General features: G+C 43.8%; 2 protein-coding genes and 1 pseudogene across 5 annotated transcripts; 2 read left to right on the top strand and 1 right to left on the bottom strand.

Moving 5' to 3' along the window:
- Positions 1 to 68,810: 68,810 nt before the first annotated feature.
- LOC147632293 (uncharacterized) lies at positions 68,811 to 71,464 on the top strand (annotated as a pseudogene).
- A 43,670-nt stretch (positions 71,465 to 115,134) lies between these two features.
- Positions 115,135 to 244,887, bottom strand: LOC147632292 (DUF21 domain-containing protein At4g14240-like). Of its 4 annotated transcripts, none has more exons than XM_086807103.1 (13): positions 244,594 to 244,887; positions 244,306 to 244,472; positions 241,432 to 241,508; positions 241,227 to 241,310; positions 240,862 to 240,975; positions 206,202 to 206,288; positions 146,144 to 146,215; positions 145,972 to 146,039; positions 139,210 to 139,351; positions 138,694 to 138,740; positions 137,742 to 137,888; positions 137,543 to 137,647; positions 115,135 to 115,435 (listed from the first exon to the last, which is right to left on the bottom strand). In XM_086807103.1, exons 1-12 carry the CDS (start codon positions 244,611 to 244,613, stop codon positions 137,554 to 137,556), a joined length of 1,119 nt encoding a protein of 372 aa, XP_086663229.1. In that variant the 5' UTR covers positions 244,614 to 244,887; the 3' UTR covers positions 115,135 to 115,435; positions 137,543 to 137,553. The 4 variants fall into 4 exon arrangements, with proteins under 4 accessions (XP_086663229.1, XP_086663227.1, XP_086663228.1 ...); XM_086807101.1 differs by having other exon boundaries at positions 137,543 to 137,675; positions 137,801 to 137,888; positions 244,594 to 244,881; XM_086807102.1 differs by having other exon boundaries at positions 137,543 to 137,675; positions 137,801 to 137,888; positions 139,210 to 139,339; positions 244,594 to 244,877.
- A 32,207-nt stretch (positions 244,888 to 277,094) lies between these two features.
- On the top strand, positions 277,095 to 281,645 carry LOC147632291 (N-carbamoylputrescine amidase-like). Its single transcript, XM_086807100.1, has 9 exons — positions 277,095 to 277,372; positions 277,520 to 277,568; positions 279,654 to 279,745; positions 279,979 to 280,130; positions 280,257 to 280,303; positions 280,439 to 280,472; positions 280,577 to 280,743; positions 280,859 to 280,955; positions 281,079 to 281,645. Exons 1-9 carry the CDS (start codon positions 277,284 to 277,286, stop codon positions 281,249 to 281,251), a joined length of 900 nt encoding a protein of 299 aa, XP_086663226.1. The 5' UTR covers positions 277,095 to 277,283; the 3' UTR covers positions 281,252 to 281,645.
- Positions 281,646 to 288,358: the final 6,713 nt, after the last annotated feature.

Raw genomic sequence — 288,358 nt, 5'->3', positions numbered from 1 at the left:
AAGTGCCCGAAACGCGCCCAAATCGCACTGCGGACCTCGAAATTTGGTATACTTTGTATACAACACACTATAGTATATACCTTCTTCTCCTAAGAGGATATCTCAACTGGAGACATAAAAATAGGGTCGTGAGGGAGGTGGACTACTAGATCAAGTGTCAAGGAAGCTAGCTCTGATACCAATTGTTGGAATTAGGGTTAGGGTTGCAACAATGCACACACACAAGATAGAGAAGCTTGAGAGTACACAAACTCACTAGATTAGAATGAAAAAATGTGTGCCAGATATAAAAGATAAGTACACACCCCAAGATGAGTAGATAAGAGGGTGTACATACGCACGGGGAAAAACTTCCTAGTGAGGGAAAAAGTGCCCTGACGGTCCTAAGTGTGTTCACACACATCACTACCATACAATGCTACAATAATGCCACTTCAATCCATCTCATTCAAGCCTGGTTAGGTAGTTAACCGTAGCTTCTAATTTAACATTAAGAAGAGATCTTTAAAACTTCTTTGTTTTTTATTCTTATTATTTGCACTTATTCATCGAAATGGTCCTTCCTATAGTACTTATATCTGAGTTCAAACTAGCAAAAAGCCACGATAGAGATACAAGAGGTGAGGCAAGTAGTGGGTTGGATTGATTTCTTTGGTAATCTTGCCTTACATCAAGATATATTAAAAAGTGGGTTTCATATCCAATTTTGACCAAAAGTCAACACGAGACAAAGTTTTAATTACGGTGATATGTGATGTCATTGGATCTTAATGTAGCAATAAGTAAATCTAATTATGCTTGTAACAATTTGTTTGATATGATCTTGTATTTTGCATTGATGTCACAACAAGTAGTATAAACTTTTGTCATAACCTCAGCTTTATATAAAATTAAGTGTGCAGTAGATGCTTTGTTAGACATGAACATTGAGTTGCTCACACGATTTTGTATATAATGTAAAGTTTTGGATTACTTTCAATGAAAGTTTCTTTTTAGTGTTAAAATATGTGGGTTGTTGTTATCAAAAACCGTACACATAATAATCTTAAATTTTCTAATGTTTTCAAGAAAACATGAATGCTTGAAATGCTTATAATGAATCCTCAAGATACCCTTTTGAAATGGTTCATTGGAATTCATACTTAATGACTATCATGTCTCAAATTATAAAAAATGGCATTATTTCTTGATGTTTGCTGCAAACAAATATTTCTTGCAACCAAGTTAGAGTACGTGGCAAGAGGAGTCACTAATTGATTGTTGTAAAATATAACAATTGAGAAAATATTGGTAGTGTATTAAGACTCAAGGCCTAGTTTTTTCCCAAATTCTTGAACCATTTTCTTCTCCCCAAAATGGAAAAATTAAATAATGATCATGGTTGTGTATGCATTAAAGGGTGCTAGGATGATTGCATGAGGGTTCATCAAGTATTGAGATCACTTAGGTGGTGGGACGAGTGCACGTAGCGGATTCTATCAAGAAGAGAGGAAAAGAAACCATGGGAAAGGAGGAAACAACCATCAATGATCTAGAGCTAGTCAATGCAAAAAATGTAGAGCTAGAATGTCCATTGCCTCCTACATCAGACTTTATCTTTTATTTGTTCTTTGTCAATTATACCCTAGCCATAGTCTATGGTTAGTGTCTTAATTTACATGGCTATGTTATGATACAAAAAGTCTAGCTATAGCATACAAACCTCAGAGAAATTTTTAATGCATGACGTGGCATGCATAGCTTGGCCAAGTCTTACACATGCACATGGAGATTATGCATGGTAAAATTAGATTCAAATATTTACTCTCTTTCTATAAAGATATAAAAAATCAACAAATTAAAGCTCAAAATTGATGAAAATTTGTGCACATGCACCTATCAAATGCCTCTAGCAAGCATCTCGCGCCTAATCGACCATCTTTTGAGCATTAAAAACAACAATTCTAGCTTAATTCAACCACAACCATACTCAAACACACTCTTTCCTTCCAACAAATCAACATAAAGTTAAGAAATTAGAGATGCAAATTGAATTACCGAGCTGCAATTATCGATAGCCAATGCCAAAGTCCTCGATAGTGGTGTCAAAAGGGTTAAGCATGAGAAAGTAGAATAAGCTTGAGCACGATGGAGAGCTCCCATGGTCACAATCGCATGCTTCAATGCCCACACCAGTCTCAGTACTCTATCTCACACTCAAGCACACGTGCTCTCTTACTATGGAGTAGATGAAAGAGGAAAGAAAGTAGAATAAGCTTGAGCTCTTGAAATATGCATAAGAGAATTTTTCTTGTGAGAGTTACAAATTGACCTCTATACTTGGCCCCCATAGGTTTCACACATTAGGTGACCAAAGTTAAAAATCAAGTCCCACACCATGTTATGCTACATATGCATGTGCAAACACTATTCTAAGCTTGTAACTCACACAGTGGTAGCCTGAGGCACATTTTCCATAGACATTTGGCAAAAGGACAACTGGAAAGCGCTCATGCAAAATACAAATTGCATGGGTTAATTGGACAAATCCGGCACATTCCATAAAGTTGACAAATGCTTACACGTTGAACCAAGCTTGTCTTTGACAATGAGTAAAGCGGACTCCTGCTACCCTTCAGTGTTGAGATGAGGTAGTAGTTAACATGGTCAATACTATGACACTTGCAATTTTGGTGCTTCTACTTGGTATTTGTATCTTCAACAAGTGGTGTTCTAAATCTAGCATTACATTGTTCTTAAACCTACTTTTGTTGTAACATTCTGTATCAATTGTCATGGTTTCAAAATTCAAGCAGTGTTCCAAATCTAGCATTACCTTGTTCTTAAACCTACTTTGGTTGTAACATTCTATATCAATTGTCATTTCTATTTAACAAGGTCACAACTTTCTAGTTCTTGGAATTTAAATTAGTGATAGCCAATAAGTTTGCTGAGGGTTATCAATGTAATAGCACCCAAGCTTTTTAATACAACACTTCCTTTCTCTGCCTATTTCTCTTGCCTTTTTGTGGATATATGGTTGGTGGGTTCCAAAAGGCTTCTACTAGATACACACTCTCACACACATATTGACAAGAATGTACCTTGTTTATTGTGTCCCTCTCTTTACAAGTATTTATTCTTAGTTGCTTAGGGTTCTACTCACGACTCACCCCCTCGCAACTAATCCACTCCCCTTGCGACTTGACTCCCTCCTACCCTCTCCCCTCACAACTTGACGCCCTTTCTTGCTCTCTTGCCTCTATAGCCTACCCCCTCCCCTCACGACTCACGCCCTCGCAACTCACCCACTCCCCTTGCGACTTGACTCCCTCCTACCTCGTCCCTTCTCAAATCAACTCCCTTTCTTGCTCTCTCGCCTCTAGCCTACCCCCTCCCCTCATGACTCACCCACTTCCCTCATGACTCTCTCTCTCTCTCTCTCTCTCTCTCTCTCTCTCTCTACTCGAATCCCTCCCCTAACTCTCGACCTCAGCCCTCTCTGTCTCCCCCTTACTTCTTCTCTCTCATCCTCCTCTATCTATCTCTCTCCTTCCCCTCACTCTCCTCTCTCTCTTCCCCTCTCTCTATCTAGAGCTCTCACTCAGCCATTCCCTCTCCCTATACTCTCTATATTTACTCTCTCCCTCACCCTCTCTTTCCTACTCTCTCTCTTCCTTTCACTCTCTTTCTACCTTACCTTTCCTTATCCTATCTCTCTCCCCTTTGTCATCTCTCTCTTTCCTTGACCCCGCTTCTCTTTCCCTATCTCTCTTCCTTCTCTCTTTCATTTACTTTCTCTCTCTTCCTACCCCCCCCTCTCTCTCTCTCTCTCGTACTCTACTTCTCCCACTCCCTCTCTCACCCCTTCTTTCTCTCTCATATCCCCTCTCTCACCTTGCTCAACCTTACTCTCTCTCTCTCTCTTACCTCACTCAACCTCCCCTTCAATTTCTTCCTCTCTCTCTCTCTCTCTCTACGTGACTCTATCTCTTTCCTTTCCCTCACTCTCTTACTTTATCCCCCTCTCTCATCTCCTCTCTATCTTCCCCTATCTTTCTATCCCTCTCTCACTCCAACCGTCCCTCTCTCCTATACTCTGTCTCACACACCCTCTCTTTCCTACTCTCTCTCTTCCTTTTACCCTCTATCCCTCTCTCCTAAACTCTTGCTCTCTCCCCTAAACTCTTGCTCTCTGTCTCACACGCCCTCTCTTTCCTACTCTCTCTCTCTCTTCCTTTCACTCCAACCTTCCCTCTCTCCTATACTCTTGCACACACCCTCTCTTCCGTTTCACTCTCTTTCTACCCTACCTTTCCTTCTCCTATCTCTCTCCCCTCTGCCATCTTTCTCTTTCCTTTCTCTCTCACTCTCTCTCCACCCAACTCCATCTCTCTTTCCTTGACATTGTTTCTCTCTCTCTCTCTCTCTCTCTTCCCGACTCCCTCTCCCTCGTGCCTCACTATGGCTGCCACCCTCCACTCCAGCCACTTGTAGCCAACGCCGCCAACTTGTGCGCTGTCTCCACCATAGCTTTTGCCTCCATTGCCTGGTCGAGCTCTTCCCGCCACTGCCCACTCGTGCGCTGCTGCTGCCACTACTTTACCTCTGCCGCCTGCTCAAGCCGTTCCCACCACGTGCCCACACCCTCTCTTTCCTACTCTCTCTTTTCCTTTCACTCTCTATCCCCCTCTCACTCCAACCTTCCCTCTCTCCTATACTCTTGCACGTACCCTCTCTTTCCTATACACCTGCAGAAGCAGCCAATGTCGCCCACTTGTGCGTTGCTGCCACAACTTTTGCCTCAATCGCCTGGTCAAGCCGTTCTTGCCACCTACTCACTCGTGTGCTGTCGCCACTACTTTGCCTTTGCCGCCTGCTCAAGCCGTTCCCGCCACCTTCCCACACCCTTTATTCCTACTCTTTCTCTTCCTTTCACTCTCTTTCCCTCTCATTCCAACCTTCCCTCTCTCCTATACTCTTGCATATACCCTCTCTCCTATACTCTTGCACATACCCTTTCTTTCCTTTCACTCTCTTTCTACCCTACCTTTCCTTCTCCTATCTCTCTCCCCTCTGTCATCTCTCTCTTTCCTTGATCCTTTCTCTCTCTCTCTCTCTCTCTCTCTCTCTCTCTCTCTCTCTCTCTCTCTCTCTCTCTCTCTCTCTCTCTCTCTCTACCCGACTCCCTCTCCCTCTGTGGTTGCAACCATCCACTCCAACCACCTGTAGCTAACGTCGCCCACCACTGGTGCACTGCAACCATAGCTAATGCCTCTGTCGCCTGCTTGAGCCGTTCCCACCTGCCCGTAGCTCCTGCATTGCAACCCTTCCATCTCCCATTGTTGCCATTGGAAGCTTCTGCCCCCCCCACCATTGCTCCTCTTGCAGCTCCTCTACGCCCTGGCTTCACCCTATTTCCCACTCATGTACTGCCGCCATTGCTTTGCCTCCATAGTAAGGAGTCACAAGGAGATGTACCCTCTCCACAATGTTAAACACATTACACAATATAGAATGCTTACCTTTGTCGTGGGGATGATGGTGTGACCCGTTTAGAGCTTCCCAATGGAGGCTCTCCAACTGCTTGTTGTTGTAGAGCTAACCTTCTAAAATAGCTTCCACTGTTGTCACCAACGGTGTTTGATGCAGAACTCCTTAGACAAACCCGCTCACAACTCTATAGCTATGGTGATGCAACCCAATAACCTACAAGCAACTCACTCACACACTCTTCACATACTCTAGAAAGAGGGTAAGAGGAAGATAATACAAGATCGCTAAGATTGCACAAGGGAAGTGTGTGTTCTCATTCTTTACATTATTATTTATACAAAACTTATAAGTTGCCAAGCACCCAAACTTGGGCGGTTAGTGTAAAAATGAGAACTATGTGTCTCTAGACCTACTAGTGTACATGTGTATGTGATGCTAGCATTACACTTAGATCGGACATCCCTTGTTTACATCGTGATGCGCTCATTTGAGTGGGAAAAATCTGTAAAATGTTACATGAAGTGCTAAAAAACCCACTCGGGCGATTCAAAAATTACAAGTGACCCTTTTGAAACAACCTGATGAATGATGACCATTTGCTTTTCTTAGACGGCCTTTGAAAAATATGTTGGTAGGCCCGCCTAAGCCAATTTCCTAGTTAACCACCATTGGAAATGCCGTTAACATCTCCCCCTGCCTGAAGTAGGTCCGCGGACCTATGCATGGAAAATCAAAGTCTGGGGGAAATTTGAAGACTAGACGTATTGAAGAGATCATTGGGTTGTGGTTATAGAGGCCTCAATGTTGCTGAATTGATAATTAATCTTTCTTAAGTGTGGCAATGAATAGGGCTTGTGAAGTATAAGAGACTTGGAAGGTTTTTGAGATAACTGCATGATGTAGCAGTACAGATTGGTTGTCAATGTTGAAATTGGCGAAGCCAAGAGTAAGTGCATATGCATGTGCACATGTATAAACAAATAAGAGTGCCTAATGCATGCACTTGAAAAATGCAAGAGTCTATACGCTGCATAGTAAAACGAACAGCATGTTATGTACGAAGAGAAACTGAGGGGGGTAATCTAGGCAATGGGTTGTATCTTGGGCCAAGAATATCCCACCAAGATCTCCCCATCCAAAATGTACCTAGATGGGTTCTGATGTTGAGGCTTCTAGTCCTAAAGATAAAAGTGCACAGTGAGTGTTGTGTGTGTGTTAATATATATATATATATATATATATATATATAGAGCATGTGAATTAGATTTTAGAGGATATGATTCGTGCATATATCTCTAGAAAACCATCGAATGATTATGTATGGGTATCAACCCAAGGCACCTATTGATGTTGGTCTTAAGGACATTGAGCTTGATGCATCGAGGGATTTCTTGTGTGATATGCAGGAAATGCTGACCCAAGCTTAGGATTATATTAAGAGAGCTCATGATAGAGCACAATTTTATGCTAATAGGGAATGCTCACCTCGGTCTTTTGAGCTAGGAGAGTTGGTTTATTTGAAAGTTCCTAAAGATTCTCCAACTTTGTCAATAGGAAAGTGCTCAAAATTATCTCCTAGATATTGTGGTCCATTCTGAGTTATAAGTCGGATTGGCACAGTTGCGTATAAGCTAAAACTACCTCTAGATGTCAGAGTTATATATATATATATATATATATATATATATATATATATATATATATTGAATAGTTGAGTATGCATCATGCAAATATGTACAAGGAAATGCCATGCATGACGCTGCGTCTCAAGACTATGCCCTTGACCAGAAAATCTTAGGCGACATTAGACTCTTATGCCAACACCTAGATTGGCAACACCTCTAGTATGCGAGAAGATTTGGTAAGTAAATGTAGATGCAATCATGGAAAGACTATGCTAGTGATTAGAAAATCAACTAGCGACTTGACGCATGTGTAAGACTATGCTAGTGGGTGGTTGGAAAACCAACTGGCGACTAGACTTAAACTCTTATGCTTACCACTTTTAGGTAGACGACTCCAATTTAGAAGAACTTATTAGCAACATGCTACCAATGTAAATGCCTCAATTCCAAAGAGTATTGGGTTCTTCGAAAAGCTTTGTATGGAGGCCAAAATTATGTATCCACCATAGTCTCAAAGTCACAGAGCATATACCCAGGTAGAAATCTGAGTTAGTGGAAATAGAAAGCTCATTTGGGCCTTCGTTGAGATCATATAGTAACTGCTCTTTGCCCCATTTTGTGCTTGTTTGTGGAACATCCAAAAGTGTTATAATAAGTTGGATAAATCTAACTATTGCCACAAAAGCAGGATCAGGTATCTACCTCTATCCATAGTACAATTCCTTAAGGTGGTTCCTCATGGCATGTATATTTGTGAAGGTTGACGGGTGGAATTGATGCTAGTTAAAGATACAGTGGGCATTCTTGCCTCATTTAGCTTTGAAGACTTCCCTAGTCCACCGTCGAGGGTATGGCATGAAGCAAGGATTGACATGAAGGTTCCTTGGTGAATTATAATAGGCATAGGCATAGTGATCCAGCTGCAAACTTGTACTTTTGTCTCCATTCCGGTTAAGTGCCTTCCCATCCTGTTGGCCTGGAGGTAGTGTATAACCACCTATGTCCTCTACGGGATGGTCATGTTTCCATCTGTCTCAAAAGAATATTCTATTAATAAAGCAACCACCTGTACATCAAGAAGATCCGCCAGGTGAGGGTACTTGAATTGTGTGTGTTGTTTTATGGGCTCCCATAGCTCTCTAGCTTTCCATCTATGTAATTTTACATGCTTTGCCATGTCACCCCTAGGAGGATAGGCCAAATAAGGCCTCTTTTTCATCATTTCTGTCATGGGTGTTTTGACACCTATAGTAGGATCATAAGGGTAGTGAGGATCAAAGGTTGTTACCTACATAAGTGCCTTAAATAGAAGCTATGGCTTCAACCAAGGGTTTCCCTCCTTGATTAATTCCAAATATGTTTCCTTCTGAAGTTGCTCAAACATGTCCTGCTTTGCAAAAAGTTCAGCCACAATGTCAGGAGCTGTGGGTGTTATGTGGTAGATAATATACCTTGGCCACTCTTTAGCTTCTAAATTTTCAGTAAGATGTGGAGAATACCATGATGATTCAGTTTGCTCGTACTTGTGATGCCTCTTCCCACCACCAAGCTATATCATCTTGAATCCATGCATTGTTCTCCTCGTGTTGTAGACCCTTATGTTGCACTATCTGTAATCCTCTAGAGTCCAGAACTATAGGCACATCCCCCATGTTATTCCTCTCCACAAGGCAATGATAAGTAAATTTTGTAAGCCTTTGTGTATCTGCTTGATACTCCTACCCGAGTTTCCATCGTTGGTTGTATTGCGAATGCAGATGTTGGAAATCTTGTAAAGGTAGGTCAAGATCTTGTACATGACTTTGGTACCTTTACTTTGGCCTTTAGAACCTTCTGATGGTGACAATTGTGGTTAATTATTCACTTGGAATGCATGGACATATGGGCATGTCAATTTGTCTATACCTATTCCTGGCCCATCTTCTTCCTTTGGGTTATGTGGCTTGCCATTGAAGTGTTGTTTAAAATCAGCTTCCCATTGAATGATTTCAGTGTCATCAATGTAGGAGCAATTGATGTGAGGCAAATCAAGTTATAAAGAATTTCACTGTTTTAGGCTTTCCAAATGAAATGTAATGATTCTTAATAATTTCCATATGCCCAAGGGGCGATAAAGATTGCTTTGCCTAGCCCATAAATACCAAGAGCAATGCCTAGCCCATAAATACCAGGAGCAATCCCTAGCCTCATAAGGTCCAAAAAGTTTCATCCAAGTAAGGCTTTGGTCTATGTAGTCTACAGATGTTTGGGCTTCAAAGGTGAATTCCTCTAGTAGACCCACTTCCATGAGTTCCCCTTCCCCTTCCCATGATCAAAAATCTTGAGAATTGAGAAGCACCCTAACCCATGCCCATAAATTGATTACTATAGGATGCAATGGGGCGTAGAAAAGATCACTAGGGCTTTGTAGACTAATGTCTCCATGAAGAATGGCCATTACAAATGTAGGGGCATTTTGTTGGGACATCTTTTGAAAAACCCACTACTGCACTACCTCACTTGTCAAAGGAACCTGTTCCTGACTTCTTTTTCATTTTGTTTTTTGAAGCTATTGTACCAGGCTTTCCTTGGCTTCTTGTAGTCTATGCTCCAAGAAGTCACCATTGTTCTATTAGTTCTTTTACCTTAGCCATCTTACTTTGAGCCTAATTGCTATCTACTGTGACCAAGAAAAATTCTTTGCTCAAAATTTCCAACTCTTTTACTAGATCTTGCTTTTGTTTGTGTACCTTGGCTGAAGGTTAGATTGTATTGACATTGCCTCAGGCATTTGAGTGGTCATTCGAGAATCCATTTTTCTCTTACCTTTAGGGTCAGCTGTTGGTGCTATTGTTGATGGCGGACTGTGCTTGTGGAGATATTGCAATAGGGATTCCTTGCACATGGATGACGATTCATCGTGCACATGTTGGTTGGTTCTACCCTTAGAGCCTTGATCTCCCTAGTCTTGCCTTTGAGCCTCTTGTCCTATGAGAGTTGGAATGTTGACACATGCTTCTTTAAGGACATTTTTTGCCCCATATTTCAGAACTTGATGTAGAAGATAAGGATTACCAATGATATACTTATGGTCTGCACAATAAGTAGTGAGGGTGTTAAAGATTATATGTGCCCAATCCTCCTCACAACCTTTCGCCACCATAAAAATAGCACGAGAGTTTATCCTATTATGTATGTCAATGTATTTCACATGAGTGAGAAGATTGACTGCTCTACAAGCTATTTCTATTGTAGTATACCTGATTTGTGCAAAGAATTCTCCATGTGGTGACTTACTCCAATTTTTCATGTGTGTATTGATATTTATGGCACCTGGTTTGACTTTTGAATTTGACACCCCTGAAGGCAGGCCAAATGCTTCAGTGATTAACTTTCTGTGCAACTTAATCTCAGCCTCATAGTCTCCTATGGTTACTACACCCATCCCTCTGTGTGCATCATATGAGTTTAGGAATTTAGTTATGAGAACATGGTCATAGTAAGGATTTCAGGAAGTTGCCATCTTATCCAAGCTAGTTGCCTACAATTTCTCCATTACACTATCTTCCTTAAGAATTGAGTAGCATTCTGGTGCATTGTAGGTAAACAACCAAGGTTCCTTTTTTGTATTCTTTTGGAACACTCGAATGCGTATGCGTTCTCCATTTGTGCCCACATCACCCAGCGAACTAGATGAATGACCACGCTTAGTTACCCAACCTTCAGCATCCTATAACGACTTATTCGATACCTTTGTTATTCCTTTTAACCCCTTGGGTTGTCCTTGCTATTTTGACTCCTTGTTAGACACAGCCTGTTTCCTTGTCATCTTTGCATTCGATTCAGTGCTTGCTTGGGCGCGTTCTGGGACATTTTTGCTGCAAACAAAACCTCTTATTAGCAAGAAAGTGTTGGGTTTCATTTTCTCTACTTGCCGGTCTTAATCAATATGTATGCAATATCCAAGTTTCCTAGTGAATGGCACTATACCCTTCCGGACTGGATTGGAACTTTTGATTGGAAAAATAATAATATCCCCCCTTTTAGGGCCTTTCAGGGCGAGTTCTAATGGCCCTTTTCCACTTTCTCGGTGGTGGTCAAAATCTTGTAGGTTGAAAACCCACAAGATGTCCCTCCCCATGCCTAGACCTAGTACACCTCTCTATACGAGTGTGTATAACCAAATGAATGCAATCATTACAGTTATAGAGGGTGGGTGGACAAGAATAGTTTGGATTTTTTAAGGGTTAAGAATTGTGAAATTAGGAGTGGAGATAGTCCATGTATAGTGACTTCCATACCCATGTGGTCTCTAAGTCAGGAGTTTGTAAACAAAATACAAGATTTTGCATATTGTGGAAAATTTTGGAAAATTTCAGCAGTCTCCTTTGTATTTTTGGACAAATTTTAAATTTTGGCTTGTCAAAGAAGCATAAATATGTGATAGGGAAGGAAAAGCTTACCCATTTGAAAAATAAAAAGATTATATACATACCAGAGGGTGAAGTTATATGATGAGTGGAAGCTTAGATTTTACCAATCACTCACTTTGATTTGGTGCAGCTTTACTTGATTTAAAACCAATAATTTTTACCAGTTTGAAGCCTCATGGATGTAGGTAGACCATCAGTAATCGAAACGAAGTTGATGAGTCTGCAGTAATAGTTATCTACTGATTACGCAAGGATGGTCATCGAGTGAGCTTGGTAGAGGGAGCTTTTCTTGGCTGTCTTCTCTCTCTACTTGAACAATCTCTCTCTAACTATTGCCACCACCATCTTCGCCCAACACCGCCCACAGCCCACACCACCCTCTCTCTCCTTTACCCACCCTCTTCCCTCCCCCACTCTCTCTCTTTCCTCCCCCACTCTCTCTCTTCCTCCCTCACTCTCTCTAGGAGATCCTCCTCTCTCCTTCTCCCACCCTCCCTCTCTCTCTCTCCCTTTCACTCTCTCACCCTCCGTCCCTCCCTTTCACTCTCCCACCCTCCCTCTCTATCCTTCTCTGGCTTCCTATCCTCCTTCCCTCTCTCTCTCTCTCTCTCTCTCTCTCTCTCTCTCTCTCTCTCTCTCTCTCTCTCTCTCTCTCTCTCTCTATATATATATATATATATATATATATATATATATATATATATATATATCCTCCTCTCCCTCTCTATCTTTCTCTTACCTCTTATGCCCCTTCCTTCCCTCTCTCTCTCTCTCTCTCTCTCTCTATATATATATATATATATATATATATCCTCCTCTCCCTCTCTATCTTTCTCTTACCTCTTATGCCCCTTCCCTCTCTTGCTCTCTATATCATCCTCTCTTTCTATCCATCTCTTTGCTCACTCTCTCTATCCTTGTCTTTACTCTCTCTCTCTCTCTCTCTCTCTCTCTCTCTCTCTCTCTCTCTCTCTCTCTCTCTCTTCTCCCCCCTCTCTCTCTATCCATCTCTTTGCTCACTCTCTCTATCCTTCTCTTTAATCTCTCTCTCTCTCTCTCTCTCTCTCTCTCTCTCTCTCTCTCTCTCTCTGTGTCCTCCCCCTCTTTCTATCCTTCTCTTGGCTCTCTTTCTCTCTCTCTCTCTCTCTCTCTCTCCCTATCCCCCCCTCTCTCTCTGTCCTTCTCTTTTCTAACTCTCTCTATCCTTCTCTCTTCTGTATCTCTCTCTCCCCCTCTCTATCCTTCTCTTACCTCCTATTCTCCTTCCCTCTTTTGCTCTCTATATCCTCATCTCCTCTCTCTATCCATCTTGTTGCTCACTCTCTATCCTTCTGTTTACTCTCTCTCTCTCTCTCTCTCTCTCTCTCTCTCTCTCTCTCTATCCTCTCTCCTCTCCTTTCTCTAACCTTTTTTTGACTCTTGCTCTCTCTCTCTCTCTCTCTCTCTCTCTCTCTCTCTCTCTCTCTCTCTCTCTACCCTTCTCTTTGCTAACTCTCGCTCTATCCTTCTTTTGGCTCTCCTTCTCTCTATCTATCCCTCTTTATCCTTCTCTTATCTAACTCTTCAGTCCTTCTCTTTACTCACTCTCGCCTCCCTCCCTCTCTCTCTCTACCCTTCCCTTTGCTCTCTCTCTCTCTCTCTCTCTCTCTCTCTCTCACACACACACACACACACACACACTCTTTTAGTCCTTCTCTTTGCTCACTCTCACCTCCCCCCTCTCTCTACCCTTCTCTTTCCTCTCTCTCTCTCTCTCTCTCTCTCTCTCTCTCTCTCTCTCTCTCTCTCTCTCTCTCATTTTCTCGAGCTCCTCATTTTGTTCTTGCTTGCTCTGGAACCTCCACATAAGATAAGATCTCTCTCTATCTTTCCTCTATACCCTTCTCTCTCACTTTTGTAGTCCCTTTCTTTGCTCACTCTCTTTATCCTCCCTCTCTCTCTTCCCTTCTTTGCTGTCGCTCTCTCTCTCTCTCTCTCTCTCTCTCTCTCACTCACTTTTTTTATCTTTCTCTTTGCTTACTCTCTCTATATTTCTTTCTCATTTCCCAACAAAGCTTACTTAACTCATGTTTTGCATACAGATCCTCGAGTCTACAAACGCTTCACTACCTTATTCATCCACACAATATAGAAAATGTCGATTCTTTATTGGTTTGTATGTATATAAACATCGTTGCAAAACCCCAACATGCATTGCTCTCACCCTCTTTCTCTTAACACAATCATAAGATCATGACACAATCATAAATAATTATTACAAATAAGATCATGACCCAGTCACTTGAATATTCACAAATATATATGTTTTACTGCACTACAATGAAATCTTCATCAAGACACTCTCCACTACATCCTCATCGGGGTCAATACAAACAATGTTCATGCCCAATTTTTTTTGCTACCGTAGCACAATCTCCACATCCGCCGGCAATAAAGCTCTACTAACACTTGCCCTTGCTTTACATGACGGCTCAACAAGCTATCCCCAAAGTCATATCCACGCTGAGATTCACCTGCAAAGAAAACATATGTCTTAATTCTACAAAAAAATGTAAGGCCCTTATTTAGGAGCACATGAAGAGTTAACTCCATACCTCGCCATGCTGTCCCATTTGGGAGGTGAGAAAGGTTGTGTATGGTTTTGTCCAACTATTCTCATGAAGGTAGCAGCGACGATGATATGTATCTGCACAAGAGTATGAGATGATTTTTTGTAGCAAAAAGTGATGCTCAATGGAAACCTCTATGGTTAGTGTTGCTTACCTCTTGTCTAAAGGCCCTTCCAATCTGCGTTGTACATCGCACATTCACCAAGGTGTCCAAGGAGAAGCCAAAACAATGCTCGACATGAGCTATAATGGTTGCCAGTTGATACACAGTACCGATGACAATAATAGAGCCATTGTCATCTAAGATGATCTCATAAATCTGAAGCAATGTATGCTTCTCTCCATCTACGTGGCATTAATTAGAATGACATACACAAAAAATGTAAGCATGACATACACACATGCAACACATGCACAACAACACACAAGGTCTTAATGAAGGGAAAATAATCTCATCACTCACATGTGCAGAGATTCTATGGTGGGACAATGTCATTGAGGAAACCATAAACAGAACCTCCTATGGGCAACCTCACTACAATATAATACAATTACATGCTGTGTTTGTATATATTGACACCTTTAATAGTAAAGGTCATGTCTCCCACGTTGACCTTCAACAACATATCAAAGACATGTTCTAGCTCCGGTGGACATTGTTGGTTCAGAAGTGCACGGCCTATCTTCAAAGGATTCCCAACACATGCCATCATCTTTGTAGGATGTCCTACCACACCATGTTGAGTAGAGTTATACGTCAATTTTTATTACAGGATATAAAAGACACACCCTTATAATCATTTCACATATGGTCATAAGTGATTATTACACCCATTAACGCCGAGGCTTCTATAAACGGTAGAGGAACTAGCACTTTGATGTTCGCTTGCTGGGAGCACTGAGGACTACTGTCTTGGTACGTCAAGACACTCCTACAAAGCATACATTTTATAAGTGCATGCATCACACAAATACTTTACATTATCATTACCAATGAGTAAAATCATACCTGGCAAATTCATTTGGATTGGAGTCAAGTTACCCAGGCTAGGTGGGTGAATTGGTCGCAATGGTGCATTTGGTGCTTCACCTCTTGCCAAGCTTATCTGAATTCATAACTTAATCTATGTTAGTATGCAAAAAATGTAACAATAATACCAATGAACCACAAGTAAAAGAGTGCCCTGTCTGTGTTGCTACATGACTAACTTCTTCAACTTTTGGGGTTGCCTCAATCTTGCATGTGCTATCATCAGAATCGCTTTCATCATATTCTGATGGGTATCAGAGAGTCGTCCTCTTCATGTAGTGACTTTCCTTTTTCCTTCGTTGCATCCTTTTTTGGCACTTTTCCCTCTTCATCATTATCATCCTCTTCATCCATCATCATCATCATCCTCTTCATCTTCATCATCCCCTTCATCTTTCATAAGACCTTTACCTTTGCCTTGAACATGTGATTTATCACGTAGACTTCTAGGCTTCATAATAGAATTCACCACCATTCGAAAAGATATAAGAGACAATATTTAAATTAAAGTGAAATATCTAATTATATAGTTCATACCATAGTTGATTGCCTTGCTTTACAAGCCCGAGTATACATCTCCTTGTCGCTCTTGGGAAATTTACAACTTGGAAAGTCAAGGAACAACAGGCATCTCTTGTATATCTCTGCATCCCAAAGGTCTCAAAGTTGCTGTGTATACATACTGCTTTCATGTTTCAGATTGCGCCATTCTTTCAAGATTGCAAGCACATCTGCAAAAATAGATCTCTCCGGATGGCACTTACAAATCCATCAACACATTATTACATCCGTTTAATTTATAATATAAGAGTACAACCAAGTAGTAAGTATGCTTTATGGAATGTTACGCACCAACACAGCACGCTTAGTAGCCTTCAGAGACGACAACAGGGTTGGAAGCCACCACACCTTGTTTCTTTAGGGATCCCACCATTTCCTCGAACAACTTCCCAAAATAAATTCTCTTAAGATCGGCAAGGTCATTAAGGAATATATTTGGAAAAATTACCTTGTACTTTTTTGATATTTCTACAAGGACGGTTACACCATGCGTTCTAATCTCATGCCATATGACTTCTCTTTGAAGTCAATCCCTGAATAAACTTGCATTTGTTGCATTGCCATTGAAATTGTTATTCAAACAAAATAGAGTACTTTGTAAATATCAAGAAGATAGGAAAAGTAATTATTACATACTTTTAGGGATTTGTGAATCCTTCAGCCTCTGCAAATCGCCATCAATCAAAATATCCAAAATCTGTGCTTTGTGGTCATTTGGCAACAAGCTGGCTGCCAAGCTGTATAGCCTATCCTCTGTCAAACAATTCAGTTTCTCGTCTCGATTAACTTGCACTGGTCGTCTACAACACAACACCATAATTAAACCGCAAGCATTCGATGGACCCCACACAACAATGACTCATCCTAACTATACATTTGAGTGACATATTAGAAGTCCCTTGTCTTGTCCACCACAAATGCCCATCAAATTTTTGTTCCATCCCATATGTTGTTCAAAATCTTCCCAAAGGTAGGTAGGAATTCCATGAGAAGGTCCCCATTATATTGCCTTGGAACCTCTTTGACACAAATCCTATTCACAATGCTAGTAATATGCACCTTCAATATAGTACTCCTCTATTGGTCAAGTATATAAGGTATGATGCTTTGAGATACCTCTTCCCCATTGTCATCGAATCCAGGTCTACAACTCCCAATGGAAGTGATGGCTTATTATAGTTTGCAGGAGGCATACTGGAGGAAGGTCTTGGAGGGGTCTCAAGGTACACAATATATGTCTTCGAGCATCCGTAATAATAACTTGGGCTCTTTTTAAGGCACACAATATATGTTAATGATAATATTGAGTCAATGATGTAATGAAGATTACCTTCAATATCCACATTACAAGGAAATCTGACCATGTGGAGTGATGACTTGTTTCTTTGGATTGATGAAGTAGCTTCCATAGGTTGCTATTTTAAAGGCCTTCCCCCAAAGCTTCGTATCAGGGGCAAAAAAGGCCTTCTTGGCTATACAATGCATCAAAGTGTACCATAGAGAACCAAAAGCATGCACTATTATTACAGTACTTACAGTGCTCCAATCAAGCCATTCATGCATGGTGGAACCCAAGTTGCAAATATCATTAGTGATTATCCTCTTAGCGTCGGAGGTTTTAACACTACTCAAGTAGATACATTAACCAAGGTGATAGTAAAAGTTGGCAAATCTTTTGAGTGTTGATGCTCAAGCAGCTCAACAGAGCTCTTTTTTATTTTGGATGAACTTTACATAGGTCTAAGTCATGCCCTTCACATAGGTTTAAGCTCGCTTTGAACCGATGTAATCTAAGATGGGTTGTGTGTGTGTGTGAGAGAGAGAGAGAGGGGCTGAAGTTGATGTTTAGCTTCTATTGGGCAAGGCCTTATTTATCTAAAAAGCACCAGAGGATGGCACCAAAGCTAAGAACATAGGTATTATTTGAATGTAGACTCTTGATATTTACGATGCAAGCTTGAGAAATCTAAAGTTTTATAATAAAAAACATAGTTTCAATTGCAATTTCCAAAAGTTATGCTCTACGACGTGGGAGAACAATGGGTAGAGTGGTAAATGAAGAAGTTCTCTCTTCGACCACTCCGCACCATGTACCAGATGAGAAAGATATAATTATATCCCATCTCACTATTACAGAGCTAGGAGGGGCACATGGAGACACAACTCATGTGTTTGAAACTCAAGTTTAAGGGAGATGGAAGGGCTTAGGGGCTCACGTACACACAGCCCATGTGTCTGAAACTCATGTTCAAGCGATGGCGTCTTGCTTTGAGGGTGCACAAGGAAGAAAAAAACCTAAAAAAGGGACTCACCTTCTAGTCCTGGGAAGGAGATTCAAGCTGGGTTAAATTGCAGGACACTCTTGTGAAGTTCTACATGAAGCATGGCACAGATCCTTCCCCCTACCTCTTTGTCAACTCGTCCCAAATGAGGCCATTCGAATTGCTTCAAGTCAAGTGGCATCTCCACGCTCAAGTTTTGACTCCAAAGGGTATGTGTCCTCAAGTGATCCATTCCTTGTTTCCATGCAGAGGCCAGGATAAGATTTTCTATATATTACTCAAGAGGATAATGAAGAATGGGGAACGACATGGCATGCAGTCTCAGATAAGTTTAACGAGATGAACTTGATGATGAGTGGATTTACTGTATTAGGGGAAAGACGTTTCTTGTATGGGATGGGAACAATAGGTTAAAATCTTGGTAAACACGTATTTAGGAAGGTAAGTGATAATAAATTTTTCTTTTTGGTAAGGTGATAGTTTGATTAATGACTACTTAAGCATATTGGTGATTGTTGATGAATGCACCTTACACCCACTATGTATCAAGACACATACGTGTTAAGTGTCTATTTCTTCAATTGGAGCATCAAGATGAAGGAGAGTTATTGTTAGCTTTAAAGGTGACCAATGAGTAATATACAATTAACCTACCTTATTCTCTAATTGGTCTATGTTGCATACATGTTATAAGTTCTCATTGTATTTGGTTTGAAAGCTCACAAGGGCACACATTGAGGCCTCATTCAGCCATGAGGTTTTCTTTTCCAAAAGTTTGGCGAGGCTAACAAAGCTTCACTTAAGTGGGTTGAGCAAAGAAGAAAGAAAGTGGGTGGAGATTGAGATAGCCTTGGAGAATAAAAGTAATGCCACATTGTACACTGCACCTGATGCTGTTCTAGCACAACTAGTGTGGAAGGTGTTTGAGGTCTACGCTTCTTTTTTGTGAGTGTGTGTGTTTGTTTTCCTTTGTATTACATATTTTAAACATTGTGGGTTACATGTAGGAGGAGTTCACTAAGGCACTACAGAGTAAGATATTTCATCTCAACAAGGACCGTATGTGCCATAACATGATTATGTGCATGCCTCCAAAGCACTAAGAATTGTGGAGATGCAGTTTAGGGATTAGGAATACAAGATGGCTCCCATTGCCAATCCCACAAATGGTAATGGATTTTTCCAGATCCTATACTCATTCGATTGGAATGCAAAGATTGAAGCACCTATATCAAAGGATTAGCTTTAAATATTGTGCTCATCCCTAGTGTCGGTTGAGAGGTATGCCCATTTAAATAAGGTACTTACATTCCATGCGAACCTCCTTTTCATGTAGCTAATATGAGTTTATGTGGATAGTAAGAAAGAGATTATCCATCTCTTGGTGACTCCTAAGAAAAAAGATTCTGTGCTTAAGGGAAAGGGCAAGGCGATGGAGAAAGGTATGGGGAAGGCCATAGAGAAGGTGTACTATGGTACGGAGGATTTGTATGCCCAAATAAGTGATGTAAAAATCACTTCCACATGTACATGAAGAAAGAGGTCTAGTTTCATGCTTGAAGGGGAAAAGACACTCTTGGATGAGTTGCAAAGATTTCATGGCTTTGAATTTCCCACTACATTTGGGGCATTTTAAAAGGAGAAGAAGTAGTTGCATATGCAGGATGCTTTCCCAGACTTGTGGAAAGATATGAGTCGTGTGGTTGGTCAAGATAAGCAACCTGAATTAGACAAATCAATACTATGCCTGGTGTTTATGTACATATCTCCTTGTTATTCCTTTATATGTAAAAGCTATAATTGGTGATGATTTCAAGATGATTTTTTAAAAATGCAAGTGGTTTAGACAAATCAATACTATGCCTAGTGTTTATGTACATATCTCCTTGTTATTCCTTTATATGTAAAAGCTATAATTGGTGATGGTTTCAAGATGATTTTTTAAAAATGCAGGTGGTTTAGAACCTTTAACCAACAAAAAAAGGTGATGCAAGGGTTGCATTCCCTTATCACAAGGTGGTGCAATTGAGAGAGTGAAAAATTCATGTATCGTCCTCGATTTAGAGAAAGGGATGAGCGATTGCAAGAGAAATGTATGATGTCCTTGGTGGTTCAACTCTCTTTTTGGGAAGCAACATCCATGTGAAGATGCACTAAAAAGAAGTATGTTTTGTGTTTGTGCTTCTTTCTTTACATAGAATAATTGTATGACATGTCAAGTAATTACAACATGTAGGCCACAAGGAGTTTAGCCAAGGAGAACAAATGTTGGTGAGGTTTTTGGGGAGAGAGTGGAGAGGGAGATGGCACTACATTGTGACCTATTCCTTCATAATCAAGGGTTCCCCGCATAGGAATAAGATCAAAGAATTAATGGAAAGAGCCAATGAGAGAGGAGCAATCAAAGAAACAATGCTCACTAAAAAAGAAAAGACTAGGTAATATTCTTCTTGTAGTAGCATAGGCCCTCTTTGAATTGTTGCTTGATTCAATACACGCTAACCATGGGCGATCTATCACCCGCAGTGCCACAAACTGGATCATCCTCTCTCAAGGATTCTCGGAGGGACACAGGCCTTGGATTTTAGTTCACAACAAAGGGTCACACGTGTCAAGAGTGAGTTGCAGTGATTAGTGTTAATTTGTAAATTTTTTGTGCCTTTTAGCTAATGTTTGGGCCTGGATGTCGTGAACCCGATGTAGGTGTCAAGACTTGCACCTACATAGCTATCCATCCAGGCAACGTGGTGTCCTTGGTAGACTTTCCACTGCATGATACATAATGCTTTGAACACTCAATTGTCTCATTGTAGCTCTACGCTTCCTAAAATTCTTTCTAATCACAATGTTTGTCATTCATGAGTAGGATTCTATATTTCCTCAACCATGTTGATACAAGAGGCTTGAGTCACAAAGGAGCTGGGAGGTGGTGAACTTGATATGGGCAGACTTCCCCACTGGGCTGTAGGTAGAGCTAATTGATGATGAGAAGTGTCCCGAGTGGAATGAGTTCTCCCATAAGTGGTCATTTTAGGTATGACCTTGGTTATATGAGAGTCTCTTAGCTTGGTTGACATACATTGGTGGTTGCTCTGTTGAACTTTGCTTCATATTATTTTATAGGCAGCAAGATTCGCATCTCAATTCATTGCAAATGAGAAGTAGTTTGTCACATGTGGACTGTTAGAATAATTCCCCACCACACATGGACATGCAAGGACACATACACCCTACTCACGTTGATGTAGGTTACCTGCATGAGGATAGAGAGAAGGTAAAATATGATACACCATCTAACTTCATTCTTTCTAAGGAGGTTTATAGTTTCTAACACCATGCACTCATCAATCTCTTGTGTAGGTTCGAACTTTAATCCTTGCAGCATACCATTGAGAGGATTGAATAGGTGGATTGGTTGAGTTGTAAAGTTGTTATGAAATTTTGGCAATTTCAAAGGAGGTTAGAAACAATCTTGTTAAAATTAGAAAAAAGCTCGGATGTACAAGCTCGCATAAAAATCATCCCCCATGGGAACCTTTCTTGTTGTTTCTTTATTCTTCCTTCTAAGACATGTAACAACATTGACATTCTAAAACAAAAGAAACTTAGAATTTAATACCACCACTAAAAGACACGTGTTGAAGCTTACCTCCCTCCCTATATATAGTTCTCTCTACCTTCTTGCTTTATTCACAAATTTTAGCTTTACATTCCTACTGTGTGTGTGTGTGTGTGTGTGTGTGTTCTTGAACTTTTGGTTTCTACATAAAATGCATGCAAAAAAAGAATCATACCTCTTTATGTTTGCTTGCATTCTTAGGAAACTCCCCCCCCCCGGTCGGGCGCTCCTCTTTCTCTCATATTTGTACATACCTTTTCCCACCCTAGGTAGCTATGTTGTGTCCATATAACATGACAAAAATAGTATGATCAACTTATTTATATTGGCCTTCTTGCATTTTAAGGACATCTTCCTTGAAATGCAATTTGTTTGAGAAAGTGTGTATCCAAACAAGTACACATATCATGTTTTGAAGACCCCATAGGGTTATAAGAGAGAGAGCAAGGAGGGACAAAGAGTGATTTGGTGAGGGAGGTGGACAAAGAGAGGGAGAAAGAGAAAGAGAGAGAGGGCTTTGTTCACACAATGCCTGACCTACGACAACATAGAAGGTGTTAGGCAATAACTTTGGGGTGGTAGCAAGATAAGGCTGACAACATTTGGTCCTTGGGCGCCCTCGTGATTCCCTTCAAACACGCACTTCTACAACTTCGAGGGTCAATCTCTCATAGTAGTTAGGCCTAAGACCTTGAGGCAAGGCTTTTAGGTCACACCAAGCACATAGTGGGTAATCAAATAACACAATCCAATCGGCATTTCAATGTGTTTAAGGTCACATTTCATTGAAACTTGACTAGGTGGCAATGAACTTGCTTACCTTGCTCCAAGTCTCCTGAGCAAGAGCATGTTCTGATGAGGAAAATGAGGGTAACAATGTCCACATCCAAGCCTTCCTGTTCTGTTAATTGGATGATTTGGTATGCCTTTTGGGAATGCCCATAGTGGCAGTAACCTCTCCTAAGTGCATCCCAAAATGACACATATTGTTTTGACAATCTATCAAAAACGGCATGTGCATCTTTTAGATTTTCACATTTAACATACATATCCACAACAGCACTCCCCACAAGATGATCTGACTCTTATTCAAGCCCACTCTTAATTATCAAAGAATGCACATGCCTTTCCTTGTTCCAAGGCTTCTACGCTTTGGCAAGCTTTTGCAAGGCAGACATAAGTGATGTGATATGGGTTGGCCCCATTCTCTTGCATCTTTTGAAAAGCTTGAAGTGTCTCACAAAACAATCCTCTTTCAGCAATAATTATGCTCCAAGCCACCACATCCGGCTTCAACAACTTGTTCATAAGAACAAATGCAATGTCAAAGCTATCACATGGGCATGCAACGACTAAAGGGTTTGCTTTGTATCGCACATACACCCTACTCGTTGATGTAGGGTACCTGACAAGGATGGAGAGAAGGTAAAATATAATACACCATCTAATTTCATTCTTTCCGAGGAGGTTTATAGTTTCTAACACCATGCACTCATCAATCTCTTGTGTAGGTTCGAACTTTAATCCTTGCAGCATACCATCGAGAGGGGTACACAGTGCCAGACATTGACTGGGAAGGTGGTGAGGATGTCAACCCTTCCTTATTTCAGGCCAAGAGTAGTATGTTGATAGAGAGTAAATTAAAGGGTGTTGAGGAACACACCATTATTGGGAAGTCTTATATGCGAGGAGGTACATAGAGATGTAAGAGTGTTAAAAGGTAAGAGTAACCATCTCTATGTACATAGGAGGTACATAGAGATGTAAGAGTAACCAAATTTTTAGAAAGCTCATCCTTTTTCATATTGATATATTAACTCATCATATTTACTAAGTATATGACACTCTTCTTGGTAGGTGGCTTTTACACGCATTTACACTGCTTGGGGATGCCATCATTGACTTGTTTGCTAGCGTTGGAAATATGAGGAGGTGCAAGGGAATCCCTTCACCATTGCTTATGTGTTGAGAAAGACATTATCTTATCGATACACTATTGATGGATCTTCCAGATGTCCCAACCAATGATGATGTGAATGAGAAATAGTGTTGTGGTCACTTTCATGGAGTTTTTGGACCTTTTATAAACCTTATCTTATCACATACTATGTATATAAGCAAGAATCTAGTTTGAATTATGAAGATGCCAGGTTTTGAGTTTCTTCATTTACCAATCAAGGGTGAAGTTTTTTTCCATCAAATGGTTAATTGGCACTATGTTTAATACATTGTTAATTAAGCACTCAGTTAGCTACGATATATGTGTTTTCGTGATGTACATTGCATAGGTGGCTTGAATTTAGACAAATATGATGCAACGTGTGTTGTTCATTGTTAAGTTGATCTAGCTATATGGATATAAGTAGTCATGTACTTTTGTGATATATGACATTGCATAGGTGGATTGAATTTATGCTGTTGCATAGGTTGATTGTTGAGTTGTAAAGTTAATATGAAATTTTGGCAATTTCAAAGGAGGTTAGAAAAAAGCTCGTTAAAATTGGAAAAAAGCTCGGATGTACAAGCTCACATAAAAATCATCCCCCCCACGGGAACCTTTCTTGTTGTTTCTTTATTCTTGCTTCTAGGACATGTAACAACATTGACATTCTAAAACAAAAGAAACTTAGAATTTAATACCACCACTAAAAGACACGTGTTGAAGCTTACCTCCCTCCCTATATATAGTTCTCTTTACCGTCTGGCTTTATTCACAAATTTTAGCTTTACATTCCTACTCTGTGTGTGTGTGTGTGTGTGTGTGTGTGTGTGTGTGTGTTTGTTCTCAAACTTTTGGTTTCTACATAAAATGCATGTAAACAAAGCATCATACCTCTTTATGTTTGCTTGCATTCTTAGGAAACTCCCCCCCTTCCCCCGGTCGGGCGCTCCTCATTCTCTCATATTTGTACATACCTTTTCCCACCCTAGGTAGCTGTGTTGTGTCCATATAACATGACAAAAATAGTATGATCAACTCATTTATATTGGTTTTCTTGCATTTTAAGGACATCTTCCTTGAAATGCAATTTAAGGACATCTTCCTTGAAATGCAATTTGTTTGAGAAAGTGTATGAAAACAAGTACACATCTCATGTTTTGAAGACCCCATAGGGTTATAAGAGAGAGAGCAAGAAGGGACAAAGAGTGATTTGGTGAGGGAGGTGGACAAAGAGAGGGAGAAAGAGAAAGAGAGAGAGGGATTTGTCCACACAATGCCTGACCTACAACAACACAGAAGGTGTTAGTAACTTTGGGGTGGTAGCAAGATAAGGGTGACAACATTTGGTCCTTGGGCACCCTCGTGATTCCCTTAAAACACGCACTTCTATAACTTAGAGGGTCAAGCTCTCATGGTTAGGCTTAAGACCTTGAGGCAAGGCTTTTAGGGCACACCACGCACACAGTGGGTAATCAAGTGGCACAATCCAATCGGCATTTCAATGTGTTTAAGGTCACATTTCATTGAAACTTGACTAGGTGGCAATGAACTTGCTTACCTTGCACTAAGTCTCCTGAGCAAGAGCATGCTCTGACGAGGGAAATGAGGGTAACAATGTCCACATCCAAACCTTCCTGTTTTGTTAATTGGATGATTTGGTATGCCTTTTGGGAATGCCCATAGTGGAAGTAACCTCTCCTAAGTGCATCCCAAAGTGACACATTGTTTTGACAATCTATAAAAAACGGCATGTGCATCTTTAAGATTTTCTTATTTAACATACATATCGACAACAGCACTCCCCACAAGATGATCTGCACTCTCAATTATCAAAGAATGCACATGCCTTCCCTTGTTCCAAGGCTTCTAAGCTTTGGCAAGCTTTTGCAAGGTAGAGATAAGTGACGTGATCTGGGTTGGCCCCATTCTCTTGCATCTTTTGAAAAGCTTGAAGTGTCTCACAAAACAATCCTCTTTTAGCATAACCACCAATAATTATGCTCCAAGCCACCACATCCGGCTTCAACAACTTGTTCACAAGAACAAATGCAATGTCAAAGCTATCACATGGGCATGCAACGACTAATGAGTTTGCTTTGTATCGCACATACACCCTACTCATTGATGCAAGGTACCTACTCGTTGATGCAGGGTACCTACACGTTGATGCAGGGTACCTACTCGTTGATGCAGGGTACCTACTCGTTGATGCAGGGTATTTGCATGAGGATGGACAGAAGGTAAAATATGATACACCATCTAATTTTATTCTTTTCGAGGAGGTTTATACTTTCTAACACCATGCACTCATCAATCTCTTGTGTAGGTTCGAACTTTAATCCTTGTAGCATACAATTGAGAGGGGTACACAGTGTGAGACATTGACTGGGAAGGTGGTGAGGATGTCAACCCTTCCTTATTTCTAGCCAAGAGTAGTATGTTGATAGAGAGTAAATTAAAGGGTGTTGAGGAACGCACCATTATTGGGAAGTTTTATATGCGAGGAGGTACAGAGAGATGTGAGAGTGTTAAAAGGTAAGAGTAACCAAATTTTTAGAAAGCTCATCCTTTTTCATATTGATATATTAACTCATCATATTTACTAAGTATATGACACTCTTCTTGGTAGGTGGCTTTTACACGCATTTACACTACTTGGGGATGCCATCATTGACTTGTTTGCTAGGGTTGGAAATATGAGGAGGTGTGCAAGGGAATCCCTTCACCATTGCTTATGTGTTGAGAAAGACATTATCTTGTGTCGATACACTATTGATGGATCTTCCAAATGTCACAACCAATGATGATGTGAATGAGAAATAGTGTTGTGGTCACTTTCATGGAGTTATTGGACCTTTTATAGACCTTTCTTATCGCATACTATGTATTTAAGCAAGAATCTAGTTTGAATTATGAAGATGCTAGGTTTTGAGTTTCCTCATTTACTAATCAAGGGTGAAGTTTTTTTCCATCAAATGGTAGTGGATTATACCACACTAAGAACTCCATAAGAGAGAGAGAGAGAGATTGCACACTCAACACTTGATCTCTTCTATTGCATATCTCAAGTGAACCATACAATGATATAGGCTTTCTAGCCTTATCCCACTTTACACATCATCATCCATGTGGCAACTCCTTTTCCACTCTTTTGGTCAACACTCACACACCATTCAATATTACATGTGGCATTCCTATCTCACCACAATATCTTGCACCTCTAGGGTGCTTTCCCACATACACACAATACCGCGACTACATCTCTCAACAATTGCGTCCACTTCAAGAGAACCTTTTGGCATGCCAAGTTTAGATGGGATATTTCTCAATGAAAATTGGGAATATGACCTACACACGGAGACTCTGACTAAGCTATACACGGGTTACAGATACCATGTAGGTTGGTTAGAAGTCATACGATCTACATCTAGTGCCACCAATCTAGATGAACAACAACAAATGATATGTGAAGTTATCCATAGAATTATCCAATTCGAGAGGCAGAATAGGGGAGTGAACCTAGTTTCAACTGGCCCTATAAGATTTTTGGATACGAGCAAGGCTAAATAACCAACCTTGTTGCAATTGGAGACTCCCTCGATGTGTCTCATAGATCCTTCATATGTTGTTTCGCCTGGAGTCTCAATGCAGGTTGAGCCCACGAGCAGTAACTTTAGCTTTCCAACTTTGGCTCAACTTTCCATTAGGGAATCCACAATGCCTACTCCGATGATGAGCATGATGGAAAGTGCACTCGTTTTACCACTGTAGTTAGTACAACACCGCTACCTAGTGGTACAATACCTACAACAATGCGTACCAGTGCATATCGACCATATGTACCTATCGCTACTCATGCTCATGTAGCTCCTACGCCCTCCTATTATGCCAATGGCGTATGCTCCACGAATGCCTTATCAGAACCCTTATCCAAGAGGAGCTATGCCTAGTCACATATCATATCCTACGTCAGCTACATGCATACCAAGACCAATGCCAACTCCTATCAACTAGGCCATCCCAGAAGTGCCTCCACCAGCTATGCCTGCTCACTCAGGTGATCTAGCAGCGTTTGCTCAAACGATTGGACGATCTATTGTGGAAAACATGCGTGGCATACCTGAGAGAGAGCCTAGAAGCAAGGCGGTACAAGTTGCCAAGCTCACTCAGAACTTCAGTGGGGTGGTAACAAAGATGTTAGGAAGCACATTGAAGTTTTTGAACACGTGTGTGATTCCTTGGAAGAGCACAATGAGCTACATAAGTGTAAAGCCTTAGGCTTAACCTTGAGTGGAAAAGCCGGAGATTGGTATCGAACTTTAAGGGGGGTTGAAGAGCGTACTCACTATCCCACTCTCAAGACTGGAAGAATACATACGTGAGGGTGTGCTTTGGGGTGTAGCATCTCAACTCCAAAAAGCTGAACGCGAGGAACGAGAGTCAGTGTGAGAGACTTTATTAGTTGACTAAAGCATCTAAATTCTCGCTGTACTCTCGATGAGCACTTCAATAACAACCAACTTCTTGATAGATTCATTCGAGGATTGCGCCACGAGGACATATACAATGGCCTAGTCATTAGAGGTCTTACGACGTGGGAAGAAGTCATTGCCAATACAATCCAGTTAGAAGACAACTTGATGATTACAGGTAAAAAGGTGTCTTCGTCGGAGACAAAGTCTATTAGTTCACAAGTATCTGGGCACGAGCCAATGACTGTAAAACCTATTGCCAAGGAGCCCAAGATATCCGAAATGTCTATAGCTGACTAAGGCTCTCCAAGAATACTTTAGGGGTGATCCAGCTCCTCAAAATAGCCATATGTACCCAAGAAGAGAGCAACAATGGTGTTTGGTTTGCTTAGGACCACATAGCACGAGTGAATGTCCCACATTCAGAGTTAAATTCAATGAGACTTGCAATACATGTGGTAAATAGGCCATCAATCTAAGGATTGCCTAGTACTTAAGCGTATGTTAGCAAATCAAGAACCACTAGCCTGGTCAAACACCCCTCAAGTACCCGCACTAATGCTTGCACCACCTGTCGAGTAACCGTCACAACACATAGTTCCAAGGAACCCAAATTTAGTCTAGTCTGTGCCGTTACCACCGCCAATGCTAGGACCACAACCTCCGCATCCCGAGGGTTACCCCTATAAACCAGATGGGTTGTGATTGAGTCACATAGTGCGTGTGGGGATTATGAAGAGGATATAGATCCCACTATTCCATATGGAATTGATATGTTTGAAATGACTCCCCAGTATTACATGGAGGATCATTTTGGGCAAGTCAAGCCTGTATATCAAGCGGCTACTCTCGCCACAAGAGGGAAAAACCTTAATACCTTTGCCAGGCGACCACCTCTTCAATGCTACGATTGTGGTGGGCCGCATCGTGTAGCGGAGTGCCCTAATAGGCTACAAAAGATCGCTACTCAAATGCAACCAAATCAAGGGAGCACGTCGAGAATGCCGGTACTTATATATAATTGTTTTGTGGCATAGATCATTTGATTGCTCAATGTCAAAGACAAGCCATGTGGGCCAAAAACCCTCAAGAAAAAGATTGGGACTTACCTAAACCCAGTAGAGGAGATTGAACGAGTGCAACACTTAAGGGGTTTGGTGGAAGAAACACAAAGAGAACTGGAGCCAGAACCTAGAAAAATCAAGATCCTAGACACAATGTTTCCTACACAAGTTTAGCCTCACAGGAGCCATAAACCGTTAGCTATACCTAGTATCATTCGGGAAGAAAGTGAGGATAGGACATCAGGAAGTGGGCAGACACCCTTCTTGCTTGAAAGAATGTTTAGTGAGGGAATGCCTGACCCCATCGAAGAGGAAGTGATTCCATCTTCACCAGTCCCTAGTCAAGGGCCGATATCTCAAAAAGTACCGTTGAATGTGTCCAAACTAATGGATTTCATGTCCTCTGAAATCAGAACCACGATCATATCCAAGTTATACGGAGATTCTGAGCTATTCTTAGCTCTTCGGGCATTTCGCAATGGAGAACTGAAGGTGGGGTTACCGCAATTTGCAAATATGGATAGACGCGACACGCTTCAAGATGTGGAGGAACATTTGGATCTACAGCCCACAACCTAGATGAAGACTCGGTCATTGAAATACCTGTTAACGAGTTGGGACAGTACTTTGAAGGTGACGAATCTAATGCAACCCTCCCCATTACTACCAAGGGATTAACTCTAAAGGGAATACTTGATGGTGGTGCTAGAGTGAGCATTGTGACTAAAAACTGCGGGGAATCTATGGGAAAACCTCACCTAGAAGTCACAAACATAGTGGTTAAGATAGCAAATGGAACTATAGCTAAACCTATTGGAATGCTAAGGGACCTTAAGATCAAGGTTCTGGGATACAAGGTAAGGCATACCTTCATTATAATGGATTTCTCTAAGCATCCTATGTCATATCAAATGATCTTAGGACGTCCTTTCATGAGGGAAGCACAAATGGTGCATGTCTGGTCGAAAAACTATGTCTACTTACAATTCCAGGACTCTGTCATTCGAGTTGATCTTGAGAATGGTCGCGCGCATCCTTTAGGAAGCAAGGTTATCATTGATAATCGATCGAATACCACTATTCACTCAGCCCCATTAAAGTATTGCTATACATGCAAAAAAGAGACCGATGATGGGGAAGATTCTTCTTATATGGATGTCCTACCGGGCATGACTGAGTCAGATAATGTAGATTGGGTACACCTAGCGCGGCGACGGCAACCATAGACACATGGGGAAATAGAGGCACAAGTTGGGTAACACCTGAGGGGCAAGATATGCCACCATTAGTGCCAGTGAACATGATAGGTGTTATGCACTTGACTTCTGATGGCAAGAAAGTGGCAAACTCCCTTGACTCTGAAAGTAGCAACGAAGACTCTGACCAATGCGACTCCGAGTCTGAATCTCAAGAAGAAACTGACTCTGAGCTTGATAGGGGGTATGAATTGAATATTCACCCAAGTGTGGAAGCCACATGCTCAAGGCCTAGGACAATAACCTCTTGCAGATCATCCGAGAGTAAGGGGGCACAAGTGAAGATCGATCAAGTGAGTCTGAATCTGATATAAACAAAAATCAGAAACTAGGTAAGAAGAAGACGAGACATAAGCGACAACGCTATCGAGCTAATGTAAGAGCTAGAATAAACAAAGAGAGATCCACTGCAGAATGGCTTAGTTATGTAGGAGCATATGACGCTCATCGGAAGTTAGTGGATAATTGGGGAGAATACCTCTAAAGTGTCATATGGTGTAGTCCGCAGCCTCATGACATTGCCCAATTAGAAATCGAAGAGAAGCCGAAACTAAGTCGTACTGCGAGAAGGCATCAAAACTGAGAGTTAGCTCAGTAACAAAAGGAAGCGGAATTTAAAGAAAAAAGCATGGCACAACAAGAATCGGTAGACTTACACCCCGCACCCGAGCATTTCAAATCTTTTACCATGGGAGAACATAAAGTTGTCTACACAAAAGCCCAACGAATGCCTACCAATGGGAGTAGTGGTGTCTACGATGGCCCGGCGCGGTAGTTAAGGAGATAGAACTAGCAGATCCAGGTGAGGAGTCTAAACCAGTTTTTATTGCTCAAGACCTCACCAAGACGGAAGAAGCTACACTTAAGATGCTTCTTAAAGAATTCAAGGACATATTTGCTTGGACATACCATGATATGAAGGGTGTTCCACCCAATGTGGTGCAACACACAATTCCAATGATTTAGCAACTGCTGCTAAACCAGTCCAAAGTAATGTCCCTACCCAATGAATCCTAAGTATGCAAAGATTGTACAAGAGGAAATTGAAAAGCTTATAAAATGTGGATTCATATACCCTATTGAGCACTTAGAATGGGTTTCTCCGATAGTCATTGTACCAAAGAAGAATGGGAAACTCAGAGTGTGCGTTGATCTCAAGAAGGTTAATGCAGCCACCCAGAAGAGATCATTATCCCTTGCCGTATTCGGAACATGTGCTTGAAAGAGTTGCATGCAAGGAGGCTTATAGCTTTTTAGACGGGTACTCTGGTTATAATCAGATCACAATTGCAGTAGAGGACCAAGCTAAAACAGCTTTTATAACAGAGTTTGGAGTGTTTGCCTTTCGCGTCATGGCCTTTGGCTTAACCAATGCACCTGCAAAATTCCAACGATTGATAAACACAGCCTTTAATGAATATCTAAGGGACTTTTGTGAAGCCTTCTTAGATGATCTTTGTGTTCATTCCTCTTGGGACGAGCACTTGATGTGTTTACGAAAAGTATTTCAAAGGTGTAGATTATATCGCATCTCATTGAATCCTTTCAAATGCCAATTCTAGGTTAAACAACACGGAGTTATTCTAGGACATATAGTGTCCAAAAATGGGATTTCCACCGATGAAAGTAAAATCAAGGTCATTCTGAAATTGCTCCCACCCACCAACTATAAGGGAGTCCAGAACTTTATGGGCCATGTTGGTTATTGTCGAAGTTTTATTTTATTTTTCGTCGGCTGAGATAGCTCGACCATTGTACAAGCTTCTCATCAAGTTTATTTGGACCAAAGATTGTGATCGTGCATATGAGTTATTAAAGAAGGCCCTGGCGAGTGCTCCAATCTTGCGAATGCCTAACTGGGATTTAATCTTCCATGTGCATATTGATGCATCAAACTTTGCTATTGGGTGTGTACTAACTCAACCTAGAGAACATAAACTAGACTACCCCATTAGCTTTGCCAGTCGCTAGTTGAACGATGCTGAAATGAACTACACCACTACGGAGCAAGAAAGGTTGGCAATGATATATGCAGTAAAGAGATTTCGTTATTACCTTCTTGCCACCAAGTTTGTTTTCTATGTGGATCATCAAGCATTGTTGTATCTGGTGAACAAACCATGCTTCACAGGAAGAATCACACGATGGTTGTTGATTCTTCTTGAGTTTGATTTCACTGTTATTATGAGACCTGGCAAAAAACATGTCATGCTGATCATTTGTCTCGCATACCTAATGGGGTGAAGCTCCTACGAGAGTTAATGATGACTAACCTGATGCTTCCTTGTTCATGATGGGGAGACAATGCCTGAATGGAGTGAGAAGATTGTTAACTCCTATTGCCTAATGGCCAGGACTCTTTATAAAAGAGGAAAGGATGATGTTCTTAGGCGTTGTGCGCTCGAGAGGATGAGTATCTATATATTTTACAAGAGGCACATATGGGCGTAGCCGGTGGTGACTTTTCAGAAGACTAAACTGCGCGAAAGATATTGCAATCAGGGTATTGGTGGTCCACTATGTTCCAAGATGCATCACTTTTTGTGAAGGGTTGTGATGATGAATGCCAACGCTACAAGAAACCCCAGCGGAAAGATTAGATGCCCCTACATCCAATTAAAGTAAACCAACCGTTTGAAAAGTGGGGTTTAGACTTTGTAGGTCCAATTAGCCCAGCGGCCCGTAACACACAATCTCGTTATATTATTGTGGCCCACTGACTATGTGACCGAATGGGCTGAAGCGAAAGCGACACGTAAGGCAGATGTGAGGACAACACCCAAGTTCCTCTTTGAAAATATAATCACATGCTTCGATTGTCCTTTTGAACTTGTGAGAGACAATGGTACGCATTTTATAAATGAAGTGTTTAAGGAGCTCACAACAACAAATTTCATGATATCCCATTATAAATCTACTCCTTATTATCTGCAAGCGAATGGCCAAGCCGAGAGTACCAACAAGACCTTAATCTCTATTCTGACAAAGACAGTTGAGGCTCATCGCACGGATTGGGATCTAAAGCTTACGTCAGCTTTATGGGCCTATCGTACTGTGTACAAAGTGGCTATTAATTGCACACCATTCAAGATGGTATATGGCCAAGAAGCAGTCATGACGTGGGAATTTGTCATTCCTAGTCTTCGTGTTGCTACTCAAGAGGGCTGGAATGGTAATCCCTTAGTAGAGCGTTTGTATATCCTTGAGCGGTTTGACGAAGAAAGACAATTGGCGGTGTACAATGCCCTTGTAGAGAAGGATAGAAGGAAGAAATGGTTTGATCGCCACCTGAAAAACAAGGACATCAAAGTTGGGGATAAAGTCCTGATGTATGGAGTGCGTAACGAAAAGAAGAAGCTAAAATATGCTGTACAGAGTATGGGACCGTACAGAGTATGTGAAATTACCTCGCAAGGTACCATCTGAGTGGAGACTCTCGACGGAGTTGAAACTATTGGATTCCTCAATGGGAGTAAATTCAAAAGATACTATGACTCCCTAAGCCAAGAGGAATTACATGCAATCCATCAGAAGAAGGCAGCTAAAGAACAGGCTGAGCTTAAGAAGATACAAGCGAGAGTTGAAGCTAAAGAACGTCAGCAGCGTGTTAGGCACTAACGAGAGGCCAACTTGGGGATTACGCAAGCATTTTTCAAGGAGGTAGAGGAGGATTCACTAGAACCTGACTCGCCTCGACGATACCCAATTGAGCTATAGAGTCCTTAACGGGAAATATAATGCATTATGGGATACGGAAGCTCAACACAATTTGCTGTCATATGGAGTGTGGTGTCAACTCGGAAAACCACCCTTATCCAAGAGTACCATCCAAGTTAAGGGTATCAATAAGAAGAAAACCACTGTCTCGGGAATTCTGCACACTCCTGTTGCCTATGACAAGGGGACTGTGTTCAAAGCTTTTTGGTTATGCCTGCTGGTACCATGGAGGGAACTGTAAACGTAGGGTGCAAATGGATGTTAGCCACCAAGTGCAATATTGATTTGGAAACCAGGCGAGTTACAATGCAAGAACCAGCTCTCTGACCACTCAAGGTCCCACACCTAAGCCATCAACTTTGGACAAAACACAGATAAGGAAAAATCACAAAGTCAAGTGGCTACACCATCTTTGATTGTTTGCCACCCCTCTAACGCTTCAACGCCAAGAGTGGTGTGACAGGCAGTGTGGTCCCCAAGGCTCCGCTTACTTTACTGAAGAGTACATACAAATGGGTCCCAAAAGCTTTGTTAATGGCTCCCTCTACTGCTCAATCTCGTTTAGACAAGAAGCCTCGTAGTAGGAAAACAGCTACCCGCCCTAGAAAAGGCAAGGTAACATCACGTTGGATTCCTAAAATATTATTAGCAGCCCAAGGGTACTACGAAGGGAATGACCAGATTTGGGTCCCTAAACATAAGCTGAATTCCTTTGCATCGCCTGTAAAATCTTGTAAGCCAAATGTTGCCACACCAACGACAATTCAAGACTGTGGTAAGGGAAAGGTAACGAAGTACTCCACACCACTTCTTCCAGAGCTAGTTTGGATTCCCAAACGATATCGATCGATACCACCTAGCTCAAGAAGGGGGGAGTCACAGCAGGAAGCTTCTAGCTCCTTATGCCATTCACACGTTGATATAGAAGTTTCTGCACGCTCTACACCTACCCTTGTCAATACCCACCAAGTGAGTCTACGTCTCCCCTTGTAAATGTATCGTCGGAAGCCATATCCTCCATTCATTTATGGGAGCGTACACTACCATCTCTGCAACTTGATGTGGCCAACAAGGGTCATAAAAAGCTATCTGCCCACATCACCACCTATAACCCACTTGACAAATTGGTTCCAAGGGGCTACAACATCATTGCAAAAAAAATAATCTACCCAAGGAAGGGGGGAGCATGTACTCACGTTTGACATTCTATTGCTTCCTCCCTAACTTTCTCCCCTGACCATGTAGCTTCCAAATTCGAGGGACTGTATATATATAGCTTCATACACAAAAAAGAAAAGAAAAGAAAAGAAAAAAAATAGTAAAAAGAGCAAGAGCACATTAAGAGGAGAATTATCCGCACACAATTAGAAACGAGATTGACCTGTCTTCATGAACCTACTGATGCTATATCTGTGTTTGCAGATATGGCAGATGCACGAGCATCACACACTTCATCCACTCCCACCTTTGGTGAGAGGTATCATCTGTACCTTTCTCAGATATTTCACATGTGCTATCCTGTAATTAAAATCGAATTGGGTCATATAGATGTACTAGCCAGCGAGGGAAATGTTGAGGAATTAGAATGGCTAATTCGCCTATTGACCACGACTGACCCCTACTCCGTAGAGGACATATCCTCGATAGCCCAAGTCATTACTTTTCCACAGGATGACTATCCTCGCATAGTTACATTCTTGACAAGTCTATGTGGATGGGAGGACAAAGAAGATATATCTGACGAATGAATGGACGGATGAGACTCATGGCACTACCGAGACTGATTTTATTTATTTGGATGATGCGGATAGAGGCTTAGCCTTAGGGCTACAGCCAGACTCTACAACATCCTCTTACCTTGATCCTCAATATTAGTGTGGTGACTGGTAACTTAGTTTTTGAAGTTGCCTACTAAGGTGTTAGTGTAAATCATTAATTGAGTTTAACCTTATTTTAGAAATTCTTTAGGAATGCATGATGTCTTTAGTTAACCTTGGAATATGGTTGTCTTAGGTCTAGGGCTAAAACCATCTTAATGCTTGAACAACCTGGCTATGTGTGTTGACCTCTAAGACATAGCTTCTACCCCTTTGTCGAAAGGATGTAAGAACGCATGATAATTTGGGAGCAAAAATCCAAAGAGATAAATAAAAAATAAAAAGAAAGACCTACAAAAAATGGCAATGTATGTCTGTTATGTGCTTTCATGTCGGCCTATCGCCCTATTGACACTTGGTAGGAGAGGAGTATTCCACTCCAGACCGATGCCCTGGGTTGGTAGGGGGGGTAGCCTTGCCTAAGGTGAGCTAGTAGATTCCTAGAGAAGGCCTTGTGTGGTAAACATGGCACCAGGGTCGATGCTAGTTTTGCTTTAGGGAGGTCGCCATTGTTTGTAAAAATTATCACAGCATAAAAGAAATAAAGGCAAAAGACTCCTATGACTCTAATATTTCTTGTGTCCTTAGGCTCTTGGGATTAGCTTGTTCTTAGAATAGACACATTGTGGTCATCTGTTTATTTATTAAGCTTGGTAATTTTCCTTGACTATCCAATTTGGGAAGGAATATTATTCTTAAAGAGGAATTAAGAGCATTGAAGCAACTGACACACCACTCCCAAGGAAAAAGTACCACATGTGGCTACTACAGGCACTCAAAAAATGGCTTGATACTTACCTTATAGACTTAAATTGCACATAATAACTCCATCAAACCATGAACTATTCCTCATTGATGATGAATAACACATCATTCCTCAAGAACATAATCATTATGTGTCATACATCATAGATAACATGTGATTTAAACGAGTGTGGAATCCCTTGTAAAACACACAAAATTATAGAAAACCCAAAAATACCAAAAAAGTAAGAAAATAAAAAACCACAAAGAATAACAAAATACTAAAAAGTTTGAATCATGCGCCATTCGTCCATCACAAATTACATGCAATTCGAGATGACAAAACCGTCATTCACCATACAAATTACGCAGCATTCCACATTGAAACATGGTTTTCAGGGTCACATTTTATGAAGTGTCCTAGAGTTAAATTGTGTGTGAATTCTCTCACTTATCTCTCATAATAAACACAAAACTAGATAATCTAGGCAGCAAAATATATTCTTAGCTTAGCCCCTCACCATGAAACATGTAAATTAAGCTTTCTTTGCCAAGAAAATAGCCCACTCAAAAGAACCATGGCACACAAAAGATGTCATCTTCCTCACCGTCTGCACTATCTCCTTCTTCTTACATAATTCAAGAACCAGAAATACCAAGCAAATAAAAAGCAAGAGTTGTGCCAATCATGAGAGAGAGAAAGAAGGAAGAAGATGCACCTAAAAAGAGTCGTGCAATTCCAACCACCTCTTCTTGATTTTTTTATTAAATTTCGAAAAGTTTTGAGTGCATATTTCCTAAGGTCCACCAAAGACATTTATTTTGCAACACTTTAAAATTGAAAAGAGCATCCTTCAACCTTTCAAAAGTTGAGAATTCACACATTCATATTATTGACCATGGCTTTTAAAACTTTATGCGGACCTGCTATAAATGCCATGCCAATTTACAATGGATTTTATATTGAAAGCGTAAATATTTTCAGTACCCAAAATGCTACAAATGTGTCAATGTGTTGAGCCCATAAATGTGTCAAATAATGCACAAAAATGGGGGTTAAAATTTCTTCGCTTCTTAAATTGGGAGCGTCCTCATGAACACTTTGAAAAGAATGCTTTGCCTTGGAATTAGCTCCATATGTTGATGAAGAAACACACTCTTACACTTCTCTTTACTTCACTTCTCTAAAACACCAACTCTTCTCACACACCACACTTCACACTCACACCATCTCTAACTTCACCTTCCTCTTCAACACCAACACTTTATAAAAATCTAAGCGAGGATAAGATTTTAAATTAAAACTTAAATAATTGAAGGTTTAGTGGTTGGTGTAAATTGTCTCTTGTAAACTAAGCATTCACATGGTAGGCTCTGAAGATTTCCATATTGCTCTTTTATCCAAGAAATACAAGAACCTCTCATTAATGATTGTGCCGTTATCTTCTTACATGACAGGCAACTTCTTCTTCTCTACTTCATCTCTATAGTTTCTGAAGGGGAGGAGGACGTGTGGCATCGCACAGAGTGATGACAACCGGTCAGCTTGGAGTGTAGGAATTTGTAGAGCAGAGGCAGTTGCCATTGTCTTGTTAGCCCCCAGCAAGCTCTTATAAAGGAGGCAACGCATGGCTATCTATGGAGAGCTGCAGCCGAGTGCATCGACTTCTTCTCCATCTCCTACTCCTCCACAAAACAGCCAGAATTTGGGCATCACCTTGGTCTTCGCCTTCTTTTCTCAGTCGCTTTGTTTCATCCTTCAATACTTGCAGGTCACCCCCACCCCCTGTGCAGGTCGGCGGTCGCCATTGATGCCCTAAGCAACCGCTGTGCAAAAATGACCCACAGAATAGACCCATAGCTTAGGCCTAGACAAAAATGCATTAGGATTAGAGGATGTGAGTGAAAGCCCATTTGGGGAGGCAGTGATTCCCCCTTCAACCATAGTTGACTTAGCCACCATTGATGCATCATCATTGGGAGACTTTGGCTATACCAGCTTAAAATCTTTTTCCCCAAAATCTTATGGAGGTTTTAGGTTAGAATATTTAGATTAGGGGGAAGGAGGAGCCTTGGGCTTCACATCCTCACTCTTCAGCACAAATACTTCAAGAAGTTTTAGCTTTGGAGCAAGCACTAGAGCACAAGTGTTTCATCGTCTTGTAGGCTGAAGATAAATTCGAACTCTCAAATGGGCCCTCTAACTAAATATTAACAAAGAAAGGCCAAACCAATAAGAGTGCAACGATGCAAGATTCATGTAACATAAATCTTTTTGTCAGATCTGCCACCCAAAATCATAAGATCAAGTATAGCATTATATATTTGTGTAAAAACAAAAAAAAAAAGATAGCATCATGATTAACAGTGCTCATCCCACTAAATTGAGAATTTTGAGGCAATGGGAGTTTGGGAAAATGAATTCATTTCCCTCCTCCACTTCCCTTCTCTCCACTTTTACCTCTTTTGATGTATCTATAGTTTGCTCACTCCTTTTCTCGTTCTCACCCTTGCCATATCTACCGTGTTTTGTTTCCTTCTTGTTTGTACCCTTGAATATCCATTATCAAAAAGAAGGTTTTTTGTTGTTTTCTTTATTGATCAAGTTACTTGTTGGTATAACAGTGAAGGAAACACAAAGTAAAAGGGCGTAAGGTATAATCTAAACGTATTTGTTGTTGCTTTTGTTATCAGAAGATGTGTGACATCAAATTTTTGGGTTCTAAAAATACTTGTGTTCAAGAAGGGAAGAATATCTACAACATTTGTAGCATGGAGGTCTTCAATAAGAAAGGCGAGATGATGAATGGATCCCTGAACAATATAGCAAGTAAGAATGCATTTTAATGCGACCAAGTGTTCGAGGATCCTTTAGGGTTAAGCCTAAAAGTACCTCAGATCCTCATAAGTAATGGAATGGTGAAATTTTAGAGTTTAGGAGGTGCGATAATGTTGGAGGTACAATAATAGAGCCCCTTATTTATTAGCATGTTTACATGCACAAGGAGTTTAGATTGTGTGATGATTATGTTCGCATGAGACCTAAGCCCAACAGGTATCTAAATCCATTTTTTTCTTGTACAACCCTAAAAATAAAATTTGACCAAAGCTTTGTGACCTGTTGTGTAGTTTTAATACTGCAGCTCTCTATCTAACCACTGTGTATGAATGGCAGAATGTCGAGTGTTTTAGTGGAAAGATATTTGTTCTACATGCCGAGATAGGAAACTTGTTGTATGATAACCATGTAGCAAGACAAATAGTGGCTCAAAATATCTATTTTTATGATTCTTTGTATGTCCTATTAGAGGGAAATGAAAATGTTGGTAAATTGGAGTGCATTTCATTACTACCCTTGTCCAGTAGCCAACATTGGCTTTCCTCAAAAGAGAACATTGAAGAATGCAAGATCAAAATAGCAATAGACATTCGTGGTACTATGAAACCCTCCACAAGTTCAAAGGATGTACACTTAAGATGGTTTATACCATCTTAAGTGGTTAAATTATACCATTTGGAAGGTTTGCACATCTATTTACTTCATGTGAGGTTGTAAAGAAGACAAAGATAACCTATCAGATTAGGTCTTCTGGGGCAAAGATTGGTTGAGTCGATTTTTGGGGGATGAATGGTATCTTAAGAGGACTCAGGGTGTTGATGTTAGGTACTTATTGGGAAGCAATATGTTAAATAACTAAGATTTTGGTCACTGATTCTAAGAACTAAATTTGTAATTATTTTGAAACAGGTACTTCATTGTAAGGTAAATGTTGTGCATATGTTACAAATATAGAAGGTGGTGACTATGGAAGGGATATTGGCTACGCATGGATTAAGATATGCAAGATGGAGAGCATTCTTCTATCATAGATGTAGTAATTCATTGTCAGGGTCATCACCACCCAATCATCATTAACATAGAGAGCCATTGGCCAATGAGTTTTCTTAGATTAGAGATTCAAATGATGTGTAATGCCACTTCAAAGTCTTTAGGTCACTCACAAAATGCCACTCCATATTATACTGACCAAGACCTTCCACGTGTAGAACTTCCCCTGTGTTTCGACTACACACAAAATTTGGAATGTTTGTTAAGTTGAATAAGACCTTCGGGATTTCATGGTTCTCCTTGGGAGCCTCAAATGCTGCAAGCCACCAGATTTCATTTTCACTCTATACACTAATATAATCTGGATGATTAGGTTTTATGGCTAGATCCGACGCTCTATTCATCAATGTCAAGCTTACTCTCTCAATCTTTTGCCCTTTGACAATTTCACTCTTGTCAAGCTTTAGGACAAACTTCAACTTTCCTCTAGATTCAGCAATTGGCAGGTTGTAAAATTTCACCACCCATTACCTCCTGCAATTTGTATCTTGCATTTCCCTCACAAATGTACTTAACCAATGAAGTTAACCCATAAAAGTTGGGTGGCTATTGGGACATGGGATTAGGTGGGTAAATTGACCCTTGAACCCACAAATCAGCATGCTTTTTTCCTATTACTCTTTACATCTCTAGGTCGAGGGGGTGGGCATTCGTTCTCTTATGTAGAGGTGCGTAATCTTCATCCAAAAAAGCCAGCTGTATGTGCCTCTTGTTTTCATTTCTTCTAGAGTTTTATAGAAATGAAAGAGAAACATCCACAAAACATAACATTAATTAGCAGAAGATACATTCATGTTGAGTCTATAAGGCATAAGTAAAGTTGAGTCTACAAAATATAAGTAAAGAGTTTATCAAAAGAAAAATGAAACACCATTATCATTTTTTATTACCTAGTTTGAGCTTCCTTACCTCCGCTTCTCCAAGAGGATTGCCATACAACTCTGAGTATGATGGATCCATGGAAGAGTATAGTAGAAAATGGCACCAAAACAATAACCCATGGTACATAGTATGTAAAAGAATTAAAAAAATGGTGGAGAAGAGGAGGATCATCGTGTAGATGCAAAATGTTTAACGAGAAGAATGAATGATGATTAAGTGGAAGGGGATTCATTGAATGAAAGAAAGAATGAGTGCAAAGCTCACGGATTTCATTGCAGTGTAAATGCAAAAGGTGGAGTATTTACATGTGGGATTTTGAGCAGATTTACAGGTGAAAACAGATATTTGAATAAAGTAATAGGTGGATCATTCTTCTAGGTTTACATGGAAGATTCCCTTGCACTTCATTATCCTTTGTTAGATGTTTATTCATCATTATCTCTTCTTTCTTAGTCTTGATTGATCCAAACTCGGAGTTTGGCACCATCAAGACTTCATCATCCATCTCTGGTATTGCCGAGAGTGGTGCAAGAGGACAAGATTAAGGTGTCTTAACTGGCCCATACATACTCCTCTAACTCTCATTGAGTTTGTTTAACCAAATGTGTAGCTGCCTTAAGACGTTCCTTTTCTTCCACTAAGTTGGGATATTGTATCAAATTTTTAGGCAGATTTTGCAAATTTTGTTCTAGACTACCATCAATGGCTTTTTTGGTATAGTTTAAAGGTTCATCGACATGGCAGAAGAAAAGACAACCCAATCTTGACTCCGGTCAATGTAGTACTGAGTGACAAGAGCTCAAGCTAAGCAAGCCCTAGAAAAGAAAGCAACTGAAATTGATATAGCTTCCGATAAAAATGCAAAAAAGAGAAGGAAACACAACAAGAAGAAGAGTAGCCTAGTTGGTAACGACAAGGATAAAGTTGAAATCCAATATGGATCTGAATCATCTTCTTCTGAATCATCTTTTCTTCCCCAAAGAACTCACATCATATTTAAAGCTATTGTCAGTCTAGGAGGATCACCACTAGAAGGTTGGGCTGTATGGTAAGGGCAATCTTTGAGTAAATGCTCTATACCATAATCACTGTAGCATCTATCCAAAGGAACATGATTTGTGGTGGTTGGGCTCTCCTTGTAGACTTTATTCGGACACTTTGTTTTTATGTGAGGTCCACCACATGCATAACAAGAGAGAAGGGCTTGTCTAGTCATGGAATTTATGTCTCTTCCTTGTGCTGATGCTGCTATATTCATCAAATGAAACCATAGTGAAGTCGGAGGGGTTACAAAATACTCAGAAGTCTCAACATTTTCCCCAAGTATTTCATAAGCAATTTTAGGCACTAAAGTCTCTAAGGTAATTTCATCTTCAGCTCCCACTTGGTGAATAGGAGTCACTCTTAGTGGAGGTGGTTGAGGAGGCAATACATGTGGAGGCATTTCAAGAGGTCTAATATTACTTCTCGTGACATTTGTGTTATAGTTAACTACCGGTGGTGCCAATAAAGCAAGTGACCTATGAGGAGTAAGCAATGCCAGGGTTCCTGCTGGGTTATCTTTGAGTACTAGATTGAATCTATAGCATCAGCTAGTATCGTGATTACCCATATGAGCACATTACCCATATGAGCACATTAGCCACACCATAGATTCAACGTTGGTTTTAACTACTGGTGGTGCCAATAAAGCAAGTGACCTATGAGGAGTAAGCAATGCCAGGGTTCCTGCTGGGTTATCTTTGAGTACTAGATTGAATCTATAGCATTAGCTAGTATCATGATTACCCATATGAGCACATTAGCCACACCATAGATTCAACGCTGGTTTTAAGTGAGGGCATTCCATTGTCGTATATGATTGGATTTTCTATACGCACATCAAACCATGTCCCTCTTAGGATAGAGGTGAGGATTGCTTGCCTCTTTTGGAATCATCTTAAATTCATCTTACATGGGACCTTGAATTTGCACACCTACCCCCATGGTTGCATGCACAACACCCCCGTTTCTTGTCAAAAATAAACCACCCCCTTCCCCTTTTCAACATTTCCCTCTCCCCCTTTTTAAAATCCCCCCCATCTTTTAATTTTAACCCCCCTTACCCAAAAAATCCCCATGCCTACTTTTATTTTTCAATTTATTAAAAGAACATCCCCCTTATTCTCTTTTTATTTCATTTATTTAAAAAACCCTTGCTTTTATATTTTCTAATTTATATTAAACCACACAAAATAGACTAACATGATATATAAGGGCCTAGTAATTTTGGCATACATGAATATAAATATCCTATAATACTCCGTGTGCCCCACACGTTCCCCTGCCGAATTTGAACACCTGCCCCCATGCTTGTCTGCACAACACTCCCCCATCCCCTCATAAAAATAAACCACCCCCCTCCCTTTCAATTTTTTCGTCTCCCCCTTTTTTTAAATTTCCCCCCATCTTTTAATTTAAGCCCCCCTTACCCAAAAAAGAGCCCCATCCTTGCTTTCATTTTTTCTGTTTATTAAAAAACACCCCCTAATTCTCTTTTTTTTTTAAAGAAAGAGAATCAAGGGGTGTTAAAAAACCCTTGCTTTTATTTTTTTAAATTTATGTGAAACCACATAAAACAGACTAACAAGATATATAGAGGCCTAACAATTTTGGCATATATGAATATAAACCTCCTATAATACTCTGTGTGCCCCATAAACCTTTATATAGCCTTTTGGGATTTTTGGTCTCTCGAATTCTACAGTAACTCGGATCTTTCCTTCATCGGTTGTGATCTCATTTTTGGACACCACATGTCATAGGATTCTCCCAAGCCTAACCTTGCATGTCCTAGGATTCTCCCATGCCTAACCACCATGAATTTGCACTTTTCTAGGATTCTCCCATGCCTAACCATGAATTTGCACTTTTCTAGGTTCAAGCAAAGCCTATACATGCATCTCTCCATACCATAGGTAAGGGATATGCTCCCTTCTCTCAGCTTTAAGTTCACATAGAGGTCATCCTCCCTATGAAGATCTATAAGAATTTCTATAGAAAATCCTTGTATGTGGTGGACATCAATTTTGTTGAAACATAGTTGGTGCATTTGTTTAAGTCCAAACGGTATTACTTTATATGCAAAAGTCCCATCCTCTATGGCAAAGGTGGCCTTATGTTAGTTTCCAGGATCTATGGACCCTTGGTTGTATCCCAAAAATCCATCTAAGAACTTGTAGGCTTCTTTTTCTGCTACCCTTTTAAGCGCGTGTTTAGTATAAGGTAGTGGATAATGATCTTTCACAGTGGCTACATTTACCTTTTTCAAGTTCACGCATATGTGGATCTTATTGTTCTTTTTAGTACTATGAATTGGTGAAACCCAATTTGTGTGATCAATTTCATATATGAAATCTATAGAAATACGTATGTTGACATCTTTCCTTGATTACCTTGGAATAGGTTTCATTTGTAAGTGTAAGGATTTTGCATAACTAGCCTTGCATAAGGATCTTTCATAGTGGCTACATTTACCTTTTTCAAGTTCACGCATATGTGGATCTTGTTGTTCTTTTTTAGTACTATGAATTGGTGAAACCCAATTTGTGTGATCAATTTCATATATGAAATCTATAGAAATACTTATGTTGACATCTTTCCTTGATTACCTTGGAATAGGTTTCATTGTAAGTGTAAGGATTTTGCATAACTAGCCTTGCATTATCCACTACTGGGGTCATATGGAGGGGTACTTTTAGAGGGGCTCCCTTGAGAGATCTGAGTAACTCTAAGTGAATACATCTCTCTTTATTTGTTTCTACCTATGCACATTGCACTTGACATTTGAAACCTCATTAGTAAGAGCCACTGCACATACATATCAAGACCTTGGAAGCTGACATTTACAAGCAACACATCTAGTTGCATCAAAGTTTCATGATGTGCTTCATCGACATAAGTGGACAAACTCTCAAGTCAAACTTCCATGTTCACAATTTCTTCTACAGCAACAAATGAAGCTTGCACTTAATTGCAAAGGTCTGAGGATGGACCTACATCAAGTAGGGGGAGGTGTTAACCCCATTTATGGCGATTAACTAGGCAGACAGCTTTGATGGGCTCCATTGGATTTTATTCCGAGTCATTACGAGTGATTCGCATAAAAGGTTTTATTCGAAGCATTCGGAGTCATTACAAGTGATTGTCATCAAAGGTTTTATTAACTTGGACCACTTTGTAATCTTGTTTGCCCGAGTGATTTTTTACACTTAATGCACAACTTATGATTTTTCTGCTCTAATGAGCTACACATGATGTAAACAAGGGATGACCGAGCTAAGTGTAATGCCGACATCAAGTTCACATGTACACTGGTAGTCTAGCATGCACTAGATGATAGATTTACACAATGGTCGCCCGTACCCGGGTGCCCGACCACTTAATAAGTTTGTATAAAGGATAACTCATCTAATGAGAATGGACACTTCCTTTGTGTGAGAATTGAGAACTCTTGCTTCTTTTTTTTCCTATATCTCTTGTGTGTGAGTGAGAGTGAGTGAGAGAGTAAGTGAATTTGAGGGCTTTCTTCTCCACCTTCATAGCTTCTTGCTGTGAGAGGGATTTGTCCTTGGTCAACAAGCCATCAACATTGTTCAGTGATTGACAAGCAATGGAAGCTACTATTCGAGCTAGCAAACTACACATAGTGGTTGGAAGGCCTCGGGCCTTGGGAATCTAAATACAGGTACAACCTTAAACCCCACGACATATTAATCGATAAACCTAAATCTTAAGCTTGATCTACGGAAGTGTGTGGGTACAATGCATTTATGTTTGATTGCTTTTGTCTTTAGGAAATAGGATTAACGATATCAATTGACATGGTGTGCGCTTCTATATTTCATGCTCTCTAAATATCAAGAGAAGTTTAAGTGGTTATGTCTAACTCATTAGTGAGAATGCCTCAACCCCCATGGGATTAGTCTTCCTTGTTTTGAGGTTTATTTTTAAGGATTGGTTACCCTTATGTATATAGATTTGATTGTTTCTTAATCATGAACCAGCTTGGCATTTTTCATGCAAGGCCTTCCAAGGATCATTGTGTATGAACCTCTTCTTTGAAAATACATCAGCATGAGTGTGTGGTGGAAGCTAAACCCAAAGGTCTTAATCTTTTCATCCTGTAGGACACCAAAAGGTTTTGGTGTGTTGTTGGCAAGCTTGACCATGAGGCTTGTGGCTTCCCTAAGCCTCCCAACACTAGTAATCCTTGTTGATTTATGCTAACACTAGCACCACCATTTAAGATTGTAGAGACCGTTGTTCCTTTATAAATGATAGGTAACATGACATTCATTTCATCAATTTCAAAGTAGTGTCCCAGCTTGCTCATGGGGCACTTTTGGCTATCCTTTTGTCTTGGGTATGGAAGGCACTCACTATGGCACAACTTACCCTCCTTCTCTTCAAGTTCCGGTTCAGTAACTGTATTGGCTCTTAACTTCCCTTTATCTAATCATATAAGTCTCTCCAAAGTTAAGAATTTCCTTGTAAAAAAGAACTTATCAAGACTTGGACTTATGAGGATAAGAATGCTATGAGATCTACTATGTCCCTCGTGACATTTGAACTCACTTAGCTTATACTCGCTCGGAGGTGGGCTTGGACCTACCAATTTATCGAGCATAAGCACTAATCCTTCCCTACAAGGTGGTGCTTCTGTTTTGCAGACAGGGTCAAAATGAAGTTGTCACCTATCACATTGGAAAAAATATTGTGGTGACTATGATGGCATGGAATATAAACTTTCATCTCCACTCCAAGTCGTCTTTCATTACATCTAGCAAAGTAAAATCAAGTTGAATTAGTTCTAGAGGAAAAGGTTCTAGAAATGGCTCTTTTCATGGCCTCTTTAAAATGGTTTACGACCTTGGTCAAGGCCTTTGGGAGGCACTGAGGTTCCCTCATTGGTTCTATCATTGTCTCTAGAATGGTCTCAGGGATTTTCTCAGGCAGGGTCAACAGTTCGTACTTGACCATTTGCTCAACTACTGGCTGTAGTTCAGCCTACACCTTCCTTATGAGCTCTTAGGCTTGTTTCATTTTCTCTTTCTCCTACACAGGTTTGGGGTACTCTTTAATTTTCTTACGAAGGTTTACATAGTCAATGGGTTTCTTCTATTTGGGAAGAGCTGTTTTAAATGGGAGATTGCTTTAGATCTATCGTCCACTTTCAATGGTCATGATGCCCTAGTCCTTGATTTTGTGTGTTGTGTTTTTTAATGCTCTTTAAGGGCTACTATAAGCTTTGGAGCTTATGCCTCTAGTTCTTTAGGCTGCTAGCTTCAAGGATGAAGCTTGAGCTTTTATTGCCTTTGATGTTTTCTTGGCAACTATCCTTGGTTTGGGGCCTTGTGATGGCACTGTTAGCTTAGGAAATAACCCACCTTAGAATGATTATTACTTTTAAATTAGATTAGGAATAAGATCTCAAAAGTCATGTTAGATCTCTTTGTTTCATGATCTTGATGATTATTTATGCATATAAGATATATGCAGACGAAGAGTTAGTTATGCATCTTTGTTTCGCAATTCTGTGTGCATATTGTATGTAATGTTTTGTAATCTATGTGATTTATAATCATTTGAATGTTTGGTAATGTCATAATCATGTTTAATGTTAAATCCATAAACTTTATGTTGGATTATTTGCCAACACTTTTGGTGATCCTGCTGAGCGATGGATTCCTCACATATGCTCTGGTTTATAATCAAAGTGTCATGAAAATTTTGCATGGATCTGGCATGGGTGGATTTTTTGCCCTTGCTTATTAAGTTGTGGATCATTCATTGTCTCTACATCCTTCAGTCCATCTTTGTTGTCACTCGGACCATGATGTCGATTTGTATTACATTTTGATATGTTCTCTAGATGTGAAGAGGTTTCACCTTGTCTATATGTCTTTATTTTGTTAATCTATTTGTGGCATCTGGTTGATCAAGTCAAAGTGATTATTTTTGTGGGTGTTCCACTCTAGGTCTATTAGAACGTCTTCCATTTTTGTGGGCGTTCCACTCTAGGTTTGTTAGAACATCTTCCATTTTTGCATTCAAGCTAGTTTTATCACTTATATGTGGATATCTGGTAGTCTTTCCTATCCATACTCAATTGGATATGCAAGATTTCTTTTTAGCATGGTAATGAATCTTATTAGGCTGTTGTCCAATACTGAATATAAATGGAGCTAAGCCTTAGGCTAGTCTCCAAAAGCGATGTCAAATATGTTCAAGTCGTCAAAAGCTTACCTTAGCTTTGCCGAAGCATGTGTCATTGGCTTTTGCCTTTGAGCTGCAAATTATAACTTCCCTATGGGTACACTACCTCATCTGTCGCATCCTTACTTCATTGTCACATCAAAATGCTCATTTGCCAAAGGGATGAAGAGAGAGCTCTCTGTGCCTAGATGGAGGCAACAAGAGATGGCCCATCACGATGGTTCTCTCTTACAAAATATGGGAGTGAAGGGAAAACTAATATAAGAAGACAATTTACAACCAAACCTATCTAGCATCATGCATCCATCATCAAGCAAGCAAGATTCAATAGTAACAGGAAATCAAGAAGCTTTCGTTTCAGATGACAGCCGAGCAGGTTCTGGCCTTGGTTCCAAATTTTCGGGAACAGACGCTTAACCGGATGATGGCTGCAAATGCCAGCGCAAGATGTGCATGTAGCCGAGCCTGCAAGTGCACCAGTTATCGATGAGAGTGTACCGATGGTCAATTTTAGATTAAATGGAGTCCCAGTGTATGGAGCATTATTGGATGGGCGCTCTGGTGTCAACGTCCTTGTGTGCAGAACTCGGGATACAAAGTTTTGAACCAGCCCCATTTGCAGGCAGTTAAGATGGCCGATCAGCGGCGGGTACAGCCTCTTGGGCTGATCAGAGACTTGGATTTGGATATAGCGGGTATTCTGCAATGGTGCTCAAAATGGAAGACATCAGTGGGACATATCCTATGCTCTTAGGCTGACCTTGTCTTTGGCAGGCAAAAGTCAAGCAAAATTGGGAGCACAATACGATCTCATGATTAGGAAGGGGCAAGAAGAAAGTCTGCTTGTCAGTACATTCCACAACAATGCTGAAATCTCCTCTACGGCCTAAATATGTCGAAGGCATTAACGTGGCAGAAGGAATTGATAAATCAGAGGAAGAACAGTATTTGAATAATAATGACAATCTGGTGGGACTGTTTGAGATCGATGTGGAGAAGTACAAGTCTGAGGAATTCAGGGACCCAAGTCGTGGCATGCCGGAAAATCACCAATCCGACAACATTTCGAATGCCGATGTAGAAGAAGACCGGACAGAAGCCCTTAAGCAGAGTGGAGAGCTTATTGATCAGTTTCCAGAGTGGGCTGATGTTCTTCAGGAGGAAGAATCTTTTGAAAAGGAATTGGAAAACTCTAGGAGAGTGAAGGAAGATGAGTTGGTTGATTTGAACTTAGGATCGCCTGAGCATCCTAGATTGGTTAGAGTCAGTGCCGAACTGGATGCAGAGCTCAAGGGGAAATTACACCAACCGCATCCAGCTCAAGGGGAAATTACACCAACTGTTGAAATCTTTTCAGAATGTTTTTGCATGGAGTTATGATGATATGCGAGAGTTGATCCAAGGTTCTACCAGCACCAAATTGTGCTCAAAGATGATGCAGTCCCTATACGATAACATCGCTATCGAATGAATCCTAGAAGATTATGCAATTACTCAAAGCTGGATTTATCTACCTAGTAGATAAAGCTACATGGTTATCTCCAATTGTGATTGTCCCTAAGAAGAACAAGAAGCTACGGGTTTGTGTCGACTAACAGAAAGCTTAATGCAGCAACTGTGGCAGATCCTTTTCCACTCCCTTACTAGATGCAGTTGCCGGCAATGAAATGTATTCCTTTCTGGATGGATTCAGTGGCCATAATCAGGTCCGAATGGTGCCTGAAGACAAGGAGAAGATAACATTCATAACAGAATGGGGTGCATTTACCTCTAATGTGATGAATTTCGGACCAGCAACATTTCAAAGAATGGTGACAGAATTTTTTTAGGATTTTTTGCAGACCTTCATGAGGGTCTTTATAGATGATTTTAGTGTGTTCAGAGATAAATCACAACATCTCATACATTTGGGATTATGTCTTTCTTCCTAATGTAGATCAGCATGCTTAAGTTTAAATCCAATGAAGTGTCCTTTTTGTTTCAAGAGTGGAATGCTACTAAGACACATTTTTTCAGTGAAAGGAGTAGCAGTAGATTCGGCCAAAGTGGCTCTGATCCAAATGGACCCAGTTTCGAAAACTACCAGAGAATTAAGTCGGTTCATCGGGCGGGCAGGTTGTATGGCATGGCAGGATGCTTAGGTATCTTGTTAACTGTGAGATCCCTCTGTCCCCTCCACGCACCAGATTCCCGGTAGCTGATAGCGGAAGCAGCCCCCTCATGCGCGGGGCAGGGTTTCTCACTCGGGGCCTCGCCCACGAATATCCGGGCACGAGACTAGGCTGGTGGTCACTCCGAAAACCGAAACCGGGAAAATTTCCCATGCTGCCCGGAAAGCGGGGACGATTTCACCTTTTTTATTTTTCTTAACGAATTTTTCTAACGAGATCAATTCTAAACTATCCTTCACCTGAATAAATCAGATAGAAGGTAACTATCACTGATATAATTTGATCATCTGAGCAATTCAACGCTTTTTTCCTAATCAAGATTAAGCACAGCCATTGATCCACTCAATCGAGAATTTTATCAGGGAAATTAACTATCTACTCGAACCCTAGTGTAATCCTAAGATTTTTCAGTTTGATTATTAAAACTCCATTGATTCCAGCCTAACCCCATCCGGCCCTTGGGTTAGCCACCACCCTGCCCACTGGAATCGGTAGATCCGAACAAGTACTCACCCACCCATAATTGAAATGCCTTTCTTAACTTTAGCTTTAGAAAACAGATACGCACACACTCCTCTTTAAAACTTTAATAAAAACAATCCATTGACAAACAATTTACTGGTTACACGTCATACATCAAAATTTCTATTGAGTCTTTGTTTCTCACAAAACAGTATCACTCTGGACTCTCCGTTGAGACCAGCGAGTCAACAACAAGATCCAGTGATAGATTACAATAACATTGGTCTGTCATACAATATCTTCCTCGACATACGTATGGGTGTCCTCGGCACCGCGAGCCAGTGTATCGCCTGGTCAGAACCCTCAAAGATCCTCCTTAGGCGTCCTGGCACTTCACTCAGGGACCGCTTCGTCGGCCCTCGTCCATCGTACTGGAAGCGCACCATTTTAACCATACCGAGGCTGGTCAAGACCTTGGCAGGCTTTGCCGTATGAGCTGTCCCTCGAACACTCCCCGCCAGCTGTTGCAACCGAACTTCCCTTAGATAAACATATATGCCAAATGCTCCCTCCAGCATTCTGGCGTAAGACAGTCTTTTAAGAAAACAAGGTTTCTATGCAAGTTTTGTTTTGATTTTTGTTTGAAAACCATGAATAATCTTAAATCCGTATCCCAATACTTCTAGATCCAGGTCTGAATTCCAAACAGAATTCCTCGAATTCTGTTAACTTGATCCTCAGATCAAAATCAAAAGTCTTAACTAGTTTCAGATTCGGTGGGTGTTTTGAGAGTATTTTTCCTGAACTGATCACATTGTCATTGACGAAGGGATATCGTCATTGACGAAGGGATTAGGTCTTGGTCAATAGTCTGAATCAGAGTTTGGGTGGTCTGGAAAGGTTCTTCCTAAACTATCTTTCTTAAAAGGTACTATTTCAATTTCTTTTTTTCTAAGTTTCTTTCGACGAATATTTGATTATAGATTTCTAAAACATGGATTTCTTAAAAGGAATAAAATAATCATTTATCTCGATCTCCGACTTCGATAGTTTAATTGAATTTTCTCATTACCATCTTAGTGAATATGAAATGGTAGAATTTCTTCTCACATATTATCTACCTATTCATTTTTCTAATTTTTACAAAAATTAACAGAAGATTAAAGAGAACCCTTATTTAATTATAAAGATTCTATATGCATCTAATTATGCATAAAATCCAATTCTGATGAAAGTCACACTTTTATCATCATAAAAAAAATCATTTATAGTGAAAATCACTCTTTTAATTAAAAATATCTTTTATGCACCCATTTATGCATAAAAAACCATTTATGATAAAAATCACACTTTTAATATAAAAAAATATCTTTTATGCACCCATTTATGCATACAAATCATTTATGACGAAAATCACACTTTTAATATAAAAAAAATATCTTTTATGCACTCATTTATGCATAAAAATCATTTATGATGAAAATCACACTTTTAATATAAAAAAATATATCTTTTATGCACTCATTTATGCATAAAAACCATTTATGATGAAAATCACACTTTTAATATAAAAATATCTTTTATGCATACTTCTATGCATGAAAATCAAATATGATAAAAGTAACACTTTTATAATAAAAAAATAATCTTTTATGCATACTTCTATGCATGAAAATCAAATATGATAGAAGTAACACTTTTAAATTAAAAAATAATCTTATGCATACTTCTATGCATGAAAATCAAATATGATAGAAGTAACACTTTTATAATAAAAAATAATCTTTTATGCATACTTTTATGCATAACAATCAAATATGATAAAAGTAACATTTTTATAATAAAAATTAATCTTTTATGCATAAAAATTAAATATGATAAAAGTAACACTTTTATAATAAAAAAATAATCTTTTATGCATAAAAATTAAATATAATGAAAGTAATACTTTTATAATAATACTAATTTTCTTTTATACAAATAATCAAAATGCATCTTCTATGCATGAAAATGATACTTTAGAATATAGAAACCATAAGGATTACTCTTTTAGAATAATAAAAGATGAAAATTATTTCACTAATTTTCAAAAATTTTGCCATAACCTCCTTTGTATGGCTGACCATTTTTCAATTTTTAAGTCTCTAAAATTAATTAAAAGTGCACCAAGAGTATTGAAATTATTCTAAAGTAAACATTTTTCTACTTAAGACAAACATTATAAAAAAATTGACTTTAATCATTAATCATTCACCTAGGATAGAGAATGGTTGGATTTACTAGAGAAGAGAGGGGAATGCCTTTTACAATGAGGCATAACATCACTTGCAATTTTAGAGAAGACAAAAAGCATAAAAAACCATAAAATAAATGGAAAAGAGAAGAATCACCAACTTACTAATGAATTTGAGAGCTTTCCTTTGGCTTGATGGTTTGAGGGTTCAACTCTTGTTTGAGACAAGCATGGCCATCAATCTTTTGGAAGAGAAGGTCAAAAACTAATGAATTATGGCATCGTTCTCCTAGGTGGCATCTTCAAAAGGATAGAACTTCCATTTTACTAATAATTCTCTGAGAATTCTGTTCCTGAGAATCTTTTCTCAAACATCAAGAATTTCTTCAGGTTGGAGTTTCATCTGCCCTTGGGTTGAAGAGGTTAGGATTTCATCATCAAGCACATGATTTGGGCTTGGCACATATTTCTTTAGAAGGCTTACATGAAATACATTATGAACTTTGAGATGAGGAGGCAGAAGAAGCTCGTAGGCTAAGTCACCTACTTTCTTTGTAATCAGATATGGCCCACAATATCTGGGGGATAATTTCTTGTACTTCCCAAGAGATATGGCCCACAATATCTGGGGGATAATTTCTTGTACTTCCCAAGAGATAGAGAACTTCTTTTGGGCCGTACTCGAATGAAGACCATATCTGCTTCTTTGAATTCTCTATTTGTCCTCTTCTTATCTGCATATTGCTTCTGTCGATCCTGGGTAGCTTTTATATCTTTGTGAATTGCCTACATCTGCTACTCCATGTCATCAAGCATCTGTCTGGACATCTCGACCCTAATCAATGGGTCGGACCAAGTTAATGGAGTTAAGCAATCTTGTCCATACAGGGCTTTAAAAGGGCTCATCCCGATACTTCGGTGGTAAGAAGCATTGTAGGCGAACTCGACTAGGTGCAGATAGCTTAGCCACTTCTTGGGTTCCCTGCCACACAGCATGACCGAAGTATATCTTCGATTACTTGGTTTACCCTTTCAGTTTGACCATCGGTCTCAGGGTGATAAGCTGTGCTGAGATCCAAGAAAGTTCCCACTGCTTCGAAAAATGCAGTCCAAAACCTTGAAGTAAACTTGGGATCTCGATCACTTACTATTCTCCTGGGTAGGCCATGCAATCTGAAGATTTCTTTGAGGAACACTCTGGCCAAATCCACTGCAGTGTAGGTTTCTTTTACTGGGATCAGATGGGCAACTTTGGTTAGTCTGTCAACTACCACGAAAATGGAGTTGTAACCTGATTGCACTGAAGGTAATCCAGTAATAAAACCCATACTGATACATTCCCACTTCATCTGGGGATGTCCAATGGATGTAACTTCCTAGGCATTTTTACTCTTTCAGCTTTGACTTTCTGGCATGTTAGACATTGACGTACATGATTCAGTACATCCTTTTTCAGACCTGGCCAAAAGAAGCTTTTCTTTACAAACATGTAGGTTTTGATGAAACCTGGATGTCCTGCTATAAGGCTATCATGGGCTTCATTCAGAATTTGTCCCTTGGTTTCCTCATCATTGGGAATGTATAGCCTGCGATTATAATACATAATGCCATCATCCACAGACTGTACCCTTGAACTCTGTTCAATTCCTGTGGAGTTTTGCTCTCCTGCATAAGTAGGGTAGCAATAGGGCCAAAGAATCTATCCTGCATAATCTTCTCTCTTGCTTCAATAATCAAAGGATTTGATATTACAGTAATTGCAAGCAAGGAGGCTTTTCTGCTGAGGGCATCTACTACCACATTTTCTTTGCCTGGGCGGTACTTGATTTCAAAATCAAATTCCTGCAGGGTCTGCATCCACCTTCTTTGGCGCATGTTGAGGTCCTTCTGAGTAAAGATCCACTTTAAGCTCTGATGATCTGTCATCAAAGTGAATCTTTTTCCTAGTAGGTAATGTCTCCACAACTTTAAGGCATAGACTACTGAAAGTAATTCCAGGTCGTGGACAGCACAATTCCTCTCATGCGTTCGGAGCTTTCGGGATTCATAGGCCACTGCATGACCTTCCTGCATCAGTGCACCTCCCAGGGCAAAACCACTGGCATCAGTTACTACCTCAAAGGGTAGAGAGAAATCTGGCAGCTTCAGAACGAGACTGCTTACCAAGGCGGTCTTCAGCTTATCAAAAGCACTCTGGCACCTCGCAGACCATTGAAATGGGGTATTCTTTTTAAGCAGGTTAGTCAGGGGGGAAGCTATGAGAGCATACTTTGGTATAAAAATTCTATACCAACCAGTCAATCCCAAGAATCCTCTGACTTCTTTCACTGTCTTTGGTTCTAGCCAATCTATGACTGCTTGGACTTTTGCGGAATCTGGGGAAATTCCATCTTTGGGTACCAAAAAGCCCAAGTATTCAACGTGGTCGGCAGAGAAAGTGCATTTACTCTTTTTGGCAAAGAGTTGATGCTTCCTTAGAATCTCAAGAACTTTTCTAACCTGAGTCTTATGGTCAGCTGCATTCCTTGAGTAAATAAAATTGTCATCAAAGAAAACTAGAACAAAATCATCCAAGTATACTCTGAGGATGTCCTGCATTAGGCGATTGAATGTAGCTGGGGCATTAGTTAATCCAAACGGCATGACAGTAAATTTATAATGCCCATAGCGAGTATTGATGGACTGTTTTCGGTATATCTTGATCATTGATCATTGATCTGGTAATACCCAGATTTGAGATCTTTCTTTGTGAAGATCTGGGCTCCATTTAGCCTGTCTAGAAGCTCATCAATTCTTGGGATAGGATACTTATTCTTAATTGTCAGCTGATTTAGACCTCTGTAGTCCACACAGAGTCTAAGCGTTCCATCTTTCTTTTTCTGAAAGAGAACTGGCGCACCCCAAGGTGAAACACTGGGTCTTACAAACCCTTGTTCTAACAGCTGTCTAAGCTGTTCCTTGAGTTCGATGGCTTCAAGAACTGGCATTTTGTACGTGCACAGGGCTACTGGCTGAGCTCCGGGGGTCAATTCAATCACATGATCTACTTCCCGAATTGGAGGCATTTCAGTTAGCTCTACTGGGAATAGATCATCAAATTCACTTAACCATTCTGGTTCTTTAGCCTTAAGCTTTGAGTCTACTGGGTTCATTTTGACAACATAAATTTGCTGCTTCTTCCTAAGTCCTTTCAGCAACCTAGAACCTTTTACTAACTGAAGGTTTGGGGATCCGGAAACTCTAATTCCTTGAACTTTGTTCCCGTGAAGGTCATGGAAGGAAATGGTTCCATTGTGACAATGTATGTCAGCTTGATTTTTGTGGAGCCAATCCATTCCAAGGATCCCGTCAAAAAACTCCCAGAGGTAAGACATAACTGACAGTCGGTTACATTACCATCTAGATTGAACTGGATAAGATCTGTCTCATGGTGAGTGAAAAGAGGCTTCCCACTGTCCAATTCAACTTGCATAGGTTTCCTTGATTTCTGTTCTAAGACTAGCTTACGCAAGCATCCAGGGGAAATGAATGAATGAGAACTGCTTGAATCAATCAAAAGCTTAAAAGGCTTACCCTGATACTTTGCTGGAGTATGGATGACGGAGAACTGCTGGTTAGGCCCTTGATTTTCAATTGCAGCATAGATCTACCCTTTTTCCTCTTCTACTACATCTGAAATTGTGACTGCTCTGGCTGCTGCAATCTGAGGTGGAACTCTTTCTCTTTGGTTACCCCAGTTCTGGGAAGGAGTTCTGAGATTACTCTGGACAGAGGCAAATGGCTGAGCTAAAGTTCTTCTGGGGTTTCCCTGGCTTGGGCGAGACGGACCCTGATTAGACTGGTATGAAGGGGTTGGTCTTTGAACTCGGGATCCTTGACTTCCCTGTCCCTTTGACATGGTAGGAGTCGGGCAGTCTCTTAACTGGTGACCAAAACCCTGGCATCCAAAACATCGGTTTTCAATTCTGAGCTCATCCCTCTGATTTCTTGAAAGAGGTGGGGCTCCTGAGAAAGTATTCTGGGGGAAGGGTCTTCCTTCACTTCTAAATCTTCTTGCATCCTGATTCTGATTCGGGCCTTGCTGCCTCTTTGGGGGTGGAAAGTTTGAAGTACTTTCCTGGGCTTGGAATCTTTTAAAGTTAGAGGGTGCAGGCTTTGGCGGGACCTTTATTACAAAGGCTTTGGCAAAATCCTTTGCCATTCTTACTGCTTCAGCCATGGACACTGGCTTGGCATTTTTGACCAGTGTGTCTAAGGGTTCGTTCATTCCCCGAATGAACCTGGCCATGAGTTGTTCTTCATCTAGAGGTGGTGAATATTTGAGTAGAAGAGCAAAGGCCTGGTGATATTCCTAGATAGTTTTGCTCTCCTTCTTTAGCTCTAAAAATTCGTTCATTTTGGTTTCCAAAAATCCAGGAGGACAAAATCTCTTTCTTAGATAGGTTTTTAGATCATTCCAGGACTGAGTATTTCTGTCCAGACGGTTGGTGTCACAGTGGTTCCTCCATGCTACCCTGGCTGTTTCCACTATTTTCAGTCGGGCTAGAGCCATTTTGCTCTGCTCATTGTAGCCTGTGACGTCAAAATACTCTTCCATGGTTTCCACCCATTTCTCCACAGCCTCGCCCAGGTTCTCCCCTTCTCCTTTGAAGGGTCCTGGTTGAGTCCTATGAAGAGCCTTACGAACATCAGGGTCAAGCTCGTCATCTTCAGAGACAGGGTCTGGCTGACGGCCCACGGTTTCCTTGTCTCATGATTTTGCCAAAAATTTATATATTATTAAATTTTTATTTTGATATTATCCACGAGATCCTAAGGCTTAAGTGGTTCGGAAAATAATTTCTTAAACAAGGCAATGATCTTATTGGAGATCTATGACATATGTCCGATAACAGATTTTCTTTATCAGATCGTCCATAAACAATCACTTATACAACAGGAAATTTTTTCTTCAGAAAACATTTTTATATTTATATAAAAGTTGCAATATGTACATAGAGCAGCTCGGCTCCAGAATTCAAAATCTCCTTGGGAGACGCATATGACGACGGTACTGGGCCATAGCCATGGGCCATAGCCATGCCCTGATACAAACGTTCACTTACTGACAAGGGAGCTATTATCTTCCATTTAGGAATAAAGTTTGTAGACTTGGCATGAAAGTCTGAAATTCTGAGGCGTCGAATGATATAGAATGACGGCACGCACCATTTTCAGCTTTAACACGATCATAGCCAATGAGAGGTTCTGCCACAGCATTGCACGGCGGTCACAAGAGGCGTGGACATATTGCCCTACAAACCACTTATGCTGTAGTCTCTCCACTGGGTTAGGAAAATATAAATCCTCGAAATGGCGTGAGAGTCTTGCTCGGCTTGTTCGAGTTGGAGCGGAAGAGATGAGATGCTCGAAGGCGAACGCAGTCATATCTTGAGACTGGGTGAGGTCGGGAATACCACATAAATAGGAAACTTCCATCGATCACATCGTCATTGACGAAGGGATTAGGTCTTGGTCAATAGTCTGAATCAGAGTTTGGGTGGTTTGGAAAGGTTCTTCCTAAACTATCTTTCTTAAAAGGTACTATTTCAATTTCTCTTTTTCTAAGTTTCTTTCGACGAATATTTGATTACAGATTTCTAAAACATGGATTTCTTAAAAGGAATAAAATAATCATTTATCTCAATCTCCGACTTCGATAGTTTAATTGAATTTTCTCATTACCATCTTAGTGAATATGAAATGGTAGAATTTCCTCTCACATATTATCTACCTATTCATTTTTCTAATTTTTACAAAAATTAACAGAAGATTAAAGAGAACCCTTATTTAATTATAAAGATTCTATATGCATCTAATCATGCATAAAATCTAATTTTGATGAAAGTCACACTTTTATCATCATAAAAAAAAATCATTTATGGTGAAAATCACTCTTTTAATAAAAAATATCTTTTATGCACCCATTTATGCATAAAAAACCATTTATGATGAAAATCACACTTTTAATATAAAAAAATATCTTTTATGCACCCATTTATGCATAAAAATCATTTATGATGAAAATCACACTTTTAATATAAAAAATATCTTTTATGCACTCATTTATGCATAAAAACCATTTATGATGAAAATCACACTTTTAATATAAAAAAATATATCTTTTATGCACTCATTTATGCATAAAAACCATTTATGATGAAAATCACACTTTTAATATAAGAAAATATTTTTTATGCATACTTCTATGCATGAAAATCAAACATGATAAAAGTAACACTTTTATAATAAAAAAATAATCTTTTATGCATACTTCTATGCATGAAAATCAAATATGATAGAAGTAACACTTTTATAATAAAAAAATAATCTTATGCATACTTCTATGCATGAAAATCAAATATGATAGAAGTAACACTTTTATAATAAAAAATAATCTTTTATGCATACTTTTATGCATAACAATCAAATATGATAAAAGTAACACTTTTATAATAAAAATTAATCTTTTATGCATACTTTTATGCATAAAAATCAAATATGATAAAAGTAACACTTATAATAAAAAAATAATCTTTTATGCATAAAAATGAAATATAATGAAAGTAATACTTTTATAATAATACTAATTTTCTTTTATACAAATAATCAAAATGCATCTTCTATGCATGAAAATGATACTTTAGAATATAGAAACCATAAGGATTACTCTTTTAGAATAATAAAAGATGAAATTTATTTCACTAATTTCTAAAAATTTCGCCATAACCTCCTTTGTACGGCTGACCATTTTTCAAATTTTAAGTCTCTAAAATTAATTAAAAGTGCACCAAGAGTATTGAAATTATTCTAAAGTAAATATTTTTCTACTTATTTAAGATAAATATTATAAAAAACTTGACTTTAATCATTAATCATTCACCTAGGATAGCGAATGGTTGGATTTACTAGAGAAGAGAGGGGAATGCCTTTTGCAATGAGGCATAACATCACTTGCAATTTTAGAGAAGACAAAAAGCATAAAAAACCATAAAATAAATGGAAAAGAGAAGAATCACCAACTTACTAATGAATTTGAGAGCTTTCCTTTGGCTTGATGGTTTGAGGGTTCAACTCTTGTTTGAGACAAGAGTGGCCACCAATCTTTTGGAAGAGGGAAGGTCAAAAACTAATGAATTATGAATACAATTCACTGTTTTTGGCACTTGGGAGAGACAGGGTAACAGTGCAAAACACTATTAAGTTTCAACAAAGGGGAGGGCTTCTATTTATAGGAAAAAGTGAGCTTCTAACCAAGCCAACTGATTCTAGAATTTTCCAGATCAGTTTGGTCAATTTTTGACCATTTTTAGGTCAGTTTTGCTCACTTTTTGGATCTAGTTGAAACAGGAGAGAGGAGAGATAAAAATATCCCATTATTTGGGAGTTTAAAACTCATTCAAGCATGTGAAATAGGTGCCTCCTTCATGAGGGGAATTCCCCCATGCAGAGGTGTCAAAAATGCATCATTTCACCTAAATATCTCTCTTTTTTAACTATTAACCTTGTCCTTATGTGAGTATTTACTCATTTTTACAAGAATTTTCTTTTATTTCTTCATTTATCTCCTCCCTACATTTGGATGAATCTTATTGGTCCATAGGAACCTTAATTTAAAATTTCAAAAAAATCTTCACCCCCAAGATAATGCCTCTTGAACAGATTATACTTAATTTTTAATGCACCTTCTGAAAATCTTTTTGAACTTCTATTTCAGGGAAAATTATTTTAATAAGATGAGATATTTTTCTATCCAAAAATATTTAAAATCTGATTATTCTCTTTCTAGAATATTTTCTCTCTCTAGGCCAAGACTGGTAGAAACAAGATCTTTTATATTTCTGAAGAGGGGTTTGATTACAGGGGAAGATGCTGGATATCTTGAGAGGCTGGGGAGGAATCTTACATGGTTGATGTGGCAATTCCTCTTAATGCTCAAATGAAAAAGAAGGACCTTGTATGGGATAAGGAATGTGATGAAATCTTCCGCAGACTCAAAGTGATGCTAGCTAAGGAACCGATTGTTCAACCACCACAATGGGATTTGCCATTCCATGTTTTTGTTGATGCTTCAAATGTGGCAATTGGTAGTGTGCTTATGCAGGAGAAGCAGCTCAAGTGGTTTAGACCAATGTTCTATGCAAGTTGTCGTAGATTGAGCGCTGCTGAAAATAATTACTCTGTCACAAAAAGGGAGGCATAAGGGATGATTTATTCTGTTAACAAATTCTGACACTACTTGCTTGGTAACAACTTTGTCTTTCATGTGGATTCTTTGGCACTGCTGTGTTTGGTAGCCAAGCAGATTTCACATGGCAAATTGCATGATGGATGCTCATTCTAACAGAGTTTGAGTTCACAGTGATTCACACGCTTGGATCTTCCCATGTAGTCGCTGATTACCTTTCTCGGCTAGAATTCAATAATGAATCTGGAGGAGTTTTAGATGATTTTCCAGATGCTGAACTGTGTATGATAGCAACGATTGATGTCAAAGCCGACAACTGGTATGAGGAAATGCTTAATTTCTTCTACTCGGGATTATTTCTGATGCATTTCACATGGGATCAAAGGAAGAGACTCACACTTTAGAGCTGACATTTTAAGGTCATAGTAGATCAGCTATATAGATACGGAGGAGATGGATTTGCTGAGAAGAAGCTTTTGAAAAATGGGGATTAGATTTTGTTGGGCCAATCAAACCGTCAGCACATCCGAGCAAAAATTGTTACAGATTATTGCACAAAGTGGGTAGAGGGTAAGGCACTGAAAGATAACATCGTAGCCTTGGTGGTGGCAAAGTTTCTTTATGAAAACATTATGGCCAGATTCGGATGTCCGATAGAGCTTGTTAGTGAGTTCAGGGCACACACTTCTTGAATGAAGTCATTCAGCTGGATGAAGATTGACTACATGCATATTGGATTAATACCACGGTGCAGAGAAGAAGGAAAACATGGGTGGATCGAGATTCCAAAATGAAGTTTTTAAAAGTTCGTACACTGGTGTTGTTGATTAATACCAAATCGGGACTTCTGCCAGGGAAGTTGCAACTATGATGGGGATAGGACCATTTTGGATTGTCAAGAAATTTGGAGATAGAACATTTCTATTGAGGCACGATTAATCCAAAGGCAATGAATGGCTATTGGTTGAAGCCATACTTTGGGCACATGTTGTCGTATCCCTTTCAACAAGAAGATGAATCTGTCGAATTTTTGAATTCCGAAGCACCATCGGCAGCAGTTACATCGGATACCGTAGTGGTTGATATCGGTATTTTTGGATTGAGTATTTGCCATAATAATAATAATCATGCCTCACGGATTGCACAAAATAATCATTTCATATCACAAAAGAATAATTTGGGGATTTTGGGCATTGATTTTTATTATTTTGCACCGTTATTTGAATTATTATGCATTTATTGCATATCTGCCTGCATTTCGAGTGCCACGTGTCAATCATGCACAATTTTTGAAAATTCCTTTGCGCTACATAAAACAAAACATAATTTTCTTTCTCACTTACTATTCGCATTTTCTCTCTCCATCGCTCTCGCGCCATCATCTTTCAAGCTCTATCTGCGCAATTTCGCTTTTGCTACTCTCATTTTTTCTTCAGCAATCTACAGGTATGATGATTACTTTCTTTGGGCTGATGGAGCCAAATTTGCATGAGGATTGGGCTCAAAAGTGGCTGCAATTGATCAAGCTGTAGTCGTATTACACATTACCACCGCATTTACAACAGATTCGTGGCGATGCATCTGCTATTCTGCAGCATGCCGATTTGGGAGCAGAATCCGGCGAATCAATAATGTCATGAAGCAGATTGATGTCGGATTGTTTGCTCATAGACTTCATCTTCCTCTCACCTGGCATTGTGATCTCAAGTCATTGAAGAATTTCGACCCTACTAGTGCTGAGGATCTTGTTAGAAAACATGGGAGCTCAAGGATGGATTGAGCACATGATTAGAGCAAGGATAAAGAACTAGGGAGCAAGACTATGCTTAAACATGGCTAGATTAGCTAAAGACAAATGATATGAGCATAATGACAATGTGAATAAGGCAAAAGCTTGATATTTTCTTCATTAGATGAGGAGCCTTTAAATAGGCTGAAGTACAAAAGGATTATGGAGGAGATTAGGATCTAATCCTAATCAAGATGCTTATCACTTGCCTAGAAGCGAGCACCCAAAGCCTAGAAGCGAGCACCCAAAGCCTAGAGTAGAGTGCAAGATGTAGAGATTCTCCACTAAGGCATATAAAAAGCTGAAAAATAGAACCATCCAAAAAAGGAGCTACTAACCCTTAGAGAAATAATCTACTAAGGTCTACTACTAAAACCAAGCTACTAAACCTTAGAGAAATAATCTACTAAGGTCCACTACTAAAGCCATGTAGAGGGGCCATAAATTCCAATACCCTCCCTGGACCTCAACATGGCCAAGAAGTGTGAAGGAATACCAAAATACCCTCCCATGCTCCAAACACTAACTATGGGACTATCCAAGAAGATTTGCCCTCTCATAAGGCAAATGTCTAAAACGTTACATGAGCTACATCATGTGGTGCTCAGAGGTAACCTAAAAAAGTCCCACTACTACTACTAAAAAAGTTACATGAGCTACATCATGTGGTGCTCAGAGGTAACTATCCAAAAGTCCCACTACTACTACTACTAAGAAAGTTACATGAGCTACATCATGTGGTGCTCAGAGGTAACTTACATCAAAAAGACTTCAAAAAGCCCAATCAGAGTTAATAGAAGCAAAATTTGCTTCTTCTTCCTTTGCCAAAACTTCTTTTTCCTCATCCAAGTGTGCTTTATCATTCTTTGTTGGTGTAGTTCTTTGTGCTCTTGGTCTTCTTTGTATCTTTACATCCATGAAGAGCTTTTTCTCCAATTGGATTATAGTCCTTGTCTTCCTTCTTGTGATGATGCTGACATCTTTTCTTTTCTTGATGAAGCTCAATCTGAATGGTGTGTATGCCATCAATGAAGGATTTTGAGATGAGTACAGAAATCCCATTGTCCCAAACAATGGTGATATAGATTTATACCCGATTTTGGATTAACAAATTGACCACTCAAATCAAGGGGAAAATCTGATTTGATGCTTCATAGAGGTTTAGCAACACTCAAATCTGAGATATGAACCATTAATGGCCCTAAAAACCTTGGATGATTAGCACTAATCAAGGTATTAGTGAATGTAATTTTCTGGTTTTTGAGCAGAAAATACCCTCATTTGTAGAGCACCATCGGAGGGGCAAATCAAGGGGCTTTCTTGATATGAACCTTTGGCAAGCTGTAGCAAGTCCTCAATGGTAGGTTTGAACCCTCAATGGTCCAAAATCACCTCAAAGATTAGCACTAATCACTTGATTAATAGAGGTAAAAAACTGTTTGCAGTGCAGAAGAAGGGGTAACCTTGGAGTGAAAGAATGGATGTCTTTCACTAAAAATTTCCAAAAAAGCTTCAACATGCTTCAATAGCAATGTGTCCACATGATAATCATCACCCTAAACACTTGATTAAGCAAAGAAATCATTACTTAATCTCTATTTTGACCAAAGTGCCTTCTGTAGTTGTGACAGTGCTGGAGGAGCTACAAGCAGTCGTTTTCAGCCAAATCTGATGCTACCAGCGCGTTTGCCATGCCCAAAAACCCCCGGGGTTGAAGGGAATTAGATCAATTTGTAGTGGTTGACTCAATTTTTGCAAAAATTCAAAATTTTTCCTTCATGATGACGACGACGATTCCGCCTGCGAGCTGCGTTTTGCTTCGTGCCTTCGCGTGGAGGGTCGCCTAGGAGTTAGCTTGAAGCCCCTAAGAGGGCTTGATCATTGGTGAAGTGGTTTGTGCACAGCAAGGCAAAGTTCAGCTGTGGGTGCAGATGGGCTATGGTGAGAAGAGGTAAAAGTGACTTAATTAATGAGAGATGATTAGCAAATAAGATTAGGGACTAAACACAACTTGAGGGTGACTTACATGGCTCTGATACCATGTTAGAAAACATGGGAGCTCAAGGATGGATTGAGCACATGATTAGAGCAAGGATAAAGAACTAGGGAGCAAGACTATGCTTAAACATGGCTAGATTAGCTAAAGACAAATGATATGAGCATAATGACAATGTGAATAAGGCAAAAGCTTGATATTTTCTTCATTAGATGAGGAGCCTTTAAATAGGCTGAAGTACAAAAGGATTATGGAGGAGATTAGGATCTAATCCTAATCAAGATGCTTATCACTTGCCTAGAAGCGAGCACCCAAAGCCTAGAAGCGAGCACCCAAAGCCTAGAGTAGAGTGCAAGATGTAGAGATTCTCCACTAAGGCATATAAAAAGCTGAAAAATAGAACCATCCAAAAAAGGAGCTACTAACCCTTAGAGAAATAATCTACTAAGGTCTACTACTAAAACCAAGCTGCTAAACCTTAGAGAAATAATCTACTAAGGTCCACTACTAAAGCCATGTAGAGGGGCCATAAATTCCAATAGATCTTTTTGGTCCTAAAAGTTTAGGGGAGTTTTATTTAAAGAATGTGGTCAACAATAATATTTTTCATCAACACTCCTAGTTAGTACAGTATGTGTGGCTCCACACCAAAGCCGATCGAATATCTTAGGATTTAGTAAGCATAGTCGGGATGGATGAAGAAGGGGTCGAAATCCGCTGGGCCCACATTTTACATCAGAGATTTTGGTACAGTGTGAAGTTGCTACAATGAGCACCGGGCAAGGTTAAGCAGAGTCGACTGGGGGAGGTTTTTGACAGTTTTGCTATTAGATGACATGTTGCCAACTCAAAAGACAATCTCAAGGGGCCCCATATGAAATCAACTGAGGGAACGTCTAAGCGGCGCTGAACAACAAATATCGTCAATTTTGAAGAAGAGGATGAGGAGACACAAGAAGACACCGAAGAAGAGGCCAAGGAAGAACAGGGAGGTGCCCTTGTCAAAAGGAAGCAACTATGCACACAGTGGGTGAGTCTTCTGAGTCCTTTCAACTATCGAATCTTGTCCGACCGGAGGAGAGGCAACAAGTGTAGGCGACCACACCATCACAACCAACTTCTGCAGATATAGGGGCCTTACTCAAAATTAGTCTCGGTGCATGATTATATCTACGAAATGAGGTTGAGGCGTATTTCGAGGCGCATACCAATGATGGGGCATTTTTTGGCATGTCTTATGGCGTCGGTGCAAGCCTCGATGTCTGGGCATCTTGTAGTAGAGTGTGCACCCGAATTGCGTGCATTGTTAGAGATGAATTCTGCTTGTGACTTGGATGATTTTATGCAGAGTGTGGCTTCGGTTACGGGGTCGATGACCACTCGAGTGTATGAGTTACGGTAACAACATTATAGCTATCAACAATCGCCCAATAGATGCAAACGAGAATTGTGGCATCATCAACTTAAACAATGCAGAGCGCTCAAGGTATTCCTATTTTTCTCTCCTTTTGGTAAGAGCTATGTTTAATTTTCGAACAAAGTAGTGGCCACTTTTGACACTGAAGGTGTATATTTGGTCCACTTTCAAAATCGAAAGTGTTATTTTGGAAATGAGGGAAGGGCACATTCCCCTATGTCTATTAAATGTGCCAACTCCCCGTCATACTTTAAGTATGGTTTTTGTTCCACTCGCATTTTGTCACTCACATAAACAAGCATAGATTCAAATGTTGTTATCAGTTTGTAAATTTCTATCTTGTGAGGTACTTGAAGATCTCCATCAAATATAAGCATAGGCTTAAGGTGCATTGATTTGCGAACGTCACCCTAGTATCCTTTGCAAGTATGCTCTCAAATCCATGTTCATTCAAGCATTTCAAGATGTTTATAAGTAAACACATGAACACACATTCTTTTGAAACTACATGGTCTCTCTCTCTCTCTCTCCCCCCCCCTCCCCCCCTTTTTAGCGTATGAGAGCAAATGCCCCCGAAAACTCACACCCTTTTTATATACCTCCACAACACACAGAGCCGCTTTCGAACCCACGACCCCCTGTAGGGAGCCGTGAGCCGAAACCATTAGGCTATGACTGCTTTGGTGAAACTACATGGTCTTATGTTTATTACTTTTAAACTTTGGCTCAGAGGAGATGTGTCAATGATTTGCTAACATGGCAAACCAGAACTTGAGAAAAATATGCATAGAACGAAGCCGTGCTACAAAACTTAAGATGTGGAGGAAAAGCCAAGGCCAAATGCTTCGACATAGTATAAAGTAAAGATTTTGTGTAAGCAATGGCATTCTAAATGTGGTGTTGTTGCTACCAATTTTGCATTGTGTCCTAAATGTTCAGTTTGGACAAGCCATCATCATAATGGTAGTGAGAAATGTGTGCAGTCCTTATTGCTTTTTGTTGGGAAGAGAATGTCTATAGTTGAACCAACATCCGCAAAACTTCAGGATATGCACCCAAAACGTTTTTTTGGGTGTATTTTAATTAATTATTTTTTCATGATATTGGTCTTTTGTAACGTCAACATCAAATTAAGGTTTTAATTTAGCAACGTGCAGATTTTCACACCCGTCTTGGACACGTGTTCGTGTCTCTTCCGTCTTCTGCATGCTTCTCGACACGACATATAGGCGAAAAAAACCAGAGATCGTCCAAGGTCATTTATAGAGAGAACCCTGCATGTCTCTTCGTCGTTGTCGTTGTCGTCTTCGTTGTCCGCCTTCTCCTTCTCTTATGTATTTTCATAACCCCAATCCTTTGAGGGGTCCTTTCTGTCATTCGCAAAAGGATTGTTATAGTACCAGGACGAATTGCTTACGGCCATCCATCTTCTTTCAGAGGACGAGCTCGCGAGCACATGCTCTTCCTCCCCACCATGCGTAGAGACCAGCAAGTGCTTGTATGAGTCTGGCTTAAAGCATGAACAAAGTAGAGGAATCGGTGTCGCCTATGTGTGTATACAGGCGCTGAGGGGAAGAGGTGCGTAGGAGGGGCGGGTGACGGAGAAGGGAGGGGGTAGGTAGGTATAAAGTCAACGTCATATTTTTTTTACTAAACTTTAGACTCAATAATTCAGTGCCCACTGAAAGCTGGCAGCACCCATGATGAAATTGGGTGAATAAGCACCTTCATAAAAGCGCTGGTCTCTCTCTCTCGTCATGGAGTTGGTATTCAACATGTTATGACAGATCAATACGACGTAAAAAAACACGCACACGCACACGCACACGCGTGTCCAGGAAAAACCCTACGATGATCGGGCAGGGCGGAATGATGGAGGAGAAGAGGAAGGCATGTAGCATGAGGAAAAACACACACGCGCGCGCGCGTCCAGGAAAAACCCTACGATGATCGGGCATGGCGGAATGATGGAGAGGACCACGAATGATGGAGGAAAGTGATGAAAAGGAGCGATGCAGGGAGAACCACAAATCAGAGTGACTTATGGCGTGACAAGAAGCTGGAGCTTTCCTGCTGGAACCTTGGTATCAGATGCCATCCGCATGCTCACAGGCGGAGAAACGAACAAGGACATGGCTCTTGAAGCAGTTGTGGATGGCGTCTTGCTACCTTTACCCTCGGGATTTCGTCTGCAAGCTAACCAGGGCTGGCGATATCAACTGAAGGTACAGGAGAGGCTACCTCGTCGATTTGGGGCTGGGCATGCTGTGAACCCTGAAGACTACTATTATCTGACGCCTCGGGGGTTTGAATCCCTTGTAGACGATCTAAGGAAGGGCAAATATTGTGTTTTGTGTGACAGGAGGCAGAGTGGAAAGACTACTCTAGCTTTTGCTGTTGCAAAGGCGCTGAAGGAGGGGAGCAATGCTGCATGTCCAGTTTATGTTCAAGGAATGGGGGCTGCCAGGCAAAGCTGGGATGCGTCCACTATGTGGACATGTTTTTGTGAGTATTTACATCTAGCGGAAACCAGCAGAAGGTGCTGGCACTGACCGAATGTTCCTTTCTTACTTTCTCAAGAGGAACCTGGCAACTCCAGTGACACTCATCTTTGATGAAGCTGATAGTTTGCTGCACCTGTCAGCCGACTGTCTGGATGAACTCTTTCATACTATCAGGAACATGAAGAATGATAGCAACTCCTACAACTTGAAGGGATTTTTGCTGGTGGGCGTAGAGACAGTGAAGGACCTCCTTGAGGCTCAGTACAGGCGAAGAAAAGCTGAAGCTGAAGCCTCCAATGTTGACTATGTCCCTGGAAGTTCTCCAAGCAGACTATCTCCATTTCCGCACGATCACATGGTTACATCATCAGCCTTTGATGTAGCAGACATTGTAGAGCTGATACAACAGGCTAATGTGGATAATTTGGGCATTATCCGTGATGTGGCACAAATTGCAACCTCCATATGGGAGTGGACAAGTGGGCACAAGGGACTGGTTGGGACTTGCTTGGCATTCATGATGCAAGAAGAGGCCTCCAGTTATAGAGCTTGGTTAAAGCTCTCAGATTCTTCGAAGCTCGCCAGATATGTCTTTGGACAGGCAACTTACAGCAGGATGATGCAGTACTTTAGAACATGGTCCCACTCCCATTATGATCTCCTAGCCAGCTTCTTGGAGTCGGAGGAGCGTGTCTTCCAGTCAGTGGCACATATCCGTGATCTGCTTGCAAAAGGTGTTCTGGTTGCCAGAGAGCATGAGTTTGATTATTTTGTGAGGATTTCTTCTCCGTTGCTCCGGTCTGCCATATTGCGCCGCTGCTCCTTCATAAATCAGCAGGTAGACAAACCTCCTGGCTCACAGTCTGCAGTTGATCGTCCGTGGGTAATCCAGGAAACAATACGAGCCCTTGATGGCCAGGCAATATGCAGGCCTGAGTGTTGTAATGCGTCTGGCTCTCCTTCCGAGTATGCACTGCAGTTTGCTTTTATGTGCAGGATCAAGACAGTGGTTCAACATGCCTACCCCGAGGTTGGGGCCCTCGTCTTGCCTGAGGTGAAGGAAGTGGTGGCGGAAGGTTCTAGACGTAGCAGAATGCGCCTTGATACTTTGGTGTGGGATAGAGGTCACTTCCCAAAATTTGGTTTTGAGTTTCTTGTCGAGGGGAAACATGATGATGTGTTACACCATTATGAGAGGGCTGTTGTGTATGCGTGGCAACACTCAGCACAGGTCTACCTTGTGAATTTTGCAATTGATAAAGACCCTGAAGGAATTCAGCCAGCAAATGAGAACGTTTTCTTTTGGGCAGTAAGGTTGGATCAAGCCCACCAAGTTGCAATAGTGCGCACTTTGGAATGCACAGGAGCATGCGAGGAGCATGTTTTGAGGCTGAAGGGCTGGACTGGACGATTCTGTTTTGATGACTTGGTATAGGACTTCCATGGGCCTGAGTTGGAAGACCTGAGCCCAGACATGGAGAAAGTAGGAACTTACAAACCCAGCTTGGCATAACTCAATTAGCTTTGATGGTTGCTTGTGGCAAGGAGCCTTCTTCTTCTTTTGTTGAGTCAATTTTCTGTACTTGGTCTGAGGAATTTTGTTACTGCCTTGTAAGTGAATTACCTTTATAGTACCCTTGTGCCTCAAGTAGCTACCTGGCAATACATCTGTTATAAGTGTACATATGTTGCCTTAGGTTTCTTTGATTCTTGTGTTTTTTTGCAGCCCGGGTGGTAGTTGTTGGGGTTGGTTTGGCGGGTGTAGTCGGCTTGCAAAGATTGTTTGACAAGGAATGATTTTGCACTCTTTGGGTGTTCTTGCTTTTGTTGAGCTTCAAGGTTTAGTTGCCTTTTTTGTTCCTTTTCTTTGCTTGCAGAGGTTCTAGGTTGAGTGGGTTGTTTCATGAACTTCATTAAGCTTACCATGTCCACACCACCCCCCCCCCCCCAAAGTATTCTTTGCATCTTCTGATGTGAGTTTCACGATGTTTTAGGGTCCAAGTCCTCTGTATTGAAGCTTTATATTGTACTTCTGAGCAAAAAACGATAGGATGTTATTGCCTTGTGCAACATTCTCGTTTTTAAAGTTGAAGTCATTCTAAATTTTCTACAAACATTTCGTGAGCGGCATGTAATTGCGTCTCTTCAAGTTTCTCAATGTTCAAGTTTCTCAATGATTAGTAAGCATTGCTAAGGAGTTTCCTCCTAGCCTTTCTTACATTATCACACGTAGGTTAAGAATGATGAATTTTGTGGGTATATCTGCCCAATTCTGTAGGCTGAACTAAAAGGCATTGTGTTTGTTGGGACACTGTATGCCAAGAATCTTGCAACGAAATTTGTTAGAATGGAAAACAGTGTCTTGTTGGTACTCTCAAGGTTGTTTCCTGTGCAGGTAATATGGGGTGACTTTTTGTGGCTGACCAAGAGCTCTTCTGAGAGATGACAAATCACGTATTTATGAACTGAGCTGTAATTATAGATGCAGTCCTTGCACCCTTTTTAGGTGTAGCCCTATCCTTTTCTCAACTCAGAAAGTAATGAGAGTAGCCATTATAAAGTTGAAAGCTTTTGTACTCATAGGAGGAGGCTAGCACTTCGTTCCAAATTTTTATCAGGGTTAGCAATGTTAGCAAAGAATAGGATAAACCTCTTATAGTAGTTCCAAAATGAGTTTTACCTTGCTGTCACCCATAGAAATGCTATTCTTGAAAATGATGTCTTGAAGGTATTGAGGGAAGTTCCGTAACCTTAGCAGTTTATGAATACTTTGTATAGGCAATGGTCCTCCAAATTGGAATGCACACTAAGTTGTCAAGGAAGACTTCTAGGAAGGAAATCTTGCAAGTAAGTACTCCTTAGTCTCTGTTAAGTGGAAAGATCATGTAAATGCACCAAAGCTGTCAAGCTCTCTTTCTCACATCTTGCTATGTTACAATCGTCATCTGCAAATAACTGACAGGCAAAGACTTTAATCATCTGAGGTTATTCTACCATCTGGGCATTTGATGGCACTGATGTATTCTGCATCCTTGGCCCTCAAAGACTTGAAGAATACCCTGCTAAGAGTGTCTCCTACCTTTAGCCAATATAGTCCAGCTTGCACTCTGGCAGACTCAGCTTTTTTAGATTCCATAACTTTGGCATGCTCCTCCAAATTGTGAAGGAGGTGGAGCAGGTGAAGCTCTTGCATGCTTGATCCACATGCAGCCCTAACACAGCTGAGAACATATTCTAGCTTGTCCTCCTCTTTCCTCCTGGCCTTGGCCCTTTTCTTCCCTTCTCTCTTAGCTAGGGATGTGATAGCTTGGACACCAGCATCCCATCTGCTATATGGGTCATTACCCTCATTCCTGGCTTCCAGCCATACATCCTTCAAATCCTTGCAAAAGGCTTCGTCTTTCAGCATAGATACATTAAACTTAAACAAAGGTGGGCCTTTGTTCACTCTTCTCTGAGTCTTGCTTCTGAATCTTAGCATCAAGGGGATATGATCTGATACTGAATGCATATGCAGTAGTTTGCCTTCCAATTCATGATTTAGCCAAGAGGCTTGCTCTGAAGCATATATCCTATCTAGTCTTTTAGCCACAAATCCCCCCCTGTTCATGTCTATTACTCCATGTAGGTGCCAGAAATGCCTTAACATCCATTTGCAATTGCATCAAATTTTCTTATCCATTCCTTCCAGTGCTGTGGTGCACTCTCCTCAGAATTTTCAAAGTTCCAGTCTCCTCCAAAGAGGATAGGGATGTCCCATTCCAAGTTGAACAAAAAATCCCACATTTGCCTCCTCTCTGCCTCCACATTGGATGCATATACATCAACTAATCCAATCTCAGCCCCTTTTATGTTCACTAGTGGTCAATCTAGCCCGGGCTTCCAAAACCCAAGTTATTTGTTCAATCCCTAGGATGGCACCCTATGGATATTCATAAATGTGTGAGAGTGTGCTCGAGGGACACCTGTCTTCGATCCCTGGTCAAAAAAAGGTGACTTAAAAAAAAAAAAACGGTGGTTATTTTAGTGAAGCCAATATAGTGACAACCAAGTCTTTATCAATATGGCCTCTTTTATTCACATCATCTGCCTCGTAGAGGTGATTTATTCACATCATTTGCCTCTCCTACTCCTATTAAATCCAAGTGCGTTTAAGGTTTGGACTCTAGAGCTTGTCTTACCTTAGACTTAATGGACTCTTGTTCCAAACCCTAGTCTTACCTTAGGTACGACTTGATTTGTCTCAAAGATGAGTTGAACACACTACTAATCATTGCACAACTTATAGCTCTACCCTATATTGTACCTTCCGTGTCACTCATAGCAAAAACATATTTTCTTGCATTATTACTTTGGCCCCTTTTTTTAAGTCACAATCATGGCAGGTAGAGTATTATATACACATTTTTCCTCTGTGGTGCCAGGTTCCAAGTTATAACAATGCTTCAAGGCGTTTTTTAAATTAAAAACAACCCATTACAGAAAGAGATTTAAATTAATCAGTTTTGAGAAAAAAAACATTCTTCCAAACCAGTGAAAAAAAGGAGAGCATTTTCCTCGACCTCGCATCCGGTTTTTATAACTAAATTTGTAAAAATCAAGCCGATCTTAAGGCTAGCCTCAATCTTGACTGGTTTTTGGAAATTTTAGCTGGTTTTTTTTACACTAAAGGTCGGTTTTTTTCCTGACACTAATCAGGAAGATATACAGTTGGATACACTCCCTTAGAGTACATGAGAGGGAGAGGCAAAATAGGGGCAACGTAGGCCAATCGAAATATCACTTCTAGATACAAGGGAGATACAACAAGGGGGCACCATAAGCGCCATTTTTATCTATTTTTTACTATTTATTCCTTATTTTTATTTCGTATTTCTTATTTACTAAATTATTTACTATACTCTTTTTTCTATTATACCTTGTATACATTTATTAGTATTTATTCTATTTTATTTACTGGTTTTCTATTTATTATTAGTTTGATATATATTTACTATATTATGTATATTCCTATTTTTATTATTCATTTTATCTATGCAACAGACTGGGAGTCTCCGATAAAATCATGGGCACGAGATCGGAGTTTTGAAGATTTGATAGCCGCGTGGGGAATCCTTGAGGGATGAACATGTTTTTAAAAAAACCTGTGTTAAGGTTGTGGGAAACGACCTTTAAAGGGAGATGGATTTATTTTACAAGATTATAAGGTTAAGAGAGGAGTTCCCAATAGGTTCAGCAAAAATGGAAGCTTTCTTTCTTATTCTCGGCCGCGTGCAAGGCAACGACCAAGGGTCCCCTCTCCTTCCTCCTCGATGGCAAACGGTGGAAAGCTTCTCTCAGGACTTGCACAAGCAGGCCCCCTTCTCAAGCTCACCGACGGCCTCTCTTCTCTCTACCCTCAGCATGGCAACACTATCTTTTCGCCCTCTCCTTCGTGTGTACACAGCAGCAGTGCACGAGCCCTCTCCTTCCCCACCATGGGTGCGTACACAGTTAACACACGAGCCCCTTCTTCCTCTAGCAAGAAAGGCGACAACAGCTGCCCCTCTCTCACTGATATCGACACATTACCTCCTCTCCCCTCTGGTCAAGGCGTGCATCTCCACACTCTTCCCTTGAGCTCGCGCGCTGCGTCCATTTCCTCCCTCTCTCAGTTCGACAGCAAGTAGAAGTTAGAACACTCTTATCTATTAAAAAAAAGCTTTAATAAGTTTTCCCTGTAAGTTCTAGCCTTAGTTCTAATATCACTTAGCTTTAGCCCCTAAGCACTCTTACACATGCTCACCGCACACGCACACCTTAAACCCCTTTCACATGCCCATTTTCGGCCCACTCTCTCATCCCGTCTAACCCCGTACACACACACACACACACACACACACACACTCATTTATTCACCATGTTCTCTCGTTTTCCACATACTAACACACTTACTTTCTAACCCATTTACAGACACTAACTTACCTTAACACACACACACACACGCACGCACGCACGAACACCTATATATTAGGCGGGTTTCACAAGCATCCGGCGGACGCAACAACGTGTCAGGCAAGGTGGACGCACACTTTTGGTTGCGTCCGCAAACATCCCCATGGTCCATTTCACAAACACCGCCCGTCGCCTGCAAAGATATCATACCAAAACGTTGGATGTTTTTCGTCCAAAAGAGACACCACAAAACAAGTGTGGCTACACCGAAGCCCTCTTCGAGAAAGGGGGAGACAGTGAGTGTGGATAATTGCACCATCTCCCCCCTTCCCAAATGCAAGAAGTAGTTAGTATCAATATGTGAAGACAAAAATACATTTCTATTCCAAGAAACATAAAAGACACAGTCATCATTGCTTTGAAACCATGTATATCACAGAAGAAATATCCACCATATTAGAGAATAGATATCCACCATATCAATAGCACCTGCATTAACACTAAAAATTTACTGATGCAATGGAAAGTTAACACCACACATGCATGTAATCTCAAGTTCCTCCTGGTCTCCAACCCACATCAACCAAGTTCCTCCTCGTCTGCAATGTCCTCAAGATCAACATATTGTCGAAGGTACTCACGATACATGGACCTTGCCAGATTGTCACGTCGATTGGATCCCGAGCCACAACCATCATTCTCAACATCATCTGTGCTCTGATACTCATACCCAATATCATCGGCCCCATTTTGTCCTCGTTCAAGTATGTCATTGGCATCTTCTGTTGCTACAGCTTGGACCTCGGCCAAAGTGCTTGCTAGTATCCCTCGCATCTCCTCTACATTGCCTCCAGCTCGGGAGTTCAATCTCTCAGTGAAGAACTAGACATCTGGCTCTCACTGAAGAAAGATTGTGTGGTGTCAACAAAGTCTTCATCAACTTGGGAATCAGTTAGAAGTCGTTGCATCGACATTCTCTGGCACTATACTACAATGGATGGGGCAACAAGACACTAGAATGAGTATCTCTCTCTCTCTCTCTCTTAGTATAATCCATAGCTATTGCAGGCCTCGAGACTGCAGAGAGTGCTAGAACAGCATGTTGTGCAGATTAAATGCAGATTAAAGGAGCACTAATGGTGAACACGAGTTGCAAAATTTTGGTGCCAACATTATAGCTTTATAATACCATAAAAAGGCAGCTTCTACATACCAAATTGCAGTTGCAGTGCAGGACCTCTTATTTCTAACAGTAGCAAAAAGCCAAGCACAAATTTATCTTATGAAACTAGCGTTCCAGAAGCTCAAGACAGATACACAAGTACCATGAGTAATCTATTCCAACAGGTAGATGCTTACATGTGTTCAAACAGGTAGATGCTTAATATAATCTATGTCTTCAATATCTACACATACATCGCATATCTAATCAATGGTGTTTGCAAATGATAAATTCTGTGTTCCTACCTAATATACACATGCATGCATATCAACAGTATGATAACCCATATGAAAATCTCACATCCAAGTAGAAGAAAGTATTAAACTAAAGGTTTAATGATAACAAAAAGCATTCTGGTTTCTTGGCAAGACTGTGAAGAAAAGTAATTGCTGTTAAGAACACACACCAAACCAGCGCTAGAGAAGAGGAAACATGATAAAAAATAGTGAAGAGAACACATAATCTCTGGAGCATACCTGTTCGATGATCAATGTTGCAGTTTGGCACTTGTGAAACCCACAGTTGGAATGCGTACCTGCTTGATGCAGCGAACGCCCATTTATACTCGCATGATGCAGAGATGGCGAGAGCAAGGTGTGATGGGGCGAAGGCGGGAGAGGACGTGCTTGACGCTGTAGAGCACGCAAGCACGGGGATTGCGCTTGGGCGAGAGGAGCATGCCGGTCATCACGAAGCAGGGTTTCTCGTCCGTGAGTAGGCATGCCACCTATCGGACGCGAGGAGGAGGTGTGAATAGTGAAGGCGCACCGTCCAATACGTGGCAGATATGCACTTGACGCGCGTTTGGCGGCGCACGCATCCACGGACGTGTGTGAAACCCGCCTTAGTATACACCCCCAATTTTAGTTTTCCACACACGTCCTCACATATCTTTACATATTTGGATAATTTCGCCCACTTTCACACCCGAATTTGCATAATTTGAGCCCAATTTAGCCACCATTCACACTCTCATACGCATATATATAAAAAACCCAATTTAGCCACCATTCACACTCTCATACACATATATATAAAAAACCCATTTAAAAAAATAACTCTCCCCACCATTTCTTTCACATATCACTTACATACTTATTTACTTATATTTATTTAATCACTCATACATCACCATTATATATATATATATATATATATATATATATATATTACACATATATAGTACACACACCCATTCACCTTTCTATTCTATTATATATAAGCAATATTAATTCCACCATAATACTACCCATTTACACTTAGTATCTATTTAGTCTCTCTCTCTCTCTCTCTCTCTCTCTCTCTCTCGGTGTGTGTGTGTGTGTGTGTGTGTGTGTGTGTGTGTGTGTATATATATATATATATATATATGGATATTTATGTGAATAAATGGATGGTAGTAGGTAATACAGGATACTAATATATAGTGACATGTATATATTAGTATCCTGTATCACCTACTACCATCCATTTATTCACATAAATATCCATATACATATATATATATATATATATATATATATATACCATTCCACATATCCATGTATATATTCTATCAATTACTATCTATCTTATGGCATAGTAGCCTTAAATAAAACTCAGGGTTTCACAATTATAGTGAGCTCAACCCATGTATATATGTACATAAAACCCAATAAACTACAATAAGTTATTCACCCTTATGCTCACCCTTGGGCATACTAGGGCCTTGGTAATAAAAATCTCCACCCATAGTAGCTTCACCATAGTTCAACGAGGAAATCTTCACCGTGGATACATATGGATGCATCCATCTTGCCATGGCCTGCAAATGGAGATATCTCGAGCTCAAGTACCTTCATCGGTAGCATCAGCAAAGCTCGCCATCAGCGGTGACTGCAATGACCCTGTCTCATCGTAGGAGCACTTCACCACACTCCCCTCGTAATTCAAATTTTTTGCTCTCTTGGGTAAACCGCAAGGGGCATGGCATCTTGTATAGATTAATTTCTCTCCTATGTGGAGTAGCTTCCAAGCTTACTCCCTTCTCTCTACATCCCCACCATTTTGGCCCTTCCAAAGGCCCCTCTACATTGGCCCATCTCACATGGGAGAGGCCACCCCTTGTCTCCCCCCAGCCCTTTGACCCAAAAATTTGTATAAATACCCCCCCAAATTCCTCTGTTTGCAACGAACCACAACATGCACCCAAGCCTCAAGCTGGACCAACGACTCCCCAGCAAGATGTTTTGCAACGGTTGACGGAACAAATAGAAAACCTCACTCTTCATATGATTGAAGGACCTAGAGGCCATGCCCCTAGAGAAACACCAAAACCACCCCCTAGGCGACAGATGCAGGAGTATATATGTTACAATTGCAATGAGAAGGGGCACAAGATGTGTAATTGCCCTTACCCTAGGAGGAGTGCAAGAGATATGTACCCAATTGCGAGGCCTAGGCCACCTGCACCACAAGCACCACTAGTTCCACAGCCGAGTTACCACCTTCACCCCAAGTCCATGAGGATAGAGTAGTAAATGTGCTCGAGTTGGAGGAGTCATCAGTAGAAGTGGATGCCATGCCGGTTAAGAGAGCTAGAGTCCATGAGAGTGAGAATGAGGAAGAGTCAGAGATGGAGAAGAAGAAAGAGAAAGTGGAAACGAGCAAGAAACCAGAAAGCCTAGAAGGAACATTAGCATGGAAGACTTCTCAATGGGAAAGGAAATAGAACCGTATGACTTAGCATCTGACGTAAGGTCACAGAAACCAAATCTCACTTGGCCCCAACTTTTACACTTATCATTGAACATGAGGAGGCAATGGTCAAAACTTGCTAGCACTAGGAAGAAGGTTACAAAGTCAGTTGGGGTAGTGAGAGCCAGCACACACACGAAGACGTAGTCCCTACCATAGATGCTTGAAAAGATGCAGGGGAGAAGAGAGCTTGAGCTCTTGCACGCGCACACACACTCACACAAACCCTAGAAGAGAACACACAAAGTGAGACTGAAAATTCTTCTTCTTCTTCACACAACAAAAGAGGTCTACAAAGAAGATAAAGTGACTAACACATAATAGACTATATACAAGTGGTCCATAATGTGAACACGTGAAGCGGACTGGGTAGGTGTGGACTAGTTGGTGTAATCCAGCTGTAGAATCTCTGATGAAGATATGTTGGTGCCACCTACCAAACCCGCCAGTGATATAAATATCGAACAGTCATACAGGCGCCTGGTGAGTGTCAGCTCATTTTGAGCTCGACATCTTAACACTCCCTCTCAAGCTCAAGTCTAGCTCATGAACTCCAAGCATATCGCAAAATCTGTGGACCTTCTCAGCTCCCAAGGCCTTCGTGAAGATGTGAGTGACCTGACCGTGTGTGCTGACGTAGGCCAAGTCGATGTCACCTGCCAAGACTCTCTCGTAATGTACCTCAATGTGGTTCGTCCGTGCATAGAAAACTGAGTTCCTTGGCCAACTGTATACTACTAAGATTGTCACAATATGACAACCTTTCTCTCCACCTGCAACCCCAAATCAATAAGTAGCTTGCGTAACCAAGCTACCTCACACGTTGCCATCGTAGCTCCTCTGTACTCTGCCTTTGTACTCGACAATGAAACTGTGGACTGCTTCTTGCTACTTTATGTCATAGTAGCACTCCCTAATGAAAACATAAATCCATTGGTAGATCTTCTGTCTGAGATGCTACCTGCCCAATCTGCATCTGTGTATCCATATAGCTCCAATGGTACACCTACTGCATAAAACAATGCATAATCAACAGTGGCCCTAAAAAACTGAAGTGTGTGTCGCACACTGTCAAGATGTGGTTTGTGTGGAATCTGTATAAACTGGCTCTCTAAGCCAACAGTGTAACTCAAATCTGGCCTGCTGATCGTGACATAGATCAAACTTCCCACAATCTTCCTATACATGGTGGGATCCTCCAACACATAGCCTACATTCGCACTAATCTTGCCGAAACCATCTAATGGCACCGAGATTGGCTTACAATCAGCCATCCCATACTTAGACAACATGTCCAATAAATATTGTCTCTGTGACAGCCAAATATCCTCAGGTGTGCGAATGACCTCAATTCCCAAAAGTAGCGCAGATCTCCCAAATCCTCCATCTCAAACTTTCTTTTGAGAAGACTTTTCACATGCTCAATCTCATCCAAGTTGTCACCCCCAACAATAAGATCATCTATATAGATGGTGATGACCACAATATCCTTATCACTCTTGCGCACATACAAAGAGTGACCTGCATCTACCATATAAAAACCAAGAGTGATAACATACTCAGCAATCTTGTCATGCCATTCTCGTGGAGCTTGCTTCAGCCCATACAAGGCCTTATGAAGCTTACATACATATTCTGGGTGACTTGTATCCTCATATACACTTCTTCTTGCAAGTTGCCATGCAAGAACGCATATTCTGGGTGACTTGAATCCTCAAAACCAGGTGGTTGATCCATATACACTTCTTCTTGCAAGTTGCCATGCAAGAACGCACTTTTTACATCCATCTGATGTAAAAACCAACCTTTAGTTTGTAGCCACCGCAATCACAACTCTCACAATTGCCATCTTTGCAACTGGGGCAAATGTCTCCTCATAATCAATCCCATGTGTCTACGCATATCCTTTGGTTACCGGTCTAGCCTTGTACTTGCTTATGCTACCATCACTGTTATGTTTCACCTTATACACCCACTAATAGCCAATAGCTTTCTTGCCATCAGGCAATGGTACCAAATCCCAAGTCTCATTTTCATACAATGCATCCATCTCCTCATCCATAGCTTTCTCCCAGCACACATTTCCAATAGCCTCATCAAAACATATGGGTTCTACAACTTACACAACTTTTGCCATATAAGCATAGTGATGTGCCACATAACCGTCATAAGTCAACCTCTGACTCTTCTAGATCTTCATAACGTTGCATTCATGTCTTCCATAGCCTTCTTCACACTAGGTGTGCTCATTGCTAGAATCCCATGCTCCTCATCAAGCCTCATCTCCAAGCCACTAGACTCTCCATCATTAAGAGAATGCCCTCTATAGAAATATCAGGCATACCAAGGGGCTCAATCACTGTCTCTTTACCTTTATGCAATGTACGAACAATATTTCTAGGACTGGTATTATGACGTAGCCTGCCACTCCATGGTCTATCAACCAAACCACTAAATGAGGACTCTCCCGGTCCACTCAATGACTGTGACTACTGACTTACATTCTGTGCAACCACGTTTCCACTTACACATCAGTCCCAACAACATCTTTTTCAGCAGCATACTATCTACTCATCTCATCCAATACAACATCCCTGCTTACCCTCAATTCACGTGTAGCAGAATTATAGCATCTATATCCCTTTTTCTCAAGGGAATACCCAATAAACACACATTTTTTGGCCTTTGAATCTAGCTTAGTACGCAACTCATCTAGCACATGCACATATGCAATACATCCAAAAACTTTTAAGTGAGACAAATCAGGTTTCTTGCTAGTAAACTTCTTCTCTGCTGGCATTACATCATGTATGGCTATAGTAGGAGTCCTGTTCATGATATAAACTACTGTAGACGTAGCCTTAACCTAATAGCTATGTGAGATATTCTTCTCTGCCATTAATTCTCGTGCTATCTCTGCAATGTTCCTGTTTTTCTGCTCAGCAACTCCATTTTGTTGCGGAGTGTATCTACATGTAAATTGTCTTTGAATGCTATTTTTTCGCAAGAATTCTGAGAACTCATTGAAGAAGTATTCTCCCCCTCTATCTGAACCTTAGGCACCACATGCTTTCTTGCCCATTTTTCAGTCATCTCTCTGAAATTCTGAAAATGAGTGAACACTTCACTCTTCTCCTTCATAAAATACACCCACACTTTCCTCGTGGGTCATCAACAATGAATGTTATGTAGTACCTGCTGTTGGAATTAGGGTTAGGGTTGCAACAATGCACACACACAATATAGAGAAGCTTGAGAGCACACAAACTCACTAGATTAGAATGAACAAATGTGTGCCAGATACAAAAGATAAGTACACACCCGAAAATGAGTAGATAAGAGGGTGTACATACGCACGGGAAAAAAAGCCTCCTAGTGAGGGAAAAAGTGTCCCGGTGATCCTAAGTGTATTCACACACATCACTACCATATAACGCTACAAATCTCCCTTGGAGTAATGATGTGAACATGTACAGGGTATGGATGATCAATCCTGAAAAGGCAGTAAGCCCAAGAATTTACAAAAAGCTTCAAACTTTTCATGAGGAAGAGCCTTCGTGAATAAATCTGCCATGTTATCATGTGTAGGCACATAGACCAAGCTGATCTCTACTGGAGAGTCTTTTCCTGATATAGTGGTAATGTACCTCAATGTGCTTAGTGCCAGCATGAAACATTGGGTTCCTCTCGTAACTGCTAATGCGCTCTGACTGTCAGTGAAAATGGTAGTGCTAGACGATTGTCCAACACCCAAATCAGCCACCATAAGACGTCTGAGCCACACACACTCAAATGTAGCTGTAAAAGCTGCCCTATACTCAGCTTCACAGCTAGAAGTGGCCACTGTAGGCTGCTTCTTTTGCTGAGCCATGATATACATGAATCACCAAGGCGAAAGCAAAACCCAGTAGTGGACACTCGTGTCCCATAACATCCAGCCCAATCTGAATCACTAAAAGCATGCAACTGTGACTCACCCCCTTTTGAATAAAATAATCCAAAATACTGAATGCCCTGTAAATAGCGAAAAACCCACTTAACAGCTTACCCCTGGGCTATGCATAAATCTGCTCAACTGTGAGATCGCATACTGTATATCTAGCCTCGTGTTGCATATATCAAGAAGGGATCCAACAACCTGTTGATATAAACTAGCATCAAAAGAGTCTCCTGCATCTTGAAGACTAAGTCGAGTACTTATCTCTAGGTGTAGCCACAGGTTTACAGTCTTCAAGATTAAACCTCTTTAATAACTTTTGTATATATTTAGACTGTAGCATAACAATGCCATCATTGTGATGCATAAACTGAATCCCCAAATAGTACTGCAACAATCCCAAATCTGACATCTCAAACGATGACTGCAAATCAACCTTAAAGGATGAAATCTGATCTATATCGGGTCCCGTGAGCAACATGTCATCAACGTATAGAATGATGACCAAAAATATGTCCTTACTCCTCTTCACATAGAGGGTACTCTCTGTTGGACTGTTGCAAAAATCATTTGCAACCAAGTATGTATGAATTTTCTCATACCATGTTCTAGGAGCCTGCTTAAGGCCATAAAGAGCCTTTTTCAACTGTTAACCTATGACGAACATTGAGACGTACTATGTTTTACGTCATGTAATTAATTTAAATATTCTGAGTCATGGGCCGGGCTTGTCGGCACCATATGTAAAGGATAAAGGGATTGGGTGATCGCCGATGAGAGGCGCACCTTGAATATCAGCAGGATAAGAGTTAGGATCGGCCGGCCATGTATGGGCGTCCATGTGTGAACGGCTAAGTCACCTATAAGAGTCAAATGTAACCCTAAAACTCTCATTCTCAATGTGTTGAATACAAGAGTGCTCTTGCCTTATCTTCTTGGTTTCCTTCTCCTGCGTATGAGAGAGAGAGAGAGAGAGTGAGAGAGCGATCGAGCACTGTGTAGCGGTACGACGACGGCGAGGCGGTAGAGCGGCGACGGCATCCCCTTCTTCACTGCGACGCGGGAATCCTTCAACGGCGACGGTTTGAGCGGTGAGTGACACACCTTTGCTTTCTGTTTGAGCTTGCTAGGTTCTGGTTGTATGCTTGCAGCCATTCGTGGCTCGCATACGGTGTCCGCCGGCAAGTCCCCAGCTCCGACTCGTGCGGGAAAAGCGCACATTTTTGGCACCGCTGCCGGGGAAATGCCCTGCACCAAGCTCCAGTTTGCAGCTCGGTCTGCTGCGTGAAGCAAAATTTATACTGTAGGAAAGGCGATTGTGTGTATGTTGTTGATGTTGTTGCGTGTTCTGTAATTTGTTTCTGCAATTCTGGTTTTCTTGGTTATTATCTTGTTCCGCGCTCTGTTTTCTGGTTTTCTGCGTTGTGAGGGGGATTTCTAAATCCCTAGGCCTGCGCTGTGTGTGCGAACTGCGCCACGGCGAAGGCCAAACCCTAGAAAACTTTATTCAAAAAGAGAAAAAAAAAAGAAAAAGAAAATTAAATTTGAATTTCAAAAAAAATTAAAATTATTTAAAAAAAAACGTGTGAAGAGGAAAGAAATTTTGTATTAGAGAAAAAAATTTTGAAAAGAAAAAAACCCCCGACCCCGACCCCTGTCTCGGTCTTTTGATATATAGATATAGGAGAGAAAGCCTCCATAGCTTTCTTTCAAGTGAAAGCTAAAGGAAAGTGGAGCTCTATATGTAGCCCACCCCCCAAGGAGTGGAGTGAGCATGTGGGATAAAGCCTTCACCCTTCTCCCACAAGGAAATAGACTGTTCTGAGGACCACGGGAGCTCCGGATAGGCAAACACTGTGCTGTAAAGCACGCTAGGACCCTTTGAACGATACGCTCATCTCGAGCTATCACACGCCCTAGTCCAGGTTCGACCATAAGTAAGGGGGTAAAGAACGAGTTCAAAACAATATAAAAACAAGTAAAAACGGGGTGCGAAACACCTAAGAAACCACTTGTGTGGGCTTCAAGGGTAATTACCAACGCTCGTAGGGTACCCACGTCACATGCATCTACGCTCTGGTCGGGTGCTAGAGTCTGAGCCACTAGAAAGCGTTTTAGTTTACGCAGGCTCACACCATCCCTCCACGTTGGCATCTTGGCCTTCAGCTGGAACCCAAGGAAGTGCAACCCAAGATCCACGAATAGCGGATAGTGACTCGTCCTCTGACTCAGAAGCCATGGAAGGGCACCCTACCAAGAACCCTGAGGAGATAAGCCAAAACATGCCAGTTTGGGCCCCACAACTCGGATCTAGCATGTTTAGTCGTCTAATAGAGACCTTTAGTAGAGCTACACGCTCTGAACATGCGACAAGCGAAGTAAATGAAGAAGGAGGGGTAGTGGATTCGCCATTCACATCTCATGTAGACCTTACCCTCCCAAAGAGTATCCATGTGGATATTCTACCCACTTCGTTTAATGAGGGTCCTACTGAGCTACCGCCTTCCGATGCGTTTCCTAAAGTAGAGGTCCCTAGAAGTCAATCCATAAGAAGTGACATTGCATCCACTTCAAGTTGGCACTCCAAGTCTAGATGGGATATTTCTCAATGAAAATTGGGAATATGATCTACACACGGAGACTCTGACTGACCTATACACGGGTTATACATACCATGTAGGTTGGTTAGAAGTCATACGATCTACATCTAGTGCCACTAATCTAGAGGAGCAACAACAAATGATATGTGAGGTTATTCATAGAATTATCCAATTTGAGAGGCAAAATAGGGGAGTGAACCTAGTTTCCACTGGCCCTATGAAATTTTTGGATACGGGCAAGGCCAAACAACCAACCCTGTCACAATTGGAGACTCCCTCGGTGAGTCCCATAGACCCTTCATATGTTGTTTCGCCTGGAGTCTCAATGCAGGTTGAGCCCACGAGCAGTAACTTTAGCTTTCCAACCTTGGCTCAACTTTCCATTAGGGAATCCACAATGTCTACTCCGATGATGAGCATGACGGAAGGCGCACCTGTTACCACTGTAGTTAGTACGACACCGCTACCCTAGTGGAACAGTACCTACAACAGTGCGTGCCAGTGCCTATCGACCATATGTACCTATCGCTACTCATGCTCATGTAGCTCCTACGCCTCTTAGTATGCCAATGGCGTATGCTCCACGACCGCCTTATCACAACCCTTATCCAAGAGGAGCTAGGCCTAGTCACATATCATATCCTACATCAGCTGCCTACATACCCAGACCAACGCCAACTCCTCCTATCAACCAGGCTATCCCAGAAGTGCCTCCACCAGCTATGCCTGCTCACCTAGGTGATCTCGCAGCGTTTGCTCAGACAATCGGACGATCTATTGCGGAAAACATGCGGGGCATGCCTGAGAGGGATGCCTGAGAGGGAACCTAGAAGCAAGGTAGTACAAGTTGCCAAGCTCACTCAGAACTTCAGTGGTAACGAAGATGTTAGGAAGCACATTGAAGTCTTTGAACACGTGTGCGATTCCTTGGAAGAGCACAATGAGCTGCATAAGTGTAAAGCCTTAGGCTTAACCTTGAGTGGGAAGGCCGAAGATTGGTATCGAACCTTAAGGGTTGAAGAGCGTACTCACTACCCCACTCTCAAGAGATTGTTCTTGAAAGAATACATACGTGAGGGTGTGCTTTGGGGAGTAGCATCTCAACTCCAAAAAGCTGAACGTGAGGAAGGGGAGTCAGTGAGAGACTTTATTAGTCGATTGAAGCATCTAAATTCTCGCTGCACTCCCGATGAGCGCTTCAATAACATCCAACTGCTCGATAGATTCATCCGAGGATTGCGCGACGAGGACATATACAATGGCCTAGTCATTAGAGGTCTTACAACGTGGGAAGCAGTCACTGCCAATGCAATTCAGTTAGAAGACAACTTGATGATTGCAGGCAAAAAGGTGTCTTCGGAGACAAAATCCGTTAGTTCGCAAGTATCTAGGCACGAGCCAATGACGGTAAAACCTATTGCCAAGGAGCCCAAGATATCCGAAATGTCTGTAACCGACCTTACTAAGGCTCTCCAAGAATACTTTAGGGGTAATCGAGCTCCTCAAAATAGCCATATGTACCCAAGAAGAGAGCAACAATGGTGTTCGGTTTGCTTAGGACCACATAGCACGAGTGAATGTCCCACATTCAGAGTTAAATTCAATGGGAATTGCAATGCATGTGGTAAGTATGGCTATCAATCTAAGGATTGCCTAGTACTTAAGCGTATGTTGGCAAATCAGGCACCACTAGCCTGGTCAAACACACCTCAAGTACCCGCGCTGATACCTGCACCACCTATCGAGCAACCGTCACAGCACATAGTTTCAAGGAACCCGAATGTAGTCCAGTCTGTGCCGTTACCACCGCCAGTACTAGGACCACAACCGCCACATCTAAGGATTACCCCTATAAACCAGATGGGTTGTGAGTCACATAGTGCGTGTGGGGATTATGAAGAGGAGATAGACCCCACTGTTTCATATGGGATTAATACGTTTGAAATGATTTCCCAGTACTACATGGAGGATCGTTTCGGGCAAGTCAAGCCTGTATATCAAGCGGCTGATCTCGCCACAAGAGGGCAAAACCTTAATACCTTGGCAAGGAGACCACCTCTTCAATGCTACGATTGTGTGGTGGACCGCATCGTGTAGCGGAGTGCCCTAATAGGCTACAGAAGATCGCTACTCAAATGCAACCAAATCAAGGGAGCACATCGGGAATGCCTGTACTTACATGTAATCGTTGTGGCATAGATCATTTGATTGCTCAATGTCCACATAATCCTAGTACACCCAAGATTACGCCATTGAATTTGGTTGAGGTCACCAACCAGGCACGAGGAACCACACCTGTTGTACCCGCGAATGTAGTTACATGATCAATGCTTCAAATTCAAAACTACATTCTCGAAGAGAGGGATACTGCATCAATTGCTCGAGCAAAGAAAAAGAAAACGCGGCGGAAGAGATCGCTTAATGCCACGAGCTCCAAGCCTATTTCAAAGACTAACATAGGAACAGGAGACGACCGCATGTATATGAATGATCTTGAAGATGATTTTGATTCAATAGAAACCATGGGGACTAAAGCCACTACCTTAAGGGAGGATCCCACTCGGGAGCTCAACGAAGGAGAATCAAGCGAATACATAAATAAGGGAAAACAGAAGGAAACTTCCTCGGCCCCACAACCAAGTCAGTTAATGCCCTCTCGACCACCCAAACTGAGTGAGACTCCCCAAGACAAGCCACGTGGGTCAAAAACCCTCAAGAAAAAGATTGGAACCTGCCCAAACCCAGTTGAGGAAATTGAACAAGTGCCACACTTAAGGGGTTTGGTGGAAGAAACACAAAGAGAACTGGAGTCAGCAGACCCTAGAAGAATCAAAATTCCAGACACAGTGTTTCCTACACAAGTTCAGCCTCACAGGAGCCATAAACCGTTAGCTATACCTAGTATCATTCGAGAAGAAAGTGAGGATAGGACATCAGGAAGTGGGCAACCACCCTTCTTGCTGGAAAGAATGTTTAGTGAGGGAATGCCTGACCCCATCGAAGAGGAAGTGATTCCATCTTCACCACTCCCTAGTCAAGGGGCGATGTCTCAAAAAGTACCGTTGAATGTGTCCAAGCTAATGGATTTCATGTCCTCTGAAATCAGAACCACGATCATATCCAAGTTATACGGAGATCCTGAGCTATTCTTAGCGCTCCGGGCATTTCTCAATGGAGAACTGAAGGCGGGGTTACCACAATTTGCAAATATGGATAGACCCGATACGCTTCAAGATGAAGGGGGACATTGGGATCTACAACCCAACCTAGATGAAGACTCGGTCATTGAAATACCTGTTAACAAGTTGGGACAGTACTTTGAAGGGGACGAATCTAATGCAACCCTCCCCATTACTACCAAGGGATTGACTTTAAAGGGAATTCTTGATGGTGGTGCTGGAGTGAGCATTGTGACTAAAAACTATTGGGAATCTATGGGAAGACCTCACCTTGAAGTCACAAACATAGTGGTTAAGATGGCAAACAGAACTATTGCTAAACCTATTGGAATGTTAAGGGACCTTAAGATCAAGGTTCTGGGGTACAAGGTAAGACATACCTTCATTGTAATGGATTTCTCCAAGCATCCTATGTCATATCAAATGATCTTAGGATGTCCTTTCATGAGGGAAGCACAAATGGTACATGACTGGTCGAAAAACCGTCTACTTACAATTCCAGGACTCTGTCATTCGATTTGATCTTGAGAATGGTCGTGCACATCCTTTAGGGAGCAAGGTTATCATTGATAATTGATCGGATACCACTATTCACTCCGCCCCATTAAGGTATTGCTATACATGTAAAAAAGAGACTGATGTTGGGAAAGATTCTCCTTATATGGATGTCCTAACCGGGTATGACTGAGTCGGATAACGTGGATTGGGTACACCTAGCGGCAACCATAGACACATGGGAAAATAGAGGCACAAGTTGGGTAACACCTGAGGGGCAAGATATGCCACCGTTAGTGCCAATAAACATGATAGGTGTTATGCACTTGACTCCTGATGGCGAGAAAGCGGCAAACTCCACTGACACTGAAAGTAGTGGACTCTGACCAATGCAACTCTGAGTATGAATCTCAAGAAGAAACTGACTCTGAGCCTGATGGGGGAAATGAATCAAATATTCACCCAAGTGTGGAAGCAATGTGCTCAAGGCCTAGGACGGTGACCTCCTGCAGTTCATCCGAAAGTGAGGGGGACACAAGGGAAGATCGACCAAGTGAGTTCGAATCTGACAAAAACAAAAATCAAAAACTTGGTAAGAAGAAAACGAGACATAAGCGACAACGCTATCGAGCTAATGTGCAATAAACAAGGAGAGATCCACTGTAGAATGGCTTAGTTATGTAGGAGCTATTGACGCTCATTGGAAGTTAGCGGATAATTGGGGACAATACCTCCAAAGTGTCATGTGGTGTATTCCGCAACCTCATGACGTCGCCTAATCAGAAATCGAAGAGAAACCGAAACTAAGTCGTACTGCGAGAAGGCGACAAAACCAAGAGTTAGCTTAGCAACAAAAGGAGGCGAAATTAAAAGAAAAAAGCCTGGCACAACAAGAACCAGTAGACTTACACCCCGCACCCGAGCATTTCAAATCATTTACCACAGGGGAACGTAAAGTGGTCTACACAAAAGCCCAACGAACGCATACCAATGGGAGTAGCGGTGTCTACGATGGCCCTGCGGCGGTAGTTAAGGAGATAGACTTAGCAGATCCGGGTGAGGAGTCTAAACTAGTTTTTATTGCTCAAGACCACCTCACCAAGACGGAGGAAGCTACACTCAAGAAGCTTCTTAAGGAATTCAAAGACATATTTGCTTGGACATATCATGATATGAAGGGTGTTCCACCCTCGGTGGTGCAACACACGATTCCAATGATTAGCAGTGCTAAACCAGTCCAACAACGTCCCTACCCAATGAATCCTAAATATGCAAAGATTGTACAAGAGGAAATTAAAAGCTTGTAAAATGTGGATTCATATACCCTATTGAGCACTCAGAATGGGTTTCTCCAATAGTCATCATACCAAAGAAGAATGGGAAACTCAGAGTGTGCGTTGATCTCAAAAAGGTTAATGCAGCCACCAAAAGGGATCATTACCCCTTGCCGTATTCTGAACATGTGCTTGAAAGAGTTGCAGACAAGGAGGCATATAGCTTTTTAGATGGGTCCTCTGGTTACAATCAGATCACAATTGCAGTAGAGGACCAAGCTAAAACAACATTTATCACGGAGTTTGGAGTGTTTGCCTTTCGCGTCATGGCCTTTGGCTTGACCAATGCACCTGCAACATTCCAACGATTGATAAACACAGCCTTTAAGGAATATCTAAGGGACTTTTGTGAAGCTTTCTTAGATGATCTTTGTGTTCATTCCTCTTGGGACGAGCACTTGATGTGTTTACGAAAAATATTTGAAAGGTGTAGATTATATCGCATCTCCTTGAATCCTTTCAAATGCCAATTCTGGGTTAAACACGGAGTTATCTTAGGGCATATAGTGTCCAAAAATGGGATTTCCACGGATGAGAGTAAAATCAAGGTCATTTTGGAATTGCCCCCACCCACCAACTATAAGGGAGTCCAACGCTTTATGGGCTATGTTGGTTATTATCGAAGGTTTATTCTATTCTTCGCCGCCGAGATAGCTCGACCATTGTATAAGCTTCTCATCGAGTTTATTTGGACCGAAGATTGTGACCGTGCATATGAGCTATTAAAGAAGGCCTTGGTGAGTGCTCCAATCTTGCAAATGCCTAACTAGGATTTGATCTTCCATGTGCATATTGATGCATCAAACTTTGCTATTGGGTGTGTGTTAACTCAACCTGGAGAACACAAACTAGACTACCCCATTAGCTTTGCCAGTCGCCAGTTGAACGATGCTGAGATGAACTACACCACTACGGAGCGAGAAGGGTTGGCAATGATATATGCAGTAAGGAAATTTCGTTATTACCTTCTTGCCACCAAGTTTGTTTTCTATGTGGATCATCAAGCATTGTTGTATCTGGTAAACAAACCATGCTCCACAGGAAGAATCACACGATGGCTATTGATTCTTCTTGAGTTTGATTTCACCGTTGTTGTGAGACCTGGCAAAAAACATGTTATGGCTGATCATTTGTCTCGCATACCTAATGGTGAGGCTCCTACGGGAGTTGATGATGACTTACCTGACACTTCCCTGTTCATGGTGGAGACAATGCCTGAATGGAGTGAGAAGATTGTTAACTTTTTGGTTAATGGATTTCCACCCAAGGAGCTTCGTAAAGATCTAGCTCGAAAGCTGATCAAAGAATGCAAACCCTATTGCCTGATAGCCGGGACTCTTTATAAAAGAGGAAAGGATGACGTTCTTAGGCATTGTGCCCGAGAGGATGAGTATCTATACATTTTGCAAGAGGCACATATGGGCGTAGCCGGTGGTCACTTCTCAGGAGACTTAACTACGCGAAAGATCTTACAATCAGGGTATTGGTGGCCCACTATGTTCCAAGATGCATCACTCTTTGTGAAGGGTTGCGATGAATGCCAACGATACAAGAAACCCCAGCGGAAAGATCAGATGCCCCTACATCCGATCAAAGTAAACCAACCATTTAAAAAGTGGGGTTTAGACTTTGTAGGTCCAATTAGCCCAGCGGCCCGCAACACACAATCTTGCTATATTATTGTGGCCACTGACTATATGACCAAATGGGCTGAAGTGAAAGCGACACGTAAGGCAGATGCAAGAACAACAGCCAAGTTCCTCTTTGAAAATATAATCACACGCTTCGGTTGTCCTTTTGAACTTGTGAGCGACAATGGTACACATTTTATAAATGAAGTGATTAAGGAGCTCACAACAAATTTCATAATATCCCATCATAAATCTACTCCTTATTATCCGCAAGCAAATGGCCAAGCCGAGAGTACAAACAAGACATTAATCTCTGTTCTGACAAAGACTGTTGAAGCTCATCGCATGGATTGGGATCTAAAGCTTACGACAGCTTTATGGGCCTATCGTACTGCGTATAAAGTGGCTATTAACTGCACACCATTCAAAATGGTATACGGCCAAGAAGCAGTCATGCCGTGGGAATTTGTCATTCCTAGTCTTTGTGTTGCTACTCAAGAGGGTTGGGATGGTAATCCCTTAGTAGAGCGCCTATATATCCTTGAGCGGCTAAACGAAGAAAGATAATTAGCTGTGCACAATGCCCTTGTGGAGAAGGATAGAAGGAAAAAAATGGTTTGATCGCCACCTAAAGGACAAGGACATCAAGGTTGGGGATGAAGTCCTGATGTATGGAGTGCGTAACGAAAAGAAGCTCAAATATGCTGGTAAGGGACCATATAGAGTATGTGAAATTACCCCGCAAGGTACCATCCGAGTGGAGACTCTCGACGGAGTTGAAACCATTGGATTCCTTAATGGGAGTAAATTCAAAAGATACTATGAGCCCCTGAGCCAAGAGGAGTTACATGCAATCCATCAAAAGAAGGCAGCTAAAGAACAAGCTAAGCTTAAGAAGATACAAGCGAGAGTTGAAGCCAAAGAACGTCAACAGCGTGCTAGGCGCCAACGAGAAGCCAACTTGGGAATTACGCAAGTATTTTTCGAGGAGGGAGAGGAGGATTCACTAGAATCTGACCCGCCTCTAAGATACCCAATTGAGTTATAGAGTCCTTACGGGGAGGTGCTGTATAATGTATTATTGGATACAGGAGCTCAACACAATTTGCTATCATATGGCGTGTGGTGTCAACTTGGAAAACCACCTTTATCCAAGAGTGCTATCGAAATTAAAGGTATCAACAAGAAGAAAACCCATGTCTCAGGAATTCTGCACACTCCGGTTGCCTATGACAAGGGGATCGTAATTCAAAGCTTTTTGGTTATGCCTGCTGGTACCATGGAGGGAACCGTAAACTTAGGGCGCAAATGGATGTTAGCCACCAAGTGCAATATTGATTGGGCAACCAGGCGAGTTACAATGCAAGAACCCGCTCTCGGTCTGCTGACCGCTCAAAATTCCGCACCTAAGTCATCAACTCAAAAGCTAGATAATGAAAAATCACAAAGTCCAGTGGCAAAACCATCTTTGATTGTTTGCCACCCCTCTAACGCTTCAACGCCAAGAGTGGAAACATGCAGGGTGGTCTCTAAAGCTCCGCTTACTATGCCAAAGAATACATACAAATGGGTCCCAAAAGCTTCGTTAACAGCTACTTCCCCTGCTCATTCTCGTTCTCAGACAAAAAGCCTCGTAGAAAGAAAGCAGCTACCCACCCGCCGAGAAAGGGCAATGTAACATCACGATGGATCCCTAAAAAATTATTAGTAGCCCAAGGATACTACAAGGGGAATGACCAGATTTGGGTCCCTAAACATAAGCTGAATCCCTCTACATCACCTGTAAAACCTTACAAACCAAATGTTGCCACCCCAACGACAATTCAAGACCGTGGTAAGGGAAAGGTAACAGAGTGCTCCGCACCACTTCTTCTAGAGTTAGTTTGGATTTCCAAACGATATTGATCAATACCACCTAGCTCAAGAAGGGGGGAGCCACATGAAGCTTCTAGCTCCTCATGCCAAGCACACGTTGATATAGAAGTTTCTTCATGCTCTACGCCTACTCTTGTCAAATCCCAACAAGAGACCAATGAGTCTATGTCTCCCTTTGTAAAAGTATCGTCAGAAACCATTTCCTCCATTCGTCTCAATGGGAGCGTACACTACCATCTCTGGAATTGGATGTGGCCACAAGAGTCATAAAAAGCTATCTGCCCACATCACAACCTATGACCCGCTGGACAAATTGGTTCTAAGAGGCTGCAACATCATTGCAAAAAATATGATCTACCCAAGGAAAGGGGGAGTATGTACTCACGCTCGACATTCTAATGCTTCCTCCCTAACCTTCTCCCCTGACCATGTAATTGCCAAATTCAAGGGGATGTATATATATAGCTTCATACATAAAAAAGAAAAGAAAAGAAAAACAAAAAATAGTAAAAAGAGCAAGATCACAAAAAGAGGAGAAATATCCATATACAAGAGGAACTAGATTGACCTGTCATAAATCTACTGATGCTATATCTGTGTTTGCAGATATGGCAAATCCAAGAGCATCACACACTTCATCCACCTTTGGTGAGAGGTATCATTTGTACCTTTCTCAAATATTTCACATGTGCTATCCTGTGATTAAAACTGAATTGGATCATATAGATGTACGCTTTCACCGCACGAGTTAGAGCTGGGGACTTGCCGGACACCGTATGCAAGCCACGAAGTAAATATGCATTTAATTGCCTTATCATCAAGCTTACTACGTTGTTGCTCAGACACAAGAGCACAAGTAAGACAACCAAAAACACAAAAATGAGCAACAGAAGGCTTCCGTCCATGCCAAGCTTCATAAGGAGTTTTAGACTGCAAGGCCTTGGTAGGGCAGTTGTTCAACACAAAAATGAGCAACAGAAGGCTTCCGTCCATGCCAAGCTTCATAAGGAGTTTTAGACTGCAAGGCCTTGGTAGGGCAGTTGTTCAACACATAGTTTGCGCACATAGTTGCCTCTAACCAAAAACCATGAGGTAAATCTTGGGCTTTCACCATACATCATACCATCTCCATGAGAGACCTGTTCTTTCTCTCAGCCACACCATTTTGCTGAGGTGTGTATTGCACTGTACATTGATGCCTTATACCTTTTCTAGCCATATATGCATGAAATTCCTTGGACATATACTTTCTCCCCTCGATCTGAATGAAGGGTGCCAACTTTATATTCACATGCATTTTTAGCCATGGATACGAAGTGCCTAAAGCACATAAAAACCTTTGACTTCTGCTTTAATGGATACACCAAGCTATATCTAGAGTAATCATCAATAAAAGTGACGAAGTAGAGATATCCCCCAATAGATGGTGTCCTCATAGGACCACATACATCACTATGTATAAGTTGTAATTTCTTAACAGCTCTCACAAATCCATTCTTTGAAACTGATGCCCGATGTATTTTACCAAGAATACACCCCACATACATGTCTAGTAGGGGTCTCAAGAGTTGGCAACTCAGACACCATATTATGCCTTTGAAGGCGTAACAAACTGCCATAATTCAGATGGCCAAATCGTGCATGCCATAATTCTACATCACTCATAGCACGAGTCATAGAGACTGAGCAAGCATCCTGCTACAACTTCTCAAATTGTATAGGCCATGAAACAAGGTACCTGAGGCAATGATAGAATAACCATCATTTCTATCCTAAACTGTACATCTGTCATCCACAAATTTCACCGTCAAGACTGACAGGGCTAAGGCTAAAACTGACAGCAAGTTCTTCTTAATGCCTGTCTCATATAAAACTTTATAGAAAGAGTAAATGCGCCCCCATTTGCAGAAGTGAGCACACCTCTACTAAACTCCTTTGACAGGATATGAAGAACCGTTTGCGCGATTCCTACACTTGGGACAAGTTTCAGAGATGAGAATAATTTTTTTAATGAAGTAATGTGCTTACTAGCACCATTGTCAAAGTACCAAGCATCCGATTCTGCCACCACTGATATGCATACATCATGAACAGAAGGGTCATAACTGTAATGTATAGTCCATGCCTAATCATCTTGTATAAAACTTATAGTTTCCTTCTTCTTTGCACTTGGCCCAGATGCATCAGCCACAACCATGTCTGGAGCCCAAATTCGCACTGTTTTGGCACAGCTTCCTCAACCCTTCAGGAGCAATTCTGATGCATTGGATGATAAATAATGTATTTTTACATATGATTAAGGGTATTTTTATCTTGTAAATTACTGTTTTTCATAAGGTTAACATCTAAGATCTCTAGATTGTGTCTCGCTCACCTCGAATGTGCCGAGCTAGTTGCATGTCCTTGTGTGGCAGATATGGTAATCCTCTTTGCATGTATTGCAAGGAGGTTGGTGTCTTCAAAAAGCCCAACAAGGTAAGCCTCGGAGGCTTCTTGCAATGCTTCAAGGGCAATCCCTTGCACACAAAACTCTGTTCTATATTTTTGGAGAATCTCCTTCACTGTGTGAGCGAAAGGGGCTCTTCTTATCATAGCAACTCAGTGTTCCTCTGATAAAACTTGATTTCTTGTAGAGCCCTATGCCCTTGACGCATCCTTCTCCTTCTTGGAGCTCTTTGTGTTGTGTTGGTGCGTTGGCGAGGTTGGGACTTCTTTGGCTTGAAGAGCTTGAACTTTCTACGTCTGAATCCTCCTCCTCCTGTTGCTGTGGTACTTGTGTATCAAGTTCCTCCCGGGTAGGTAGGGGACCCTATCCTAGTAGTAGGGTCTTGCCACCTATGGTGCTGCGCAATGTAGGAATGTTTTCACCAACCCAGTCGAACTGCTCATCATTGACCTCTCTGTCTTGATCTCTGGGGTGGCTGCATTGTGGGGTCTTCTTCACACGTAGGACTGTGCTAAACATTATGCAGATAAAGATCGTAGACAAATCATCTTTGAGGAAGGTGATAAAGTGTTTTTAAAGGTTCCCACACACTCTGAATCTTTGAAAACGGGGAGAAGTCCAAAGCTATCTCCACGGTATTTTGGTCCATTTACAATACTTAAAAAAGTAGGTAGTATTGCTTATAAGTTAGCTTTATCAGAAAGCTCTAAAGTTCATCGAGTTTTTCACGTCAGTAGACTAAAAAAGAAGTTGAGTGATGACGATAATCTCGTTAGTCAAGAGATCCTAGTAGAACTTATTGTACTCCCATCCTTACCACATGAACCAAAAAAAATCTTGGATTTCCAAGAGAAAAGAACTTGATACTTTGTATGACAGGAGTGTTTAGCCAAGTGGAAGCATAGACCAGAAGAAGGTTCTACCTGGGAAAAGATAAGCACACTCAGAAAGAGATTCCCGAATTTTATTTTCGAGACAGAAACTCCTTAAGAGGGGATTAATGTCATGACGACGGGATTCAGTGGGAATCTAGAGAGCTCAACCACCTGTGCAAGGTACATGTGGGGTTTAGGGCAGCCAAAATGACCAAGTGCGGACCCAAGAGTGGCTAGACACTACTGAGAGTGGCCGGGCACATGTGAAGAGCAACAAGCTAATAAAAGGGTTGGGTCCAATCTTAGAGGGTCTAGTCTTTTTTGGCTGTGGTTGGGAGGAGAACTAGGAGCTCAGCACCCCTTATGGTGAAGAAGAAGTAGAGCAGTCTTGGGCCGCCTCAACAAGAATTTACCAAAGTAAGGTTTTGATCCAAAACCATTTACCGGTTTCGGCAATTTGACACTATCAACTGTTGTGAGCTTGAATGTTTTGGATATCTGGTATGAACCTATCCAACAAAGCTTTACTTTCTAGGGTGTGGACCCATTCTTGAATTAAAAAATAAGACTATGGCACCAATATCTAAGATCCAATACATAGAATTCTGATTTACCCAAAGCTTTCTCTGCCCCAACACTGGATGACATTGGACATCCAAATACTCTTCTGCAACCGCTTCTCATTAAGAGCAAGTAATTATTGAAATCTATTTTCTTCGGACTCTCCTGAGGATAATCTGGTAGTAACTACCACTTGTAAACTTGGCACCATAAATTCTATGGGGGAACTACTACCTCCAGCTTATACACCATGGAAAATGGTGTCTGCCCTGTCTGTCCTATAATTAGTTCAGAACTCCGATAATACATGATGCAGCTTTTGATCTCAATCTGTCCGAGTTCTCATCATTCACTACTTTCTTTAGAATCCTTTGCAAGATCTTGTTGGAAGACTCCACCTATCCTTTGCAATCTGTCCGGGTTCTCATTCACTACTTTCTTTAGAATCCTTTGCAAGATCTTGTTGGAAGACTCCACCTATCCATTGGCTTGTTTGGATAGTACACTATGGACTTCTCATGCATTATCATTAAAAGAGATGCAAAGGACTAGAATTGTCTCTTTAGGGTCACCTACCTTTCGGCAGAATGTCATGTCGTATTCCATTTACCTGAAGTAGCCCCTTACCTTGACAAGGTCGAACTCACAACCTTTTGCAACCAATCCCCATGGGACCCAGATCTACCCTACACTACATTGCTGACCTCCACCAAAGCTCTTGCGACGAGAACCCAGCAGGTAAGGTACATTGCATACATATATTCACAAATATCCTTTGTCATGCCATTGACAAAGAGTTTCCCGCTCTATGCCTCGCCCAGCCCATTCGTGCCTTTGTGGTTCCACGTTTCACCGACACTCCCAAGCCCCAACCTCTTCTGAAGACACACAAATGAGAGCCATCCCATAACCCATCCATTTCGTCCCTCCACGCCAGCAATGGAGGAACCTTCAACTGCCCACTCAACGTTGGCTCCAACATAATTACGACCTCAACCTCTTGCCAATCACCATCCACATTCCCCAATCCACTCAAGGAGAAGCTCCTCTTGGCTTTGCCAATGATATGTTTGAGCCTCACGACTTCTTTGCACCTAACCCACATCCGAGAGAGGTGTGTGGAGACAAGCTGAAGATTCCCATCAAAAGAGTCACGAAAGGGACCCATGAGATGGCTCCCACCACCCTCCCCAAATCCGTGACCAACTCCTACTTCGTCCTGATCTCCACCACATCTACTTTGGTTAGCATTCCACCCTTGGGAGCACTCCATACCCACTTGGGAGCACTCCATACCCACTTGTGGGACACCCTCAAGGCTGCTACTATATAGATTAGTCTCTCACAGACCATCTCATTCCACTAAAATCACCCCATGCTTTTGTCGCTTTCCCCATTACTTCTGACATCCACACGCACCCATGTCAAGTTTATCGGCCATTTCGCCGAAACCTCTAAGCGTCACATCCTTTGGCAACAACAAGATGTCAAGAGCCAAGATGCATACATCTGGGAAGAGGGCCAGAAGCTTAGCGATTCCCAACAATTTCTTCAAGCCACCCATGAGACGAATGACAAGCTTGAAGCCAAGCTAGACGTGAAATCCATTGGCTTTAGAATGAGCTTGTGGCAACCGAAACCACCCAGGAGGAGCTAGTCCACACGCACAAGTGGGACATGGATGCCCTCTTAACTTCAATACCAAGCCCTCCAAATTGCCAAGGTTGTGGCAACCTAGGCACATGAAGCCCAAAGAGACCAACTCCTAGATGAGATGAAGCAAGCTAAGCTGAAGAGGCCCAAGCGTTAGGTGTAGCTAACCAATTTGAAAAGTGAGTGTGATGCTGCCCTCGCTACAACACATGAGGCCACCAAAGCTCTCACCGACTTTGAAGAAGAGTACAATCATCACAATCATGCAGTGAGCAAAGCGGTCGCTAGGGCAGCCACCTACCAAGATTGGCAGAAAACCAACACATACAATTTAACATATTAATACATTATAATCAATTGATAACATAAATAGATATTAGTACATATTACCATACATCTACAAGATAAACAGTGACGGCATAACATATCTTTGTATTATTATGAAAGCTCATTGTTGGTGATTTTCATTACAATGTGAGCTTGCGTCTTGTGCTATAAGATAATCGAAAAAGATACAAAGTGACACATACGATTTTAGTATGCCAAGATTTGATTTGTGGGCATCTTGGACCATGGGCAAGACACCCCCCTAAGAGTGTTAGAGATAATTGTAATCACAGGTTGCAAATGAGCAGAAAAACCAGACGTCACCTCTTCATGGATTTCTCTCAAATGACCGACAATTAGGTCAAATGTTGTGGTGAGTCTAGGCACCCAGATGAGGAGAGATTAGCCCTAAAGTGGTTTGGATAATGGTGGAAAGGATTGAGAGAACGAAGATAAGCAAGTTAGGATAACAAGAAGGAGAAGTGGATAAGCTTGTGATTAGGAGAAGCTCAAAGGAGAGATGGAGGCTCTGATACCATGTTGAGAAACATGGGTATCCCGGACATGTGCATGGCTATGTTGATTAGTACTAATCCTATATTAATCTAGTGATTAAGCTAATCTAAGGTGGGTGATACCTAACCATAGACATGATGATTAATTGCTAAACTAATTAAAGTTAGACTCAAGCACAATTAGGTTACAACATAAAGAGGCTTGCGAGCTTGCTTCATGTTTCATTGCTTGAAATGACCCTTTTTATATGGGTGGGTACAACATTGGCTTTGTTGGCTCATGTGGGATAATTCCACCTTTGCTCATACGGCTGCTTGCTAGGCTTGTACTTTATCTAGACTACTCATACTCACTCCCTACCAACTTCTGTGCTCAATGGCACCACATTACTCAACATTATTCAAGATGACAAGGTGGCAAAACAAACAAAATCGTTAAAAACCCCTTCCCTTATGGTAATAATAGATTTTGAATATTCCTTCCCAAGGCTCAATGCATGTTTAACACGTGGAATACAATATTCAACATGCAAATTGTGAACGGAAATAGAATAAGAACTAATTTTGGTAATTTACCAAAGTAAGGCTTTATCGGAAACCATTTACTAGTTTCAGCAATTTGACACTATCCATTAGTGACCTCGAATTTTTCGAATCCAATCCTTCTGGATACCCCATATGAATCTATCCAGTGAAGCTTCAGCTTTATGCGGTGTGGACCCATTCTTGAATTGAACAATCAGACCGGTCACCATATCAAAGATCCGGTACTTAGAATTCTGAACTACCCAAAGCATTCTCTGATTATGGATGACATCGGACATCCAGATACTTTGCAACTGCTTCTCATCAAGAGCAAGTAATTATTGAAGTACATTTGCTTCGAACTCTCCTGGGGATAATCTAGCAGTAACTACCACTCGTAAACTTGGCACCACAAATTCCATAGGAAGTACTGCCTCCAGATCATACACCATGCAAAACGACATCTATCCTGTTGTGCTAACTTAGTAGTCTGGAATACCCATAATGTGGAATGCAACTTCTGATCCCAATTTATCCAGTTCTCATCCACTACTTTCTTTAGAATTCTTTGCAAGATCTTGTCGGAAGACTCCGCTTATCCATTGGCCTGTGGATAGTACACTATGGACTTCTTGTGCATTTTCATGTATTGTTGTGTCAACTTTTGTATTACTCCATTAAGAAAATGACCACCTTGGTCAGTGAGACCAATTCTACAAGACATCCAATCCTTGTCCCGATCAGCTCATACAAAAGTTTGGCCACTGCATTAACTTTATTATCTCTCAAAGCTCTGGCTTCTACTCATTTGGTATAGTAATCCATTGCCACTAAAATATACTTGAGTAGGAGATTTAAACGGCCCAACAAAATCTAGACGCCATTTTTGAAAGGGTTCCAAAGGTAGTACTGGAGTATGAGGCATTCAATTTGCTTCATATGGCTGGCCCTATCTTTGACAAACATCACACTCAACGAGCAAACTTTCAAGCGTCATTTAACACCATGGGCCACCCTAATCTTGCTTGAAAGATCTTTCAAGCTCCAACTTCTTCAGAAAAATGGGCCTCCATTAATACTGCTTTTGCTGCTCATCTGATTGCACACACCGATGAACAATTTGATCATGCCCATTTTATACATTTGTTTGAAAATCACCAAAAATGTTTTGATGTGGAGTGCTAATTTCTTCTGGTGATCTCTGTTTATTCCTTTTGGAAAAACTATCTTTTGCCAGAAAAACAAGCATCTCATTATACCAATCCGGGTAAAAAGGTATTTGAAACAAATCTGCATTTGGTAAACCGATCCATTATACCTTCTGGTGGCTCCCCAAAAAACAAGCATCTCATCATATCAATCCAGGGGAGTAGATATTTGAAACAAATCCGCATTTGGTAAACTGATCCATTATACCTTCTGCTCCCTAGTTTCAATTATGGACAAGAAATCCGCCACTACATGCTGGTTACCCAGGGTGTGATAAATTATGAAATCACATTCCTGCAATATTAGCATCCATCTTGTTAATTTTTAAGCTTATTCACCAAGAAAAGCAAGCTTGGTAATCTACATTAGAACTAAATTTGTTCCCAAAAAGAAAGTGGTGGAATTTCTTAACACAATAATTAATTCTGAGAGCTTTCCTTTCTATAGTAGAGTAATTCTTTTTTGCTTCGGACAGCATCTGACCGACAATACATTGGGTCGAACCATACGTCATCACATTCTGGCATGAGCACTCCCAAGTGCCACTTCTTCAGATGCATCGATGAACACATGGAAGAGTCTAGACCAATCTGGCAGACCAATCTGGCAATTGAACAATTGGAGCAACAGCTAATAGAATCTATAAATATCTAAAAGCTTACTGACATTGTAATGCCCAACTGTACTGCCCAATCATACTGAACCTTTTTCTTTGTAAGGAGATACATGGGATATACCACATGTGACTGTCTCAAAAGAAAATTATGCCATTTGATATGTCCCAAGAATCAACCTAATTCTTTGATATTGCGAGGTGCCCTCAAAGCTTTAATCACTTCCACTTTTTTTATAATCCATTGTGAACAAATCATGCCCCCAAAAGAATTCCACTAGCCACCACAAAGGTGCATTTAGTCGGATTCAGGCTTAAGCGGGTAGAACATTATTTTTCCAAACACAATGTTAGACACAAAAGATACTCCACTATTTTGCTAAAAACATTGAAAATCATCCAACAATACTCTCATAAAAGTGACTAAGTATTCATACAATATCTCTTAGACCATTCTTTGAAATGTGCTGCTGAAGCATTCTTGAGGGCAAAAGTTATCACATTAGCTTTCCATTATGTCACAAAGGCCGTCTTTTCCCAATCCTCAAATTGCTTCATTCAATTTTTTGTAATCCACACATACACGCAACTTCCCATTCTTCTTCAAAACTATTACAATGGGTAAGGGCTAAGTCACCTTATCTACGAGATAAATAAAACCTACCTTTAAGTTTTATCAATCTCTGCCTTGACATGTTTTGCATAACCCCTTCATATCTAGGCAAACACATGCACATATGATTTTAATAACTCATGGAGTTTCTTTTTAAATTTTGGATGCAATCGACTACTTATCCGTACCATCTTCGAATCCTTCTCTCTCAAATTCATGTCTTCAAGATCATCTTTCTTAACTCCGCGGGTGTGCTTCATTCGCTTCTCATGTGCTTCCTCTGTTGCCACACAAGAGCCTTGATTTCTTTCGGCACGCATGCTACATCAAAGAGGTTAGCTTGTAGTAGTGGTGATGTATGCAGATCGCCAGTTGGGATATACTGAGACACAACCTGGTCCACATCCACCTCAAACAATGACACCGAATCCAGATTTTGAGTGAGAATCTCTTCCTCATCAATATCTAGCCCCTCAAACCAATTCAGACCTTCAGCACATCAAGCAGACTGACTACTGCAACATATCTCTGGACACCACTTGTACTCGGACCTTCTTCTTTCGGTTCCGAATTGTAATCTATTCAATTGCCCAGTCATGCTTGATTTTTACTTGCCGACCGCAGCCAAGGTCTACCCAACAACACCGGGTAAGATTTGGAGATCCCCTCGATCTTAAACACAATAAATGCTACTGGGAAATCATATCCCAGCTATCTAGATATCTGTAAAACAACTGATCCAATGTTATATTAAGCTTCATGTCTTTAAGATCTTCCCACAAATCATACTCAACATTGGTCTTATTATCAGCCCCATGCTTCACCTTCTTTTCACTTTTTTGGACCGGGGTATCCTCCCTTATTTTAGTTTTCTGTGTTGGGGCATCCTCCCCATGTTTTCTGTGTTGGGGCATCCTCCCCATGTTTTCTGAAGCATCTTGCTTCTGGTTGCTTTATCCTTTCGGATGAACACCAACCAACTGGATTTCCTTCACACATCCAGTCCGTGTACTAGCACTCTGGCCTTCCATGACCTTACTGCTTTCTTCCTAGATTCTAGATTCTTCTGGTACTATCCGAAACTATTGTGCATTCTCTTGTCCTCTAGGCTACTCCGAATTGGTGACATAAGTACTTCTTAGACCTTTCTCTTGTATCTGCGTAGCCGTACCATCCACCGGACCATTTTTCAGCCTCCGCAACTTGTTAATTGTTCCAGACCTCCTCTTGTGATTTTTGCACTAACTTGGCAACATGGTCTTGGACACGCCATTGTTTCGTCCAATCCGCGGGCCTCTCCTTTGTCCTTGGCACTTCCCAACCCCCTTCTTCCACCATGGGCCCGCACAAAAGCCACCCACACTCAGGTCCATTGAGGCGACAACTGGTTTTAACTTTTTTACACAATCCGCATACAAAACCACTCCCCATCAAGGCTTTAGTTGGCCGATCCGCGTTATCTACCCTACTTTGGAGAGTGTGGAACTTAGATGCATAATCTTCTACAGGTAAACTGTTTTTCTCTAGATGATGCAGCTTATCCAGCACCTACAAGGACGTCTCGTCTTTTCGGAAGCATGTTGTAGGTTCTTGAAAAAGTGAAAAATGATTGGGGCCATATTGAGCATGCCAATTGGTTGCTTGACCATCAAAGGTTCTCCTGAAGGCATTCCGCTTTGTGGCATTGGAGACAGTGGGTAGCATGTTATTGGCATGCGAGAAGTTGGTGACATGGGTATCTAGATCCTCCTCTTCCTTTCCAGTGAACTTGAGAGACACCTGATGGGCCACACCCGATGGGCCATGAGAGCAGGATGTTGGGGTAATACTACCATACCAAGGCCAAGAGGAACACAAGGTCTGACATTTATACCAAGAATAGCGAAAAGGAGACCGAAAATCAACAAAGTCCACGCCCGTACAACCTCATCTGGGGTCCCTAATTGACTGTCAGATCCTCTTCACTGAAGGTCTCCTTCCACATCTCCTCTACATCCCCATCTGGACAACATCAACCCCCTTGGACAGTCTTTGCCAGCCAGCTCAGTGAGTTGGGCACGCTACAGAGACGAGCTTCGTAATGCTGCCCGCGGTCGGTCATGTGCACCACCGCCTTTAGTGGTCATTCATTCTAAAGGTTTCCAAATCATCAAGCTCCTGCTTGGTATGCAGATCAAAAATTAAAGTCATTCCACTCAACAACGGAAGAAACGGACAAAAATCCTCAAACCACATGGGATGGGTAATGGCACCGAAATGAAATTACTAATAATAACTCGACCCTTTAGAAAGATGGATAGTATTGCATTCGATACAATCGACAATACCCCAATAACTAGCTTATTGAATAGCAAATAATTCAGCCAGACAATAATTCATATATGATAAAGCATAGGTGTTGATAAACATAACCCAACGTAAACTAGAGGAGTTTGTGCAGGGGCCATATTGTGATGAATAAATTCAACGTTTCTGCTCTCCAAAGGACCTTTGACTACGATTGCTCGCTTGACTGGGAGAGGGAATCCCTCAACCAATGACAAGTCCATGATAATGGAACAACATTCTAAAGTAAAATCAAGAGACACACAGGAGAATCAAACACAACAAGATCGCCAAAAGTGTTGGCAGCAACCAACAAGCCTTGGTTTAACATATTAATACATTACAATCAATTGATAACATAAACAGATATCAGTACTACATACCAGACATTTACAAGATAAACAATGACATCATATCGGATCTCTGTATTGTTGTAAAAGCTCTCTCTGACTACTGATGATTTTCATTACAATGTGAGCTTGCGCCTTGCATTATAAGATAATAAAAAAAGATATAAAACTAAGGTTTAATACTATATGGATAATACTATGGATTAACAACCTCCACATCCACAAAGAAACCCTCATCACTGAGGCACTTGCAGAAATTCATAAAATGGAGTCCCTCTCCTGTAGTTAAACCCCATTGGAAGGAAACAACCAAAGAAAGCTAGACATGTTTCTCTCATGGGCTACCAACCTCAATACCTTTCCAACCATGAGTCAATCTCCTATGGATACCCTTACCCTCATCAATCGCACTCTGGCCATGCATTTGCTTCAATTTAATATATTTTTATTGGACCCCATTTCCACCCCCACCTTCCATACCATCTTAGCCCGCATCAACACCATGCGGCAACCCATCCTCGCCATCTTATTCATGGACATTATACTCCTATACACCATTGAATCCCATCCACTTGTGTCCAACCCAACCACTTGGTGTCACATGAATTCCACATGAGAAAGATCATTTCCTCAATCTCACGGCACCACCGGGTCTCAACTTCCCCATCCATGCAGACCCACTTTACTTGGCCATGATAGCCATGAAAACCCTTGTTTACCGAGTAGTGAAGTCTTCTTTCTGCCAGCTTTGTAACATGCCCAAAAATCAACACCACCTTGGGCATATATCATATGGTCTATTCTTACCTCGAAAAAGCCGTGGCCAATGGAGAAGCCACCATTTGGACCATCCATGTGGCTTACCCATAGGACATCTCCAAATCCATAAGTCCGAAAATGAGGATAATCTTGCTTGCTCGATGGATGCATGCTAGATAGGTTTGGCTGTAGGTTATCTTCTTGCATGAGCTTACGCTTCATTCCCCATCTTTTGTATGAGAGAACTATTGCGAAGGACCATCTCTTGTTGCCTCCATCTAGGCGTAGAGAGATCTCCCTTTACCTCGCCAGCAAAGGAGCATTCCTATGTGACAATGAGAGCGCACTAACATAGGAAAGCTGATCTAAGGCAAGACCTAAAGACATATGCTTTGACAAGGCTAAGATAAGCTCTTCACACACACTTTTTTTTTGGTAATATCCAGTGCAGTATATTTATATGCTCATTAATTTACAAGATGGGAAGTCTCCGAAGCGGAGAATATCCCAAATGTCAGAAACATAAAGAGAAAAGCTCTAAACAAGAAGCATCCATATCACCCTCATGGCAGGCATCATATAAGGATTGCCGCAATGAGGCTCTGAAGGATTCATATGACTGGTGATTCTGCCGACGCAAGTATGCCAAATTATGCTCACTCCAAATTGTCCAAAGAGCCCAATATCTCACCCAAGAGAGAAATAGTGAGTATTGGGACAAAGACCGCATATATTTGCCAAAAAGCCAGAAATGTTTCCCAAATCTGTGACTAGGGAAACGGAGCCGAAGAAAATCTGAAATTCTCCTGAGAAGGATATCCTGGAACAAGGGCAGTGCCAGAGTAGATGAAGTACAGTCTTTGAGGGAGCCTGACATCTTAGACATGTGGAAGGTGCAATGTGACGTTTAGCAAGTATGACCCCCACTGACAATGTGCCTGTCAAACATCTCCAAAGAAAAAGTCTTTGTTTCAATGGCATTTTACACTTCCACAACATCCGGAGATTCTTCCGCCACCATGAGAGAGGCTTCCTTATATGCCACAGAGAATTAGCATGTTGATGAATCCATGGGGCAGGCTGAAGAAGCCTATAGGCTTTGATGGAGGTTAAGGCAGGAAGGGGAATAGGATGAATGCATGTAGTAGATAGTTGTGGCTGACACAGAGAAGCTCTTCACACACACACACACACACACACTTACATATATGTATGTATACATGTATATGTATGTATGTATACATACATATATACGTGTGTGTGTACACACGCGTTGAACGGTGTGTGTGTGGAGTGACATTGGTGTAGAGCTGAGTTAGGCTCGCCTGCTCCCTCGACCTGCTCGCCTGCTGCTCTGCTCGACCTGCTCGCCCCTTGTGTGTGCACGTGTGTTGAGGCGCGTGGATCCTGGACTGTGTCGACCCTGCAGCCCTCATCGCGACCTTCTGGGGGTCCCCTCTATGCGCACAGATACACCGTTTTCTCATCGTCAATCTGCCCCTCTTCCTCTCTTCCGCGACCTGTGTGCGTGTGTAGGAGTGTGTGTGTGTGTGTGCGGGTGTGTGTGTGTGCGCGCGCCTTGCTACAGGTCTCTGTTTTCCCTTCTGTGTAAGATAGTATTCCCGCAAGCCTCCTGTCGCAACAAGTTTCGGGCTTTCCCATCACTATTCAGTGCCTTGTCGAAATAGCGCTGTCCCCCCTTTTTTCCGATCTGTGTCTTCCTACTGAATCGAATAGTCTCGATGGCAGAAACAAGCAAGTATTATGTCAAGAGAGCACTTTCTCCTGAACCTAAAAGACAATCAAGGGAAACTCTGCCCCCCATAGCTCCTTCATCTGAAGATGCTTCCTATGTGTTTGACATGTTGAATGAGGATTTTCAACAAAGTAGAAGAGAATGGATACTACCTGCTCCGGAACTCAACAAGATGAAGTTGCCTTCTCTTGTGCATCCTCTGAAGAAGCTCTCTCAAACTGCAATCATCATCTTTTTTCCAGGCAAAATACCCTCGGCTAATGATGTGGGACAATGGGTGAATTCTCTCCTAGGTGGATGCTATGTAGAAGGAGTCTATTTTGCCTCCAGAGGATTTTATGTTCATCTCTTGGATGCATTGACAAAACAAAAGATGCTGGAAATGTCCCCTTTATTTTTTGGCCGTCAAATGGTGCACATCATGCCTTGGTCTCCTAATAAGGATTATCAGAATCTCATCAAACATCACTGCCCTGTAAGGGTTGAAGTCGTTGATTTTCCAGATTACATGAGAATAGAGCTTCCAGGCTTAGCGATGACATTGGGACAAGTGATATGTCCCCCTCGTCCCACAGGTAATAAAAATCGTTTTTGCATCTTATGGGATACTGATAGACCAATCCCCTCTTCTATTGCAGTTGAGAGATTGAGGGTGTTAATTTGGGAAAGAAATATTTCACTTTGAAATGGAGCATTTTTGCTGGAGCTTGTTTCTCTTGTCACAAGTTCGGGCATCTAGCTTCTGAGTGTCCCTCTATCCTTCATCCGCCTCCTCCAGCTGCCATTCCTCCGCCATCTAATAAAGGAGGTCAAAAGACATATGTGGAAAAGATTGAAGCTAAAGGAGCAAAGCCTTCAGCTCATACAGGGAGCCAAGCCAATTCAGTTCAAAACAAGGATAAAGGAAAAAGCAAGCTAGTGGAAAATAATTCATCTTCTCACGAGGGTTGGCAGAATGCAAAGAAGACGGTGCCTCTCAAACAAAGACCTCTCCAATCTCGTAATTGGGATGCTTCTGCTCCATCTCCTGGTCCTTCTACCTCTTCGGACAGCCCCATCTCAAAGGCATGGGTCAATGCAGTCAAGAAGGGTATTCCACTTTGTGAAGAAGATGATCTAGTCAGGGAATTGGATTCTGAGGGGGTCAGCAAGACCCTGTGGCAATGGCAGAGGCCTGATGCCTCCCTTTCTCTTTGAGGACTGCTCATCTCTTGTACATATTTTCATGCGTTCTTCTCTTAAATGTTTTTCTTATAACATACAGGGCCTCTGCAATCAGCATAAATGGAGGCTCCTATGGCATTATATAAATAATACTCATCCAGATGTTGTGTGTCTGCAAGAGCATAATCAGCATTCTTTTGCTGGCCAGCATGGGTTCTTTTCAGGATATGATATATTTTATGCAGGATCTGAACAATTCTCTGGGCTGTGCATTTTAGCCAGACATTTTAGCCAGACATGATCTGCAGCCCTGCGTAGCATATAATGATCTTTGTGGCCGATGGATGATTATCCAATGTATGATCAATGGAGAGATTTTTGAAATAGGCTCCTTGTATGCCTCTCAAATTTCAGCTTCCAGAGCTCAAATGTGGGACTCCATAAAGCAATATCCTTGGTCCTCAAATGCTCTACTTTGTGGTGACTTTAATAATTCTCCTCACTGGAAGGACAATACCACACATAAATCCCATATGCTACCCTCTGAAATCCAGCAATGGGAACATATGACTTCATCACTTCATACTGCAGATTTATGGACAGCAACTCACCCTTCAGTTTTGGGATTTACATATCATCATAATGCTTTTACAGAATATTGGGCCGCCAGGCTTGATAGATGGTATCTTATTCATGCTCAGCAATATGATGATTATACATGTCAAATGTGGACTGATTATTCTCAACAACTATCTGATCACACTCCACTTTGGCTCAACCTTTCATTTGGTATGCCTCTGAATGATATGGAGCTCTCTTTAGTCAGACATTTGCAGGTCAATCAATTATATCTTTCTCATGAAAAATTCCAGCAAATGATCAGATTGGCTTGCAAGCCATTGTTATCCCATGCTCAGGAGGATCTGGATTTTGCTTGGAACTCTTTTGTACATCGTATTCAAAATGTCATTAAGGAATATGGAAGATGGTACATGGCAGAAACCAGACAGCATATCCGGTGGGCAAAATCATACAAGCAGTCCTTGGTACATATTAGCCATCAAAGGTCTCTTTCTGCTTCTAGAACAGAATTCATTGTCTTGTGCTTCTTCCATAATTGATGCTAATGATAAACGCAAGCTTTCCAAATGGCAGACAAGGACTAGAGTTAAACCTATGCTAGATAAGGGTTGTTCCTCGAAATCTTTCTTTCGAAATTTACATGCGTACAGACAAAGTCAATCTATCATGAGAGTCAGGAAACCCGATGGTCTTTGGACCCAGACTTTATCGCAGCTAGAAAAACAATGTCTGGATCATTTTCAGTTTCTTTTTTCTCTACCATCTTCTTCTACACCTCAGGTTGCATTGGCTCGGAGCAGATTTATTGAGCTTGTTTCTCCTATTGTTTCTTTGCAAAAAGCTTCAATGCTGGAAATGTCCTTTTTAGATACTGAATTGGATGAAGCCCTCAAGCATTTGGGTAAACATAAATCCCTAGGCCTTCTGGGCTGAATTGAAGGATCCAATCTTGAAGCTCATTAATGTAGCCTGGCAGCATCAACATCTTCCCTCAGCTTGGAAGCATGGTCTGGTTAAGCTTGTGCCCAAAAAACCTCTATGTGAGACAATGGATGACTGGAGGCCTATCACTTTGATGCCTGTTATATATAAACTTATTGCTAAAATGTTGGTACATCGGATAAAGGATATCCTTCATGATGGACTTCATCCCAGGCAATATGGTTTTGTTCCAAGAAGGCATATACATGATAATATCTCCAATACTCTCATCGCAATGGAATATGTAAAATATTCTGCTCAAGATGTCTTGGTCATGCAGGTGGATGTGGCAAAGGCATTTGATACGGTACAGTGGGATTATGTTTCTCAAATCATGTCTAAACTTGGTTTTGGGCCAAAGCTAGTTAATGTCATATATTGGCTTTACTCAGATTCCACTGCTCAATGCTTTATAGGAAAACATTTGTCTGAGTCTTGGACTCTAGAACGATCAGTTCGACAGGGATGTCGTCTCAGTGCTTTGTTCTATGCTATTGCTTCACATCCTTTGCTTCTTTATATGGATCATCTGGTTGATACTAGACAGTTAGAGGGGCTTCAGATTTCTGGTTCACGGCTTTTCATTGCACAGGCTTATGGAGATGATTCATTCTTCATGCCAAAGAACAGTCCTCTGGAGCTTCGCCTATTGATGGATACTCTTTCAGATTTCGGGTTGGCAGCTGGTCTAAAAATTAATTTTCAGAAATCAAAACTCTCACCTCTCAAGCATTGTGACTGGCATGCTATCCTGTGGCCCGGCCAGATTATTTATCCGAAAAACATAGTAAGACATTTGGGTTATCCCATTGGCTGGAAAATAAAAAATAAGCAACAAATATCTTGGGTACTAAACAAAATTCAGGACAAATTAGAATATTGGAAGATCTCCACTTGGCCATTGCACGTACGGCTTCGAATTGTTCAGTCCATTGTTCTAGCTTATGTCCAGTTCTACCTTCCTCTATTACATTGGTCATCTCGAGATCTTTCTTCTTTTATGTCTCAAGCCATGGAGATTTTTTGGAAAACTAAGCTTCATAAAAAAGCTTTAAGGTTGCTCAAAATGGACCTGCTTTGCTCACCAAGAATGCATGGTGGTTTGAATATTATAAACATCAAATTTCATGTGTTGGCAAGAAAGATCACTATGCTCAAAACCTTTTTTCAACAAGAGCAGCCTTGGTCTATCATGTTGGCAATTTTGTGTGGCCATATGCGCACAAATGCTTATGGTCGTTGGCTAGTTGATCCATCGGAAGTAGTACTTGGCAAATTTCAAGGTAAAATCCCTGGTTGTCCATTTTCTACTTCCTTGATTCAGGATTGGAAGAAAGTGCTCTCTCGCATCAAATGGTCTCCCCATCCTGCTTCTATAGCTTCCTCGCTTCGAATGGAAAGCCTACATTGGAGTGCTGTTTTTTACTCTCCCCTTACTGTACAACAACCAATCAGAGCTTACAATCTTATGAAGTTGGGCATCCGGTTCATTGACGACGTGGTAGATACTCAAGGACAAATTCTCTCTTTTCCGGCAGCATGCCAACAATACAATCTTGGGATGCATCATAGATCTATATGGAAAGCTATTGCAGATCTCTTACACCCTTTCATTCCGATTCCAACGTTGGATGTAAGAGACAGGCTTCAAGATTGGCATCTTCAGTCTTCAAGTTCAAGATTATCCTCTCAGCCTTTGCATCTATTGACTTCCATAGAGGCTTATCGATTGATATTACCTCCTCCATGGATTGCTCATCATGCTAATTCTCTTAGGCATCTGAATAAGTCTTTAGCTTGGTGGAAAGGAAAACTGACATTGATATGAAAGTTGAAAATGCCATTGAAGCAGAGACTCTTTCTTTGGAGATGCATTGTTGGTATTTTTCCAGTGGGAGTGAAATTTTCCCAAAGAAGGATTGCCTCTCCTCTTTGTCTAAGATGTCATCATACTACTGAGAGTATTCCGCATTTATTGTGGTCTTGTTCATATTCCAAAGACCTTCTGGACAAGATCTCCTATTTTTTCTCTCTCAACAGATTTCCTGCACACAGGTTCTACAGGTTTTTCTGGATGTTTGGCACGTTATCAGCTTCTTTGTCACAGTATTCTCTTTTCTTCCATTGGATCAGATACTCGGCCTTATGGACCCTCTGGCTACAGCGAAATCATGCATATCTGAATTCACCCCTTCAGCACCCTTATGAGTTCTTCCGAGCCTCATTGCAGCAGTCCTTATATGATGCCTTACATGAGGAAGATTTGGATGTTTCTTGTGTTCAGCTTTTCTTTTACTGTTTCTGATAGATAGGGCATAGGCTCTTTTCTTGAGCACTGCCCTAATGTAAAATGGATGTTTTATAATATAGTTTCTTCGTTTCACAAAAAAAAAAGTGTGTACACACGCGCGCACACATATATATGTATGTATACAAACATACATATAATGCAAGGAAAAAACCATTTGTATTATAATAAAATCCAAAATCTTGGAGTGCACAAATCAAAACCGAGATAAAGCTCTAATTTCAAGATGCTATGTCACCAAGGCCATACGAAGCTTTTTTGTCACTCTAAAATCCAAGACACTGAAATGCATAAGTTAACAACTCAAAACATAAGGCTCTAAGCTCAAGATGCAGCCAGAACTAAAGTAGGATAATACATGCATCAAACAAAGCAAACAAAGCAAACAAAGCAAACAAACATATGCACACCACTAAATTACATAGATCAAAACTTAGAAAACTAATATTTTCTCTTCTTAGTTCTACACCATCAAGGACAAAAATACTCCTCAAGACTAGACTATCGAAAGTGGATACCAGAAGTAAAGGTCTGATTTCTAGTCACGAGTCTCAACCACAACATACATTCTATACTCTCATTGATACTCTAATCTTTGTAATTACATTATATACACACACACACAGTTTGAGCACAATAAGTCAGCATCACTCAAACATCATGTGGTTTGTTTTTTCGAGCATCGAAAACACTTCGTGATCCAAATCACCGACTTCAAATTTTAACGTGTACAATATCATCAATTTCAGTTTTGAATTACTAAAAGCATGATGTCTTATATACGATTACATCTCATGACGTACATGCATGATGATACCTGTGCTCCACAATTCATCGTAAGCTTCTCTTGAATAATATTCTCAATTTCAATTCAACTTACTTGGTTGTCCCCCTCTACTTTGCATGTCCGTGAGTGCCTGTGCGCCTGTGTGTGTGTGTGAGAGAGAGAGAGAGAGAGAGAGAGAGAGTTCAATTGCACACTTTTGAACTATTTTTCATAGCGAAGTGAAAAACTCTTTGATTTCTTGAAAAAACAAAACCTTCTCTCGCTTTTGTGCGCGCACGTGTGTGTGTGTGTGTGACAGCGAGAATCTATACATACACGTGCACACATGGGTTGTACTCCACACTAGCGCACACATAAGTATATATACAATAAATTGAAGTAATCCATCGAGCACATTGGGGTGAGAAAATAAACTTGCCGAAGACACATGCATGCATTCCACTCAATGTTCATGTGTATTTGGCTCCTTCAATCTACCTGCAAGCCTTGATGTACTTCAATATCATAAATCTGTAAACAATGACTAATGAGCTCCATCGCCTTGTTAATACTCTATGCTCAGAGATGTTTCAAACCACCAGGGCTATTCATCTCTTTCCTCTACTGTCACCGAATGAATCCGTTTCCCTTTCTGCAAGCCAATTCCACAGTTTTGTACAATCTGTCATGTTTAATGAAGCTGAATACAGAATTTGACCCCCTCTTTTTCCCTCTCTAATGTGTGTTGTGTGTGTGTGTGTGTGTGAGAGAGAGAGAGAGAGAGAGAGAGAGAGAGAGAGAGAGAGAGAGAAAAGAAAGAAAGAAAGACATAAGCGTCCACTAAAGCCCCAATGGGCCTATGAGACCAAAGTGATACAATAATGTCCATGGCATATCTCATGATGCAATGGAAAATAAAACAGAAACAAAACATAACTATCTCACTAGGGTGATACAAAACTTTCCATGGAACCTCATCATGGAATACCAGGAACGTGGAACGTGAGAGGAGCATTAGCCCCCAACAGATGATATACCGCTCTCCAAAGTATCAAATGAGTATGGCCGAGAGGTCTCCCTCAGCTAGCATTTCCTGTTGTTGCATCTGGGTCTCTTTCAAAATCCGAATCTCCTCCTCCTGGTGGTTCACTTTTGATTCCAATTCTTCAATCTTGTTATTCTTGCCCTGTATCTCCTTGCAAAGGTCTTCCAACTGTTTTTCATGTTGGTTCGGGACCCTGTCCAGCACCTTCTGTTCACCCAGTGCCTTCTTGGTGTTGTCCTCCATTGTCTTGATGTACGCCTTGAGCTCCTGTAGGTTAATTCTGGCTATTTCCCCCTAGTTGTTGCCTTGGGGGCCTGAGCAAGATAAGGGAGGTGGAGGGGCAAAGACCAGCGTAGCTGAGACAGGGCACGCATGCAGGTGGCACGGACAAAGAAGACCAGCACAGCAGGTGGCACGAGGAGGACATAATAGGGCGGCACCTGTGCGTGCAGCAGGTGGGCAGGCCAGGGAAGGGCGGCGCAGGCAGGGCGGAGCAGGGAAAAATGGGCTAGGGCCTTTGCGGCAGTAGGCGGGTAGGCCATGATAGGGCGGCACCGGCAGGGGAGAGCGGCATAAGCAAGCGAGAGAGAGAAAGAAAGAAAGAAAGAAAGAAATATATTAAGAGTCTACTAAAGACCCAATGGGCCTATGAGACCAAAGTGATACAATAATGTCCATGGCATATCTCATCATGGAACAGAAAATAAAATAGAAACAAAACAAAGCTATCTCACTGGGGTGATACAAAACTATCCATGGAATACCAGGAACATGGAACATGGAACATGAGGGAAGTATCAGCCCCCAATAGATGGTATACCACTCTCCAAAATACCAAGCATGGGGCTAATGAGTATGGCCGAGAGGTCTCCCTCAGCTATGTCATGTGGAAAGGTAGCCCGATGAAGATGGAGCATGTCTTGGAACTGGAGCTGATGAGGGGATCGTGGCCTATGTCCAAGGAGCTAGGGACGTCGGGTACCCTAGAATACAGAGGCCTGGTCTGAGGTAACTCCTCTCTCCGGAAAGGTAGGTCCGGAGCAACCTAAGGTGGGTCTACAGGATCCACTGTATGGGTGTCCTCCACCTCTTGGCTCCGGAAGAAGATGGTGAGGGAGGGGTTGGGGTGGTTGAGGCCGTATGTCTGCGGAGGTCAAGCAGTAAGAGGCCTAGCAAACGCTAGTCCGAGAAGTCAATGATTCTGGAGAGTGGACCAAATCCCTCATGAAACAGAGAGTGAAACCTCCCACGGATCTCATAGTAGGCTGGGCAACGATATATGTAATGCTCCTCTATCTCAACCTCTGTGTGGCATAATCAGCAGATCCTCTCCTCCCTGGGTCTCTGTATGAGCTCCCCGGCTTTGAAGACAAGCTTAGCTCTACCTGTCTCCACTCTGAGGTAGTGGGATGAAACTCGTATCTAACCAATCGCAATCCGCATGGCGTGGGGCATGTGAACACTTGGTACCCGGCTGCTGGATGAATCCATCCTCAGTGAGCATGAGCAAGCGATCTTTGTAGAAGTGCATCTTCATTGGGAGCTCTGAAGGTGTGATCCATGTGCAGTGGGTGTAGAGGCTGAGAAGATCTAACTGGATAACTGGGTTGGTGTCCTCGTGAGAGAGCTAGAGAAAAGGGGAGTCCAAACTGTACTGAAGGGGTGGGAAGCCGTCCATGCGGAGCCCATATACTGAGAACCATGTGGAAACTAAGGCATACCATACTCCTCAGTGGCCCTTGAGTGATAGCTGTCTCTAGGACTCCAGGACAAGCCTCAGTTACTTGCGGGGATCCATATGACTGATGCGACGGATGTATGTGACTGTCTGGAAGAATGCATCCACTACCATCGGGGCTGCAGCAAACTCTGCCTAGATAATATGGTGTGGGGCTGATGGTTTGTTGTGGATCATATATGAGAACATCGTAACCTGCGGCCTGTCAACTCGCTACCAATCCTCATCAGATAAATCTGACCCCTGCTCCATACATCAAGGCTGGTGTGACAAGGGTGTCAAAAAGCTAACCCTTTGTCATGGGCTCTTGGAAATGTGCCTGGATGCTGTAAACCGGCCTTGGCCTCCTTCAGACAAAACTGAAAGGCGGTGCAAATCAAACTGGGACACAAAAAACTTCAACACCTTTGAAGACCTAAAGAAGGAAAACAAATAGGGGGAGCTATAGTTCTCCTGCAAACAGTACACAAACAACGATTGGTCCCAAAACGCAGTGGCGCCCCTTGCAGAATATTTTTAATTGATTATAAGAGCTTCTTTTTTTTTCCTTTTTTCTTTTTTTCCAGAAAGAGACTTCTATTAAGTATGGGAAAAACGTACAACAATCACAGCTATAAGCCGGAAGAGAATAGAATCACCCCAATATGTAAGGTGATTTCAACCACTGAGGAGCATCATGATGCCATGTAAGACCTGTGGTACTAGAGGAAAAGAAGATGCAATGGTCCCATTCCCGCAAAAATATCACACGCTTCGCCTGCACAGAACGAGAGGGCCCCTGAATGCGAGCCCAAGTAGCCGTAAGAGTGTGGATGATATCACCCCATATAGTACTAATGCACTGAGACCCAAAAATCTGGACACCCTCAATAGCCTCCGTGCATCTAGCTCTCCAAATCTGCCATGCTATAATACTGGCAATAATCTCCCAACTGGTGTCAATCCTCTGTCTAGGGGGTGTATAATCAGAGTGAGGAACATCCTGCAATAAACCATGCTGGGCAATACCTCTACGAATGAAAAAAACAGAATCTGTACCACTGCCCTCATAAAAAAGTTGCGGACCGGACTGGGAGAGCCAACCAACTGCCCCCCAAGTCACATGCATGGCTCGGCCACTCAATTTGCCCATAAGTTGGGCTACAGGACCCCAAATCTGCTGTGCAATGCTGCACCCCCATAGACAATGTTGTACGGACTCAGAATCTGCCGCACATCTAGGATAGGAAGGTGCTACACCAAAAACTGATCTCCACTGATTGGTGGGGAGACCACCATGTAAGAATAACCAAAAGAAATGAGAGATCTGGCTCCTTCTGTATGAGTGCCAAAGTCTATGCCAATATCTGCGCTGTATCACTGGAGAAATATCATAGCTCTCCCAATGAGGCCTGAGAGTAGGGATCCTATGCATCTGTCGAGTGAGGAGAAGCCTGGCATTCCGAACAGTGAAACTGAAAAAAAGGAAGACTTTTCAAAGGATTGAAGGCATCAATCCACTCCCACTCTCCTGGATCCCACTGAAGATATCTGATAGGACTGCCACCATATAGCCACAAACACCGAGAGCCATGAGTCACTATTTGAGGAGAAGGGTCAATGAACCAGTGCTTCCCCGAGCGACCAACAATCCTCACTAGTGTTTGGTATGATCTCCTCCATACTACATCTCAATCTCCCACCAGGCATGATAGAATACATGAGGAAATCTGTATCCTCCTGGCCTGGCAGAGCAATGACCTGCAGAGGTATGCCTATCTTCGAAAAAACTCCCAGCCAACTCGGATGATAGTCTCCGTGAAAGGTCCCAGAAAGCCACTCATGCAGAATAGCTGCATCAATCTGATCAATACAAATGCGAGAGCCCCTAAGATGCCGAGTGGATGCAACTCTCCGATCCTCAGGAAGACTCTTAAAGGTCTTCCAAAGCAAGAACTGTGTATGTGCATCTCTCCCATCCTGACCATTGCATATAACGAGATGCACCAAGTGGCCGACCAGCCTCATCCCTAATGAACTCGTTCCACATAATAGGTTGTCGGTCAGCCTCGTCCAAAGACCTAGGAAGCCTTTGTCGCAAAAAATATCTCATGCTTCTCCATGCTCTGACAATGGCTGCAATAAGAGGGGAAGATAGTGCCCTAATATCAGCCTCTGTGAACAAAAACCGTGTGTTGGGCATCTAGTCTCTCCCGACCCTGGGTGTACATCTGGAAATCTGAGACAAGAAAAAATCCTTCCAAGGCTCAGTGCCTGGTAGGAAACCTCCGACCACAAGTTTGCAAAGCAACGCCCTGCATTGAACATCCGGATCGATAATATTCAAGCTCCCCTCTCTTTTGGGCTGAATAACTGTGAGCCAAGCTACCCTGGCACAAGTGTCTGAGGTGCCATCCAAGCTCTAAGTTAGAGGACGAGATCTACCAACTCTTCCTGGGGAAGGACAGCAAGAGGGCATGGAAGATGTTTCAGGAGAGACAGCCTGGTAGTCCGATTACTGCACCTGCACCTGCACCTGAGGCATGACATGCTTATGCTAGAGAGCTGTATGATGCACCAGGACAGCTCCCCACCCCCCCTCCATTGGGAGCTAGACTGGCTAGCAGCACCTTTTTTACTATGTGGATGGTGCTAGACGCGATAGACAAGTTACAGAATGGAAAGGCACAGGATTATGATGGGCTAGTTGGAGAGCACTTCTCATATGCGCGTGATACTTTGGCTCTGCTGATTGTACATGTGTTTAATCATGCCATTTGTGAGGGTTTCCCAGCAAGCTGGACAGAGATACCATTGTACCACTCTTTAAGAGTGGGGACCCCATGGTACCAAGCAACTACAAGACGATCATGATTGGTCATTACTTGGCCAAACTATATGGCTCTATATTGGAGTCGGAGCTGAGCCACTGGGCAGAGAGAGGCATGGTTACCAAGCACAGCAACAAGCCGGCTTTAGGAGAGGATTTACTACCTTGGATCACATACTTACACTTCGGCACTTATTGAAGAGGGCAGGGCACAGAAGAGAAGGATATACTGCTTCTTTGTGGACTTACGCAAAGCCTTCAATACCGTACCACGTGCTAGGCTTATGCACAGATTGCAGGACATTGGGGTACATGAGGATATGCAGTGGGGGATATATGCTTTGTATGAGTCTGTGAGACAGGCAGAGTCCGAGCTCCAAGCGGACTATCCGATATGGTGACCAGCACGATAGGGGTGAAGCAGGGATGCCCGTTATCACCCACCCTCTCTGGGCTATACATGGATGTGGTCTCCGATTATGTAGACAGATTGGGAGGCCCAGGGGCATGCCTGGTAGGGGTGTTGATACCCATCTTGTTATATGCAGATGATATTGTTCTAATCTCAGACTCTCCAGAGGGATTACAAAGACATTTGGATGCATTATAGGCATTTTGTGCATATACAGATCTGACAGTGAACCTTGGGAAAACCAAGGTTATGGTGTTTAACACCACACAAGCATGGGTAACGAGATTAGAGTATTAGTTCACTTTTCGAGGAGAGCCGGTTGAGTACGTCAGGTCATATGTCTATTTGGGAGTTACTTTCATAGGACCGCATTTCTCCCTGAAGGAGGCAGCCACAGCTAGATTAGCTCAAGGGCATGCAGCCTTGGGGGTACTTGAGAGGAGGCAGTGTGCACACATACAGTTTTAGGAGCCGCGCACCAAATTGTGGCTATTTGATATGCTTGTAACACCGACCCTCCTGTACGGAGCTCCAATTTGGGGGCCCAGCAGCATACATCACAGATCTCAAAGAGGGACGGATGAGGGATGGAGGCATATGGAGAGACCACTGATTATGATGATTGCCCGCATGATTCGGAGCAAATCATCCGTACCACATGAGATTTTTCGGGCTGAGTTGGGTGCCGCACCAGTAATGACCGAGGCCCTATTCCAGGCAGTTACCTTTTTACAGCGGATATGGGAGCTCCCTCAGCACAGGTACTCCCGATTGGCATTGACCTCATCCATACAATTGGCAAAGGATGGAGATACTCATTGCTGGTATGCTCAGATGAGATCATGGTTTGACCTACATGGTTTGCGGATAGAGGCACTCCCACCCTTTCAGTACAGCTTGGATTGTCCATTTTTGGATCTCACCTGCTCAGAGCAGAACCGTGTGATTAGGATGGATATCGTCAAAGTGGACACAGAGAGGACATGGACTAGTCCCCTTGAACCCTTTGGCACGAAAATGGCCCCTTACAAGAGCCATTTTCTGCACCTCTCACCAGATGGTTTCATCACCCACCCAGCGTACATGGATGTACACCTATCACATGGCATCCAACCTTCCAGATATTCGAGGCAGAGATGCTAGCAATAATCTCCCAAGAACTGTCTAACCTCTATGCCGCACGGACAAAGTGTGAAAGTGGCAAAGTGGCAAATCCTGAAGACAACACTGCCGAGCAACTCCTTGCCTAACCATAATGACCAAGCTCCTGTCAGTCCCCTCGAACCTCAGCTGAGGCCCAAATTGTGTCAACCAAATGATAGAACCAAAAGAAATGGTAGCATCCCTCTTAATCCTACCAAAGAGGTGTGCAATCGCAAACCAAACCCTCTGTGCTTCCCTGCATTCCCATAAAAATTGGTAAACTGACTCCGAAACTGTTGCACATCTAGGGCATGTTGGGCAAGCACCAGTAACAGAACTCCACTGATTGGTGGCCAGACCACCATGAAGGGAAACCCAAATAAAGGAGGAAATCTGTGGCTTCCTATAAGAATGCCACAATCTCCGCTAAAATACCCTCTGAATGTCAATGGAAATGCCGTAAGACTCCCAATGGGGTCTAAGAGTAGGGACACTCTGAATGTGTCCCAAGATAAGATGTCTGGCATTCCGCACCGTATAACTAAAAAAGGGCATGCTTTTCAAAGGGTTAGAAGCATCCTTCCACTCCCACTCACCGGGGTCCCAATGCAAATGTCTGATTAGGCAAGCACCATACAACCAAAGGCTAACACTCTCTGTGATCATCCCGGGGGGGGAGGAGGGGGGGAGGGGGGGGGGCCCAACAAAGACCTGCTTCCCTAACCTGCCAACAACTCTGACTGGACGAATCTGGGGGCCCTCAATAAGGTCCTGCACATCACATCTCTCCAGCTACCATCCATCCTGTATAGAAAAAAAGACCGGTACATCATCCTCCCTAGGCAAGGAGATACCCATAACCTGAAGAGGAACACCTGTCCCAGAGAAAACTCCAAACCAAGAATGATGACGACCTTCCAAAAAAGATCCAGTAATCCAGTGGATGGGAATGGCTACACCAATCTGTGCAATCCTCCGGCTAGAGCCTCTCAAATGCTGCGTGAAATCCAATCTCTGCACCTCGGTAAGGCTATGAAACCTCTTCCAAGCCAACACTGTGGGGCGTAGGATCTCCCAGCTAGCCTAGAGAATATGCATAGCTGCCCGAAGAGGCCTACCATGCACATCTAAGATCAAATCATTCCACAAAATGGGCTACCTCTTAGCTTCCTCCACTGAACGCGGGGGGATGTGTACCAAAAAACTCCTCAGGCAGTCCCAGGCCAGTAGGAGGGACCTAACCAGGGGGGACGAAGGGGAGCGGTGAACTGCATTTGAAAAAATAAAGCATGAGCTGAGAGTCCAGTCACCTCCGCAAACAAGGACACACTTCGTGATCTGTGGCATGAGAAAGTCCTTCCATGGCTCAGTGCCTGGAAGAAAGCCCCTAACAACAAGCTTACAGAGCAAAGCCTTACATTGCACCTCGGGGTCAATGATATTCAATCCCCCTTCCTGCTTAGGCCTGATAATGGTTTCCCAAGCAACTCTGGCCCTGGTGTGTGCATTTCCATCAATCCCTGACCAAAGAAAGTTCTGAATAAGGTGACGAAACTGGCCAATGCAGCCCTTATGAAAAATCCAGCATGAAGCAATAAACCAAGTTGTGGCTACCAAAACTTGGTTAACCACCAAAGCTCCAGACGCCAAGTCGAGCTTCCTCCTACTCTAGTGATGAAGTTTGCTTTTAATGCTTAAGAGTACTGGAGCAAACTATTGTGCAGGGAAGATGTCAATGCCCACCTGACAACCAAGGTATCTGGCAAAGCATCCTCTCTCAATCCAAGTAAAACCAACATCTGTACCCCAATCTGCAACAGGAGAATTATTGATCCAAAAACTAACTGTTCTATGCTAATTGATAGTAGCTCGTGCTGCCAAACAAAAGGCCTCCAAGGCTGTCGGGAAAGCACATAAACAAGCATGTGAAGCCTCAAGGAACAATGCCGTATCATTTGCTAACTCAAAGTCCAAAAACTCTTCCTCCGTGCATAAAGGCAGCCTGAGACCCACAACACTAGGGGCAGCCCGAAGAAACCTGCTCATAGCCTCAGCTACAATGAGGTACAGTAAAGGGGCGAGGGGACAACCTTGCCTCACTGAACGGGAAATCTGAAAACGCTCGCCGCGCCCCCCACAAGCTACAACAGTGCTATAAGCCTCCCTGTATAGGCAGGACACCCCTTTGATCCAGTTTTGGGAAAACCCCATATGTGCCATAGTGCCGTCCAAAAAATCCCAATCCACTCTATCATAAGCTTTTTCAAAATCAAGCAAAAGAATGGCAAGAGGCTGCTGACTAGACTTTGCCCACTCGACAGCTTCCCTGAAAGAAAAGATGTTATCAAATATACTTCTTCCTTGGAGGAACCCATTCTGTGTATCATGGATAGTCCTTTGGAGAATTGGATGCAACCTTATACTCAAGGCTTTAGCTAAGATCTTATATGCAGATACAAGGAGAGTGATGGGCCTCCATTGTTTGATGTTAGTCTTGTCCCCACTCTTGGCGATAAGGTGAATCAGCCCCTTCGTGAGGTATGGCGACATCATACCCGACAGCCACATTTCCTGAAGGGCAATAGTGATAGCATCTCCAATATGATCCCAAAAAAGAATAAAGAAGGCGGGAGAAAGACCATCATCCCCTGGGCATGAACCACTGGAAAGAGCATGAAGTGTGAAGGAATTCATCCTTCGAGAAAGGGGCATCCAGGGAGGAACACATAGCATCTGTAATGAGCCTGGGCATGCACTCCCAAACTTTCTGCCGTGCCACATCTCTCGGAGGAGAGGGCACCTCTGCAATCAACAAAGATCGATAAAAATCAAAAGCAATACCCCTTACCTTATCAGGCTCAATCTGAACCTCACCATGTGAATCCTGCAAATACCTCACAGAATCCCTGCTATGGGAAGGCCTGTGTGCTGAAAAAAACTCTTTATTGCATTGCCACCCATCTAAGTCCAAAAAGCCTCGTTTGCATGAAACGCGAATTCAGCACTCCTGTCCATGGCCAACTGTAGCTCTAACTGTGGTCAAGAGGTCTGTAATCCAAGATGCAGAATGCTTTTCATGTTCCCTTGAAGAGCAGCAATCCTACGCCTAATAGCTCTCTCCTTGTCCAAAGCCTCCTCCTTCTTGGACAAGGCAGCACTATGATAATGACGGCTGGTCCTCTCAAGAGCCAACACAATATTATGACGAGGATTAGGACCATCACAAGATCTCCATATCTCTCTGATCTCAAGGGAGATGTCAGCATCTAGATAAAGAGAGTCAGGGATACGGACACGAGGAGAGGCCGAGCGAGCCCCAGGCTCCCTGAGACACAAAACGACGGGGCGATGATCGGATTTGGTGGTGCCAGGCATAATAGCAATGGTGCCTCCTCTGTCCAAGGACCAATCATCCACATAAAATCTGTCTAGACGTGCAAAGATGCTCTCATTCCCGCTCTTGCGGTTATGACAAGAAAAAGATAAGGAGTTTGGCCTTCTCTGGAAGTCATCCTCAGTCCAACAATCCCTGCCAAAGAAAGAGAGCGTGAGCCTCTCGCATGAGGCTCGCTCCAAAGGGTGTAAACCCCCTTCGCGTCCACCCTTCTTGTCAGAAGGTTGCTCAACCATATTGAAGTCTCCTCCCACTATCCAATGATCAACCTGGAGGATGACATTTGTAATGGTGTCCCAAAAGGCCACCCTTTCACCTCTCACGTTAGGTGCATAGATATTCAAGATTCCCGATTTTTGACCCTCATGCATGATCAAGATCCAGTGCGCTCTAGCACGGATGATAACACCGTGCCCAATCTGCAACAAAAGTATATCAATAGACCCTCCTATAACAGCAAGGTGAAGCTGGTCCTTCAGAAGGCGCTTCCTACCACGGGTGGGAAGCCCTCCAAGGCCCTGAACATTCCATGAGATGATTCTCATGGAAGTGAAGAGGGTTTGACCCCCGATCTAGGAAGACGATGGGCAGCCTGAGGACGCCTCTCATAATGCTAGAGGACGGGATAATCCACGGGGCAAAGTCCACTCACATGCCCTTGTTCGAGGCCCTGCACACAGTACTTGCATATGTACGAGAAACCTGTGCGCCCTGTGGGGCATCAAGGGCGGCCCTGCACAGTACTTGCATATGTATGAGAAACCTGTTCGCCCTGTGGGGCATCAAGGGCAATGGCATCATGCTCAAAATCCTGCAATACATGATCCCCATTGTGCTGAACATCCTGCATATCGCCCCCTCCAAGTAGAGAGGACTCAACAAAATCATCCTGATCTGATATGTCATCTCCCTGCAAAGAAGCATGAGCTGATACATCCCTCTGCCGAGAAACATCATCTATATGAGGTACAAGATCCAAAGAGGTCTTCCTGTCAATCGCACTAGGGGGGCAGGCGTGAGAGACAGCTCACCACGCCTAGCGGACTGTAGGACGGGAAGGATCCAAGGGAGGTGGCGCCTGAGAAGAATGCTTGTAAAGCCTCCCGCGACCCCGAGCCCAAGGGCAATCTTGAGCAAAATGACCCTATTGGTGACAAACCCGACACTGATCGGGTTTACCTGCAATCTCCATACGTTGCTTCAAAAGACCACCAGGGCCCGGAAGCAAAACATAGTCCTCAGAGAGCTCACAGTCACGGGCAAGAACCATGACCCTAGGGACAGCATCCGCTAAGGCAGTGACCACCTGGGCAGAAGATGTCGGCAAAGCGTGGAGGGGAGGCACTTGAAGAACTAGCCCAAAGGCGGACCCGATGGCCTCTAGCATAGGCCAATATGCGCGAGGAAGACCTGGGAATCTGAGAGTAATCGGGAAACGGTTCCGGTCTTCCTCAATAGGGTCAAAATTGCTGGAGTAGGGAAGAAAAAAACCTTCCTCGGGCCCAATGGCAAAGGGCTGCCCTTCAAAACCTATGAGGCTGCGTCCTTGGAATCAAAATCCACTTGGAAGAAACCTCTTCCAAGCAACTTGACATCTCAAAAGTGTGGAGCGCGGTCGTAAGGCAGATCCGCTAGGACCCAATCCCAAGCCTGGAGACAGGAAGGGTGAGATCCAAAGATTCTGGCAATGAGGGTCGTTTTGGTGTTTTTCTCGATTTCGGCAAAGAGGACTGCGAGCTCGGCTTCAGAAAAAACAATGGTTCGCCCCCAACCGAGGGAGAATGATTAGCCATGATGCTAATCAAAGAAGAAGGCCAACTTGAACCCGGATGAGGAGCAATCCGAACCAAGGAGAAGAGGTAGGCAAGGAGGCGAAGGAAAGGAAGGGAGGGTGGAAAAAAAAACGGGAAGTAAGGGGAGGGGAGCTAGGCACACAGGCGAAGGGAAGAGCTGCGCAGCGGAATAAGGCGCAGGAATGAGGGGAGGAAGAGGCAGGGGTGACCAGCGAGGAAGGATGGGAGGCGGAGGAAATGTGCGCTGTGCAAAGAGATGAGGCGGAGGAAAGATGGCGGGCAGAGGCAAGGGCGAACAGTGGAGGAGGACAGATGGGATGCGGAGGAAGGATGGAGCGACACTGGCACAGAGGCAGAGGGGAGCAGGCAGGATTCGGGAAGCTTACACGGTCATTCGTGTTTTTTTTCAAAGTTCCAAAAAGTCACCCACTCTTTTTGGCCTCTACATTGATGAGATTTCAAGCTTCATTGACGGGCCACACTGGCAGGCATATTGATCCGCCTACTACTTTATGCAAATGACATCGTAGATGCAGCCAAGTGGCTTCAGAGACAGTTGGATGCCTTACAGGACTTTTGCACTCAGGGACCTCTTTGTTAACCTCCTGGGAGACTCACTCTTAGAAAACTTATGATATCACGTGAGTGTACAAGAGCGGGGTTTTTTAAGATGAGGCATAAGCTTATAAGATAGGGGTAAGGCCATGTATTTAGGTGAATATTAAATCTTAAATTTAAGTTAGGGACAGGGACCTCAAGGGGGGAGGGGGGGATGGGAAGGCATATAGCAACATTAAGGATATGTCATATGTTCACTCTTCCTCGGTCCTATTGGAAGCTCTTTGGCCAGGTTCTAGAGGTACCAATCCTCCCGAGCTCTCCCGCCTCAGCTTTCGCGGCCGTTACTGCCACTCTTGATGGTGTACCCCGAGTCTTTGTATTTGTTCCTGATCCATCGATTACTGATGATCATGTTATGCTTCAGAGACCTGACGGATCTCATTTCTACCAGAGGATGGAGATTGCAGGCAGACCTGACCAGTGTCGGATTTGTCGTCGAACAAGGTCACATTACTAGAGATTGTCCCAGATCGAGGGGCCATGCTAGGAGGCAGCGTGGTCCTGCCCATCAGAGGCCATTTGGAGATGCCGATACTCTAGCTGCTCCTTTGCCACAGCAGACCACACAGTGTTGGGTTGTGGTTAGGGATGGCAGGCACCCTCGGACCCTCGTACCTGCCCCTTCACCCACACCCCTTGTGGAGCACCCTAACCTCTATGCAGCTCTTGCCTCACAGGATGTTGATCCTTCTTTGGAGGATGAGGCCTTGCAGGCACATGATCTAGATCCCTCACAGGAGGATGCTGCATTACACTTACAGGATGATTGTACCCTTGAGGATGATGTTGCGCATTCGCATTGTCATGGTACCTCTCTAGTTCTGAGGACTAGCCCTAGCTTTTCCCCGGAGTGGGAGAGAGAGGTAAGGTTTACATCGTTAGATTTTCCCTCCCTTACCTATGCGAGACGTACTTCCGCCTCTAAAGGGGGTCCTTTGTCGACCACGACATCTGGTCGTTCCTACTCTAAGTCCTTATGAGGATTGTTTCTTGGAACATTCAGGGTCTTGGAGGTTTTTTTCCGTGTTGGTGGAAACAAATTGTAAAAACACAGCTTCATTTTGCAGTCACAGGTGGATCTATAGATATATTGCTCTTGCAAGAGCATAAACTGGATGCTAGTCAGTGTAGGAGATCAGGCAAGCTTCTCTCGGGACAGACCTTTTGGTCACCGGCTGTTGGTACCAAGGGTGGTGTTTGTATCTCTGTTTCAGCTTTGATCTTGCCTTGCATCATTGGACATGGTGTCATTTTGCCTACGAGAGCGCAGTTCGTCCTTCTTATGCAGGGTACTACACACATTGGTATTCTCAACCTCTATGCTCCTAACCATAGAGGTGAGAGGATTGCCTTTTGGAAATCTCTCAGTACATTGATGCCTTTTGCCGACCATTGGATTATTGGTGGGGATTTTAACATGGTTGAGATGCCAACGGATAAAAGAGGTGGACATGAGGGCTTGGTGCATCCTCTTGAAAGAGCGTCTTGGGAGAGGTTTATACTCTCCATTCATGGTAGAGATTGTTGGCATGAGGATGAAATTTTGAGGAGTCCATCCACTCTTCTTTATTCATGGTCCCAGAACAAATGGTATGATGACGAGTGCAGAGCCCCATACTCACGGCTCCGCATACAGAGAGCCTTGGGAGCCATCACAGAGCAGGAGTTGAGGAGAGAGATGAGGAGACTTACTCGCTGCAAAAGGCGGGCCTTCGCAGAGATACAGGAGCTAGAGACCTTCCATTTTTTCATGAGTAGAGATAGCCCTATCTCATGGCGGCACTTCAGAGAGCCCCGGACACCGACACCCATTGCAGACCCACAAACATGGCACACATATGCAGAGGGCCTATACCACGCCCCACAACAGCCACCTATACCTCAGCCACAGGAGCCTCGACCTACCACAGCTAGCTTCTTTACCCACTCGATGGTAAAGGAAGCTATCTGCCACCTACAACATGGACGGGCCGCCGACCATATGGGCCTACAGGGTGATCATCTCATATATGCAGTAGATTCTTTGGCTCCTTTTCTTGCACACCTGTTTAACACGGCACTAGTAGAGGGTTTTGCCTGCGGAATGGACGATGCACACCATTGTGCCGATCCACAAAACGGGGGATATGCTCGATCCGAGCAACTGCAGGACGGTTATGGTTGGCCACATGTTGGCCAAACTCTATGGTGCAGTGTTGGAGCAAGAGCTTAGCTTATATGCTGAGCGAGCAGGTTTACGCTGATCAGGGCAGGCGGGCTTCAGGAGAGCTTTCTCTACCACTGACCATGTATTCACTTTGAGATGTATGATTGATCAGGCCAGAGTGAGGAAGAGAAAGCTCTATTGCTGCTTTGTGGATTTCCGCAAGGCATTCGACACAGTACCACGAGAGAGGCTCTTTCAGCGCCTACAGTCTCTTGGCATACCAGCAGATATGACATGGGGCATCTATGCATTATATGAGCAGGTTTTTGGGCGAGTCAGATGCCCAGGAGGTATGTCCGAGACTATTGCTAGCACCATTGGTGTGAAGCAAGGATGCCCACTTCCCCCCACGCTATTTGGGTTATATGTTGATGAGGTGGCTGACTTCATTACACGGGGAGGCAGAGATGGAGTTGATCTAGCAGGTACCTGAGTACATATTATGCTTTATGCTGATGATATTGTATTAGTGTTTGAGTCTCCAGGAGGTCTACAACAGCATCTACATGCACTCCATGATTTCTGCACACAGAGGGGTCTTACTGTGAACCTTGGGAAAACCAAGGTTATGGTCTTTCATACATCGAGATAGGGCAAGAGTCAGCTGACATTCACTCTCGTAGGACGCCAGGTGGAGGTGGTGACATCATACATGTACCTAGGGGTTACCAGCAGCCACGCGCTTCACCATGGGTTCAGCAGCCAGAGCTAGATTGACACGGGAATATGCAGCATTGGCTATGCTAGAGAGACAGTGCCACTACGCGCATTTTCAGGAGCCCCGGATGAAGGGGTGGCTATTTGACACATTAGTCACACCGGCACTGATGTATGGAGTAGCGGTATGGGCGCCAGGCCTTGCTACCCATTGGTGGACACAGATAGAGAGACCACAGGCCCTCATGATGGCATGCATGATACGCAGCAAACCGTCAGTACCTCATGACATTATCTGAGTAGAGTTTGCTGCGTCTCCTATGATGGTAGAGGCCATATTCTAGACTATATGCCTGCTAGACAGATTCAGAGAGATGCCACAGGACAGATTGTCATACAGAGCTTTTGACGCATCTAGACACCTAGCTGAGGCAGGAGACAGAGGATCATGGTATGCACAGGTCACACATTGGTTCTCACAGCATGGCCTAGACATGGATCATCTACCACCATTCCAGTATGACAGGGATGCACCACATATTCGTCTCTCTCATGGTGAGAGAAACAGTGTATTGAGACAGGACCTATGGCAGCTCTATACACGAGAGACATGGATATCGCCTACATAGCCTCTTCCACCAAAGATGCTATACTACAGAAATCACTTGATGAGTATCACTGATGATGGATTTATAGAGAGGCCTAGATACATGGAGGGCTTTTTACCACACGGCTCCCGAGTGGCTATTGGTCAGCTTAGAGTTTCATCACATTGATTGGAGATCGAGACTGGCAGAGTAGCACGGATCCCCCGAGAGGAGAGGATATGCAAATTGTGTAGAGAGGAGGTGGAGAGTGAGGAGCATTATGTATGCAGATGCACAGCATATACAGCCATCAGAGAGAGATATCCCATTTTATTCAGAGAGCCACATTCCCTACGCCAGATCTTTGAGGCAGCAGACCAACGCATACTGGGGAGATTCATTCTAGACATATAGCATCACAGAGAGACATCATTACAGGCTCAAACAGCTCCAGAGGGGGACGACAGACACAGATTACTACATTTTTTCAGAGATCCATCCCACTCCCAGCCCCTATACAGCAGGGAATTACTCTCCAAAGAGCAGAGACACTCAGAGCCAACAGGAGACAGAGGACACCTGGCTTTCGGACACCACGCCTATACCAGAGAGAGAAAACAGAGATCAGAGCTCAGTTTCACAGAGAGGGTGCGGAGTGTGGACACCCCCTTCATTGATGTATACCATTTTATACCCCCAGTATGGTACAGGATGGAGCTAGCTAGGTTGCATATCATGATTGTATACTCCATGCATATAGCTTTACATTCCCACCCTTCCTCAGGCCCCCAAGGCAGCAACATAACTCTCTCTGTGTGTGCTGAATCTCCTCTCCTTTCCCCTACATGACTTGAACCCCCCCCCCCTCCCTGTTGCTGCTGTTTCGCGCTGGTGTCATGGACTAATTTTCAGTCCATTGGCTGTGGGAAGTTCTGCAAAAAGTCATGGCCCAAGACCAGGTTTAAAGAGGAGCACGTGAAGGTGGAGGACAAGCTCGGCACAATTATCAAAGAAAACAAGAAGATGGTCGACTCTTCCGTTACCGCAATCATAAACCGCCTCTCCAAACTCGAGACGGGATTTAACAAAATCCAAGAGCTTGAAGAGAGATCTTCCAAGCAAGAGGCTGAGATTTCAGCCTTAAAGGAGGAACTAGTGGAGGCCAAATTGCATGCTAAAAGTCCAGCAGCTGAAATCTCAGCCCTCAAAAAGGAGTTGGAAGCCACTTCAAAAAGCAAGCTTGAGGATGGAAAATTTCAGCCCTCCTTTATTGAAGAGCTGAATACCATCAAGGAACAAATGAGGATCATTCGAGAGGAGGAGCAACATAAAGAGAAGACATCTTCATGGGTGGAGGTGATCACAAAGACACAAAAGAAGATGGACGAGGCGGAGAAATGGATCGAGGTCGCCAAGAAAGGGAAAGGTAAAGAATCGCCACCCATCCCCACTCCCACCATCATCATCATGACCCTTGAAGAGGAGCAAAGGAGGAAGACCCGGGCCTTACATGTACGAGTGTCCGGTCTAAAAGACCGTGATGATGCGGAAGGAGAAATCAAGGAGCTCTTCTCTATGATGGGCATTGAAGCCATGCACACAAAGGCATGGAGAGTGGGAAAGAAGAGAGAAGGTAGTGGCGAATCTTCTAAGGAGAGAGCACTTATCATTTGTTTCCCCTCCATGGAAGCGAAGAAGGACTTCTTGAAGAGACGTCCTACACCCAAGAAGACGGGAATATTTCTTGGAGATGACCTCACACTCTCGCAACTTGCCCACATGAAAGAAGTTATGCCTGAGATAAGGGCAGCCTGAGAGAAAGGGAAAGTGGCCTTCTATAGAGATGGTAGAGTGGTGATTATGGAGAGGCGCTCTTCATGACGGCGCAAGACCTATGGGACTACACTCAAAGTTGCTACTTAGAGGACGGGGCTCAGGAGGAGTGGCAGTATTGTTTAGAGAGGAGCTACAGCCACTGATACATTGCTGTATGCTATTTTGCTCCTAGTACATCAGTGTATGCATCACCTAGCGGGCAGTCTCCCTTTTCTATTTTGGATGATGACATTTGGGAGTTCTCCAAGGATGGTGACATCATTCTCCTGAGGGACTTCATTGCCAGGACCGCCCATAACCAGACAGTATTTTATGATACCTCAGAGGAGATGTTGAGGGAGCTTGATGTTAGGGATATGGGCCTATCTATAGACTATCACAGGATGAGGAACATACAATGTATGGGCGGTATTTGATAGACATGGGGACTGCACATGGATTGGCCATCCAGAATGGCCTACAGAGATTCCCGACATTGGGCGGTTTCACTAGCTTTCCACATAGGCATGGTGCTAGTACAGTGGACTATGTTATGGCTCAGCCCAGTCTCATTCCCTCTTTTCAAGATTTTATGGTAGGCACTAGGCCGGTTGGAATAGCAGTGGATCATGCTATCTTGTCCTTTACTCTCACATTTCAGTTCGGCACCGCTCCATTGGGACAAGTCTCCACACACACTCGTTATACCTTTACGAGGGAGACTGACACCGTGTACACGGATGAGATATACATACGCTTATGTGCCGAGGAGCCAGGACGGCCATTAGATGAGCTCACTCAGATATTGATAGAGACGCTTCATGCTGCAACATCAGAGGCATATCCCCATTGTCAGCCTACACAGAGACGATCTGGGAACATGCCCTAGAACAGTTGGTATGATGAGGAGTGCAGAGAGATGAGGATCAGATTACAGAGAGAGGTGCTCATGGGTGTTACCACTCACAGACAGTCACGGATTACCTTCCGGCACCTAGTGCGACGGAAGAAGAGGGCTTATCTTGCTCAGTTAGAGAGGGATTTGTATCAGTTATTTATGAGTCAAGACTCAGGAAAGGCATGGAGACTATTCCATGAGCATTCACCATCACCAGCCATTACCTCCACAGAGTTTTGGGGTGAGTATGCAGCATCCCTGTACACAGCAGCAGGACAGCCATGCCCAGAGACGTGGTTTGGTAGCAGAACACTTTATTCATGCCAGAGATATGCTTGCAGAGCTTATTGCTATGATGTTTAACTCAGCCATGTGTGAGGGTTTTCCTGAGACTTGGAATATGTCCACGATTGTTCCTATCTTCAAGTCAGGGGATCCCATGCTTCTTGGGAATTATCGTACCATCATGATTGGTCACACATTGGCTAGATTATATGCATCTATTCTTGAGCAGGAGTTGAGTAGATGGGCAGAGAGAGAGGGCATATGTGCATCAGGGCAGGCAGGGTTCAGGAGAGGTTTCTCCACTCTTGACCATATCTTGACACTCAGAGCTATTATTGAGGAGGGCAGATTATATGGCAGGAGGATTTATTGTTGCTTTGTGGATTTCCGCAAAGCTTTTGACACAGTACCGAGAGCCAGATTGATGCGCAGACTACAGGAGATGGGAGTGCCCACAGAGCTGATTTGGGGAATCATGACTTTATACAGGCCAGTTGTGGGGCAGGTACGTACTACTCAGGGTATATCTGAGATGGTTCACTCCACCATTGGGGTGAAATAGGGCTGCCCCCTTTCTCCCACCTTAATTGGGATGTACGTGGATGAGGTTGCAGACTATGTAGAGCGGGAGGGTGACAGAGGAGCACAGCTAGCAGGGACATGATTTCGCTGTTATTGTATGCTGATGATATTGTGCTGATCTCAGATTCTCCAAAGGGGATGCAGCGTCATTTGGATGCATTGCACACGTTTGCACAGGACAGTGGATTGTCTGTTAACCTTGGTAAAACCAAGGTGATGGTGTTTAACACCAAAGCACAGTGGGTTAGGAGGTCAGTACCCACCTTTACATATGGTCAGGAGACAGTGGAGTATACAGATGCATATACTTACCTTGGTGTGGTTTTTAGTGGCCCACTATTTTCCTTGATGAGGAGAGCAGCGGAGACCAGATTGACTAGAGCTTATGCAGCATTGGGGAGACTAGAGAGGATGTGTTCGCAGGTTCGGTTTCAGGAACCTCGAACAAAGCTCTGGCTCTTTGACACTTTGGTCACTTCAGCCATGCTGTATGGAGCGGAGATATGGGGACCCTCAGTGGATCACCACAGCCGAGATGGTAGCACTAATGGTTGGAGACGTATGGAGAGGCCCTTGGTTTCTATGATTTCCCGGATGATTAGGGCCAAGGCCTCCGTACCACATGATATTATCCGTGCAGAGATGGCTGCCCCCCCATTGGTAGTAGAGGCACCCACTCGATCAGTCTCCTTTATACATAGCACTTGGGCTCTCCCTAGAGACAGATATGCTCGCTTAGCCCTGGAGTCTTCACGACAGTTGGCATCACAGGGAGATGGATCGTGTTGGTATGCACAGATGACAGCTTGGTTCCAGCTGCATGGCTTTAGTATGGACAGGCTACCTCCATTTCAGTACTCCCTGGATGCACCCTCCCTCTCTCTCACACGGGCAGAGATTACCAGACTTATCAGGCAGGACTTGATTCAGCTGGACACTAGGAGGACATGGATACAGCCGACACACGAGCTTGGTACGAAGATGGCTTTCTATAGAGATCATCTTCTCTAGCTCACGCAGGATGGGTTTGTGATTAGACCCAGCTACATGGATACTCATCTTTCTCATGGGGTACGGTGTGCTATTGGTCAGATGCGCACATCCTCACACCAGCTAGAGATTGAGACTGGCAGATTCACAGGAGTACGAGCTGAGGCCAGGATTTGTCAGCTGTGCCAGATGGAGCCAGAGACACAGTTACATTACATATGTCACTGTCCAGTATATTATGAGATACGAGGCCATTTTCACTGCCTGTTTAGAGAGGGTTTCGGACCACTTTCTAGAGTCATGAGATACCTGGATCAGAAATGCCTCGGATTATACTTGCTGGAGCTTTGTAGACATAGAGAGGGTCTCTTGAGAGGGAGGGGATCAGAGAGGGAGAGACACCTACAGAGGCAGATGAGCAGTCACGCTAGCAGGCATTGCAGCTAGCCCTAGAGTATAGCCGCACCAGAGGTACACTGATTGATCGGGCTATAGAGCTGGGGCGGTCCAGGTGCCCCAAGATGAGAGGCCCATCTCGACACCGGTGGAGACTACAACAGAGGATCGGGACCATACTAGCACGGCATGGGAGACGTCCAGTCAGAGTACTCATCATGGAGGACATTGAGGATATCCACCATCGACCGATGAGAGACATCTTTGGATAGTGATGTGTATGATGCTTACCTTTGTTGCTGGAATTTTCCTCCCAGATGTTATCCATTAGGAGCTCCTAGTACCGTACTTTTCCTCATAGTTGTTTCAGTTTCAGTTAGTTGTTTAGTTGTTTTTAGCTTTTCTTCCACGGACATTGTATCAGATCCACCAATTGTTGTAACCTTTTTGGTCTCAAAGGTCATTTTGGCCTTCTAAAGACGTTAATATATCATTTCATTTCATTTCCTAGTAGTAGAGCTCCATCCCCTCTCCCCCACTCATTGTACTTATTGCACACCCAGATTCAGCTTTTTTTTTGGTTTTCTACTTTTTCATTTTGTTGGGATGACAGAGGATACCCCACACAGGTACACCGATTTGTCTCATAGGCCGAGTTCGGTCTTTTGGAAGACGTTAATAAATCTTTCTTTCTTTCTTTCTTTCTTTCTCTCTCAATCATGCATCTAGATATTGTAACATACTTTCTGACTTGGATAATGCATATTTTTATGGCATCAGCACAAACATGATGCCAAAGCGTATGCATTATTCATCAACCTAGCACTTGTCGCCGATAAGTATCAGGTTGCAAGACTTACAGTGATTTAGTATGCATTTGAAGAGTATGTTGGATAATAGTGGAACATAAGAAGATAATAATTGGATAGAAAACAGGCCCTTACAAATAAGTTCTTCACTTAAAAAGACGAGAAAGAAAATAACTTCCAATAGTTGAGCTATAAGCATCCCTTTATAATGTAAGAACCTAACTTAAAAGGATGGTTCAGTTAAAAAGACGAGAAAGAAAATAACTTCCAAAAGTTGATCTATAAGCATCCCTTAATAATGTAAGAACCTAACTTAAAAGGATGGTTCATTGTATACTTAAAATGAAGCTAGGGAAAAAGGATTCTCAGGGTATGATGACTTCACCTAGGGAAATTTGTGAGCGGACTAATAGGTTGTGGTGCGATTGTTTTCGCCTCTACTATATATATTAGCTTTTACACAACAGCCCTGGATACATTACTCTCCAGGCACAACAAAACAAAGTGATCAAAGAAATTGTTACTGTAATATCCTCTTTTATTTTCTTTTTTTTCCAGGGGTGCTGGCAGAAGCATTACCATCCTGTGGTTTATCCAATAGGGGCTGTTTGAGACCATAAGTTGTTTTCAAGATGGACACACTGTCTGGATTGCTTGGAATCCTTCCGACCGTTTTTGGACTCCCTGGCACACTCAAAGCATGCCATTTATTCTATTACAAAAAAAACAAAATCAAAACAAAACACGGTGGAGGGAAATTAGAGATCATGTGACCTACATAAAATAAAAGCCACAGTTGTCAAACTCTGTTGTTTTGCTTGTGAAGGCCACACTCACAGTAGAGATACCAACATGTTGTTCCGCTGAGCCATTGTTGTGTGGGAAGAAAAAAAATGCTGCTGGTGCTGCCACAGAAACCCTTATTCTGGACTTACATGCATCAAGATTAGTGCATGATAAATAAAGGAATAAACAGATGCATTTGAAAAATGGAAGAAAAAAGCGCTTTCTACCCCTGTCTAATGCCTGATATACCATGCAGGCTTCCAACCCTTTGCAAGAAAACTACAATCAAGAGAATCATCAAGCCCTGAACAAAGATATGATTACATCAATCTCCTTGGTTCCCCTTTGCATGGCCATGACAAGCACCAGCAAGAAATTTGGATTCCCTGCAACGTGCATCCCAGAGCCATAAACAATGAAGCCCTGACCAATGAGGATTGGAAATCAGCCTCCTCAGTTCCATTTTCTTTTAAACCATCTCCAAGTCTGGCTCAAATTGCTAAGTGGGAATTAGGTCCACAGCAACCTGACAGAGGAGAAGCAGATGAAGGCCAGGCAGCCCAGCGGCTTCTCTAGCCACACAGGCGCCAATATACATGGCGTGAATCTTCCATCTGCAAATCTAATAGAGAATCTGTCGTGATGAGCAGGAGGCAAACCTGATTGCACTCCAACACAAGCAAGAAGAGCTCCACTAGAATTACAAGAAGACTATAGCTGCTTAGTTCACCACTTGTCTAGACACGGACTGAGTGGAAACTATTTGTGATATCTCCATATCAGCTAGCACTTCAAGGTTGCTTTTTGGTTTGTTTTGCGGGGGAGAGGGGGACTCATTTGGAATTTCCAACAAAGGTCATCTTTTCAAAGTATCAAGTGAAACCTCCCCTTAAGAACATCCACTGTTTATTACTGCAGTTAGAACATGGTTGACTCATACATACCTCTTATGCACATCAACATATTCATCAGTCTCATCAATAATCTCTTCCTGCATGAACACAATGACATCCATACATGGACAGACACGATAGGGTCAACAAAAACATAAAGGATATTAGCAGTGTGCCCACATTTCAATTCAAACTATTTCTACACACTATCGTCAAGGTTCTGAGGCACCCGAATATCTGCAGAATGAATGTAAGCCTGCTGATCTGTCCCTGCATTCAGAATTTGCAGGTCGCTTTTGAACTTGGAATCCCAAAGCTTATGCCAATTGGCTCTGACACATCCTTTTCCAGGTTGTGCCGTCAGGATCCCCAGAACTCTTGAAAAAGGTGAAAGGCCATTGGCTTTCTTTTTCAACAGGAAAAACTTCCAGCTTCACCGGTCGCCTTTTACCTGGGAAAAAGGACTTCCAACGTCCTTTCAAGTCCTTTCCCCTATTCCTGACAATGCTAAGATATCAATGCTAAATATACTGTACTCCACAGTTAACATATTATACAGGAACTTACTTGAATCAGCTCCTCGAAAACATCTTCACTTTCAAAGTATACCAGAAGAAATCCGATTAAATTTTTTGGATCTCCAGAGTACACTGGAACCCGGCTGTGTCCAGTGGCCAATATCCTTCCCAATGCTTCCCTGCAGTTGAGCCTTTTCTTCCAAATAAGACAAGAAGATAACCTCTAGCAGACTTCTCACTCTAAAGACATTATAATTGTCCACTCCCCACACACACAGCATGTCCCGCTGTCACCCTAGGTATATAATCAGTGACAAGCATGTGTACAGGAACTGGAAATCATTAGTTTATCACATAAAGCTAGAATGAGGAAACAGCCACATGAGACTTGGTATATAAAGCCAGAGATGTTGTGTGTGTGTGTGTGTGAGAAAGAAAGAAAGAAAGATTTTATTAACGTCTTCCAAAAGACCGAACTCGGCCTATGAGACAAATCAGTGTACCTGTGTGGGGTATCCTCTGTCATCCCAACAAAATGAAAAAGTATTGAACTAAAAAATGAATCTGGGTGTGCAATAAGTACAATGAGTGGGGGAGGTGATGGAGCTCTACTACTAGGAGAATGCAAAGCTATATGCATGGAGTATACAATCATGATATGCAACCTAGCTAGCTCCATCCTGTACCATACTGGGGGTATAAAATGGTATACATCAATGAAGGGGGTGTCCACAGCTCCCTGCAGAACATGCCTAGGTTTGCTGCTCTGAAGCGAGCCAATCGCTCTGCACCCCCTCTGTGAAACTGAGCTCTGATCTCTGTCATCTCTCTCTGGTATAGGCGTGGTGTCCGAAAGCCAGGTGTCCTCTGTCTCCTGCGAGTGTCTCTGCTCTCTTGGAGAGTAATTCCCTGTTGTGTAGGGGCTGGGAGTGGGGTGGATCTCTGAAAAAATGTAGTAATCTGTGTCTGTCGTCCCCCCTCTGGAGCTGTCTGAGCCTGTAATCATGTCTCTCTGTGACGATGTATGTCTAGAATGAATCTCCCCAGTATGCGCTGGTCTAGTGCCTCAAAGATCTGGCGTAGGGAATGTGGCTCTCTGAATAAAATGGGATATCTCTCTCTGATGGTTGTATATGCTCGGCATCTGCATACATAATGCTCCTCACTCTCCACCTCCTCTCTGCACAATCTGCATACCCTCTCCCCTCGGAGGATCCGTGCTGCTCTGCCAGTCTCGATCTCCAATCGATGTGATGAGACTCTAAGCTGACCAATAGCTACTCGGGAGACGTGTGGTAAAAAGCCCTCCATGTATCTAGGCCTCTCTATAAATCCATCATCGGTGATACTCATGAAGTGATCTCTGTAGTATAGCATCTTTGGTGGAAGAGGCTGTGTAGGTGATATCCTTGTCTCTCGTGTATAGAGCTGCCATAGGTCTTGTCTCAATACTCTATTCCTCTCACTATGAGAGAGACGGATATGTGGTGCATCCCTGTCATACTGGAATGGCGGTAGATGATCCATGTCTAGGCCATGCTGTGAGAACCAATGTGTGACCTGTGCATACCATGATCCTCTGTCTCTTGCCTCAGCCAGCTGTCTAGATGCCTCAAAAGCTCTGTATGACAATCTGTCCTGAGGCATCTCTCTGAAGGCATATAGTCTAGAATATGGCCTCTACCATCATAGGAGGCGCAACAAACTCTGCTCGGATAATGTCATGAGGTACTGACGGTTTGCTGCGTATCAAGCATGCCATCATGAGGGCCTGTGGTCTCTCTATCTGTGTCCACCAATGGGTAGCAAGTCCTGGCACACCCATACCGCTGCTCCATACATCAGTGCTGGTGTGACTAATGTGTCAAATAGACACCCCTTTGTCCGGGACTCCTGAAAATGTGCCTGGTGGCACTGTCTCTCTACAATAGCCAATGCTGCATATCCCCGTGTCAATCTGGCTCTGGCTGCTGAACCCATGGTGAAGCGCGTGGCTGCTGCAGAGAAGGTAACCCCTAGGTACACATATGATGTCACCACCTCCACTTGGCGTCCTGCGAGAGTGAATGTCAGCGGGCTCCTGCCCTGTCTTGATGTATGAAAGACCATAACCTTGGTTTTCCCAAGGTTCGCAGTAAGACCCCTTTGTGTGCAGAAATCATCGAGTGCATGTAGATGCTGCTGTAGACCTCCTGGAGACTCAGACACTAATACAATATCATCAGCATAAAGCATAATATGTACTGAGGTACCTGCTAGATCAACTCCATCTCCGCCTCCCCGTGTAATGAAGTCAGCCACCTCATCAATGTATAACCCAAATAGCGTGGGGGAAAGTGGGCATCCTTGCTTCACACCAATGGTGCTAGCAATAGTCTTGGACATACCTCCTGGGCATCTGACTCGCCCAAAAACCTGCTCATATAATGCATAGATGCCCCATGTCATATCTGCTGGTATGCCAAGAGACTGCAGGCGCTGAAAGAGCCTCTCTTGTGGTACTGTGTCAAATGCCTTGCGGAAATCCACAAAGCAGCAATAGAGCTTTCTCTTCCTCACTCTGGCCTGATCAATCATACATCTCAAAGTGAATACATGGTCAGTGGTAGAGAAAGCTCTCCTGAAGCTTGCCTGCCCTAATGACCGTAAACCTGCTTGCTCAGCATATAAGCTAAGCTCTTGCTCCAACACTGCACCATAGAGTTTGGCCAACACGTGGCCAACCGCTCGGATCGATCATATCCCTTGTTTTGTGGATCGGCACAATGGTGTGCATCGTCCACTCCGTAGGCAAACCCTCTTCTAGTGCCCTGTTAAACATGTGTGCAAGAAAAGGAGCCAAAGAGAGAGAGAGAGAGAGATATGTGTGTGAGGGAGGGAGAGAAAGAGATCTGCCTGCGCCGCTCGTGTCTGAGATCTACCTGCGCAGCGCCGTCCGCTGCCTGTCGCCCTCTAGTGCTTCTGCAGCACCAGCCTCCTGTCCTCCTTCGCTGCGTCTGCAGCGCTGGTCATCTTCTGTCGTCTGTAGTCTGTTCAGCGTCGACTGTCCTGCCTCCTGCCGCCAGCTGCTGCCTCTGCAGCCTTGCGTGTCTGCTGCCTGTCCCCTGCTCCCTCTCCTGCTGCTCGCAATTCCTTCGTTTGTTTCTTATGGCTGTGACTGTGTGTGTGTGTGTGTGTGTGTTGCATTTATAATGAAACAGTGGTTTTCACAAAAAAAAAAGTGTGCACCCTTTCCCTTTGTCACCTATTCCTATCTGTGTTAAATATTTTGCTTGTTTTTTTTTTAATTTCTGCTTTGCTCCCTCTCCCCACTTCTCTATGTGTTTGTATCTTCTTGTCTTTTTTGTCTTTTGTTACTTTTCACCTGTGTTTCCCCTCTGTCTTTCATGATGGCTGAATCTGTAGCTACTTACCACCCACAGAACGGAATTGTCTGTTGATTCCGAATGCAGACAAGTGCATTCTGATTCGCAACCTTTTCATTGTGACAATCCCAAATTGCAACACTTTTGTGACACTCTTAAGGAAGGCTTTGCAAACAGACATCCGACAAGCTTGGAATGCACCTGTACCAGATTTCCCTTTGAAAATCCCTGGTCTGTTGAGTGGCCAAAATTCAATAGAATAGCTCGATTGGGACTAGTGAGAATTATGGATGCTTTGTTGCCACGTAGAGGCCGCTTATTGTCTTTTCAGAAAATCCGTCAATATTTTCGGATTCCATGTGGATATGTACAATTATGGAAAGCCTCAAGACATTGTCCAGCGTACAACAAATAAAGTGTACCATATGATGGTGGAAGATAAGCGCTAGATCACTGAGAAGGCTAATAGAGTATGGAACATCAGGAAAAGTAGGACCTGGTGGAAGGATGTAATCTTACAAGGCTGGTGGTCTAAGACTTCATATCAAGGGAAGGTGTTCCTATGGCGCATGCTAGTTGGAGGCCTACCATTGGGGGACCAGTTGCGAAAGTAGCGGATTGCTTCTGGTAATTGTGTTTTGTACTACATGCTTGGAAACATGCCCACATCTTTTCATTTCATGTCTGGTGGCAAAGAAGGTGTGGGATTTCCTTTGTCCCGTATGCATTCCGTTGACAGATAGGCTCATAAAGGTTAAAGAATGGATTTTTGGCAAGCTTCCAAATGGGTCAGATAACCCAGAATATTCAGTTTTCTTTCATTTTTTTAGGTGGACAGGTTTGTGGCATATCTGGTTAACTAGAAATGCCTTCATATTTGATGCAAAAGTGGGTATTACATCTCACATGGGTCATATAAAAGGGCTACTATTGTGGCAAGTCTCTTCCTTGTGGTCAGCTCATTTGGTGGAGAATGACACGGCTATATATTGGATGAGGATACTCCGAGCTACACCTATGGTTCGGAGTAATTAGTGCGGGAAAGATAGTAAATCACATGGCGGCCATGTGGCCATTTGTAAAGTAATTTTGGTAATATTATATATATCTTCTATTGCGAAAAAGAGAGAGAGAAATGAAATGAAATGAAATGTTATATTAACGTCTTCAAAAGGCCAAAGTGACCTATGAGACCAAAGTTACAACCATGTGACATCTAATACACTGTCTGGAAAAGAAAAGAAAGAACTGAAGGTAAGTATCTAGCCCTACAATACATCAGTAGGGAGCATCCGGAAGCAGCAGCTAGGGAGAGTGGGAAGCTAATGCTACTAGTCAAAATGGGATACATGAGTACATGGATACATGAATACATGAGTATGGGGGAGTACAAAAGTGACATTGAGTACAACAGTATATGGCTGGAGTGGTAATCATCCTAGGAGCTCTAGCATGGGTCTCTGTCGGATGGCTTGGATATCTGCCATAGTGAGATGCCTGGTCGGACGAGCCCGATGCCTCACAATGATGCTCTGAATCCTCCAGTGTAGGCACCGTCTCCGATGTGAGGATCCGCGAACCCTCGGACGTCTGGATCTGCCCAACTGGATAGCTCTCTCAACTAGAGTCCCACGGGGTGCCTGCTCTGTTGGGCTGTCGGCTATGTGTCATCCTGGGTAGTCCCTCTAAAGAAGTCAGTAATCTGTCTCTGTGTGGACTCCCTGCCAGTCGGGCGTCTGCTCCTGATAATGGACTCTCTGAGCCTGTGGATCTCCAGGAGATAAAAACCCAAGCGTCTCTGATCACAATAGTCCATGACTCTAGCCAGTGGTCCAAATCCCTCTTTGAAAAGGCAATGGTAGCGCCCTCGAATCTCATAGTATGCTGTGCAACGACAGATGTAGTGCTCCTCCGTCTCTGGCTCTGTCCGACAAATCTGACAAATCCTGTCCCCTGGAGGTATGCCCCTAAATCTGCCTGTCTCTATCTCTAACTGATGTGAAGAGGTGCGGATCTGCCCAATGGCGCACCTCAATCCATGAGACAGATGGGTATCCATGTAGCTCGGTCTAAGTATAAAGCCATCCTCAGTGGTGCGGAGAAGATGGTCTCTATAGAAATCCATCTTCGTCCCCAACTCCTGTGAGGGCTCTAGCCATGTCCTCCTACTGTCCAACTGAATGAGGTCTTGTTTGATGACTCTAATAATCTCAGAATGTGTCTAGGTGAGAGAGGGTGCCTCCAGAGAGTACTGGAAGGGTGGAAGTCTGTCTAAACTGAATCCATGAAGCTCAAACCAAGATGCTATCTGCGCATACCAACAGTGTCTCCCTCCATGGCTAGCTGATGAGAGGACTCTAAAGCAAGTCGTGCATACCGGTGTCGGGGAAGCTCCCAGGTGCTATGAATGAAGGACACTGATCTCGCAAGAGCCTCGACTACGATCGGTGGTGCTCCCATCTTGGCTCTGATAATCTCATGGGGTACCGAGGCCTTAGCCCGAATCATCCTGGAGAGCATGGACACAAGTGGTCTCTCCATCGATCTCCATCCATCGTATGTGCATCCTGATCAACTCTGACGATCTAGGCTAGGCCCCTAGATCTATACTCCATATAACATCGCCGATGTGACCACCATGTCAAAAAGCCACAGCTTAGTGCGTGGCTCCTGAAACTGTACCTGTGAGCACATCCTCTCTAGACCTCCTAGTGCTGCATATCCTCTAGTCAGTCTGGCCTCTGCTGCCCCCCTCATGGAAAATGTGGGACCAGTGAACACCACTCCAAGATATGTGTATGAGTCAACATACTCCGCTGTCTCCTACCCATATGTGAAAATAGGCGCTGATCTCCAGACCCACTGAGCTGTAGTATTAAACACCATAACCTTGGTCTTACCGAGGTTAACTGAGAGCCCACTGTCCTGTGCATAAGCATGTAAAGTATCCAAGTGCCTCTGCATGCCCTTTGGTGAGTCTGCTATAAGCACAATATCATCAGCATATAAGAGCAGAGGTATCCAAGTGCCAGCCAACTGGGCTCCTCTGTCCCCTCGTGTCCCTATATAATCAGAGATCTCATCAATGTATAGTCCAAATAGAGTCGGAGAGAGAGAGAGAGAGAGAGAGAGAGAGAGAGAGAGAGAGAGAGAGAGAAATGAAATGAAATGTTATATTAACATCTTCAAAAGGCCATAATGACCTATGAGACCAAAAAGTTACATCATGGTGGATCTGATACAATGTCTGGATAAAAAACCAGAAAATGAAAAATAAAGATGATACTACTGGCACCTAGAAAATGAAACTGGAACTGGACGGTAAACAGTAACCCTTATAGGGTGTGAATATAGTGAGGGGGGGGGGTACGCTATGGAGGTGAGTGGAGTACAGTGAGGAGATACAATAGAGTAGAGAGAGAGAGAGAAAGAGAGAGAGAGATTACCAGTCCAATTTAGAATCTGCATCTACCGAAAAGGTCGATTCTATAGGTGTCATTGCCTCTGCTACTGTCTATACAACCAGAGGATATGTTCAGCGCTTTAATGAAGTGGCATAAGAAATTACATCACCACCAAGTGGAAACAAGAAGCCAAGATGAGAGTTTTTTTTTCAACCTTTAAAGTTAGGTCAAGAGCACCGTTGATAATAGTGGTTTCATCACGAGAAAGCTCGCCTCCTTTACCTTCCTATCTTCAAAATGCCAACAATCATGATGTAATTTAATTAAATCAATACCACAACAACCAAAGATTTAAAAATGTAATCTTCAAAATGCCAACAATCATTTTTGAGATGTACTTCAATCAATCAAGCCCAAAAGATGAAGTGACGGAAAAAAAATTCCCGTACCTAAGCGCTATGCGCAGCTGTGCCATTCTCTTCCCGCCCCTCTCCTCTCCCACTACCCTCTCTGCCTCTTATCTGTCCCCACCTCTACTGCCCCGGCTTCCCTGCTGCCCGCATTTTCCTTTCCACTACTACCCGTGCTCCCTGACCTCCTCCTCACTGTCCTTTCGTCCCCCTCCTACTTTCCCCTCTTCCTCCCTCCTCTTAGCTGTCCTTTCCTCCACCTTGTTCAAGAACGGATTACTCTTGAACAGGGTTCAAGTCGGCCTTTTTTTTTATTAGCATCATGGCTAATCAATCCCCTCCGTCCGGGTGAACCATCCAGTTTTCACAAGACGAGCCTGCGACCCTCTTTGCCGAAATTGAGAAAAATTCCAAGACGACACTCGTTGGAAAAATCTCACTCTCACCCTCCCCGTATACAGGCCCGTGATTGGGTACTAGCGGCGTTGCCTTCGGACTTTGCACTCCATTTTAAAGATGAAGGCTACTTCAGAGAGGATTCTTCCCAAGTAGACTTTGACACAGACGAGGCAAGCTCAAAAGTGCTCAAGGTGCTCAAGGGCAGTCCCTTCCCTTCGGCCCAAGGAGGATTTTCTTGCTACCCTACACCTACTTCGACCTTGTTGAAGAAGACTGCAACCATTCACCTATTACACTCAGGTTCCTAGGTCTTCCTCGTGCTTATTGGCCATTTTTGGAGGCCATTGGGGCAGCCTTTGGACTGGTCCTGCAGGTGCCCACCATCCCTGCTTTTCCTACTGCTGACCAGGTAGTCATTACCTCGGCTGATGCTGTTCCCAAGGTTATGGTGTTGGCTCGTGATAGTGAGTCCTTTGTTGAGGATTTTGTGCTGCTTTTGGGATCTTTGAAGAAACGTATGGAGACGTCGGAAAGACTTGACCAGTGCTGGGTCTATCACTAGATGGGCCACTTTGTGCGGGTTTGCCCTAACGCTAGGGGTCATAGGAGGCGGCGCAAACGCGCTCCTCAAGCGACATAGCCTAATGCTCCACCTCGGCAAAACCTATCACTAGGAGTGGCGGGTCGTCTCTCATGGCCGCCCTCCAGGTGGGAACGCTAGGGCACACGATGATGCCTCTCCCATAGAGAATGTACATAGTGATGATGTATTGGGTCAGAGTGATGAGTTTGCAGAGTCATCGTCGCAGAAGGCTGTTGCATCATCAGGGCAGAATGACTATGTTGAGTCCTCCTTGCTTGGGATGGACAATATGTAGGATGCACTTGGCAGGGATGCACATGACATGTTGCCATCTTATGAGGCCTTGTAGGATGTACAACAGGACATATGCCATAATGTCTTGCATGCTCCAAGGATTACCCCCTCCTCCAGCATTGTGGAGGTGGATTCAGACTCCGGCCAAGCCGTCGCTCAGGTCCAGAATCAAAACTACTTCTTTACCACGAGGATTATCTTATGGAATGTGTAGGGTCTAGGGAGGCTTCCCACCCGCAGTAGGAAGCACCTTGTTCAAGATCAGCTCCACCCTGCCATTACACGTGGACCTATGCATGTGTTGCTCCTACAGGAGCACAAATTGGATATGCTTCAGAGTGGTAAAATTGGTAAGGTCCTTTCTGAACACACTTTTTGGTCTTGTGCATTGGGGAACAAAGGTGGGTTATGCATCTTAGTGCCAGCATCACTTTTGCCTACTGTTATTGGCCATGGTGTTATCATACCTACTAGAGTATAGTGGATTATGGTTATGTAGGAGGGACATAGGTTTTGAATATCTATGCGTCGAATGTGTGGGGAGAGGGTGGCCCTCTGGGGCACCATCACAAAACTGATGCCCTAGGTTGATCATTGGATTGTTCAAGGAGACTCCAACACAGTTGAGCAGCCTTTTGACAAAAAGGGTGGCCATGATGGTAGAACACGCCCTTTAGAAGAGAGCCTCCTGGGAGAGATTCATACTCTCCTTCCACGACAGGGATTGTTGGACAAAGAATGATTTCCTAACTCTGTATCTTACTCATGGTAGAACACGCCCTTTAGAAGAGAGCCTCCTGGGAGAGATTCATACTCTCCTTCCACGACAGGGATTGTTGGACAAAGAATGATTTCCTAACTCTGTATCTTACTCATGGAATAACCGTAGCGGGGATGGATGCATCTTTGCACAGTTGGATAGGTTTTATGTGGATGACTAGGGCCTGGATAGAGAACGGTCTATTGCCATCTTGCATGGTACTACCAAATCAGATCACTGCCCAATTGCTTGTGCCTTAGGGAACTTGGGAGACAGAAGGGTGTACCTCGTGCTTGCATCCCAAACTCTCTATCAGGATGCAAAGACCTCACTGGAGTTTAGAGAGATTTGAAGGCTTTGTGATGATCCCGACCAATGGGAGAGACTCACCTTGGCCTTGAGGAGGACTAGCCAGCACCATCACTTTTTTGCTTTGGCCAAGAAAGAAAAGGCTCTACACAAGGAGCGAGCTATCAGACGCAGGTTGGTTGTGCTTTTAGAGGGAACACGAGAAGCATCCAGAGTCCCCTTGTATCCCATATCTCTTGTCCACAGTTAGAGCTGAGTTACAAGTGTCCATGGATAGGTGGGCTGAGTTTGCATTTTATGCTAATCAGGCATTTTAGACACAGATGGGTGGCAGATGCAACAAACCATTTTTCTAAGCGCATGGACCTATGCATTTTAGACACAGATGGGTGGTAGTTTGAGATGCTTGCAGGATTCTTAGCGAGAATTTCACACTGATCCAAATAAGGTGAGGGGTATTGCCTGATATTTTATTAGATCTTGCTCTCTACAGAGGCCCACTATTTGGATAGAGATGTTGCACAACAGGAAGTCTGGGAACGCACGACCAGGCATATTACAGATAAAACGTGTGCCTCTTTGAATGCCCCCTTTTCGAAGGATGAGCTGAGACATGCTTTGCAGGCCCTCTCGAAAGGTAAATGCCCAAGGGATGATGATATCTCTCCATCCTTCTTTTTGCAGTTGGTGATAATGTTACTACTGCTTTGCACAGGAGATGCGGTGTATTGGTATGATGCCTCCTTTTCTCACGAAGGGTCTTATCCACCTTGTCCTGACAGGTGCGTACAAGACCAAAGTAGGCAGTGGAGGCCCATAACTCTACTTGGATCTTCTTACAAAATCTTAGAGAAGGTAGTGAGTATGAGGCTTCAGCCTCAAAGGGTTATTCATGGTACACAAAATGGTTTCCTCCAACAACCCCTTGCCATTCTCTTGTTGGACTTAAAAAAAAGCTTATGACACAGTGGATTGGGACTTCTTGTAAGGCACGATGGCACGGATGGGTTTCTCCAAGGAGTGGATCAGAGGGGTCTCTTGCATGTATAGGGAGGCCCATAGCACAGTTTTGGCTTGCGGGAGGCATGGTGAGCGCTTTTAGATCTCCCGTTCCATGAGGTACAGATGCCTTAGCTCCACTACTTTACCTTACAGTAGCGGAGGCTACGAGCACGTTTCTTAGGGCTACCCCAGGGGTTTCAGGCCTCAAGCTCCCTCTTTGCACAGAGGAAGAGTTATAAGACTCAAAGTTAGCAGATGATACTTCTATGTTTTAGAGGCCTCACACGCATGCCTCTGTGCTTTCCACACTGCCTTGGAGATGTTTTGTTTGGCACCATCAATCGGCACAAATCAGTAGGATTTTGGATTGTGACTCTCTATAGGCGGATTGGGGTTTGGATGTGGGGTTTACGTAGATTGAGAGAGGATGCATTGCCACATACCTTGGCCGTCAGGTTGGCTTTGACATCTTGCCTGCACAACAGTTTTCTCTTGTGCTCATGACCATTAAAAGCAAACTTCAGTATTGGAGTAGCAAGAAGCTTGATTTGGCCTCTAGAGCCTTGGTAGCTAACCAAGTGCTGTTAATGACTACTTGGTTTGTTACATAGTGCGCATTGGTCAGCTTTGTCGGCTTATTCGGTATTTCCTTTGGTTAGGATTAGATAGCAATGTTCATACCAAGGCGAGAGTAGCTTGGGATACCATTATTATGCCTAAGCAAGAGGGAGGATTGAACATCATTGCTAGTTGTCAAAGAATTTCTTCCTAGCACTGAGTCTTGGAAGGACTTTCTTCTACAACAAATTACAAGGTGCACATTAGGGGAGGTTAGAGGTTTTATCTTTTTGGATGGAGAGCATCGAGCACCTTCTTCGCCCTTGGTGCAATCTCTTCTGCGAGCTTGGGATCGCATGAGGAGCTTCTTGGTTCATATTCCTTTACGGTCAGTTGAGGAGGCTAAGGCTAACAAGCAACCCATTGTGTGGAATGACTTGAGTTTGGATGAATATGATAGACCTCTTGGGGCAGCCACGCATATCCAATGGGCTGCCTAGGCTACTCTTCTCCCCTCAGTGTTGGATTGGAAGAGGCTCATGAGCCTCACAGAGGATGAGAGAATGCTTCGCACATAGCACTTGCAGGGCACTAGTCAGAGGATTATGCACATGAATGCATACCCAACCATTGGATCACAAGGAACTTCGTGGAAGGGCCTCATCACTTATGGTTCGGGGTGTTTTAAGGGACAGGGATACCTCTTCAGGTCATGTGCCTTCGCAGTCCCATTCAAGACAGATGGCTCTTGGAGAGAGAAGTCTTGGGCAGGATATCATTGAGGGTCCAATGGTCTGACCAGCGAGAGTGGTGGGCAAGGCAAGGAAGCACTTCTATATTGATCCCCCTCAAGGGATGATTACAAACTCTTGGAGCCTCTGGTTATATGTTGGGTGTCCTATCAGATACCTACACTAGGACCCAAGTGGGTGGGAGTGGAGAGATGCTTTTAATCCCATGAAAAGCATGCCCTTATTTAGTTACACTATGTGGAATGACAAGCACTTGGTTATGGGACAAATCCAGAGAATCCCTACTTCTAGAACTCATTGGGAGGCTTATGGGAACACCCTTGACAAGCTTTTTGGCAGAGGTTGTGGCACTCGTACAGGGAAATGAAGATTTTATTTTATTTGGATTTCTCTACATGGTGGTCTTGCCACCAACTATGGTTGTTAGTGCTAGCCTAGCTTGTCCAAGATGTGCAGGAACTTCAGAGACAGTCTACCACTGTTTATGGGAGTGCAGGGAGGCAGAGAGGATTTGGATTGCAATAGCACACCTTTTTGGAAGGATGAGGAGGGATTCCTACATTTGTTTTGGTGCTATTGCTTGGTTGAGACAATTGGGCCCACAACTCTGGTTTGAAGGGAACAACAGAGATATGACAAAAGCCTTGGAAGGTATCACTCATCAAGAAGCTTTTTCCCGTATTAAACCTAAAATATTTCTGTTGCAAGTTTTTGGTTGTGATGCATTTGTTCATGTACCGAACGAGAGGAAGGGAGATTGATGTGAAGTCAAAGAAATGCATTTTCATTGGATATGCTTCAAACGCCTATATGAACCGGTTGAAAGGAAGGCTATTATCAGCTCTGATGTCATTTTTCAAGCGAAGAAGAATGTTGTTTTTTCTCAGAAAAATCAGGATAGCAACACATCCTCCTGGTTCGAGGAAGAGTATGATGAAGGGGGAAATTTTCAGCATGATAATAACATGAACAATTCAGCTCAAGATTTGGGTGTGTTATCACATCAAAACACACCTCAAAACAGTCTGAGACAAGAGATGAATGTTCCGGAAGAAGAATAAGCCCAGAAAGTGGTGAAGAAGACTCCAAGATGTTACCTAAAGACCATCAAAGATAGCAAAATCATGGATCATCTGGAGGATTAGTGAGCAAGCCATTTTTGGCGGGAGAACATGCCCCACAGTTCTCACTGCCAATGAGTGTGCCAACCATTCTTGACCAGAAATTGCCAATGTCAGAAATCTTGATTGTAAACTTTTACAACGGGTAGCATGGAGAGAAAAGAGTGAATGCTAGGCAGGGAAGGCGTTGACACAATTGAGGATAGAGGGAGCTCTGTAAGATTGACATTAGAGGATTTGCTAAGGAACTCATGCATTCTTGTATTCCTGTTACTCCTATTGCTTTGGGCAATACATGTACCGTCTAGAATGCAATGCAATGGTCTATTATGGTGTATGTTGTGCTATGTCTATGAAATGTTGTTCGGTTCACTTAGTTGAGTCTGTACGCACATTTCTACTAGCAGTACTCTTTCCAGAGGGCGGTTTGCACTCAAGCTGTCTAGATTAACTTCCAAAAGGTCCCCTAGAATGGGTGCTGGGCATGTTCTTCCCTCTTATCCTATTGGATAGCCAAGCTATGTGATGCCATCTATGTGGTCCAGAACCACTGAAGTGTTGAGTCTTGATTGGACAGCGACACTTTTGGCAATCCTACTAGGGGTCAGTCAGACTCGGGGCACCAGCTAGATGAGAGGACTTCTAGGAAAGACTGCTAGAAATGGACCGTTGTGAGGTTAAAAGTGGGGAGATTAGGAGGACCTACGCATGTGGGAAGAACCAAGGGGTGAAGCCTAACCAATTTTCAAGACAGTAGGATCATTGAGGTTAAAAGTGGGGAGATTAGGAGGACCTACGCATGTGGGAAGAACCAAGGGTGAAGCCTAACCAATTTTCAAGACAGTAGGATCATTGTGTTTGAATGGAGTTGTGGCAATGACAAGTGGTTCTTAGAAGTCGTGCACATGGAAGCCACATGGAGGATTAGGGACACTTATCCAGAGCAATGTATTATCGGCGCAGGCAACCAAGACCAAGCAGAAATGGTGGTGAGCCACAAGATGCTAATCAACTCTGGGGAAAAGACCTGCAATAGCAGAAGCAACACAACAAAAAGTCATGAGAGGTTGAATTCCAAGATCAAGAGGAGCAAGACCAAGGAATTCAAGAAAATCAAGAAGTTGAAGAAGGACAACGCAATGGTGGGGAACAACTAGAGCAGAAGAATAGAGGGCAAGAAGATCAAATCCAGACAACTTCGACCAATAGCAATGGCACTAAAACACCCAAAGTTCAAGGGAAAGAGTGATTAAGATCTGGATGCTCATGTCGTCTCATTCGAAACCACATTTCTTGCCAACGAGATCCAGTAACCCAAAAAATAGACTTCTTTGCAACAACACTGAGTGGCAAGACTACCAGTTGGTATGCACAGTATGGTCTGGATCACTTCCAAACTTTGATTAGCTCAAGAGTGCCTTCCTGAAGAGATTCCGGAAGGACAAGACGACCAAAGAGGTGCGAGTGAAGCTGCAAAGACTCACTCATAAGAAAAGATCCACGCAAGACTATGCTACTCAGTTTAGAGCACATTTCTTGCCAACGAGATCCAGTAACCCAAAAAATAGACTTCTTTGCAACAACACTGAGTGGCAAGACTACCAGTTGGTATGCACAGTATGGTCTGGATCACTTCCAAACTTTGATTAGCTCAAGAGTGCCTTCCTGAAGAGATTCCGGAAGGACAAGACGACCAAAGAGGTGCGAGTGAAGCTGCAAAGACTCACTCATAAGAAAAGATCCACGCAAGACTATGCTGCTCAGTTTAGAGCACTCTTGATGAGACTAGATCAAGCTCGAGCTCTGTTTTGGAGACCCTCCTCGCTCGCTGAAGCTCCCGCCTCCGCCCTGCTCTGCGCACCTTCGCTCCCCCCCCCTCCTCGCGCCTTCCTTCCGTCCCCCGCTTGCTCCCCTCTGCTCGCCGCTGCGCCCCCCCTCTCCTTCCTCGCTGCTGCGCCGCCCCCCCCTCCTTCCTCGCCGCTGCGCCTTCCCCCCCCTCTTCGCCAGTTCGCCCCCTCCTCTCTTCGCCATTTCGCCATCCCCCCCCGCTGCCGCCTGGTCGCCATCTCCCCCCGCTGCCGCCTGTTCGTCACCCCCCCCCCCCCCCCGCTGCCGCCTGTTCGCCCCCCCGCCTCTTCGCCTCCTCTCGCCCGCCTCCTTTCAGCAGCGCCCCGCCCCCCTCCTTCTCGCGTAGTCGCCGCCCCCCCCCCCCCCCCCTCTGGGCCTCTCCTCCCCTTTTTGCGCCGCCCCCCCCCCCTCCCTCCTCTGTCGTGCTGCTTTTCACCCCTTGGGGGTTTTTGTTTTTTTTTCTCTCTCATCGTCATCCGTCCTTCCGCCTCTTGGTGTGCAGCCCGCTTCTTGCAGGTTTTCCGCTTTCGCCTCGCCTTCGCTTGAGCTTCAGACTCTGATGGAGACTCCTCCCGCCTCGCCTCAGAGGGACTCTTCCGCAGCCCCCTCGCCCGCCCCCGAGGTCATCCCCATCAGGCTTTCTCTTTCGCCGGAAGAGGAAGCGAGCCTCACCGCAGAGGTGGAACGCCTTCAGGCTCACTCCACCATCTGCCGTATAGTCGGCACTCGCCCCAGCAGAGGGGAGATCAGGGATCTACTTCAGGCTCGCCTTCTTGCAGATGTGGGCAAGATCCTTGATGTACAGCTCTTGGGCCGGGGTCATTATCAGATCGAGTTCGAGGCCGCCCAGAGCGTTGCCAAGGTCCTTGCCATGAGTCCTCTGGATATCAGGGGTGCTCGGGCTTTCTTCAGGCCTTGGCAGCATGGATTTGACCCAGCTGCGGCGGAGCAGGGAGAGCGCCTCTTCCATATTACAGTTTGTTTCCCTGGTCTCCGCCGGGAGTATCTTCCGCTCCTCTCCAGGCTCGGAGCATTGGTGGGCTCGGTTCTTGAGACGGGCCCCTCAGCAGCTTCAGTGGTGGCCAGAGCAGCTGGGCTACCTTCGGTCAGAGTGTTGGTATCTGACATCTCCTCCCTTCCTAAGGTCATTCAGCTACCTAGGATAGGGGGGGGGTGGATAGATCAGAGAGTGGAGTTCTCGGGGCTCCCGAACCAGTGCTTCATTTGCAGGCAGGTCGGTCATTTGGCCAAGGCCTGCCCTCGCAGGAGACCTCGGCCCTCACCACAGCAGCAGGCCACGGATGGCCCGCCCACAGATTCGGCTCGGCAGGCTGCCTCAGGGACACCTGCTCAGGCCACAGAGACCTCGGAGTGGCAGCCTGGACAGGGGCGCCGTCGAGGGAGACAGCCACAGCAGCACGCCCAGGTACCGCTGCAGCAGCAGCCACAGTCTCAGCCTCACTGGGTTCCCGTGAGGAACAGATTTGCTCCCCTTCAGGAGGAGACCCCTGCAGCGACCGAGGACCAGGAGATGCCAGCTCCCCCTCCTTCACCTCCCCCACACCCATCCCCTCCCACCGCCTCGCTTCCACCATCGCCTCCTCCCGCCCCCGCTCCGGTCTCGGCAGCGGCTCCCTCTCCTCCTCCCTCGCCTCCCCCTCCTCCCCCTCCGCCCGCCTCGCCTTCCCGGGAGGTCCTGGCAGCTCCCTGGCGCTCACCTGCAGTCCGGAGGGCGCTGAGCACTGACCTCGCTCGAGCATCACAGAGGAGACCTATGCCGATTAGGGCCTCACGGATTTCATCTATCCGCAGTCGGCTGAGTCGCCTCGGCATTAGACAGCGCTCGGCGGCGTTTGATTATACCTTCACACGGCTTTTTGGAGCAGAGGGCCCCCATGAGCCAGCACCCATCCGAGTGCATGTAGTGATACCTCCGGCCCGCGGGGAGGAGGCACTAGACTCAGCGGTGGCCTTCTCGTTCCCTCTGTGTGGACCTTGTGACCGGGAGTGGACTCTAGAGCTCGCTCTCAGCACGTTGAAGACTCAGGCAGTTGAGTTTTCTCATCACATGAGCGATTTGGAGGTTACAGATGTGCTAGGCCGACTTTGGGAGTTGGCTCATTTTGTCTTGGATCCCGGGGGTGTGGATACATCCGGGATTCGGCATTTGGTCGTGCGCATAGTTGCAGATTTGGCACGCGACCCAGGATATGTGAGTATTCACGAGGTTACTATGTCAGAGCAGGAGGCAGTCGCCATGGGTCACAGCCACTGGCGCCTAATCCGGGATTCTTGCAGTACACCGGGTGGGCAGACTCGCAGCCGTTCGGATGGGGACTACTCTCCATCCAAGCCGCTTGCGAAGGCCCGCCGCACGGCTGAGACAGCATCCACCTCAGTAGGACATCCATGAGGATCATCTCATGGAATGTACAGGGCCTTGGCGGAGCACACTTTATACGCTATCGAGGCTGCTTGAGGCAGGAGCTACAGAGATGCCTGGTTGGTGGCAGCATTGACATACTGATGATGCAGGAGCACCACTTGGGTGAGAGCAGGATCCGGAGATATGGTTCGGTGATGCCTGGTAGATGGGACACTTTCTGGTCTGCAGGGTTTGGTCCTTTGGGTGGACAGGGAGGAGTATGCATGGTTATTGCAGATGCATGGCGGCAGGCCATTGTGGATCGAGGGATCATTGTGCCTCGTAGAGCACAGTATGTCATTCTGAGGATGCATGATGAGCTATTGGGTGTGCTCAACATCTATGCGCCCAATCATGCTAGTGCCAGAGCAGAGTTCTGGACTCAGGTTACAGATGCATTGCCAGAGGCCGCACATTGGTGTGTTGGGGGAGACTTCAACATGCTTGAGGACCTGGCAGATAGGGTGGGAGGCAGTCATGTTACAGTGCACGGCACGGAGCTTGCAGCTTGGGACCGGTTTTGTATGACACTGAGGATCACTGATGCATGGCAGCATGGGGCTTTCTCCCGGTCTCAGGACAGTCTTAGTTTCTCTCGGTCGGATCGCCGGCAGGGAGGGACTAATCTATCTCGGATTGATCGCTTTTATGTGGGCGATTGGTTGGGGGAGCGAGGGGGCTCCGTCGGCATTCTTGCTGGCACCTCATTTTCAGATCATGCGCCAGTTATACTGACTTTGGAGGAGGGGACACGGGAGCCCAGCTTGCAGTTGAGGATCCCAGAGAGGGTACTTGCAGACCCCAGTCTCGCTGAGGACATTGAGAGGATCTGGCATGATAGTCAGTGCTCTGACCAGGATGCAGCGGGCCAGTGTGCCCAGGGACTCATTGATCTTAGCTCTTTTCTACACGCTGCAGCTTTGACACGACTGGGAGAGATTCGCGAGCGGGAGCAACGGCTGAGACGCAGCCTTGCTTCGCTACAGCGCCTTCAGGAGCAGCAGCCTGCATGTGTGTGGGTGGCGTCCCAGCTGAGCCAGGCACGCCAGGAGGTTAGAGAGGCAGAGGAGCAGAGACATGAGTTTTACTATCGTCGTCAGGCCTCTCAGTGGACGCAGCTTGGTGATAGAGTGACTGGGGAGTTTTTTGAGATCACTGGACCCCGTCATGCGCGAGCAGGGGTTCGCCAGCTTGGTAGACCGGATGGATCGATAGCTACTGAGCTCGGGGAGATCAGAGCCATTGCCACTGCTTTTTATCGTGACTTGCTTTCAGCGGAGCCAGCCACTGAGGATCGAGATGTATGCAGACAGACTATGTGGGTCCATGTGCAGAGGAGGGTCACAGACCATATGCGCACAGTTCTAGGTGCGCCTCTATCAGAGATTGAGCTTGCCGAGGCCTTGAGGGTCCTGCCGCGACATAGTTGCCCAGGGGAGGACGGACTGACGCCGGCCTTTTTTATGCGCTATTGGGACCTTTTGGGGCCAGGCCTCCGCAGGGGCTTTCAGCATGTTTTGGACACTGGGGTGATGCCGCAGAGCTTTTCAGAGGGTTTGATCTATCTTATCCCCAAGGGGGAGGGAGTATCGGATGACATTCGGCATTGGAGGCCTATTACGATCCTCAATACTGTATACAAGGTCTTGGCAAAGGCCTTGAGTTTGAGGATCCAGCCCTTCCTAGGGGAGTTGATTCATGCTACTCAGACAGGATTTGTCAAGGAGCGCAGTATCCTTGACAACATCTTTACTTTCTGGGAGGCGACGGCCCAAGCTAGGTTTCTTGGCGAGGACTTGGTCGTGATGCTTCTCGATTTTGAGAAGGCATACGATAGAGTTGATTGGGGATTCTTAGAGGGCACTATGCTACGCCTGGGCTTTGAGCCAGGATGGATCAGAGGGGTGGCAGCTTTGTATTCCACAGCTCGCAGCCAGGTGCTGATTGCAGGAGGTCGGGGGCCGAGTTTTGAGCTGACCAGATCAGTCCGTCAGGGGTGTCCTCTCGCCCCTTTCCTTTTTCTCTTCTTTGCGGAGGCTATGAGTATGTATTTGACGGCAGAGGAGGTTGGTTTGAGAGGACTTCAGCTCCCAGTCCGGGGGGAGGATTTGCTTGATGCTGAGTTTGCAGACGACACGGGCTTATTTTTGCATGGCCAAGAGGCCAATCTTATTCGGGCAGAGCAGTCGCTCCAGGTTTTTAGTGCAGCTTCGGGAGCATTGATCAATTGGCGCAAGACAGTGGCCTTTTGGATCAGTAGTGCTCCCACTCCGGCATGGAGTCCGGACCCCGGTTTTAGATGGATTCCTCCCGGCACAGCAGTGCGGTATTTGGGATGCCAGATTGGCCTCGATTTGTCACCTGAGCAGCAGATTGCCCCGCTTCTTCTGAGCATTCGGAAGAAGCTATTGTATTGGAGTACAGCTCGACTATCCTTGGCTGGGAGGGTGGTGGTGGCAAATCAGGTGCTGTTAGCGACTATGTGGTACATTACGTCTTGCTGGATTTTCTCGAGCTCTTGCATCAGCCAGGTACAGAGGCTGATCAGGAACTTTCTGTGGTCTGGGCGGGACGGTCAGCCAGCTCGGGCAAAGGTTGCATGGGCAGTTATTACACTTCCGCTGGCTCAGGGCGGTTTGGGCATTATAGATCCAGTCGATCAGAGTAGAGCCTTATTGGGGAAGCTTATTGTTCGGGGGTTGCTTCCAGGCGCTGAGCCTTGGAAAGAGCTCCTCTTGCAGCGACTGCAGGCCCGGGCGCCTCCTGCAGGGGTCGCTGGATATTCATAGAGATGAGGAGGACAGGCCTCAGTAGAGGATGGGAGGACAGATTTGCTTTGAGTATCCTGAGAGCTTGGGAGCTGCTGAGACCGGGGCTCTCTCAGCGGCCTCCGTCTTGTGTTGAGGAGCGGGCCAGGCAGCCGCTCATCTGGAACCCAGCGGTTCGTACAGAGCAGGGTCATATGCTGGGTTCTCGGCCTCGTCTAGCCTGGGGACCTTTAGCGGCAGGCCCAGCTCGTAGTTTTGGAGACTGGCAGGCTTTCTGCAGTCTACCAGAGGAGACCCAGGTGGAGAGGCTGAGTCACTTCAGAGGGGGGTTGATTATGAGGGATGATATTCAGGAGGCACTTACAGAGGAGTGGTTCACACCTCTCGAGCCAGTGGCCCCACGGTGGATGGGTGCCTTCACACAGTTGGAGATCCTGATTGCTGTCAGAGCTAGCACTGAGGATGGCAGATGCCTCTATTATGAGATTCAGGATTAGGGCCGACTCCAGAGAGTGGAGGTGGAGTCGCCTTTGGCTGCAGAGTGCACCTTTCAGAGGATTCGGGTAGTGGCTGCCGCTTCTCGGAAGTGGCATATTGACCCCGACCCTGCTGACGTGCTCCCGGATTGGCGTATATGGGCATATGCAGCGCGCCCCTTGGCCCGGCTACAGTGGGACCCCGGAGAGTACGAGTGGCATGATCCTTATGCATCCCTTGAGGCCACAGAGATCACATTTTTCCAGTATACTGTTCGGCTGGGACGGCATATTTTGACGGCGAGGAGGACGGTTTCTCCAGCGGCAGCGGGGCATTGGCGATTGCAGGGACTATCACAGGAGTTCCTGGAGGATTTCTGGGCTAGGCTCTGGGCTAGTCGACAGGCCCGCAGGATCTCGGCTTTTCAGTGGCTGGTCGCCCACAGGGGCTCAGCAGTTGGCACTTGGCTTGTTTACAGCGGTCTTCCGGCGGCCTGCGTCCGATGCGGCCACCCTATGGAGACACAGAGACATTGCCTTTGGGACTGCCCTCAGGCACAGCAGATTTGGCTGCGGATGCTGCGTATTCTAGCCCCCCTCTCTCCAGAGGGTATGTTTACGTGGGGTGCCGCTGCTTGGTCGACTTCGTCAGGGCCTGCTATGGGCTATGAGATGGAGCAGGGCAGTCAGGCCATCAGATTTATTAGGGGCCAGCCTCGCCTGGTTCCGGCACCGGATTTCTCGTCCGCCAGCTGGACCCAGGAGAGGGATTTACGATGGGAGCTCCTCAGCAGCCTCACCATCTGGTTCACCTGGAGGGCCCGGTGCTTCACGGCCTTTGAGGGGAGATTAGAGCCACCAGCAGAGACTGTTCGGGGGATTTGGCAGGAGTTGATCCACACCCTGCGAGGACAGTACGACCGCATCCGGGGAGACTCGGATGAGGCGATTTTACGACGCCAGGCCTTTCATACCACTTGGCGCTGCGGCCCGTTCTACACCCTACACACGGGATCCCCCCGTTGGCACTACAGGCCACCTGTTTGGCTCTTTCCCCCCCCCATTGTATGATTTAGCCACTCAGTCCTTTAGACTGATGCTTGTATTTTGCAGCACCTAGGGAGAGTCTCCCGGGCTGCCATGATGTATTCACTGCTCTTCTCTCTGTTAGGAGCAGGAGAGATCTCTTTTGTAGCCCTACGGGCGTTTTTTACATAACTAATGAAAGGATCTTTTCTCGGAAAAAAAAAAAAAAAAAAGACTAGATCAAGCTCACAAGCCAACATCAACTACCCTAAGCCAATGGTTCGTGGGTGGTTTGCGGACAACACTCCAAACGGCGGTGGCATCATCTGATCTAGAAACTACATTTGAACAAGTACTAGCAGGAGCAATGAGAGTAGAAAGGATCCTAAGGAAAAACAAGAAAGAACCAAAAAAGAAGAAAAAGAAGGCTAAGAAAAGTAAGGAGGCTCAATGTCATGGTGAAGACACTTCCGACTCGAACTACAATTCCGATTCAGATACGGAAGAAGAGAACAAGCCAGGTAGGAAGCAGGCAGTGGATGTTCATGAAGAGTTGAAGGCCCTCCTAGCCAAGCTTGCCGCCGGAGGACACGCAACAAAAATGGATCCAAAGCAGGATGGATGTCTCAGCTATGCCTTCTACGGTTATGCCATGAGTAAGATAAAGAGTTTGGCCTCCTCTAGAAATCATTCTCTGTTAAACAATCCCTGCCATAGAAGAAAAGTATAAATCTCTCCCAGGAGGCTCTCTCCAAAGGGTGTGTTCTACCCTATGGCCATCCTTTTTGTCCAGTGGCTGCTCAACCATGTTGAAGTCTCCTCCAACAATCCAATGATCAGCCAGGGGTAGCAATTCTATGATGGTGACCCAAAGGGCCACCCACTCTCCCCGTACATTAGGTGCATAGATATTCAAAATACCAAGCTTGAGTCTCTCCTGCATAACCATAATCCACTGTACTCTTAACACCAAGAATTGTGTCCAGAGAGGATCTTACTAATTTTACCACACTGAAACATATCCAATTTGTGCTCCTACAAAAGCAACACATGCATGGGTCCACCCGTTGTTGATCCCATTTTGGATTAGCACAGATGCTTATCCATTTGAGGACATTAATAAGTGTTATGTAACGGCACTATAAAGGTTGTACATTATGAGATACTGGCCAGCCAAGACTTCAGTTATTAGTAAATTTTGGGCGCCCAAGTATGAATAAGAGCCAGTTGTATAAAAGGTATTTTCCCATATGGAAACACACAATCTCCCTTTGTGCTATGAGAGCTCTTGCTTTGTCTTGTGTGAGAGAGAAAGAAAGAAAGAAAGAAAGATATATTAAGCGTCTACTAAAGACCCAATGGGCCTATGAGACCAAAGTGGTGTAGGAGAAATGGGGGAGAGACAAAGCTGAAACTGAAACTGAAATGAGAGCAAGACTAGAAGGAGACACAAAGCGTAGAGATACCTTGAGATGAGTGTAGACAAGACACAAGATTGATACTTTCATTGATGTGACACCCACAATATATAGGTGAGATAGAGTAGACTCACTGACTTATGGGACAATTATAGAGGTGCCACATGGCACTAGACTAGACTAGACTAGGAGAAGTACACCTAGTGTGCACTTATGTCCAACACCCTCCTTAAGTGGACACTAGGAGGACATGACTGACAAGATGACAAATGACAAAGATAGATAATAAGGCAAGATGAAGAGACTGATGACTGATGACTAGACAGACAGACAAGCCAAGATAAAATGACTAAGACTGAAAGACAGAAACATAAGACAAGATCCTAAGACACCCCTCCTCAAGTGATATCCTCATATGGGTCCACAAGGGTAGGGACAGAAATGGATCATAGACTTAGACAGACAATCAGCCAGTAGAGTGGTCCCACAGACAAAGAGACTGTCAGATAGACATTAGAGAGTTTGACAACTAGATGATAGATGGGGACATAGACAAAATGCCAAAGACATGTGGGTAACTAATCCACAAAAGATAGGCATATAGACTGATAGACAGAGTGTCAGAGACATATGACTGTAAGATCACACAAGATAGACACATAGACAGAGAGACTGACTGATTGTAGACAAAGAGATGGACCTTGATAGATAATCCCTCCTCAAGGGCAATCCTCCTGCTAGAGTGGGTAGTGCAGGGGTGCCTCTTGGTTGGATAGGGACAAAGATAAGTCCATGTAGACAAATAGACATGACATTACCCCATGATCTACATCATTGGTGATCAATGGTGGTAGATAGCATGAAAGCATAGACAAATATGAGAGAGATGGGAAGGTCTTACCATATTTGGCAGTGTCTAATCCCATACATGAGAGACAGATAGATGAAGGGAAGGTCTTACCACTTGCTGAAATGCAAGGGCAGTGTCTAATCCCATGAAAACTGAAAATTAAATTTTTATATTTTGAGTTTTTTTTTTTCGAAAGTAGAAGACTGAAAAGTACATCTAGATATCCTGATTTGATTACTCCAGCTTGAGCAGGTCTTCCCTCTTTCAAAACCATATCTTTGACAGTCTATCCAGAGGGGTAAACCATGAATGCTGAAAGTAATCATGAAGCATGAAGAACTTGCTAGTCGTGAAAGTATTAGGGCCAGGCTGAGGATTGTTAAACGAAGAGCATCCATACCTCGAAATTTGCAGAACCAGGAGCAGCCTGATAAACTAAAGATGAAGGGGCTGTCCCATGTGAGAAAACAACAGCATAACATGATCCAATGAGGATTCAGAACCGTAGCAAAGTGTCGAGCTGATTCTGACCATAGGTGAGGTATATCCATGGAGTTGTGCAGCCATGAAGTGAGTGGACAAGTTGCTGGAATTGAGGCAACAAAAATCTGAATGTATGCGGGCTGCTTAATGAAGAAAGGGAGAAACCCTAACGATAGCAGAGAGCGAGAGGAAGCGCAATGGTGACGAAGACGAAGAGAAGGAGAAGGCTTATCGCGCACAATAAAGCATACCATGCGGTGCCGATGCCTTGGCCGGAAACAGGGCCCTCGTGAAGACCGCGCAGCGAATGTCATGAAACGAAGTCTTTAGAACCACCGGCCATCTTCTAACTCGGTTGTCGTCGCCAGAAGACTGTGAGACGGGGTCCTGAGTGGCAGAGCTTGCAGAAGCAGACAAGAACCTCCTCCTGTTATTGCTGCCGCAGACGCTGCTTATGAGGGGAGCCAGGATAAACCTGCTCTGATACCATGTAGGAGAAATGGGGGAGAGACAAAGCTGAAACTGAAACTGAAATGAGAGCAAGACTAGAAGGAGACACAAAGTGTAGAGATACCTTGAGATGAGTGTAGACAAGACACAAGATTGATACTTTCATTGATGTGACACCCACAATATATAGGTGAGAAGTACAAGATAGAGTAGACTCACTGACTTATGGGACAATTATAGAGGTGCCACATGGCACTAGACTGGACTAGACTAGGAGAAGTACACCTAGTGTACACTTATCTCCAACAAGTGGTACAATAATGTCCATGGCATATCTCATCATGGAATGGAAAATAAAACAGAATGAAAACATAAATATAGCTATCTCACTGGGGTGATACAAAAATGTCCATGGAAACTCGTCATGGAAAACTAAGAACATAAAAACATGGGAGCAACGTCAGCTCCGAGTAGATGGTATACCACTCTCCAAAATGTCAAGCATGGGGTTGACGAGTATGGACGAGAGGTCTCCCTCAGCTATGTCACGTGGAAAGGAAGCTCGATGGCGGTGGAGCATGTCCTAGATCTGGAGCTGATGAGGTGATCGTGGCCGGGGGGGGGGGGGGGGGGGGGTTGAGGGCGTCGGGCACAATGGAGTGCAGAGGCTCAGTCCGAGGCAACTCCTCTCGGGCAAGGTAGGTCCAGAGCAGCTCGTGGAGGGTCCACAAGATCCAGTATATCGGTTTCCTCCACCTCCTGGGTCCGGAAGAAACTGGTGATGGTTGGCTGCCGAGGGAGGGGGCGGGGTGGCTGGGGCGTGTGTCTCAAGAAGGTGTCCCTATGTCTGCGGAGCTCAAGCAGGAAGAGGCCTAGGCAACGCTGGTCCTGGAAGTCAATGATCCTAGAGAGTGGACCGAATCCCTCACGAAATAGACAATGAAACCTCCCGCGGATCTCATAGTATACTGGGCAGCAGCATATGTAATGCTCCTCCGTCTCAACCTCTGTGTGGCATAGTCGGTAGATCCCCTCCTCTCTGGGTATCTGTATGAGCTTCCCGGCTCTAAAGATGCACTCAGCTCTACTTGTCTCCACTCTGAGGCGGTGGGAAGAAACCCGTATCTGGCCAATCGCAATCCGCATGGCATGGGACATGTGAACACTCAAGTAGCCCGGCTGCTGGATGAATCCATCCTCAGTGAGTGTGAGGAAGTGGTCTTTGTAAAAGTGCATCTTCGTGGGGAGCTCCGGGGGTGTGATCCATGTGCAATGTGTGTAGAGGCTAAGAAGATCTCACCGGATAACCCAATTGGTATCCTCGTGAGACAACCGGAAAAAAGGGGAGTCCAAATTGTACTGAAGGGGGGGTAGGCGGTCCATGCAGAGCCTGTATACTGAGAACCAAGTGGAAACCAGTGCATACCATACTCCAGAGTGCCCCTCAAGTGCTAGCTCTCTGGAGGACTCTAGGGCAAGCCTTGGGTACCTGTGGGGATCCATATGACTGATGCTGCGATGAAGGTACGTGACTGTCTGGAAGAGTGCCTCCACTACCATCGGGGCTGCAACAAACTCTGCCTAGATAATCTGGTGTGGGACTGATGGTTTGCTGCGGATCATACGAGAGAACATCACGACCTGGGGCCTCTCAACTCACTGCCAATCCTCATCGGATAAATCTGGCCCCCAGAAAGCTACTCCATACATCAAGGCTGGTGTGACGAGGGTGTCAAAAAGCCAGCCCTTCGTCTTGGGCTCCTGGAAATGTGCCTAAAAGCACTGCCGCTCAAGTAAGCTCAAGGTTGCATATCCCCGCGTCACTCTGGCATGTGTTGCGGGAAGCATGGTAAAGCATGGGCCACTGAAAGTGACACCAAGGTAGACATAGGGTGAGACAATCTCCACAAGATCCCCTCTTTATGTGAAGCTCAATCTGGATGTGACGGGGCGGGAGGTATTGAAGACCATTACCTTGGTTTTAGCAAGGTTAACAAAGAGGTCCCACTGAGTGCAAAAGTCATGTAAGGCATCCAACTATCTCTGAAGCCCTTCGGCTGAGTCTGAGAGGAGGACGATGTCATCTACATAAAGTAGTATGGGGATCAATATGCCTGCCAGTATGGGACCAGCCCCGCCTAATCCATCAATGAAGCTCGAGATCTCGTCAATGTGGAGGCCGAAAAGAGTGGGTGATAGAGGGCAGCCCTCTTTCACTCCAATGGTGCTAGAAATCTCCTGTGATGTACCTCCTGGGGCTCTCACTCATCCAGTGACGGACTCATAGAGGGCGATGATGCTCCAAACCATGTCAGATGGGACTCCGATCTCCTATAGATGGTGTAAGAGGCGGGCTCGGGGTACAGTATCAAAAGCTTTGCGGAAATCCACAAAGCAGCAGTAAATCCTCTGGTGTCGTGCTCTACCCTCCTCGATGATGGCACGGAGGGTGAAGATGTGATCAAGGGTAGAGTAGCTCCTCCGAAAGCCAACCTGTCCTGAGGCTCTGCATCCCTAGCTCTCTGCAAATGATGTGAGCTCCGCCTCTACTAGCACTAATCCATAGAGCTTGGCCAATGTGTGGGCAATCATGATCGTCCTGTAGTTATTAGGATCAAGTGGATCTCCGGCTTTGAGGATGGGGGTGATGGTGTTGGTGGACCAAGAGGGTGGAAATCCTTCACAAAGGGCTCTATTGAACATGTAGGCTGGTAGGGGAGCTAGGGTATCATGGGCATGCGAGATGTACTCGGCAGTGAGTCCCTCATGATCTTGGGCTCGCCCATTGTGTAGTCTACGAATGGCTTTGAGGACCATGCCCTTTGCGAAGAAGGTGGAGGTGGTGGGGCGGGGGTCTGGTGGTGGGGGTAGGGGTGGCTGATGGGGGATATGATAAAGGGAGCATGCATAGGAGTGCCATGTGTTTGGACAGGTGATAGGTGTGGGAGGGCGATGTTCTCGGAGTTTCCTCCATGCCTCTTTGCAGTTCGGCCCTAAGAAAAGTCGGTACAACTCATCCTCTTTCCGAGCATAGTACTCTCGTTTCTTGCGTCGGGTGAGCTGTTGAGAAATCCGTTGCGCTTGGCGCTTCGTGATTTGCCCAATCCGTACCTCATGCTTAAGACGAGAGCGTGTGGCCCGACATTCGTCATCATACCAACAGTTCTGGGGAATGGAACCGCAAGGTGGCTTAACAGTAGACCGCCGCGTCCATATGAAAGAAGCTGTGGCGGATGTGTGGAGTATGGTGGTGAGTTGTGTTGTGACGGTGGATAGGGGGACAGTAGGTTCCACATCCTGGAGATGGCGGTAGATGTGGTTGGAGTAAACAAGGTGATCAAAGAGGACCTGAGTGTAATGTGAGATGGGGGGAGGTGGTGGAGGGACGGGTGGTGTGCAGGTAAGAGTGAAAGAGAGGTAAGGCATGGTCAGCTTCAAAAGGGGGTGGCGGAATGTAGAAGTCGGGGATAAGGTGTGCCAAAGCCGGAGATCCCATAAGGTAGTCCACAGGGCGCTGGAGGAGGGCCATCAGGACATCCCGTTATAGATAACGAGACCATGTGCAGCTCCCAGCTCTAAGAAATATCTCCCGGACACTGAGACCTCCTCACGGTCCTGTGATGATCGCTGCAGCCCTGTGTCAATGATGTCCAGCTCCTGTAGTCTCACAGGGTCGTCTAGATCGAGTAGTGGGACCTGCTGACTCCCCGTTCTGGCGTTGAAATCCCCGAGTAGGAGGACTTCCCCCAGCTGTGAGAACTCCATGATATCCTCATATAATGGTAAGTACGGTGACTGGCCATGCTGTGCGGCGTAAGGGGAGTGGCGTGGTGCAAAATAACACACAGCAATGTGGATGACTCTGTCACTGATAAGCTGTAGCCACACCCAAAGATATCGTGCATCCTCGTCCTTCTGGACGATGCTGATAATCTGTCGGAGATGGGATCTAAAAAGGACAACTACCCCCCCAGAGCCACGTACTCCTCCTGATGTGTGGGTCTCGCCTCGAAAAGCTGACTCCCACTCATACCCGGCTATGTATGGTAAGCCCCTCTCAGGGCTCTAATGAGTCTCTGTATAAAAAATGACATCCCTGCCTCTGAGAATCTCGCTCAAGCCTCCTGGATTCGACCACAACATGCCATTGCAGTTCCATACTGCCAACCCCAAGTGTTTGGTCTCATAGACCCCGCGTCCCTATTTGGGACGGCGCTCAGTGATAATGACTCTACCATCCCTGTAGATAGCCCACTTGCCTGCTCTGCGAGCCTCATGAACACTCACCCTGCCTCTGTAGGTGTCTCTCCCTCTCTGATCCCCTCCCTCTCAAGAGACCCTCTCTATGTCTACGAAGCTCCAGCAAGTATAATCCGAGGCAACTCTGATCCTAGTATGCTTGCTTGCTGCCACTCACTCAATCCATCCATTTTGCATCATCACAACTACCTCAATAGGCATAATTTCTTCTTCTGAGGCTTGAAGTGGGATCCATGTCGTGTGCTTTTGCATCCATCTTTGGTAGTGCAGACGCATGTACAAAATAGAGCGTGCCTTCAAGAACCTGAAAGACACTGTAGAATCTACTACATTGCACTTGTACACATCACCTTGATGTGACCCCTCATTAACCTCCCAACCCTCTCCTAGTAATCCTTGAATGAGGTCAGACCGTACCTCCTTACAAATATACATTATTTTTGTTTGGTGCATTGGCATGGAATTGAACATGTGCACAAAAACATGTAAAGGACAAAACCAATTTAGCCCTACTGACCTAGATGCCTTTGAAAACTTGAGTGATGTCTTGATATCACTTCTGAACGGGCAGTGAAAACGGCCTCGTATCTCATAATATACTGGACAGTGACATATGTAATGTAACTCTGTCTCTGGCTCCATCTGGCACAGTTAACAAATCCTGGCCTCAGCTGGTACTCCTCTGAATCTGCCAGTCTCAATCTCTAGCTGGTGTGAGGATGTGCGCATCTGACCAATAGCACACCGTACCCCATGAGAAAGATGAGTATCCATGTAGCTAGGTCTAATCACAAACTATCATGCGTGAGCTGGAGAAGATGATCTCTATAGAAAGTCATCTTCATACCAAGCTCGTGTGTCGGCTGTATCCATGTCCTCCTAGTGTCCAACTGAATCAAGTCCTGCCTGATAAGTCTGGTAATCTCTGCCCGTGTGAGAGAGAGGGAGGGTGCATCCAGGGAGTACTGAAATGGAGGTAGCCTGTCCATACTAAAGCCATGCAGCTGGAACCAAGCTGTCATCTGTGCATACCAACATGATCCGTCTCCCTGTGATGCCAACTGTCGTGAGACTCCAGGGCTAAGCGAGCATATTTGTCTCTAGGGAGAGCCCAAGTGCTATGTATAAAGGAGACTGATCGAGTGGGGGCAGCCATCTCTGCACGGATAATATCATGTGGTACGGAGGCCTTGGCCCTAATCATCCGGGAAATCATAGAAACCAAGGGCCTCTCCATACGTCTCCATCCATCAGTGCTACCAGCTCGGCTGTGGTTGGTGATCCACTGAGGGTCCCCATATCTCCACTCCATACAGCATGGCTGAAGTGACCAAAGTGTCAAAGAGCCAGAGCTTTGTTCGAGGTTCCTGAAACTGAACCTACGAACACATCCTCTCTAGTCTCCCCAATGCTGCATAAGCTCTTGTCAATCTGGTCTCCGCTGCTCTCCTCAAGGAAAATAGTGGGCCACTAAAAACCACACCAAGGTAAGTATATGCATTTGTATACTCCACTGTCTCCTGACCATATGTAAAGGTGGGTACTGACCTCCTAACCCACTGTGCTTTGGTGTTAAACACCATCACCTTGGTTTTACCAAGGTTAACAGACAATCCACTGTCCTGTGCAAACGTGTGCAATGCATCCAAATGACGCTGCATCCCCTCTGGAGAATCTGAGATCAGCACAATATCATCAGCATACAATAACAACGGAATCCATGTCCCTGCTAGCTGTGCTCCTCTGTCACCCTCCCGCTCTACATAGTTTGAAACCTCATCCACGTACATCCCAAATAAGGCGGGAGAAAGAGGGCAGCCCTGTTTCACCCCAATAGTGGAGTGAACCATCTCAGATATACCCTGAGTAGTACGTACCTGCCCCACAACTGTCCTGTATAAAGCCATGATTCCCCAAATCGGCTTTGTGGGCACTTCCATCTCCTGTAGTCTGCGCATCAGTCTGGCTCTCGGTACTGTGTCAAGAGCTTTGCGGAAATCCACAAAGCAACAATAAATCCTCCTGCCATATAATCTGCCCTCCTCAATAATAGCTCTGAGTGTCAAGATATGGTCAAGAGTGGAGAAACCTCTCCTGAACCCTGCCTGCCCTGATGCACGTATGCCCTCTCTCTGCCCATCTACTCAACTCCTGCTCAAGAATAGATGCATATAATCTAGCCAATGTGTGACCAATCATGATGGTACGATAATTTCCAGGAAGCATGGGATCCCCTAACTTGAAGATAGGCACAATCGTGGACATATTCCAAGTCTCAGGAAAACCCTCACACATGGCTCGGTTAAACATCATAGCAATAAGCTCTGCAAGCATATCTCTGGCATGAATAAAGTGTTCTGCTACCAAACCATCATGATCATATGCTCTCCCAGTCCTCATCCTGTCAATAGCTTTCCTTACCATCTCAGTAGTAAAGAAAGCACATGTCTCTGGGCATGGCTCCGATGGGTCTGGCAAGGGCGGTTGTCCTGCTACTATGTACAGGGATGCTGCATATTCACCCCAAATCTCTGTGGAGGTAATGGCTGGTGATGGTGAATGCTCCATGCCTCGCCTGAGTCCTGACTCATAAATAACTGATACAAATCCCTCTCTAACTGAGCAAGATAAGCCCTCTTCTTCCGTCGCACTAGGTGCCGGAAGGTAATCCGTGACTGTCTGTGAGTGGTAACACCCATGAGCACCTCTCTCTGTAATCTGATCCTCATCTCTCTGCACTCCTCATCATACCAGCTGTTCTCGGGCATGTTCCCAGATCGTCTCCGTGTAGGCTGACTATGGGGATATGCCTCTCATGCTGCAGCATGAAGTGTCTCTATCAATATCTGAGTGAGCTCATCTAATGGCCATCCCAGCTCCTCGGCACATAAGCGTCTGTATATCTCATCCGTGTACATGGTGTCAGTGTCCCTCGTAAAGGTATAACGAGTGTGTGTGGAGACTTTTCCCAATGGAGCGGTGCTGAACTGAAATGTGAGAGTGAAGGACAAGATAGCATGATCCACTGCTATTCCAACCGGCCTAGTGCCTACCATAAAGTCCTGAAAAGAGGGAATGAGACTGGGCTGAGCCATAACATAGTCCACTGTACTAGCACCATGCCGATGTGGAAAGCTAGTGAAACCGCCCGATGTCGGGAATCTTTGTAGGCCATTCAGGATGGCCAATCCATGTGCAGTCCCCATGTCTATCAAATACCGCCCATACACAGTATGTTCCTCATCCTGTGAGAGTCTAGATAGGCCCATATCCCTAACATCAAGCTCCCTCAACATCTCCTCTGAGGTATCATAAAATACTGTCTGGTTATGGGCGGTCCTGGCAATGAAGTTCCCGAGGAGAATGATGTCACCATCCCTGGAGAACTCCCAAATGTCATCATCCAAAATAGAAAAGGGAGACTGCCCGCTAGGTGATGCATACACTGATGTACTAGGAGCAAAATAGCATATAGCAATGTAGAGATATCTGCCCGTCTCTGCCCTCAGTCTAACCCACATGTACCTAGCCTGCTCATCTCTGCGGACTATATGTATCAGTGGCTGTAGCTCCTCGCTAAACAATACTGCCACTCCTCCTGAGCCCCTGTCTACAAGCTGTCTCCCATCGGTATCCACTAACATGTGGCATGGACTGTCCAAGAGCCTGATGCGTCTCACAATAGAAGATGATGTCCCTCCCAGTGAAACTATCCTCAAAATCCCCTACATCAAGGCGTAGAGATCCATTACAATTCCAAGTAGCAACTTTGAGTGTAGTCCCATAGGTCTCATGAAGAGCACCTCTCCATAATCACCACTCTACCATCTCTATAGAAGGCCACTTTCCCTTTCTCTCGGGCTGCCCTTATCTCAGGCATAACTTCTTTCATGTGGGCAAGTTGCGAGAGTGTGAGGTCATCTCCAAGAAATATTCCCGTCTTCTTGGGTGTAGGACGTCTCTTCAAGAAGTCCTTCTTCGCTTCCATGGAGGGGAAACGAATGATAAGTGCTCTCTCCTTGGAAGAAGATTCGCCACTACCTTCCCTCTTCTTTCCCACTCTCCATGCCTTTGTGTGCGTGGCTTCAATGCCCATCATAGAGAAGACCTCCTTGGTTTCCCCTTCCGCATCATCACGGTCTTTTAGACCGGACACTCGTACATGTAAGGCCCGGGTCTTCCTCTGCTCCTCTTCAAGGGTCATGTTGATGATGGTGGGAGTGGGGATGGGTGGCGATTCTTTACCTTTCCCTTTCTTGGCGATCTCGATCCATTTCTCGGCCTCGTCCATCTTCTTTTGTGTCTTTGTGATCACCTCCACCCATGAAGATGTCTTCTCTTTATGTTGCTCCTCCTCCTCTCGAATGATCCTCATTTGTTCCTTGATGGTATTCAGCTCTTCAATCAAGGAGGGCTGAAATTCTCGATCCTCAAGCTTGCTTTTTGAAGTGGCTTCCAACTCCTTTTTGAGGGCTGAGATTTCAGCCGCTTGACTTTTAGCATGCAGTTTGGCCTCCACTAGTTCCTCCTTTAAGGCTGAAATCTCAGCCTCTTGCTTGGAAGATCTCTCTTCGAGCTCTTGGATTTTGTCAAATCCCTTCTCGAGTTTGGAGAGGCGGTTTATGATTGCGGTAACGGAAGAGTCGACCATCTTCTTGTTTTCTTTGATAATTGTGCCGAGCTTGTCCTCCACCTTCACGAGCTCCTCTTTAAACCCGGTCTTGGCCATGACTTTTTGCAGAACTTCCCACAGCCAATGGACTGAAAATTAATCCATGACAGCAGCACGAAACAGCAGCAACAGGGAAGGGGGGGGGGTTCAAGTCATGCAGGGGAAAGGGAAAGAGAGGAGATTCAGCAGAGAGAGAGAGTTATGTTGCTGCCTTGGGGGCCTGACGAAGGGTGGGAAGAGGGAGCCGGAACAGCCGAGAGAGAGAGAGGACAGGTGGCGAAGGGCAGGCCAGGCGGAACAGTGAAGAGAGAGAAAGAGCGAAGGGCAGACGGAACAGCGAAGAGAGAGAGAGAGAGCCTAGAGGCTTGGAAGTTGGAAGACTCAAGAGGCTTGAGGGAGAGGTGAGAGAGAGAGAGTCTAGATTCTAGAATCTAGATAGTAGGGTGGCGGCCCGCGGGCCTTGTGTGAGAGCCTAGAGGCTTGGAACTTGGAAGTTGGAAGAGAGAAGAAGCTTGAGCCTTGAGAGCTTGAGCCTTGAGAGTTGTGTGTGCTTGTAGCCTTGTAGAGGCTTGTTCTTATATAGATAGGCAAGAGAGAGAGAGAGGAAAGCCTCAAGGGCAAGAGAGAGAGAGGGCCAAGCCTCAAAGGCTCAAGGCTCAAGGGCCAAGGCCCAAGGCCAAGCCAACAGCCATAAACGGCTAGAGAAGAGCTCCTTGGTTTCCCCTTCCGCATCATCACGGTCTTTTAGACCGGACACTCGTATGTAACATGTAAGGCCCGGGTCTTCCTCCTTTGCTCCTCTTCAAGGGTCATGTTGATGATGGTGGGAGTGGGGATGGGTGGCGATTCTTTACCTTTCCCTTTCTTGGCAACCTCGATCCATTTCTCCGCCTCCTCCATCTTCTTTTGTGTCTCTGTGATCACCTCCATCCATGAAGATGTCTTCTCTTTATGTTGCTCCTCCTCCTCTCGAATGATCCTCATTTGTTCCTTGATGGTATTCAGCTCTTCAATAAAGGAGGGCTGAAATTTTCCATCCTCAAGCTTCCCTTTTGAAGTGGCTTCCAACTCCTTTTTGAGGGCTGAGATTTCAGCCGCTTGACTTTTAGCATGCAATTTGGCCTCCACTAGTTCCTCCTTTAAGGCTGAAATCTCAGCCTCTTGTTTGGATGTTCTCTCTTCGAGCTCTTGGATTTTGTCAAATCCCTTCTCTAGTTTGGAGAGGCGGTTTATGATTGCGGTAACCGAAGAGTCGACCATCTTCTTGTTTTCTTTGATAATTGTGCCGAGCTTGTCCTCCACCTTCACGAGCTCCTCTTTAACTCCGATCTTGGCCATGACCTTTTGCAGAACTTCCCACAGCCAATGGACTGGAAATTAATCCATGACAACAGCAGCAGCAGGGAGGGGGTTGGGGGGGGGGGGGGTAAGCCATGTAGGGGAAAGAGAAAGAGAGAAGAGATTCAGCAGAGACAGAGTTATGTTGCTGCCTTGGGGGCCTGAGGAAGGGTGGGTGGGAAAAGGGAAGGCGAACAGCGAAGAGAGAGAAAGGTCAAAGGGACGCAGAGAGAGAAAGATGCAGGCGAACAGCGTGGGAAAGGAGAGAGAGAGAGAGAGAGAGATGAAATGAAAGGGTGGGTGGGAGAAGGGAAGGCGAACAGCGAAGAGAGAGAAAGGTCAAAGGGACGCAGAGAGAGAAAGATGCAGGCGAACAGCATGGGAAAGGAGAGAGAGAGAGAGAGAGAGAGAGAGAGATGAAATGGAAGGGTGGGTGGGAAAAGGGAAGGCGAACAGCGAAGAGAGAGAAAGGTCAAAGGGACGCAGAGAGAGAAAGATGCAGGCGAACAACGTGGGAAAGGAGAGAGAGAGAGAGAGAGAGAGAGAGAGAGAGAGAGAGAGAGAGAGAGATGAAATGAAAGGGTGGGTGGGAAAAGGGAAGGCGAACAACGAAGAGAGAGAAAGGTCAAAGGGACGCAGAGAGAGAAAGATGCAGGCAAACAGCGTGGGAAAAAGGGAAGGCGAACAGCGAAGAGAGAGAAAGGTCAAAGGGACGCAGAGAGAGAAAGATGCAGGCGAACAGCGTGGGAAAGGAGAGAGAGAGAGAGAGAGAGAGAGAGATGAAATGAAAGGGTGGGTGGGAAAAGGGAAGGCGAACAGCAAAGAGAGAGAAAGGTCAAAGGGACGCAGAGAGAGAAAGATGCAGGCGAATAGCGTGGGAAAGGAGAGAGAGAGAGAGAGAGAGAGAGAGAGAGAGAGAGAGATGAAATGAAAGGGTGGGTGGGAAAAGGGAAGGCGAACAGCGAAGAGAGAGAAAGGTCAAAGGGACGCAGAGAGAGAAAGATGCAGGCGAACAGCGTGGGAAAGGAGAGAGAGAGAGAGAGAGAGAGAGAGAGAGATGAAATGAAAGGGTGGGTGGGAAAAGGGAAGGCGAACAGCGAAGAGAGAGAAAGGTCAAAGGGACGCAGAGAGAGAAAGATGCAGGCGAACAGCGTGGGAAAGGAGAGAGAGAGAGAGAGAGAGAGAGAGAGAGAGAGATGAAATGAAAGGGTGGGTGGGAAAAGGGAAGGTGAACAGCGAAGAGAGAGAAAGGTCAAAGGGACGCAGAGAGAGAAAGATGCAGGCGAACAGCATGGGAAAGGAGAGAGAGAGAGAGAGAGAGAGATGAAATGAAAGGGTGGGTGGGAAAAGGGAAGGCGAACAGCGAAGAGAGAGAAAGGTCAAAGGGACGCAGAGAGAGAAAGATGCAGGCGAACAGTGTGGGAAAGGAGAGAGAGAGAGAGAGAGAGAGAGAGAGAGAGAGAGAGAGAGAGAGAGAGAGAGAGAGAGAGAGAGAGATGAAATGAAAGGGTGGGTGGGAAAAGGGAAGGCGAACAGCGAAGAGAGAGAAAGGTCAAAGGGACGCAGAGAGAGAAAGATGCAGGCGAACAGCGTGGGAAAAAGGGAAGGCGAACAGCGAAGAGAGAGAAAGGTCAAAGGGACGCAGAGAGAGAAAGATGCAGGCGAACAGCGTGGGAAAGGAGAGAGAGAGAGAGAGAGAGAGAGAGAGATGAAATGAAAGGGTGGGTGGGAAAAGGGAAGGCGAACAGCAAAGAGAGAGAAAGGTCAAAGGGACGCAGAGAGAGAAAGATGCAGGCGAATAGCGTGGGAAAGGAGAGAGAGAGAGATGAAATGAAAGGGTGGGTGGGAAAAGGGAAGGCGAACAGCGAAGAGAGAGAAAGGTCAAAGGGACGCAGAGAGAGAAAGATGCAGGCGAACAGCGTAGGAAAGGGGAGAGAGAGAGAGAGAGAGAGAGAGAGAGAGAGAGAGAGAGAGAGAGAGAGAGAGAGAGAGAGAGAGAGATGAAATGAAAGGGTGGGTGGGAAAAGGGAAGGCGAACAGCGAAGAGAGAGAAAGGTCAAAGGGACGCAGAGAGAGAAAGATGCAGGCGAACAGCGTGGGAAAGGAGAGAGAGAGAGAGAGAGAGAGAGAGATGAAATGAAAGGGTGGGTGGGAAAAGGGAAGGCGAACAGCGAAGAGAGAGAAAGGTCAAAGGGACGCAGAGAGAGAAAGATGCAGGCGAACAGCGTGGGAAAGGAGAGAGAGAGAGAGAGAGAGAGAGAGAGAGAGAGAGAGAGAGAGAGAGAGAGAGAGAGATGAAATGAAAGGGTGGGTGGGAAAAGGGAAGGCGAACAACGAAGAGAGAGAAAGGTCAAAGGGACGCAGAGAGAGAAAGATGCAGGCGAACAGCGTGGGAAAAAGGGAAGGCGAACAGCGGAGAGAGAAAGGTCAAAGGGACGCAGAGAGAGAAAGATGCAGGCGAACAGCGTGGGAAAGGAGAGAGAGAGAGAGAGAGAGAGAGAGAGAGAGAGAGAGAGAGAGAGAGAGAGAGAGATGAAATGAAAGGGTGGGTGGGAAAAGGGAAGGCGAACAGCAAAGAGAGAGAAAGGTCAAAGGGACGCAGAGAGAGAAAGATGCAGGCGAACAGCGTGGGAAAGGAGAGAGAGAGAGAGAGAGAGAGAGAGAGAGAGAGAGAGAGAGATGATGAAATGAAAGGGTGGGTGGGAAAAGGGAAGGCGAACAGCGAAGAGAGAGAAAGGTCAAAGGGACGCAGAGAGAGAAAGATGCAGGCGAACAGCGTGGGAAAGGAGAGAGAGAGAGAGAGAGAGAGAGAGAGAGAGAGAGAGAGAGAGAGATGAAATGAAAGGGTGGGTGGGAAAAGGGAAGGCGAACAGCGAAGAGAGAGAAAGGTCAAAGGGACGCAGAGAGAGAAAGATGCAGGCGAACAGCGTGGGAAAGGAGAGAGAGAGAGAGAGAGAGATGAAATGAAAGGGTGGGTGGGAAAAGGGAAGGCGAACAGCGAAGAGAGAGAAAGGTCAAAGGGACGCAGAGAGAGAAAGATGCAGGCGAACAGCGTGGGAAAGGAGAGAGAGAGAGAGAGAGAGAGAGAGAGAGAGAGAGAGAGAGATGAAATGAAAGGGTGGGTGGGAAAAGGGAAGGCGAACAGCGAAGAGAGAGAAAGGTCAAAGGGACGCAGAGAGAGAAAGATGCAGGCGAACAGCGTGGGAAAAAGGGAAGGCGAACAGCGAAGAGAGAGAAAGGTCAAAGGGACGCAGAGAGAGAAAGATGCAGGCGAACAGCGTGGGAAAGGAGAGAGAGAGAGAGAGAGAGAGAGAGAGAGAGAGAGAGAGAGAGATGAAATGAAAGGGTGGGTGGGAAAAGGGAAGGCGAACAGCGAAGAGAGAGAAAGGTCAAAGGGACGCAGAGAGAGAAAGATGCAGGCGAACAGCGTGGGAAAGGAGAGAGAGAGAGAGAGAGAGAGAGAGAGAGAGAGATGAAATGAAAGGGTGGGTGGGAAAAGGGAAGGCGAACAGCGAAGAGAGAGAAAGGTCAAAGGGACGCAGAGAGAGAAAGATGCAGGCGAACAGCGTGGGAAAAAGGGAAGGCGAACAGCGAAGAGAGAGAAAGGTCAAAGGGACGCAGAGAGAGAAAGATGCAGGCGAACAGCGTGGGAAAGGAGAGAGAGAGAGAGAGAGAGATGAAATGAAAGGGTGGGTGGGAAAAGGGAAGGCGAACAGCGAAGAGAGAGAAAGGTCAAAGGGACGCAGAGAGAGAAAGATGCAGGCGAACAGCGTGGGAAAGGGGAGAGAGAGAGAGAGAGAGAGAGAGAGAGAGAGAGAGAGAGATGAAATGAAAGGGTGGGTGGGAAAAGGAAAGGCGAACAGCGAAGAGAGAGAAAGGTCAAAGGGACGCAGAGAGAGAAAGATGCAGGCGAACAGCGTGGGAAAAAGGGAAGGCGAACAGCGAAGAGAGAGAAAGGTCAAAGGGACGCAAAGAGAGAAAGATGCAGGCGAACAGCGTGGGAAAGGGGGGAGAGAGAGAGAGAGAGAGAGAGAGAGAAAGAAAGAAAGAAAGAAAGATTTTATTAACGTCTTCCAAAAGACCGAACTCGGCCTATGAGACAAATCGGAGTACCTGTATGGGGTATCCTCTGTCATCCCAACAAAATGAAAAAGTACTGAATAAAAAAGCTGAATCTAGGTGTACAGGGGATGGAGCTCTATTACTAGGAGAATGCAAAGCTATATGCATGGAGTATACAATCATGATATGCAACCTAGCTAGCTCCATCCTGTACCATACTCGGGGTATAAAATGGTATACATAAGTGAAGGGGGTGTCCACAGCTCTCTGAAGAACATGCCTGGGTGTGCTCTGAAGCGAGCTAGTCGCTCCGCACCCTCTCTGTGAAACTGAGCTCTGATCTCTGTCATCTCTCTCTGGTATAGGCGTGGTGTCCGAAAGCCAGGTGTCCTCTGTCTCCTGCGGGCTCTAAGTGTCTCTGCTCTCTGGAGAGTAATTCCCTGCCGTGTAGGGGCTGGGAGGGGTATGGATCTCTGAAAAAATGTAGTAATCTGTGTCTGTCGCCCCCCCTCTGGAGCTGTCTGAGCCTGTAATAATGTCTCTCTGTGGCGCTGTATGTCTAGAATGTATCTCCCCAGTATGCGCTGGTCTGCTGTCTCAAAGATCTGGCGTAGGGAATGTGGCTCTCTTAATAAAATGGGATATCTCTCTCTGATGCCTGTATATGCTCTGCATCTGCATACATAATGCTCCTCACTCTCCACCTCCTCTCTGCACAATCTGCATACCCTCTCCTGTCGGGGGATCCGTGCTGCTCTGCCAGTCTCAATCTCCAATCGGTGTGATGAAACTCTGAGCTGACCAATAGCCACTCGGGAGCCGTGTGGTAAAAAGCCCTCCATGTATCTCGGCCTCTCTATAAATCCATCATCAGTGATACTCATGAAGTGATCTCTGTAGTATAGCATCTTCGGTGGAAGAGGCTGTGTAGGCGATATCCATGTCTCTCGTGTATAGAGCTGCCATAGATCCTGTCTCAATACTCTGTTCCTCTCACTATGAGAGAGACGGATATGTGGTGCATCCCTATCATACTGGAATGGTGGTAGATGATCCATGTCTAGGCCATGCTGTGAGAACCAATGTGTGACCTGTGCATACCATGATCCTCTGTCTCCTGCCTCAGCCAACTGTCTAGATGCCTGAAAAGCTCTGTATGATAATCTGTCCTGTGGCATCTCTCTGAATCTGTCTAGCAGGCATATAGTCTGAAATATGGCCTCTACCATCATAGGAGGCGCAGCAAACTCTGCTCGGATAATGTCATGAGGTACTGACGGTTTGCTGCGTATCATGCGTGCCATCATGAGGGCCTGTGGTCTCTCTATCTGTGTCCACCAATGGGTAGCAAGGCCTGGCGCCCATACTGCTGCTCCATACATCAATGCCGGTGTGACTAATGTGTCAAATAGCCACCCCTTCGTCCGGGGCTCCTGAAAATGCGCCTGGTGGCACTGTCTCTCTAGCCTAGCCAATGCTGCATATCCCCGTGTCAATCTAGCTCTGGCTGCTGAACCCATGGTAAAGCGTGTGGCTGTTGCAGAGAAGGTAACCCCTAGGTACACGTATGATGTCACCACCTCCACCTGGCATCCTGCGAGAGTGAATGTCAGCTGACTCCTGCCCTGTCTCGATGTATGAAAGACCATAACCTTGGTTTTCCCAAGGTTCACAGTAAGACCCCTCTGTGTGCAAAAATCATGGAGGGCATGTAGATGCTGCTGTAGACCACCAGGGGACTCAGACACTAATACAATATCATCAGCATAGAGCATAATATGTACGGAGGTACCTGCTAAATCAACTCCATCTCCGCCTCCCCGTGTAATGAAGTCAGCCACCTCATCAATGTATAACCCAAATAGCGTGGGGGAAAGTGGGCATCCTTGCTTCACACCAATGGTGCTAGCAATAGTCTCGGACATACCTCCTGGACATCTGACTCGCCCAAAAACCTGCTCATATAATGCATAGATGCCCCATGTCATATCTGCTGGTATGCCAAGAGACTGCAGGCGCTGAAAGAGCCTCTCTCGTGGTACTGTGTCAAATGCCTTGCGGAAATCCACAAAGCAGCAATAGAGCTTTCTCTTCCTCACTCTGGCCTGATCAATCATACATCTCAAAGTGAATACATGGTCAGTGGTAGAGAAAGCTCTCCTGAAGCCTGCCTGCCCTGATGAGCGTAAACCTGCTCGCTCTGCATATAAGCTAAGCTCCTGCTCCAGCACTGCACCATAGAGTTTGGCCAGCACGTGGCCAACCATAACCGTCCTGTAGTTGCTCGGATCGAGCATATCCCCTGTTTTGTGAATCGGCACAATGGTATGCATCGTCCACTCCGCAGGCAAACCCTCTGCTAGTGCCCTGTTAAACAGGTGTGCAAGAAAAGGAGCTAAAGAATCTACTGCATATATAAGATGCTCACCTTGCAGGCCCATATGGTCGGCGGCCCGTCCATGCTGTAGGCGGCGGATAGCTTCCTGTACCATCGAGTGGGTAAAGAAGCTAGCTGTGGTAGGTCGAGGCTCCTGTGGCTGAGGTATAGGTGGCTGCTGTGGGGCATGGTATAGATCCTCTGCATATGTGTGCCATGTCTGTGGGTCTGCAATAGGTGTCGGGGTCCGAGGCTCTCTGAAGTGCCGCCATGAGACAGGGCTATCTCTACTCATGAAGAAATGAAAGATCTCTAGCTCCTGTATCTCTGCGAAGGCCCGCCTTTTGCGGCGAGTAAGTCTCCTCATCTCTCTCCTCGCCTCCTGCTCTGTGATGGCTCCCAAGGCTCTCTGTATGCGGAGTCGTGAGTATAGGGCTCTGCACTCGTCATCATACCATCTGTTCTGGGGCATAGTCCCAGGTCTCGCAGGCTCTCCTGAATGTACACGATGTGGGAAGCTCTGTAATGCAGCCGTGTGTAGGAGTGATGCGAGCTGGGTTGTAATGGTATCCATAGATGCCAGGGGATCCATGAGTAGGAGCCCATCCTCTACTCTGCCAGTGTATATGTCTGCCATGTCATGTGTGAAGTAGATGGTAGTGTATGGCGTCGGTATGTGGGGGGCTGGTGATACTGGTGATCCGGCTAGTGAAAATGCCAAGTATGTATGATCTGCCCCAATAGGACGAGGTGGAATGGAGAATGAGGTGACAAGCTGTGATGCCTCCAAAGACCCCATAATGTAGTCTACCACCGTGCCTCCGGTCCGTGTATGACCCCCATGTGGGAAGCATGTCAGCCCTCCTGATCCCGGCCACTGTAGCATCCCATTATAAATAACGAGACGATGCCTGGCTCCCAACTCTAGTAAGTGGTCCCCATAATGTCCTCTGTCTGGTCCAGTGTCCTCTGATGCCCGACTAGCCCCTATCTCCTCTGGATCCACAGGGTGGAGGATCTCCATGTCATCATAGTCATACACCTCACACTGTCTGCTCTGTGTGTGGGCATTGAAGTCGCCCGTAAGAAATACTTCCCCTAGTGTAGAATAATGCATAATCTCCTCTGACAGACAAGTGTATGGCGAGGCTCCTATCTCCTCCTCCTGTGGCATGTCCTCTGTAATGACATAGGAGGATCCTGATGGAGAAAAGTAACATAGAGCTATGTATATAACCCTGTCCTGTGAGAGCTGTAAGCTGATCCACATGTATCTGGCCTCTGGATCCTGTGCTACCACTCTCAGTCTCCCCTGTAGCTCCCTGAGAGAGAGAGAGAGAGATGAAATGAAAGGGTGTGTGGGAAAAGGGAAGACGAACAGCGAAGAGAGAGAAAGGTCAAAGGGACGCAGAGAGAGAAAGATGCAGGCGAACAGCGTGGGAAAGGAGAGAGAGAGAGAGAGAGAGAGAGAGAGAGAGAGAGAGAGAGAGAGAGAGAGAGAGAGAGAGAGAGAGAGATGAAATGAAAGGGTGGGTGGGAAAAGGGAAGGCGAACAGCGAAGAGAGAGAAAGGTCAAAGGGACGCAGAGAGAGAAAGATGCAGGCGAACAGCGTGGGAAAGGGGAGAGGGAGAGAGAGAGAGAGAGAGAGAGAGAGAGAGAGAGAGAGAGAGATGAAATGAAAGGGTGGGTGGGAAAAGGGAAGGCGAACAGCGAAGGGAGAGAAAGGTCAAAGGGACGCAGAGAGAGAAAGATGCAGGCGAACAGCGTGGGAAAGGAGAGAGAGAGAGAGAGAGAGAGAGAGAGAGAGAGAGAGAGATGAAATGAAAGGGTAGGTGGGAAAAGGGAAGGCGAACAACGAAGAGAGAGAAAGGTCAAAGGGACGCAGAGAGAGAAAGATGCAGGCGAACAGTGTGGGAAAGGCGAACAGCGGAGAGAGAGAGAGAGAGAGAGAGAGAGAGAGAGAGAGAGAGAGATGCAGGCGAACAGCGTGGGAAAGGCGAACAGCGGAGAGAGAGAGAGAGAGAGAGAGAGAGAGAGAAATGAAATGAAAGGGTGGGTGGGAAAAGGGAAGGCGAACAGCGAAGAGAGAGAAAGGTCAAAGGGACGCAGAGAGAGAAAGATGCAGGCGAACAGCGTGGAAAAGGCGAACAGCGGAGAGAGAGAGAGAGAGAGAGAGAGAGAGAGAGAGAGAGAGAGAGAGAAATGAAATGAAATGATATATTAACGTCTTCAAAAGGCCAAAATGACCTATGAGACCAAAAAGGTTACAACAATTGGTGGATCTGATACAATGTCTGTGTAAGAAAAGCTAAAAACAACTAACTGAAACTATATAACTGTGAGGAAAAGTACGGTACTAGGAGCTCCTAATGGATAACATCTGGGAGGAAAACTCTAGCAACAAAGGTAAGCATCATACACATCACTATCCAAAGAGAGAGAGAGAGAGAGAGAGAGAGAGAGAGAGAGAGAGTACTCTAGTGCATGTTCCTCATCTATGCATGTGTGTGGGAGAGTGAGAGGAAGATTGCCTTGCATCGTGGTGTGAGCGACTCCGTGGTGACAACGTGGAGGTGGAGATTGGAGGAGTGGAGCTTCCAAAAGCGAGCTTGGAGAGCCTCAAGAGACGTGAGCTTGAAGCATTGGTAAGTACTCAACGATAGTTGTTGTCTAGGTGCGGTAGATCAAGTCTAACAAACCTCCTTGAGACAATGAGTAAGAGTCCCCCCTTAACAACAACATAGGGTAGTGTACTCTCCTCTACAACTCGTCAAGTTAGAACAACATAAGTCTTGACTCAACCACATACATGACATAATCTAAAAAGCATACTCCTCATCTACATCTTTTATACTGAGACTAGAACAAAGATTTGTTTCTTCTTGTTGGTTGACTTCTTCAACCACATGTGCCTTTGCTTGCTTTTGATCTTTTTGGTAGCACTTTGAGTATGGATGATTCGTCTTTCCACAATACTCACAAGGATGTTTGGAGAAACAATCTAATAAGATGATTTGTACGACCACAAATAGTACACTTCTTCTTTGCTGATGTCGTAGTAACAGTATATGCATAAGGATCTATCACATCCTTTGTAATCTTCTTGTCTTCTTCCTACAAAGAATTTATGATACTTTCCAAAGAAGGGACTGGCTCCTTCTCTTTAAGTACCGTCACAATTTGTCTAAAGCTTGAAGGTAAGCTTTTAAGCAGGATAGCAATAGCATCTTCTTCAGGAATAGGAGATTTAACATAAACCAACTGTGTCATTAAGCTCTTCAACCTGTTAATCAAAGCTGCTAAATTTTCATTACTCTCCATGGTTAGATCAAAGAGTTGCATCTTCAAACTAATCTTGGAATGCTTTGCCTTTGCACCAAAAGTACGTTCTAATAATTCCCAAGCTTCCATAGCTGACTCAACATCATCAATATAATGAATAAAATCATCTTCTAAAGCAGTAATGATAATACCAAGTGCTTGTTCATCTTTTGCTTGAAGTGCAACCGTTGTAGCTCTTGTAACTGCAACAGAAATACCTGCTTCATCTTCAGTAAGTGGCTTGACCGTACTCCACAGATTTTTCTTCATGAGGTAGCCCTTCACCTTGATTTGCCAGGTATGGAACCCAGTTCCGTTGAATTTGTCGGAAAATTTGGAACTCATGATGATGAAATATGATGATTAATGTTGAAAACTTGCTCACATAGATGATTTAAGCCCAAATAGTAAAAATATCATCAATATAAATCAAAATTGGTATCACCATGTTGGAGGAGCAAAAATTGCAGAAAAGGGGCGACTGGAAATTAGCTCCGTACAGCAGCTACAGTTCACCAAATAGCACAAGATTTGATATGAGGAATCTTCACTTGATGGACTTACATCACCTCAAAGGATTTGTCTCAATTCGAAGCGAAGACGGCGAATTGCTGCGCTGAACAAGAAACGGGCTGCGCTGATGGCGATGAGAAATTCGTTGTGTTGCGTTGAAATTAGGCGATGAGCTTCGAGTTGTAGCATGCGTGGGACCAAGGCAACAAGGCTATGTCAAAATATTAGGGTTTCATCCACTCAGGTGCACACATGGAATCAAACTACAGCAAGTGGTTCAAACAGCAAAAAACTGGCTATGGTGATTAAGAAATTGATTAGGGTTTTTGCTAATAAACTAAGCCTAATTGAGTCAATACAGCAAGTGGTTCAAACAACAAAAAACTGGCTATGGTGATTAAGAAATTGATTAGGGTTTTTGCTAATAAACTAAGCCTAATTGAGTCAAGCTCTGATACCAAATGTTGAATATGATAACTAAGCTATGAAGATTGATCAAAACATACTCAAGGTGGATCAAAGATTGTACAAGACATCATGAATATGAGGGACAAAAATTGGTATATGCAGAAAATTGATATGAGATTAACACAAGAAGACTCTAATTGTGATTAGACATGAACCAAACTTACATAATCACTTGATCACGACTTGTACCTTATTTAGAGACTCCTCTACCCTATTTTTAGTTGCATGAGTTGCATGAACAACATGCACCAACCATTTGTAGGCTTTACACACCAACCACTGACCACTAGCCTATCAACCACACATTAATTTGGACTAAGGAGTTGGGATTACATTTATCCAACAGAGACATAGGCAGTCTCTCAGCAATACTATCTACAACTGTCAAACTGCCATTGGGACCATTACTATGCAACACGCTGGCATTGTGGACAGATGTCATGGACTCAGTAGAAGAAAGAATGAACCCAATGTCTGCTACAAAGGAGAGCCAGTCACCTCTGGTAGAGAAAAACCTAGTGCCTGAGGAAGGGGGAAGCACCCAATTGGTTGACAATTATTTTGATGAGTTTGGGTGCGATATAATTCAAGATGGATCCGAGGAAGATACCATTGACATCGGATCCACCCAATCAAAGGAAGAAGACAACCAAGTGCCGAAACCGGATGAGCAAGCAAAAGCGAGACCAGCAACCCCAAGGGTGTTGGAGAACATCCAAATGCTGAAGAGCAAATAAGGAAGCTTGAGGAAGCTAAGGACCTTGTTGAGGAGTGTCAACGCAACCTCGAAGCCAAATTAAGGACTAACAAGGCCAGAGATACAATGTACCCACAAAATGAGCTATTAAAAGAAGGAAGTTGGATACGCCTACTCCAATTCTAGAGGGGTCTGAGGAAGGAACTCATAGTGACTTGATGTCAAGAATGTTTAAGGAGAATAATCAAGAATTGCCGATCCATTCATTCCCTAGGAACAAACACGTGGAAGGATCCCTCACTTGCCAGAGAACCTAGAGACATAGGAAGTCTCTCAGCAATATTGTCTACAACTGTCAAAATGTCGTTGGGACCATTGCTACGCGACATGCCGGCATTGTAGGCAGATGTCAGGGACTGGGTAGAAGGAATGTCCGCTGCACAGGAGAGCCAGTCACCTTTGGTAGAGAAAAACCTAGTGCTTGAGGAAGGGGGAGCACCAAATTCATCAAAATATCTGTCAACCAATTGGGAAGCTATTATGAGAGTGATGATAAAAACGCAACAATTTAAATCTACCATAATGGATACCAAGTATTTGCCATTCTAGATGGTGGTGCGGGTGTAAGGATTATCACTATGGACCTATCGTACATCGTATAAGGTGGCAACGGGATACACTCCCTTTCATCTAGCTTATGACATTGATGTGTTAATGCCTATGGAGTTCTTAGTTCCAAGCCTGCGTATTGCGGTACAAGAAAAGCTTACGGAAAACGCGTTAGCCAAAAGGGTGATTGACTTGGAAAAATTTGATGAAGCCCGGCTAATTTCATCACATGGGCTTATGGTCGAGAAATTGCGGAGAAAACATTGGTTTGATCATAACCTAAAACACAAAGCACTGGAAACGGGGGACCTTGTCCTCATGTATGGTGTTGGAAGCACCAAGAAAAAGAAATTGAAATACAGAGGGTTCGGACCTTTTAGAGTGTCCAAAATCACCCCTCAAGGGCCGGTCCGAATTGAAACCATCAATGAGGTAGAAATGGAGGATTACATCAATCGAAGTAAGCTCAAAAAATATTATGGACCCCTGACCCAGGAAATTCTTCAACAAGAACATATTCTAAAACACAAGAAAGAGCTAGTCAACGAAAAAGTCAAGCAAGCTCAAGAGAAAGCCAAGGCAAAGGAAGCCAAAGCAAAATAGAGACTCCAAGGGAGAACGCTACATGTAAACATGGCTTCACTCACCTTACTTGAAGAGGATGACCTGGATATTGATCTAGCACGCCTCAGTGTAAATGTCTCTACAAAGGGTAGGGTAGTCACACAAAGAGCATTGCATTGATTGATATGGGATAAAGTCATAACTTGATTTCCTATGAAACATGGGTAGCTCTAAACAAACCCCACCTAGAAGCAACTAGCATACAGGTTCGTAGTGTGCATTTATCAGTTACGCAAACAATGGGATTTTTGAATGTTAACATCTCCATCAAAGATAATCCCTTGGTTGGAAAGGTAGTTGTTATGCCTGCAGGAACCATGGAAGAGAAGATGATTCTTGGAAGATCCTGGATTTATGCTAGCAATTGTCACATCCAATGGGAAAAACAAGCAGTATAATTGGCAACAATGACACCATCACCATCCCATTATGGAATCCCTTGAATAAAGGAAAGCAAGCAATTACATGCGACATAAAGCCGCCAATGCCAAGAAAAACAAAAGAATCAACAGATCAAGCCTCCACCTCAACCCGGCATCGCCATTCAAGAGGACCATAGAAAAGGCAGCAAATGTATCCAGTCAAACAACAGTGGATTCCTAAATCAAAGCTTCCAGCCCAAGGATACTATAATAGTAACAAAACCTCGTGGGAATTAGAGCAATGACACAAAGATAAATTCAACAGCCAAAGGATCAAACCAGGGAGAGGAAGCCGCATCCCAAGAATGCCCAAACACCAATTGGCATTCAAGAAAGGTGGGTAAGAAAAAACTTACTGATAGCACAGGGCTACTATCAAGGAAATGTAGCAGTATAGGTACCAAAAACCATCACAAGATCCAATGCGGCATTTACCTCCAAAGAAACAGAGGAGCGCCATAGGCACAAGTAGAATCAGGTCCCAAATAGATCAAGTGTCAAGGCAGCAACAAAATTGTTCTGGAAGAAAAAAACAAATCAACCAAGTAAACAAAGGAGTACGACACCTCCACTGTCACCCACCAAACAAATCAAGCTGAGCCATGTTGTGGACCAGGGTAATGTAAATGTGCACCCACATGTACATGAAACAAAACAGGTTCACCAGGATTCAATAGATGTACTCCCCCACTGGATGGAAGGAAAAATCAGAAGTTCTCACTCAGAACTACAGCGGCTACAACAACACATACCCACCAGCTCCCAAGTATAAACTTGATTCCCGTGGCAATAAAAGGAAGGGTGACAGAGAGTACCCAGCTCCAAGAAATAACTCCAAATGGGTATAAGGTAAAGGGTAATGCATTTCATGCCGTGAAACATGTTCATACGTTTCACGTGTACAATTCTACTCTTCTAAATGCATATCGTGTGGCCTTGGAATATTTGATCATATAGGACTCCATAAAGTATCAACATTTGCATGCATAAGGAAACGTAGCTATTTCACATCGTGAACCACTTAAAGTTGTTTCGCGCCATGAAACACTTCAAACTATTTCATGTCGTGAACTGCTTCATGATAGTTCACGCCGTGAAACGGTAAAAAACCTTTCGCGAATCATGTGCAGATACGTGGCATGCCCAATAAAGATGGTCGCCTGCCGACGGCTAGAACATAAATACCACGTCTTTTCTCTTTCGTGCATTTTCATCTTCATCATTTTTCGAGTCATCTTCTTTGCCACTGCTCGTTTGCAATCATCGTTGCAATCATCGTGTGCTCTCCATTCTCCAAGCTTTTTGTCTACTTCTAACATGTGAAATAGCATTCTCCTATTTCACGATAACAGAACCTCATCTGCACTTTCACGCAACACAAACTGATGTTCAACATCCACCTCCTACTGGTAAATAGCTCACGCAATAGAGAAAATCACTAACACTCCTTACAAATTTTAAACTGTGAAGGATACCCTACTAGTTCACGAGACTGCTATTTCACGGGTTAACCTTTCATGGTTTAACCTTTCACGCGTTAACCTTTCCCGTTTTAACCTTCCACGGGTTAACCTTACACAGTTTAACACGTGAACTACAATCTGCTATTTCATGGCACCACATCACTCCAGTATTGTTCTTGCTCACTTTACTAACACTCTTCTCATCATACATAACTGATCAACTCACCACTCACATAGGAGCTCCTACCAGTCAACAATGATTTGATGCTCTATTGCTAATGTTATGGATGGCATCCTCAGAAAACTCCGACCCGGAGGACAAGCTATCCTTAAAGACACAAAAGAGATCCTAAAGGAAATAACCAAAGAAGCCAAGCAAGGTAACAAGCCAAGGAAACCCAAGAAGATGAGAGGCAGGCTCCAATAAGTGGAAGTAGAGACCAAGCTCCTGGAAGAGGAGGTGGCCAAAGACATAGCTTCATATCAAGCAACGCTGGCAAAACACCAAACACTCATGCAGGTAACCACAACCCTTGACCCCCAATTGGGAATTAAAAGCATAAGCTTCACAGAGAAATTGTCCTCGGAATCTGTGGTTCTAGAGTCAATACTCCCAACACCACCTTCTAGCCCCGCCACCTTGGTTTTCAAAAACCTTTCCCCTCTACATGACCCAATACTCTCAGATCTGCCATCCTCAAGTGAAACAGGTGCACCCCAAGAAAAGGGAGAACAGTAATTGCCACAAGAAATTGTAACACAAGAGGACAAAGAAGCCTCCTCACAACATCCAGAAGCTGCTCGGGAAGAACAAGTACCAAAGGTTGACAAGCACAAAAGGACTGAAGAAGGTCCCAGCCCAAGTAAGAGACGAAGACTGGACTCCGAAAACATCCAAAGCGCAAGATACTTCTTCGATTATATGGAGATGCCCACGGATGCAGATACCCTCCTCGAGAAAAGCATGAAAGGATTGGATATGCTGCTACAGCACCAACTTCCTGACTCAGACGGCTCAGTCTCAACAAGTTCGAATATATGGTCATAGGAACAAGGGTATGACGCTGTCACCTGTTAACCACTCATATGTTGCATGACAGAAACACAGAGTTGTGGAAGCAGATCCAAGAAACAACGGACCAAGTACAAGGTCTCAAAGATCAATTAGCAGCAGCCGACACCACACACAAAGAAGTCATCATTAAAAGCTTAAAGGAAGCTGAAGAACAGGAAGCAAGGATGCAAACCATTGAGGAGCACAATCGGCTATTAAGCAAGACCATAGTCAAAACTACCAAGGAAGGTGGTCCGCTCGACTCGACGGTGAGGACCGCCTAGCTCCCCGAACCCTGACCTGCGTCCCTCCGCCTTTGTGGCTGCTTGCCCCCTCCTTCCTCCGCCTCCCTTCCTTCCTCCATCGCTGCGCCCCTCCGCCTCTGTGCCTACTTCGCCCCCATCCACACTCCGCCTCCTCCATCGCCATTCGACCCTGCCTCTCCCCGCCCTTCTTCGCCCTCTAGTTTGCGCTGTTTCACCTCCCCTCCTCTCCCCGCCTCCCCTCCTTCCTCTGCCTCTTCCCTCTGCGCAGCCCTGTTGTGCTGCCCTTCCCCCGCCGTTCTTCACCTTTGCGTCTAGCCATCTCCCCCTTGCTTCCCTTTCCTTTTTGCTTTTCCCTTTTCCACCCTCCCTTCCTTTCCTCCGCCTCCTTGCCTACCTCTTCCCCTTCGTTCGGATTGCTCCTCATCCGGGTTCAAGTCCGCCTTTTTCTTCGATTAGCATCATGGCTAATCATTCTCCCTCGGCCGAGCGAACCATTGTTTTTTCCGAAGCCGAGCTTGCGGTCCTCTACGCTGAAATAGAGAAAGACTCCAAAACGACCCTCATTGCCAGAATCTTTGGATCTCACCCGTCCCGTCTCTAGGCTCGGGATTGGGTCCTGGCGGCTCTGCCCTCTGATCTCACTCTACACTTTCGAGATGTCAGGTTGCTTGGAAGAGGTTTCTTCCAAGTGGATTTTGATTCTGAGGACGCAGCCTTAGAGGTTTTGAAGGGCAGCCCTTTGCCATTGGGCCCGAGGAAGATATTCTTTCTTCCCTACTCCAGCTATTTTGACCCTGTTGAGGAAGACCGGAACCGTTTCCCGATTACTCTCAGATTCCCAAGTCTTCCTCGTGCATATTGGCCTATGTTAGAGGCCATCGGGTCACCTTTGGGCTGGTTCTTCAAGTGCCCCCACTTCACCACGCCTGGCCGACATCTTCTGCCCAGGTGGTCACTGCCTCGACGGATGTTGTCCCCAGAGTCATGGTTCTTGCCCGTGACATTGAGCTCTTTGAGGACTATGTTTTGCTTTCGGGCCCTTGTGGCCCATTGAAGTGACATATGGAGATTGCAGGTAAACCCGATCAGTGCCGGGTTGGTCACCAACAGGGTCACTTTGCTCGAGATTGTCCTCGGGCTCGAGGTCGCAGGGGGCCTCGTAAGCGTGCTTCTCAGGCGCCACCTCCCTTGGTTCCTTCCCGTCCTTCAGTCCGCCAGGTGTCGCGAGCTGTCTCTCACGCCCGCCCCCTTGCTGCGATTGATGGGAAGGCCTCCTCGGATCATGTACAGATAGATGATGTTTCTAGTCAGAGGGATGTGTCAATTGATGCATCTTTGCAGAGAGATGATATCTGAGATCAGGATGATTTTGTTGAGACCTCTCTACTTGGAGGGGGCGATATGCAAGATGTTTAGCACAGTGGGGATCATGTATTGCAGGATTTTCAGCATGATGCCATTGCCCTGGATGCCCCGCGGGGCGAACAAGTTTCTCGTACATATACAGGTACTCTGCAGGGCCTCGGACAAGGACATGTCAGTGGACTTTGCCCCATGGATTTTCCCGTCCTCCAGCATTACGAGAGGCGTCCTCAGGCTGCCCATCGTCTTCTTAGATCGGGGGTCAAACCCTCTTCTCTTCCATGAGAATCGTCTCATGGAATGTTCAGGGCCTTGGAGGGCATCCCACCCATGGTAGGAAGCGCCTTCTCAAGGACCAGCTTCACCCTGCTGTTACAGGAGGGTCTATGGATGTGCTTTTGTTGCAGGAACACAAATTGGATAGATCTCAATGTGGCAAAATTGGTAAGATGCTTTCTGGCCACACCTTCTGGTCCTCGGCAGTTGGGACTAGAGGGGGTGTTTGTATTTCAATCAATATTGTAAAGAAGCAATACGTTTAGATGACAACATGATGGAAGATGATCATGCTACAAGACGTTCCTCATCTAAACAACGTGAAGCAATGGCAAAAGATAGATTGATCTCGGAATTGTCATTTCCTGAATTCTATGCAGCCTTACTTAAAAACTTTCAATCGACATGTAAGATTCCTCTCTCCAGCTTGTGAGATGTAAGGATATAAGAATCTCCCCTTCAGTCTCTTGTAATCATTCCCCCTTTCAGAAGTGGAAAAAGATCTTGTTTGACCATGTTTTGGTCTAGAGAGAGAAAATATTCTAGAGAGAGGTAATATAGTTTTGAAATATTTTTAGATAAATATTTTCTTCTAGACAATAGGAAATGATCCCCTGAAACAGAATTTCAATCTGAATTCCTAAGTTGCATTAGATGTGGACGGTGGGTGAACCAAGGAGTCCCCTAGTTCAAAGTCCTAAGCTTTATTAAATTCTTTTGAATTTAAAAATGTGATACCCTTATTTATTAAGGTTGGAGAATAAAAATAAAAGAAAAATAGAAAAATTAAGAAATATCTACAAGAAAATATTAAAGAAAGGCTCACATGAGGTAAAGGTTCCTTAATTATGAATTTTCAGATATTTTAGGAGACTTTTTGGAGGTTTGTGACACCTCCATTATACCTCATGTTATTGGGCACGGTGTTATCATCCCTTCTAGAGCGCAATGGATCTGGATCTTGATCATGCATGAGGGTCAGAAATTGGGGATCTTGAATATCTATGCACCTAACGTGAGAGGTGAAAGCGTGGCCTTTTGGGACACCATTACAAATGTCATTCCCAAGGTTGATCATTGGATAGTGGGAGGAGATTTTAATAAGGTTGAGCAACCTTCTAACAACAAGGTAGACGCGAAGGAGGTTTACACCCTTCGGAGCGAACCTCATGGGAGAGGTTCACGCTTTCCTTTTTTGGCAGGGATTGCTGGACTGAGGATGACTTCCAGAGAAGGCCAAATTCCTTATCTTTCTCTTGGCATAACCGGCAGGAGCGGGGATGAGAGCATCTTTGCACGTCTGGACAGGTTTTATGTGGATGATTGGTCCTTGGACAAAGGAGGCACCATTGCTATTATGCCTGGCACCACCAAATCCAATCATTGCCCCGTCGTTTTGTGTCTCAAGGAGCCTGGGGCTCGCTCAGCCTCTCCCCGTGTCCATATCCCTGACTCTCTTTATCTTGATGTTGACATTTCCCTTGAGATCAGAGAGATATGGAGATCTTGTGACGGTCCTGATCCTCGTCATAATATTGCACTAGCTCTTGAGAGGACCAGCCATCATTATCATAGCACTGCCTTGTCTAAGAAGAAGGAGGCTCTAGACAAGGAGACAGCTATTAGGCGTAGGATTGCTGCTCTTCAGAGGGATCATGAAAAGCATCCACATGCGACTTGGATTACAGACCTCTTGACCACAGTTAGAGTAGAGCTGTAGTTAGCCATGCACAGGAGGGCTGAGTTCGCCTTTCATGCGAACGAGGCCTTTTGGACTCAGATGGGTGGCAGATGCAACAAAGAGTTTTTTTCAGCACACAAGTCTTCCCATAGCAAGGATTCTGTGAGGTACTTGCAAGACTCACAGGGTGAGGTTCAGATTGAGCCTGATAAGGTGAGGGGTAGAACTTTATCGGTCTTTGTTGACTATAGAGGTGCCCTCTCCTCAGAGAGATGGGGCACGGCAGAAAGTTACAAGCTCAAGGAAGCACTTGCTGCCTCGGAACATAAAGTGGTTAACCTCCAAGCAAAAAGAGAACAGCTAAACAAGGCACATGCAGAGAGGCTGACAAACCTCAATGAGGTTATCAGTGCCAAGACACAAGAAATGGATCAGATGCTGGTCAACCACCAAGTTCCAACAGGTACTTGAACATATCAACCAACAGCTCACCAGCAAACCTTGGCATAGGACTGAGTAAACAAAGTCGAGGAGGCTCACGCTCATGCCACCACCTCTAGGATAGCTCACGAGGAAGCTGACAGAAGATATGCAGAACTAGCAGCAGCTAGGTAAGTACGTGAGGCAACCATCTCTACGATCCTCAATGAGAAGCATATCAGGATCCAAGAATTAGAGCGAAGGCTGGCACTCCAGCAACGGTCTCAAAGGGAGAACCAATCCGATGAGATACGTCAACTCATCGAGTGTGCTTCGGAGATAGGCTCCTTTCGGGTGACTCCTCAGGCCCCTCAAACACTAACTTTGTTTTTATCTACACTAACCCTCTCTCTTCTTCAATATGAAATAAATCTAACAGAAGACCTCAGCTTAGGAGATCTCACCCTCATACATCAAAATATGGAAAGGGATGCAAACCCAACACTGGTAATGGGGATATTAAGAGGTGATATCATTCTTACTAACCTAGCTGACATATTCTTTTTAATTTACACCCCATAGTGCTCAACCTCCGTAGTTGGTGTCGGGTGTTACAACAGTCTATCATTCTGGATGATAGTGTCGACAAACTCAACCTGTTCATGCCAAAGGACATGCCATCCACACCACCCAACTACGAGGTTGTTGCTAGGAGCTACTAGTGGATTATTAGCCATGAGTGGGTTGAAGTTTATGACACACATCAATATCTAAATCTTTCTAAATCAACCTTGTATCATCCCCTAGGTGTCATAAAACTCTATAAAAAGATAATTAACGTTAGTAAGCATGGCCTCCACATGTTTATGTATCATTTTGATCATGAACATATTGCATATCCCACTATAGCTCTAGAAAAATTCTCAGAAAAATTCTCCGACCTTCATGACTTTATGAAGACTGTGAAACCCCCTCAAGCCCCACCCAGTTTAGGGGAAGATCAAGAAGATACCCCAAGATCCTCAACATCCGTAACTTACTCCGTGGTTACTTCTCTTTCGAGTAAACTCCTAAATCCCTTTCCTAGTGTCTCTCCTACTAACAAAACTCAGGAAGATTGTATATTCTCACGTTTCTCTTTAATCCCTGTTGAATTCCCCCTAACCCTCTCGGCCCTGAGGAGTTCCTGGCAACTAATCTATCTCCACCACGACAGCTCAATGAGGTACGTAATCTACCTCCTTGTGATGATTTACAAGATTTTACTAATGAAAATGTCATTGAATCTTTATCAATTGCAGAATACAAGAGCCTCATCCAAGCAGGAAATCCCCTCCTAAAGCCCAAATTGATGTTCAAAGTTCTAATGCAAATTACACCCTTTGAGCCAACAAGAAGAATCTTGCCAGAGGCCTACTCAACTATGGAATCCAGGAGACAACCATATGTGCCATATCCTCTACGCGTCCCAATGCCCGCCTTAGCGGAGCTGCTACCAATGGGAGATGAATACACTTTGTGGGAAAATGTGGCGAAGCACACCCAACTGGCAAACCCACACTTGGCAAACCTGTTGGAAACCCGCATCATCACATTTATGATCAGTTATTGTTTCCGCAAGTGGCGTAAGCAGCATCCAGTACATACACGGGGTGGATACATAACAATAGTTACAGATGATACCAACCCCCGCCTAGTGGACTTTGGAACTAGTGGACTTTGGAATACAGCCTGATTGGAGAAAGGAGTATCTCACAGTGCCAGAGTACAGCCTTCAGTACTAGTGCTCCCCGCCGCCAAAACAAAGAGTAGATCCTCTATATATGCCAATCAGAAGACAGCTCACTCCTTTAAAGTTCCACCATGCAAAGCAACGGGATTCCCATGTTTGCTATAACTTCCCTCAATTCTCGCCATCAACATTTCAGGATATTACCAGTCAAAGAAATCAAATACTAGGTCCCGACATATTGCCGTCAGATTTTTGAAGTTGATCCTAGTTCTTATTGATCAACCAAAGGAAAGGTATGATGGATATAAGGCAGAGCAGTTATGCTTTGACATGAACAGAGGCCCGAATGAAAGCGGAATGATGCTTTCCGGAAAACCCTAAAAAAGCTTCAATCACACCGCAACTTCTATAGACATGAGTTCGGCGACGAGGTCTTTCAACCTAGGTTAAGGTTCTGAGGACAGAACCTACATCAGGTAGGGGGGTGTGTTAATCCCATTTTAGATTAACAAAGATACTCCTTCGTTTGAGGACATTAATAAGTGTTATGTAACGGCACTATAAAGGTTGTACATTATGAGATACTAGCTAGCCAAGGCTTTAGTTAGTTTTGGGCGCCTAAGTATTAATAAGGGCCAACTGTATAAAAGGCATTTTCTCATAATGAAAACACACAATCTCCCTTTGTGCTATGAGAGCTCTTGCTTTGTCGTGTGTGTGTGTGTGTGTGTGTGTGTGTGTGAGAGAGAGAGAGAGTGTGTACTCTAGTGCATGTTCCTCTTCTATGCATGTGTGTGGGAGAGTGATAGGAAGATTGCCTTGCATTGTGGTGTGAGCGACTCCGTGGTGATAGCGTGGAGGTAGAGGAGTGGAGCTTCCAAAAGAGAGCTTGGAGAGCCTCAAGGGACGTGAGCTCGAAGCATTGGTAAGTACTCAACGATAGTTGTTGTCTATTGCTTCTTCTAACTATGGATGTGTGCAGTTCTCTCTTGTGAGGTGCGGCGCCAAAAATGTGAGTTGCACAATTTTATCAGATATGCCTTTTTCTGACAGTTGTTTCAAGGCACTAGTTTCCCTTTGACCACATGTTATAGCTAGTTGTTTTTCAGTTTATGCTTTTCATTTTCTACTTGAGACATTTCGTTTCCTTGAGTTTTGGATGTATTGGTACTTCTGTCTCATAGGCCACTTTGGCCTCTTGTAGACGTTAATATATCTTTCTTTCTTTCTCACAAGACAAAGCAAGATCTCTCATAGCACAAAGAGGGATTGTGTGTTTCCATTATGCCTTTTACACAATTGGCCCTTATTCATACTTGGGCGCCCAAAACTTACTAAAGCCTTGGCTGGCCAATATCTCATAATGTACAACCTTTATAGTGCCATTACATAACACTTATTAATTTCCTCAAATGGAGGAGCATCTCTGTTAATCCAAAATGGCAGGGTGGACATGATCCTTTAACAAGGCGCTTCCTACTGCACGTGGGAAGCCTCCCTAGACCTTGCACATTTCATAAGATAATCCTCATGGTAAAGAGAGAATTTTATTTTTTTTTCAGAAAGGAGACTTCTATTAAGTATGAAAATTTTTACAAAATGGAGATTTCACACCAAGCAAGGTGGAGATCTCAACCAATCAGGAGCCTTGTGCTGCCAATAGGGTCCCGAATGAGAGGATGTGAAAAAGATACCAATGTCCCACTCTCTCATAAACTGGGCACGCTTCCTCTCCGCAGCCCTCGAAGATCCCTGGATTCTGGCCCAGGTAGCCATAATGGTGTGAATAATATCACTCCAAATCCTGCAAAGACACTGAGAAACAAGAACGGGAGTACCCTCAATGGCCTCAGTGCATCTAGCCTTCCAGATATTCCAGGCTGAGATGCTAGCAATAATCTCCCAAGAACTGTCTAACCTCTATGCTGAAGAGACAAAGTGTGAAAGTGGCAAATCCTGAAGACAACACAGCCGAGCAACTCCTTGCCTAACCATAATGATCAAGCTCCTGTCAGTCCCCTCGAACCTCAGCTGAGGCCCAGACTGTGTCAACCAAATGATAGAACCAAAAGAAATGATAGCATCCCTCTTAATCCTACCAAAGAGGTATGCAATCGCAAACCAAACTCTCTGTGCTTCCTTGCATTCCCATAAACAATGGTAAACTGACTCCGAAGCTCCTGCACATATAGGGCATGCTGGGCAAGCACCAGTAACAGACCTCCACTGATTGGTGGCCAGACCACCATGAAGGGAAACCCATATAAAGGAGGAAATCACGAAGAGAGAATTTTGATTCCGGACCTAAGCAACCGCTTGGTCGGAGTTTGGAGCCGCCTCTCGTAATGTTGTAGAAAGGGATAATCCTTGGAGCAAAGTCCAATGTTAGCATGTTCACTCTATCATGGACTATGCACAATCTCTGCATACGTGCGCAATGCATGGGTGCCCTACGAGACACCGTGACACAAATCCTGTTACATATCTTGCAAGGCCTCATAAGATGGCAACATGTCCTATGCATCCATACCAAGTGCATCCTGCATATTGTCCACCCCAAGCACGGCGGATTCAACATGGTCATTCTGCCCGAATGCAACATCCTTCTATGAGGATGACTCTGCAAACTCATCACTCTGACCACATACATCATCACTATACACTGTCTTTGGGAAGGGCCTCATCTTATGCCCCAACATTCCCATCTAGAGAGACGAGAGCGGCCGTGAGAGACCCACCACTCCTAGCGAACGGCTGCCCGAGGCAGAGCAGTAGGTTGTGTCACTTAGGGAGCGCGTTTGCACCGCCTCCTATGACCCCTAGCCCTAGGGCAATCCCACGCAAAAGTGGCCTACGTGGTGACAAACCAGGCAGTGGTCTGCCTAATGTATCCATACGTTTCAACAGACCATTAGGTCCTGGAAGCAGCACAAAATTCTCAAAGGGCTCACTGTCATGAGCCAGCACCATAACCCCTGGAACAGCATCAACCGAGACACTCCCTGCCTGGGCAGCAGAAGTGAGAAAACCTAGGATGGTGGACACCCGTAGGACCAGCCCAATGGCCAATAAGCATGAGGAAGGCCTGGGATCTGAGAGTGATAGGGTGGCGGTTCCGGTCTTCTTTGTGTTGTCTTGGAGTCATTCTCAATTTCGGTGAAGAGGGTGTCAAGCTTGTCTTGTGAAAAATGGATGGTTCGCCCGATGGAAGGGCGTGACTAGCCATGATGCTAATCGGAAAGAAAGGCCGACATGAAACCTGTTAAACAATATTCCATTCTTGAGCAAGGCATAGGAAGGGGAGCAAGGAGAAGGGAGGTGAAGGGGAGAGCAGGAAGGTGGGAGCAGCTAGCCTGCAAGAGGACAGAGGACAGCGAGAGGGGGCAGCAAAGGTAAGGGGGGGCGCAGCACTCAGGTATGGGGGAGCTCAGTACACAGGAACGAAACTCCATGTTTTTGCGTGAGAATTTTCTTTTTCCTTTCGTAGTCCCTCTCATTTGAGCAGTGCGTCTTCCATTTGGCTTCTAGCAAGTCTGTGTCAGCCTACCTCACTGTGGAGTGTGCACAGTGCCTGAGTAACCCTGTAACAAAGTGAGTGGTTAATGGAATGACTACTGAGTAGTGTGCACTTCTCTATGTCTTGTCATTGTCTACATTATTTGATCACATTGTTGTGACTCCCGAACATATTGTCCAGGGAGAACCATCCACTCCTCAGTGTGCCAGGCAGCCCAACCTGAAGGTACACTAAAATTTAACATGCCCAGTGGGACTCTCGGAAAATTTGGGATCCGTTTTATCTCGTCGCTGTGTACCCTGTGTATGCCCCTGTATGCCCAGTACACATTCCCGTGCTACCCTGGTCAGTCCTATCAGGAGTCCCCTCTCAATGCACTACTTCAGCCATGAGAGGTTCGGTCTTGTACCTCCTAGAAGTCCCCCTCCACCCCTTCCCATGGCTGCTAATCTTGCTGTCAGGTGATTGGTCATAATGCAGGATGTTGAGCCAACCCTCTGGGTCCGTAACCCCTCTCGACGGTGCTGGGCAGGTCAATGTCAAGCTGCCCACATTCAAAGGTTCTGCTATGGAAGACGCCAAAGACCACACTTCCTGGCCATGTGTAGAAGTAGAGGCTTGGAACGCGAAGATGCATACTTGGTGCACTTCACAGGAAACATAGAAGGTTCTGCAGACAAGTGATTCAGCCAGTTTCCCCCAATAGACCATTTCACTGACTGGGTCATTCTGCAGGACACCTTCCTTCGAACTTTCTGACTTGGCAACTATGAGGACCGCCTTTTTTTTTTCTTTTTCTTTTTCTTTTTTTCAGAACGGAGACTTCTATTAAGTATGAAAATGTTTTTACAAAATGGAGATTTCACACCAAGAAAGGTGGAGATCTCAACCAATCAGGAGCCCTGTGCTGCCAATAGGGTCCCGAAAGAGAGGACGTGACAAAGATACCAATGTCCCACTCTCTCATAAACTGGCCGCGCTTCCTCTCCACAACCCTCGAAAATCCCTAAATTTTGGCCCAGGTAGCCATGATGGTGTGAATAATATCACTCCAAATCCTGCAAAGACACTGAGAAACAAGAACGGGAGTACCCTCAATAGCCTCGGTGCATCTAGCCTTCCAGATATTCCACGCTCAGATGCTAGCAATAATCTCCCAAGAACTGTTTAACCTCTCTGCCAGAGGGACAAAGTGTGAAATTCACAAATCCTGAAGACAACACTGCTGAGCAACTCCTTGCATAAGCATAATGGCCAAGCTCCTGTCAGTCCCCTCGAATCTCAGCTGTAACCCAGACTTTGACAACCAAATGATAGAACCAAAAGAAATGATAGCATCCCTCTTAATCCTACCGAAGAGGTGTGCAATCACAGACCAATCCCTCTGTGCTTCCCTGCATTCCCATAAACAATGGTAAACTGACTCCGAAACTGTTGCACATCTAGGGCATGTTGGGCAAGCACCAGTAACAGAACTCCACTGATTGGTGGCCAGACCACCATGAAGGGAAACCCAAATAAAGGAGGAAATGTGTGGCTTCCTATAAGAATGCCACAATCTCTGCTAAAATACCCTCTGAATGTGAGTCGAAATGCCTTAAGATTCCCAATGGGGTCTAAGAGTAGGGACACCCTGAATGTGTCCCAAGATAAGATTTCTGGCATTCCGCACCGTATAACTGAAAAAAGGCATGCTTTTCAAGGGGTTACAAGCATCCTACCACACCCACTCACCGAGGTCCCAATGCAAATGTCTGATAGGGCAGCCACCATCATACAACCAAAGGCTAACACTCTCTCTGATCATCCCTGGGGGGGGGGGGCGCGGGTGTCAACAAAGACGTGCTTCCCTAACCTGCCAACAACTCTGACTGGACGAATCTGGGGGCCCTCAATAAGGTCTTGCAAGTCACATCTCTCCAACTGCCATCCATCCTGTACAGAAAAAAAAACCGGTACATCATCCTCCCTAGGCAAGGGGAGACCCATAACCTGAAGAGGAACACCTGTCCCAGAAAAAACCCCAAACCAAGAATGATGACGGTCTTCCAAGAAAGATCCAGTAATCCAGTGGATGGGAATGGCTACACCAATTTGTGCAATCCTCCGGCTAGAGCCTCTCAAATGTTGCGTGCAATCCAATCTCTGCACCTTGGTAAGGCTCTGAAATCTCTTCCAAGCCAACACTGTGGGGCATGGGATCTCCCAGCTAGCCTAGAGAATATGCATAGCTGCCCCAAGAGGCCTACCAGGCACATCTAAGATCAAATCATTTCACAGAATGGGCTGCCTATTAGCTTCCTCCACTGAACGCGGGGGGATGTGTACCAAAAAACTCCTCAGGCAGTCCCAGGCACGTAGGAGGGACCTAACCAGGGGGGATGAAGGGGAGCGGTGAACTGCATCTCAAAAAATAAAGCATGAGCTGAGAGTCCAGTCACCTCCGCAAACAAGGACACACTTCGTGATCTGCGGCATGAAAAAGTCCTTCCACGGCTTAGTGCCTGGAAGAAAGCCCCTAACAACAAGCTTATAGAGCAAAGCCTTACATTGCACCTCAGGGTCAATGATATTCAATCCCCCTTCCTGCTTAGGCCTGATAATGGTTTCCCAAGCAACTCTGGCCCTGGTGTGTGCATTTCCATCAAGCCCTGACCAAAGAAAGTTCTGAATAAGGCGACGAAACTGGCCAATGCAGCCCTTATGAAAAATCCAGCACGAAGCGAGAAACCAAGTCGTGGGTAGCAAGACCACCAAAGCTCTAGAGACCAAGTCGAGCTTCCTCCTACTCCAGTGATGAAGTTTGCTTTTAATGCTTAAGAGCACTGGAGCAAACTATTGTGCAGGGGAGATGTCAACGCCCACCTGACAACCAAGGTATCTAGCAGAGCATCCTCTCTCAATCCAAGTAAAACCAACATCTGTACCCTAATCTGCAAGAGGAGAATCACTGATCCAAAAACCAACTCACTTATGCCAATTGATAATAGCTCCCACTGCCAAACAAAAGGCCTCCAAGGCTGGCTAGAAAGCACATAAACAAGCATGTGAAGCCTCAAGGAACAACGCAATATCATCTGCTAACTCAGAGTCCAATAACTCTTCCTCCGTACATAAAGGCAGCCTGAGACCCACAACACTAGGGGCAGCCCGAAGAAACCTGCTCATAGCCTCAGCTACAATGAGGTACAGTAAAGGGGCGAGGGGATAGCCCTGCCTCACTAAACGGGAAATCTGAAAACGCTCACCACGTCCCCCACAGGCTAAAACAGTGCTATGAGCCTCCCTGTATAGGCAAGACACACCTCTGATCCAGTTTTGGGAAAACCCCATGTGTGCCATAGTGCCCCCTCCAAAAAATCCCAATCCACTCTGTCATAAGCTTTTTCAAAATCAAGCAAAAGAATCGCAAGAGGCTGCTGACTAGCCTTTGCCCACTCGACAACTTCCCAAAAAGAAAAGATGTTATCAAATATACTCCTTCCTTGGAGGAACCCATTCTGGGTATCATGGATAGTCCTTTGGAGAATCGGCTGCAACCTTATACTCAAGGCTTTAGCTAAGATTTTATATGCAGATCCAAGGAGGGTGATGGGCCTCCATTGCTTGATGTCAGTCTTGTCCCCACTCTTGGGGGAAAAGGTGAATCAGCCCCTCCGTGAAGTATGGAGGCATCATACCCGACACCCACATTTCCTGAAGGGCAACAGTGATAGCATCTCCAATATTATCCCAAAAAAGAATAAAGAAGGCGGGAGAAAGACCATCATCCCCGGGGCATGAACCACTGGAAAGAGCATGCAGTGCGTGAAGGAATTCATCCTTCAAGAAAGGGGCATCCACGAAAGAACACATAGCATCTGTAATGAGCCTGGGTATGCACTCCCAAACTTTCTGCCATGCCACATCTCTCTGAGGGGAGGGCACCTCTGCATTCAACAAAGACCGATAAAATTCTGAAGCAATATCCCTCATCTTATCAGGCTCAATCTGAATCTCACCCTGTGAATCCTGCAAGTACCTCACAGAGTCCCTGCTATGGGAAGGTCGGTGTGCTGAAAAAAACTCTTTGTTGCATCTGCCACCCATCTGATTCCAAAAGGCCTTGTTCGCATGAAAGGCGAACTCAGCCCTCCCTGTCCATGGCCAACTGCAGCTCTGCTCTAATTGTGGTCAAGAGGTCTGTAATCCAAGTCGCATTAGGATGCTTTTCATGTTCCCTCTGAAGAGCAGCAATCCTACGCCTAATAGCTCTCTCCTTGTCCAGAGCCTCCTGCTTCTTAGACAAGGCAATGCTATGATAATGATGGCTGGTCCTCTCAAGAGCTAGCGCAATATTATGACGAGGATCAGGACCGTCACAAGATCTCCATATCTCTCGGATCTCAACGGAAATGTCAGCATCTAGATAAAGAGAATCAGGGATACAGATACGGGGAGAGGCCCCTCCCTGAGACACAAAACGACGGGGCAATGATCGGATTTGGTGGTGCTAGGCATAATAGCAATGGTGCCTCCTCTATCCAAGGACTAATCATCCACATAAAACCTGTCCAGACGTGCAAAGATGCTCTCATCCCCGCTCCTGCGGCGGTTATGCCAAGAGAAAGATAAGGAATTTGGCCTTCTCTGGAAGTCATCCTCAGTCCAGCAATCCCTCCCAAAAAAGGAAAGCGTGAACCTCTCCCATGAGGCTCGCTCCAAAGGGTGTAAACTCCCTTCGCGTCCACTCTTCTTGTCAACCATATTAAAATCTCCTCCCACTATCCAATGATCAACCTTGGGAATGACATTTGTAATGGTGTCCCAAAAGGCCACCCTTTCACCTCTCACGTTAGGTGCACAGATATTCAAGATTCCCAATTTCTAACCCTCATGCATGATCAATATCCACTGCACTCTAGCACGGATGATAACACCGTGCCCAATAACATGAGGTATAATAGATGCTGCCACTTAGATACAAACACCCCCTCTAGTCCCAATTGCCGAGGACCAGAAGGTGTGGCCAGAAAGCATCTTACCAGTTTTGCCACAGTGAGATCTATCCAATTTGTGTTCCTGCAACAAAAGCACATCCATAGACCCTCCTGTAAAACAGCAAGGTGAAGCTGGTCCTTCAGAAGGCGCTTTGCCAGAATCTGGTCCTTCAGAAGGCGCCTTATGAGATCCAAAGATTCTGGCAATGAGGGTCGTTTTTGAAGCTGGTCGTTTTTTTTCAGAAAGAGACTTCTATTAAGTATGAAAAAGGCATACAACAATCACGGCTATAAGCCGCAATAGAATTTAGAATCACCCCAATATGTAAGGTGATTTCAACTACTGAGGAACATCATGATGCCATGAGAGACCTATGGGACTAGAGGAAAAGAAAATGCCATGGTCCCACTCCCGCATCAATATAATGCGCTTTGCCTGCGTGGAACAAGAGGACACCTGAATACGAGCCCAAATAGCCAGGAAAGTATGGATGATATCACCCCATATAGTAGTAATGCACTGAGACCCAAAGATCTAGACACTCAATAGCCTTCGTGCATATAGCTCTCCGGATTTGCTATGCTGTAATACTGGAAACAATCTCCCAAGTGGTGTCAATCCTCTGTCTGGGAGATGTATAATCAGAGTGAGGGACATCCTACAATAAACCATGCTGGGCAACACCTCTACGAATGAAAATAGCAGAGTCTGTACCACTCCCCTCGTAAAAAAGCTGCGGACCGAGCCAAGCAACTGCCCCCCAAGTCACATGCATGGCACGGCCACTCAATTTGCCCGTAAGTTGGGCTATAGAACCCCAAATCTGCTATGCAGTGCTGCATCCCCATAAACAATGATGTACAATCTCAGACCCTGCCGCATATCTGAGGCAGGTAAGTGTTACACTGAAAACCGATCTCCACTGATTGGTGGGAAGACCACCATGTAAAAATAACCAAAATACGTGAGAGATCTGACTCCTTCTATATGAATGCCAAAGCCTATGAGGACCGCCTTCTCTCCAGGATCTGGGGAAACTCCGACGACTTCCTGGAGAGAACGTGTCAGAGCTGATGGCACGGACAATGTTGGTGGCCCGCTTACCTGTCTACCCCGGTGATTACATGGTTCACCAATGGGTGATGCAGGCCTTGCCCTGATCCACTCAGGCAAAGATCGGGAAGAGCAAGCTGACCACCACTTCCTGGCAGGATCTGGCATCCCAACTTGAAAACACATGTTAAATGTTTGAGAGTGAGAGAAGCTGCACACACTTCACCACCACTGCAGATGATCTAGTAGCCCAGTTGAAGAGGGAGTTGGAAGCTCTAAAGCTGCACCAAAAGTCCCAAAATGAGAAGAGTACCCTCACCCAACTGAAGCAGATTGAAGAACTGAAGACCCAGCAAGAAGCCAAGAGAGGATTGTGGTGCACCCTTCCTCCTTGCTCGGGCACACCACTCATGAGTGCCCTAGACGGCAGTACTACACATTTTGTGAGAAAGCTGGGGATGAAGATCAGGACTGCTATTATCTGAAGCGATTCCACCCACTCCACCAATAGCAGTTCCCGGTCCCTTCTCCGACAACTCCTCCTAACCATTATACTACCACTGCTCCCCCAGCCACACCAACCTACCAGGCTGTCATTCTCCCCTGCCTGACCACCAACCCCTCAGACATCCTACCTTCCCCCACTTCCTCACCCACCAGCACCTGCCACCATGGCAGCTTCTCCCACAATCACCCGTCCAACTCATCCTCCCCCACCTCACAATCGCCCCATTCTGTGTTACCAGTGTTGAGAGTAAGGGCATTACCAAATCCCCAGTGCCCTCTTTCCAAAGGAACACCACCATGTCAGCATTTCCTGGAATCCAATATCATCATGCCTGGGATTATCCTAAACAAGGGGCATCCACCTATACTGACTTCACATTCCAAACAACACTGGCCACCCATTTGGTCTCAGTGAGAATTCCAGAGTGCGCCACTAGTGCTCCGCAACCCTCTCCTACCCGCACTCAACGTTCTTGTGTGTGCATGTGAGTGTGCATCTAAGGGGTTGGGTGCTTGTGCCGCTTTGAATGCGTGTGCACAGGCTGCCTGTTCTCAATATTTGTAATGTCTCCTGTGGAATCAGTGTTTGTGTTGATTCATGTGCAAGTATATGTTTGACTACGTCCACTGTGAAAATATATAGCACTCAATTAAACCTACAGTACCTCTTTTCCATGGATCGATACCAAGGCCTTCAGCTGAGGCCTCCTGAATATCCCAGCGTTATTGTGCCCAAGAAGGAGATCCAACAGCTGAAACATAAATAGCACAAAAGAACTGAGAAAGGATAAACTCTAAATAAACAAATATAATACCAAGGAGACAAAAGAGAGTAAATAGAAAGGTAACAATATTTACAGTGTGCACAACAAACTGAACACATATTTGGGTACTCCCTGTTTTTCCCATGGCATGATTAAGGGTCAAAGATAGGTGCAGCAGATCACATATGCAGAGATCCCTGGACTTGGGCATTTAATCAAGGTAGAACACATACACTGATTCACACAATGACCATATTTAGTTTTCATCAAACCTAGTCCTTCACACATACTAGATGCTATGTTTTGCACACTAGCAATGTCCTTTCAAAATTATAAGGTTTTACCATAATCTTTCTTTCAAGACACCTCAATATAACAAATGAGGTTTTAAAATTATTTATTTATTTTTTGGTGTGGTTTGCCTGGTCTTGAACTTAAATCCTATGTTATAAGTCAACAATGTCCTTTCAAAAGCATTAGGTTTTACCATAACCTTTCTTTCAAGCCACCTCAAACCTACTTCATCACATATAACAAATGAGGTTTTATAATTATTTAATTTATTTAAAAAAATGGGTGTGATTTGCCTGGTCTGGAGCTTAAATCCTATGTTATAAGTCAATCAGAAGTTCGGAATCACAGGAAAGGGAATCAAATATGGAAATAAAAATACCATTTTTGAGAGGCCAAAAAAGGGAATGTCTCATCAACAAGGGGGAGGAGGGGAGAGAAATAGGACCAGGAAAAAGGCATGAAAATCTAAGAAAACGTGAAAGGAAAGGAAGGGAGAAAAAGAAAGAAAGACTGTCTTAAACGTCTATGAAAGACCCAAAGAGTCTATGAGACCAATGTGAATGATGATTACATAGGATCCATGAATAGCTGGGTGTCGAAACATGAGAAAAACAAAATCGTCTTCTACCAAATAAAATGGGGCATATGTACTATGTGGACTCATGGATACAATGAATGTACTACACTGTAGTCCGAGCACAGAAGATATCAAGATGTGTTTACCTTCTGTGGCCGTACATCTCTGTGGCATCTCATGTATCACCAAGAATCATGGATCCTTAGAGCATTTTTATACTTCTCCCCAAAATCTCATGTTATACAGGACCCTACCAACGATAAGGGAACTCAAGGAGAAATCCAATGACAAAGTCCCACAACAGCCTCCCACAGCTAGAAGCCGCTTCAAATCAGCAACATCAGTAAAAGCTTTGTGGAAAAAGTCTGCCAACTATGTTTATCGACATTTGGAGGCATTTGCGAGTTTCAGCACATGGTCCTCACTGTTCTCCTTGAAAAAAAGAGCCGGCCTTGTCTCGATGCTCCGTGCAACTCCTTTCTTGCTCTAGCTACGATTGGCCTTTCAACCTCCTCTCCTGCTCAAATCCGGCCTATTGGAGTACCACCAACTCTACATCTTGGCATTTCCGGTCTACTTCTTACCAAAGTCTTTCTACTTCTTCCCACCAAATAATTGCATTTCAAAAGCATTCCATACCTTCCCAAAAGTGCCCAAAAACATACCAAGTCCTTGTGAATGGATAGAAAATGTACTGCAATTTACCATCATCGAAATCAAACATTTTTGCATTCCAAAACCTAGGGCTTGGTTTTCTATTGGTGGGCCGAAAACCGATCTCCACTAATTGGTGGGGAGACCATGTAAAAATAACCAAAAGAAATGAGAGATCCAGCTCCTTCTGTATGAATGCCAAAGCCTATGCCAATATCTACGCTGTATCACTGAAGAGATATCATAACTCTCCTAATGAGGCCTGAGAGTAGGGATCCTATGCATCTGTCAAGTGACGAGAAGCCTGGCATTCCGGACCGTGAAACTGAAAAAGGCAAGGCTTTTCAATGGATCAAAGGCATCAATCCACTCCCACTGAAGATATCTGATAGGACTGCCACCATATAGCCACAAACACCAACAGCCATGAGTCACTGTCTGAGGAGAAGGATCAATGAACCAATGCTTCGCCGAACGACCAACGATCCTCACTGGCCTAAGCCTAGTATCTGGGATGATCCCTTCCATGCTACATCTCCTCAATCTCCCTCCAGGCATGATAGAATAGATGATGCAAATGTAGCCTCCTGGCCTCGGAGAGCAATGACATGCAGAGGTATGCCTATCCTCAAAAAGGGTCCCAGAGAGCCACTCATGCAGAATAGTTGCATCAATCTGATACGTATGCGAGAGACCCTAAGATGCTGAATGGATGCAGCTCTCCCATCCACCGGAAGACTCTTAAAGGTCTTCCAAGCAAGAATTGTGTATGCACAACATCCAATCCTGACCATTGCATGTAACGAGATGCACCAAGTGGCCAACCGACCTTGTCACTGAAAAATTGTTCCACATAATAGGTTGTCGCATCCAAAGACCTAGGAAGCCTTTGTCGCAAAAATGGTCTCATGCTTCTCCATGCTCTCACAATGGCTGCAACAAGAGGGAAAGATGGTGCCCTGATGTCAGCCTCTGTGAACAAAAACCGTATGCTAGGCAGCCAATCTCTCCCAACATGAGGTGTACATCCAAAGATCTAAGACAAGAAAAAATCCTTCCAAGGCTCAATGCCTGGTAGGAAACCTCTGACCACAAGTTTGCAAAGCAATGCCCTGCACTGAACATCCGGATCAATAATATTCAGCCCCCTCTTGTCTGGGCTGAATAACTATGAGCCAAGCTACCCTGGCACGAGTGTCTGTGGTGCCATCCAAACCCGACCAAAGAAAATTGCGGATCAATCTCCACAATTGACCAATGTACGCACGAGAGAAGCACCAACAAGAGGCAATAAACCAAGCCGATACAAACAATACCTTATTAGCCACCAAAGCTCTGGGGACTAAATCTAATCTCCTGGAGCTCCAATGAAGAAGCTTCTTCCGGATACTCATAAGCAAAAGAGTGTTGGAGATAAGTGCACACTAGGTGTACTTCTCCTAGTCTAGTCTAGTCTAGTGCCATGTGGCACCTCTATAATTGTCCCATAAGTCAGTGAGTCTACTCTATCTTGTACTTCTCACCTATATATTGTGGGCGTCACATCAATGAAATAATCAATCTTGTGTCTTGTCTACACTCATCTCAAGGTATCTCTATGCTTTGTGTCTCCTTCTAGTCTTGCTTTCAGTTTCAGCTTTGTCTCTCCCCCATTTTTCCTACATGGTATCAGAGCAGGTTTATCCTGGCTCCCCTCATCCTTGCCTCAAGCTTCAGTTCACTTCAACCCGCTTCAACTCGCCTCAGCTCTCTGCTTCTACTTCAGCTCTCTTCACCTCATCCTCAACGTTTCTTAGCTCGTGGTTACTCTACTTCACCCCGACAACTATCTTCAGTTCATGGCAGCTCATATTCAGCTTCAAAGTGTGGCGCAATTCCTCATGACAGCTCATCTTTAGCTCGTGGCTTTCAAGCTTCAGCTCCGCGTCATTCTACATCAGCTTGCCGTCAGTTTTGGGCCTCATCTCATGGCATCCTCAGGGCGATTTCAGTCAGCCTGTCATCGCCTTCATTTGCTGCTCCCTTTCTTCATGAAGCAGCCCGCATACATTCAGATTTTTGTTGCCTCAATTCCAGCAACTTGTCCACTCACTTCATGGCTGCACAACTCCATGGATATACCTCACCTATGGTCAGAATCAGCTCGACACTTCGCTACGGTTCTGAATCCTCATTGGATCATGTTATGCTGTTGTTTTCTCACATGGGACAGCCCCTTCATCTTTAGTTTATCAGGCTGCTCCTGGTTCTGCAAATTTCAAGGTATGGATGCTCTTCGTTTAACAATCCTCAGCCTGGCCCTAATGCCCACTTACTTTCACGACTAGCAAGTTCTTCATGCTTCATGATTACTTTCAGCATTCATGGTTTACCCCTCTGGATAGACTGTCAAAGATATGGTTTTGAAAGAGGGAAGACCTGCTCAAGCTGGAGTAATTAAATCAGGATATCTAGATGTAATTTTCAGTCTTCTACTTTCGAAAAAACTCAAAATATAAAAATTTAATTTTCAGTTTTCATGGGATTAGACACTGCCCTTGCATTTCAGCAAGTGGTAAGACCTTCCCTTCATCTATCTGTCTCTCATGTACGGGATTAGACACTGCCAAATATGGTAAGACCTTCCCATCTCTCTCATATTTGTCTATGCTTTCATGCTATCTACCACCATTGATCACCAATGATGTAGATCATGGGGTAATGTCATGTCTATTTGTCTACATGGACTTATCTTTGTCCCTATCCAAGAGGCACCCCTGCATTACCCACTCTAGCAGGAGGATTGCCCTTGAGGAGGGATTATCTATCAAGGTCCATCTCTCTGTCTATCTACAATCAGTCAGTCTCTCTGTCTATGTGTCAGGTCCATCTCTCTGTCTATCTACAATCAGTCAATCTCTCTGTCTGTGTGTCTATCTTGTGTGATCTTACAGTCACATGTCTCTGACACTGTCTATCAGTCTATATGCCTCTCTTTTGTGGATTAGCTACCCACATTCTCTTGGCATTTTCTGTCCATGTCCCCATTTATCTTCTATCTGTCAGACTCTCTCATGTCTATCTGATAGTCTCTCTCTCTGTGGGACCACTCCACTGGCTGATTGCCTCTCTCTCTGTCTGTCTATGATCCACTCTTGTCCCTACCCTTGTGGACCCATATGAGGATATCACTTGAGGAGGGGTGTCTCAGGATCTTGTCTATCTTATCTTCTGGCTTGTCTCTCAGTCCTTGTCTAGTCTATCTGTATTGGTCTTATCTTTTGTCATGTCATAGTCTTGTCTTTCTGTCTTCCTTCTAGTGTCCACTTAGGGAGGGTGTTGGAGATAAGTGCACACTAGGTGTACTTCTCCTAGTCTAGTCTAGTCTAGTGCCATGTGGCACCTCTATAATTGTCCCATAAGTCAGTGAGTCTACTCTATCTTGTACTTCTCACCTATATATTGTGGGCGTCACATCAATGAAATAATCAATCTTGTGTCTTGTCTACACTCATCTCAAGGTATCTCTATGCTTTGTGTCTCCTTCTAGTCTTGCTCTCATTTCAGTTTCAGTTTCAGCTTTGTCTCTCCCCCATTTTTCCTACAAGGAGCAAATGACTCAGCACGAGAAACATCAACCCCAACCTAGCATCCCAAATATCTAGCAGTGCATCCTCTACTAATCCAAGTAAACCCAAGCTTTGCACCCCAACCAACTCTCAGTGAGTCACTTATCCAAAAACCAACAGATTTTTGCCAATTAATGAGTGCCCCTGATGCCAAACAAAACTCTTCCAATGCTACCCAGAAGGAACATAGGCATATATGTGAGGCCTCCAAGAACATGGCTATGTCATTAGCAAACTCAGAGTCAACCAGCTCCTCTTGACTACGAAGAGGCAACCTCAATCTAGACATACCAACAATGGAGCAAAGGAAGATGCTCATGGCCTCTGCAACTATAATATATAATAATGGGGCTAAAGGGCAACCCTACCGTACTCAGCGAGAGATCTTAAACCGCTCTCCTCTATCACCGCAAGTGAGCACACTATTGTGGGCATCATGATACATGCATGAAACTCCCTTGATCCATCTATGAGAGAAACCCATATGGCTAAGAGTACCCTCAAGGAAGTCCCAATCCACTCTATCATAGGCCTTCTCAAAATCCAAGAGCAGAATGGCTAAGGGCTGATTACTCCCTTTGGCCCATTCCACTGCCTCCCAAAACAAGAAAATGTTATCAAAGATGCTTCTTCCGTGTAAGAATCCATTCTAAGTATCATGAATGACATCCTGCAAAATTGGCTGCAATCTAATGCTCACTTCCTTAGCAAGAATCTTATATGCAGTCCCAAGTAAGGTGATAGGTCTCCATTGGCCAATCAATGTCTTATCCCCACTCTTAGGGATAAGATAGATAAGCCCCTCAGTGAGAGAAGAAGGCATAGAACCTGTGTCCCACATCCCTGGAGAGCCGATGTGATCTCAACCCCAATCTCATCCCAAAAAGTAATGAAGAAAACAGGGGAGAGACCATCCTCCCTTGGACACTTACCATGAGGTAAGGCATGAAGAGCATGACTGAACTCCTGTATAGAAAAAGGGGCATCCAAAACGGCACAGATCTCCTCAGTAATCAAATGCGGCAATTCATTCCAAACCTTCCTCTGTGTCGTCTGTCTCAAGTCAAAGTGAGGCTTAGCACTAAGGAGCTAGCGAAAGAAATCAGTGGCAATCTAACCATAAGAGGATCTGAATGAAGAGTGCCATGCAAATCCTGCAACAATTGCCTAACACAATCTCTGGCATGAGATGGGCTGTGAGTAGCAAAGAAATGTTTGTTGCATCTGCCACCTATCTAGGTTCAAAAGGATTCTTGGGCATGGTAACGGTACTCCGCACGCTGCTCAAGAGAGTGATGAAGCTCTGCCCTAACAGTACACAAAGAATTTGCAACCCATTGAGCATGAGGATGTTTCTCGTGCTCTTTCTGAAAGGCAGCCAGTCTACATCTAATAGCCCTTTCTAAATCCAAGGCCTCTTGCCTCTTAGAAAGGGCACATGTGTGATAAAAGTCACTAATATCATAGAGAGCAGAGACCAGGCTTTGCAAGGGCTGCGAGAAATCATGAGATCTCCAAATATCAAGCATGCGACGTGGTAGCTCAACATCTGAGAGCAAATGATCAGGGTTGCGTACATGGGGTGGTGACCCATAGTGACTTGGATCTCTAATGCATAAAACCACTGGGCAATGATCCGATTTAGAGGTGCCTGCAACCAAAGTATGTCCCCCTCTATCAAGCACCCAATCATCCACATAAAATTAGTCTGACCGTGCATAAATAAATCCTAGATACCTTCTCCTGCTAGACCATGAATAAAGAAGAGTGGATGGTCTCCTCGAAATGTCATCCTCATGACAACAATCTCTGCCATGAATGGAGAGTATAAACCTCTCCCAAGATGCTCTCTCAAGATATGCACCAAGCCCTCATGTCCACCTTTTTATCCATTGGCATCTCAACCATGTTGAAATCCCCACCAATAATCCAAAGGTCAGCATGAGGCATCAACGTAGTGAGAGATTTCCAAAAGACATTCCACTCACTCCTATGGTTAGGAGCATAGAGGTTGAGAATACCAATGCGTGTAGTACCCTCCATAAGAAGGATCCACTGTGCTCTCACAGGCAAAATGACGCCATGTCCAATGATGTAAGACAAGATCAAAGCTGAAATAGAGATACAGACACCACCTTTGGTACCAATAGCTGGTGACCAAAAGGTGAGTCCGTTGCAGATGGAACTAAACGTGGAGGAGTATGTACTTCAATGGCAGCTGCATTTATTCCTTATTCATGGAGTTATTATCCTGCTAGAGCACAATGGATTATGCTTATGCAGGGTGGATTGAAAATTGGTGTGCTAAGACCCCCCTTAATTATGCACCTTCTTCCACTCCTGTCTGGCTGCATTTGAAGCACCGACATACTTCCTTGCTTGCTTGCTCTGTGCTCCCTCTACTTGGTGTGTTTGGCCATCCTTCTTACCCTTTTGCTGAGCACCCCTTGCACACACAAGAGCTATGTGGTACAAAATCTAAAAGCCTGAGACTCCCCCGTTCGGGGTTGAGCACAATCTTGCCTTACACTTAAGCAATTAACACAATTAAACAAGATAAAAATGGCACCACAAAATTAAGCTTAACAAAACTGAAAATTGAAAATCACTTACGCATTGCACTAGGGCCAGAAAGGACCGACCTCCCTTGTAATAGATTGTATTATCAAGGTTCCTGTTACAAGCTTCACGAGCATTTACATGCCAAATTGTCCATAAGCATTCATGCAATCAGTATTGCAAACATAGTTGTTGATGTGGTTCATTGGTTCCATAGTTCCCATTTGATTTCACCATCTCACTCATCGATCCCTCATAGCTAATCAAATGCAACTATGCTCCATTGGCATCCATACACAAACATTGTGTGTGCCAAGACCGAGACTTAGGACCATAATGACTAGTATTCGGATCTTGAGTAAGTGAAAGAGAGATTAAATGAGCTCTTACAGCAATCCTACTTCTTAAATTTGAGTACAACCATCCTATGGTTGATGTCCACACTTCCAGGCATCCATTTCCAATCCATTTCCACTCCCGACTGAAAGTAGGGTTTCTGTAAATTAGGGTTTTCAGTAGGTATTTGGACTCTAGAATAGGGGATTTTGGATGCAAAAGATGCCCAAAGCATAGATCTATATATGTACTATGGTTTTCCCAAAATTAGGGTTTTTAGAATTAGGGTTTACAAAAAATTTGGGGGTGATAGAATACTTAGGAGGCTCCATATTCATGAATAGAAGAGGCATTTTTCAAATTGGTGATCATATGGAGACTATATAAGTAGAAGACAAGATTTCTCAAGCTTTCATGGCTATGGAAGTCATGAAAGAGAAAAAAATAAGCTTTTCTATAAGTGTTGTGAGGAAAAAATTTGACCTTGGACCTAGGTATCCTCACGGTGTTTATGGTGAAGGAGTAGACTAGGATGGAATCCTTCTAAGGAATTCAAATTAAAATCAACTTATAATAATATGAAGATATAGACATCAAATGAAATATCATAGTTGAGGGTGGGAAAGATGAATGGTTGAGGAGAAGCATTTATTTCGGCTAGACGCTCGGCCCCAAAGAGGAGGGCTAGTCTTTTCTGAAAATTCATTTTATTACTAATTATTATATGAATAGAGAGAAAAGACACAGGCTGGTATGGTTGATTTGAGCGAATGGGTAAGTTGGGTCGATTCATTGCCATTGCTGATTTAGAATGAAAGTTAGACCAAAAGCATGTGCCGCATTGGAGTTAAATTACAATACATTGCTTTGTGGGAAAATTACAGATGATATGATGTTAAGGATCAATTGATACAAGGTTGGTACGATATAAGAAAGAATAAGCATGAGAATTCACCACCCACAATTGTAAATTGCTCTATTATACCGTATGCAATTAAGAAACACATAAAGAAAACTAGATAAAAGTGGAGTTGACTCATCAATAGCAAGGGAGAATTTCTTCATGAACGGTGGCGGCATGACATTTTTATTTATTACCATATATGCAACCATATGTTGAGGCTCCTTGAAGTACATCACCAACTTCCCACCATCAAACTTCAGCCGGCCCGTTGTCTCCCGCCGCGCCAAACTTTGATAGATACTCCATGGCCTTTTGGTTGGCTCCACCCAATTTGCTACTCTTCGTCGGGGGTTGCCCATGCAAAGAGTGGCTCGCCGGACTTCGTGATGAGTTGCTTATTTATTATGAATGGCAACTAAGCAATTGGTAGACTAGAGAGGGCTGCTAAAGAGACTACTATGCATAGATGGTAGAACTATATGGTCTTTTTACAAGGGTTTGATAAGAAATTAGACGGCAATATGGATGCAATATAGATGCATATATGCTATATATAAAGCTTAGCATAAAGAAGAAGAGAGAGATAGAGGGTTATGGCCATTACGCTAAGGAGATAGGAATGTCTAAAGGCAAACTGATAGCATAAAGGGCGTCTAGGTTGTGGCTTAGCTTGATGGTGATGGATGGCTCTATTTATAGGGTTTTTGGAGAAGGAAGGGTAATGCACAAGATGATTGACATGGTGGAGCAACAATGGACCCCCATGTTCTCCATGCTTGCTAGGTGGAGGTGGAGAGGCTAGGTAGAATGATAGAAGGGAGAGAGAGTGAGAGAAGGATAGTAAGAGAGTGTGTAATTGTAAGAGAAGAAAGAAGTGATGGTAAGGAAGCACCTTGTAACTATGAGAATCGGAGAGAGAGAGAGAGAGAGAGAGAGAGAGAGAGAGAGAGAGAGAAATGAAATGAAATGATATATTAACATCTCTAAGAGGCCATAATGGCCTATGAGACCAAAACTGAGAGTACATCTGAAGTTGGTGTCTCATCAAAGAGAACAACTAAATGAGACTAAAAAGTACAATAAACTGATTGTCCTATAGTTATAAGAACAGAACTATAAAACTCTGAGATGATACTGAGTAGAAAATACTAGAAAATACTCAAAAATGTATATCAGGTAGATCCATGTATGCTAATCAGTTGAAGTGTTGCCCTCTCCTTAGATCAAGTATCTCTGCCATGGGACTGTCTAGAATGGAGAGGTTGTAGAAGTGAGGTAGGCCCCTCCGATGCCGAGCAATAATGGCTCTGATCTGGTGATGGTCAGGATGCCGTGGTCAGGATCCTGGTGGGCGTGGCCAACGAGCACGACATGAGATAACTGATCTATCAATGGTGACTCCCTGGCAGCGTGGTCGGTGCCCTGATGGCCAAATGGAGGAGGTATCAGGATGTGTGTGGGCTGGGTTGCTCGTGCTAGTGCTGGTGCTGGTGCCGAAGAAATCTGTCAGGGTCCTCTGTCTAGGTACATCATGGCTCGGCCTCCTGTCTGCCAAGAGGGTCTCTCTGTGTCTCCTGAGCGCAAGTAGAAACAATCCCAGGCATCTCTGATCCTCAAACTCCATGACCCTGCGTAACGGCCCAAAACCCTCTTGGAAGAGGCAGTAATATCTCCCTCGGATCTCATAATAGATTGTACATCGGCAACTGTAGTGTTCCTCTGTCTCTACCTCTTCGTAGCATAGCTGAAGAATGCAGTCATCCAAGATCTGATGCACATATCGCCCTGTCTCAATCCGCAGCTGGTGTGATGAGGTCCGGATCTGACCAATGGCACAACGTATCCCATATGATAGGTGTACATCCATGTACGTCGGACGGGTGATAAAATCATCTGGTGAGAGGTGTAGAAAATGGCTCTTGTAATGAGCCATTTTCGTGCCTAAGGGCTCAAGGGGGCTAGTCCATGTCCTCTCTGTGTCCACTCTAATGATATCCATCCTGATCACGCGGTTTTGCTCTGAGCGGGTGAGATCCAAAAATGGACAATCCAGACTGTATTGAAAGGGTGGTAGTGCCTCTATCCGCAAACCATGTAGGTCAAACCATGATCTCATCTGAGCGTACCAGCAATGAGTATCTCCATCCTCTGCCAACTGTATGGATGAGGTCAATGCCAATCGGGAGTACCTCTGCTAAGGGAGCTCCCATAGCCGCTCTAAAAAGGTAACTGCCTAGAATAGGGCCTCAGTTACTACCGGTGGGGCACCCAGCTCAGCTCAAACAATCTCATGTGGTACTGATGAGTTGCTCGAATCATGCGGGAAATCATCATAATCAATGGTCTCTCCATTTGCCTCCATCCCTCATCCGTCCCTCTCTGAGATCTGTGATGTATACTGGGCTCCCAAATTGGAGCTCCGTACAGGAGGGTCGGTGTGACAAGCATATCAAATAGCCACAATTTGGTGCGTGGGTCCTGAAACTGTGTGTGCACACTGCCTCTCAAGTGTCCCCAAGGCTGCATGCCCTCGAGCTAATCTAGCTGCTGCTGCCTCCTCCAGGGAGAAACGTGGTCCTGTGAAAGTAACTCCCAAGTAGACATATGACCTGATGTACTCTACCGGCTCCCCTCGGAAAGTGAACTGAGGCTCTGATCTCGTCACCCATGCCTGTGTGGTGTTAAACACCATAACCTTGGTTTTCCCCAGGTTCACTGTCAGATCTCTATCCGCACAGAAAGCCTGTAATGCATCCAGGTGTCTCTGTAATCCCTCGGGAGAGTCTGAGATTAGAACAATATCATCAGCATATAACAAGATGGGTACCAACACCCCTGCCAGCCATGCCCCTGGGCCTCCCAATCTGTCTACATAATCAGAGACCGCATCAATGTACAGTCCAAAGAGGGTGGGGGATAGCGGGCATCCCTGCTTCACCCCTATCGTGCTGGTCACCCTATCAGATAGTCCGTCTGGAACTCGGACTTTGCCTGTCTCACAGACTCATACAAAGCATATATCCCCCGCTGCATATCCTCGGGTACCTCAATGTCATGCAATCTGTGCATAAGCCTGGCACCTAGTACGGTATCGAAGGCTTTGCGGAAGTCCACAAAGTAGCAATATAACTTCTCTTTTGTGCCCTACCCTCTTCAATAAGTGTTCATGTGCTCGATGACCATGCCTCTGTGCCCATCGGCTCAGCTCCGACTCAAATATAGAGCCATATAGTTTGGCCAAGTAATGACCAATCATGATCGTCCTGTAGTTGCCTGGTACCATGGGGTCCCCACTCTTAAAGAGTTGTACAATGATATGCTTTGTCCAACTTGTCGGGAAACCCTCACAAATGGCATGATTAAACACATGTACAATCAGCAGAGCCAAAGTATCACGCGCATATGAGAAGTGCTCTCCAACTAGCCCATCATAATCCTGTGCCTTTCCATTCTGTAACCTATCTATCGCGTCTAGCACCATCCGCATAGTAAAAAAGGTGTTGCTAGCCAGTCTAGCTCCCAGTGGAGGGGGGGTGGGGAGCTTTCCTGGTGCATCATACAGCTCTCTAGCATAAGCATGCCATGCCTCAGGTGCAGGTGCAGTAATCGGACTACCAGGCTGTCTCTCCTGAAACATCTTCCATGCCCTCTTGCTGTCCTTCCCCAAGAAGAGTTGGCAGATCTCCTCCTCTAGCTTAGATAGATAGGCTCGCAATTTGCTCGGGTTGTAACAGCTCTTCCAGCTCATCCACTTCCGGTGGATCTTCCATAATAGGCTCTGTATCAAGTCCCACATACTTGTGCAAGACGTTTATATGGAATGCATTGCAAATTTTCTAGTGATTCAGCAAAGCCAATCGAAAAGCCACTTCATTGATCTGTTCAATGACTTTGAATGGTCCATAATATATGGTAGAGAGCTTAGGACACATCCCCTCTTTTCCACGAGTCTTTCTAAGCCTGGCTTTCTTACATTTCAGCAATACCCAATAATTTTCTTTGCTTTCAATAGAGCCTTCTATGCTTATCTGCAACATTTTTATGCTTCTCTTGGGAACGCTCAATGGTTGTCCGCATCTGTGTAAAGGCAATATCAAGGCCCCTAACAAATTCATCAACGATAAAAGATCTCATCCTTTGTACCAAGGATGGGTGGCAATACCTTTTTCCCATACATGATCTTAAATGGGGCCTTTCCTATAGAAGCATGCACTATGTTGTATGCAAATTCCACAATTGGCAAATACCTCTCCCAAGAAGTTTTCTGATCAGTGACATGGCATTTAAGCAAATTCAATACGACGAAATTTGCAACTTCATTTTGTCCGTCCGTTTGAGGATGATAAGCTGATGCAAAATTCACCTTAGTGTCCATATTGTCAAAAAGAGGACTCGTTGTCCTGGGATCTCTGTCCCCCACAATTGACTTGGGCATACCATGATGCTTAAACACGTGTGACATAAACATTCTGACCATAGGCCCAGCTTTATGGTCTTTCTAGCAAGCAAGAAGTGAGCTTGCTTATAAACCTGCCTAGAATAGTCCATATTGCATCATTGACATTCTATGAATGAGGATAAAATCCATAGAAATGCTTTCCCATGGCTGGTTCAGAACTGGCAAATTGAAGCACACAAGGTAGATGGAGCACCCCAAATGAGTAAAAAATTTTGATGGAAAAACTGTTGAAAACAATACACCAAAATATACATGTGACATTGGGGATAAGGGCATATGGTCCAAAGGTCACTTTAGCCTTAGATAAACTTTATAGACTATGGTAGCAATATCCAGTAGGATCTTTTGAGTATATTCTAGGTGCCTAGAACAAGTGGGAGAGGATCTCTTCTTGCACTCCAATCTAGGATTTTGGGTGCTCTCTACAAAATATTATTAGGGTTTTGCTTAGGGGTTCATCACAACCTAATCACTTGTACTCCAACCTATATAAGTGTCAAATCCCCACCGGATCTCCTCGTGGAACGCTCTTGGTACGAGACTCGAAACCTCAAACAAACAAACAACAAGGGGGTGCAGGCCTGACTCACCTCCCAACCATGACATCCATGGGCAAGCCCACAGTCTTGGCTGTCCCCACCAAGCCACGAGCTGAGCTTACTAGGTTGACGTTACCGACCAAACTCCACCTCGCGACGTCCCATACCGCCACGAAGCTACGAGATTGCTGCCGGCCTCGACTGCGTAAAGCAGGTGCACGTCTGCACTAGATCCAAGCTCCATACCATACAGCTCTCACAAATCACACGAGACTCTATATGACTAATGACTAATCTTGGCCACCCTTTTATAGGCTCTTGGCCGGTCATCGGGCGTCCACACTTGGACGCCCGCCCGTCCATACTTGGGTGCCCGCCCGTTAGTCTTTCCCTAACTCAGCTCGCCAATCAGCCTACCTAGCTCCAAGCTTCCCCAAACCTCGAAGCTAGTCTTGTGTGCGTGTAGCACACGAGATACACACTGTGCACATGATATACTCCCCTTCCTCTAAGAGCTCACTCCTAAGCTCACTAAAAAGCCAGGGTAATCTCTGAACTCGGTCATAGTCAATGCTCAATCCATCTCTAGTGATCTTGTGTCCCAAGTAAATGATTTCTGTCATAAAAAACTCACATTTACTTAACTTAGCATATAGTCGATTCTGTCTTAAAATAGATAAGACAATCGTGAGGTGTCTAACATGATCCTCAAGAGTACGACTATATATCAAAATATCATCCAGGAACACCACCACAAATTTCCCCAAATGTTCACGAAAAAGATCGTTCATTATTTGCTGGAAAGTGGCTGGAGCATTGGTTAACCCAAAAGGTAATACGAGAAACTCGTAATGGCCATACCTAGTCCGAAAGGCGGTTCTTTCGACATGCCTTTCATGAATACGTATCTGGTGATAGCCAGTTCGTAAATCTATCTTCGTGAAATATTTCGCTCCTGCTAACCGGTCAATCAGGTCATCTGATCTAGGGAGAGGATAACGGTTCTTAATTGTCAGCTTGTTCAATCTCTTGTAATCTATACACATTCTCCAGGTGTTGTCCTTCTTTCTCCTAAACAACACAGGTGCACCCCAAGGTGATTTACTTGGACGGATCTGGCCCATCCTCAAATAATCTTCGAGTTGTTTAGCCAACTCATCTTCCTCAGCTTGGCTCATCCTGTAAGGTGGAATTTGCTAATGATTATTCAGGGCCATACAATGCTCATTTCCCACGAGGCTGCGCAGCTATCATGTACACCCACTGCACTAGGGTGGTATGGGACTTTAGGAAAGCACATTGCACTTTTTTGTGAGCCCTAGTCCAAGGACCAGTTATGAGTTGCTCCTGGATTAGTGCCGCCGGCCTGTCTGCTGCCGTCTCCGAACTTGCTGTCGGCGCATGCCTTGCTGCTTGGGTGTCCATGGCTGCCTGCGCCAGCCTGCGCAACGCCTGGGCTTGGCCGCCTGCGTAGGCCTGGGCACCTGCCAGCCTGGCCTAGGCGCCTGCCTGCGTAGGCCTAAGCGCCTGCCTACGTAGGCCTGAGCGCCTGCAAACAGGGCAGCCTACATAGGCCTAGTCGCCTGCACAGCCAAACCACCTACTCACTTGTGCCTACAACAGCAGTACAACTGTACCCGGCCAGCAGTACACGACCAGCAGTACCTGGCAATCGCTTCTCTCGCTCTCTCTCTCTTTCTCTTTCGAACAACCAAAAGCAAACGTGCTTTTTTTTCTGTTTTCTCTCACCTGAAACTGTTTACACAGTTCAAAAACATCTATCCTCTTCTTTGCAAAGCAAACAACCCTTTCTAGACCACAATCTCCATCATCACGGGTTCCTATGATGAAAAAACAACATACTGAATCTGAAAAACAGCAGTATGCATAGAAAAAACAGCAAGCTTTTTGAACACATACCTTACTTCGACCTCATCTTCTCTACCTACCGACTTGCTCGTTCACGAGGCACGCTCTGATACCACTATCAAATCCCCACCGGATCTCCTCGTGGAAAGCTCCTGGTACGAGACTCAAAACTTGCAAACAAACAAACAACAAGGGGGTGCAGGCTTGACTCACCTCCCAACCATGACAGCCGTGGGCAAGCCCACAGTCTTGGCTGTCCCCACCGAGCCACGAGCTGAGCTAACTAGGTTGATGTTACCGACCAATCTCCACCTCGCGACGTCCCATACTGCCACAAAGCTACCCTCGCGGGCCTCGAGATTGCTGCTGGTCTCGGCTGCGTAAAGCAAGTGCAGGTCTGCGCCAGATCCAGGCTCCAAACCATAGAGCTTTCACAAATCACGCGAGACTCTATATGACTAATGACTAAGCTTGGCCACCCTTTTATAGGCTCTTGGCCGGTCATCGGGCGTCCACACTTCGTCCGTACTTGGGTGCCCACCCGTTAGTCTTTCCCTAACTCAGCTGTCCAATCAGCCTGCCTAGCTCCAAGCTTTCCCAAAATGACTTGATCTTAGATGTGCATGGTAGGCCTCTTGGGGCAGCTATGCATATTATTTGGGCTGGCTAGGAGACCTTTTGCCCTACAGTGTTGGCTTGGAAGAGGTTTTAGAGCCTCACCGAGGTACAGAGATTGGATCTCACGCAGCATTTGAGAGGCTCTAGCCGGAGGATTGGACAGATTGACGCAGCCATTCCCAACCACTCGATTACTGGATCTTTCTTGGAAGACCGTCATCATTCTTGGTTTGGGATTTTTTCTGGGACAGGTGTTCCTCTTCAGTTATGGGTCTCCCCTTGCCTAGGTGAAATCTCCATTTTGTAAAAAAAATTTCATACTTAATAGAAGTCTCCTATTTGGGAAAAAAAAATCTATACGGCTGAAACAAGCCGAACCATCAAGCTTATCCAAGATGTCATCTATGTGTGGGATTGGGAACCTGTTCTTGATGGTGAGCTTGTTTAGAACTCGATAATCAACGCACATGCGGAAAGATCCATCCTTCTTTTGCACAAGAAGCATAGGAGAACAAAAGGGTGAGGAGCTTGGCTGAACCAAACCCTTTTCTAAAAGCTCATTAACTTGCTTCATGATCTCCTCTTGTTGTGCGGCACTCACACGATATGCGGGTTTGTTAGGTGGGGAACTACCTGACACAAGATCTATGCGATGATCCTCGGGCCTCTCAGGTGGTGGTTCTCCTGGCAATGCATCGGCAAAACAATCTTTATATGCATTAAGAAAATTCAGCCTATCTTGAGTCGCTGTTGAGCAGAGCACTTACTCTCATGGATATGTGGACACTTAAGTGGTAACAAAGCACTTACACTCATGCATATATTATTGCTAGCCTACTTCTGTCTTGGCATGTTCCACATGATCAAAAACCATCATGTGTAGAATCAAAATCACAATAGCGGAAAAAGAAGGACGTGCTGAAGTGACATGAACCTACGCTGCTGCCCCCGCCTGCCCTCTATTGCATCCGCCAGATTCTTTGCTACTCCCACCTACCTCTGTTGCCTTCGCCTGCCAAACTGCTGCCTTTGCCTGCCCTTCTGCAACCCCCCTTCGCCTGCCCAACTTCTGCCCTTCGCTAGCCTTTCAATCCCCGCCTGCCCTTCAACTGCCCCTGCTAGCTCCTCTGTTGCCCCCCGCCTACCTTCGCCTGCCCCTTTTGCTGCCCCACCTGCCCTTCAGCTGCCCCCGTCAGCCCCTCTGCTGCCCCCAGCCTGCCTTCGCCTGCCCCTTTTGCTGCCTCCGCCAGCCCCCCTTTTGTTGCCCGTCCCCTGCCTTCTTTAATCCCCGCCTACCCCTCTGCTGCCCCTGCCTGCCCCTTTGCCCTTCCTTCCCCAGCTGCTCCCCGCCTTTGCCCCCCTTTCTCTGCTCCCGTTTTCCCAGCAGCTATTTTATCTGGATTCAAGTCGGCTGCCCACTTTTCTTGATTGGTCTTATGGCTTTTTCTGCCATAGCGAATCTCTCATCACCCCCACTAGCCAGGAGATTCATCAATTTTTCACAATGCTCACCTCTCTTTAGCACAACATTGACCTTGAGGTCCAGACTACCCTTGTTGCGAGAGTTTATGGTTCCCACCCCTCTCGTTCGTAGGCCCGTGAATGGCTTCTAGCAGCTCTCCCTTCGGAGCTGATTGTGCACTTTCAGGATACTCGTTTTTACTTGGTCGAGGCTTCTACCAAGTGGACTTTCATTCTTCAGAAGCTACTTCTCAGGCTTTGGCTAGCAGCCCCTTTCCTCTTGGTCCTAGGAAGATTTTCATCTTTCAGTACCAGGTGGGCTTTGATCCAATGGTGGAGGATCGGCGCCTTACCCCGGTCTCACTACGGTTCCCTGCTCTTCCTCGGTCCTATTGGAAGCTTTTAGCTTCCATAGGGGCATCCTTTGGCCAAGTTCTAGAGGTACCAATCCTCCCGAGCTCTCCCGCCTCAACTTCCGCGACCGTTACCGCCACTCTTGATGGTGTACCCCGGGTCCTTGTGCTTGTTCCTGATCCATCGATTATTGAAGATCATGTTATGCTTCAGAGACATGACAGATCTCATTTCCACAAAGGATGGAGATTGCAGGCAAACCTGACCAGTGTCGGACTCGTCGTCGAGACAGGGTCACATTGCTAGAGATTGTCCCAGATCAAGGGGCCATGCTAGAGGCGGCGTGGTCCTGCCCATCAGAGGCCTTCTACAGATGTCGAGACTCCAGCTGCTCCTTGGCCACAGCAGACCACACAACGTTGGGTTGTGGTTAGGGATGGCAGGAACCCTCGGACCCCCGTACTTGCCCCTTCACCCACACCCCTTATGGAGCACCCTAACCCCTATGCAGCTCTTGCCTCACAAGATGATCCTTTTTTGGAGGATGAGGCCTTGCAGGCACATGATCTGGATCCCTCACAGGAGGATGCTGCATTACAGTTACAAGATGATTGCACCCTTGAGGATGATGTTGCACATTCGCATTGTCATGGTACCTCTCCAGTTCTGAGGACTAGCCCTGGCTTTTCCCCAGAGTGGGAGAGAGAGGTAAGGTTTACATCGTCAGATTTTCCCTCCCTTACTATGCGAGACGTACTTCCGGGTCCTTCGTCGACCACGAGATCTGGTCGTTCCTACTCTGAGTCTTTATGAGGATTGTCTCTTGGAACATTCAGGGTCTTGGGGGTTTTTTTCCACGTCGACGGAAACAAATTGTAAAAACCCAGCTTCATTGTGCAGTCACAGGTGGACCTATGGATATATTGCTCTCGCAAGAGCATAAACTGGATGCTAGTCAGTGTGGAAGATCAAGCAAGCTTCTCTCGGGACACACCTTTTGGTCACCGGCTGTTGGTACCAAGGGTGGTGTTTGTATCTCTGGTTCAACTTTGATCTTGCCTTGCATCATTGGACATGGTGTCATTTTGCCTGCAAGAGCGCAGTGGATCCTTCTTATGCAGGGTACTACACACATAGGTATTCTCAACCTCTATGCTCCTAACCATAGAGGTGAGAGGATTGCCTTTTGGAAATCTCTCACTACATTGATGCCTCTTGCTAACCATTGGATTATTGGTGGGGGTCTTTAACATGGTTGAGATGCCAACAAATAAAAGAGGTGGACATGAGGGCTTGGTGCATCCTCTTGAAGGAGCGTCTTGGGAGAGGTTTATACTCTCCATTCATGGTAGAGATTGTTGGCATGAGGATCACATTTTGAGGAGTCCATCCACTCTTCTTTATTCATGGTCTAACAGGAGAAGATGTAGGATGTATCTATGCACGGTTAGAAAGATTTTATGTGCATGATTGGGTGCTTGACAGAGGTGGACATACTTTGATTGCTACAGGTACCTCCAAATCGGATCATTGCCCAGTGGTTTTATGTATTAGAGATTTGAATTGCCATGGATCAGCACCCCATGTACGCATCCCTGATTATTTGTTTTCAGATGCAAAACTATCGCGCCGTATGCTTGATATTTGGAGATCTCATGACTTCTTACAAGCCTCTCAAAGCCTGGCCTTTGCTCTCTGTGATATTAGTGACTTTTATCACACATGTGCCCTTTCTAAGAGGCAAGAGGCCTTGGACTTAGAAAGGGCTATTAGACGTAGATTGGCTGCCTTGCAGAAAGAGCACGAGAAACATCCTCATGCTCAATGGGTTGCAAATTCTTTATGTACTGTTAGAGCAGAACTTCATCAATCTCTTGAGCAGCGCGCGGAGTACCGTTTCCATGCCCAGGAATCCTTTTGGACACAGATGGATGTAACAAACATTTCTTTGCTTCTCACGGCCCATCGCATGCCAGAGATAGTGTCAAGCAGTTGCAGGATTCACATGGCACTCTTCACTCAGATCCTCTTATGGTTAGACAGATTGCCACCGATTTCTATTGCCAGCTTCTTAGTGTTGAGCCGCATTCTGATTTGAGACACAGGGCACAAAGGAAGGTTTGGAATGCATTGCCACATTTGATCACTGAGGAGATGTGTGCCGCTCTCGATGCCCCTTTTTCTATGCAGGAGTTCAGTCATGCTCTTCATGCCTTACCTCATGGTACTTGTCCAGGGGAGGATGGCCTCTCCCCTGTTTTTTTCACTACTTTTTGGGATGAGATTGGAGCTGAGATAACATCGGCTTTGCAGGAGATGTGGGACACAGGTTCTATGCCTTCTTCTCTCCCTAAGGGACTTATTTATCTTATTCCTAAGAGCGGGGATAAGACATTGAATGGCCAGTGGACACCTATCACCTTACTTGGGACTGCCTATAAGATTCTTGCTAAGGCAGTGAGCATCAGGTTGCAGCCAATTTTGTAGGATGTTATTCATGATACCCAGAATGGATTCTTACACGGCAAGAGCATCTTTGATAACATTTTCTCGTTTTGGGAGGCCGTCGAATGGGCTAAAGCGAGCAATCAGCCCTTAGCCATTCTGCTCTTGGATTTTGAGAAGGCCTATGATAGAGTGGATTGGGACTTCCTTGAGGGTACTGTTGCTTGGCTCTCCCAGTCCAGTGTGCAACATTTTTATGAGGACAGTGGTACGCATTCTGTTCTTTTCATTCGTAGAGGTATTGCCTAGCATGGTTTATTGCAGGATGTTCCTCACTCTGATTATACACCCCCTAGACAGAGAATTGACACAAGTTGGGAGATTATTGCCAGTATTACAGCATGGCAGATCTGGAGAGCTAGATACACGGAGGCTATTGAGGGTGTCCAGATTTTTGGGTCTCAGTGCATTAGTACTATATGGGGTGATATCATCCACACTCTTATGCCTACTTGGGCTCGCATTCAGGGGCCCTCTCAATCTGCGCAGGTGAAGCGTGTGATATTTATGCGGGAATGGGACCATGGCATCTTCTTTTCCTCTAGTACCACAAGTCTTACATGGCATCATGATGTTCCTCAGTGGTTGAAATCACCTTACATATTGGGGTGATTCTATTCTCTTCCGGCTAATCAAGAAATGCTCATGATCCAAATAGCCCTATATATGAATGCGCAACTTTCCAATTAGAGGAGTGACCTGCACCTCTTTAACAACAAAAACTGCCTCTGCTTCAACTTGGGGTCCCATGTCCCCAATCTCTATGTCCAAGGTAGCTACCATCTGTATAGAGATGAAATTATCTGTTGCACAATCATCAAACATAAATAAGGCGGACGGATCCTTGATTTGTTCCCAAGCTTTGCATACCACTCTCTCTTTGCCATCATGCTCAGTGGTACCCTGCACATCGGGTATAGCATGCACAGTTGCCTTTGGTGGCTTGTCTTCATGCTTTTGCTTGCGGGTAGGGCATTGCCTAAACATGTGCTCTTTACTACCACAAGAAAAGCATTTCCTCTCTTTGGCATATTGCTCCATTTGCTCGGGGGTCAAGCTGAACTTATTCTTCTTTGGTGCAATGTCTTTAGGTGGGGTACTTTCAGCTTTACCACCCTTTTGGGCTTCCCGAAGGCTCTTTTTAGGTGGTTGTCCACCTTTTTGCAGGTTTGGGACAGTCCTCTCTTTGCCCTTAGAACCTCCCTGATCCTGCTTAATTTTAAGCACCAATTTCTCCGTAGCAAGAGCAAGTGCTATGAGCTGCTGAAGAGTGTGTTTCGAGTACAATTCGATACCCAAACGATAAGCTGGTTGCAATCTGGAGCGAAACTTTCTCTTCCTTTCATCTTCAGAGAGTTGCATAAAGGGAGTTACCTCAAGCAAGACTTTCCAAAATTTGTTGACATACTACTGCACACTTTCATTTTCTTTTTGCTCAAGAATTGTGCATAAAATCTGTCCTTTAACTCTTTCCAAGTGCAAATGGGATCTTTGGTGGTCTTTTCAGTGATCCACCAATGGGCAGCTGCCCCCTTCAAGAACATGCTTGCATGATGAATTTTAGACTTCTCAGTGAAGTCCTCATTACTAAAAGCAATGTCAAACTGTGCCACAAAAACAAGCTCCTTAGAGGCATCATACTCTCCATGAAAGGCATCAAATTTCACGGACTTGTCCCCTGCCTTGAACTCCTTGAGCTTTTTGGGATGTGATACATGTTCTTCTCTCTTTCGCTTCCCCTTATCCAACGGGGCGGTGGCATGTGCGTTATGAATCTGTGGCCCAGATGCATGTGACCTCCCCAAATGATGCAATGTCTCAGCACGAGACAACTCAATAGGCAAAGTCTTTCGGCTTGCATGCCGACCACTCTCTCCATGATATACATCCTTTGAATCCACAAGCCCATCATGTCTCCCACTAGCTCCAACATGCACATACTTGTTGCCTCCTGTCCCATGAGAAGTAGATGCATGGTGAGAAGTGACTGATACCTCTTATTGTGCTCCCTCTTGGTTAATACCCATGATGCCTTTGGTAGGACTATTTTGCCACTCACTTTCAATTGGCCATGCACTTTGAAGGCATCCAATGTTTTGTAAGGCATCCCTTGCACCCTTTGTATCTCTTTTACTAATTAAATAGTCCCAATTATTTGTTGCCACATTCTTGAAGATATGCATGGGATCTAAGAGATGATTCATCTTCAAATCTCTCCCTCCTAAATCGCCGCCGACGGGTGTCAATACCCACCTACTTCCGTATTGCTGCACATGCACAGCTACACCAGCCCGAGTTTTCCTCCCACCTCAACTCATCCCTCAAGGTTCTTAAATCAATCAAGTCTCCCTCTCCAAGGTAAGCTCTTCTTGCTTTCTTCCCTCTTTCATGGTTTTATATCGTTTTCTAAGCTTTCATGGAAAGTTTGGAAATAGGGTTTAGGTGAGCTTCTCTCCCTTCCCCTCTCTCCTTTTCTCCCTTCCCTCTCTTTCTTCTCCCTTGTCCTAACCCTAGCCTAATGCATAGAGAGCTAGTAGAGAGCTTTGATAGAGAGCTCTCCATCAAAGCTTTCTATTAAGCTTTCTATGCAATATACATACGTTTAGGCTTAACATAAACTAGTTTTTCCATTCATGTGTGTATTAAGAGTACGGTTTAGGGCACTCACGAGTATTTTTTCTTTTTTTCTTCTTGCTTACTAATGTGTTAATGAGGACTAACTTTTTTATTTATTATGTTTCTTTTTTGTAGCCCTTGCAGATGAGATAGGAGAGTGCCAACTCCCTTGGCTTCTTGCCCACTTCACGAGCCATGGACTCAAAGGTTATAGCCATAGCATCAGCTTTCCTTGCTTCAATGACACTTTGTACATGGGGATCTTCATGCAAAAATTTCAGCTCTTGCTCCTTTGCCTGCAAAAGCTTCTTCATGTGCTCCAATTCAGCCCTCAATGCATTTGGCTCATCCTCATGCAGAGGCTCTTTTCCACGGGATGTTGTCCCATCAAAGCACGGTCATAACCTCTCTCAAGAGGCTTGTGCCTTCCAAGCAATGCATCGGAATCACGAAGAAGCACTGGACTGGTCTCTTGAATTTGGCACTACTAAAGGGTTGCCTTGGCTGTCCATCGAGTCAAGTGTCTATGTTTGCTTCCGATCTCAAAACACTGCATCTCCTCTTGAGAAAGAGAGACGACCGGGCTCTGATACCAATGTAACCACTCCATATGGTTGGCCTACAAATCGGAATACAAAATACACATCTTTTAGATCACTTAACTAACACCGACAATGAACATTATTAGCAACATTAAAACTAAAAATGACAAAGAACACCTGACACCATCACTGGGGCCAGAAAGGGCCGGCCCCCCCCTCAATACAGTTTGTATTTCTTGGAGTATTTATATGTACAAGTGTTCACGGGCCTCAAGGCCAGATTTCTCCATAACATGTAGTGAATACAATTGAAAAACAATAAAATTTTGTCGATGAATAATCAGTTGTCGGAGTAGATCAAATCACAGGTAATCTCCCACCTTCACTGGATGCACTGGTCTTCCAAGACCGTGCACCAATTGGCACGCCCGTACTAATGTCTGGCAAGGTGAAGCACTGTGGAGAGAGTAATACCTCGTGCTTCCAAGTCAACTGTGCTCCCAGTTTTCCTCATACCCACATGACCTTCAGTGGCTCCTCTAAATGAGAGGGCCCGATCAGGGTAATCATGGGGAAAAAAAGTCACTATCCCGGTGGCCCTCCATGGTGAAGGCAACTGGGAGTGATGTTTGTCTAAACAAAACTTGCAAAAACAACATTTAACTTGAATTTGATCTGAATTTGAAAAGAATATAGAAGCAAGTACCTGGCAAAGATTTCAATTCAGATCTTAGGAGAGAAGATCATCCCCTTTTAATGTACTCCTAATTGGTGCAAGCAATAGGTACTGCAAGTACATTAGGTACAGCAAGTACAACAGGTACTGTTGATATAGATACCGATACAACAGGTACAATAAGTACAACAGCTACTGCTGGTACAGATGCTGGTACAATAGATACAGTCAATACAACAGGTATTGCTGGTACAAATGCAGGTACAATCAATACAAACAAGTATTGTTGTTACAGATGTAGGTACAGTAAGTACAACAAGTATTGCTGGTACAGATGCAAGTACAAAAGGTACAGTAAGTACAACAAATGCAGGTACAAATGCAGGTACAGTCAATACAAACAAGTATTGTTGGTACAGATGTAGGTACAGTAAGTACAACAAGTATTGCTAGTACAGATGCAAGTACAACAGGTACATTAAGTACAAGTATTGCTGGTACAGATGTAGGTCCAGTAAGTACAGCAACAGGCGGGTACACTTCTGCAACAGGTACAGTACAGCAGTAACCGGGTGCAAGGACAGTAGGTGGGTACAATTTCTGCAGCAAGTACAGTACTTGCAGGCGGGTACAAACACACGGGTGCAACTGGTAGAGGTGTTGGTGGGTACAAACAGTATATATGCAGACGAGTCCAGCTGATAATAACAAGGTGGGTACTTTCCTTCAATTACACTCCCATTAACCCTCCACATGTGAGGGAAAAGAATTACCTCATGTAATAATAACTATAATGTTATTAATAATGTTGGGCACCCACATGAGAGTAAATGTCCAGCCAATATTAAAATGTGTGTGAACACACAACCTTATAATTATTAAGGTTGACAATACTTGAAGAATTTTACATTAAAAAAGGCCAAAAATACTTACCACCTGTTCACACGCCACAACTCCTCGTCAGCGGGGACAGCACACCCACGGTACACTGGGGGCACATCATAGCAAGCAAACACACGAAAACAAGTCATGCAAAAACAAGTTTATGCATGCAAACATAAATGCATGTGCACATGTAATGGACAAAATCTCCCTTTCATGAAACTTGTACAAGGATTTCTTGTCGGGCACAAAACTGGCGCGACAGAAATGTGAAGTCTTCCTGGTTTTCCTATGGAGTGACAGTCCCATAGGCAAAACACAAATCCTGGCATGGGCCTTTCGATGGAGTGACAATCCCATAGACAAGGTCGGCACAAATTTCAGTCCTACCATGGAGTGACAGTCCCATGGATAAGACGCAATCCTGGTCATACACGGGTGGCAACAAACAGGCTCCCGTCTATATGGCACAAAACCGGTCACACACGGATGATACACAACTAGTTCCCGTCCATGTGACACCAAATGACTGACCCCTTCACATGGGGCACAGGCCTAGCCACGTGTCATGATGGTACAAATCTGACCACTTTATGGAGTGACAGTCCCATAGAAGTGGCTCCAAAAATGGAGATGCACCAAATGGTGACATTGTGGCAGTCCTGATCATGGGAGAAAGCTTCTGTATGCAGGACTCAATGTGTGGGAGTCTTTTGATGTGAACAATAGTTGGACTTGTTTGTGGATGCCGACTGGACAAGAAGCCATTTGCAGGCTTCAGGAGTTCTACTATGACAATTGAGTTTCCAGCCTTATGAAGTGTTTTGTGTGCAAGTTTGTTTTTGCACCACCCTTTGGTTTTGTCTGAAGACCAAGGCCGGTTTACAATTGCCGGGACAATCCCCAACTTCCCCAAGGGGGCAAGCTTGTGGTTGTCTGATGAGAGTCACATCAAAAGCTTCAACTTGTGGAAAGTGAAAAGGAAGTGCAAGAGGAAGTACAGGACTGTGTCTTTGCCTGTATAAGGTGAAGAGAAAAAGTCAAAGATGAAGCTCAGGAGAAAAGACACCAAGGACAAGAAGTAGTCGGCCGAGAACAAGAAGCGGTTGAAGTGTTACGGTGAAAAACTTGGGTTGAAGGCTATGGCTTTCGACACTTTGTCACCGGTGGTATCTTCATGGAGGCTTCATGGGTTCAGAAGGCAGCTTCTTTCTATGTTTAGCAGTGGTGGTCTAGTATGCTTCATCAGCAACTTGTGCTTACCACTTGGGTGGAGTGCAAGCAGGTTTTGGGTGCCTAAGGATGTATCAAATGAGGCTCAACAGGAAGTGGAGGAACTTGATGAGGTTCTTATTCCCTAGCAGATACTGGCACACAATGAAAGAAAGGTACGAGGTAAAGTTTCCCGTCGCTATCTTGTGAAGTTCAACAACTATTCACCGATGGATGCGAAGTGGATGGAGGAGGGTGACTTAGTAGATTCACCTCAGGTATTGGAGCTTTATCTTGATGCCTTCGAGTTAGAGCCGACCCTTGCTATGGCTCATTCAGGTTCAGTAGAGCTAGGGTCTGGAGCATTGCCTGATGCTCAAGAGGGGGGTAGCACCTCCGCTCCCTTGTTACAAGCAAGCTTAGTTGTCATCTAGGAGTCGCTTGGTGACATCTTTGTATTCACTCGAAGGTACTAATGCTGATAGTACATCTGCTTATGGGACTTCTATGATATTGTGTACTAGTCACATGAGATGGTAAAGTTGGGTATGGTTCATAGTCGGCCGCACCATGAACTATAACTGCAACTAAGGATAACTCTGTCTACATCTATGGTTAACAGAGATGGTTTTTGCCTTTGGAACTAAGGTATGACTGAAGAAGATTGGGACATTGATCTTTGTCGTATGGTTCTGGTTGTTCTTGACCACAGCGTTGGTCAATTGGATATTGAGATGGATACTACTTGTGGAGCTGGTCTCCTTTGGAATGGCATGGTTTGGTTGAGCTCAAAGTCTGCGGCAACCTGAGCTAACACTCCGAGACTCTATGGAGGGCATAAGTCTTGTGAGCAGTCCTTGAGTTGGTTTGGTTCATGGATATATGGATCAAACTCTATTTGTGCATGTATGCATACACTTTCTGAGGTATTATTGTATTCTGGTGCCATTGGATCCTGGTACCCTTGAGAATACATTGGGAATACTCCGGATTGTGTCGTGTGAGGCATGTATGTTGGTATGATACATCAAGTACTTTATTATGTTCATGGTGTACCACTAGTTGTGGGTCTTGCGGGATGGTGTACCACTAGAGTGGGTAAAGCATCAGGAGGGACAGATGTGGAAAATACATAGTGGATGTATTGTTTGAATGCATTGAGCGTTTTCATATGCTCATGATGTACCAACAGTCGTGGGTCCTGCGGGGTAACCATGGGCGTAAGGCTTGCGAGAGCAGCCCTTAGACTGTTACTGTAGGGTGGGTAAAGCATCTTGAGGAGCATATTGCTTGCCAATGCATGTGTATGTCATATCATATGTGTGTTGTATGTGGAATGACGCATGGTTTTGTTTTCAACTAACACAGGTTACGTGTTTCCACTTGGTTGTAGACTTTTGCTGCAAGTTCTGAAGGAACAAGCAACAGTTGTTTGTGACTTTGACGTGACGGTGTGGCCATATTGTGCAAGATGATTGTTTCATCATCTGGCACTTGAGGGCCATAGCTTTTGTCATATGGAGCGTCTTTGCTCATTGGATGCCTTACTATGCCATTGAGTGCAATCGAGGATGTTTGCCATTTTTCAAGAGGGGGGGCATGTTACGACCCTATGTTTTTCTCTTGACAGTATGCAAGTGTGCACTAGAACATGGTGGTCAGTCTGCAGGACACAAGTGCAAGCAAGACTTTTGCCAAACAGTCACACTTGGGGTCAAAATTTTGAAGGACCTTTTTCTTAACCCATGTGAAAAGGGGGGAGGGGGACAAAGGATTTAAAGATTTAAAAAACCAATCCCCTTTATGGAGGGATCGCGGCCCATAAGCTATTCTAGGAGAAGCCCCTTTTTGTGGAAAAGTCGGGCTGTAGCAGAGAAGGGGGGTGTTTTTCCTAGCGGGCAAGGCTCAAACTATACACGTGTGCTTTTTCTCATAGAGGGGGGACGGCTGCAAAGATACGCTGTTCTATTGGGAAAAAAAGCACTGTCGGCTGCTTGCTGAGGGTGCTTTTCCGCTTGCTCTCTCTCTCTCTCTCCCCCATGGAGGGCAGTCGTGGGCAGGACTGGATGGAGGTGGGCTGAACACAGCGGCAGTCGGGCTGCAGAAAGCGCACAGCCCCCTCCCTCTCCTGACTTCTGGTGGGCTGAACAAAGGAGTAGCCGAGCTGCAGCTCTTTCTCTCTCTCTCTGTGGTGAGAAGCGGGCAGCTCTGCAGGGAGGGCTGGTCGGGCAGATGCAGCAGATATACGTGCTCTTCTCCTAGGAGGGCTGGTCGAGCTGCAGATGGTTGTAGGAGGGAAAGCGCAGGACTGCAGGTTCCTATCTTTCTCTCTCTTTGCCAGCAGGTCGGGCTGTAGGAAGCACATAGCTAATATCTGTCTCTCTCTTCGCAAGTCTGGGGAAGGTTGTGGGAGACTGAAGGTCACTTGGATGTGTTTCTTGGCATGGAAGTAATGCAAGCTCGCATGGGTGCATGTTCATAGAGAAGATTTCTTTCTTCTTGCTTGAAAGGAACGGACTGACCTCCAGTTGTGGGCATATCTATGTTTCCAGATGTTTCATGAGGAAGCAGGTCCTTGGATGTATGCCGTTGTTGGCACTGTCTTTGAATGGTGCTGTGTATGGTTCTGTGGAAACAAGACAAATGTTTCAAGGGGAAACATGCCTAAGGGTTTCATGCGGAAACAGGTCGTAGGTTTCTCAAGGAAACATGTGTCTTTGGTTTCTCCAGGAGATAGGTCACATGCAGGCAGTGGGTACAGGAATGGACACATGTTTGGTACAGCCTTGCTACTAATTGGACAGGGATTCGGGAATCCATGGCTGAGACAGATAGTGTCCTTGGAAGGCAAAGAGGGTTGGTACAGGTGTGTCGACTGTATAGTATGATGTGTTGTGATGCGAGTTCTCTTTTAGGAAACAGTTTGGAGTCGTTGTGATGATGCAGGAGCACTGGATGTGTCAAGGTGTGATGTTGTTCATAGGGTGAGAGGCTATGGATGGTTGTGGCAACCCTGATCATGGGAGAAAGCTTCTGTATGCAGGACTCAATGTGTGGGAGTCTTTTGATGTGAACAACAGCTGGACTTGTTTGTGGATGCCAACTGGACAAGAAGCCATGATGCAAGGTCTTTGCAGGCTTCGGGAGTTCTACTATGACAGCTGAGTTTCCAGCCTTATTGTAAAAAAAGCTCTAGCTCCTCCTGTTTGTTTTCCTGTTCTAGATGTTGAAGTGTTTTGTGTGCAAGTTTGTTCTTGCACTGCCCTTTTGTTTTGTCTGAAGACCAAGGCCGGTTTACACCGAGCGTGAAAGATGGGGGCAAGCATGCAAAGGTCCAAGGGGGGGGAGACGAGAAGGGAGGGAAGTATGTTAAGGTTTAAGTTTCCACAACCTCAGAGGTAAAGAAAGGAGAGGAAGGGAGAGGGGTTCCCTTGTCACAGATGCCTTGGTGAGGAGAGTGGAATCATGAGCCGGCTGTTGAAAAAGTGTCGTATTGTTCTTCCCTCCAAGACTTAGGACACTTCCCCAAGGGGATGGTAGGTACTTTCACGTGCACTTGTGTAGATTCTTTGTGTTGGGGCATTGGAAGATCAGTTGGGCCCGTGGTTGGCTGTTGACTTTATGTGAGAGGGTTTTGACAACCCTACACCCTATGTGGCAACCCGTGATAGGTTCCTCTAGACCTACTGCCTCATAGTGCTCTAATTGAGAGTTGGAGTCGCTTGGTACCTCTGTGATGTCCACAATGTAGGATGCCACGCCTTCCACCGCCTAGAACCTAGTTCCGACTCATCACCATGAGGGACAAGGCCGCCTTCATACACAGGCCAAGACATGGTCGGCTGAGGGGTGGGAGATGAAGTGGGGGCTACCATGGCACCACCAATCCCTTGGTCCAAACCTTCTTCCGATTTCAACTCCTATGGACCATGCTCTTGGGGAATCCACATACGGGCAAAAACCCCATAATGTAGTACTCTTATACTTCTAAGCCACGGCCAACCAATGAGTAATAAGTAAGCCCCCCTGACTTCAAGAAGCCAGATCACCACAAAGTCAAGCAAGAATGGATTTCCCGGATTACTGCAGTGACACGTTGGACACTAGGGCTAATCTAGAGAAGACCAAAGAGATTCACTGCCATCTTATTCTCCTAGAGAAGATCTTCCACAGAGAAAGGTGCTTCTCTATTCTTACTTATAGGTACTTTACTAAATGGTGGGCAAGGTTCTCACAAAGCTAATGGTAGAGAGAGTCAATGGGGAAAATTCAAGAACATGAATCTTCTAAGGATAATCAACACAACGATCCCTTGATGAAGAAGACATCTCAAAAAAGTTTTGATCCCTAAATATGTGAAGCCAACAAGATCAAAAGGCCCCGTTACCATTTTATACTCTAGAGGTTGATAAAGAAGAAGGACAAGCCAATAGTTCCAATTCTGGTCAAAGACAATATGATGATAGCTTGAATCAAGTATTTGGAAGGAATATGCCTAGAGGTAGAGGGAAACAATCCCATGTCTCACCACCAATCTACTCCCCTAATATCTATGTTCCTGATGAAGATAGTGACCCTTCTTCTCTCCAAAGATTTAACTATCCTCCACTTCCTTGCATGGTCATAGATGAGTCCTTGCAAGCCTTAAAGGATCTCTAGAACCATCCCTCTGTGTTGAGACAAACCACCTACCTCCCTCCTCTCACACAATCCAAACCACAGCTTCAGCTCCCATGTAGAGCTCACATGTATTCAATTGTGAGGGAATGAGGTTTTGTATCTCCCTGATGGTTTGTGGGGGTGGTCTTGATGTGGGCGAGGCAAGAGGAGTGTTAGATGTTTTGGGGTTACGTGAGGTGAGGATCTGAATTCGGCCTAATCGCTCTATTGTCGCACCCGACTGCTCCTTTGCTAAGGGGGTGAAGGAAGACATCTCTTTGCCTAGATGGAGGCAAATAGAGATTGGAATTCATGGTGGTTCTCCTGAATCTTCTACTAGGCGGTCTTGGGCACGGCCCATTGGCGCAACCATGAAGTCGCCAAGGTAAGTCAATAGGCGATCATCCACTAGCACTGTGGTCCATGTCATGAGTTCTACCACACACTCCCCTGGTAGCGGTTGCAGTTTCCCTAGCTCCTTGGGAAGGCAATCCTCTTGGTTACAAGGATGGAAGGTGCAGAGGAAGGTGTTCTTCAAGGTGGCCCAGTCCGCAAAGTGGTCAGTTGGGAACTGGCTGAACCATTTTTCTGCAAAGCCTTCTAGGGTGGAGGGAAAGAGTACCAAGAAGGCATCCTCCCACTCAAGACCTCGGCTCTTGCACATAGAAATAAACCGCCGGATGTGGTCATCTACATCTTTAGCGGTGGATCCTTTGAAAGTGGGAAGCCTGACACTTACCCAACCCAACACTGTGGAAAGGGGTTCCACACCAAGAGGGTTGGTTGGACCAAGAGGGTTGGCTAGGCCTCTAGCATTGTTACCAAAGGTGGGATTACCAAGGTTCGCTGCCATAGGGAAGGGTGGAAGAGGGTCCCTGGGTGGTATGTAATTGACTATAGCAAAGTATTGAGAGAGGACTCTTGGCTAGGCTGACCGGACTACCAGAAAAGCGTGTATTGGGCATACAAAGGACACAAAGATAAGAGGTGAGCTAACAGGACTCCAACTTTCAAGTGTCCCGCTGGGCGTGCCAAATTTTTAGTGTATGTATAGGAGTTTTGGTTGCCCAACAAATTGTGGTTCTCCTCTGGACAGTATGTCCGGAGTCCTCAATACTTATAGCACAGTGCACACATGAAAAAACAAGCTAGAATACGAGTGTAGCACAACGACAAGAATGACAAGAATACTGTAAACACTTGCATTACTCCAAGACACTGTTACATGCCCTTCAGTGTACCATGAACACCCAACAGTGGTCACAGTGAGTAGGACAAGGCACACGCAGCAATAACAAGTGTTTACAGCACTCAATGAATTGACTCAATGAACAGGACCAGATGAAAGGATTAAGGATAAAGGATGTAAGATGTAGGATGTAGGATGAGCTGTGAGGGCCATTTAAATGATTATTGCAAGACGTGGTGGGGTCGGTGGGGTCTCCTATCTCTGGTAGATGCCATCAGAGTGATAGGCCTTCGGTTGAATCTCCTACCTCTGGTGGTAGATGCCCGTAGGAGTGACAGTGCGGTGCTTTCAATGCCAGTGCATGCACCTCTCATGTATCCACTGGTGGTGCACTTCCATTTCTGGATAGTCCACCGAATTCTCCAGGATGGTCCAGTGGGACGGTCCAGAGTCAGGGTGATCCACTCTGGCAGTGTGGCGGTCCAGGTTCGGGATGATCAGTGTGACAGCCAGAACAGTCCAGTGTGGACACCCTTAGTGCCTACACTGTGCATTGATGGTCTTATTCAGCTTTTTGCCAAAGCCTTCCTTGCTCTATCTGCGACTAGCGTTTTCCTGATTTTTCAATTCCAGACTCTCCTTCTCAAATGGGGCTTGTTGGAGTACTATCGCTCTTACAACTCAAGCTATCCATTCTACATAATAGATTCTCTATTCTACCCGGTATTTCCATTCCTCGTTCATACGCGTTGATTCATCATCTGCGGCTGGGCAAACATGGCATGCATCTTCTGCATCAAGTTCCTAACCGGAAATGAACACTTGAGCCGCAATGTGACATTGGGCAAGTGTCCTGCAATAGAACACCATGTTGTTCACCTCCTGTGCAGTACACCTCTATGGCATATGAAAATGTCCTAATTGGCAGGTGGAGGAACTAGATCTCTCAGGACGGGAACGTTTGGCTCTCGGAAAGACACTGCCCTCATGACACATTGGGTGCATGGTGCCCAAGGGTTGTGGGCTTGGCTGTGACGTTTGTGCTTTCTCTGGTCCAAGTGAGTGAGTGGTGATCGTAGTGGTTGCCTGGTTGGCACCAGAAAAATATGTAACATTAGTCTCAGAGGTGTCTTGATTATCCTGTCTCCTTAAGTGCTGTCTTGCCAGAAACTTCAAATGATAACCAACTCCATACGGGTACAAACCCAAACATCTCTATCCTCTATGCTGCATCACTCGCGAGAGGGGGCCGAAACCATCTCAGAAGAGGCAGTGAAACCTCCTGCATAATTCATAGTAGACTAGGCATCTGCATGTGTCATGCCCTCCGTCTCAATCCCTCCAGTCCTGCATACCGGTGCATCCCATGGAATGCCCATAGCTCTCCTAGACTCAATCCAAAGGCAATGGGAGGATACTCTCAACTGGCCGATGGCAATCCACATCGCATGTGATAGCGTCAGCATCTGTAGAGATACTCTGGTGCCTCATTGAATCCATCCTCTAAGACCCTCAAAAAATACTCTCTGTAGAACCGGAGCTTCCTAGGAAGCTCTGGTGGAGACACTCATGTCCGATTCATGTGAAGCCGGTCAAGTGCTGGAAAATGATGTGGTTGATCTTTTGCCAGGTGAGATCCAAGAATAGGGAGTCCAAACTGTGCTCAAAAGTGAGGAGGCTGTCTATCTAAAGGTTACGCATGTCAAACCAGCTAAAGATGGCCTAAGTGCGTTGAGAGTTTGTTATGATCTAAAAGTAAGATGGCAGTTCGTCTCTCAATGAGATGAGGTAGCATGCATTGCTTACCAGTGCTGCATTTATCATTAGTGGTCAAGTACAGTGTGAAGCACCAAAGGTTCAAAGTCTTGGAATACAATCACAACAGTCCTTTTTACTGTCTTCGAGAGATAAGCGTCAAAGAAGGGTGGTGGCACCTCCAAAACCTCTCATAAGGACCGAACCTCAAGATAAATTAAAACACAGAATTACAAAGGTTTAAGAAATGTATAGTTCCATAACATTGGTTAAATCAAAGGAAGGATGTCTACCTTGCCAACAGGATAAGCTATTGGAAAGCAAATCAGCATCAACATACGGACCAGACAACCCAAATTTGCTCCAATTTCAAGTCCATTTCTTGAGCAAATTGCTTGTGGAATAATCTACAAAAAACATAAATCAAAAGGAATCTGGAGCAAATTATCATTTTCCTTTAAATTTCTGAATAAGTTTTGAGTACACAGTTGAATAGCAAGTACAAAGCAACCCAAACTATGCCTTCACCCTTCACCTTTCTAAATTAGGAAAGTAAGACTGATTCAAAAATCCATATCCTTATGCTTCTTATTTATTTTGTTTATCCACGTGCAGGAAATTGACAGATTCAAAATTAAAAAGTAAAGAAAAGGATTACCTCACCAAATGCCAGCACAAAAGTGACAGAAAGAATAACAGCGACCAGTGTGTTGAACATGTTGTCTAAAAAAACTGGCAGAGCCTGCAAAGTTCATCTATTTTATTTGTTAGTACTAGCCTTGGTTGTTGTCACCATTGACAAAAGACTAGTCTTAACTTTTAAGGCTTGGACAAGATGTGATAGCACACAAGAACACCCTCACCTCCATTGCAATAGCATTGCATAGCACAAGTGTTACTAAAAGCTGGTGCTGCTTCTTGACAACTTGGAGAACAGCCACTGCAAAAGAGTTATAACAAGAGTGTTAGTATACACTCAATGCCCCCGCCTCTCAACATGTATCTCACATCAATGTTTGGTGCATATTTGTAAAGGCCCCCATTATGAGGAGAAGCCATTGGTGCATGTGTCTTTGGTGGGAACCCCGGCTTGGATGCCGATGGGGTCGTTATTGTGACCATTAATGATTACGAGATGGACAAGGGTTTGAGCGTGGGCCCCGATTGGGGGGTCCCAAGAGGTCCGGGGTGAGAGTCCCCCGGCCCAACGGTACGGGTTCATTATTAGTGGGTGGTGGTCGGTTGGCCACGCTGAGGATGATGGTGGCCATGTCTAAGCCGTGTAACCACCCCCATTGTATAAGCGTTACTGCACCACCCGCAACACTATTTATGGACATAGTTATCACCAACTAAGGTATCCAATGCTTGTGAGTATCCACACCCTCTACACTTAGTACATCCTCCATCTAGATTCTGTCAAGATCACCATCTAAGCTATACTTGTTGAGAGAGCACGGGTGGGCAACACCGGTAGAAAGGAATGCTGAGTGGTGAGCGAAACTGTGAGAGAGAGAGAGAGAGGAGGGAGCAGGAGAGATTGAGAGAGAGGGATAGAGAAGAGAGAGAGCCCAAGGATGTACGGTGGCATGGAGAGAGAAAGGGACAAAGGGAAATAGACAAAGGGGGAGAGAGAGAGAGGGTGTGTGTGTGTGTGGAAGGAGGAAGAGAGAGAGAGAGAGAGAGAGAGGATGTATGGTGGCAGGGAGGAAGAGAGGGTGTGTGTTGTGTGTTGGAGGAGAGAGAGAGAGAGAGATAGGGAGAGGGAGAGTGTTCCATGCCCACATCCCAAACGAAGGACTCTTGACACCAAGGATTTGGATGACTTCTGCTCTTCTTTAAGACAATTTTTTGGCTGGGTAAGGACATCCAACTTTATGATAATACGTTCCATAAATGTCTAGTAATGAAGACGTCACATCTAAATAAAGGCAGTCTGTTAAATCCATTAAAGATCCTAGGTTGCAGATGAAAGAGGGTAATTTCCATGGGTTTGTAGAGAGGATATACCTCTGTCTTCATGGAAAGATGTGAAGACTTTAGAATTAGCTCATCTGTTCGTGGAGTGCCTACTTAGACTTGATGAGCTACTAGCCGGCATGGACAATGACCAGGATAGTAAGTTTGACAATCGCTTTTAGAGGCTGCCTTTCAGAGGTTGGATACAAGATTGCATATGAGCAGTCAAACTGAGAGGGTCGATTAGATCATTGAGGATATGCTTCATGCATATATTGACAAGAGGTAAACTGATTGGGAAGAGTATAAACCAATATTAGAGTTTGCTTATAGCAACGTAAGCATTCACTTAAGGGCTTTTCAGCCTAAATCTTAACTGAAAGCGGGATTAAAGAAGGAAAGAATACAATAAGCTAAAAAACTTTTTGAGGATAACAACCAAATGGTTGTGACCCAAGCTGTTAAGCTGGTTCACAACAACATTAAGCACGCTCAAGATTAGGCAAGAGGTATGTAGACTCATACCAAAGATGGGTAGGGTTTGCTGAGGCTAATAAAGTCTTTTTGAAAGGTAACTCATTCTTCATAAACCATGACGATAGGCGAATTCCCTAGTAATTGTGGTCCATTCACATTGCTTAGAAAGATAATTGAGGTTGCTCACGAATTAAAGCTACCATAAGGATGCAAAGTGCATCCAGTGTTTCATGTAAGTCCCTTGAGAACAAAACCAAGCAATGAGGATAATCTAATAGATAATGAAGTCCTTGTTGAGTTTGTAGATCAACCTAGTCTTCCACATGAGCTAGGAAAGATTTAGAACCAAGGACGAGACATACTTGACATATTGAGTGGTTAGAATATCTGGTAAAGAGGAAGGATGTGCCATAGGAAGATTCAACCTAGAAGAAGGTAAGCAATTTAATAAAGAGATTTCCTGATGATGTTACATTTTTAAGGGGAAGAAAGTCTTAGCACATCCTGTATTGACAAGATTCCTCTAGGGACGGGTGCACAAATAGGGAGTCCAGAGGGCTTAACCAATGTTTGGGGCGGCCAATGTGAAGTAGAAAAGCCTTATGGAGTGTCCAAAGGCATGAATTGAATGATTAAGGTGAAAGGCCACATGGCAAACATTAGGGAAGGGGCAAAGTGGTCTAGCACTTGTAGAAGCCACAAATTGTAGAAATGCCTGATTGAAATATCGAAGGAAAGAATCATGCAAGAAGGAGACCATTCTATGGTTGGGTGGAAAATATAGAGGCCCTCTGCTAAAGTTGAGGTGTCCTCCTAATTGTTGTTTAAATGTCGATTCGCAAAAAGCTACTGTAAATTTAGGGTTTGGGGCTGCATACCTGTGCATAGAGGCTACACTTGAGGATTAGAAGTGAAAAAGTAGCTAAGGGAGGTCCATCCAACAAGGAAGGGCCACTCCCACTTCTTGAATATACATGCCCATGAAACCTGTTCTTGAAATAAGTTGAATCTCAGCCATGGGTGGGTGTTCCCGTCCATGCCTACATTGCACAGCGCATGTGTAATACAGAGCCTTTGGCTACATAGCACTATTAACATATGAAGGATATAATAAACAACGCTACATAGCATTATTCACAATTTAAGGACATGATAAATACCCCTACTTTAGGCTGATCTTTGGGTAAGATAGGCGATTTTGTAACCCCAACGACTAGTCTACATTGTTTTTGCATGCAATGGGACAACCCCAGTGACTTTAGTTACAATGCACACACAGAGTCCCTAGGGAGCACACATACCTGCTTGTTTCTGCTCTCTTGGGCTGCCACTCCTTTGTAGGACCTCCAGCTCCACGAGGTCCAGCGACATGAGGCCCAATGTGAGACCAGACATGAGCCCCCCGAACACCACCAGAAACACACACACACAGGCGTCCTCCCAAGACCCCGATAGCTTCCCCACTTGCCTGCAACACGCACGCACACACACACACACACAAATTCTTCGTCAGACGCGCACACACCAAAGAAAGAGAGAAAAAAAAAAAAGAGAGGGTAGGACTTCAGACACCAAAGCTTCCTCCTTACAACTGATTTGGAAGTATCATCGTCGTCCCGAGGTTCTCCTCTATTTTCAACAGTCAAAGCGAAGTGCCGAAGAGAGTAACTCTGAATAAGGTTATGAGGGGTATCCTAAGGCCGCCAACTCTAGCTTAAACCGTGCATGGCGTTGGTTACAACAAGCAGACACGAGCTTACGTGGCCTCCTATACCCTAGGACACGTGGAAATTACTTCCCCGCGTGGGTTACGTGGAAACTCGACACGTGTCTTTTCCCTTAAGAGAGGCACTTTTTTCATTTCGAATTGACTGAGATGTCCGGACACTCCCAACTTGCAATTGTGAAAACACCTCCCACCACGCACGTGAAAATCCCGTGTACACATACACGCTCCTTTCGCAAGAGGCCAAGAAACTCGTGACATGAGAGTCATTTTTTCCCCTTCCTTTTGAACGATTTTGTCATGATAGCACATGAGGAAAAAAATGGAGATCTTGATTCTTGTCACCAAGACAAGATTATGAAAGGGGCCAAGAAAGTCATGCCAAAAATAAACTTTATCATGAAGCTAGGTCCACAAGTCGTGATTTGTCATAAATCTCTTTTTATCTAGTTCCATTATTTTTGGGTTTAGGTCAAAAGGGCTATTGACTTTGTATATTTTAGGGTTTAAGAGGCTTTTAATTCAATGCCACCTAAATACTTTAATGCCCCCCAATTCCTCTCCCAATATGTATATACTACCTTAATAAAATACAGTGTACATGCCATGCCCCCTTCTGTATATTTCTCTTCTTCTGTTTGGGTGTTTACAAATCTAAGCACGTTTCAAAGGAATTCTCCATGAAAATCGTGGTGTGGGTGGGAGGAGACAACCATCTTTGGGGCGAGGGAGATCTTCCCCTGTTTTTGAAATATTTTACAACTTTTTTTAAACAAAAAATGCACGAGCATCTTAAATCTACAAACCCCCTTATGTCATCGATTCCACATTGCCTTTTCTTGATGATTCCCAATGTCTTCATTACGTGTGGGTCTATAGGCTATTTATTATATTTCTCTCTTCTTCTCTTTCTCTTTTGGGCCCCACTCCCTTTTCTCTTATTTACTCAAAGACTCTCTCTCTCTCTCTCTCTCTCTCTCTCTCTCTCTCTCTCTCTCTCTCTCTCTCTCTCTCTCACACACACACACACACACACACACAAACACGATATAATAGGCAAACATAACCTATCACATCTATTTGTGCTATTATGATTTCCTTTGGGAGATAATACATGAAGGGTGCTAGAGCCATGTTAAGGTGGAATTTCCTCATTGGACCAACCCTCCCAAACGTATGATTCGTTCCTTTACACAGTGCGTGTGTTAATAAAATAATATGAGTAGGTGAGGTGGCAAGTGTTCATTATGCCACACTCCTGACCCCCCCACCCCCCCTCTTTGAAATATTGTATGCTCTTCAATAAGGATGAAGATAGCTCCATATATTTGGGCTCACATATTCTCCCTAAATGGGACTCTCTGTTTGCATATGTGGGTGCAAACTCAAGGATGTGGCATTCCCTCTTAGGTCATGTGAGAATAAAAAGGGAGATATGGAGATATCTCCATATAGTTGGGCCAACTTTTCACAAATGCTCCCTGAATGGGACTCTTTGTTTGTGTGTGGGTGCAAAGCAAGGATGTGGCTTCCCCTCTTAGGTATGTGAGAATAAGTGGCTTGATCAAAAGTAATGAAGGGGACATGGAGGGTCCATCAGTGGACTATGTAAAAAAGGGAGGAGATGCCTCTTGACACTCTTAAGGCTGCTATCTAAATGGGCCTTTGCAATGTAACACACACATCTATTCATACTCACACCCTAGGCTATTAATATGCTCCATGTGTCACCATCACCATATTTTCTACTACATTACTATCATGCTATGAATACCTCATTATCATATTAATACAATGCCAACATTATTTTACCCTATATGCACTGCCAATATGTTACTTCACTTAAGAGAAATTCAATTCGTAAAACCTAGAAATATTATCTTTGTCATGCTTCCCTCCTTTTAATTAATGGCCCCAAAGTTCAATGATCCAATGGAAAACACTTAGTATGACTATAGGACAAGAGTCTCCATGATCATCTCCATACAACGATAGCAGAATTTGTTCTTCTTGAATTGGACCAAGGAATCAAAATAGGCAAATCAATCACCGATAAGTACCAAGTGGGTGTTGTATTTTGACTAGCCCACAAGTGCTCTTGCTTAGTCTTTTGTTGAATAGATCCTTCTGTGGTAGATTGGGGGCATTGAAATACCATTACACCATGCTCGTAGTTGGTATCATGGGTGATTCCGTTATTAAATACTAACGGGCTAGTGCTATTGGTGTATGCACATTTGGAGTCATGTTAGTGTTATTAGTATTGCAGGTGATTTCGTGTTATAAATTGAGCTACTGTTATTGGTTCATATGTTTGTACCTACCATACGTTGTCATGTTGGGATTTATTATGAGGAATCTATTTGATTGTATGTAGCTAACATGGTCAACATTGTTGAGTAATAGGCCATGAGCACTATGATGAAGCTGACTAGGATGTTATATGGGTGCAGGGTTGTGCATAGCACATATTTATCATTTGCAGTATCATGTAGAGTTACTTCATTTATTTGGCCACGAGCCGACTTTTTGTTATTATGTTGGTCGTCCATTTTGTATAGTTGGGGGGTGTAATATTTTGTGCACATGTGAGTGTAATTATTTATAGTTGCAACCTTAGTTACAAGGCTTATGGTTATTTTTGTAAAAGATAAGCTTGATTTCATAAGTAAAGCTATATATGGCTCCTTGGGATATTTTGGAAAAAAAATATCAAAAATACCCGCTTGTGGGAAGTGAAGCCACTCACGTCCAGTGGGTGATGGGGGTCAAATTGCACTTGTAACAGGATCTTAATTCTAAGTGTTACGTGAAACTATCAACGTGAAACTATCAAAACTCACAATAAACATAAAAGCAAATAACTTAACCACAACTTAGACAAAATTATTCAAGGAGATAGAGACAAACTCATATCTCCCTCGCAACGTGTGTGGCTCCACTCCCCATACACAATATTTAAATCCTATTCATAAAATTAGCCCTTGTAGCTTTAAATAGCATCATTTCCAAGTTTGGGCTTTTCTTTACAATAAAAATAACCTCAATCAAATATTTTAATGTATTAACAAAAATAAGAATGTTTACCCAACAACTATGTACACATGGGCCTAGCCATAATGAATCTATTTATGCATACATGCACATTATAATAATGCCGAGCTATATAAATAGCATATCAATTCAATAATCAATTACCCTCACGTGGTCACAAAATATTTTATTTAATATTTAGATCTCAAATATTTACACCACTACTCAATCCATGTGATTGGTACCCTCACATTATGCGACACATTTATCGATACCCTCGTACATCTCATTGTAAGAATACACAATAGCGGAAGATGATGGATCAACATAATATAAAGCACTCAACTACAAAAAGAAGTGGAGAGCAAACAATATTACTGCTTGCAAAAAACTTGATTAATAAACTAATAGCATCCCACCTGTGTGTCTTCTGGGTAAGGAGATTTGATAGATCAAGTCGTGGTTTGGCCGATGAAGGATATCTTGCCTACTACAAGAGTGCTTATCTCAATAATGAACTAAGGCTACCAAACTAGTCTATATATAGTACTACCCACCAGGGTCAACACATGGAGGTAGGTCGGCCACATTGGCCAATCCACAACTTGGTCCAAAATGACCAACCGACCACATCATCTGACTGGGGATCATATTAGTCTACAACTTAGTCCATTAGGGACTAGGCATAGCTCCCTTGACCATCTAAGATTGTCTGGAACCTCAAATGGGTCTCACAACTCAAGAACAGTATATCCTCAGTTTGTTGTCCAGTACTCATCATTAATGTGGTCACATAGCCCACATAAGCATGCATCCTACTTGGTAGAGTGCCAAGTCTACATAAGCCATCTCCTAACAATATGTCCACTCTTTGCCACCATCTAGTGTCTAAACCGGGAATTGTACGAGGGTGGAGCATTGAGAATATGTTTTTCTACCACCCCCCCTCCTCAATGTCCACGAACTACCTCTTCGGTCCAATGCACCGAGTTGATGAAGATGGTGCTTCAACAAATCTCTCCTGAGAGCCTTTGTGAAAATGTCTACACAATTCTCTCTCGCTTCAGCGCGGGCAGGGGCAATAGACAAGCTCCACCTCTCCATCCATAATTAGCTCATGTACATAATGATAATGTATCTCAATGTGCTTTGTGCGAGCATGAAACACTGGGTTCTTAGTGATAGCCATGCAACTTTGATTGTCATGCACAACCACCATGTTGCTCTCTTTTGAGCAACACCCATGTCCCCTAAGATCCTCCTCACATGAAGCAAAGCATGCTACCTTGAACCTCCATAGAAGAAAGTGCCACCGTAGGCTACTTCTTTTACTGATTCAAGATGTGATTCCAGACCCAGAAACACATTTCCTGCTATCATAATCTCATGTGCAATCTAAGTCACAAAATCCGCTCAAGGAATTACCCGATTTCTAAGTGATGCCATAGTCAATGGTATCTTTTATGTATTTCAACACCCACGTCCCTGCCTTCCAATGGTTCTCTTAGGGCTGATTTGAGAACCTACTAAGGACACCAATTGCAATAAACACGTGGAAGTCCACCCATCATGGAAATCCATCAACTGGTCAATTAGCTAGATATGAAAATAATATACCAACCACTGGTCATTTGGCTGGGTATCAAAATAGTGTATGTGCCCGTTTTGGCACAGTTCACATGGGATCCTTGTCAAGAACTAAAAATATAATGTCCCTAAAATAAACACATTGAACAACACCCAATTCTTAATGTTGTGTTAATTTCTTCATGATTTTATGTGTTTTTATATCTTTTTGCCGTGGTTGATGTATTGGCACATGTCGTTCAATTCTAGTTTGAAATGTAAGTGAGTGCTAAGAGATTGCTCCTTGTACCAAGATCGTGTCAATGGTATCAGAGCTAAGGGGAAAAATTAAAAGCTTACAAATGGGGAACTAAAGTTTAAAGGAAGACTTGTGGAGGACCCTTGGACAAAGAAGACTTGTGGAGGACCCTTGGACAAAGAAGGAAGCAAAAGGATGGACCTTTGGGTAAATTCTTGAAACCTAAAGTTTAAAGGAAGACTTGTGGAGGACCCTTGGACAAAGAAGGAAGCAAAAGGATGGACCTTAGGGTAAATTAGGTTCTTGAAACCTTAATGCAAAGGCTTGTTTAGTTGAAAGGCTTGAAGAAAACAGGGAAACTTCACATATAATGGCATCTATCATTCATTCATAAACGAATTTGTTATGGTGCATCTTTAAGATCTCACTACAAAGGAGTTTAGAAAATCCTTGGAGGTGCCAAATACATAGAAACATAGCTACCTTATGTGCAAAGATCAAGATCCATTCCCTCAGGCAAAAAGTATCAAGTTTCATGAGCTTCTCCTAGGGTGATTACATTTTTCTTAATCCAAAAAAGTGATTAAGCTACTATAATAGCTCTTTTACACATGAGCTTCTCCTAGGGTGATTGCATTTTTCTTAATCCAAAAAAGTGATTAAGCTACTATGATAGCTCTTGTACACATGAGCTTCTCCTAGGGTGATTACGTTTTTCTTAATCCAAAAAAGTGATTAAGCTACTGTAATAGCTCTTGTACACATGAGACTTAAAATATAATTTTTATATTACATTGGGGCCCAAAGTTTGTGTTCTTTCACGATTGGGAGCCAACTAGAAGAGGCTATCTCTACACAAGATTTATGTATAGTCCCGTTACCTCCGGTAAATAAGGGAAAACATCTCTAGAAAGCTACCAAATCATCTTAGCTTCTAAACGACAGATTGTGAAGTATAATTTTTTACATTGTTTTTACAAGTGCCTTGAAAAATTTTCTGGCTTTTCTACCACTCAAATCTTAGCAAAGATGCTAAAGGATTATGTCTAGGGAGCCAAATGAAAGAAGAGCTTAGCCCATTTCTTAGCCATACCCAGGCTACGAGAGCTTTACATAAGAAGGATAAATCTTACATAGTGTTGGTTTAACAAGGTTACATCATCCATAGAAACTACACATGTGTTGGATTAATAGAAGTCACCTATTTTTGTTGCACAGGAATTGATTTTGTTATAGGCTCCAATTGATGGCATTGCCAAACCAGATATTCAGACTTCCGGTGCCTCAAAGCCTTACAGTAGTGACATTGCAAAGTGCCTCTGAGTATTTCCCTTGGTCAGTCCTACCCGTACAGATAATATGATGGTGGGCTAGTGCTTATTGGAATAATTAGAGTCACTTGCTACACTGGAATTACTGGTGCTGGTTGTGCCTACTCCACAACTCACTATGGACGCGATGAACTTGGCTATTATATTGACAAGCCTTGATAACACAAGTAGTGGTTTGGCATATTGTGCTCGTATGGTTTGGAGAGGACTCAGCGTACATTAATCTTGTTGATTGGTGGAAAAGTACACCAAACATCCAGTGGGACTCCAAATCTAGTTCCTCCTACACTTTCTCCCCAGTGAACTTTGCCAATACTATCAACAACAACCGATCTTTGAGTTTCTTCTCAGGCTACTGGCCTTTCTTCTTCTGGTTGTGGTGCTTTGAATCTGAATCTGAATCAACATCTGAGTCCTCGTTCAAAGTATTGTCCACTTCTTGATGGTCCGAATCTGAGGCATCCGTATCCTACTAATACTTTCCCTTCTTAGGAGTCTTTTTTTATCAAATTACATTCACAACACTTGGTGCCCCCCCCTAATGTATCAAATCCACCCACATTATGAGGGCCATTGAGACAACAAATGGTTTTAACTTTTTACACAATCTTTGTACAAACAACTGTCCCATCAAGGCTTCAGTTGGCCAATCCGAGTTATCTACCCTACTCCGGAGAGTGCAAAACTTAGATGTATATTGGTCAACTCTTCTTCTCTAGATGATGCAAATTATCCCACACCTGTAAGGACATCTTGTCTTTCGGAAGTGATAAAGTTATCTTGCAGGTGCTTGAAAGTGAAAAAATGATTGGGCATGCCAATTGGTTGCCTAGACATATTAAGCCTGCCAATTAGTTTCCTGGCCGGCCGTCAAAGGTTCCACTGAAGGCATTCCACTTTGCGACATTGGAGATAGTGGGCAGCATGTCGCCATTGGTGTGCCAGATATTCGTAAAGTTGGTGACATGTGTATCCAGATCCTCCTTCTTCATTCCAATGAACTTTGGATACTAATGGGCCATAAGAGCGGATTGTTGGGTAATGCTACAGTATCGAGGCCAAGAGGAACTCAAGGTCTGATGTTTGTACCAAGACTAGTGAAAAAAGGAAAAAAATCAACGCCTATATAACCCCATCTGTCGGACTGATTGACTGTGAGAATCCTCCTCAATAAAGTTATCCTCCCTCCTTTGCATCCTATTTGGATCGTCAACCTTCCTTGGATGGTCTTCATCAGTCAGCTTAGTGAGTTGAGTGCGCTTCAGACAAGCTTTGTAATGTCTCCTGCTCATCATACACTCTATCGCATTTAGTGGTCATAACCTCGCTTATTCTAAAGGGTTTCCAGATCATCAAAATCTTTCTTTTTATGCAGAAAAAAAATGATACGCATTCCACTCAACAACGGAAGAAACAGACGAAAATCCTCAAACCACATGGGACAATGAATGGCACTGAAATGAAATTGTTGATAATAACCCAACCCTTTAGAAAGATGGATAGAGTTGAATTTGATACGATCCCCATCAAATAACGAATAATTTAGCTAGACAATAATTTATACATGATAAAGCATAGGGGTTGATAAATAGAACCCAAACAAAAATTGGAGGAGTCTGTGCAGGGGCCACATTACAATGAATTAATTCAATGTTTTTGGTCTCCAACAAAAGACCTTTGATGATTGCTCGTTTAGCTAGGAGAGGTAATCCCTACCAACAAAAAGTCCATGATAACAGAACAATATCCTAAAGCAAAACTAAGATAAACACAGGAGAATCGGACATAATAGGATTGGCAAAAGTATTGGCGGACAACCAACACATACAATTTAACATATTAATATTTTTTAATGTGCCCACTTTACTTGTTTATGGCAAGGATTGCAGATTCATTGGTGTTGCTATCGAGAGAGAGAGAGAGAGAGAGAGAGAGAGACAGAGAGAGAGAGACAGAGAGAGAGAGAGAGAGAGAGAGAGAGAGAGAGATGTATTAATGTGTTAAAGCCCAAGATGACCTATAAGTTGCATTTTACTGACATGATGGTTAATATCACCACTTACTAAAGATGAACTTTGATAATAAAAGATTGTCAAAGTGTTTCCCTAGTTGCTATTATAATCTTTATCTTCTTCTTACTATTCCTAATAATGATTTGATATGTGAGCTAATCTTTATTTTTTTCTTCCTATTCTATTTTTGGGTATTTTTTTACAATGAAATGATAAACTGACATGCAAATGAAATAAAATGTGCAAGATGTATATAAACCATACAAATATGATTTTTTATCTTTTCTTATTTTTTTCTTTCTAAAAATCTAGCCGGGTCTGCTATACAAATCTAGGATTTTAATTTAGCATTCTTCTCTTTCTCTGTTATTATGTAATTTGAGTTTTTAAGCTTTGTGTTTTTAAAGCTCCTACTATTTTTGGGTGTTCTCTTGTATCCACCACACGTTGTATCCTCTTACAAAAGCAATTGTGGGTGTAATATATATGGAAGGTGGATATACTGTTAACATTTTTTTAGAGATCACCCTTGGGAAATGGTCCATCGCTGAGATGGAACAAATTCTTTTTTCTATAAAAAAATAGAAGATCAACATAGGGTGAAACCAGTAGTTTGTTAGAAATATGTGATCTAGCATCCATTCTTAGTGTGTTTCCTTAGTGATACCTTAGAGTGGTTTGTTCTAAGGTTAGAAGGCTCAATTACTAGAGTAATTGGGTGTAGGTCTAGTAGTTATCTCCCTTTGATTGGGGCATCACCTTTTAGGTGAGTTATGTAAGAAATCATACGGAGATGGAGAGAAGCAAGGGCTTTAGGTGCCTCCCTCTCGTGAGCCTATAAATTCAAGGGTTACTACTCACACATTAGAGAGCTAGTGATAGCTAAGTGGAGAGTACAGTGCCCATACTTTGTGTACTTGCTTAGTGATCAATATACTAAGTGGTCCTTTATGGAAATACTCTCTCTTTGCTCTCTTCATTGGTATTTGTCTATGTGATGCATTTTTGGTGACCTTGAGTATACTCGATTGCTCATTGGTTACACTTGATTAACATCTAAGTGGTGGCATGTGTTGCTTTAATGGTGTGAGATTGTTTATGTGATGATCTAAGTGGTGACATGTGTTACTTGATTCACTCAATATCTAAGTTCATACCATGTCTTTTAACATGGTATCATAGCTTCTTTCCATGGGAGTGTAATCTTTCATGAGTTGATAGATACATCTTTGTGATTGCGGGTAGCATTCTCTATTAACATTGAGTGGTGGTATTCCTTGTGACTCTTTGTGCATTTATTGCTAATTCATCACTTCATTGAGTGGAACATTGGAGTGAAGAAGAAGGTGTTGCATTTGTTGCATTTTGGGGTTGATTCATCACTTCATTAATAAGTGGCACATTGGAGTGAAGAAGGAGTCAAAACAGTTCACACATGTGTGTGGAGGTCTCTATGTGAGCATAACCTCTTTGTGGATCTTATCTTGAAATCATTATCTCATCTATTCATTTCATTCTCTTGAGTGGCAAAATAAGGGATTAAGGGAGGGTCTATCACTTAGTAGGCCACACAATTGTGGGTGTGAAGAATACTCTTGGGAGAAGGCTCTTTGTGAAAATTTCTCATGAGTAAGAGAGGGCAAAGTTCAAGCATTTAAAGACAAGGTTGTGGAGGATTCCTTTAAGCATTGAAATAAGAGAAGAGAAGACCAATTTGAAGGCTTCCTAGGCATCATCAAAGCCATTGATGTGAAGCAACAAGGAAGCACCACCATCAAGCTTCAAAATCAAAGGTAAAAAGTTCTCTGTTTTCTGTGTGTAAAATAGAGTGAGCAAGACACTACTTGGAGGCTTAAATCACAGTTGAGTGATTGTGCATTACATCCATTTTATTAGGGCTTTAGTAGCCCACCTCAGGGCATCAATCCCTACACATTGAGCCTGTAGAAAGCAGGCTCAATCAAATAACTAAGCGGGGGTCATAGAGTTCTTGGGTGTTGCTGCTGAGAAAAGAAGGTAAGCAGACTCAATCAAATAACTAAGCGGGGGTCACAGAGTTCTTGGGTGTTGCTGAGAAAAGAAGGTAATTTGGAGGCCTTCAATAGCCTCACATTGCAGCAAAGCACAAGCATTCCTTGTGAGCTTGTGTAGAACATTCTGTGGCAAGTCGGCTTAGTAGCAAAATGGCCTACAATCGACAATCTTAAGCATATACTGTTCCAATTCCAGCAACAACAGGGCCAGACAAAGCCTTCTATAGAGAACCAAGTGTAATCACTACTCAAATCAGCCTTTTATGAGTGGTTAATCAAAACAATTGTTTGGCTAATACTTTGGCACAGCTCTGGGTGACTCTTTTGCAGCAAACCGTGAGGAAAACTGGCCATGATTGAAGGAGAATGCTGATCTCCATCATCATGTACTTTCCTCCTTCATTATAGGAGGGAAAGTATTTGTTCAAAAATTTCTTTGTGATTTTTTTCTAAAGCTCTAAGTTTTCAAGGTCCTTCATATTTATCTTGTGATAAAGGGGATTATCACACTCTTGGTATTGTTTTCATCCTTGTGGGAGAATAGCATTACACATGCATCCTTTGTGAAAAACATAATGTACATGCTCTAGCACTATAAAGAGCACATCTCATCTTGCATTTCTTAGTGAAAGGGTTAAAGGGTTCAAGTGTGTGGTGTGTTAGCCAAATGCCAAGGTATTTACACACTAAAACCAAAGCTCAAATTGCATTAGCCAAAGGTTAAAAGACCAATTTCAAGATTAAAGCAAAGCCACATTACTACCTGGAGTGGTCAAAGTTTATGTGTACACATCTTCGCTTATTTGGTGAAGGGATACTTGAGTAAAAGAATTTCTAGGTGAAAAGCCAAGCTCCATTGTAAAGTCCTAGAGCTATAAAGGACTTCCTTGTTTGTGTAACATTGTGTGTGTGAGTGCTAGGTTAAGTACCATGGCAACCATGGTGGGGAAAATGTTTGAAAAAACCGACAAATTTGATGGCTCCAAGTACCACACTTGGTGCATCAAAATGCAAATGTGTCTGATTGAGAAAGACATGTGGGAGTGGCTTGTTTGTGTAACATTGTGTGTGTGAGTGCTAGGTTAAGTACCATGGCAACCATGGTGGGGAAAATGTTTGAAAAAACCGACAAATTTGATGGCTCCAAGTACCACACTTGGTGCATCAAAATGCAAATGTGTCTGATTGAGAAAGACATGTGGGAGTGGTAAATGGAACTGAGAAAAGACCAAGTTGAGATCCAAATCTCATCTCTAAGAGGACCACTTTAGCCTCAAAGGCATTTTTCCTCATCATTTGTGGGCTTGGTGATAGCCAGATTCATCAAGTCAGCTCTGCAAAGACTTCAAATGAAGCATGGCTTCGACTCAACTTTATCTTTGGGCAAACAAATGCAGCTCCTAGATTCTTCTTAAGGAAGAAGATTTATAGGATGGAAAAGGATGATAAAACCAATATTGCTACTCATGTAAATGATATCCGTTATATGATTGACTAACTCAGTGGTGCAGGTGTGACTATTGATGAGAAGGAGGCCATCTATGTGTTGCTTTCCGGCATGCCTCCTTGCTATGATTGAGCAGTGTGTCTTTGTCATAGCCAATCAAAACAATCATACATTAACCTTAGTAACTTCTGCCCTCATTCTAGAGGAAACTCGCATGGAGGCTTCCAAAGCTTCAGCTCCTTCAGTTCCAATGGAGCATGCCTACTCAACTACAGCCAAAGAAAAGAAGACCAAGGCTCCTTGGACATGCTACTATTGCAAAAACAAGGGCCACGTCATTAAGGATTGCTACAAGAGGAAGAAGGATAAAGAAGAGAAAGAGAAGGACAAAGCCAAGCAACCAGAGAAGGAGGAGGCAAACTTCTCCAACTCATTGTTCTAGCAGTTTGTATGATATCTTATAGCCCATGGGGCAAATTTTGTTATCTTAGTGCTTTCTTATCTTAGTGATAGAGTTGATCCAAGTATACCCATGGTATGGATGCTTGATCAAGGGAGGGTGTTAGAAATATGTGATTTAGCATCCATTCTTAGTGTGTTTCCTTAGTGATACCTTAGAATGGTTTGTTCTAAGGTTAGAAGGCTCAATTATTAGAGTAACTAGGTGTAGGTCTAGTAGTTATCTCCCTTTGATTGAGGCATCACCTTTTAGGTGAGTTAGGTGAGAAATCATAGGGAGGTGGAGAGAATCAAGGGCTTTAGGCACCTCCCTCTCATGAGCCTATAAATTCAGGGGTTACTCCTCACACAACATTAGAGAGCTATTGATATCTAAGTGGAGATTATAGTGCCCATGCTTTGTGTACTTGCTTATTAGTGATCAATATACTAAGTGGTCCTTTATGGAAATACTTTCTCTTTGCTCTCTTCATTGGTATTTACCTATGTGATGTGTTTGTGGTGACCTTGAGTATACTCCATTGCTCATTTGTTACACTTGATTAACATCTAAGTGGTGGCATGTGTTGCTTTAATGGTGTGAGATTGTTTATGTGATGATCTTGTGCATTACTTGATTCATTCAATAGCTAAGCTCACACCATTTCTTTTTAACATAGTTGGTCTATTTGACGATTTAATATGTAAATTACAAGTTTCATTTTTCTGACTATTTTTCTTAAATTGCAAGTTAAATTATAATTTAGCTAATTTATGTTTCATTTTTCTAGTTATGTTTCTTTAATTGCAAGTAGTTAGTCTCCTTATCATTTTGGTGGATGTTTTAGCTACTATTATCTTTTTGATAGTCATGTATGTTTTCCTTTCTTATCTAGCATAATTATGCTCGATGAACTATACATAATAATGGGTTGTGTGGATACCGTATGCAATCATCTGAATATAGCTTTTTTATTTTGCTTTAAAAAAGACAATGGAAGAATCTTTGGATCTTATCCTATATTATTAGGGAGACCTTATAGTGTCAAGCTAAGATAAAGCATAACTAGTTCACATATCAAATCATCGACTTTAGGAAGTGGTATTGGACCATGTGTAGAGTTGACCTCCTGATCGCGCTACACTCAATCTTGAAAGCAAACCAACGAAAGAGAGTAGATCATAATTGAGGTTATAAACCCAGAAGAGATTCTATTAGTTAGAATGGAGTCTAGTGAGCATCAGGTATTCATTATGATGAATCATCAAGAAGGGCTAAAAGGGCTCATGTTACAAAATTGGAGAGAGACGAGCTATTTAGTGAGAATGCAAGTGAGCGAGCCAAACTCAATTAGCTAGTGAAGCATATGTGCTACAACACTACGGTTATCACAAGACTACAAAAGCCCTAGTCTACATTGACCATAATGGGGAGCTCTTGGATGGTCACTTATGGCATAACCAAGTGTGCCAGGTCATGAGCTAGAGACCTTGGATAATGGGGTGCTCTTGGATGGTCACTTCTGTCATTTGCTAGGTGCTAGGTCATGAGCTAGAGACCTTGGATAACCCAAAAGTTATCATCCCTTCACATGATGGACATGAATTCTAAGTAGATACAAAAGGAAACATGTATATTATCCCCACACAAAACTCCTCCTGTATCAGATTGTTTGGTGTTCCAAGTGGGGCACAGCAAAAGGACCTCATAGAGCTCGCATGGAGCTTGTTTGAGGATCAACATCTAGATGTAATAGATATATTGTTTCTAAGGAGAGTACAAGCCAATTAAGGCAATATAGGCCTATATGAGGATGCCCATGGAAACCTTTTTATCATCACCCATTATATAGTGGGATGTGGAGGGAAACCATAAGTTTCTTGATGTACTCTTAGTCAATTGGTGTTATTATCCAACTAGTGACCAAACTATGTATAAAGATGAGGATGGTAACACATCTCAAGAGCAGCTGAAGAAATGAGTACAAAAAGATCCAGGTAGGGGGATTCTTTCCATCTAATGTAGACCGAGAGCATAGAACTTCATGGCCAGGAGAAGTGAGGACTTCTCTTGAGGAAATTGCTTGAAGACCAATAATCTTTGTGGGCGTGCGAGAGGAGAATTTTCATTCTATTCCACTAGGGAAACCACCCAAAGCCAAAGTCAGGCTTCTAGGTAGGAACATCTAGCTTCTGCTAGTATGAGAACTCTTAGGCAAGAAACTACACCTTTAGAAAGAACCAAGTTAGTAAACCTAGTTGAACTAGTAGTACCAATCCAAGAAAGAACCAGGTTTGTAAACCTAATTGAACCGGTATATGGATACCCAATGATGCATTTAGGATTTGTACCTTCTGAGCAACTAAGAGGAGCATCTTTTGTGGCACCAGCCTATGGCTATGCGGGACCATCGTATGCTCGGATATTGCCCAGAGTTGAACCTAGGCACATGGACACAATGGCTCCCGAGCCAATAGTAGAATCAACTGAAACAAGGGCCAAAACTCATATAGCCCATGAAATGAGGAGAACTACAGAAGCCATTTTGGGAGTAGTCAAACCCATAAGGTGTGGGTGAGAGAGGAAGCACACTATAGTCATCCTAGGTCTCATAGCCAAGATCCAAGTTTGATGGAATGGGGGATCCCTACAGCATTCGGTCACTTTTAAGCAAGTCTATAACAAAAAGGTTAACCAATCATAGAACAAAGATTGATGTGTTTGGCTTAACCTTGGAGAGAAATGATTTGCTCTAGTTTCAAATGCTAGAGGACTCATAAACGAGAAACCATAGAAGAACTAGAGCCAGAATTTACAATGGGATTCTCCAAAATAGACTTGGCTACTTTTAAGCAGGTCTATATAACAGAAAGGTTGACCAATTTCATAGAACAAAGATTGATGTGTTTTGCTTAACCTTGGAGAGCAATCCTTTGCTATGGTTTAAAATGCTAGAGGACCCAGAGAAATAAACCATGGAGGAAGAGCTAGACCTAGCTTTTATGATGGGATTCTCCAAAATAGGTGTCAAGTATAGCTCCATAACAACAACCTTGAACAAGAAACAATGAGATATTTGTTGAAATTTGAGCATAATGATGAGCTATGGTGGATCAAACACTAGAATCAACATAATTAACAAAGTGATTAGTAAGTGATTAAGACATAATTAGTGAATAATTAGCAAATAGATTAATGTAGGCATGGATACTCAAAAACCAGCAAATTCTCATTAGGGCTATGCCTCAATTTATAGAGTTTACATCAAGCATCAAATCCCATTGATTTCTCCATGATTCACTCCCTGAATATCTCCACCTCTTGCCTGATTCTCTCCACCTCTTCTCTTTTCCCTGATTCTCTCCCAGAATAACTCCACACTCCTAAATTCCCTCATGCTACCCATTATTCTCTCCCAGTAGATTCTTCTAACCTTTTCACAGGTTCTTTCACAATTACATCTCCTCTTTTACAGCCTCTATCCAAGAGCTTGTTCCCACACACACCCTATTCACTTGTATATTTCAACACCTCCCCTCAAGTGAATAATCCTAACACACTTGGACCCTGTATCAAGTTTCCCTCTTACTTGATAGCCCGCGACCAGTGCCTCAAGTCCCTAAACTCCATAGTCCTTGACACTCTCTCTCTCTATGTGTCCAAGGCTACTATAAGTGCCCGCGACCTTGACTAAAGTGCTCACACATACATCTACCACTTGGCCTACATCATCGGTGGCTCAGAGGTGGTTTTACTTTATTGGGGCAGGTTACATTGGGTTGTGGGGTCTCTCTCTCTCTCTTTCTCTCTCTCAGAAAAGATGATCCGACTCCACTTCTGTTGGAGCCTCCATGAAGTTTGCCGATGTCGTTCCTTCTTCACTGGGTTTGCTGTAGCAGTCTCTCGCCATGTGTCCTGGCTTTCCACATTTGTGGCAAGTGAAGGTCCTCCCTCCTACTCTGCCTCTTCCTCGTCCTCATCCTCGAGAGAATCCTCCTCGGGTGAAGAATGCTTTTTCCTCTCCTGCTGTTGAGTCGAGCTCTTTCTTCTCTTTGCCTCTGCTCTCTTGCTCCAGTAGAGCTGCTTCTATCTCATGTATCTTCAATTCAGGTACATTCTTTAGTGTTGCTACAATGTTTTCATAATCTCCTTTGTCCACACCCTTCAAAAGTACAGCTAATGCTTCATCATCTTCTATCTTTTTGCCAATAGCTGCCAGCTGTTGCTTAATGCTTTTATATTTGTTCAAGTGTGTGATTAAAGGTTCACTTTCCTTCATGTCCAATTTGTAGAATTGCATTAATAGATTTATCTTGGAATTTTTTGCTTGTGTACCAAATAATTTATTTTCATCCCATGCATCTTTTGCCCACTGTATCCCTGTGATGTGATGAATGATTTCATCATCATTTAAACTGAGTGCAATAAGCCCCAATGCTTTTTCATTCCTACTCTTCCACTCATTTTCTCCTCTCTCTGGGCATTCATCTCTCCCTTCAACTAATCCCCACAGATTTTTCCTCATCAGCAAATACATGGTTTTTGTCTGCCATGTATAAAACTGTTCCCCATTAAATTTGGCTATTTCCTGTGCTGAATTCATGGTGATGTGAAGGGGGTCTTACCTCTTGATCCAAATTCAAGATTCAAGGGCAGTGTCTACCCTTTTACAACTCAATCTGGTGTTTAATAGATGATTACAACAATTTTATCAGCATAAAATCACCAGAAATTACATTAAATTAAGGGTAACCAATTTGTACGGGATGGTTGGAGTATCAAACCAACTCCGATTTGAAATCTGAAGTTATAGGGATCTGTATCAGATACCTAATGGTTAATTTGAACCCTCAATTGCACCAAAATACAGTGATTAGCACTGATTAATCACTGATTAGCAAATTAATGCTCTGGTTTGTGTGCAAAAAACAGAGTATGCGGGGAGCCCAGAGCTGCTGCCTTCCACTTCAAATGAGCTCAAATGCTTTCAAAGGCATCAATAGCAATGAGTCTAGTAGAGGATTAAGCCAAGAAACACAAGATTTGACCAAATAATGAAAGCTTAATCTCTGTTTTACCAAAGTCACCTGCTGTGCAGATTTGATGAAGAGCTTGGATCTCACTGTAGACTTGATGAAATTGATTTCTGTCTTCACCAGCTTGTAGAGCATGCTTGATTACCCCTTGGGCTAAGAGGAATTAGAAATATTTGAACTGATGAGCTCAAGATCTGCAGTTTCCTTTAGAAAAACGGCGCCTGCTAATTAGCGAAAATTCGCTGCTTCCGCCGCTGGCGGTTTGCTGCGTGGAGTAGATGGGCTTGAAGCTAGGGATGTTAGCTAGCTTGTGTATAAAGCTTGTGCCCTAATTTTATGTGTGCAAGGTGCTAGAGACCCTCCACTGGATGGGGGTGAAGGGGAGAAGTGAAAACTCACTAAAAAATTGATTTTTTGCTAATTACCTACTAATCCTAATTAATTCACTAATGGGCTCATAAATCTGGTTGATTCTAGGCATGGCTCTGATACCATGTTGAAATTTGAGCATAATGATGAGCTATGGTGGATCAAACACTAGAATCAACATAATTAACAAAGTGATTAGCAAGTGATTAAGACATAATTAGTGAATAATTAGCAAATAGATTAATGTAGGCATGGATACTCAAAAACCAGCAAATTCTCATTAGGGCTATGCCTCAATTTATAGAGTTTACATCAAGCATCAAATCCCATTGATTTCTCCATGATTCACTCCCTGAATATCTCCACCTCTTCTCTTTTCCCTGATTCTCTCCCAGAATAACTCCACACTCCTAAATTCCCTCATGCTACCCATTATTCTCTCCCAGTAGATTCTTCTAACCTTTTCACAGGTTCTTTCACAATTACATCTCCTCTTTTACAGCCTCTATCCAAGAGCTTGTTCCCACACACACCCTATTCACTTGTATATTTCAACAATATTGCACCAATCATCTTAAGAATAGGTGTTTCTGAGGAAAAACTGAGCCAAACTAGGCTAATTATGCTGACCATGGAAGCCGTATAGAATGCCCTTAGATTGTCGCAAGTCGGCCATGTGTGGTTTAAACATAATACATATGAAGTAGAGAGAACACCTATGTTTGGCCACACCAAAATCACAAAGCCCCCCTAGACTAACGTAAGACTGCAATACCTCATCAAACCTCGCAAGGCCATATGCATTTACTTTTTCTTTTATAAATAGGCTCACTAATGTTGACTATGGGGTACTCCTAAAGCTTTATAGGGATTATGAACAACAAGATGCCAAGGCTTTAGTTTAAAACTTTACAGATCATGTGTACAGAAAGATTGAGAAGCTCTAGAAGCCAATACCTTGGTGTAGGAGTTCTACTCACAAGAATCATCTACTCAAGCCCTAGAGCCTATGGAAAGGCCAGTAGAGAACCAACAATCCACTAAAACCCTAAAAATCCAAACAAGAAGGATGCAGATTCCCCAAGGCCAACTCCCCCACCCATAAAGAAGCCAAGAGTGAAAGAGACTACAGAAAGACCCCCTGGAGCCAAAGGCCAAAAGCACAAACTCATGCTCAAAGGCATTCACCTTAGGATCATACATTGACTTAGAAAGAACAACTTCTCCAAAGTCATAGCCCCAAGTGAAGAGCAAGGAAAAAGAGCATGTGCTATAGACAATGAGGCCTGGTTTCCACTACGAAAAGGAAGCCACAGCTAAAGAAACTGAAGTGCTAAAAGGCACTATGCCACTATCTCTAGTGACATGTTTGGTGGGACCACTATCCCTAGTGACATGTTTGGTGGGACCACTATCCCTAAATGCTAAGCAAACAGTCAAATGGAAAACTAGAGATGCATATGCCATAAGAGCTACCTTTGAGAGCCAATGTTTAATTACTCAAGGACATTTGGACATCCAAACTGGGTGTATCGAGCTAATCCAACACTATGTTGCATAACTCTTGCAAATGTATGTGATGTAAGCCTAGTAAGGCTACAAAGAATGCCCATAACAACAATTTCCCATCTACAAGAACATATCAAGCAGCTGAAGGCTCAAAAATATGAGCTCATGGGATCTAGGGATGCTTTACCTACCACAATTTGGGACATGGAAAGGGCTCATTTCAAAATGCTTTTTGCAGCATGAGACCAAAATGGACAAAATTTCCTCCCAACTTCTTGCAAATCAGTCCTTCCTCAGCAAATATGCACCTTACAGAAAGAAAGGGAGTCAATCCTCAATGCATTGGTCAAATTCGAATAAAATAATTATGTGAACCGACTTGCAATAGTGAGCCTTCAAATGCAATGAAACTAAAAAAGAAAGGTGCCATAATCAAAGTGTTGTAGTAGCAAGAACTTGAGAAAGAGAGAGCCTGAACTCTACAGATTTGACATAAGCTAATGTAGAAAAAGATTAGCTTATCTATCCTAGATGTGGTTGTCAATTTTCCCACCTTGGTGGTGCAACACCACAACCAAGCCCAGTATCTCCATTTGGCTCTCTAGGTAGTATCTCTCATGTTTATCTCTATCAAGGATATGCCTTGGACTATTCTCCCTCCAATTTTTATAGAGCTATGCCACAAAGTGCCGATGGAATCTAGTAAACATGATTATTTTCAAAGGAGACATCTGCCTTGATCAACCAACTAACATTTATATCCAAAAGGTACATCCAATTGTTGCAAACTACCAAGCTTGATGCTCTTTACTAAACAACCCATGTGCAAAGGGAAATGTAGAGCAGATATTGCTAAATGTCGAATAGTTTTGCTAAGCATGCTACCTTGGGCAATGATACAATGGACCATGCAAAATAATATGTGCATGGAGAAGGCATGGAGAAGGCCATGCTCTCATGCGAACAACTTACAAAGCTATCCAAGATAGTCCATTGGTGGCTGGTAACCCAATCAACATCATAGTCCTCTACCATCGGATCACCGACCAAATTGAATAGCAAAAGGCAACCAATGCATGCCTTCTTCTTTATCACCACACATGCTGCCTATCCCACCTTCGATAAGATGGAGGGTGATGAGGCCCTAGACTTCACTAATGACAAGAAGGATTACTTTGATAAGTACCACAAGTCGGGAGGACTAGAACTCAAGGGCTCGGTAGGCAAAGACATTGAGGGCATAGATAAGGACACCAAAGAAGGGGATAGGGAGTGACCTTCATCACCGAAGAAAAAACAACAAATGATGGAGTTGATAAAGAACAAGGAGAGGGCCCCTAGAAGGCAGACTTCCTAGATCTAAAAAACAAGCCCTTTGATGAGCCACCACAACCGCAAGAAGCCTAGACGCCACTACTAGAAGAGGGTGATGTCGCTCCTCCTCCTGATCAGAGAACCATGCCTCAATGGATGGATGCAAGGGTGAGTCTCGCCTCCTGATGATTAGAGAACCATGCCTCAATGGGTGAGAGACTACCTCTCAGGATATTTCAACCCCCCTAACCTGTTTTTTGAAGTAGAAGAAAGGCTGATAGAGGACATCACACCTAACCTGTTTTTTGAAGTAGAAGAAAGGTTGATAGAGGACATCCCATGTGACATCACACCTACCAGTGATATGAGATTATGATGGTATCATTTATAGTCTAGTGATGAAGAACCTTTCGTGTAGAGAATCCATACATTTTCCATGCACAGACTTGAGGTTCGCTAATGTGGCTATACCTAGAGAGACCTTTCAAGGAGTGGCTACAAAAGGTCCCAGTAGAAGAAAGAGGAGGCCAGCAACAAATGACATAGCAGTCAATAGTGCTAAGATGAAGAATCAACCGAGATGGTAGCTCCGCTACCTAAGGAACCTAGACTATTGGGAAATGTATTGCGTCGTGCTTGTAAACCAAAGGAGCAATCCCATGTACATGCCACTGCACATGTTTATGTGATGGAAAGAGTATGAAACAAAAAAGAAGATCAATCCATTACTCCTCAACTTCCTAGAGTTCAATCCCCCACCTTTTAGCATGACCCCAATAGAGAATCGAATGTCTAGGCAGATCATATGGTTGATCATGTCCTATCAAGAGGTCCCCGTCAACATAGCCATCCAAGTATTCATTAGTTCTTGGACACCATCAAGATTTTCCTCTGAGAAGGCCAGCATACAATGAATCCCATGTGTAAGGCCTCGCCTTTGACATTAGCATTAGGCCCACTCTACGATAAATATATGGGTTGCTCATTCGCATCCAATTCTTGGAAGCCTTCAAGATGCGAGCTTTTAAAGATATGTTTTCCTCCAAGTTCATCCGAGTGTCTAGATACAACTTTTTGTTCACCCAAAAAAAATGGAAAGCCACTCCAATGCTTAAGGTAGTGTAACACTTCCACATACTGAGGTCTTTGCGAAGATGCAACAAGAAGATGCCACCATTGACGAAGACCATTCCTCATAGCTTTTGAGGATGGAAGAAAGACTAGGTAGGGGGTTGTTCACACCTTTCGTACATTAGGAAATCCCCGCCGCTAGCCTAAGAATATTTCACATTATGTATGGTCATGTGCCGTAACAATGTAGCAATTGCCTAGCCACCATAAGGCTTGTGTGTATGAATAGAGGTAGGCAATTGGCCCTAACAATGTAGCAACTACCTAGCCACCAAGAGGCTTGTATGTATGATAGAGGTAGGCAATCGGCCCTAACAATTTCCTAGCCAGCATCAGGCTTGTATATATGAACAGGGGTAGGCAAGTTGGGTGATCAGGAAAATCCCATGTGTATATATACAACTTTTGATAATGCAAATAGGGAGAATTTAATCATTTCTTTGTGTGAAGCTTTCTTCTTCTCTTGTGCTCTTACCTTAGTGGAGTGGAGAGTGGTTAAGATTTCTAGCCATGGAAACGATTAACTTAGAGGATTGAGATTACAGGAAGGGTTTCAACAAGAGGGATTGACACACCTTTTAGACTCTTTTGCCTCTCCTAACGGGATTTCCACGATCCAAGATAAGTGGTTTGGCAACTATCCTATGATTCCTTGCAATTGGGCAAGAAGGTTCTTTGACATGAACAATGGACTCTACTTGACCATTAGCATGTGGATAATATACTATTAACTTCTTATATATCATCATGTGCGCTCTATCAATTTCTTGATTACCTCATTCAAGAAATGAGTCCCTTGGTCACGTACAAGCTCATTCGGACATCCAAATCTTATCATGATCAATTCATATAGGAATTTGGATACATATTCTTTACAGTCTTTCAATGCCTTTGATTCCATTCCCTTTGTGGAATAGTTCATTTGCCACCACAATATACTTGCATGTTCTTTGGTTGGTTGGTTTGAATGGACCTATAAAGTCTAGGCCACGTTTCTAGAATGGCTCAAGACGCAACTTGGATTGTGTGGCAATTTGTTTGAAAAAGCATTCGGTTGTCCTATCCTTTAACACATGTCGCATTCTTTTGCAAAGGTATGAGCATCTTGATTGTTGTTGACTACCATAGTCCTACTTCTTAGAACACTTTTGTTCTTGTGATTTCTCCTTAAAATTGTCCTCTACTAACTCCTTGGTGTGCTTCTACCAGCATAGCTTGTTGTTCATGCTCTAGGACATATCTTTCGAGATTTGATCAATGCCCATCTTGTAAAGTTACCTAGCTACTATCACCATGAATGACATACTGCTACGGGTTAGCTTTTTCCTTTAGTCCCTTGACATATATAAGCCAGTCAAGAATTGTATCATTTCTTTATACGAGTTCACCTTTTCACCATCTACCACAAATAGCTATGCATCTAAAACGTCATCTTCGACGTCTAATGGAGCTTCTCTAGACTCCAACCTAGACAAGAAATCCACTACTGCATGTGTTGATTACTGGTTGACGGTGAAGTTAAACTCCTACAACCAACAACATCTATCATGCTAACTTTCATGCAAGATCAGGTTTATTCATCATATACACGAGTGCCTTGTGGTCCACATGAAACTCAAAATCATTCCCCAATAGAAAGTGCCTAAACTTTTTAATGAAAATGATTTCTTTTTGTGGTGTAATAATTTATTCTGCTTTGAACAACCTTATGCTTACATAATATATTGGTCGAAACCAACCTTCTTGTACTTCCTACATCACTCGACACATGCCATATCTGAAGCATCCAAAAAGGCATGTGTTAACCCATTCCTAGGGTTAACAAGAGCTACCACCATTATCTTACATCAAGGAGTCAAGGTAGATACACCAAAGGGTCATACATTCAAGATATGAAGCAATAGTGTCCAAAGCTACAACTTGGACGCGCGCGCATAATGGTGTGACGGAGTATCTATGGCAATTCCCGCTTCAAGAGCGTGTGGTAGCAAGTTAGGATGAAGTCCTAAGTGATGTAATTCATGGATATATTATGAGAGTAGTCATTGTAATAGCATTAGGCCTCTTATGAGCCTAAAGTGCCCGGTCGGCCACAGTTTAAGTGAGTGTGAACACTTATAGCCATGTATATAAGTGAATATCTCTCATAATACAACATACTCTCCCATTGTGCAATGGAGTCTTGCTAATCCTCTTGCTAATCTCTCTCCCTAATGCATGCTAGTGAGTGTGTGTGAGTGAAGTGAGGTGAGAGGAGGGACGAGTACCCGTAGTGCAACGCAGCGGTGTGACAACGCTCGTGGGAGGCGCGGTGGAATTGCTTCTCAAAGAGTTGTAGAGCTTGGAGACCTCAAGGGTTACGAGCTCAACCATTGGAAAGATCCTCAATGATTGTTGCAGTTCACCAGGTAATCTCTTATTGGGGATGTGTTTCAAGGGGGGTTAAGGTGAGCCATAAGAAGGTTAAAGTTGGGCTATTTGAAGTATGGGTGTAGAAGATATCATTTTCTTTAGATTTTGGAATGCTTTTTGACACCCTCTAGATTAGACATACTCTGCATCCTTCATAATCAAGTAATATAAAGGTGTCGCCACATTAGCCAAAAATCCATGAATGCACTATGCCATTTGATCTACCCTAGGAATCTAGCTAATTCAATTTCTTGGTTCTTATAGCTTTATAATAGCTTTCACCTTGGATGGTGATCCATCTTACTCACACTATGTGTTCTATCAAGGATACTCATAATTGCAAAAGCACACTTAGCTTTCAAGGCATAGTGTAAGGTGATGAAGGTGATCTGTACTGGGTTGAGCCTCGTCTCTCTACATTTTTCAAGGCATAGTGTAAGGTGATGAAGATGATCTGCTTTTTCCCAAACACATTGAAATCATCCACAAGAATCTCATGAAGGTGGTCAGATACTCATAGAAGGTTTCTTGAACCATCCTCTAGAATGTTGCTAGTTGCTAGTTGCGTTCACACACTCGACCAAATAACCCAAGCTTTATTTTACATTGCACATTTCAACACCCCTCCTCAATGTAAAATCAGATGTGTGAACTAACCATCTCTCTAACCAATTTGACTCACCTCCAACAATTTGGCATTGCCAATCTCAACACTGTCCCTCAATGCAAAATTGGAGTGTTCAACAAGTGTGTGTGCATGTGTCTAGCCAACCTAGACACCTCAAGTCTGTTTTGAGCACCATTTTGCTTAGGCAGAGCCACCCAATCAGTTTTTGGACATCCATGTGCTTAGGAAGAGGAACCAACCCATAAAGGAAAAGGAAAAGGAACCAACCCATAAAGTGCATCGTCCATGCATGCACAACTCAATGCACACCACATTACAAACCATTTCGATCACCCACGGGCTCAGATAGGGGACCCTCATATTCCAGGTGAGAAAATACAATCCTTTTTATGCATCAAGGCAAGGCCAGGGCACCCGTCAAATGTGATAAAAAACACCACAACTTCTGTGAACCCGATATTTGTCTGATATTTCAAGGCTATGAAGGGAATTTGAAAATTACGTGTATAAAAAACACGTATACCTTGACCAAATTGCATGCCTGTAACATGAAACCAAATTCTTTTCAAATCAAAATACCCATAAACTCAACTATAAACTGTGTGAATGGGGCTAAAATAAGGACATGTGGTTAGGCGTGCAGGGACTTCTATACCTTAGGGTTTGAAACCCAATCTTATTATTTTTTTTGAAACAATAGCATGAGCAGCCCATTCTTGCTGCCGTGGGGATCTCCTACATAATCTCTTGCTCTCTATGCCCGTCGTTGCTCTCTCTGTATGATGGAATGATCCCTTTCTGTGATACCGGTTCTTCTTCTTCTTCTTCTTTATTTTTTTTTAAAAAAAAAGGCAAATTGGCTGCTCAACCGTCCACAAGTCATGCTCTTCCCATGTTTCTTGGTATTGTGCACTAGAGGTCACCGCCTTACAACTACGCTACTGCCTCCTCTGAACAGCGTTCGAATTTGATGCTGCACTCTATGATCTCTCTGGATCATCTGTTCGTTCTCTGTGCGACTGTATGATAGTGTCGCCTTTCCTTGGTCATTTCAACACACCGACGTGAGGTTTCTATGGACTATGAGATAATTTCCTTCTCTAAAACCATGGGCTAATTACCTCTGGTGTTGCTCACCACAGTGCCTCCTACAGGTTGGCAAACTTCCCAGTGGGCGCCTTGGTCCCCTTGGCGTGCTGAGCCTGATTAATCATGTCCACGCTTGTGTGCTCTTGTGCTTATGCTCATTGCTCCCTTCCCTGAATTCAATGCCTATATATCTATCTATTGAGGCTTTCTCTAGACTTATCTTTGCTATAAATCTTCATCTATCTATTGAGGCTTTTCAAAGCTTTCATAAGCTTTTCCATGGTTGTTGGTTGCATAAGCTCATCCATAGAGCTTTTAATCCATGCTGCAAGATTGCCCCCCAATTGAGGCATCCTTTGCCTTTCTACCAAGGCTCTTACGGACACTATCGCCTATACCATTGCTGCTTGTTATTAGAGAGAGTCCACTCTCTTTTCATAAGCGTGTGCTGTCTAAGCTTTCATTTGTGCACCCATTTATGCACTCCTTTGTGCTTTCTTCCATGAAGTATTCACCATATGCTCGCCCCTTTATTAGCATCAAAAACAACGACCAATAATTTGCAGCAACATAGTGCTTCCCATTGAAGCACCCTCCAACTTGCCCAAATCCATGGGCATCTTAACATAAACTGCAACCAAACAATATAACATTGAACTTGAACCATACTAGAAAATACTATTTTCAGTCAGCAACTCTGTGAAATTGTTGATGGCGGTAGCTCCCCCTTGTTCTCAGCATTCCAAATGATGTAGCCTCCACAAAATAATGAGTGTGCCATAAATTTTTATCTATACACTAACCATGATAAATCAACATTCTAAAAATAAAAATACCCAATATACGCTTATCTAAACCTTGCTCTTATACCATGTTAAGAAAGTGAGATGAACTTAACAATTTCTGAAGTTCTTTTTTCATACTTTGTTAATTTGGCATTGAATTTGACCATGCAAGGCTCATGATCACACCACCCAGATTGATCTCTGTCATCACTGCATCCCTGATAGTGTGCCCTTTCCCCCTTTACATCCCCTATTGTTTGAATGCAATTATTATTCTAATCTAATGGCTCGTCTTGCCATCCTCTAGTGTTCTTGGTTCTTCTTCTTTTATTTCTTCTTGGTAGTTTTTTGGTTGTATTGTCAGGATTTTTGGATCATACGACAGGATAATCCATTTCACATCCACTTTGAGCCATGACCTTCCAACATCATGTGATAGGCTCTTGATATATTCTATCATCTTTAGGACGGTCCATAAGGAATGTACATCCCAATATCTCAATCTCTTATCCTCGAACAATGCCAATTGCTTGGACTCTCCTTTGGTATGCCATCCTGATTTGGCATGGGATTGGTTGCATTGTTGTGACTCCTAACTTCTTTTCTAGGCTACCCGATAATATGTTAACACTAGATCCTCCATCCAGGATTACTTGGGACACCAATTATCTTCTTATATTTTGTCACTTTAAGAACTGTTGTGTTGCAATCCTGTACCTTCTCCAAACTCCTAATGTCTATATCTGAGGCTTTAGCATCAAACCTTGTAAGTTCCATCAGCTTCTCTTGTTGGGCACTATTTTTTGGAGCAAATTTTAGATGTTGTTAGGCACCAAGTTCAAGAATAGATCTAGAGTGATATTGAGCTTCATCTTGCTAAGGTATTCTTACTCTAGTTTTACTACTCCCAAGACATGATTAGACCACTCCACTCAGCTTTGCCTTTCCTACTCTAGTTTTACTACTCCCAAGACATGATTAGACCACTCCACTCAGCTCTGCCTTTCCTATGTAGGTTTCTCTGGCACTTCTAAATTCCCAGATCTTCCTAGATTCCTAACAGTCAGTTTTCCCACATGTTATATATATCCCCAGCTAGTTAGTTCCCATGAGTTAGATATCCCCAACATGAAATGACCACCAAAAGTGTTAATGTTCGGTCAAGACCTAACACTGCAGTGATTCCAGACCACCTAGCCGGCATCATCTAGCTAAGCTATCCACTTGTGCTCAATGCCATAAGTGGGCAAAATGTGCCGGCATGCATAAACTAGATACATTCTAGAGGTTTGTCTAAATGAGTCAGAGGACTATCTAGAATGAGTTCGAATACGAGTCAAGAGTAACTACTACTATTCATAGTGCAAGGAAGACTTGGATATGTGAACTACAGTGCTCATCTACATGCCCACAACAATGCATAATTGAAGCTCACAATATTAAAATCCAATCCACAAGATGTATATGGTTATACTTAGGGTATTACATATATAGAGCTCAATGTGCAGATAGTTTGAATACATTTAGTAAAGACCACAGTCCATTCCTTATTACAAGACTCATTTCATTAGCAAACTAGTAACATGCCCACTGCTCACAACGCATTACTCTCTCTCTCTAATTCCTCCCAACTGCATAATGTCAGACTCACTTCTATCTCACATGAACTGCAATAACAAGCCCTCTCTTCTATCCTTGAACTATCTTTTTGTCCCTCTCTGCTCAGTTGAGTACTACCTATTGTAAACGTTTATTACAATGAAAGCCGTTGGCTCATGATGCATTCATCCATTAAAGGTGAGGCCACTACACATCTGTTTGGCGGTGAGGTCACTTTGTGAGGTGGCTTCTGGTAGAGTTTTGGTATCACTTTTACTATGATCAAAAGGTGACCAAATCATCTCCAACTGGTCTTAATTTGTGTTCACAACAAGTTTAGTATATTTATATTTTCATGCCCATTATTGTGGTATATGTGGACATGGAACATAATCAATGAAAGACTTCCCCAACTTCCAATCCTTCCTGAAACACCTTGCCTACTTATATATTCTCTTCTACTTATATATTCTCTTCTACACTTCACAATATGTTTATGCAATTGTCTATTAATAGCTTACTATTAGAGCTCCACATTCAATGTCACGCTAATGGTAACGTTGGTGTTGGTTTGGTTGGTGACGACTATGACTTCCTCCCTACTAGCTGGTCTGTTGTTGATGAGCTATCATTAGCACCTAGGTGTGATGTTGAACGTCTGAGTCATCATTGGCACCTAGGTGTGATGTTGAGCATCCAAGACTCGCACGTCCTATAGGGGAGGCAACTAGGGGTGAAGGGGTTGATTTTTGATGAAAGGGTGCACCCGTAAAGGAAATTTTAATAATGGGTAAACATGACAGCCAAAGTGCAATGAAAAAAATCCATAAACCATGAACATCAACTAAAATGCAACGATCCTCAATGAAGACATAACTCATAAAATTTAAACATCAACTAAGTACATCATAATGTGAGCTAACCCTGCGCTGGTCTAGGATTAGCCACTATCTCAATAGATTAAAATACAATGTAAGTGACTAACCTTGCTAGTCCGAGTTTAGTCACTATCAAAAAATCGCATGTTCCCATCATCATCTCTCTCTCTCTCTTCCACAGGCCATACTTGACCTTTACGGATGTCAATACCATCATCTCTCTCTCCCCCCAAAAAAATATAAATAGTTATAAACATTAACACAGTGATCTAGGATGATTTGCGAGACCAAATCAAGTCTAAAATCATAGCTTAATTGAGGAAGATAAACCAAGGCAAACCACATAGGTAGTTTACCTAAAGGATGATGGTGTAAAGATGGAGATGAAAAGGGACATTTAAATGACCAATGAGCTAGAGCCCATGCCAATGTTCGAGTGGGAGTTAGCATATGCCAAAGTTTCACGACAAGGTAATCATGCAGTTTTCACCTTCAATAGTCGAACAAGCTTAAAGGTGCAAAGATAAGGATCGCATAAGAACTAACTCTTCACGACAAGGTAATCATGCAGTTTTCACCTTCAATAGTCGAACAAGCTTAAAGGTGCAAAGATAAGGATCGCATAAGAACTAACTCTATTGTAACTAAAGAAGAAGAATAAGAACTAACTCTATTGTAACTATTGTAACTAAAGAAGAAGAATACAAACTAACTCTATTGTAATTATTGTAACTAAAGAAGAAGAATAAGAACTAACTCTATTGTAACTATTGTAACTAAAGACGAAGAATAAGAACTAACTATTGTAACTAAAGAAGAAGAATACAAAATTAGCCAAAGTTTGAGCAACTCGTAGAGAGATAGCATCAGAAAGGGTAGAGTCCCTCTTAGAATTTTGCAAATTCGAACCAAAGCCCAAAAATAAAACCTCACTTTTGAAATGAATGTATTAAAGTTTGAGCAACTCATAGAGACGGTATCGAAAAGGGTAGAGTCCCTCTTAGAGTTTTGCAAATCCAAACCAAAGCCCAAAAATAAAACGTCACTTTTGAAATGGATGTATATGATGCTTGGCATTATAGCTCTAATAGATGATTAATAGGACTTCTTTTTGTTTCTTTTGCTTGACTTTTGGCTCAAGACTTTCATTTCCTCCCTCTCTCTCATATCGATACCTAAAATAGCAATGAAAGACCAATTACAACCAATACAAGCTTGAAAATACTTAAAGCTTTGGTTTATGTTATACTTCATTGTTATTTAAAAACATCATGGTTTTATCCAATTGTATCTTGCAAGACAAAACATCCTACAAAAACAAGATAAACACACTATGACACAATAATGCAAACACAATACATACATAGAATTGCAAAAGACACCTATTGGTGTGTGCAATATTTTCCATTTCCAAGAGGTTGAGCATGTGGAAGTGTTAAGCAATGAGTGTATTAATTATTATAACTGCTAGCATCTGCCAACCACTAACGGTTGCCTAGCTTGTCTCTCCTCTTCCTCACACCTTTTATGCTCTTAATCTTGGACTTCTTCCATCTCTTACAAAGAAGAAATACCATACCATCTTCATCATTACCAAAATTGTTATTATGCCCTATAATAGAGCCCATGAGGAGTAGACATAAACAAATAGAATTACTCAAAAAGTAATTCAGCATGAAAGAGAAGTGCTTAAAGTAGTTTAGTGTGAAAGGGAATTGCTTAGAAAATAATTATTACAATCGATCAAGGGGTCTCAAAGAGTTTGTATATTTATAGATCTCTCTCTCTCTCTCTCTCTCTCTCTCTCTCTCTCTCTCTCTCTCTCTCTCTAGGAACCAAACATTCCAAAGAGTTTCAAATTATAAAGTTTAAACAAAGAGAGTGGAAGTGAGTGTTTATCTAAAAGTATTAAAAGATCTCTCTCTCTCTCTCTCTCTCTCTCTCTCTCTCTCTCTCTCTCTAGGAATCAAACATTCCAAAGAGTTGCAAATTATAAAGTTTAAACAAAGAGAGTGCAAGTGAGTATTTATCTAAAAGTATTAAAAGACTATACAAAAAGTAACATAGGTTAGTTTGTTTTGCCAGATTGTCAAGCGTGGGTATCCCAAAGTCAATAGATGCGGACATAGAGGCTATCTTATTCTACATGTGCTTATCTTGGAAAATTAAGCATGGGTGTCCTACAAATCCCCCAAAATTAATCAATGGGCGTCCTACAAATCCCCCAAAGTTAATCAATGTGGACATAAAGGTTATCTTATTCTACACCTGCTTATCATGGAGAATTTTATTACAAATGCTTGTCATTCCTTTCTTTTTTTTAATCATAAAGTTTTCCTCATAGAATTTGTATATATTTACTAATGCAACTTGGTCCATATATAATAAATAAATTGTTGTTTCAAGTACTTTAAGAAAAAATGTTTGAAGTACTTTAGGTCACATGAAAAGTAAATTACCATTCAAAATGAAGTTAAAATGTAATGTAGAATCAAAAACATTTGAAAAGTGTGCATTGCATTAGAAAAATGATTAAGTTTTGTATCTTATGGAAGGTTATATAATACAACTCAAACATATGTTTATACCCTTGAGAGTGTCAACACTACATATATCTCTAATAACATGGATTTAGGCATGAACATGTTTTGGTATTAATGCAACCACATCTACATGTATTTACATGCAAGGAATGGCCTTCTGACATCCACCTGACCCTATAATTTGGTATTAATGTTTTGGTATTTATGCAACCCCATCTACATGTATTTACATGCAAGGAATGGTCTTCTGACATCCATTGACCCTATAATTTTAAATAGAACCCCATCTCCATGTACTTGCATCATGCAAGGAATGGTCTTCTTACCCACCACCCGACCCTATAAATTTAAACAGTTATAAGAGGAACTCTGAAAAAGAAATAGGAAATATGTAGAATTACAAAGCTCATAAACTAAAAAGATCACAAGTAACAATAAGCTATTAACAAAGGATAATTGCATGAACATGACTGATGGAGCCATGCTTCATGATATGTATGTTGGTATGTGCATGGTGTGTATGATATGTTTAGATGTGCGATGTGGCATGCTAACTTAAAGATCTAGATGTGCTTCGTATGTGCATGGTGTGTATGATGTGTCCATATGAGCTAGGTGGAATGCTAGCTTAAGATTTACATAATCACATGTGGCATGTTAACTTAAGATCTACATATTCACGTCAACAATCCTATGGAACAAAAGCTTGTCCTTGTGATACATGGCCTCCTTGGCCCATGTGGAGAGAGAGAGAGAGAGAGAGGTATTAAAGTCGGTAGAATGCAACACAAGGGCATATACGAGCAAAGATGGGACTTGAACTCGGGTGGATCATGGGGAGAGAGGGATGTTCTGCTCAAACAAAGTTATTATATTAAATATAAAAAATGATGTGATATTGAAAGGTGTCTTGGGCGACCACAAAAACCAAGACGCCTTTGAGATTCTGGTCTCAGGAATCCAAAACTTTATTATGGTGGGCTCAAATATAATTGATAATAATATATTTCAAGAAAAACAGCCCTCTAGAGTCTACTCTGTGCAGGGCGGGCGTCCGTCAGTGTCTATGTGCGCGCAAGCTCTCGTTGCTGGAAGGAAGCAGAAGCAGGCTTTTCTTGTGTATATTTTGTGAAGAGGTGAATGGGGGGGGCGGAGCGCGTGGTGTGCGTGGCCTCCCTGCAGTTCGCCTGCACCGACGATGTTGAAACCAACGTCCAACATGCGGAAAGGTACCCCTTTATTTCAAAATGTTCAGAGCTAAAATTCTGTTTTGTATTTTTTTTTCTTCATTCACAGCAAAATCCAACATCTTTCAATGGTAAATTATAGTGTTTCTTTTACTGTTCCAATTCCTAATCTCCTTCTTGTTGGTGTAGGTTGGTGCGGAAAGCTCATGCCAAGGGCGCGCAAATAGTGTTAATCCAGGCAAGGCCACAAAAATGCAATTTCTTAAGAGTATACACAAACATTAAACATGTGAAAGAGTAAGGAAATGGACAAGAAGAGGGCAGTTTTCCGCAGGTTGCCCTTACTGGAGAACTCCACCGATAGAAGTTGAGGTGTGGCTTTTTCAGCAGAAAGAGGTGGACAAGTGATGCCCAGTGACCTGCTCTTCATGCACTCAGTTCAAATGAAATATAAACTAGCCCTAGCATCCAAGATCAAGAGCTCCTAGTACAAAGCTGGAGCAATAGCCCTAGATCATAGTAGCTGGCTATAAGTAGTAGCTGGCTATAAGTAGTAGATCATAGTAGCTGGCTATAAGTAGTAGTAGACAGTTGTATGTGTTGAAGAATTTGTCCTCCCATATCCACAGGAAAACTGGCCCCATGCCAAACATCTGTCCTTCAAGCTTCCAGTTGCATCCTGCGATGCCTCTAAGCTCAGAACAGTCATCTCAAGCAGGGCTTTGAATGCACGCCTCACCCTTGGTTAAGCTTAGAGTGTCTACCAATGTTTTGAGTCAGGGTTGTCAACATGTCTACCAAGTTGCAGGGTAAAAAATAAGAGCCTACTCTCATGGTATAAATAGCGAATAAAATTTTCAATGTATATGAAAGTATACAAACCTTTGGGAAATTTTTTGAAATTCCACTCTTATGTGCTGAGTGCCATACACCAGCTGCAATCCCTTGGGTGTTGTCTAAGTAAGGCTTCTTGATGATGATGGGGCTCTTGTTGTAGAACACTTGTGCCTATGTGCTAGGGTTTTGAGAGAGAGAAAAAAGTGCCGTGGAACAACACATGCAAGACACACACGAGTCCTAAAAACTACTGCATTGTATTATGTGCAAGAAAGAAGTAATATGCTTGAAATTCAAGTACAAAGGATGGCTGAGAGTGAAGACGTCAACTCACAACTCAACATTGCTGAAGATCTTCTTGACTAGCCCATGCTCTAAGAGCACTGCTCTGGCATTGAGCAAATGCAAATGATTACGACAGTTTTCCAATATACGTAAATATATGCATCACTATTGCTGGTGGGCCAGCATATATGGTGTTGGCCTGTTGCCCGACCTGCCACGTCATTACTTCCATGTCATCACTTGCCACGTGGCACTTACATTGCCCGGCTCTTGCGTCAGCTGCTGAAATCAGGCAAAGCTGTCCGGACAATGTGCAGTGTAACCAATTGGAGCCACCTGCTGCCTCTAGTGTGGCTATCAATTGGTGACTGCCTCACCATCCATCTTCCCATTGAACTTGGGAGGCTTCAGCATCTTGAGCATTTGGTTCTGTTTGATCAAAGGGCTGGGACCTGAGCGCAGCATTCCATTGCGGAAAGGCCCCCACGGTGATGGAGAACTGGAATGGGAAGATGACTTGGAACTAGAATTGGAACTGGAGTTACTGGTGGAAAAGTTTAGATTGTGCCGTCAAAAGTCATAATGAGTCCAAAAGCAAGTCGGTGTGCGGAATAACATGGTGATTGCTGCTGCCAATGAGGTGATAGCCCAAGTGGTGAAGGTGTTTGCCTAGGACCAAGAGGTCCTGGGTTCAAACCCCCCCTTGGTGCTTCCTCAGCGGCATCGCCTATGGGTGGATAAATAAGCGCCTATGGGCGGTTGTCTACTTACGATGAAATTTGGTAACTATGGGAGGATCTTGGGCCAAAGGCTAGTTGAAAAAAAAAAAAACATGGTGATTGCTGCTATTTAGAATTATCATACCGTGTTAAATAGCATTATCATACCGTGTTGTGCCATGCCTAGTCCTCGTTCCAAATTTTTGTGCTCCTTCAAGGTACAAGAGCGACAATTGCGCCAAGGTTAGACCTAAACGGTGCTGGCCCTCTTTTAAAGGCTCCCATTGTGGTGCTGATAAAATAACAATCTATGACCAAGTCATGTCGCCCCCACAAGCGCTAACTAGTTTCATATCAAGCCCTTGTACGACATGCCTAGCCCACCAGCTAAGGAGTTTGTCTTATCGTATCTACTCTTTGACTTCGGTGATTTGTTTCTCATGTTCTTGCAGAAAGTTTGACAAAAAGCTGTGCATTTTCAGGAGCTATTTGAAGGCTACTATTTCTGTCAAGCTCAAAGGGGAGATTATTTTGCACGAGCAAAACCACGGGATGGACATCCTACAATCTCAAGGTAAGTGTGTAAGGATGTTTTACTGGATAATTTTATTTTTTGTGGGGGTTATTTTGAGGCAGTAGTAGTAGGCGTGTTTTCAAATGGTTCGAGGATTTATGGATCTGGTTTAACTTTGGTCCTAATTGCTTTGTTCTTTTTTGAAGAATTTTCTTCTATCCTTGGTTGGGATTTGTTTTGATTGATACCAACACTGACCTTTTTCTTTTTTGGTCAATTTCTTTTTGAGATAGAATGCAGAAGCTGGCGAAAGAGTTGGATATGGTGATACCAGTGAGCTTTTTTGAAGAAGCAAACAATGCACACTATAATTCTGTCGTAGTAATTGATGCAGATGGGACAGACCTTGGGCTGTACCGTAAATCCCACATACCAGATGGGCCAGGTATGCATGTATTGTTGAAATGGTGTCCTTGCTCTTACTCTCTTCGGTGGTAGGGAAATTTTTAGTTGTCCCCTTTCAATGAATGAGATGAAGTGCCACTTCAACCAATGCTGTTTTGGGTTGTAGGCTATCAGGAAAAGTTCTATTTTAATCCCGGGGACACAGGTTTTAAGGTACATTCTTGATTGTTGTGAAATACTTCTTTCTTTGAGTGTCCCACCACAAGTCTTGGATGCTGTGTTTGTTTCTCAAAAGAAGCCTTCAGTTCTCAATGATATTACTACAAGGTTTCCTTTTTTACAAGCCAGGTTTTTGGGACCAAATATGCAAAAATTGGTGTAGGTAATTTAATTTGCAGTTCAACTCCTGCTCATTTTAACAATTTCAATGCAATGCATTTTTACCGATAATCTTAGATTCTCATAGATTCCTTCATGTGTGTGTAGCGATTTGTTGGGATCAGTGGTTCCCAGAAGCTGCTAGGGCCATGGCATTGATGGGGGCAGAGATTCTCCTTTATCCAACAGCCATTGGCTCAGAACCACAGGATTCGGGACTTGATTCTTGTGAGCACTGGAAGAGAGTGATGCAAGGTCATGCGGGAGCAAACGTGGTAGGCAAGGGTTTTTCCTTCATTCTATTTCTGATGTGTTGTTATGTTGTTGAGATGTTCATTTTGTGCAAGCTTAACACTTCAGTTCTCTCCTTTTTCGGGGGGTGGGGAGTAGGTACCCTTGGTAGCATCCAACCGCGTTGGCAGAGAAGTCATTGAAACAGAGCACGGCCCAAGTCAAATTACTTTCTATGGCTGCTCTTTTATTGCAGGTGACATATTAAGTCTAGTATCAAAACCAATTATTATGTTTCTGAGGATGTAATGGATGAACATTTCAGGTCTTAACTATTAGTAGAAGATGCACATTCCATGATATGCTTGTGTCATTGTAGGGCCGACGGGAGAATTGGTGGCAACAGCTGATGACAAAAGTGAAGCTGTGTTAGTGGCAAAGTTTGACTTGGACAAGATCAGAGAACAAAGACATAGTTGGGGGGTGTTCAGGGACAGGCGCCCTCATTTGTATACAGTTCTCCTTACTTCCGATGGCAAGCTACCACCCTAAATATTCGTGCTTGATGCAGATGGTACGAGTGACTGGTCATGGGTCAAACCTGGTTGTAGTGGGTTAGTGTGTGTCAATCCACTTCAAGACATGTATATGTATGCAAAGTCATTCCTTCTTCGTCAGGCATTTCAAGATGAGGAGTGCTTCTTTCCACTCCGATAAAATATAGTTTCATACATATGCCCATTCACACATTTGAACACTATTATAACTTCACAGTGTTTGACATTAACCATTAGATATCATACACACTAGAAGAGTACAAAAGGAGAGAAGATCATATGAACATTTACAGGAACCGATATGAGTTAACTGTGGGTCTACTCATGAGAGCTTGTTAAGTTTCTGTGTATGTAACGCTTGAGGTTTTAATCAGTGAAATTTTCTTGCATGTGCATTCTGGGAATGCATTTTGAATGACACGTTATAATTTTAAAGGCTAGCCTGGCTGCTGCAAGTTTTAGTGGTATGTGCAGGATGCTACGTCTTCTGCGGATTCCAGACATTGATTCTCCTAGATGATCAGAATTCATCTTTCTTCTTCCCTTTTCTACATAGTTTTCTACCATCTTTCTACTTCCCTCTTCTACATTATGCTATGCAAGACAACAGTCCCAGGCTAATGTTAATGCCCAGATTGACATCGAATAACTGTAATAGAGGCTGACAGTTCCCTAACATCCTTGGGTGCCTAGGTGCGAGAATAGTGATAGCCTTTGAGCCTCGTACGTTTGGCAGGGGAACACAGGAGGATAGTGTCACACCCCCGATCTCTCAGCTTAACAACTACTAGATAGATCTCATCCACTCCTAACACCCCTCCCAGAGCTAGCTGATGACATCAGTGTTGAAGAAATAACAAGCTCAAGATGATCAAGGAGATCAAGATGAAGGCCCGTAGCCCTGCAGAGCACCAGATGGATCTTCACAGAGATGGGGGTCCGCGGATTTAGCTCAGCTTTTGAGGACAGATTTGCAGCCAGCTTACTTCGAGCTTGGGACCACCTCAAGCCGGCCCTTAGGCAGTTAGATAAGGTAGCCTCATAGGAGCGTCTTCGGCAGCTCTTGATCTGGAACCCCTTGATCCGTTTATCTAGTGGCCATATGTTGGTGGCCCGACCTCATGTATCATGGGAGCATTGAGCATAGAACTTGCGAGGTCCCTTGGAGATTGGCTTGCACATAGACAACTTCCCCTAGAGGCTCAGGAGAGAGGCTTGGCTGGGATCTAGGGTAGAGACAGACTCAATGTCGACATCGACTTTGCTATTCTCCAGGAGTGGCTGGCCCCTATCCTAGATCCGATCCCCCCACAGTGGCTAGGCATGTTCACTAGGCAGTGGCTAGGCATGTTCACTAGGCATGATATTCTCTTGGCAGTCCATGGCGTGGACAAGGGTTGTGGTTTGCTCAGTTTTTCTATTGGTCCCCACACCAGGAGCAGATTAGAGAGATCAGAGCCCCCTTTGGATGATTTCAGTGGCTGCACCTTATAGAGGGTGAGGGAGATTGGATTTCAAGCACATGAGTGGCACATAGACACCCCACCGGCCAAGGTGGCCAGGGAGAGACTCTGGCGGTTATGGATTTTGGAGAGCCGGCCCCTCGCATGCCTCCATTGGGACCCGGGGGAGTGAACTCGCCATGATCTTGCTGATTGGGAGGAGACTCTGGACACCCCTTTCTTCCCATACATTGCGTGGCTAGGTTGCACATGATTCAGATGCCCGAGGTTGAGGGCACCCCGGCAGCAACAATACACTGGCAGTCACATGGCCTTGTGTTTTCTCTCAGATTTTGGGAGAGGCTCTTGGACAGTTTCTCGCCTCGAAAGATCATCCATGGGTGCCCATTGGCGATCGACCAGCAACTTGTTTGATGTGCGGCCCCTCTCAAGAGTCTCAGTGACATTGTCTTGGGGATTGCCTTGAGGCTTAGCAGGTTTGGCAACGGATTCTCTATCTCTTCACGATGGACAGGATTTGGACGTATCATTTCATGGGGCACTATTGCATGGGCCACATAGAATGAGGTTGCCATGGCTTATGAGGAGGAAGGCGGGGGGCTAGCCCTCTAGGTCTCACATTTGCATTTCGGCAGTACCAGTCGCAGCCCCATCTATTGCTTATTAGACTCCGGGCTCGCGCCAGAGATGGGAGATTTGTAGTAGCATTGCAGCTTGGCACATATAGAGAGCTTGCTACAATGAAGCCATCGAGGGTACCCACGCTCCGCTTGCGGAGTCCATTAGGACACGATCAGTGGGAGAAGTTGCAAGGTGGCTCTGACGACATGCAGAAGTGGCGGGAGGCTTTCTTGAGGCTTTGGCGGCCTGGCCCTTTTCTCACAAATAGAGTTGGTGAACCCACAATCACGTGTGTGGTTATCCCACCCCACCCCCCGGCCGCTATATGAGATGGCCTTCTCCTCATAGAGCGGCCAGCTTGAGAAGAAGTGCATCTTTCTCCACCTTTGATCTTTTGACCCCCGCCTTGTACATGGAGGCGGGGTTGTATCTAGCCATTCGTGATTGTATTTAGCCCTTCGTGGTTGGTTTTTTATCAACTAATAGAAGGATCTTTATCTCGAGAAAAAAAAGAAGATCAAGACAAAGCCAATGGAGCACTCTAGCATGTTAGTGTGTGTGTGGTCCTCATAGCTAGATTGACTATTCGTATAGTACTAGTCTTGGAATACTAGTCTTGGAGTATTAACCTTGGCTTCTCATGGGGTTAGTGGGACTGATATATTGCAAATAGATGTGTAGTTAGCATTTCTCTCAAGGAGGAGATGTATGTGGTGCAACCACTTGGATTTGAGATACTTGGCTTGGAAAACAAAGTGTGTAGACTGTGGAAGGCATTGTAGGGCTTGAACCTCTCTTGGACATGGTATAGATGATTTCTTTGTAAGCGTTGGTCTTTTTAAATGTTAATGTCCACCCTTTAGCTGAACGGGGACGCTTGAACGCTAGCGTGCCATGCTAGTGAATTGGTATTTGTGGGTGACCCTGCATTAAATATTAGTTTGCTAATATTATTGGTATAGTTTGAGACCATGCTTGAAGGGTGTATGTTGTTAAGGTGTAACAAGTAATGCCATGCTTGACGACTATGTGTGGTAGAAGTGAAACAAGTGGACTATGCTAGACAACTGCACACGATTGAAGCGTAACAAGTGGTTTATGCAAAAGATGTGTCATTCTAATTGAAGTATAATAAGTGATAATACATTCCATGTTAGATGATGTGTATAATGATTCATCGTAGTGTAATAAGTGGTGAGTGTATGTTGTGTTTGTGCCTATCAACGTTTTATATTGGAATTAATTATTGTGGAGATAGCAATTAATTGGAACAAATAATGTGTCTACGTTTGTGAGATAGGTGATGAGTAGTGCATGTGTTACGTAATGGAGGATCTTGTCAATATCATCTCGGAATATTATTATTTCGTATATGAGTTATTTTTTTACCCATGTACCAAATTATTGTACATATTATTTATGTATGCTTGTGCATGGCGTTGCTATATTACTAGTATATATGTTAGAAGAGTTTAATTTTACATTTAATGTGTGAACAAGCTCGAGTTCTTGAGTTATTTTCATAAAAGTGGAAAAGCAAGCCCTATTTTTGTATGCACAACTATTATTAGCTCCTTGGGCTATATTTTAAATACAATTCTCAAAATACTCATGTCGTGAAAAGAAAGGAGGAACTACATGCATGAGGAGGAAGATTGCACCCAATAGTGTGTCGATGGTGATGTTTACTCTATTTTCTTGTTCTATGCTATGCTTTAATCTTGTCGATTTGATTCAAGTCTATAGTTTAATCCTTGATGTATAAGTGAGTTTGATTAATTCTTCAGAAGTACATGAGCTCCCGTGAGACAGTGGTATCAGAGCTATGGGTACTTGCACTTGAAGAATAGGGAGAAGCTCATAAAAATCCAAAGGATAAAGAAGACAAAAGATTAAGGACTCTTGGACAAAGCTTGGAAGGTATATGGGAATTTTCTGAGTGATAGGATGGAGAACAAGGTCAAGGACTAGAGATTAATGTCACCTTTTCTTTAAAAACCACCTCTGTTGAAACCAAAACCGCCCTCTCTCATGAAAAGTGGGTTTTCCCAATTCTTAGCCTCCGACCGTATGGATAGAATAAGCAATTGATGGGTTAAGCTCAATCTTGCTTATGATAGAAATCCATAATGGAAGATGGAGAGTTGCCCATAAATCTATTTGAAGAAAATCACTTCTTATTATTTACAAGTCATTAATCATGAAATAAAGCCTTAATTAATAGGATAATTTTATCTTTCAAAGAGGAGAATTAAAATTTCTTATTTCTCTATTCTCTCCATCGATGGGGGTCGCTGACGAACTATGCGAAAGTCTGACGATTTGTCTTCTCTCTCTCTCACACTGGTGTGCTGCCACACAGGTTATATAGTCATGGAGAAGCTTTTCTTTTAAGCTTAAGCGATTAAGCTTCATGCGCTTTTAAAGCTTATTGCTATACGCTTTTAAAAAGCTGATAACCATTATAAGCTTTAAAAAAAAGCTTGTGTCTTACCTTACATAAGCTAAAAGCTTATATTTATTTTACCTTACATAAGCTAAAAGCTTATATTTATTCAAACTCTAAAAGCCTTCATAGCCTACAAAAAAAGAAGAAGAAAAAGAAAAAGAGACGGAGCTTTACAAAAGCCAAAATTCAGCAAGTGGACAACAATTTTGATGAAGGATTCTTCTGCAACAACAGACTTTTTCAAGACTTCTTCAATGCATAATTATTTGGATCATTTCGACGTCAGAGAGTTCTTATGCTAGTTATCTTCTATGTCGGACACATTTCTTGGGCACTATTCTCAAGTTTTTGAAGACTTGTGGAATCATAGATTTTTGTTGATTATTCAACATCAACAAAATTATTTTTGCTACTTATCTTTACATTCAATCTCTACCTCGAATATTTTGCCAACTTCTCAAGCACATCGGTGACATTTTATTATTCAACCCTGCACCAAATGAGCTAAGTATTATCATTATTTCAATAATTTTTATTTCTACATTTAAAATCTGCACCTTTTACTTTTCCACATCTCTCTTTCATCTCATGAATCCTCTACCCTCAACCATTCAAGAGAAAATTTAGTCACTCCAAAACTAGATTCTAGTTGAGACGAAGTTGAGAATGGATCTAGAGGATAGGTTATCCCGCAATAAGAAGAGACATAGACATGTTAGTGATGCATCATAAGACTCTAATGGTGACCAAATTCAAAGAACCGTGAAAGCTACTCTTAGAGCTCAGGAGTCTAGGAAGGAATAGAAGATGTTGGCGGCCCCAATCATACTCTTTGGCCACCGCCCAGATCACCGCTTGGACTGACCGGTGTGCAATAAATCAAGCCTTTTTGTTTTGTAACATACTTGTAACAGTTTCTTAAAGAATGGGTAGTACACATGTGGTTGTGAAAAGAGGAAAAGGGGGATCAATCGGATGGGTGGATTAGAGGATAGAGAAGACTTGGTCTACGTTGTTGAGATTGTAGCAAGAGTGTGTTTTTGCCTGGATAGTTCGAGAATCACGCGAGTCTACTTGGGCCGAAGGAGAGGAATAGTAATAAATAGGAAGATAGAAGAGTTGAGTGAGAAGTTCATGAGCAGAGCTCTTGCTAATTAAGGCGTTATACTGTATGATTCAAACTATTACTCAAGAATCACACATGGGATGGTCTTTGTCTTATTTCTGTTTCATTATGTGTATCTTTGTCTATTCTACATTCACTCTTGTGTTAAGTGTAGTCCTGTCTGTATGACTCCTGTTAGATTCAGAACAAACCCTAGAACTAACTTTCTTATAGTTGTGATCAACTCCCCGAGCTTAGGCAAACATGATGCAGGTCAATTTCCTAGCATTGACTTATTGCATTAGACAGAGTTGCATTAGTCGTCGCTCTTCTCTGGAGGCGACTAGGTGGTCTGGAACCATGTAAGTTCCAAGTCTTGACCAGACAATGATACTTTTGGCGATTCTGCTGGGAAACTGGTACACCAGATAATAGGGGCGCATGAAGATAGAGGCTAGTTCTAAGGTCAGTCCTACATGGTAAGTCAGTAGAGTAAAGGCATTTGAAATAGATCCAGAAAGGAAGTACGCACACGCTGGTGTCAGGAATGTTCACGTGAAAGTCATAGGAGTATAATGGAGAATGCATGGAGAATGAAGGGAGCTCAAACAGAGCAATGTGGTACCGCCCGCCCGCAGACAAACCAAAGCTGCAGAACATGGACAACTGCATCATCCAAGAAGACTCCCATAAGGGATTCCATGCAGCTAGAATGGGAGATTCAGGAACCACTGAAAAATCAAGAAGGGGATCACCAGGAGCTTCAAAATAGAAGATAGGAAGCTCAAGAAGAAGAAGAACCAGCAATTGTGGGAAGAATGTCTCTTAAGTACCTGAAGTTCAAGGGCAAGAGCGAGGAGGATCCAAATTCCCACATCTTTGCTTTCAAAACCACAATACTAGCCACTAGAGCTCCATTGCCGCAAAATACAAATTTGGGTGGCAAGGCCACCTATTTGGTATGCACAATATGGTCCGGAGCACTTCCTAACATTAGAAGAATTGAAGAAAGCCTTCCGGACAATATTCAGGAAAGACAAGACCATAATAGAAGTACTGGAAAAGTTGCACAGGCTAACTCAGAAGAAGAGGCCAATAGAGGATTATGTAGCTGAATTTCGAGCACTGCTAATGCGTCTGGATCAGCCCAACAGACTTGCTTCAACCACACTGAGTTAGTGGTTCGTGGTGGTGAGAGGACTAAGGGAAAAGATCCAGACAACGGTGGCCTCGTATAATTTGGATACCCTCACCTTCGAAGAACAAGTGGTGGCGAGAGCAACCAAAGTTGAGGGGATCTTGAAGTAAACACGCAAAGACATCAAGAAGAAAAAGAAGGATAAAAGGAAGAAGAAGGAGGAAGAAATCTTTGAATTGGATTCCGAAGAAATCATAATAAGAGTCCAATTAGGAGTCGGATGCCGAAGAGCGAAAGACTTGAAAAAAGAAAGGTAGGAAGTAGGC

The sequence above is a fragment of the Cibotium barometz genome, chromosome 13, assembly GCF_041138505.1.
Source record: "Cibotium barometz isolate CiBa-2024 chromosome 13, ASM4113850v1, whole genome shotgun sequence".
NCBI lineage: Eukaryota > Viridiplantae > Streptophyta > Polypodiopsida > Cyatheales > Cibotiaceae > Cibotium > Cibotium barometz.
Note: the sequence above shows the minus strand (reverse complement) of the source record. Positions and strands in the feature narration are given on the sequence as shown.

Excerpts from the sequence above, each read along its gene's own strand:
- LOC147632292 (XM_086807101.1), bottom strand. The coding sequence starts at position 244,613 with ATGATACTTCCAAATCAGTT. Across the intron at positions 241,509-244,305 it reads AAGAGAGCAGAAACAAGCAG|TGGCTGTTCTCCAAGTTGTC; the intron begins GTATGTGTGCTC and ends ACTCTTTTGCAG. Across the intron at positions 206,289-240,861 it reads TAGCTTATCCTGTTGGCAAG|CTGTTGGATCTCCTTCTTGG; the intron begins GTAGACATCCTT and ends TTTATGTTTCAG.
- LOC147632291 (XM_086807100.1), top strand. The coding sequence starts at position 277,284 with ATGGGGGGGGCGGAGCGCGTGGTGTGCGTGGCCTCCCTGCAGTTCGCC. Across the intron at positions 279,746-279,978 it reads GGACATCCTACAATCTCAAG|AATGCAGAAGCTGGCGAAAG; the intron begins GTAAGTGTGTAA and ends TTTTTGAGATAG. Across the intron at positions 280,956-281,078 it reads TGGCTGCTCTTTTATTGCAG|GGCCGACGGGAGAATTGGTG; the intron begins GTGACATATTAA and ends GTGTCATTGTAG.